This window comes from Salvelinus sp. IW2-2015, linkage group LG15, assembly GCF_002910315.2.
Source record: "Salvelinus sp. IW2-2015 linkage group LG15, ASM291031v2, whole genome shotgun sequence".
NCBI lineage: Eukaryota > Metazoa > Chordata > Actinopteri > Salmoniformes > Salmonidae > Salvelinus > Salvelinus sp. IW2-2015.
Window position 1 is genome coordinate 31,679,358 of NC_036855.1, and position 235,938 is coordinate 31,915,295.

A 235,938-nucleotide genomic window follows, 5' to 3' on the forward strand; every position below is an offset into this window, starting at 1 on the left:
ATTTTAAAAAAAAACCTTATTACATAAGTATTTCAGACCCTGTGCTATGAGACTCGAAATTGAGCTCAGGTGCATCCTGTTTTCATTGATCATCCTTGAGATGTTTTTACAAATTCATTGGAGTCCACCTGTGGTAAATTCAATTGATTAGACATGATTTGGAAAGGCACACACCTGTCTATATAAGGTCTCACAGTGACAGTGCATGTCAGAGACAAAATCAAGACACGAGGTAGAAGGAATTGTCTGTAGAAAGCCAAGACAGATGTTTGTCGAGGCACAGATCTTGGGGAATGTTATCAAAAAATGTCTGCAGCATTGAAGGTCCCCAAGAATAAAATAAAATAAAATGTATTTATATAGCCTTCTTACATCAGCTGATATCTCAAAGTGCTGTACAGAAACCCAGCCTAAAACCCAAACAGCAAGCAATGCAGGTATAGAAGCACGGTGGCTAGAAAAACTCCCTAGAAAGGCCAAAACCTAGGAGAAACCTAGAGAGGAACCAGGCTATGAGGGGTGACCAGTCCTCTTCTGGCTGTGCCAGGTGGATATTATAACAGAACATGGCCAGATGTTCAAATGTTCATAAATGACCAGCATGGTCAAATAATAATAATCACAGTAGTTGTCGAGGGTGCAACAAGTCAGCCCTCAGGAGTAAATGTCAGTTGGCTTTTCATAGCCAATCATTAAGAGTATCTCTACCGCTCCTGCTGTCTCTAGAGAGTTGAAAACAGCAGGTCTGGGACAGGTAGCACGTCCAGTGAACAGGTCAGGGTTCCATAGCCGCAGGCAGAACAGTTGAAACTGGAGCAGCAGCACGGCCAGGTGGACTGGGGACAGCAAGGAGTCATCATGCAGGTAGTCCTGAGGCATGGGCATGGCTAGTGCTCAGGCCTCCGAGAGAGAGAAGAAAGAAAGAGAGACAGAGAGAATTAGAAGAGTATACTTAAATTCACACAGGAATAAGACAGAAGTGCTCCAGATATAACAGACTGACCCTAGCCCCCGACACATAAACTACTGCAGATAAATACTGGAGGCTGAGACAGGAGGGTCAAGACACTAGTGGCCCATCCGATGACCCCCAGACAGGCAAAATAGAGGGATATAACCCCACCACTTGCAAAGCACAGCCCCAACACTAGAGGGATCTCCACCAACTTACCATCCTGAGACAGACCGAGATATAGCCCACAAAGATCTCCGCCACGCACAACCCAAGGTGGGCGCCAACCCAACAGGAAGATCACGTCGGTGACTCAACCCTCTTAGGGACGGCATGGAAGAGCACCAGTAAGCCAGTGACTCAGCCCCTGTAATAGGGTTAGAGGCAGAGAATCCCAGTGGAGAGAGGGGAACCTGCCAGGCAGAGACAGCAAGGGCGCGTTCCGTTTACCTTCACACTCCTGGGCCAGACTACACTCAATCATATGACCTACTGAAGAGATGAGTTCAGTAAAGACTTAAAGGTGAGACCGAGTCTGCGTCTCTCACATGGGTATGCAGACCATTCCATAAAAATGGAGATCTTGGAGAAAGCCCTGCCTCCAGCTGTTACTTAGAAATTCTAGGGACAATTAGAGGCCTGCGTCTTGTGACCGTAGCGTACGTGTAGGTATGTACGGCAGGACCAAATCGGAAAGATAGGTAGGAGCAAGCCCATGTAATGCTTTGTAGGTTAGCAGTAAAACCTTGAAATTAGCCCTTGCCTTAACAGGAAGCCAGTGTAGGGAGGCTAGCACTGGAGTAATATGATCAAAATTTTTTGGTTTAGTCATGATTCTAGCAGCTGTATTTAGCACTAACTGAAGTTATTTAGTGCTTTATCCGGGTAGCCGGAAAGTAGAGCATTGCAGTACTCTAACCTAGAAGTGACAAAAGCATGGAATATTTCTGCATAATTTCTGGACAGAAAGTTTCAGATTTTTGCAATGTTACGTAGATGGAAAAAAAGCTGTCCTTGAAACAGTCTTGATATGTTCGTCAAAAGAGAGATCAGGTCCAGAGTAACGCGAGGTCCTTCACAATTTTATTTGAGACGACTGTACAACCATCAAGATTAATTGTCAGATTCAACAGAAGATCCTTGTGTTTCTTGGGACCTAGAACAAGCGTCTGTTTTGTCCGAGTTTAAAAGTAGAAAGTTTGCACGCCATCCACTTCCTTATGTCTGAAACACAGGCTTCTAGCGAGGGCAATTTTGGGGCTTCACCATGTTTCATTGAAATGTACAGCTTTGTGTCATCTGCATAGCAGTGAAAGTTAACATTATTGTTTCGAATGACATCCCCAAGAGGTAAAATATATAGTGTAAACAATAGTGGTCCTAAAGGAACCTTGAGAACACCGACATTTACAGTTGATTTGTCAGAGGACAAACCATTCACAGAGACAAACTGATATCTTTCCGACAGATAAGATCTGAACCAGGCAAAACTTGTCCGTGTAGACCAATTTGGGTTTCCAATCTCTCCAAAAGAATGTGGTGATCGATGGTATCAAAAGCAGCACTAAGGTCGAGGAGCATGAGACAGATGCAGAGCCTCGGTCTGACCCCATTAAAAGGTATTTACCACCTTCACAAGTGCAGTCTCAGTGCTATGATGGGGTCTAAAACTAGACTGAAGCATTTCGATATATTGTTTGTCTTCAGGAAGGCAGTGATTTGCTGCGCAACAGCTTCTTCCAAAAAATTGAGAGGAATGGGAGATTCGATACAGGCGATAGTTTTTTAATCTTTTCTGGGTCAAGCTTTGGCTTTTTCAAGAGAGGCTTTATTACTGCTACTTTAGTGAGTTTGGTACACATCTGGTGGATAGAGAGCCTTTATTTTGTTCAACATAGGAGGGCCAAGCACAGGAAGCAGCTCTTTCAGTAGTTTAGTGTGAATAAGGTCCAGTATGCAGCTTGAAGGTTTAGAGGCCATGATTGTTTTCATCATTGTGTCAAGAGATATAGTACTAAAACACTTGAGTGTCTCCTTGATCCTAGGTCCTGGTAGAGTTGTGCAGACTCAGGACAACAGAGCTTTGGAGAATATGAATATTTAAAGAGGAGTCGTAATTTGCTTTCTAAAAGTCATGATCTTTTCCTCAAAGAAGTTAATGAATTTATCACTGCTAAGTGAAAGCCATCCTCTTTTGGGAATGCTGCTTTTACTTAGCTTTGCGACAGTATCAAAAATACATTTTGGATTGTTCTTATTTTCCCAATTAAGTTGGAAAATAGGATGTTCGAGCAGCAGTGAGGCTCTTCGATACTGACGGTACTGTTTCCAAGCTAGTCGGAAGACTTCCAGTTTGGTGTGGCGCCATTTCCGTTCCAATTTTCTGAAGCTGCTTCAGAGATCGGGTATTTTCTGTATACCAGGGAGCTAGTTTCTTATGACAAATGTTAGTTTTTAGGGGTGCGACTGCATCTAGGGTATTGCACAAGGTTAAATTAGTTCCTCAGTTAGGTGGTTAACAGATTTTTGTACTCTGACGTCCTTGGGTAGGCGGAGGGAGTCTGGGAGGGCATCTAGGAATCTTTGGGTTGTCCGAGAATTTATAGCACGACTTTGATTCCTTGGTTGGGGTCTGAGCAGATTATTTGTTGCGATTGCAAACGTAATAAAATGGTGGTCCGATAGTCCTGATTATGAGGAAAAACATTAAGATCCACAACATTATTCCATGGGCAAAACTAGGTCCAGAGTATGACTGTGGCAGTGAGTAGGTCCAGTGACACGTTGACAAAACCCACTGAGTCGATGATGGCTCCGAAAGTCTTTTGGAGTGGGCCTGTGTACTTTTCCATGTGAATTATTAAGTCAACAAAAATTTGAATATTATATGCCATGACTACAAGGTCCGAAAAAATTCAGGGAACTCAGTGAGGAAAGCTGTATATGGCCCAGGAGGCCTGTAAACAGTAGCTATAAAAAGTGATTGAGTAGGCTGCATAGATTTCATGACTAGAAGCTCAAAGACGAAAACATCGTTTTTTTTTGGTAAATTGAAATTTGCTATCATAAATGTTAGCAACACCTCCGCCTTTGCGGATGCGCGGGGGATATGGTCACTAGTGTAACCAGGAGGTGAGGCCTCATTTAACACAGTAAATTCATCAGGCTTAAGCCATGTTTCAGTCAGGCCAATCACATCAAGATTATGATCAGTGATTAGTTAATTGACAATAACTGCCTTGGAAATGAGGATCTAACAATAAGTAGCCATATTTTGAGATGTGAGATATCACAATCTCTTTCAATAATGGCAGGAATGGAGGAGGTCTTTATTCCAGTGAGATTGGTAAGGCCAACACCGCCATGTTTAGTTTTGCACCTAGGTCGAGGCACAGACACGGTCTCAATGGGGATAGCTGAGCTGACTACACTGACTGTGCTAGTGCAGACTCCACTAAGCTGGCTGGCTGGCTAACAGGCCTGCCTGCACCCTATTTCATTGTGGAGCTAGGGGAGTTAGAGCCCTGTCTATGTTCATAGATAAGATGAGAGCACCCCTCCAGCTAGGATGGAGTCCGTCACTCCTCAACAGGCCAGGCTTGGTCCTATTGACAATGGTTGAGTGGGGGCCTCGTCCCGCGCCCGAGCCGCCGCCATGATGGGGGCCACCCCGGACCCTCCCCTTCTGTTTCAGGTTCTGCGGCCGGAGTCCGCACCTTTGGGGGGGGGTACTGTCACACCCTGGCCTTAGTATTCTTTGTTTTCTTTATTATTTTAGTTAGGTCAGGGTGTGACATGGGGAATGTATGTGTTTTTGTAGTGTCTAGGGTGGTTGTATGGTTTAGGGGGTTAAATAGAGTAGATGGGTTTGTGTTTAATATAGGTGTCTAGCTGTGTCTATGGTTGCCTGAATGGTTCTCAYTCAGAGACAGATGTCATTAATTGTCTCTGATTGGSAGCCATATTTAAGGCAGCCATAGGCACTAGGTTAATGTGGGTAATTGTCTATGTTGTACGTTTGTAGCCTGTGTGTGCACTTACGTTATTAGCTTCACGATTCGTTTGTTTTTTGTTTCAGTTTGTTATAGTGTTTGTTGCGTGTTTTTTTCCCCTTTCTCTATAATAAAAGAGAATGTATTTTGCACACGCTGCGCCTTGGTCCACTTTCTCTCAGCAAGACGATCGTGACACGGAAATTATAGGTATTATCTTTATCAAACACGCCTTTTCTTATACAATGACAGAACTCCTTGCTGCCGTCCTCACTTCCAAAAATCCCTTTCTTATATTATTCCTCGTCCTCCTCCTTATCAAAAATCCACTTATTAACGGCTCTCAYTCCTCAGTCCTCAGACCAAATAACCAATTCTCAATTTGTTTATCTCCTCACCCACTGCGCTTTTCACTCACACCAAACAAACACATATGGACAGACAACAGCTTCCGTCCCTAAACTAAACAATCTAACTCAGGTGTCCCACAGGTTATCGCCTGATCAGAACTGTTCTCTGATATAGCTTCTGTCCCGAACTAAAAACTTATCTCAGGTGTCCCAWAGGTTATCGCCTGTTTCAGAACTCTCACTCASATACAGCTTCTGTTCCTAACTACTCTTGAGTACCKTTCCGGAAGTTACCCKAGTACCCCCAACACGCTAGAAGGCAAGCTACTGTTCTTAATACATATAACATATAACACACATTGACATACAACAATTACCACACATTCATTGACTTACACATGTACATTTTAGGTTGCTTTGTTTTTACAATTACAAGAGGGAGGCGGCGCTTTTACATACCAGCGAAACACTGAACACCTACTTCTTTTAAATGACAGACTTCGATATAACAGGTGTCTGCCTACCTTATAATTTGGTGATCAGTGAAGGGGGTTCAGGTTCCGTCCAGTAGCGTTGCACTCACTCCCTCCTGGCTAGCTCGCCAAATGTTGGTTCCGTTTTTCTGTGCTCCGTTTTATTTACTTAACAAATAAGGAACACTCAAAATGTGCACATATAAATCATAACAATTTTAATCAAAATACAGACGCAAGATCTTTGACAGAAGTCAAAGATCAAACATCACACATACAACTTATGTCTCTCATGAGTTCTGCCCCATAGGAAAAGTCCAAGTTGCTTTTATCATGCTTGTAGTCAACCCCCTGTAATGTCACTGCATACGTCATTACCTGCTACTCCTCAGGCCAAGCCCATGCATACACAGCTATACTAACTTGCAAGAGATACAATAGTTCCAGTGTTTTCTAAGGACACAGCAGTAAATGTCAACTCCCCCAAGTTGATTTATAGAGGTTTGTCTGACTAGTCTCTTATCTCTTCTACTCCCCTGCAGGGCTCTATGTTTATCTTTGAAGTGCTTTCTCACAGACCCCATGTAATAATTCACACATTTCTCAGACCATTTCTTTATAAGAGGCAGAGACTTAGAAAAGACTGTGGAATAATTTCAAAACCTTATAATGAATATATATATTGTTAATCTGTAGTCTWGGATCCTATAAATGTAGAGGAGGTGGGGTCACATAGCCCCTCCCCTTCTATTAATACAACATAAGCATAATCAATTKTTATAATACATCAAACATTTGGTGCAGCCCCTATCATGACCCCAATTTGACCCCATCAGGTCCTCGGTTTTCATTCCGATTCTGGAAGGCGTTCTGCACRCTTATCGGGTCATCGGCCAGCCTGTCCTCTGGGTTTCATCCCCAATCCAACGGCCAGTCGGAGCGAGCCAATCAAGACATGGAGACGGCACTCCGGTGTCTCGTTGCCAGTAACCCCAGCATCTGGTCTGGGTGGAATATGCCAGGAACACTCTCCCCTGCCCGGCCACTGGACTCTCCCCCTTCAAATGTTCCATGGGGTATCAGCCTCCGCTCTTCCCAGAGCAAGAAGTTGAGGTCAACATACCTTCAGCCCAGATGTTCGTAAAAGAGAAGAGCTTGGGCTGCTCTTCTCAAGACCACTTCCAGGTATCGTCGACAAGCGGATCACCACCGGACTCAGGCTCCCAGCTACAGTATTGGGCAGAGGGTATGGTTGTCCACTCGGCACCTACCCCTCCGGGTAGAATCCTGCAAACTTTCCCCCCGTTTCATTGGTCCTTTCCCCATTTCTAGAGTCCTTAGTCCCACTGCTGTCRGCCTGCTGTTGCCCCGTACCCTCCATGTTCACCCTACTTTTCATGTCCAGGATTAAGCCCTTGTCTCACAGTCCTCTGTTTAATGTTTCTAGGCCCATCCCTTCCCCCCGTGTCATCGATGGCCAGCCAGCGTATACGGMGAGACGCCTCCTGAGGGTRCGACCACAGGCAGGGGTTTCCAGTACCTGGTTGACTGGGAGGGTTATGGCCCGGGTGAGAGTTGCTGGGTTCCTGCTAAAGACATCCTGGACCTGGCCCTCGTRGCCGATTTTCACCGCCGACACCCCGGTCAGCCAGGTATGCGCCCAGGTAGGATGCRAGGTGGTGTCCCTAGAGGGGGTGGTACTGTCACGCCCTGATCTATTTCACCTGTTCTTGTGATTGTCTCCACCCCCTCCAGGTGTCGCTTATTTTCCCTGGTGTATTTATCTCTGTTTCCTGTCTCTCTGTGCCAGTTCGTCTACAGTTATTGGCTGAGTGACTTGAGAGAGAGCAGCACGCGTGCACTTTTGACAACTTTTTACTAGTTGTAGGTAGGCTATTTAGATTGTCATTATGGAGACACCTATTTCCAACCCTTTTTCCATTAAACATGTTAATATGCTAGAACTGATGCACATCAAGAAATAATGGAGACAAAGCACTGGAAAAAAACTTTGGGCACAATAGATTACATAAATCTGCTTGGAGGTGGTTTAAACTGCATTCTAATGTTGACTGCTTCAAGAAAACGGTATCAAGCAAAGTGCTTTATGCATGCTCAGTTCTTGGGTCTCTGGGACTTCCCGAGTGTTATTTTGAAATGGAAGTTAATGGAACTCCCTGCTTTTTATGGGGAAAAGTCCTCAATGAAACTGGCATTATTAGGCGAAATGTGGAGAATTATACATTTGTCTTTGTTGGCTATCAAGTAGCCTTTTAATGTATATGCCATTGTTGGCTACCATTTGATACAATAAATATGTTGAAATAACAATATCACTGGAGTCATTGCAAATCAATTTTTGCCACTTGTGTAYCCTACCTGGAGCTGGCAACCAATTTATTAAATAGCCTATCATTCCAGTTTGTTGTTGTAGCATTGTGTTATTATGAATTCATTAGATTGACAGTAACAGTTGTCATATTACAGGTCAAAAAATAAAAATAAAAACAGTGGCTGTTGTTGATAAGCATATTCAGTTCATATCACAGGAGGCTGCTGAGAGGAGAACGGCTCATAATAATGGCCGGAATTGAGCAAATGGAACGGCATCAAACACATGGAAACAATTTGTTTGATGTATTTGATACCAATGCATTACCCACAAGCCCGTTCTCCCCAATTAAGGTGCCACCAACATGCTGTGGTTCATATACAGTACCAGTCAAAAGTTCGGACACACCTACTCATTCAAGTTTTTTTTTGTATTTTACTATTTTCTACATTGTAGAATAATAGTGAAGACATCAAAACTATGAAATAACACATATGGAATCATGTAGTAACCAAAAAAGTGTTAAACAAATCAAAATATATTTTAGATTTTAGATTCTTCAAAGTAGCCACCCTTTGCCTTGATGACAGCTTTGCACACGCTTGGCATTCTCTCAACCAGCTTCATGAGGTAGTCACCTGGAATGCATTTCAATTAACAGGTGTGCCTTGTTAAAAGTTAATTMGTGGAATTTCTTTCCTTCTTAATGCGTTTGTGTTGTGCACAACTGAGCAAGAGGACAAGTACATTAGAGTGTCTAGTTTGAGAAACAGACACCTCACAAGACCTCAACTGACAAACACCGAATGCAACAAATAGTTCTGTGCACAAGCGTGCAACAAAAGTGACCAAGGTGAATCATAGCAACTTTGGAACGTTGTTGGMAAATTACAGAAGATGGACTGTGATTTCGATGCTAAATATCATATCTTTGATTAAAGCGGAACTGCAGCCGCTGATTTAGCCTTGTTTTTTGGCGTGCTCCTCAAGAAATGCTGGCGGCCATGACAGAAGTATAATGTCAGTTGGCTTGGGGGTGTGGTTTGATGTGGGTGTTTGTTGGGTGTGTCCTTGCCACCACTAAGACACACCCATCTGTCAGAACCTTTTCCGCAGCTGTTTCCCCCCACTCAAAATCAACAAACAAACCTCTACAGGTTGAGTTCAATAACTACCTGCATGTGCATGGTGAGATGTCGGAGTAAGTTTGAATAGGTCAGTAGCCTACAGAGTAATATGAGAAGAATGCAATTGCTGAATTTTTGTAGATTTTCTAAACAAAGTGTTTTGATAACTTTCAAATGTTGTAATGAGTCAGTATAGAATAAACAACCATTTAAATAATACCATAGAAGTAGCATTCTGCTAAAATAACAATGTGCACCTTTAATCTTTCATTGTCATTCCCAGCTGATAAAGTTACTGTGCCTATCAGCATGTTGTCTGGTGGTAATTGGGTTAAATTGGCAAACATGTCAGAGTGGTCATACCTCCCTGTGTGGTGTCCCGTATACAACATGAGTTCGCTGATCATGCTGCAGAAACAAAGGGTTTCTCCATCCCATATTGACTGATACCATTCAATTCAATAATAAAAAGGCAATAAAGGTAAAAGTTGTGTCTAGTAAAATGTTTGTGACGAGTGCCAGGTCTCTCTCCATTCAGAGACATCAATATCAAGCCCGTCTGTCAGTCTTGACTTCATCACATCCTCTTACAAGTCTCCATGTGCTGGCTCCATACATGTTTCTGTGAACAAATACCAATGACATTTAGGATAGGTAATATCTGACACACAAACAGATAGTATGTTGAAGTTTGAACAGGTCAGACTAAACCTACCTAATTATTTTCTCCCTATTGATGACCGTTGATGAGCAGGCAAGAGGTGAGGCTGGAGGTGAGGTCTTTGCCAAAGCTAACTGGGAAAGACCTCAGCAGCATAGATCAGCTCCTGGCCCCTCATCAAAGATACTGGTTGCACACATACAAGCACACAGAGCAGTGATTGCATTATCAATGGTGATTATTATTAGCTTGGTGGAACCAATCTAATCCCTGTGTTCACCTTTCTATTTCACTTCAGATATCATACAATGTGAAGTGAAATAGAATGGTGAACACAGCGATCAGGCTGGTTCCACCAGGCTAGGTTATGCCCTGGACATTATATGCATTTAGGAGGTAGAAAATAAACAACAAATAATGTCAGTTTACATAAATGAGGTTTCACAATTGGGTTATCAAATGTATCAAAGTAATGAAGTGGGTTGCCTTCTGTATTTGTACAAATGATGCGCTTGTGAAAGCTGTTGCCGTTGACAGGTGAAGGTTGCTTGCCGGATACTTGCCAACATGTGGCTGACTGTTCCATTCATAGGAATGCTCACAGCTAGGMCATGTCTGCATGATGCTGATGAGGCCCCCCCCTGCTGGTCTTATCTATGCTGCATGTTCGGCTGCAAACTGGACATCTCTCAAACAACTGCAGCAGACAATCTTATGAGGTGGTGTTGACTGGGACGGCATGTGACACTGTGATATAATAGCATTTTGTTCTAAAGAAAGGACAAAGCTTTTTGATGATGCTCTTCACAACCAAATGACTCTACTAGTTGTATCTGCTTGGCTGGGGAATTTGCCTACTATTTTATCAAGCAGAGTATTTTTTTAATACTTTTCACATTTCACCTAACACACATTACCTGTTGTTGTTGATGAAGCCATCTGTGTCCTCAGGGCAGTAACTCGGGTCACTATCAGAGGCCTCATGATGGCATGTCCTTTTCATAGGAGTCGGGGAGACTCTGGCAACAACAGAGGAGGCTTAACACGGGTTCTTGTGTCGCATGACACACTTTTATTCTGTGGTTTTGCCTGACAAGCTGTGAAAATAGCAAGTGAACAGTGAATAAAAATATCTTTGGAGGTCGCTAAACCATTGTAATCACATTGCTGGACATGTTATGAAACCCACCTTTTCTCCTTCTGATAGGTCCCGGCAAAAACCGGGTCAATGATTGTCATCATCCCTCAATTATAATCATAGCTCGAGAAGTAACGTAATCTCGTTTGGAAGCTAATTCTATGCCTTACAGATGTAGACTGACTGGCTCCAGATTGGATTAGATTCAGGCCGGTGACGCGTTACACTATGCAACCAACTGTGACATGTTTTGCTATGGTCTTGGGTTAGTTTGAGTTTGTTGCTGCTAGTTAGTACACTGTTGTAGTCAGACATGAGTTAGCTAGTACCATGATAGCTGCATCCAATATTTATTTGTGCCCTAGACATGGGTTGTACCTTTGAGGTTAGTGACTGTTTTGTCTAAATTACACTAATTTAGAGTGGCATGGAAATACGATTACATTGCTACGGTAGGCATATAATTTGTAGGAAACAACTTTGCTATATTATGTCGTCAAATTTACTTGAGAGAGATGGCAATGTTCCCATTACTGTTACTAGCAAAGTTCCTAAAAAATAGCTAGCAATGCTAATGTTAGCCAGTTAAAATACAGTGGTCCCCTCAATCTAAGTTAGCTGGCTAAAGTTATACTGCATCTAAAGTCAATCTGGCGACATCACAATCATGGCAAAAGGTTTTCCGGCTAATTATCTGCCTTCTTTTGAAACACTCACACATTTGAAATACCTTATGTGTATGGGAAACATTTGCTAATAACTTGAAAGAAAATAAAAGGCTGATACTGGCAAGAGCAATGTGTGGGTTTATCTTTTTCATAAGACAATTCCATGTTGAAGGATACCAGATTTTTTTACTTCTACAGATACTGTACATGCCATCTTGAAATGGATTGGTGCAAGCCCTATCCTTGTAATGAAGGTAGGCCGTAAAGGGTAGGAAGCATGAGTTTTTACTCACCAATGTAACAACACAAAGTGGTCAAATACTTAGTAATTTAGTTGTAGTCACGATCTGGTTACCTATAAGTAAAAACATAGTTATGTTTTGGGGTAATTACATATTTATCCAATTGCTCTAATTGTGCAGTACCTCGTTAGTTCTCCTTTTTGTTTTGTAAAGTTTTCTGCATGTTCTCTTTAAATGTAGTCTACTAGACTTTTGTAACTTTTTCCACCTTGGCTTAGTGCTAGCACGTTAGCTGACGGATATCTGAAATCTATCTATTTTGGATTTTGGCCCTGTGAAGCGCCCGCCTCCCCCTCGCTTTGTAACTAACTCAGCCTCTTTTAAAAGTTTTACACCTGCCAAACTATTCCATTCCTACCAGCTCCAGGCCATCTGTGACCACAGATGGAAATTCATAGATACTGTATCTTTGTGGTGTTTACAGGCTCAGTACATGATGCCTATGTACTGAAGCACAGCCCTGTCTACCTCCGCAGCCTCTATCCACCACCAGGCTGGTGTCTCCTCAGGGATGGAGGATATCCCTGCCTGGAAGAGCACATCTGTCTGATGACACTCTACAGGTAGCCAGTGATGGGTGCAGTGGAGGCCACTAACAATGTCAAGCATTCCAGGGCGAGGAGTGTGGTGGAGCAGTCCTTTCGGGATAATGAAGAAATATACATCTAAAAGAAGGATACAGTTTATATTAACTTCATGAACCAAATTGCAGAGGTGTGATCAAGTCACCGCTGTCACGAGGCATGAGGTCCAAGTCGTAAGTCAAACTGGTCATGTCTCAAGTCCCACTCCTAAGTCTCAAAATGGCAAGTCCCGTCAAGTCACAAGTCAAGTCACTAATAGAAAAGTAGTAAATGGATCTAGAGAGTTGAAAGTCAACAGACAAGAACAAACAATTCCACTATTTGATCTCCCGGGTGGCGCAGTGGTCTAGGGCACTGCATCGGGCTCTGTCGCAACCGGGAGATCCGTGGGGCGACGCACAATTGGCATAGCGTCGTCCGGGTTAGGGAGGGTTTGGCCGGTAGGGAGGGTTTGGCCGGTAGGGATATCCTTGTCTCAGTATGTAAAAAAAATAAAAAAAATAAAAATGTAATAAAATGTATGCACTCTACTGTAAGTCGCTCTGGATAAGAGCGTCTGCTCTTGGCCGGTAGGGATATCCTTGTCTCAGTATGTAAAAAAATATATATATATAAAAACAAAAAATATATAACTTTTTTTTTTTTTTTTAAACTGTAATAAAAATGTATGCACTCTACTGTAAGTCGCTCTGGATAAGAGCGTCTGCTAAATGACTAAAATGTAAAAAATGTAAAATGATTTGTGTATTTCGGAAAAACCTATGATCTTAAGCAGGCTACCTTCCCTCTTTCTATTCTCTTCCTCTCTGCACTTGTTTTCTTCATCCCTCCACTGCTTTAATTTATTTCCTCTGCTCTCTCTTTAGGTTTTCCTCCTCTCACATGTCCCTCCTCTTCCAGCTCTCCTTCTTTCGCTCATCCTTCTCTCTCTGTTCATTCTCTCTCTGCAATGCATCTTGCTCCATTTTTCAATTTCCTTGGTTGACAAATCTCTGTCTCCTCATCTCTGTCTTGCATATCCTTCAGCAGACCGACTCACTCCGGCTCCCTCTTCCTCTTTGAAGACAGGTCATCTCTCTCGCTCACGCTCTCCTTCTGCACCTTCAACTTCTCAGAGACCACTACTACCTACCTCCTGGCTGGCCGAGGGAAAGACGACATGCTGTGTAATGGAGGGCCTGCCGCCTATCACCTCGTCTGTTTTAGCATACCATTTCCAGGAGACAGCAGTGGTCTCTCCTCCCTCTGTCTGGGCACATTTCAAATGGAACTCATACATGTTATGTGTTGTGAGCTGAAATAAAAGATCCCAGAATTTTTCCATATGCACAAAAAGCTTATTTCTCTCAGATGTGCACAAATTTGTTTACATCCCTTATAGTGAACATTTCTCCTTTGCCAAGATAATCCATCCAGGTGTGGCATATCAAGAAGCTGATTAAACAGCATGATCATTACACAGGTGCACCTTGTGCTGGGGACAATTTTTTTTAAAACATTAAAGCCATTTTTCTTAGTTTCACTGTTGGCGTGGTTACTGCGTTTTGCCTTTGTAGGGCAGTATAGAGATGAGATTATGTTATTATTTCATTCCAATTCCTCTCATAAAACAAATGTAATATAAACTGAAATATGAATGTGAAAAAATGATGGTTAAGTGATAAGCAGTAATGGGTAGTCACTACCAACATGGGACTTTTATTAATTGTTTTATTTTGTGTTACAGCGTTCAATGCATTTAATGTAAAGGAAAATATTTGAAATCAAAATCGAAAACCGTGATTATTTTTAATAATTGAACTGAAACCGACCTCAAAAAGCACTAAATCGCTCAGCACTACTTCAGTGTTGGCATTATGTATGTAATGGTTTTCTTCCTACCGGATGGCAGGCAGGCTCAGGGTAGGCAGAGGTCAATAATCCAGAGGTGGGGCATAGATACAGGTCGTTAGACAGGCTCAGGGGCAGGCAGAGTGGTCAGGCAGGCGGGCTCACAGTCAGGACAGGCAAGGGTCAAAACCAGGAGGGCGAGAAAAGAGAGACTGGGAAAAGCAGGAGCTGAGAACAAAGACGCTGGTTGACCTGAAGAACAAAACCAACTGGCAACAGACAAACAGAGAACACAGGGGATAATGGAGAAGACAGGCGACACTTGGAGATGGGTGGAGACAATCACAAAGACAGGTGAAACAGATCAGGGTGTGACAGTACCCCCCCCCCCCCCCCCAGGGGCGCCACTGGAAGTCGGCGATGAGGGCTGGGTCCAGGATGTCTATAGCGGAGACCATGTCGGAGACCATGTCCACCCGGAGTCCGTGAATCCGGGAGATGTGCAGCATCATAAGCTTGGCCAAGGGTAGTTTGGGGAGAGGAATGAAGTGGGCAGCTTTGGAAAACCGTTCGACCACAGTCAGGATTGCAGTGTTGCCCTCAGACGGGGGGAGACACGTGATGAAATCCAGGGATATATGGGACCAGGGACGGTGAGGGATAGGCAGTGGTTGGAGAAGACCAGCCGGAGCTTGTAGAGGAGTCTTGTTCTGTGCGCAGACCGTGCAGGCGGCGATAAACGTGGCAACATCCGGAACCAACCAACCAACCAGTTGGCGAACCCTTGCAGCAGAGGCCACCAAAGGCGTTGTCGCACGAAGGCCAGAGTCCGACGAGAGCCCGGGTGACAGGCAAGCCTGGAGGAATGGTTCCACTCCAGGACCACGGAGTGGACAGCGTCAGGCACAAACATCCAGTTGTCTGGCCCCCCCCAGGGTTCGGCTGGTACTGTTGCGCCTCCCGGACCTGTTTCCCTATACCCCAGCTGAGTGCCGTCGCCAGGCACGAGGTTGGAAGGAGTGGTAACCGCGGCGAGACAGGGCATCCGGCTTGACGTTCTTGGACCCCGGCCGGTAGGAGAGAGAAAAGTTGAACCGGGTAAACAGCAGGGTCCATCTCACTTGCCTGGAGTTGAGGCGCTTGGCGGTGTGGAGATACTCGGTCCACACAATGAACAGATGTTCCGCCCCTTCTAGCCAGTGCCTCCATTCCTCCAACGTCATCTTCACCGCGAGAAGKTCCCGATTCCCCACATCGTAATTCCTCTCTGTGGCGTTGAGGTGGTGGGAGAAGAAGGCGCAGCTTAAGGTCCAGGGCAGAACGTTGGGACAGGACAGCCCCCACTACAACATCCGGAATCGGTCTCCACCAGGAACTTACGGGAAGCGTCAGGATGAACCAGGATAGGAGCAGTGGTGAAGTGGTATTTAAGGTCCCAGAACGCCCGGTCAGCGGCAGAGGACCACGTGAACGGAACCTTGGTAGAGGTGAGTGCAGACAGGGGGGAGGCCWGGGTGATGTAACCCCAGATAAAACGGTGATAAAAGTTGGCGAACCCTTGCAGCTGCACCCTGGACGTAGGCAGAGGCCAATCCACCACCACTCTCACCTTATTGGGATCAATCTGGACACTCCCAGCAGAGATAATGTAGCCCAGAAAGGGAATGGTGGAGCAATGAAACTCACACTTTTCTGCCTTAACAAACAAACTGTTCTCCAGATGGCGCTGGAGAACCTGTCATTTGTGGAGCACGTGTTCTTGGGGGGAGCGGGAGAAGACGAGGATGTCATCAATGTAGACAATAGACGAACTGGTTCAACATGTCGCGGAGAACATCATTCACCAGAGCCTGGAACATGGCAGGGGCGTTGGTGAGGCCAAAGGGAATGACCAGATATTCGTAGAGGCCGCTGGTCATGTTGAAGGCGGTCTTCCACTCGTCCCCATCTCGTATCCGCACCAGGTGGTAGGCGTTTCGTAGATCCAGCTTGGAGAAAACAGTGGCCCCCTGGAGCGGCTCAAAGGCAGAGGAAATGAGTGGTAGCGAATAACAGTTCTTCACATGTAATGTCATTGACTCACTGGTAGTCAATGCACGGGCGCAGGGTCTTGTCCTTTTTCTCCACGAAGAAGAACCCTGCTCCAGCGGGAGAGGAAGAGAGACGGATAAATCCTGTAGCTAGGGAGTCCCAAATGTAGGTCTCCATAGCCTTGGTCTCTGGTCCCGAGAGAGAGTAAAGACATCCCCGGCGTGGCATTGTGCTAGGGAGAAGGTCAATCCCACAGTCATAGGGGCGGTGTGGCAGAAGGGAAGTGGCCCGGGTCTTGCTGAACACGTCCCGGAGGTCCTGGTACTCCGCGGGAATGGCGTAGAGGTCCGGAGCAACTTCCGAGCCCCCAGGAAGACGTCCCGGGGCAGGTTGCGCCGGGCTCAGAGTCAGGACAGGCAAGGGTCAAAACCAGGAGGGTGAGAAAATAGAGACTGGGAAAAGCTGGCGCTGAGAACAAAAACGCTGGTTGACTTGACGAACAAGACGAACTGGCAACAGACAAAAAGAACACAGGTATAAATACACGGGATAATGGGGAAGATGGGCGACACCTGGTGGGGGGTGGAGACAATCACAAAGACAGGTGAAACAGATCAGGGTGTGACAGTCAGTGCACCCAGCCCAGTCCTAATTCTCTCCCTCTCTATGTCATGTAGAATAGATTTTTCTGAATTACAAAAAACTGTCATGGGTTAACACATCCATAGACAACATTCTGAAAATATCCTGACAATGTTGTTTCAACCTCCTGATGTGGGGAGGATGTCATAAAAGTCAACACGATGTAGGTTATTAGGCTAATTCGCTATAATTGAATCAAAAACATTGGACTACTTTAGTTTAACGGTGATATGGTTGCCATAGTGCCGTGAGGTAGCCTAGGCAAAATATATTGTAAATATTGAATTGTTTTTGAGTGTTTTTTTATTGCATTTTTCAACTTTTTTTGGTTTTTGATCCCTTTTTGAAAGATTTACTGAAATATCTGGTGGTGACTCATCAAAATGGCAGGACTGATTATGGCAAGTCAGTTTATATTTGATTATATGATTTGAATGATGCAGCATCACCAGATCAACATTATCGGCTTTTTGGCCCCGTGCCCCAGTTCCTAGAGGGAAGTGGACTGCGGTGTGAGGGGATGCAGAGGCTCGCTTCGTAGGGGGCTTTTCTGGACCACTGCTGAGGTGTGGTGCTCTAACTGGTACTTTTACAGTCGCCGAAGCATCACAGAGGTGGGTGCTATATTTTAGTAGTGGACGATCCAGTCTACCTAGGGGCTGTGACTATCGAAGATAACGAGGTGCCCAACAACGGCCTCTCTACCTCCCTGCCTGGCTGTACCATCTATGCTCCCTCCTCTCATCATCTAAAGCTGTGGAGGACTAAGAACAGACAGATCTCTACGTTTCTTTTGTTAAATCGTTTAGGTAATTTTGTTTTTAAAGGAATTTAGAAATTGTACTTGTAATGAAAAGTGCTATATAAAATACATCTATTATTATTATTATTGTTATAACTGATGGTTTATTTGTGTGTGCATGGCCCAAGGGCAATTAGTGTTAGATAGAAGTACATCTCAATCATTGATGGTGGAATTGGCATCCAGTGTTCAATTAAATGTTATAGATTTATAACTGATAATATACATATGGTGCATTCAGAAAGTATTCAGACCCCTTGACTTTTTCCACATTTTGCTACGTTACAGCCTTATTCTGAAATGGATTAATAGTTTTTTCCCCTTCAATCTACACACAATACCCCATAATGATAAAGCAAACCCAGAATTGCAAATGTGTTAAAAAAAGAAACGTATATCAAGTTTGCAGAAGTTTTCAGACCCTTCACTCAGTACTTTGTTGAAGCACCTTTGGCAGGGGTTATAGCCTCGAGTCTTCTTGGGTATGACGCTACAAAATTGGCACACCTGTATTTGGGGAGTTTCTCCCATTCTTCTCTGCAGATCCTCTCAAGCTCTGTCAGGTTTGATGGGAAGCGTTGCTCCACAGCTATTTTTAGATCTCTCCAGAGATGTTCGATTGGGTTCAAGTCCGGGCTCTGGCTGGGCTACTCAAGAACATTCAGAGACTTTTACCGAAGCCACTCCTGTGTTGTCTTGGCTGTTTTCTTAGGGTTGTTGTCCTGTTGGAAGGTGAACCTTCGCCCCAGTCTGAGGTCCTGAGTGCTCTGGAGCAGGTTTTCATCAAGGATCTCTCTGTACTTTGCTCCGTTCATCTTTGCCTCGATCCTGACTAGTCTACCAGTCCCTGCCGCTGAAAAACATCCTTCACCGTAGGGATGGTGCCAGGTTTCCTCCAGACGTGACACTTGGCATTCAGGCCAAAGAGTTCAATCTTGGTTTCATCAGACCAGAAAATCTTGGTCTGAGAGTCTTTAGGTACCTTTTGGCAAACTCCAAGCATCCTGTTATGTGCCTTTTACTGAGGAGCGGCTTCCGTCTGGCCACTCTACCATAAAGGCCTGATTCCCCCTTCCCCAGATCTGTGCCTCGACACAATCCTGTCTTGGAGCTCTACAGACAACTCCTTTGACCTCATGGCTTGGTTTCTGCTCTGACATGCACTGTCAACTGTGGGACCTTACATAGACAGGTGTGTGCTTTTCCAAATCATGTCAATATCAATTGAATTTACCACAGGTGGACTCCAATCAAAGTGTAGAAGCATCTCAAGGATGATCAATGGAAACAGGATGCACCTGAGCTCAATTTCGAGTCTCATAGCGAAGAGTATGAATAATGATATTTTTATTCTTTATGAATTTGCCAACATTTTTTAAAACCTGTTTTTGCTTTGTCATTATGGGGTATTGCGTGTTGATTGAGGAGGACATTTTTTTATTTAATCCAATTTAGAATAAGGCTGTAACGTAACAAAATGTGGAAAAAGGGGTCTGAATTCTTTCCAAAAGCACTGTATGTTATGCCCTGGTCAGCAAAAAGGTACAGTAAGTGTGTGAGTGAAGAAATTCCCATGGTCACATGTAGAATAGTCACATAACTCATGAATGTTGATCAGTCAACCCTATCACCAACCAAACCAGCCCCAATACCAGTTGTCCTGTTATTGAGCCATCAGAGGGGGAGAGGGCAAGGTTTGAAAGAGAGAGAGGGGGTTAGGAAGAGAGGGTCAGAGAGAGAGAGAGGGTGCGAACTGAGAACAACTTTTCCCCATTGTTCGGTTTGGTGTTGTCAATAGTTAATTCGAGATCTAGTGATAGGCTATGGTATCATTGATGCATTCCTGCAATTAACAGAAGACCTCTCTTTCTGTCCATTTGCTCATTTCAGGCCAGGAAACTACGCCAGGTAAGACATCTTATTGTACATATATTAACCTGTCTTCCAGGTGTAGTTTAGTATGGTTCCATTTGCAGAATCAAGACTCCCCTGCTGGAGATGATAAATAGAAACAAACGCAACTCGGGCTGTTACTTCTTGCTGAAATATAGAGAAGTGATATATTTCCTGAAGTCTGTATAAATTGTTGAAACTTGATGATTTATGAAACGCATTTTGGAATAATGTTTTACTTGTAGACTTTGATTTCCCAGCATATAAATATACACTGGCGTCTGTCAATGTATCATATCTTTTTAATGTTCTTTGGGAAATAATGTTTGAACAGAAAATTGTTCTGAAGCAAAACGTCTAAAGCAATTTGGTTTAATGGAATTGAATCGCTGCTAACTGATTAAGAATGTACTCAAAACCATTTTCATCTCAATTACTAAACAGGCCTTAGGAAGCAGATTTTATTTATTGTAATATTGTAAGCACTTCTCATGATACTTTTATTTTAATATTGTAAGCTCTTCTCATGATACTTTTTCAACAGAATTTTTTTAGGTGATAGGTTTGTGATTGTTTCAGAAACAGACATTGTAATCCGTTAGGCAGATGTGACAATTGAATGTACACCAGAGAGAGGTGGGGTGAGATAGGAGGGGGGAACTGTGCGTGACAGGACTGTTGTGTGTGTGGTGCACGTGTGAGAGAGGGAATGATAGAGAGACAACGATAGACAGAGAGCAGGAGGGCGATAGAGAGAGAGCGAGAGAGAGAGAGAGAGAGAGAGAGAAAAAGAGGGGGAGAGAGAGAAAGACACATCGTTACAACACTGTACAGTACATACTGACATTTGAAATGTCTTTTATATTTTTACACTTCTGTGAGTGTAATGTTTACTGTTCATTTTATTGTTTATTTCACTTTTGTATATTATCTACTTCACTTGCTTTGGCAATGTTAACATATGTTTCCCATGCCAATAAAGCCCCTTGAAATGAATTGAAAGAGAGACGAAGGGAAAGAGAGGCAGAGGGATCGAGAGAGAAACAGAGAGAGAAGGGGGGGGCATAGAGAGGGTGAGTGAGAGAGAGACCAAAGACCTACTGTTTGTATCTATCAGTGTGGCTGCATGTCCACATTAAGTGGGTTTGCAGTCCCATCGATCAGGCTGGCAGAGAAGAGAGGTGATGGCCTGTAGGTCCCACTCATCCTGCCCACTGGGTGTGAAGGACACTGATGTGACAGAACTAATTACACACACAGGAAGCCACACAAGCTCAACACAGCCTCAACACAGCCTTAACCGCCTACGGCCATAACAAAGCTATTCCCCTGATCCACTTAAAAATGATCTTTTGCCATTTGTTTAATTCGTCCACTGTTGTTACATTCCCAAACTGTTTTGCATGACAGCAATCAAGTTTAAGATATAGGACTTTAAAAAAAGCTAAATGTAACTTGCCTTATCATCGTGATAATGCAAAATGCATCATCATAATGATGTGGCATCATGATGATGTGTTCTCTGGGAATACTATGGCACAGTAACATGAGTAGCCTAAGTATTGCAAATAGCTTTCCCAGTTTACCCAATATCTAGTGGTCTGTCATGTGCTGAAGTACTCTGCTTATCTGTTTTAATTATGCATCTTTCCATTGAGTTGGCCTCCAATTTAATTATTTCCTCATTGATCTGTGATCATCAGCAGTCAATGCAGCTGGGTCTCTCTCTCTCTCACACACACATGCACGGACACACACACAATAGTAGTATACACACACACACACACACACACACACACGCACACAAACACAATAGTTGTACACACACACGCACACAAACACAATAGTTGTACACACACACACACACAGACACACAAACACAATAGTAGTATATAGTCAGTCACAACCGGACACTCTTCTATATATACAGTATCTACACTCCCCTCCATAAGTATTTGGACAGTGAAAATATATTTTTTCAATTGTCTCTATACTCGTTGGATGCGTTTGCAGTTTGTTGTGGGTCATGTTTTGTGCAACAGGAGCTGAATCGTGAACGATGACTGGAGTCATTTTCTTTTTAAGTAAGTAGATAAGATGTTTCTGAGCACTTCTAAATTAATCCTGAGAATGCCATGATTAAGAAAAATCATGAATTCATAATGATGTGTGAGAAGGTTACAGAGGCTACAACAAAACATGCTAACCTCTCACCATTACCAATAACAGGGGAGGTTAGCATTTTTGTGGGATATGATCTTTGTGCCTCTAACTTTCTCATTCATCATTAATCACTATTCATTCTTGGTAATCCAAAATGTTCCAAAATATAATATTCTAACTTCGAATAAAGGTGACTCCAAAATTAAACCAAAATTAAACATTATTCACCATTCAGTCGCTATTGGGAAAAATATAATCTGAAACACAACCCAATCAAAATGTAAATGCATCCAACAAGTTTGTCGAGTCACAAGCTTGATGTATTCATTGAGTGCAAGGAATATGGGACCAAATACTAAACGCTTGACTACTGTAATGCATTATAAGTGAATTTGTCCAAATACCTATGACTTCACGTGGGGGGACTAGATACAAGTGCATTCATTTCTAAACAGGACCACAGATATGTATGAAAAGAACCTGAAATAAAAGGTGACATTCTGTACTTTTGCCTCATATGAAACACTGATCTGAAATCCAAAATGCAGGAGTATCTAGCCAAATTGAAAATGTTTTCTTCACTGTCCAAATATAGAGGGGAGTGTATATAAAAAAATATATATATGAAAATATATGTATATATAAAGAAACATCCCTTTTTCAGGACCCTGTATTTCAAAGACAATTTGTAAAAATCCAAATAACTTCACAGAGCTTAATTTTAAAGGGTTTAAACACTGTTGCCAATGCTTGTTCAATGAACCGTAAACAATTAATGAACATGCACCTGTGGAATGGTCGTTAAGACACTAACAGCTGACAGACGGTAGGCAATTAAGGTCACAGTTCTGAAAACTTAGGGCACTAAAAAAGCCTTTTTACTGACTCTGAAAAACACCAAAAGAAAGATGCCCAGGGTCCCTGCTCATCTGTGTGAACGTGCCTTAGGCATGATGCAAGGAGGAATGAGGACTGCAGATGTGGCCAGGGCAATAAATTGCAATGTTCGTACTGTGAGACGCCTAAGACAGCGCTACAGGGAGACAAGACGGACAGCTGATCGTCCTCGCAGTGGCAGACCACGTGTAACAACACCTGCACAGGATCGGAACATCCGAACATCACACTTGCGGGACAGGTACAGGATGGCAACAACAACTGCCAGAGTTACACCAGGGGTGATGGTTGGATTCCCGTTTATTGTCGAAGGAATGAGCGTTACACCGAGGCTTGTACTCTGGAGCGGGATCGATTTGGAGGTGGAGGGTCCGTCATAGTCTGGGGCGGTGTGTCACAGCATCATCGGACTGAGCTTGTTGTCATTGCAGGCAATCTCAACGCTGTGCGTTACAGGGAAGACCTCCTCCTCCCTCGTGGTACCCTTCCTGCAGGCTCATCCTGACATGACCCTCCAGCATGACAATACCACCAGCCATACTGCTTGTTCTGTGCATGATTTCCTGTAAGACAGGAATGTCAATGTTCTGCCATGGCCAGTGAAGAGCCCGGATCTCAATCCCATTGAGCACGTCTGGGACCTGTTGGATCGGAGGGTGAGGGCTAGGGCCATTCCCCCCAGAAATGTCCGGGAACTTGCAGGTGCCTTGGTGAAAGAGTGGGGTAACATCTCACAGCAAGAACTGGCAAATCTGGTGTAGTCCATGAGGAGGAGATGCACTGCAGTACTTAATGCAGCTGGTGGCCACACCATATACTGACTGTTACTTTTGATTTTGACCCCCCCTTTGTTCAGGGACACATTATTCCATTTCTGTTCGTCACATGTCTGTGGAACTTGTTCAGGTTGTGTCTCAGTTGTTGAATTTTGTTCTGTTCATACAAATATTTACACATGGTACGTTTGCTGAAAATCAATGCAGTTGACAGTGAGGACATTTATTTTTGCTGAGTTTATGTACATTTTTGTTAGCACAATGGTTGTGTAAGCTGTGCTTAATATACACTGTTATTTTGCTAATCTTTCCCTTAGTCTTTTTTGTCCTCCAGGATGGACCATGAGCGAATGGGAGACCGGGGAATGGGGGGCATTCACCATCGATATGAGGAGGAGGGTGAGTGAGATACAGTACATAGGCTTTCATCCTAATCTAAAAATACATTGCTGTTCCTCTTTAAAACAAACATGTATATTGTACAATAGGCCTATCATGATGGAATAGGGCAAACTTTTTCTTGCTTACAAGAAGACATGAGAGATATTTTTAAATAATCGACAAGACAGTTCAGATCAGTTACAATTTGTTTTTAATTGCATAGCATTCATCATTTTACTGTATTTAAATATCTAATGTACATTTATTAGATCAATCATTTGTGTAAATGTGCAATTTATCTCAATGAAGAATTCATTATGTTCTATGTGATGATAATTGGCAATAACAAAGATTAAAGATCAACATGATTGGGATCGGCATTGGATACCATTTTATATGCAAACATGAGTTTGTCTGTGTGTGTGTGTGTGTGTGTGTGTATGTGTGAAAGATTGTGTGTAAACCTGTGTGTGTGTTTGCATGTACTTTCAGTTTGGGTCACCGTGTCCTGAGCAGACCCGTGTCTATCAATTTGCCAGCAGGGATGTGTGTTGTTCCAGCAATGATTTCTCTGTATTCAGCGCTACACTGAGGAGGATGTCACCAAGTTAGTTAAGACATGCTAGGATAATTTTTGTCTAGCTTCCGGGCTCCTTCAGGCAAATAATATTCCATTATTTCAACAGTTTKTTTTTTGCACCATTGGTTTAGAATAATGTTCTAATTGCCAATAATGTTTTATTGTAGTTCTTGCCTCAAGTGAACTTGATCATGCACTGATATTCAAAAAAGCAGCCCATTGGAAAGCTACAGTACAGTCGCCATCAAAGTAATATACAACAACACAAAAGTTGACATGGTTGTTGTTTGTAGCTGACAGGAAAACATGGCAAAGTATGTCACTTAGGAAAGTGATGTGCAGAAGAAGAGGGATCTTTTACAGTATGCAAATCATTAATAACAATGCATTTGAGTTGTCATTCATTATGTAAGTGAGTGGCTTTTTCATTAGAGAAACACACACGAACACTGTATCATCATTTATTCATTGTTCGTTTCAATGACTGAACATTCATGGAAATGCTCCTTTGTGTACCAGGGGTTAATGAATGATGTGATGGGACTCAGTTATTATGTGTTGGTTGTTGCTGGGCTCTTCTAGGTATTGTACTGTACAACTATTATTAGGCTTTGTTTGATGGATTTTTAATGATGTTCTGTTTCATGTTAATGTAACTTTAATACCGTTTGTTTCCAGACCATTAGTCCAACTGCATTGGTGTCCCAGTACCCAACTTTGTTGTTAACTTAACATTACCGTTCGTCCACAGACCAGCAGAACATCTACATCGGTGTCCCGGTGCCTCGTGGGTACAGACGGAAGCGCCGGCGAAGACGTTCTGCAGGGGGCCATGAGGCGGGGAACATGGAGAGGGGGGACAGTCACTATGACCAGCACAAACAACATGACCACGAGCATGATGACAGGGACAGATACAGAGACATAGACATCGAGGAGGGACTCGTGGACCCACACGACATCCAAGTCCCTCAAGACATCAACCGCACAGGTAAGTCATGGTCTGCATCCCAAATGGCAACCCTATTTGCTATGTAGTGCACTTATTTTGATCAGGGCCACAATCACATTACACTCCAGTGCCTATGCACCATAACAACCAATGGTCAGAGGTGATTTTAGCATGTAAATCTTGGAGGGGCAAACTCAGCTTTTTTATTATCATYCATGCCAGCAAAGCCACAACACAACACTAAACAATACATGAATTGCACCATAACGGTGGCAAACGGTGCCCACAAACTGTTATGGCCTACATAAAGTTGTCCCAAAAGCAGAGCTTTCTTTTCAGCACCATGGAGTGAATCCTTACCACCGCTACACCTGGCTATCAGCGGAGCCTTGTCTGGCAGTGAAACTGTCCATTCAGCCTCATTTAGTGACTTTCTAAAAAACATACTGTAGCTGACTTTTTTTTAATTTATTTTTTTGCGTTTATTTAACCAGGTAGGCTATCTGAGAACAAGTTCTCATTTACAACTGCGACCTGGCCAAGATTAAACAAAACATACAGTCAATAACCCAATAGAAAAAAAGTATATATACAGTGTGTGCAAATGAGGTAAGACATGGGAGGTAAGGCAATAAATAGGCCATAGTGGCGAAATAATTACAATTTAGCAATTAAACACTGGAGTGATAGATGTGCAAAAGATGAATGTGCAAGTAGAGATACTGGGGTGCAAAGGAGCCAAKAWTTTTAATAAATAACAATATAGGGATGAGATAGTTGGATGGGCTATTTACAGATTGGCTATGTACAGGTGCAGTGATCTGTGAGCTGCTCTGACAGCTGGTGCTTAAAGAGTGAGGGAGATATGAGTCTCCAGGTTCAGTGATTTTTGCAATTTGTTCCAGTCATTGGCAGCAGAGAACTGGAAGGAAAGGCGGCCAAAGTAGGAATTGGCTTTGGGGGTGACCAGTGAAATATACCTGCTGGAGCGCGTGCTACGGGTGGGTGCTGCTTTGGTGACCAGTGAGCTGAGATAAGGCGGGGCTTTACCTAGCACAGACTTGTAGATGACCTGGAGCCAGTGTGTTTGGCAACGAATATGAAGCGAGGGCCAGCCAACGAGAGCATACAGGTCGCAGTGGTGGGTAGTATATGGGGCTTTGGTGACAAAACGGATGGCACTGTGATAGACTGCATCCAAATTGCTGAGTAGAGTGTTGGAGGCTATTTTGTAAACGACATCACCGAAGTCAAGGATCGGTAGGATAGTCAGTTTTACGAGGGTATGTTTGACAGCATGAGTGAAGGATGCTTTGTTGCAAAATAGAAAACCGATTCTAGATTTAATTTTGGATTGGAGATGCTTAATGTGAGTCTGGAAGGAGAGTTTACAGTCTAACCAGACACCTAGGTATTTGTAGACGTCCACATATTCTAAGTCAGAACCGTCCAGAGTAGTGATGCTGGATGGGCGGGCAGGTGATGGTAGCGATCGGTTGAAGAGCATGCATTTAGTTTTCCATGGTTTACTTGATTAAACCTCTTAAGGATCCGCCCCTTTTTTTCKATTTTCGCCTAAAATGACATACCCAAATKTAACTGCCTGTAGCTCAGGCCTTGAAGCAAGGATATGCATATTCTTGGTACCATTTGAAAGGAAACACTTTGAAGTTTGTGGAAATGTGAAAGGAATGTAGGAGAATATAACACAATAGATCTGGTAAAAGATAATACAAATTATTTTTTTATTTTTTTTGGTACCATCATCTTTGAAATGCAAGAGAAAGGCCATAATGTATTATTCCAGCCCAGGTGCACCAACTGAGAACTCTGGTAAAAAAAACAAGGTTGAATCATGACGTCAGTGATCTTCAAGTCGGCGCTCTAGAAAGAGGCCTGAGTTCCCGACTTGGAATTCCGAGTTGGATGACCATTCAGAACGTATTTTTCCCGTCGTAGCTCATTTCTTTCCAGAGTTCCCAGGTGTCTTGAACTCACTGAAGTCTGAGCTTTCCCAGTTCTGAGTTTCCAGTTGTTTTGAACGTGGCAGAAGTCATGCTGGATTGACAGCATGGCCAATGTATTCAACCTTTTCTGGCCCATGGCGTTGCATGTGAATGTTTATCCTTTTAAGCTTGGAAAAGAGACCCTTAAACCCAGACTTGGACCACACACCCTCTCCACTGAATAGCAGGCTAGTGATTGCTTTGCAAAACTTGCAGTTAACCACTGATTCGTTCCAAACCACTCATTGTTGAATTTGCGATTTTCAACTTGTTGTGTAATATTTATGTCCAATAGCCAATGAGCACCGATACGTTTTATCTCTAATTTCTCTTCATATGACAACAACTGCAAGGATTTGGCAGTAGATTGTCGACTTGATTCATGATAATGACTGCTTGTCTATCTTGCTACCTAAGATTTTGAAAGTATGATGTTGACATGATCAGTCCAATCAAAGCTACGGTAGATATAACGTGATTTGATGTCATTTTATCTGTGGCCAATGACCTTGAGCCTTCTTGGATGGGCACTTCTAATGTAAATCTATGGCAGCACCCAAGGGGTTTGAATTTTCGAGCTCTCCCTGTAGATTTTGCAGTGACGTATTGTTCCCATGAGTGACAGAACACTGAGCCAATCACGGCGCAACTAGAGAACATTACCAACCGCTACGCTCAGTATTTCTCGCTGTCTGGCCCACCACCACAGAAAACACTAAGCTAAGCTGAAACACCTGCATTTTGGAGCTGCATTACTCAAGAAAGCAAAAAAAGAGACCATGTTTTCCCCACCTGTTCTGAACGACGGGTTGTCATTGACAATGTATATGTATGGACAATTCCATGGTAATGGAATTATGCTGAAACTCCGATTTTTCACTTACAATGTATACCAAACAAAAAATGTTGATTAAAAAGTTTAGCAAACCATACAAGTCTATGAACAATAACTACTTTTAACAATTTACACTGAACATTTTACAAAAACACATTTATTGGAAGAACTGTGCAGATGCGAAGTAAGTGAAGTGGATTTACACCCGGCAACGGAATTGTGGTAACGCAATTTCATCATGGGTCCCTGATCTGTACTACACAGAAATGCATAATTAAAGATATGAATATCATTCTCCATGGTTATGTATCCTAAATAGATAGGCACACAAAAATGTATGAATACGCATTATCCTCCTTTGCATATTTGTGTATTATTCTACACAATGGCTATTATTTTAATGAGCTCTGTCCCCAAACAAGACCCAATTTGGTTGGTCTGGARCGGACCAAATCTGAACCAATCATAGACGTGTATGTTTCACAAGTTTGGACATCAACGTACAGCACAGTAAGGCTCTGTAGAGTCCAGCATAGAACAGTATAGTAGAGTTCAGTTCAGTACAGTAGACTACAGTACAGTACACTATATTAGAGTTCAGTACAGTAGAGTATAGTTCAGTACAGTAAAGTACAGTGCAGTAGAGTTCAGTACAATAGAGTACAGTATAGTGTGCTCAACTCTAGTGTGCTCTACTGTGTACAGTACTGAACTCTATTTTTAGAGAGTTCAGTGAATCCATATTATGGCAAGAACAGCTCAAATAAGCAAAGAGAAACAACAGTCCATCATTACATTAAGAGATGAAGGTCAGTCAATCCGYWAAATTATTGTAATTTTTGCTTATTTGAGATGTTCTTGCCATAATATGGATTCACTGATCMCTCTAAAAATAATCAAGCGCTATGGTGAAACTGGCTCTRATGAGAACCGCCACAGGAAAGGAAGACCCAGAGTTCATTAGAGTTAACTGCACCTCAGATTGCAGCCCAAATAAATGCTTCACAAAGTTCAAGTAACAGACACATCTCAACATCAACTGTTACGAGGAGACTGTGTGAATCAGGCCTTCATGGTCGAATTGCTGCAAAGAAACCACTACTAAAGGACACCAATAAGAAGAAGAGACACAAGCAATGGACATTAGTAGCGGTTCCAACCGCCATGTCTTCGTGAGACGCAGAGTAGGTGAACGGATGATCTCCGCATGTGTGATTCCCACCGTGAAGCATGGAGGAGGAGGTGTGATGGTGTGGGGGTGCTTTGCTGTTGACACTGTCAGTGATTTATTTAGAATTCTAGGCACACTTAACCAACATGGCTACCACATCATCCTGCAGCATTACGTCATCCCATCTTTTTTGCGCTTAGTGGGACTATCATTTGTTTTTCAACAGGACAATGACTCAAAACACACCTCCAGACTGTGTAAGGGCTATTTGACCAAGAAGGAGAGTGATGGAGTGCTGCATCAGATGTCCAAACCTCCACAATCACCCAATTTAGATGGTTTGGGATGAGTTGGACCGCAGAGTAAAGGAAAAGCAGCCAACAAGTGCTCAGCATATGTGGTAACTCCTTCAAGACTGTTGGAAAAGCATTCCTAATGAAGCTGGTTGAGAGAATGCCAAGCGTGTACAAAGCTGTCATCAAGGCAAAGGGTGGCGACTTTGAAGAATCTAAAATATTACATATATTTTGATTTGTTTAACACTTCTTTGGTTACTACATGATTCCATATTTGTTATTACATAGTTTTGATGTCTTCACTATTATTCTACAATGTAAACTTTTGACTGGTACTGTATATAAAGTGAATAAAACACTAGGCCTATAGGCTATGGACGCTTTGAGTAAATCTGAGCTGAAAGACATTGTAGGCTATTCCGTTAAAATAAACTAGAGCCTATGAACACGTTGTAATAAAAATTCAAATCTTAGTTGGCACATTTCAAACTATCCTTTTGTGAAGCGCAGCAAGGGAACCAGTTCTGTATGATGGCGAGTGGTGGGGTTGATAAAACAGAATTGGAGGATCCTCTATCGTCATTTAAATCTCCAGTTTGGGAAACAGTAGCAGCCAAAATGGATTGAACTTAGGAGGTAATCAACTAAATGTTTAGTATTTATTAGAACATGATAAGATGATAGGACATGAATGAACAATATGCATAAATTCTTTGTATTTTCTTCTACTTTCTGAAGAGGCAACAACGCGGGAATGACCCATCTGTGTGTGATTGTTAGACTGCCACTACAGTGCATTTGGAAAGTATTCAGACCCCTTGACTTTTTCCACATTTTGTTATGTTACAGCCTTTTACTAAAATGGATCAAATAAAACATTTTCCTCATCAATCTACACACAATACCCCATAATGACAAAGAGAAAACAGGTTTTTAGAAATGTTTGCAAATGTATTAAAAATACTGAAGTATTCATAAATATTCCGACCTTTTCCTATGAGACTAGAAATTGAGATCAGGTGCATCTTGTTTCCATTTATCATCCTTGAGATGATTCTACAACTTGATTGGAGTCCACCTGTGGTAAATTCAATTGATTGGACATGACTTGGAAAGTCCCACACACGTCTATGTAAGGTCCCACAGTGCATGTCTGAGCATGCCAGTGCATGTCAGAGCAAAAAACAAGCCATGAGGTTGAAGGAATTGTCCGTAGAGCTCAGAGACAGGATTGTGTCGTGGCACAGATCTGGGGAAGGGTACTAAAACATTTCTGCAGCATTGAAGGTCCCCAAGAACACAGTGGCCTCCATCATTATTAAATGGAAGAAGTTTGAAACCACCAAGACTAGAGCTGGCTTCCCGGCCAAACTGAGCAATCAGGGGAGAAGGACCTTGGTCAGGGAGGTGACCAAGAACCTGATGATCACTAACAGAGCTCCAGAGTTCCTCTATGGAGATGGGAGAACCTTTCAGAGAGACAACCATCTCTGCAACACTCCACCAATCAGGTCTTTATGGTAGAGTGGCCAGACGGAAGCCACCCCTCAGTAAAAGGCACATGACATCACGCTTGGCGTTTGCCAAAAGACATCTAAAGACTCTCAGACCATAAGAAACAAGATTCTCTGGTTTGATTAAACCAAGATTGAACTCTTTGGCCTGAATGCCAAGCCTCATGTGTGGAGGAAATCTTGCACCATCCCTACAGTAAAGCATGGTGGTGGCAGCATCATGCTGTGGGGATGTTTTTCAGTGGCAGGGACTGGGAGACTAGTCAGGATTGAGGGGAAGATGAACGGAGTAAAGTACAGAGAGATCCTTGATAAAATCCTGCTCCAGAGCGCTCAGGACCTCAGACTGGTGCGAAGGTTCACCTTCCAACAAGAGAACGACCCTAAGCACACAGCCAAGACAATGCAGGAGTGGCTTTGGGACAAGTCTCTGAATGTCCTTGATTGGCCCAGCCAGAGCCCGGACTTGAACACTATCAAACATCTCTGGAGAGACCTGAAAATAGCTGTACAGCAACGCTCCCCATCCAACTTGACAAAGCTTGAGAGGATCTGCAGAGAAGAATGGGAGAAACTCCCCAAATACAGGTTTGCCAAGCTTGTAGCTTCATACCCAAGAAAACGCGTGGCTGTAATCGCTGCCAAAGGTGCTTCATAAAGTACTGAGTAAAGGGTCTGTAAATGTAATATTTAATTTCTAAAATCCTGTTTTTGTTTTGTTATTATGGGGTATTGTGTGTAGATTGATGAGGGAAATCCATTTTAGAAAAAGGCTGTAACGTAAGAAAATGTGTAAAAAGTCAAGGGGTCTGAATACTTTCCAAAATGTCATGTATGTATCCGTTAGCAATGATGCTCATGACAATGCCTTCTGGTAGATGAAAGGCTTTCCCAAAAAACTTCTAAATTATATGTTAACTACAAAGTAGTCTATGCATACCTGGCTGAATGATATCATGATTATTTTCATCATTCCAGGGGTGATTTGTTCGGCAAACTCTGCAAATCACATGTGTGCTTCAGAAACATCACTAACCAAGCAAGGCTCTTGCCTTGGTAGCACCTAAATTAAAAGGTATCTACACACATAAATCTACATTTGAGATTCTTCCCAGACCTAAAAAACAAAATGGTCTCCTGATGTAGTTTAATCATTGTTGTGGACTTAGAACCTCCAAATTAGTTGTTTCTCTTTTTTTTAAAGTGTGATTTTGAGAGTGAAAACCTGAAAAACAGGGAAAATCTGAAACCTGGAAAACCAAAATGGAGAAAATGGAATAACGCAAAAAAATACAAACAATTTTATAGGGCCCTACATCATATGGCTCAAGATCTATTCCTGGGTTGTTTGACATCTTTCGCCAAAACAAAGTTAACTACAGTAACTTTTGGCATTTCATTTTCCCACTGTATCGAAACCGAACAGTAACCCCAAAACCACAATACATACTGAACCTTCGGTTTGGTGAACAGTTACACCCTTAGTACTGAACCAACTTTACAGTACTGTACTCTTCTGTGCTGTGCTGTACTGTACTGTACTATACTCTACTTTTCTTTATTGTATTCTATTTTACTGTCCTGTACTGCACTGTATGGTTCTGTACTGTGCTGTCCAAACTTGTGAACCCAACTGTGGTTTGTGACTATGATTTTCCATTGTAGCCAATTCAATTGCAAAAATTCCGTTACCAATTTTTGGGGAAATTCTGTTACCAATTTGTTTTAATCACTTAATAGTTCATAAACACAATTTATATCAGTAAAAACACAAACTAATTGATATGTCTACCTTTACTTGGTACTTCTGTGACCTGTCATTATCCTTCTTTCTCATGAAGGAGAGAAATCAGAAAATATCATAAAGATATGTGGGTTTCTGGTAACGGAATTTTAAGGCTCACAGCAATGTTTGTTAAACTCACAGAAGGCAGAAAATGTATCCAAAACAAAATATAAGTGTTGATAGTTGTTTTCTAAAACCCCTTTTCCATACGTTTGACCAGAAATCAAAGCCTTTGTTAATTTCTCATTTTTAGGATGGAAAATAGTTGAAATAGTTATGCCTTAATTTCTCAAAAATATAGACTAGTAGCTTTTTCATTTGACACCCAATTTGACATGCTCCTATGAACTTCACGTTGGTGCTCTTGGGTACTTTTACATGGAAATGTCTGTATGTCTAATCACACATTACATCACAGGCAAGTCATGATCACAAACACATTGTTTCCATTTGTTTGATACCATTCCATTCACTCCACAAATGAGTCACATCACACTCCAGTGACGCTGAGTGCGTCATAACAACGCTAGCCAGCTGTTATCTCCCTTAGAGAAAACTGCATATGTTGTATTGTTTGGGGGAGTGGATCTGTGACTCTTACAGTAACCAAAATAGAGAGGCTAAAATATATCATAAATCAGGTGGAGTTGGAAATGCATCCCTTACCCGGAACACTCAGCTAGTTGAATGGAATTGAGGTACTCGTCACTATGTGAGGATGTCCACATGGCTCAATGTGGTGTAATTGAGTTCAATGCAGCACAATAGCTTGAATACACAGTTGTTGTCACGGCCGTTGAATGAAGTGGACCAAGGTGCAGCGTGGTGAGCGTACATGTTCTTTTTATTAGAAAAGACGCCGAACAAAACAATAAACACTACACAACAAACCGTGACGCTTAATGCTATGTGCCACAAACAAAGTCMACTTCCCACAAAGACAGGTGGGGAAAAAGGGCTACCTAAGTATGGTTCTCAATCAGAGACAACGATAGACAGCTGTCCCTGATTGAGAACCCTACCCGGCCAAAACATAGAAATACAAATAATAGAACATAGAATACCCACCCCAAATCACACCCTGACCAAACCAAATAGAGACATAAAAAGGATCTCTAAGGTCAGGGCGTGACAGTTGTTATTTTCAGTCAGCTTGTTAGCTGATTTAAGAGGGCACCTACACAGCTGCAATCTTAGCAGAGGGCTATTATACATACAATAATAATAGGTTTGAATATTTGAGAGAGGAAATACGAAGACCTTCAGGACAATAAAGTGTTAGGAGATTACATTTTATTTAACTAGGCAAGTCAGTTAACCACAAATTCTTATTTACAATGACGGCCTAGGAWCAGTGGGTTCAGGGRCAYAACAACAGATTTATACCTTATCAGCTCAGGGATTTTATCTAGCAACTTTTTGGTTARTGGCCCAARGCTCTAACCACTACGCTACCTGKCACCCCTCAATGAAAGRTTAGAAACCTTAAATAAAGAAAAGTAAAATAATTTTGGGAAATAAAGAAACGTTTTAAGAACTAGACCCATTGATGTCCCTAATTTCCCTTGTGTGAATTAAACTACTATTTTATATTATTTATATGTTTTTTTATTTAACCTTTATTTAACTAGGCAAGTTAGTTAAGAACAAATTCTTATTTACAATGACGGGCTAACAAAAGACAAAAGGCCTCCTGCGGGGACGGGGGTTGGGATTAAAAATGTAATTAAATTAAAATATAGGACAAAACACACATCACGACAAGAGAGAAAACACAACGCTACATAAAGAGAGATCTAAGACAACAACATAGCATGGCAGCAGCCCATGACAACACAGCATGGTAGCAATACAACATGACAACCACATGGTAGCAACACAACATGGCAGCAGCACAACATGATAGCAGCACAAAACAGGGTACAAACATTATTGGGCACAGACAGAAATGTTTGCAAATGTATTAAAAATACAAAAACAGAAATACCGCATTTACATAAGTATTCAGACCTTTTGCTACGAGACTCGAAATTGAGTTCAGCTGCAGCCTGTTTCCATTGATCATCCTTGAGATGTTTCTACAACTGGATTGGAAATTCAATTGATTGGGCATGATTTGGAAAGGCACACACCTGTCTATAAGGTTCCACAGTTGACAGTACATGTCAGAGCAAAAACCAAGCCATGAGGTCCAAGGAATTGTCCGTAGAGCTCAGAGACAGGATTGTGTCGTGGCACAGATCTGGGGAAGGGTACCAAAAAATGTCTGCAGCATTGAAGGTCCCCAAGAACACAGTGGCCTCCATCATTCTTAAATGGAAGAAGTTTGGAACCACCAAGACTCTTCRTAGAGCTGGTRGCTCGGCCAAACTGAGKAATCAGGGGAGAAGGGCCTTGGTCAGGGAGGTSACTAAGAACCTCTTAAACTCTTACWTAGAGTCAAATGAAGTTCTTTCAKGGCCGTCGATGTGTCTGCTTGGGGGGGATATACATGACTGTGATTAMGATCGAAGATAATTRTCTTGGTAGATAATGCGGTCGGCATTTGATTGTTAGGAATTCTAGGTCAGGWGAACAAAAGGCCTTGAGTTCCTGTATGTTGTTATGATGACACCACGTCTCGTTAATCGTAAGGCATACACCCCCGCCCTTCTTCTTACCAGAGAGATGTTTATTTCTGTTGCGCGATGCCTGAAGAAACCAGGTGGCTGTACTGACTCTGATGATGTATCCCAAGTGAGCCATGTTTCCGTGAAACAAAGAACGTTACAATCTCTGATGTCTCTCTGGAAGGCAACCCTTGCTCGGATTTCGTCTACCTTGTTGTCAAGAGACTGGCCATTGGCGAGTAGTATGTTCGGGAGCGGTGCGCGATGTGCCCGTCTACGGAGTCTGACCAGAAGACCGCTCCGTCTGCACCTTCTGCGGCGCCGTTGTTTTGGGTCGCCGGCTGGGATCCGATCCATTGTCCTGGGTGGTGGACCAAACAGAGGATCCGCTTCGGGAAAGTCGTTTTCCTGGCCGTAATGTTGGTGAGTTGACGTTGCTCTTATATCCAATAGTTCCTCCCGACTGTATGTAATAAAACTTCAGATTTCCCGGGGTAACAATGTAAGAAAWAACACATAAAYWAACAAAATACTGCATAGTTTCCTAGGAARGCGAAGCGAGGKGGCCATCTCTGTCGGCGCCGGAAGTTATACTGTATTCTATRTATTGCATCTTAGCCTATGCCMCTCTGTCATTGCTCATCCATATATTTATATTTATATATTCTTAATCCATTCCTTTACTTAGATTTGTGTGTATTAGGTATCTGTTTTGGAATTGTTAGATATTACTTGTTAGATATTGCTGCATTGTCGGAACTAGAAGCACAAGCATTTCGCAACACTCACAATAACATCTGCTAACCATGTGTATGTGACCAATCAAATTTGATTCGATTTTGATTTGATTTTTTTCAGCGGCAGAGACTAGTCAGGATTGAGGGAAAGATGAACGGAGCAAAGTACAGACATCCTTGATGAAAACCTGCTCCAGAGTGCTCAGGACCTCAGACTGGGGTGAAGGTTCATCTTCCAACAGGACAACAACCTTAAGCACACATCCAAGACAACGCAGGAGTGGAATTGGGACAAGTCTCTGAATGTCCTTGAGTGACCCAGCCAGAGCCCTGACTTGAACCCGATCGAACATCTCTGGAGAGACCTGAAAATAGCTGTCCAGTGAAGCTCCCTTTTCAACCTCACTGAGCTTGAGAGGATTTGCAGAGAAAAATGGGAGAAACTCCCAAAATACAGGTGTGCCAAGCTTGTAGCGTCATATCCAAGAAGACTCGAGGCTGTAATCGCTGCCAAACATGCTTCAAGAAAGTACTGCATAAAGGGTCTGAATACTTATGTAAATGTGTCATTTCCGTTTTTTTATACAGTTGCAAAAATGTCTATAAACCATTTTTTTGCTTTGTTATTATGGGGAATTGGGTGTCGATAGTTTCCGAATGCACTATATATTTAGAGTTATTTTGCAACGTTAGTTGTGAAAAACAAAACATATATGGACTGCTTGATACGACTATGGGCTATTGATCATTTGAGAAAGTCAGAAAAAAAAGCTTGTGCTTTGTTCCTTGCCCCAGGCTGCACAGCTGTTCTCTCATCAAGTGATCATATTTTCTATTTTGAATTTAATCTTGTCTTTGCTAATATGTCATATTAGTTTAGATTTAGAATGGCCCATTACCAAATGGGCAGGAACAGGGGCAGGGGGGGGGGATATTTAATCTGTATGCACTCCAACATCAAATGGAGGCGGCGCGCTTTCCCGCCGGTCCGTTTTTCTATGATGCCAGATAGGCTACTTCGGTTTTATAGCGGAGCTGTGCTTAATGTGAGCAGCTGATAAATATAACAACACTTATTTCACTTCACACATGAGCATGCTCTGGCTGTGCGAGAGGTGACATTCTGTATGCCATTGGCTCTCCATTCCTGTTCCTGCAGCTACCCCAGTGCTTAATTTGGGAAACCAAAGTGAAATCTGTTCGGGAATATCGATAGTAACATGTTTTCGCAATGAAAATATTTCACTAAACTGTTGACTGCCCCTCTGCGTGCTCGTGAAAATGAATAAAAGAGAGAGCGAAGGAATACTGTAAAGGAGAGAGAGGAGGAGTTGGAAACGCACGGTGGTGAGATATTCTGTGGCTAAAGGTGTCCGTCCGCCTATTAATTATGAAAATATACACATTTCCCTATTAGGCGATTCAAAATCAAATTCACTATAATTGCTAATTGTAAGCCGCCCTACACGATCAATGAACTAACAGCATCCCCTAGGGCTGGCTGTTCTCTCCCAGACTCGTGGATAGAAATGTTGAAGTAGTAAGGTAACCAATCCATCCAATGTGCATAATAATACAGTCCACACTCAAGGTAACCAATCTCAAGGTAACCAATCCATCCAATGTGCATAATAATACAGTCCACACTCAAAGGCGAATACTCAAATGTGTTTACTTTTGGAGTAAAGGCGAGACCAAGTTTGTAGCAAAGACATCTTAAATCAGTTTTGTTGTATGCTTTTCTGCTATGCGTAATATGTTGTAGGTTATGTATTGTGTAACAGCATCACAAGAATCATTTGAATTCATGTTTTTCTTTCGTGGTGGGCTCACAAGTCTATGCATATGCATAAGCTCCAATAGGCTATGCAATAGGTGTATTTAATTCATCATCACCGTAGAAATCGCTGTCCATTTCGTTTCGTTGTGTTAGACTTTGAAACAACATCCGCAACGACCATGTTTTTCACTCGGTTTCGACCTGCTTTCGAACTTTCTTCAAATTGATCATCACAGTGAGGTGAGTTTTTAAAGCATTATACTTTGGCATTGCTGTCAGAGTGGTTAGAGGGACAATAGAGCACTGAGTACCAGGCCATTAACAACCTGATGGTGGTTAGGGCACTATCAATGCATGTCCTGAGTGCATAAGAGATTACCTTAACTCATGTGGAATTTTACTGCGGTCATGACTCCCGGTGTGATGGTAATACCGTCACTGCAACAGCCCTATTCTTATGTGACCTAGTTACAGTTTTGACTTAAATCGGCTTGAAAATCTATGGCAAGACTTGAAAATGCCTGTCTAGCAATGATCAACAACCAACTTCACAGATCTTGAAGAATTTTTAAAGAATAATTTGCAAATATTGTACAATCCAGGTGTGCAAAGCTCATAGAGACTTACCCAGAAAGACTCACAGCTGTAATTGCTGCCAAATGTATTGACATGTAGTGGCTAGGGTTCATTATTCTAAATTGCCACTTCTATAAACACCTAAATACAGGTCTGGTTCCTTATGGGTTTCCATAGATGTGGCATTTTATCATCTGGAACCTTAGCGACTACATAAGTAGAAAACTATAGCTCTACTAGGTGTCTTCCATCAGGTGCAATCACCTGTCCTAATGAGTTACTGACACCATTTTTACCCATAACCCCTCATTCTTTATTCTTATAGGTAAACCATATGTGTCCACCTGGTGTCACAATAACATCCATAAAAGGCTTCTAATATACATACTGTATTTAACATAATGAACAGTTTACATACATTCTTCTACAATAATATGCATTCTCAATAGATTTCAATGTCTTTCATAAATCAACCCAAATAAGTCTCTAACATCGAAATGGCTCTAACACTTACGTAAATGAGATATTTCTGTATTTCATTTTCAATAAATGTGCTAACATTTCATTACGGGGTAATGTGTGTAGATGGGTGAGGGAAAAAATCTATGTAATCCATTTTGAATTCAGGCTGTAGCACAACAAAATTTGAATACTTTGTGAAGGCACTGTTTGTCAGGTCGCTGAGTTCGCCTAAGCATCGACACCTCGTGGTAGAGATCAAGCCCTCTGGTCACAGACGTTCCTGTAGGATTGATAGAAATGCTGTCAAGCTCAAGATCAGATCATTGCCATTGAAGTGAAGGGTAAGACAGAACGACAAGTTTTTACACTTGCTGATCCAATTGATCAGCTTAAATTTTTCAGTTTACCATCCCTTCATCCCTGTCTGTGAGGAATTATAACAACCCAGTAAAAATTCAAATATTCAGCTTGACCTTTTTAAACATTAGGAAATGTAATCATCACCATCTGTTGTTGCCCCATTGGTTGGAACTCCCCGCTTAATAAGTGGGCTCACAGGGAAGAGATTAAGCATGTTGATATTTCAGATCCACAAAAGTCAAAAATCTCCAGAGTAAATATGAGTCTGTCAAGCAGTGATGATGTCTGACGTGTGTGTGTGTTTGTCCCAGTGTCCCCTGCGGCAGAGCGTCTCCGCTATATCCTGGGAGAGGACGATGACATGCCCAACCCCACCCTCTTCACTGAGATGGACACGCTGCAGCAGGACGGAGACGAGCTGGAGTGGAAAGAGTCTGCTAGGTGACTTCTGACCCATAGATTACACACACACAGACATACAGAAACATAATAGAAWCATACGGTAAAAGCCAGCCTTGACAGCCAATATCAAGTCTGTCAGGTTCATGCCAAGAAGTTGACGGTCTATGTTATAGTTCTAGCTATGAACTTCTGAGTCACCTGTAGTGTAGGCTCATTTATATTTMAACGTGCGTATGGTGATACCAAAAATACATTTCATAGAACAAATTATCCCATTCCTTTAGCATCTACGGATGTCATTCCAGAACCCACCAATTTTGTCATGAATTTCATGTTTTTTATGGCATGCATGATGAATGAATGTCTGATTGTTGACATGTGTCATTCCCAAGACAAGCAGTCAGTGTTTACATCATACCAGTTTCGACGTGAGTGATTTGTCCCTTCCAACTCATGCCCTCTTTCTGTCCCTGGACTGGGGTGCAGGTGGGTGAAGTTTGAGGAGAAGGTGGAGGACGGAGGAGAGAGGTGGAGCAAGCCCCATGTGTCCACCCTGTCCCTGCACAGTCTGTTTGAGCTCAGGACCTGTCTACAGACCGGCACTGTGGTGCTGGATCTGGAGGGATACTCACTGCCTCAGATAGTTGGTGAGCATCACAAATTCCCCTTTACAGAGCGCTAATGCATGCCAAATAAGTGTTGTGTGATTCTTACCTAATGTTTAGAGTTAGTACTATTAACAGTTAGCCTAGTGTGTGCAGTGTATTTCAGTGATGCTAGCAGCATCCAGTAGTTGACAGGAAAGGCATTATGGTACCAACAAGGACATTAACTGTTGGTTGTGAGTGATACTACAAACAGTACTAAGACAACGTTCTCCTGCAGATGAAATCATTGAGCGGCAGATAGACGAGGGCATGTTGTCTCCTGACCTGAGAGAGAAGATCAGCTTTGTCCTCCTGAGGAAGCACAGGCACCAGACCAAAAAGCCCATCCACCGCTCTCTGGCTGACATGGGCAAGGCCAGCGGTGGTGGTGCCCGTGAGTGTCCCTCTGCTCTATGGTCAAGAATGGCCATCGGTATCCCTATACACATTAGAGTACTTCCGAKGGTTTACATTTGTAGCCTACGTATACACATAAATATATATATTATGCCCACTGCACAGGCTTTCTTATACTTTCTTTAATTGCAAATTATCAACAACAAAAAATGTATGCAGTCCTCTCAGTTTTATTCAGTTGAATTAAATCAACTTTATCCCCAAGGATACATTATAGTCTATCTCCTTAAACAGTCTCCTGTCTTCCTTACTTGAATTTCCTCCTCAGCTCGTAGTCCAGGTGCAGCGGCCGCATTCAACCGCTCCACAGAGGACCTCCGCATGAAATCAGGAGGCTATGGTCGTCTGCGTGAGTCTCTCTCTCTCTCATCTCTCTAGAGCCTGTCTGTTTCTTTTTCTCTTTCTTTCACGCTCTCTTCCTGTGACTTCTTGTAATCGCTCTTAAAGATGCACTCTGCAGAAATCGCTCCTCRATTTCCTAGTTGCTAAAATTCCAGTAGTTTGCTTAATTTCAGTTTATATGACAAAACAAGCAAGTATAGTGTAGAGAATCATTGTACCATCTAAACGCTATGAAATATATTTTCCATAACTGAAAAGATTGTATTTTCAGCTGTTTGAAGCTGGTGTACAAAACCAAAAGTAAAAGACACAAAAACAAAACTAAAGAACGMGAAACATATAGCATATAGAAACTTGCTTTCAATGAGAATAACAGATCTAGAACATACATTTCTATGTGAATTTGGTTGGGTTACCCAAAAAGTGACATATTGCAGCTTTAAATATCAAATTATTTTTAGATGTGTTTGAAGCGATATAGAATACTACAGGGTTCTCCCTAAAGAATGTAAGAGAGGCGCTGCGCCACTATGTAAAAAAGTTAAAAAAAGTAAAAAAATATACAGTACCAGTCAAAAGTTTGGACACACCTACTCATTCAAGGGGTTTTCTTTATTTTTACTATTTTCTACATTGTAGAATAATAGTGAAGACATCAAAACTATGAAATAACACAGAATCATGTAGTAACCAAGAAAGTGTTAAACAAATCAAAATATATGTTGTATTTTATATTCTTCAAGGTAGCCACCCTTTGCCTTGATGACAGCTTTGCACACGCTTGGCATTCTCTTAACCAGCTTCATGAGGTAGTCACCTCGAATGCATTTCAATTAACAGGTGTGTCTTGTTAAAAGTTGATTTGTGGAATTTCTTTCCTTAATCCGTTTGAGCCAATCAGTTGTGTTGTGACAAGGTAGGTCACAACACAACAACACACAAATAGATAGCTTTATTTGGTAAAGACCAAGTCCATATTATGGCAAGAACAGCTCAAATAAGCAAAGTGAAACGACAGTCCATCATTACTTTAAGACATGAAGGTCAGTCAATGCAGAACATTTCAAGAACTTTGAAAGTTTCTTCTAGTGCAGTCGCAAAAAACATCAAGCACTATGGTGAAACTGGCTCACATGAGGACCACCACAGGAAAGGAAGACCCAGAGTTACCTCTGCTGCAGAGGATAAGGTCATTAGAATAACTGCACCTCAGATTGCAGCCCAAATAAATGCTTCACAGAGTTCAAGTAACAGACACATCTCAACATCAACTGTTCCGAGGAGACTGTGTGAATCAGGCCTTCATGGTCGAATTGCTGCAAAGAAACCACTACTAAAGGACACCAATAAGAAGAAGAAACTTGCTTGGGCCAAGAAACACGGGCAATGGAAAGTAGATCGGTGGAAATCTGTCCTTTGGTCTTATGAGTCCAAATTTTAGATTTTTGGTTCCAACCTCTGTGTCTTTGTGAGACGCGGAGTAGGTGAACGGATGATCTCCGCATGTGTGATTCCCACTGTGAAGCATGGAGGAGGAGGTGTGGGGGTGCTTTGCTGGTGACATTGTCAGTGATTTATTTAGAATTCAAGGCACACTTAAACAGCATGGCTACCACAGCATTCTGCAGCAATACGTCATCCCATCTGGTTTGCGCTTAGTGGGACTACTATAATTTGTTTTTCAACAGGACAATGACCCAAAACACACCTCCAGGCTGTGTAAGGACATTGTGACCAAGAAGGAGAGTGATGGAGTGCTGCATCAGATCACCTGGCCTCCGCAATCACCCGACCTAAACCCAATTGAGATGGTTTGGGATGAGTTGGACCGCAGAGTGAAGGAAATGCAGCCAACAAGTGCTCAGCATATGTGGGAACTCCTTCAAGACTGTTGGAAAAGCATTCCAGGTGAAGCTGGTTGAGAGAATGCCAAGAGTGTGCAAAGCTGCCATCAAGGCAAAGGGTGGCTACTTTGAAGAATCTAAAATATTACATATATTTTGATTTGTTTAACACCTTTTTGGTGACAACATGATTCCATATGTGTTATTTCATAGTTTTGATGTCTTCACTATTATTCTACAATGTAGAAAATAGTAAAAATAAATAAAAACCCTTGAATGAGTAGGTGTGTCCACACTTTTGACTGGTACTGCATTTTTWACTTTATTTGTTATCATATAAGGTCATCTTTTGCTCTAGATTGCAGGAAATTGCAGTTACAGGTGTTAAAAAAAGAAAAATCTCAGAGTCCAAAGGGGGGCATTGACTCCTCCTAGCCTCCTCCCCAGCCATACTAAGCAGCACCTCCTTGTTAAAAAAATCCTGAGGAGAAATGATCATATTTAATCCTCTTCAGGTCATGAATTCATTTCATTTGAAGAAGAAAAACTCAGTTGATTTGCACACGTGTCTTTGATACATAGAACACTCTCCATATCCTCAACATTGATATGATCAATTGTTCACATGTACTGTGTTGCTTTACAGGTCATGCCCATAGTAGGAGTATGAATGACATTGCAGACACTCTGAGCACAGACCAGGTGACCCACTAACGCAACATTACAACTCAGCAGGCTCAATTCAATCAAACATCCTTGCGGAGCGAAACTGCAGGTTTTACAGAATTATTGTCATAAAATAATTMAGCTTTTCTAATCTAAGTTAATTTAGGGTAGTTACATTACTTAAAATGTGCACTTCCTTTGTGCAGAAATTATATTAGTTTTCCGCAACGATGTTTGATTGAATTGCAARCAGAGTGTTTGTAGGAATTCATATTCCTTCTTTTGCYATGGCAAAACGTGTTGAGTTTGTGTATACATACAGTATGTGTTTGTGCCGAATTTTCAAAATCCATTTAACCAGTAAATGTGCWGAATTTTACATATACATTTTAATTAAGTGTGGCAAGCAGCTGTATGCTGCAGAGGATTTGTATTGCAGTTGTATTTCATTGTTGCCATGGGAGCCCCGATGAGAGTCAGCATTGTTATAATTCTCATAAAATATTTGATTGGGTTCGTTTTAGTGTTGGTGTCACAGAGCAGTTGGGAGCAGGCTGCCTCACAATTCAGTCTTTTCTTAGGGTGATTTAAAAGGAGAATTTAAACCCAGTGAGACAGACGGTCTCTTTTTAAATCCAGGAGAATTCCATTGTTAGCAGGGTTATTATGCTGTGAATGATGGAGYATGGGTCAGGCGTGTTGTGCTAAGCATTGGGTTGAAACGGATGCCTCTTTGACAATTTTATGCCCAAATAATTGTCTTGAGATAATGTTCTGGACAAATACGTCGGGTTTAACTCAGTAGATATGTGAATTAATACATCTCTGGGTACTTGACTGTTTCTGCATCTATTTGGCTAGCGTAAAGCAAAAACAGACTGGCTTCCAGGCTATCCCAATGTTTTTAAACTGCCCTCACTGTTTAGTCTATGGTTGAGTGCTTTATACTACACGTAGGGGCATACATACATACGTACGTACATACATACATACATACATACATACTGTACATACTGTACATACTGTACATACATACATACAGTAAATCATGTACCAGAATGCTAGTGATACCGTTGGCCACGTTTCTTTCACATATTCAAGTCCCAGGCTACATTGGATTTTAGATTTTTTTTTACATGAATTAGAATTGACGCTCAGAGACCAGTTTTGTTATCCAGCAAAAACATATGCTGCCAGAAGAGTAGTGAGGTGAAATGTAATTATGTTTTTCAAACAGATCATTGAGTGGATAGATAGAAGCCTYAAGGCATTGTTAGAACACAATGACAATGTCAAGAAGGATAAATCTATTATAAGCACATATTGTATGGTTTCACTGTCATATTTGAATAATTTATTAGTGTCATATAGTGATATTTATGTGGGTATATAAAAAAACTACGACTTGAACTTGAAAATATGATGCAGTTTCACCTCAAATTTGTTTTGTCAGTTATGCTGACAAGAAATCCAGTGTCCATACCATACAGTATATGCCATGATGTATCAACTATTTTTGACTCCCTCCCTCCCTCAATAGCTAAGGAATAAGTTCATGAAAAAGATCCCTAGAGATGCTGAGGCATCAAATGTGCTAGTGGGTGAGGTGGACTTCCTGGATAAACCCTTTGTAGCCTTTGTCCGCCTGGCACAGGCCACCACTCTGGGAGGACTTACAGAGGTTCCTGTGCCCACCAGGTAATGGCTGTCTGCCTGCCTGCCTGTCTGACACATTACCATGTCTATTCATATTACCCCTTACTCCTCTCTGTCTGTCTATCTGTGTGTTTCTCTCGCTCTCTCTCTCTCTTTTCTTCTGTCTCTCGTCTTTTTCTCCGTATCTGTTCTTATACCCATGCAAATGTATTTTGTGAGCCCTAAACCATTTTTGAGGTGTCTATTTTATCCACACTACCTAATCTAACCTTAGTTGAATGCACTGACTGTAAGTCGCACTGGATAAGTGTCTGCTAAATGACAAAAATGTACAAAATGTGGTCTGTGGTCTAACATACTTTACACATACTGTAAATAATTGCTGCCTTACTTTCTCTTTTGTATCTGTTCCCATGCCCATGTGAGCACATCTTTTGACATTTTGTGAGCCATTGTTGAGGTACCTTTTTCCCCACACTACCACAGATTCCTGTTTATTCTGTTGGGGCCCACAGGAAAAGCCAAGTCCTATAATCAGATCGGCCGAGCCATAGCTACCCTAATGGTGGATGACGTAAGTGTCTGTCAATGTTTCCTTTTTTTCTTGAATACAGATGACATGGAAATACAGGCTTGGTTGTCTGGCAACTTGAGTCAGCCAAAAATGTGTGGGCTTCACATACTGATAATGAGGCCACCATGGCTTGCTGTTGGTAACGGTCAGCCTCTCCTGTCACTATCATGGGAAAAAACATTGAATGTCAGACAGGCAACAGCCTGTTATTTCACCATAAAAGACAGGTGTTTTGAACAGAGTCCCACCACGGTCATAAATTAGGAATAGTTCCCAGGGTTTGCATCCCATTACTTTATGAGGGGACAAGACAGGCCCTAATARCAGATACGTTGTGCAGTGCAAAATAATAATGCACAATAATTTCTCTTTCTCTCCCCCCCCCCCCCCCCCCCAGCTCTTTAGTGATGTGGCGTACAAGGCTAGAAGATCGAGAGGATCTGATTGCAGGTATAGATGAGTTCTTGGATGAGGTGATCGTGCTGCCGCCTGGCGAGTGGGACCCCAAAATCCGTATCGAGCCACCTAAGAAGGTGCCCACGGCTGACAAGAGGTAGGAATCATATTTAGGTTTTATAATCTAGTTTAATCTAGGTTAGTTCCATTACCTAATAATTTCCCCACAAGTCACCTCTAAGACCCAGATATGAGGTCCTTCTCAGTATTTCTGTCATCAACACTTCTCTTCCTGTGTGTATTCCCTCTGTTTACAGGAAGTCAGTGTACTCTCTGAATGAGCTGGGTCAGCCGAACGGTACGGCGGGAGGAAATGGAGGCCACGCTGAGGATGAGGAGATGCCAGTGGCTCACGAACTGGGAGAGGAGCTGGCACACACTGGGAGGTAGGCTACTGGTTGAGGACTGGGATTGACACCTTTTGCATGTATGTTAAGAGACTAGGAAGAATGATAACATGAAAGGAACTGGGTCTGAACTAGGATAAGAGAGAAATGCTACTGAGTGAATTGAAATATGAGGTAGAGTACTTGAGTGTAACTGGTACTAGAGCTGGCCTTTAAAGAGACATTGGGACATCTAAATGTGCTTGAAAACGTCCTGTCTCTTGTTAATTCACATTGGGAACATTCACCCAGTGGATGGATTAGGGACAGATCACAATTTACTGGGGGGGGGTCCAAAATAGGGGAGGGTTGTCAAACTTTTTTTTTGCTTTGGGGAGGGTTGTGTATTTTTTTTTATTGGGCACAGGGAAGGGTAGTGTGTTTTTCCCTGGTTTACATTTGCTCCTTTGGAGGTTTTACTATATAATTTATTCCATCATAGACATATTTCCTCATCCACTTGCATGCGCCTCCCCAATAGAAAGGAAGGTGTTTTGGTACTTCCCATATGCATTGTGCTTTTCCGTGTGCAAATGTTTACTATACCGCAGGTCAGTATATTCTAACAGTCTAACGGTCTATCCTGCCCTCTATCCACCATTCATAGTGACAATAGTGGTAGGTGGATATTTGTCCAGATCTGAAATAGGCCAACTAGCAATCATAACATACATAGTAAAAACATTAAAAACTGTATCAATTGTTATATGAATCGACAGGAACAAATAGGAATAGCTGATAGGCAGTGCAGAGGCCAGGTGCATCATTGCGCATGAAAGAACAGTGAAGACATGAGACACACAGCTAAAAAATCTCCCCTATTCATCTTGTTTAGGGACAATACAATTATTCTACCTAGACTAGCCTACAACATCACAATGCAATGAATAATTGCATTATTGTTTAAAAGTGAGTACAACATTATATAGCCTACTCTAGGCTGCAGTGAAAATAGAATTTGAATAACAGACCAGTTGTGGGTCCACTCAACAGTTTATAAGGTCTAGAAAGACACAGTAGCAGGCCAGTCTGGCTGTATTTTTACTGCTGATACTGAATATGCTGTCTGTTGCACATCATCATTCTCCCCCAAGTTGTTCTATAATAATGTGGCCACATATACTCCCAGCAGGCCCGGTTATTCAGGAAAGCTTAACACATGCTCTGCTCCTCTCCAATCCGAGCGGTATTTACACACAGACTTTTATCTGCAACAAGTCAATTTGATGGAAACACAAGTCTGATGGGAAAATGCTCCAGGGTTTCCCTTAGCTGGTAAATGCTGGCATTTGGCTGATAAAAAATAAAAAGCTGATAAATTACATTGTAGCAGGCCAAATTGTCCAGGAGAGGTTGTCTATCATAGCCGACACCCCGAATTTGCACTTCAGCACCATTKTCTCACGCCTTGCGTACACATGTGCCTGCTTCTGAGGAGAGAGAGAGCAAGAGAGGAGCCTTGGCCTAGGCCACTGTTGATTTCAAAGATGGAGGCCCTTTTCATTGAAGTAAAACCAAAGATAGAGGAGAAAGAGTTTGCCTATAGTGAAAAGAGGGGGATATAATATTTTAATATTGTAGTGGACTAAGATGAGAAGAATGCAGGGTACTGTACAACTCCTTATTTAGGTAGGATTCKATTTTAAAACTTACATTTATTTATAATAATTCGTTTTTTATCCTTTTTATTATTATCATTGTATGTCATTGTTATTATTGTAAGCCTATTTACTGAACAAAAATATAAACGCAACATGGAACAATTTCAACGATTTTACTGAGTTACAGTTCATATAAGGAAATCAGTCAATTGAAATAAAGTAATTAGGCCCTAATCTATGGATGTCACATGACTGGGCAGGGGAGCAACCATGGGTGGGCCTGGGAGGGCATAGGCCCACCCACTTGGGAGCCAGACAGTTTTTCCTCACAAAAGGTCTTTATTACAGACATAAATACTCCTCAAATTCATCAGCTGTCCGGGTGGCTGGTCTCAGATGATCCCGCAGGTGAAGAAGCCAGATATGGAGGTCCTYCGCTGGCGTGGTTACACGGGATCTGCGGTTGTGAGGCCGGTTGGACATACTGACAAATTCTCTAAAACAACGTTGGAGGCAGTTTATGGTAGAGAAATGATCATTCAACAGTTCTGGTGGACATTCCTGTAGTCAGCATGCCAATTGCACGCTCCCTCCTAATCCAGGCACTTGTCCTCTCTTGTCTGGACTACTGAAACTCACTGTTGGCTGGGCTACCCGCTTATYCCATCAACTCTTATGTCACCCCGCTCCTCCGCACATCTGTTGTAAAACTGCACATTTTAGAGTGGCCTTTTATTATCCCCAGCACAAGGTGCACCTGTGTAGTGATCATGCTGTTTAATCAGCTTCTTGATATGCCACACCTATCAGCTGGATGGATTATCTTGGCAAAGGAGAAATGCTCACTAACAGGGATGTAAACAAATTTGTGCACAAAATTTGAGAGAAATAAGCTTTTTGTGCATATGGAACATTTCTGGGATATTTTATTTCAGCWCATGAAACATGGGACCAACACTGTGTTAGTGTTTGTGTTTATATTTTTGTTCAGAATATTAATTGAAACCAGTTCTTTAAATATGCAAAACCTGTTTTGTTTAATTCTGTTTAAACATTTTAATTGGCTACATTCCATCTGACCTGTCTTTTTTAATTGTGTGCCCCATATATAGTTTATGATAAGTTATAAGTAGCCTATGTCATTTGCTGGGTATGGTAGGCACTTGCCTTTGTTGGTAGCCTAATTGCTGCAATATAGCCTGTTCAAAACTTTTATGAAGGTTTAAATCAGTTCGCAAGTGTTTTGTTTCATTCTGTTGAGGCATTTTCTTTGGCCAAATTAAGTTACAACTGTAATGCTGTGTTTGCCACAATATAATAGTCTACTCCTATTTTCCCAAAAACAATGGCTTAACTTATATTTGATATTACCCTAATAAAGTTTAGAAACTTTTGTGAAGGTTTGGTGTGGCTATTATTAAGCTTTAGCTACTGCAAGCCTATGATATGAAGACAGTGTGCAGCAGTGCTCCAACTGACTCCGACAGTTGAACTTGAGGTGAGGAAGACTGTGTCAGGCCTACCAGAGTTACTACTATAATAAAAAATATATAATGCTTATCTTTATACAAAATATTCTGATAGAAAATGTACGAATTAGCCTCCTTCTGTACGTCTCTATCTGTATAGCAGATGCAGTAGCCATCTCACATAAAMKAATGTATGTCGGTGTCAAAGCATGCTGCGGGCATATCTCTCTATCTCTCTGCTACATTGGACACATCAGCCTATTTTAAAATTAGCCTCTGACATGTTGCATATGCTACACATGGAAACACAAGGAATGGTGTMTTTGTAATTTGTTATAGGAGGATTTTAAGTACATGTAGCCTAAARGTGGCTCATTTGGCCAATATCCCTCGTTTATTGATGGATGGCGCTGGCTGCACCAAGTCGGATCTGAATGCATATGGATGTCTGGTAAAGTTCTCAAATGTCACGTTGTCCGGCGCCAAATTTTCCCAAAGGAAACCCTGAAATGTGCATATTATTTTTATGCTGATTTTAGAATATTTGCATGAAATTCTCTGGACAACACCCTGTCGTTCTCTGCAAACATCAAAGCGGTGACCCGCTCCTGCAGGTTCATGCTCTACAACATCWGTAGAGTGCGACCCTACCTCACACAGGAAGCGGAGCAGGTCCTAATCCAGGCACTTGTCCTCTCTTGTCTGGACTACTGAAACTCACTGTTGGCTGGGCTACCCGCTTGTGCCATCAACTCTTATGTCACCCCGCTCCTCCGCACACTCCACTGGCTTCCAGTCGAAGCTAGAATCCACTATAATACCATGGTGCTGACCTACAGAACAGCAAGAGGAACTGTCCCTCCCTACTTTCAGGCTATGCTCAAACCCTACACCCCAACCCGAGCACTCCGTTCTGCGAACATCAGGTCTCTTGGCCCTCCCACCTGTACGAGYGGGCAGCTCCCGCTCAGCCCAGTCCAAGCTCTTCTCTGTCCTGGCACCCCTATGGTGGAACCAGCTTCCCAAAACATCTGAACAGTATCTTCAAACATAATCTTAAATAATCCTCCTCCTCCTTAGCCTCTGCTAAATGACTAAAATGTAAATGTGAAATCTGTTGCCAATTGGATGGAAACCTATAGACAACCTATTATGGTGACCTTAAAGACTCTGGCAAGTTCGCTAGTTCTGTGTGACTTTGATTATGCTTGCAATGCACATCATGGTTCACCAGCAGCCCCAAACATTTAAAAAATAAGCTACAGACTAGGGTTGAATATTTTCCTGGCATTTTACAAATGTTCCATCCCAAGAATAATCACTTTTCTCCCAGTAACCGGTATTTCCCACCCAAACCGGAAGTGTCATTCATATAAAGGATATTAATATATTAATACGTCTGGATTTGATTAGAGCTTTGATTGGGATGAACATTGAAATCTAATGCTACCTGAGCCTGATGAGCCATACATTAAATATATTTTATGAGCCCAAGCCCAAATCATTGTGCCATTATCCAATACATAGCGTATGAAATAGGCTACCGCATATTAGAAAAACATAAAAGCCCATAGATGTAGCTACTGTATGTTAAAAAATAACCTCCGAAAGCCAGATGGTGATGTGTAAATTTGTGCATTCAGTCCTTATATTACGGTTGCATATGCTGCAGCAAATGTAGGGACCACAATGGAATTAAGTCCCTGACTTTATTGTGCAGTCCTGGTCACTTTTTAAAATTAATTATGTATATATGTATTTCTCTAACTGACAATAAAATCAATCAATCAATCCAAACTGTGCATCGGCAATTAGATGAACGGAAATAGACATCTGTTCCAAAACACCAAAAAGTTGAATGACAATCAGAGATTGTCAAGCCAAGCCTTTGATACTGGGTAAGCCTACAAGGTAGGGAGGGATGTGTTTTCTGTTTGTCTATTTATTGTGGTGTTGAAAACGCAACCCYTGTCGGTATGTTTTCGTTATTGGTTGTGTTGGTGGAAAATTTGTTGCATACAGTATATTTTATATAATTATAAACATGCCATCAAAAAGTTGAAAATCTGATTTCCCCATAGAGGTTCATTGTCTGCAACCGGCTCTGATTATGAAGTAATGAATCATGCAGGGAGAGTGAGCTCTTGTGGTGGTCGGCGAACCCTCAACCTTCTGGCTCATAGCRCTGCGTGGCATCGACTGGGCAACAAAAGCAAAGTAGATATCCACGTTTATAAGCACAGGGTCGCTACAGATATTGTTATTTGTGGRCGTAAAACATTATTTTGAGTTAATTCTATGAAGGTGGAGGGTGTTCAATTTATTTTACAGTACAAGGTGAGGGTCATATGAAAATATTTTTGCCGCTGGGGAGAGGGGTGCATTTTTTTAATGACACCTTGAGATGGACCCCTCCTGGTCAAGCGTTCAGTAATATACTGTTAGAAAAAAGGGTTCCAAAGAGGTTCTTCGGCTGTCCCCATAGGAGAAAAAAAATGTGGGTTCCAGGCAGAACCCTTTTTGGTTCCATGTAGAGGCCTCTGTTCTACATGGAACCCAAAGGGTTGTACCTGGAAAGGGTTGTCCCTGGAACCTCTTCAAAGGGTTTTCCTATGGGTACAGCACACAAGCACATAACCCTTTTAGGTTCTAGATAGCAAAATCTAAGAGTGTAGCCAAGATAATCTCGTCTCCATTCCTCATCGGCCTGATATTATAGTTTTAAATCATCATCGGTTCAATTGGCCCATCCTGTCACACTGTGAAACGACAGACAGACTGAAATGAAATGAGTCCGTGTGATGCATAAATCAGGTGATAATGCATTTCAAACAGAGTATGTGCACCATCATTACCAAAGTGTTTGTGTCTGTGACAAGCACTTTGTGACAATTGCTGATGTAGAAAGGGCTTTATAAAATACATTTGATTGATTGACTGTGTGTGTGGCAGGTTCTGCATCATAACCAGAGGGTTTGTGTCTGTGCCTGTGTCTGTGGCAGGTTATGTGGAGACCACAGTGTTTGTAGCTGTGTCAGATTCTGCATCATTACCAGGGTGTCTGTGTTTTTGTCAGGTTCTGTGGAGGTCTGTTCCTGGACATCAAGAGAAAGCTGCCCTGGTTTCCTAGTGACTTCTACGAAGGCTTCCACATCCAGTCCATCTCTGCAGTTCTCTTCATCTACCTGGGCTGCATAACCAATGCCATCACCTTCGGAGGCCTGCTGGGGGATGCCACAGACAACTATCAGGTAGAGCTGATGTAGCCTGAAATCCAGAACTGTTGTGTTAACATTCTACCCCTTGTAATCTGTGTCATATGCCAATGAGTTTGGCATATTTACGGAGTYAAATGAGTGAACCGTTAGCACAAACAGACTGGTACCCAAGTTAGGGCTTATGACCCTTGAATTAATTTAAAATGAGTTAATTTACTGATTCAAATTGTAAAAATTCTGAGTCTGTGATTTGCTAAAGAATGTTTTTAGTATGGAACATGAGCCAAAAAAATMGTATGGTAGCTAACTCACTCTAGGTGATATATGTGTGTGACGGATGGGAACAGTGACTGCACTAAATCCATTTGTTCAGCTCAACACATACTGAAACCATTTAGGATAAGTGCTCTGGCTGGCTGCTACTGATGATTCGCACAGACTGTCTGTCAGATTGAAATATAGCAGGCTCATACTGCCTTTCTCTAACACATTCACAACCACTTCTCTCTGTCTGTCTCTCTTCATTTTCCCTCTCCATCTCTCTCTCCCTACTCTCACCCCTACCCTGTTTCTCCCCCTGCCCTCTCTTCTCTCTCTCCTCTATATCAGGGTGTGATGGAGAGTTTCCTGGGCACAGCGTTGTCAGGAACAGTGTTCTGTATGTTTAGTGGTCAGCCCCTCATCATCCTTAGCTCCACTGGACCCATCCTCATCTTCGAGAAACTGCTCTTCGAATTCAGCAAGTGAGTGAGAGCTCAACCCCACTTCAAAGTCAGACACTGTAGCCAAGGGGTGTCGAACTCATTTTGCCCTGGGGGCCGCACTCATTCTTCAACGAGGTCCGGAAAGCCGCACTGGCATTTRTTTATATTTCCTTGCTGTCAGAATTTTCAAAACATTGTCCTCTATCCATCGTTTTTTGAATTTTCGATGCTCCCTGACTGTTTATTGATTATTAGTGAGCTGGACAGTCAAGAAACTGTATGAACATAGGTCCATTATCATTTCTACACAGTTTCAATTTGTTTTAGTCATTTTAAAATATATTGAGTTCTCCCCCACCCAAAAAAAACACCCCTGCTGTAGCCTATACAGTATATAATATCTTGATACATATGGTTCCTCCCTTTGATTTGAAAGACAATTCAAACACCCACATCAGACATGATATACTATGAAAGGCACAATGGTGAGATTTGATATGCCATATTGGAGAGCGTGTCCGTTCCAGCTTTGTAAAAGGACGGTCTTACCTTTCACCTTCTGCCCTATATCAATGTTCTTATTTCTAAGGAACAATGGTATAGACTACATGGAACTGCGTCTGTGGATCGGGATCCACTCCTGTATCCAGTGCTTCCTCCTGGTCGCCACGGACGCCAGCTACATCATCAAGTACATGACCCGCTTRACAGAGGAGGGCTTCTCCAGCCTCATCTCCTTCATCTTCATCTCTGACGCCATCAAGAAGATGGTGAGTCACACGCAGGCACGCGGACGCACACAGACGCAGTCACGCTCACACTTAGGCACACAGGCACACAGGCGCACACTTAACTGTTGATGTAATGTGCTGCTACAGATGGGCTCCTTCAAGTACTATCCCATCAACACCGACTTCAAGCCAGACTACGTCACTGCCTACAAGTGCGAGTGCCTGGCCCCAGACCCCAGTGAGTCCATCCTTGGCATATAGTATATCATTATAGTACAGTAACAATCAAGTTAGCCAGAATTCCCAACAGGGGTCATAGTGGTTGTCATATGGTTGGAGAGGGTAGTAATGGGGAATCAGGGCCTAGTAGCTTGGMTGCCAATCTGTTTCTGCTCTCATGTCAACTCCTTATGGAATTGTCATGGAATTGTCATGCCAAACATGGCAAAAGTTTGACTTGACACTGACAGAAATGGAGTTGGCAAGAGCACAAACAGATAGGAGTATAAACAGAACCTGGCTACCTCTAAGGGATTTGGGGATATAAAGATTATCGTATGGTTTGGTAATATAAGGAGGTATTATACCTTTATGCCTCTCTGGAGATGTTCATTGGGAAATCGTTATGAGAATTGACTTAAGATATTTGAATAATGTAACTGATTTGTCTTATATTTGTTTTTGCTGCACTCACAAATGGCTGCTGTCTGATGCGCGTGAGTAACACTTTGTATGCATGAGCTTCAACTAGTTACTTTCTCTGTTCAAGGTCTCCAAGTCTACCTGATGAATTCTTATTCCATTTTGCATTTCTCRTGTCCCGTGACTCTGCCCTCTCACTGTTTTCACTCTCTGCATCTCAATTTTTCCTTCATAACCCTCCTCTCTCCTTCTTTCTCCCTTRTTTTCACTTACTAAACAGTGGCTTCAATGATCTTCAATGGTTTAGTGCCAGTGCCAACTGATAACACCTCTAGTCTCTTTGGAGTAAGTGATTTTTTTAAATTACGTTTTTACTTTGTCATGTCTAGCAACAACAACTAGCAACAACAACTGGGACCTAAGACACCCACCARAAGGCCCCTAAATTTGCCCAAGAAAGGCAAACAKATTTCAAACCCACACCAAACTTAAAGACATGAAGCAAACCAAAAAGTGGAGAAAAGCAAAAAACAAGGAAGATCAGATAAACGGCAACGAAATGAGTTAACCCTCCACATCTGTCAAGCCAACTTGTGCACTGGGCCAGCTGCTCTTAAATATCACCTGTGCCAGCACAGAGGAAATACCTTCTGACTAACGAGGTGACTACAATCGGTGTGCCGACCGTGCTAACGTGCTAACATCCAACCCCAAAATATAAATGGAAAAACCAAAGCCTGTAACACCTTCCCCCGTAAGGCAACAAATATACCCTATAATTACACTATTGTTCAAAAAATTTGGGGTTACTTAGAAATGTCCTTGTTTTTGAAAGAAAAGCACCTTTTATGTCCATTAAAATAACATAAAAATGATCAGAAATACAGTGTAGACATTGTTAATGTTGTAAATGACTATTGTAGCTGGAAACGGCATCCCGGAGTTGCCTCTTCACTGTTGACGTTGAGACTGTGTTTTGCAGGTTCTATTTAATGAGGCTGCCTGTTGAGGACTTGTGASGCGTCTGTTTCTCAAACTAGACACTCTAATGTACTTGTCCTCTTGCTCAGTTGTGCACCGGGGCCTCCCGCTCCTCTTTCTATTCTGGTTAGAGCCAGTTTGCGCTGTTCTGTGAAGGGAGTAGTACAAAGCYTTGTACGAGATCTTCAGTTTCTTYGCAAWTTCTCGCATGGAATAGCCTTCATTTCTCAGAACAAGAATAGACTGACGAGTTTCAGAAGAAAGTTCTTTGTTTCTGGTCATTTTGAGCCTGTAATCGAACCCACAATTGCTGATGCTCCAGATACTCAACTAGTCTAAAGAAGGCCAGTTTAATTGCTTCTTTAATCAGGTCAACAGTTTTCAGCTGTGCTAACATAATTGCAAAAGGGTTTTCTAATGATCAATTTGTTTTTTTAAATGATAAACTTGGATTAGTTAACACAACGTGCCATTGGAACACAGGAGTGATGGTTGCTGATAATGGGCCTCTGTACACCTATATAGATATTCCATAAAAAATCAGCCGTTTCCAGCAACAATAGTCATTTACAACATTAACAATGTCTACACTGTATTTCTGATCAATTTGATGTTATTTTAATGGACAAAAAATGTGCTTTTCTTTCAAAACAAGGACACTTTATRATGTAGACACTTTATCAGCCAATTGGGAATTATTTGTTTACAGCAAATGGTTTTCCTTTGAGGAGTCTGAAAAATAAGTCGATTAGTTCCCATATTATTATTTTCGTCGCCCTTATGTTCTCTTGCACTCTCTTTCATTTTATCTTCTCTCTCTCTCGCAAGAAACCTCACATCCTCACAGCCATTACTCTCCCCTTCACCTTATTCTTCGACCTCTAAAACTGTGTCCTACTCCCTGCCCTCCTACATCCCTCTCTCCTCTTAGTTGAACATCACAGACCTGGACTGGAGCCAGCTCAGTAAGAAGGAGTGTGTGAAGTATGGAGGCTCTCTGGTGGGCAACACCTGTAAGTACGTCCCTGACCTGGCCCTCATGTCCTTCATCCTGTTCTTCGGGACCTACTCCATGACCGTCTCCCTCAAGAAGTTCAAGTTTAGCCGCTACTTTCCTACCAAGGTGAGACTAGAACGAACTGAAGAGGAGCTGGATGTTTATTCATTGACARAGAGACTGCATCGCAAATAGCATCCTGATTCAGCCACAGTTTCATTTTTTTCAAYACAAAGATTATCTATTTAAAACACTTGAGGCAGATATGATTAGGTGTAATCTGTGGTGATTTGGGGTCATCTCCATGGAGATATGGTGTAAATAAGAGCAATGACCGAAACATGCTTAGATCTAAACTTTTGTYTACAATTGTCTCCCCAAACTCCTCAATGTACATACTACAGTAGATCCCATGGTATCCTGAAACTGCATGTTCCTCACAGACAGGAATATTKTATTTCACCTATATTACAGCTGAATACAGCTTCAAATCAAATAAAATGTAATATTATTTGTCACATGCGCCAAATACAACAGGTATTACTGTGYAATGCTTACTTAGAAGCCCTTAACCAACAATGCACTTTTAAGAAAATACCTTAAAAAGAAGTAAGAGATAAGAATAACAAACAATTAAAGAGCAGCAGTGAATAACAATAGCGGGGCTATATACAGGGGGTATTGGTACAGAGTCAATGTTTCAATGTGCGGAGGCACTGGTGTTGTCGAGGTAATTGAGGTAATTATGTACATGTAGGTAGAGTTATTAAAGTGGCTATGCATAGATAATAACAGAGAGTAGCAGCAGCGTGTGGGGGGGACGGGGACGCAATGCAAATTGTCTGGGTAGCCATTTGATTAGCTGTTCAGGAGTCTTATGGCTTGGGGGTAGAAGCTGTTTAGAAGCCTCTTGGACCTAGACTTGATGCTCCGGTACCGCTTGCTGTGCGTTAGCAGAGAGAACAGTCTATGACTAGGGTGGCTAGAGTCTTTGACAATTTTTAGGGCCTTCCTCTGACACCGCATTGTGTAAAGGTCCTGGATGTCAGGAAGCTTGGCCCTGGTGATGTACTGGGCCGTACACATTACCTTCTGTAGTGCCTTGCGGTCGGAGGCCCGAGCAGTTGCCATACCAGGGAGTGATGCAACCCMTCAGGATGCAACTGTTGTGTCATCAGCAAACTTAATGATGGTGTTGGAGTTGTGCCTGGCCGTGCAGTCATGAGTGAACAGAGAGTACAGGAGGGGACTGAGCACGCACCCCTGAGGGGCCCCCYTGTTGAGGATCAGTGTGGCGGATGTGTTGTTACGTACTCTTACCACCTGGGGGTGGCCCATCAGGAAGTCCAGGATCCAGTTGCAGAGGGAGGTGTTTAGTCCCAGGGTCCTTAGCTTAGTGTTGAGCTTTGAGGGCACTAGGGTGTTGAATGCTGAGCTGTAGTCAATGAATATCATTCTRACATAGGTGTTCATTTTGTCCACGTGGGAAAGGACAGTGTGGAGTGAAATAGAGATTGCATCATCTGTGGATCTGTTGGTACGGTATGCAAATTGGAGTGGGTCTATGGTTTCTGGGATAATGGTGTTGATGTGAGCCATGACCAGCCTTTGAAAGCAATTCATGGCTAGAGATGTGAGTGCTACGGGTCGGTAGTCATTTAGGCAGGTTACCTTAGTGTTCTTGGGCACAGGGACTATGGTGGTCTGCTTGAAARYTGTTGGTATTACAGACTCAGACAGGGAGAGATTGAAAATGTCAGTGAAGACATTTGCCATTTGGTCAGCMCATACTCAGAGTACACATCCTGGTAATACGTCTGGCCCAGCGACCTTGTGAATGTTGACTTGTTTAATGGTCTTGCTCACATCTGCTGTGGACAGTGTGATCACACAGTCGTCCGGAACAGCTGATGCGCTCATGCATGTTTCAGTGTTACTTGCCTCGAAGCGAGCATAGAAGTTGTTTAGCTTGTCTGGTAGYCTCYTGTCACTGGGCAGTTCTCACTGTGCWTCCCTTTGTAGTCTGTAATGGTTTGCAAGCCCTGCCACAACCGACGAGCGTCGGAGCCGGWGTAGTACGATTCGATCTTAGTCCTGTATTGACGCTTTGCCTGTTTGATGGTTCGTCGGAGGGCATAGCGGATTTTCTTATAAGCTTCCGGGTTAGAGTCCCACTCCTTGAATGCGGCAGCTTGCCTGTAATCAATGGCTTCTGGTTGGGGTATGTACGTACAGTCACTGTGGGGARGACGTCCTCTATGCACTTATTGATGAAGCCAGTGACTGATGTGGTGTACTCCTCAATACCATCGGATAAATCCCAGAACATATTCCAGTTTGTGCTAGCAAAACAGTCCTGTAGTTTAGCATTTGCTTCGTCTGACCAATTTTTTATAGACCGAGTCACTGGTGCTTCCTGCTTTAATTTTTGTTTGTAAGCTGGAATCAGGAGGATAGAGTTATGGTCAGATTTGCCAAATGGAGGGTGAGGGAGAGCTTTGTACGCGTGTGTGGAGTAAAGGTGGTCTCAATTTTTTCCCCCCTCTGGTTGCACATTTAACATGCTGATAGAACTTAGGTAAAACTGATTTAAGTTTCCCTGCATTAAAGTCCCRGGCCACTAGGAGTGCCGCCTCTGGATGAGCATTTTCCTGTTTGCTTATGGCGGAATACAGCTCATTGAGTGTGGTTTTAGTGRCAGCATRGGTCTGTMGTGGTATGTAGACAGCTACAAAAAATACAGATGAAAACTCTCTAGGTAGATAGTGTGGTCTACAGCTTATCATGAAATACTCTACCTCAGGCGAGCAAAACCTTGAGACTTCCTTAGATATCGTGCYCCAGCTATTGTTTACAAATATGCATAGGCCCCCGCCCCGTGTCTTACCAGAGGCTGCTGTTCTGTCCTGCRGTGTATAACCCGCCAGCTGTATGTTCTTAATGTCGTTGTTCAGCCACGACTCCGTGAAACATAAGATATTACAGTTTAATGTCCCGTACAGTCGTCCCATTTATTTTCCAGTGATTGAACGTTAGCTAGCAGAATGGAAGGCAAGGGCTGATTAGCCACTCGTCGCCTGATCCTTAGAAGGCATCCTGATCTCTTTCCGCGAAACCTACATTTCCTTTTCCAGCGAATCACAGGGATCTGGGCCTGGTCGGGTGTTTGTAGTATATCCCTCGTGTCCGACTTATTGAAGAAGAACTCCTCGTCCAATTTGAGGTGAGTAATCCCAGTTCTGATGTCCAAAAGCTCTTTTCGGTCAAAAGAGATGGGAGCAGCAACATTATGTGCTAAACAAGTTACAAACAACGCAAAAAAATAAAGAAATTGCATGGTTGGTTAAGATCCGATAAGATGGCAGTCCTCTCTTCCGGCACCATCTTGAACAAGCTTACGACTTTTAATGCATTGTGTTGAGATGTGTTTTTTATGTGTTTGTGTATCTGCGTTTAAAGAGTTTAATTCCAAAACACTATATATCCTTTTTCAGAAATATTGGTAAATTAGCTTTTAAAAAAATAAATATCAAAGAGATTGTGTGTTTTTTCACTATCTAATCATGGCATGGGGCTATTCAATGACAGACATGTATTTYTTTAAAATCTAAAACTTGATGGTTTCATTTCAGACATACAAATATGTTTTTTTTTGCAAAATGCAATATATCCGCCTCTCTCAGAGAAATAAGTAGTACTGCTAGGTTTTACAGTCAAATGTAGCAAATAACTACATTTTCTATAAAGAAATMTACAAATGGTACATTTGTGACATCAATATTTGTYTATTTTTATAATTCAATACAGTAATATGAGATATACTGTACATGTACATTTTAGTCATTTAGCCGATGCTCTTATCCAGAGCAACTTACAGTTAGTGCATTCATCTTAAGATAGCTAGGTGAGACAACTTACATATCACAGTCAAGTATACAGGATATGAACATTCCATTCCAGCTAATCAATGGATATAGCGTTTTGCAAAAAAACATATTTTCATAAAGATCTATAATCTTTGAATTGAGAACAGAAATATTTGACAGACATGAAGGTAAGCAATCATTTCTGATGAAAAAACAAATGTAAAAAATGTGTGAACATAGTGTTTTGGAAATTAACTCTTCGTGTATTTCTTTGAGAGATGATTTATGTTTCTCGCTAGACTTATATTGTCTTTTTTTTCATTTGCTTTGTTCTGTCTGTCCGTGTCTCTGTCCTTGTCTCTGTCCTTGTCTCTGTCTATTGTGTCTGTCTGTGTGTCTGTCTCTTGCTCTGTCTGTGGCTTCTGTAAACAGRTGCGGAAGCTCATCAGTGACTTCTCCATCTTCATGGCCATTATGACCTTTGTGGGTCTGGACAGGCTAATCGGGCTCAAAACCCCCAAGCTCATTGTTCCCACAGAGTTTAAGGTAAAGGAACGGGTTCAAAATAGCCACTCTTTTTATTAGTTATATTCCTGACCGTACCCTGGAACAGTTGTGTATCATTATACATGTATGTTTTTGTCCTTTAATCAGTGAATGGTCACTCAGACACTGTCCCTTACTGACTCCCTTTAGCCCACACGTCCAGACCGGGGTTGGATAGTGCTGCCGTTTGGGAAGAACCCATGGTGGGTGTATTTGGCCAGCTTCGTCCCTGCTCTCCTGGTCACCATCCTCATCTTCATGGACCAGCAGATCAGTGCTGTCATTGTCAACCGGAAGGAGAACAAACTGAGGGTACTTTGAGGGGTGTTTTCATTGATTGATTTGACCTTTATTTATCCTGGAAGTCCCATTGACTCAAGGAGACCTCTTTTAGAAGTCACACCTGGATGTTCTCTATTATATCCACAGCCAAGCCTGTTATAGTGAAGACATTGATAACAAGTTTAACCTCAGCTTTTTGGAGATCACACTGGGCATCACACATGTTTGCCATAGTCTCGGTTAACCCAGAACTAAAATCTTGTGTAATTTGTGCAGAATCTGTCCATGAGAGAGGATGTTTGCCACAATGAGCAATTTATATTGTAGATAAGAGATGTACTTGTAGGGGTAAAATATAGTTCCTAGAACCTTAATTGGCCTTTGGTGTCATGTTGGGTCCTACATGATGCATAGGACAATTACCTCAATGACATCCCCCAGTGTGAGTTTGTCCTACTCTGCTCTGTGTGTCCCTCCACCTGTGTGTCCCTCCCTGGCAGAAAGGGTGTGGCTACCACCTGGACCTGTTCTGGGTTGGGGTGCTGATGGCTGTCTGCTCCTTCTTGGGCCTGCCCTGGTATGTGGCTGCCACTGTCATCTCCATCGCACACATCGACTCGCTGAAGATGGAAAGTGAGTCCAGCGCTCCTGGAGAGCAGCCCCAGTTCCTTGGTGTCAGGTGAGAGAGCACTGAGCAGTGACCGTAGACTGTGACTATGGAGGATGTACTGGACAGTATAGGCCAGGCAGGGCTTGTCTATTATAGATGGAAAGGTTTGCTGGTAGTCATCCCCTCTCTGTTTCTCTCTCGCTCTTTCTCTATTGAACAGGGAGCAGAGACTGACGGGGATTCTGGTGTTTGTTCTCACTGGAGTCTCCATCTTCCTGGCTCCCGTTCTACAGGTCAGTAAAACGTATTCATATCCTCTGACCTAAACAAGGATTATGGATAAAGGATAAAAAGTATCTGCGCCCCAAATGGCACCCTATTCCCTATGGGCCTTGGTCAAAAGTAGTGCACTGAATAGTAGTGAACTGGCCATTTGGGGTGCAGTCAGTGTGTTTTCTATACCACCACATGACATTATTAAAGGGGATCAACAAGATAATGTGCTGATGTTGTCTGTGTGTTTAAGATGTGTGTTCTCCCTCTCTTTCACCCACAGTTCATACCCATGCCAGTACTTTACGGTGTGTTTCTCTACATGGGCATGGCATCTCTTAGCGGCATTCAGGTATGTATAGACCACAAAACAACGTAGACAGCCAGTGGTTGTGTCAATTGAAAGTCTCATGGTATGCGGGTTCTTCCTCTGACATGAATTCAAATCTCCAAATGAAGATACATTCTCTGTGATGTCGTTCTCTTCCTCATCAGAAACCGTGTGTCTGGAGGGAAGGTGACTGTATTCTAGCCGCGTCTAAAGCAATTTGGAGATGCATTTTGATGAGCGCGTTAGCTAGGCTGCTCAGAGCGGAGCTAGGATTTCAGTGAAGGCTCATTGAGTCTGTTTGTGCTCTGTGTGTGGATGCTCTTTGGCTGCACCCTGCCAATCAAAGAGAAATGTCACAGACGAAAGAGTAAAATGTCAACAGCAAGGTGAACAAACATTACAGGGTCCTATTGCAAGCCCATTTACAAGCCTATTGCCCACAATCCATAAACAATTGTGTGTGGCTCAGTTGGTAGAGCATGGAGCTTCCAATGCTTTGGTTGTTGGTTTGATTCCTGCTGGGACCACCCAAATGAAAATGTATGTACACATTACTGTAAGTTGCTTTGGATAAGTGTCTGGCAAATTGAATATGTTATATAGATAAAACATTGGAAATTGAGAACAATGCAGGCAGTGATGAGTGTGTGTTCTCATTGTCACTCCCCTGTAGTTCTGGGAGAGGATCAAGTTGTACATGATGCCGTCCAAGTACCAGCCTGACTTCCCTTTCCTGCGTCACGTGCCTCTGAGGAGGGTCCACCTCTTCACCCTGGTCCAGATAATCTGTCTGGCTGTCCTTTGGGTTCTCAAGTCCACCGTTCTGGCCATCCTCTTCCCTGTCATGGTATTATTCCTTACTCGCTTTTGATTGGAACAAGCATTAATACAGGGCTGTCAAACCCATTCCAGAGTGTCTGCTGTTTTTGTTCTTTCCTTTCAATTTGTGTCCAATTAAGACCGAGACAACCAGCTGAGGGGAGTTTTTACTAATAAATGAGCTTAACTGATCAATCAAGTACAGTACATGGGAGGAGCCCAACCTGCAGACACTCGCCCCTCAATGGAATGTGTATGAAACCCCTGCATTAATGCATAAAAAATGATGGTCAGCTCTCACAAGCTAAAGTTTTACTTTAGCCGACATAATTTCAGCTATGCATTCAAGCACACTTCAACATACAAATGACCTGATGTGATGTAAACGTTGGTTACTTATGACGAGTTTAACTTTCATCTTCTTTCCTGTTGAGGTTATTTTCTTGTCGTGGAAGTTATGTAAGATTGGATAAATGTGCTGGTGTTGTTAACAGATCCTGGGGTTGCTGGTGGTGCGTAAGATGCTGGACATGGTGTTCTCTCAACACGACCTGGCCTGGATCGATGACATCCTGCCTGGGAAAGACAAGAAGAAGGATAAGAAGAAGAAGGGCGATAAAGATGACACGAAGAAGAAAGACAAGAAGAAAGGGAGAGCAGGCGACAGCAAAGACAAGGTGAGAAACGTTAAGATTTACTGCCACCAACTGGCTGGTTTAGAGCAAAAGAAAACTTGCTAAATAATGTATTTCTGATGGCTGTGTTTTGTGTGTGTGTTTGTATGCAGGAGAAGTACCACGCTTACTCCAACTGCTCGCCCAGCTCTGAGTCTGACCTGGACCGCAGGTACTGTGTGCTTAAACTACACGTCCCCTACAGAGACCTCCTTCAGCCCGCTGACGCCCAGTCACAGTGGGCCGCTCACTGCCAGCCAGGCAAATACATCCCCTGATACATAGATTACATAAACATGAAATCAGCCTGGCAGATATATGCAGACCCAAAACATGGACGCACACACACACACATGGGCGCCTGACTTTGTCTTAAAGTATTTTTTTTTTAAAGAGTTAAACGTTTTAAAAACATTTCCTGCAATTGTACACTGCTTCTTTACAGGTGGAATCTATATTTATGGACAGAACACAACAATTTTTCTTAAGTTCTGCCACAAATTATATTGAGGTCGAGTACTCAAGTGTTTTTAGAACACAAGGCCAGAAAGAAATATGTGCACATTTATCTAGGCCTATATGCCAACAGTGTGCAACAATGCCTAATTTATCAGAATCATTACAGATAGCAAATCCTAATTTCTAAATTGCTCCATAGTCAATAAAACAAATAAGTGCCATTTAAGATTTTTTTTGAAACCGCAACATCAACTGGTTATATTATATCATGGAATACATTCTTCAAAAGGCAGTAACCTCAGCAGTGGAGCTTGCTTGTAGAAGCATATGGCTGTGCAATGGCGTATCCTTGTTTTGTTAATTTAGCAGACAAGACGCTCTTATTTCCCGAGCCATTATAACCGTCAAGGCACCTATTTTGTAGTGAAAAAAACAGAATGTATTATAACAGAATAAAATACAACAGAATATTTTTCCAAATGAAAAAAGTGTGAAGTGACTTGCATCTCGCCACTCAATTTGGCGAGTTGAAAGACAATTTTTTCATTCAGATGTTCGATTTAGTTTATTCTGCCTGTTTGGAATTTTCTAAATGAACTGTTCCACGTGACGAATTACGCCCACAACATATGTTTACAGTAGGCATAGGCCTAATGATTCTGATGAAAATACAGTCTTTGTCTTTATCAAACGAATGTTTTTGCATATTTTCAGTGTGGAACCTGTGTAGCCTAGTCCTAGACTAACCAATTCAAAGGGCACTAGCAGGTCACAAAGTAGCCAAAGCGGAAAATAGAAGGAATGCAACTGTCATCATTTGGCAAGGAATGTAGCTTGTGTATCCCATCATTTAGATACTTTTTTCTCGGCATGTATTTCTAGGCCTAATGGGAGAAGAACTGTTTGATGCTTGGCTTAGTTTATTTTTAGTTTTGCCCCGCAAATGCACACGTAGGCCTATGGAACACTAGTGTCAAAGCAAATTAACATTGTCTCAAACAACATTCCTCTAAATAGTATTGTATTTCATTATTTTTTATCTGTTTAAAGATGGAGAGACTGATGCCCGTCCATACCTACCTCCGACATAGAGTTTCTTTTAAAGCTCTGTCACAGTGTCACCACGACAATGTTTAAAACTTGTCTCAGCAGCATATATATCCTATGCAACGAGAGTCAATTTTACTTACCAAGCAAAGTGGAGCTGTTTTATCGGGGTACAAATATTATGTGCTTTTTAATTTTGCATTGTAACTGCGAAGCGGCCACGTGTGGACTCGCACCGAGCACTCAACCAGGACTGTTACTTTTGTAACTGAATTTTACATTTTAACATTTTATCTATGTGATTTAACCAATTGATGTTGAGGAAATAGATGGCAAAAATGCAGAATGGTGTTAAATACAGCTTGGGGAGAAAAATTATTTCACAGATTTAATCATGTAATATGTGCCATTGCTCAGGCGCCTATGCACACACACACACACACACACACACACACACACACACACACACACACACACACACACACACACACACACACACACACACACAACCACACACCACACACACACACACACACACACACACACACACACACACACACACACACACACACACACACACACACACACACACACACACACAAACACACGGTCTTATACAAATAAACCTGGGTTTGGACACACATTATTAAGTCCCATTCAAAATCCTATTTTCACTAACCCCTAACCGTAACCCGTACCCTAACCTTAACCCTAACCCTAAAACTAACCCTAGCTCCTAACCCTAATTCTAACCCTAACACTATTTCTAACCTTAACCCTAAACCCCCTAGATATAGCATTTGACCTTGTAGGGACTAACAAAATGTCTGCAGTTGGTCAGATTTTTGTTTGTTTACTTTTCTTGTGGGGGCTTTTGGTCCCCACAAGTATAGTTAAACATGTCCACGCGCACACACACAGCTATAAATACACACATCTATAAATACACACATAATTTATCACAGACAGTGTTCTATATTGTTCTCAGAGAATATACCTTCATACCCTTCTCTCCATTCACTTTGATACAATGCAGATCGTTTTTGCACATGTTTTTTCCCCCTAGTGCTAAGGAAAAAACTAAACGTCCACCAAGGGSCAGCCCCAGGACCAAGTTTGTGGAAACCCTGTGCTAAGCAACCTTTGCTGCTATTTTTAAGGCTGCGTTATGAAAACTAGTTGTGTAATTTTGTGTCAGTGTCTCTCGATATGTGTACACGCATCACAGGCACATGCATGTGCATAATTCCAACATGCTAGCCAATAGCCATACACTATCTCCTATGTATTTTCACTTTCTAAGGCACTGGCTTGGTTTATATTCTGTAGAAATGTTTGACATATTGGAATAGATTCATAAAAGTTTACAATTATATTTGAATGTAGTGGATACACAGTATTTGAGAGTGAACAGCGTTTGGCCCACTGTATGTGTGCATCCCCATGCCACATGCATCAGTCTTTTCTCAGAGTATTGGTTGTTTCTTTTTCCTCCATGTGTTGTATAGTCTAGTAGCCTATCTATGGGTCCCATTCACAAACACAAATGTTTAGTTTAGTTGTGTCGTCATTCCATATAGTTGCATATTCTTCCCTTCTATCCTTTTAGTCATGCCTACCTCTGCATGAAATTTTTGAATAGGAACTATGATAACAATTCATGTCTGCATTACGTTTAAGGAAGCATAGTTCAGAATAGACTTATTGAAGATTAAGATCAAGGTCCAACTGAAATTTGATTTCTGCTTTATCCCAACCCCTCCGAAAGACACACAGGTTATAGATGTTGGACCAGGGGGCTGCCACACTGGGCGCACGTGGAGCAGTTGTTCTGGGTGTTAAGTGCCTTGCTCAAGGGCACAACGGTAGGCAATGGCATCTAGGGTTTGATACCAGCAACCCTCCAGTTGCCAGCTCACTTCCTGACAGGTTTTTCCCATTAGACATGGGTTTCGAACTGGCAACCCTCCGGTCACTGGCTCGACTCTAACCGCTAGGCTACCTGCCGCCCATGTTTAGACCTACGTCTTTGCTTGTGGTTTTTCTAAATAAATTAGGAAAGGGACAACTGCAAAGTAAGGACAAACTTTCATTAAGTGAAGTTTTGCATTTATTCTTCACAAACTGTACATTGCATTCATTCCCACCCCTCACATTCCACATAGGGTGTGAGCTGATCAAGAAGGGTGCAATTGCAGACCGCAATTAGAAGCGTTGTCTGATATAGGCGTTTCTTGATATCAAGTTACACCCATTGATGCTCGCCATTGGTCCGTGGCCATTTTTTTCACGTAGAGGACAGCAGTTGTTGGCAACTGTAGCATTGTTGCTAACCCTAACCCCTTTTCTAACCTTAACCTCAGTCTCATAACCTTCCACGCTAATTCACCTAACCTGCCACGCTAAATCACCTAACCTGCCACGCTAAATCACCTAACCTGCCACATTAATTATCCTAACCTGCCACGTTAGTTATCCTAACCTGTTATGTAAACAAATATTTTTGTGTCGAGAAACCATCAGTCTCACAACACCAGAACTGACCAATGGCAGGTATCAATGGGCGTTTCCTGATATTAGGGAACTAATATCAGTTTGCAGTTTGCAATTGCACCATATTCAGCTGATCCACAGAAAGGCTTGAAACACTATGGCATAAAGAACAGACATCAATCACAGTTGACAGCCAGCCTAACTCTCTGTCATGTTGTCTCACGTTAGTTTGCCCAACCTCTCCTCTAGTCTAATTTACTCTCTGGTACTATGCATCAGATCCATATTACATCTAACAACTGACTACCTCCCTGTCTAGCCCAAGGTTACCTTACCCCTCTCCAGTCCCTACTTCCTTCTGTGTTTCTTGCCTCTCGCTGTGTATGTCATATATTTAATTTAACAAAATATTTTATCCAAAGCGACTTACAGTAGTGCATGCATACATTCTTGTATGTGTGGCACAGCGGTAATCGAACCAATCTGAGCCACGCAGGACCACATGTATGTATGATAACTGGAACTTGCCGTTCCTCAGCATCACCCTGCATCTGAAGATCTCCTGTCCCTCGTCCCCGACGGTCCCTATGGCCCATGGCCGTGGCATGGCCTTCCCCGTGCCCCAGGTGAAGATCGAGATGGAGTCGGACTAGGACACGGACACTGATCACCCCCGCCACAGGGACTTGGTCAGCGAAACAACGCTTTAGGCGATTGACAGACAGAGTTGTCACCTGTAGGCACTGACTGCTGTGTGACAGAGCACAGGCAAACGTGGGTCCACTGCGGACACTGTACAGTACATAGACGTAAAATGCTGACCCACTTACACACCAAGACTCTTCTAGAATGCCTGCAGAGGACAGTACAAGGTGGCGTGGACTAACAGCTGACAGCATATGACACCTAACATAAATAAATGAACTGGGAATACAACATGCACATGGAGCAGTACATTTCACATAGCTGTCAATTTCAATGTGTCCAAAATCCCAGCAACAGTTTCTGCTTTTAAACTAGGAGGCCCTTTGCTGAACTGTCATGGATATCTCTGTTGAGAACATGTTGACTGTATAATTTTCAGGATATGCATAAGTTTAGAAACACAATGGAGGGATATAGGAGAAAGGGGAGTGAAGGATCTTGTCTGTGCTGTATATGAGAGTATTTTGTGTCAAGATATTTATTTAGATTATAAAAGTATATAGTATGTATTTTTCACTGTTCATACAGATATATATATATATATATATATATATATATATATATATATATATATATATATATATATAGTAAGTATGAAGTGTGAGGTCCAGAATAACTTGAAGTGAAATCCAGAATTTCAATGTCAGTAAAAATGGCCTGCCTTTTCATGTGATAAATGAGTTCTTGAATATCCTTCTTCAGAAAATAATTGTGTTTTGGTGTGTGTCTATGTGTGTGTGTGTTGTGAGGTTGTATGGTGCCTCTTCTTGTAGCATACCAGCTTGCCTATTCCCTCGTTCCTATTCCCTCTTGTGTTTTAAAGCCACTGGGGAAAAAAGAAACAGCCAAAAAATGTGAATAGCCTACTAGACTGAATATTGTTGTTTTTGAAAAATGATTGATTTGTTAATAACATGGTTGAATACAGTGTTATCCAGTCGTTCTATTATCCCATACTGCAGGGGTCATCAACTAGATTCAGCTGTGGGATGATTTCTTTCTTGAGTGGGGGGGGGGGGGGGGGTTATAATATAAATTTGTACTTTGCAAATTGAAAAAATATTCTGCAGGATGAAGCAAGAAGCCCAAACCAGGGTTCATACACATTTTGACATATGGAATTTCATGACTTTTCCAGGACTCCTCCATGACATTTAATCAAATTTCCATGACAAATAAATGGTGGTCTCAATTGGTGGTATGCTTAAATGTGGTATCTACACTGGGAGGCACTTACACCCCCCCCCCCAACACCATGTGTGCATGCTTTTGATCAAGCCCTTCTCAAACACATCAGAGTCAGTTTATCAAGGTTCGATTGAGCAGCTCATGTCTAAAATGTGGTTTGTTAGAGGGGGGTTGGAATAAAAGCCTGCACACCCAGTAGCTCTCCTGGAGGATGGTTGACCACCCTTGATGTAAAACATTGCAACTTTACTACCAAATACATTTATGCCTTAATAAAACAATTCACTCATTCAATATATCAAAGATCAAATGGCTATGATAGGCCACAAATCTTTTGAGCTGTGCTCTTGGCTTAGCCCACATATTTCTTCAGGAAATGTACTTAATTAGTTTCGTCATATTTATCTTAGCTAGGCCTACCTTATAAGTGTTTACTTTGCAGGCTGACAAGCATCTATTGAGTTGCAATGTACCAATACATTTGATGCCCAAATCCACTGGAAGTACAGTTGAAGTCGGAAGTTTACATACACTTAGGTTGGAGTCATTAAAACTAATTTTTCAACCACTCCACAAATTTCATGTTAACAAACTATAGTTTTGGCAAGTCAGTTAGGACATCTTCTTTGTGCATGACACAAGTCATTTTTCCAACAATTGTTTACAGACAGATTATCTCACTTATATTTCACTGTATCACAATTCCAGTGGGTCAGACGTTTACATACACTAAGTTGACTGTGCCTTTAAACAGCTTGGAAAAGTCCAGAAAATGATGTCATGACTTTAGAAGCTTCTGATAGGCTAATTGACATAATTTGAGTCAATTGGAGGTGTACCTGTGGATGTATTTCAAGGCATACCTTCCAACTCAGTGGCTCTTTGCTTGACATCATAGGAAAATCAAACAAAATCAGCCAAGACCTCAGAAAAAAATTTGTTGACCTCCACAAGTCTGGTTCATTCTTGGGAGCAATTTCCAAATGACTGAAGGTACCACGTTCATCTGTACAAACAATAGTACGCAAGTATAAACACCATGGGACCACGCAGCCGTCATACCGCTCAGGAAGGAGACGCGTTCCGTCTCCTAGAGATGAACGTACTTTGCGTTTAAAAGTGCAAATCAATCCCAGAACAACATCAAAGGACCTTGTGAAGATGCTGGAGGAAACAGGTACAAAAGTATCTATAGCCACAGTAAAACGAGTCCTATATCGACATAACCTGAAAGGCCACTCAGCAAGGAAGAAGCCACTGCTCCAAAACCGCCATAAAAAGGCCAGACTACGGTTTACAACTGCACATGGGGACAAAGATCGTACTTTTTGGAGCAATGTCCTGTCTGATGAAACAAAAATAGAACTGTTTGGCCATAATGACCATCGTTATGTTTGGAGGAAAAAGGGGGAGACTTGAAAGCCGAAGATCACCATCCCAACCGTGAAGTATGGGGGTGGCAGCATCATGTTGTGGGCGTGCTTTGCTGCAGGAGGGACTGGTGCATTTCACAAAATAGTTGGCATCATGGGGCAGGAAAATTATGTGGATATATTGAAGCAACATCTCAAGACATCAGTCAGGAAGTTAAAGCTTGGTCGCAAATGGGTCTTCCAAATGGACAATGACCCCTAGCATACTTCCAAACCTGACCCCGTTACACCAACTCAGGAGGAATGGGCCAAAATTCACCCAATTTATTGTGGGAAGCTTGTGGAAGGCTACCTGAAATGTTTTACCAAAGTTAAGCAATTTAAAGGCAATGCTACCAAATACTAATTGAGTGTATGTAAACTTCTGACCCACTGGGAATGTGATGAAAGAAAATAAAGCTGAAATAAATAATTCTCTCTACTATTATTCTGACATTTCACATTCTTAAAATAAAGTGGTAATCCTAACTGACCTAAAACAGGGAATTGTTACTAGGATTAAATGTCAGGAATTGTGAAAAACTGAGTTTAAATGTATTTGGCCAAGGTGTAGGTAAAATTGCGACTTAAACTGTATCTACAAAAACAAGTTTTGCAGCCACATAATGCAAAATGAGGACTAAATCTAATATTTTTTCCTAAAATTAGTTTTCGCGATTCACAAATGATTATTTTGATTCACATGTCTCAATTCACAACGATTGAACAGAATCCCAAGTAACACAATGGTGAATTAGTGAATCGTTCATTTCGTCAATAACATTTTCAAATATTCATTTGTGTGGTGCTTTGTATGGCTTTTTTCACAATCCTGGCTGATATGTTTATATATCTATATTTATAAATTGATCAAATATTTAATAATTGCCTAAATAAAGTACCTTAACAGAAATGATTAAATTAATTTCCATTACTTTTTCCATACTTTTCAGATTTGATCATTTTTCTAAACTTTTCCAGGCCTAGAAAACACAATATTAAAATTCCATGACTTTTTCAGGATTTTCATGATGTACAAACCCTGTCAAGAAAAAATGGACAAAAACAATCATTTCAAACCTTGATTACATTGGTACATGATCATACATGTCTCTCTGTTTATGAGTGGAAATACATGGGAATAGATTTACTAAATTCAAATACTTTTAGTCTTTTATGTCCAAAAACGGAAATTTAACAAAATAATTAGTAATAATTTTGTCCGCGGGCCGCCAGTTGACGATCCCTGCCCTATTGTGTGTAAATGACTGCGGACACTTACTGAGCAGACACCTAACAATAACCCAAAGACGATGTACAAACTGTATTCTTGTGATATTTTCTTTGTTGTTAAATGTTGATCCTTTCAATATGATAGATTTTATCAACAGAGAAATGCCTGTGCATCATTTATTTTTTGTATGTATTATTACAGAATTAGTAAGACCATAACTACAGTTATGTATTTATTATTATAAAAAAATATTTAAACACAACATGCAACAATTTCGGTTTTACTGAGTTACAGGTCATAGAAGGAAATCAGTCAATTCAAATAAATWAATTAGCCCCTAATCTATGGATTTCACATGACTAGGCAGGGGCACACRCATGGGTGGGTCTGGGAGGGTGTAGGCCCAACCCTTGGGAGCCAGGCCCAGCCAATCAGAATGAGATTTTCCCCACAAAAGGGCTTTATTACACAGAAATACTCCTCAGTTTCATCAGCTGTCCAGGTGGCTGGTCTCAGACAATCCCGCAGGTGAAGAAGCCGGATGTGGAGGCCCTGGGCTGGTGTGATTGCACGTGGTCTGCGGTTGTGAGGCCGGTTGTACGTACTGCCAAATTCTCTAAAACGACGTTGGAGGACATTCCCGCAGTTAGCATGCCAATTGCACACTCCCTCAAAACTTGAGACATCTTAGGCCCAGCACAAGGTGCACCTGTGCAATGATCATGCTGTTTAATCACCTTCCTGATTTGTCACACCTGTCAGGWGGACAGATTACCTTGGCAAAGAAGAAATGCTCACTAACAGGGATGTAAACAAATGTTGTGCACAAAACTTGAGTAATAAGCTTTTTGTGCATATGGAACATTTCTGGGATCTTTTCAGCTCATGAAACATGGTGCAAACACTTTACATGTCATGTTTTATATTTTTGTTCAGTATATTTACATGATTTATAAATTGTACAGATAAAAAATCTTGTCAACTTTCTGTGAACAAGAAACAGGAGCAAGGCCACTAAAAGTAAGCTATAAAGGGGAAGGCAAAAGCTCAGGTTCTCCCCCAGTGTCTATAAACACTGGCTTTTGGATATGAAATACCCCTACCTGGACAAAATACCATTCAATTCACTAGCAACACATTTTTTGTATGGACATGATGTTTTAGGAAATATAGGAATACATGTGACACTGCATAATGACGTTTGTAGTGAGGMGTTTTGTAGAAGTAGTGATGAGCCTCCCGATGTTCCTAATGTCTATCACGTTTCCTCTCCACAACTCTTCTTTGGCACATGCGATAATCTCTACGATAAGGAAACATCCAGACAATAGTCACACTAACATACACAAATACAGATGGACCAGCAGCATTAAGTTAATGCAGGACACATTATACATTCTGTAGAAGAGACATCCCTATGTCACTCGTGAAGCCGTCTGCAAAACCCTCTCCTTCGACCAGGGTGGGCCTCTTGTTGCACATGGGGCACAGTTTGTTCCTCTCCTGTGAGGCTCTCATCCAGACGATGAGGTTCCAGCGCTGGCCAGAGGAGATGGGCAGGGCACCGTGCATGTGTTGTCCTCTGTGGAGGATACCCTCCGTCACTTTGTGCTCTACCTCTGTACATGCTGTCTCACTCAGAGGCACCTGCAGGGGCAGCAAAAACACCATCAGCAACTGAGCCARACTAGATTAAAAATGAGAATGTTTACTAAAGTGCTGTGGTGACTTTTGTTCATGCAACTAATAAATATGTGCGATTTCACAACCTAAAATGTAACAGTGTGTAACCTGTGTGTAACCTGGCATGGTTTTTAAACCACAGTGTGTGTGGAATTAATGAGAGATAGTATGAGTATGAATCTAAAACAAGAGCACAGCTCCATTTGTTATTTCATTCTTTATAACACTATTGTGTTATCACACTTCCCCATCTGGCTCTAACGAGGCACCTGTCTCATGTCACCAAAGTAGAGATTCCCCTCCGTGAACTCTTTCCCCAGAGACACGTTGAGAGTGACCTCTGCGTTGTCGTAGTGGTAGCTGAGGTCCAAGTCTTCATGCATGTCATATTTCACCATGAAGGCCTTGTGGCTGTCCAGGTAGCATCCCCCACAGTCATGGTAGAGCAGAGATGTGAGAGGCTGCAGATACTGCTCACGGAGAGGGATGATGAAGCCTTCGTCAAACCCTAACTCGTTCAGGAGGATCTGTGTGGACAAAAGAACATCACCAACAAAAGGAACATGAGTTACCACAGGTAACACTTGATACATTGAGCATTTTGCCTGAAGGCTCCAAATCTAATATTCTACAGATTTCTCTCATATATAAGAGGACGTGTACCCCATAGTTATTCATGGTATTCGGTCTGCCCTTGGGCGATCTAGATTGTTCAAAGTGTTCCATCTCTTCTATCAGCTCATCACAGAAGATTTTCTTGAACACAGGAAAGCGGAAGACCCTTCCCGCTTTAGAAAATAAAAAATAATGAGTTAGGCCCTAATGTGGACAATGGAATAAAAATGTCTATGAAGTTGAACAGTCATGACAGGCACCACCTATGTCAAATATGAACTCTAAGGAAAACTCACCTGCTTCTGTCTGCATTAAACTCAACAGTCCCTCTTTACTGGCCTCATCACTTCGACAATAATCCACCATCTGTTTAAACTCTGGGGCCATATAGGACTCCTAAAGAGATAGACAATCTAAGTAAATTACACTGTACAGTAATACCACAGATCAAAGGGTTAATTAACAGTATCTGTGTATGGATTTGAAGACTGCAGTATTGTATGATTCCTACATGGAGATGGTAGACATGGTCATGGAGTGGTTTATAAATCTCCTTAATGGCTGCAGCTCTCTCAGCTGACTTCACACCAAGGCTCCTGCGCCTTTCAACTTCTTTCTCAATCTAGATAAGAAACATTCAACCCATACATTAAAATATAATGATAATTCAGTCCGATTTTCACAAAATACTCAAAATACATGGGTCTACTTGCCTTTTTCAGGAGGTCCTTGAATTCTGTGTCAGTGGAGCAGCCAAGATTACTTAACACCTGGAATGTAAACAGAAGTAAGGTAACTGACTTTACACGTATCTAACAAGACGTGACAACCTTCTGTAGATCTACTGCCTAGCTAGGCCAGATACCCACCGCTTGATAATCAGATCTAAACTGGTSCTCGGATAGAAATCTGACATGAAGTTTGAACTCCTCGAGGAAAACATTGTCAGTGCTAAAACAACTACAAGTGTAAAATGTTGCCTTGGAATCCTTGTCGTGTTGCATGACTTGTCATATAAAGATAATACAAATCAACGTATTACAGGACAATTCAGAATAATATTGGCTAATATAGCAGTTAAACGTTGGGGATATCGCCCACGGAACTGTAGTTGTTTGTTGTGATCCAACTATGTTATGTGTCCGATGTGAAATGATACTCTCAGCATTTAGTTTCCATGATTTGTAATCAACAAAAGAGCTCAAACAGAGACACATTGCTGTATATAAAATAATCAAATATCAAACGGCACTCTATTATTTAAATATGTGGCCATTTTTCTATCTGTTTGTGTAAAATGGATTCAAGAGGAAAGGTAAACTTCGAGTTGCGTTTCCGGGTCCGTCAACATAAATCGTCCGTTCGCAGAATACTAAGGAAACATACGAATCTCTCATCCGTTGATTCATTATTTAGTTGTTATTTTGTCATGTTAATATTTGCTTGCTCGTACATCGGTTTCTCCTTGTAATATATCATTTGGCTCGCATATTTACAGTGGTTTTAGGTCCCTTTTTAGCTGCTGAGATGTTGAGTGTGGATTCGTTGCAAGTGGTGGCTGAAGAGGAGGTGGTGGAGTCGAGCTCAAACCGACTGGGTGACATCTACACGTTTGTGGCCGAGGGCTGCTACCCCCAGACTATGAATCCTATACGAAAGAAGAATCTCAAAAGATATGCTCAGAAATTCATAATTGATGGTAAGAGAGTGAATAGATAACAAATAACAACAAGAACATTCTTAATGTGTAGAGGGCGGTTGAAATGTGTGTTGTTGACTAGAATAGCATCTCTTTCTAATTGCATGTTGTCTGTGTGGTTTTGTTGTTCTAGAGGGTCGACTGTATTATGTGGGGCCCAAGAAGGAAGAGAAGCGAGAGGTGGTGATTGAAGCGGAACGTAAGAGGCATATATTCCTAGAGTGCCACTTCAATGACATCGGTCATCACTTGGGACAAAAGAAGACTGTTCACAAGATCCAAAGCAAGTATTACTGGCTGGGTATTGTGAAGGACGTCGTGGACTGGGTATGTGCGTCTCTTTGGACTTCAGTGTAATGCAATAATACAACTTGGAGGCATATCATTCATTTATTCTTCTTACAAATTGTGTTTGTGCATTTGTCTGCCTTAGATCAAGGTATGTGAAACCTGTCAACACACGGAGAGGAACAAAAACATGACAAGGACTGTTCGGCCAATCAAAGTGGAAGCCCCCTGGGAAATTCTAGGGATTGATATATTTGGTAAATAAACTCTCAGAAAACTTCTCAGAAAATTCAACTACTCATCTAGTGTAACTGGTGTAAAATGACTAGCTAGTTAGCTGTGCACGGTAGTAGTAGCGTTTCAATTGGTGTCGTCACTTGAGCTGAGAAATTGAAGTAGTTGTTTCCCGCGGCTTTTGTGGAGCGATTGGTGATGATGCTTTGTGGGAGGCAGTTGTCGATGTGGTGAGAGGGTACCTGGTTCAAGCCGAGGGTGTGGCGAGGAGAGGGACAGAAGAAACACTATTACACTAGTCTCAGAACAATAGATAAAGAGTTCAAATGTTTGTCTGACTTTGTTGAATTTGTTCTTCTTTAGAAGAAAAGGAAAAGCCACACACTAATAGCGCCGATGGCAAATAAAATATGGCAATATTTTGACAGCAAGCTGTCTTCATGTCAAGCACTGCAGGTCACCAGTGTATATAGGTTTCCATTGGACACACGCAGGTGTTTGCAATCATGGCTGGCTATGGCATGACATCATTGGTCAATTTACACATAACAATAATATCGAGAAAAGCATGAATGGATACACAATGATCGTAGCCTACAGTTACATCATAAGTAGCCTAGAGTACACAATTTAATTTACAATCAATGGAAAAATCACAAATAGCCTACATCATAAAAAGCGTATACAATTTTATTTCAAATAGATAGAAAAATCACAGGAGTTTCTGATCAAACTCAATGTTCAGACCAAAGGAAGCGAGGGTCTTTAAATTAAAGAATTGGTTCTTCTTTTCACCAGGACCCTTCCCAGAAACCCAGCAAGGTAATTCAAGTGTGGTAATCGTCACAGATTACTTCAGCAAGTGGGTGGAGGCATTCCCCATTCAAAAGAGAGATTGCCTCTCTGTTGCCAGATGTATTTCTACATCCATTTACAGGTAGCCTAATTAAACACACACACATTTCAGTACTAATTTGAATATTATCTGCAAGATACAACAATCATCAACAACATGAGTGGACATGAGATGGCGCTCAATCACCATATTTTRCCCCCCCTACCAGGTTTGGGGCAGCAAAAACAATTATCTCCACACAAAGCGTTGACTTTTGTGATGAGGTGAGAAATGATTAGCCTGTGTCTATTTTCAAACTTAACAAAGTGGATAGGCCGATATCAACATTTCTCCCGTAATGTTACTTCCAGGTGACCAAGCACCTGTGTGACAGGTGGAACATAGTGCAGAGTGTGTCTGCTGTGGAGCTGAACCCGCTACACGACCGCAGCAGTGGCCTACTGAAGGAGGCCATCACTCAGGTGGTGGCAGAGAAGCGGGCAGAGTGGGACGATTTCCTGGACCCTGTTTTATATCTGTTTAGGATGACCATCGACCCCACAACCAAGTTCACACCCTATTCACTCATGTTCAGCAGGGAAGCCATTTTGCCCAGTGAGGTGATATGTTTTTTTCGTGTCACTTTGTTTGGTTTAAAAAGGCATCAAATTGTGTTATTACTATGTAATTGTTCATGTTTAGTTACTAATTTTCGTTTTCTTTTGTCAAGACAAAAGCTGCTCCTTTCATTTACGACCAAGATACGGATTTGTATCACTCAAAGAAAGAGGCCTCTGCTTGTATGACAGTCATGCAGGAGCAGCAGATCTCTGTCAAGCAGCTGGTGAGTTTGAATTGGAAATGCAATATCTTCACTTTTGGGAGATGCTGTGCTACACCACTGAAGAGAGCCCGGTGAGCTTGTTTCATGACTGCCACTTAATTTCTACTTCACTGCTGACTTACTTGACTTCAACCCTCTTGCTCTTTGGGAAGCATAGTTCATCAGGACATACTGTAGGTCATGTGTGATATTCCCATGTGAGCTTTCTCTGGATTCCATTGGAAATGGTAAATAATTGTTTGTGTTTACAGGTGATCGCCAACATGAATGCGGCCTACAAACAGGAGAAGAAGAATGCCAAGAGAAGATCTCGGAACATGCCCTCCATCACTTTCAAAGTCACCGACCCTATGTTTTGCTCGGGAGAGTCACCCTCCCAGAAGAAACTGAAACCGAGCATTTACTTGTCTTTCCCTGTAGAAACAGTCCTCGCCACTAAGCAAAGCTGCTCTGATGACAAAAAGAGTGACTTGGAGTACCCCCTGGTTTCTGATGTTCATTGAGGCCTGCTATGCTGGGGTTATGGTATACAGGGTACAGAATTGAGACTCATACAGTGACTGTATTGATGGCTCAACTATTTGGCTCGCTTCAGTGCTGCGATGGAGACATTATGTCCACATAGCTAAGCAGCTTCACCTCTGAGAGAAGATTGGTAAACATAGAGGCACCAACATCAAGAATCCTGACCAAAYATATTTATGAATTATTGGGTTGGTCACGTGTCCAAATTAATAGGATCTCTCTAGCAGTGCCTGGTGGATTTGTGGTCTTGTCATTGCTATTGTGACGCCAGTAGGTGCTAAAGGCCAATTTCTTTTCAGCAAGAGGTGAACGAAATTAATAATTTTACACTAGATAATGTAGAATACACCTGGATCTCCACCTCTGTTCAAAATCGGATATGAAGTCGCATTGATGTCATGGAGCAGTGCACTTGGAGCCAGCATCAGTTTTTTTGGGGGGGCCCACACTTGGGATACTTCAAATCCACAATCAGTCATTCATGAATACTTTGAATTTCGGCTCTGCTACATGCTTTAGGGAAGAAACGTTATTCATTGGTTTGGGTCCATATCAAATGATGGCTTAAAAGTTTATTGCTGTGCATGGATCAAAATTCCCCATAGGCCCCACATTCTACTGAATAATCTTTGAATAGGGACATCACCACACAAAAAAGTATTGTTATTAACAGACTCAGTACCCCTGAAGTGATAACTATGACTTTCACATGGAAGTTGTGAGTCACTTAATGCACATTGTAATAAATAAATGCAACAGTTCTCCTATGTTTGTCCAAATGATCTCTGTCGTACATACAAAACACACACACAATCTCTGAGACCCTTTGAATAAACCTCATAATAATACACTGTATGGCTCTGGCTATTTAGTCCTGTTGACGAGACTCACGTGATTTAGCGCAGGGAGCACGGTGTTAGAAGGACTCCGAAATACTGGCTCTCTGGATTGCCCCGCCAGTTCCGTCCTGGGATGATCTTGTAGGAGGAGCCTCGCACACCATTTATATTACCGGTTTCCATATACATTGCATAATGGCTCACCAGTGCAGCTCAAGTGCAAACCGATATGAACTCAGAATGCGACAGAGTGGCGAGACGGCCATGTCGCCTAAAATATAATAAATGACTGTATCAAGGAAAGCTGTAAAGTGATCGAATATCCGAGAGGAGATAAGAGCGCCGCACGGTAGGTCAATGTGATACAGTAACCTTGTCGAAACCTGATGTCACGGGTGCATTTGTGATCATTGATCACGGAAGGCATTTATACTGAACAAAATATAAACGCAACATGCAACAATTTCAAAGATTTTACTGAGTTACAGTTCATATGAGGACATCCGTCAATTTTAATACATTCATTAGGCCCTTATCTGGGGATTGCACATACCTGGCAATACAGATATGCATCTGTCGGCCACAGATACCTTTAAAAAAAAAATGGGCCTCACTATGGGCCTAAGMATTTAGTCACGGTATTTCTGTGCATTCAAATTGTAATCGATAAAGTGCAATTGTGTTCGTTGTCTGTAGTTTATGCCTGCCCATACCATAACCCCACTGCCACCATGAGGCACTCTGTTCACAATGTTGACATCAGCAAACCATAAGCCACATGATGCCATACATGTGGTCTGTGGGTGTGAGGCAGGTTGGACATACTGCACAATTCACATAGGAGGTGGCTTATGGTAGAGAAATGAACATAAAATTATCTGGCAACAGCTCTGGTGGACATTCCTGCAGTCAGCATGCCAATTGCATGCTCCCTCAAACCTTGAGACATCTGTGGCATGTGACAAAACTGCAAATTTTAGAGTGGCCTTTTATTGTCCCCAGCACAAGGTGCACCTGTGTAATGATCATGCTGTTTAATCAGCTTCTTGATATTTTTTAAAATCTTTATTTAGCTAGGCAGGTCAGTTAAGAACAAATTCTTATTTTCAATGACAGCCAGTGGGTTAACTGCCTTGTTCAGGGGCAGAACGACAGATTTTTACCTTGTCAGCTCGGGAATTCGATCTTGCAACCTTTCGGTTACTAGTCCAACCACTAGGCTACCTGCTGCCCCTATCAGATGGATGGATTATCTTGGCAAATGAGAAATGCTCACTAACAGGGATGTAAACAAATTTGTGCGCCAAATTTGAGAGAAATAAGCTTCTTGTGCGTATGGAACATTAATGGGATTTTTATTTCAGCATATGAAACATGGGACCAACACTTTACATGTTGCATTAATATTTTTGTTCAGTGTAGTTCGGTGAACTTCCATTTGGGTTGAATTCAAAACACTTGTTCAAAAAAAAAAACGTCATATAATTGTAATAGCCTATAAATGTATTGTAATAGCAACAATATTAAAACAAAACAATAGGCTACAGTTTTAGCTTTTTGTATTCTTGTTTCTCCCCAGACTTGTTAATTCTTCACAGGACACTATCTCTCCACGGATAGACTGAAACGGAATGGAGGTCATAGTAGTGGTGAGCTGTATCTTGTTATTTATCCTGGTGGATGTTATTGTCACCACTGTCCTCTACTTACATGGTTGCCAGACTGCAATATTCACAGAGGATGTGCAGAACTTTGACATTCTCCACTCCGTCCTGGACCTCTGGGGGACTATGCTGGTCAGAGTCTGCCTTCTGCTTGGGGCCTCCATAGGGGTGTTATGGAACAGAGTGGACGGCCCATGCAGGGTCTCTGCRCTGGGGACCCTGACTCTCCTAATCTGCCTGACCATCAGCACCTACGCCTTAGCTAAGCTCCTGATGCTCTCGGAGCAGGGCGATCTGGCACACCAACCCTGGTTCCTCAGTCTGTTTTCCTGGACCTGTGTGTCAGTGCTGGGGACCGTGCTCCTCTGGAGGCTCCTGGGAAGGTCTCCCAACACTGTGACTGACGGAGAGGGAGATGGTGGAGGAAGTGTCTGTGAGGAGACTGAGAGGCTAGTGGAGGCAGCAGGAGAGAATGGCACTGAGGAGGTGGAGGAGCAGCAGAAGCATGGGGAGAAGAAGAGGAGTAGGGCGAGCAGGAAAGGAACAGAGGACCAGAAGAACTCAGGGGCCACACTGGGGCGTCTGCTGTCCTACTGCAGTAAATACGCTGGGCTGCTCTCTGTAGCCTTCCTCTTCCTCCTCATCTCTGCTGTGTGTAAGTGGCAACTTGTTTAATTACAATGCACAGACGACTAGGGCCCTACGTTTTTCCTGAACACATGACCTGACCAGGAACAACTCAGGGCTCTAGTTACAGACTATAACTAGGGAACTGAGGATTTCCCTGGTCAGGTCACATCAGTTATTTGGCCTGGCCATGGTCAGGAAGAACTCGTGGGCCCAACAAGTCAAGTTGATTAATGTAGAGATCATCACCATTGTGAGGCTGGCATATTATACAGTGTTGCATGAGATAGTTACACAGAAGATGTGTAATAAAGAAACATAACCAGCCACTTGGAAGTTCTGTTTGGATCCCATGCGTTTGTATTTAAGACTTTATTACTGAACTCATAGCAGCATGGTATTGCATTCAGGGTTGCAAGGTTGCTCTACTACTCATTATAAACTGGGTGAGTCGAGCCCTGAATGCTGATTGGCTGATAGACGTTGTATATCAGACCGTATACCACAGGTATGACAAAACATTAATTTTTACTGCCCTAATTATGTTGGTAATCAGTTTAAAATATCAATAAGGCACCTCAGGGGTTTGTGATATATGGCCAATATACCATGGCTAAGGGGCTGTGTCCACGCGCATAAGAACAGCCCTTAGCTATGGTATATTGGCAATATACCACACCCCCTCGGGCCTTATTGCTTAATTATAGGAGTGACAAATTACATTAATGACTCATGTACCATGAATAAAGCATGATGGGGCTCCTGAGTGGCACAGCAGTCTAAGGCACTGCATCTCAGTGCAAGAGGCATCACTACAGTCCCTGGTTTGAATCCAGGCTGTATCACAATTTGCCCAGCGTCGTCCGGGCCCGTGTAGGCCGTTATTGTAAATAAGAATTTGACTGACTTACCTAGTTGACTTACCTAGTTGACTTACTGACTTACCTAGTTAAATAAAGGTTCAATTAAAAAATACTCTACCCTACTCATTTCCTTTCATTACAGACAAATCAAAATATATCTATACATTTAACTGTATTTATATTTTACACAATTGTGCTTATTATTTTTCATAACATTTAATGGTACTATGTTATCCACTTTATAGGTGAGGCCTTCATCCCCTACTACACTGGGCAGGCTATAGATGGCATTGTTATTCACAAGAGTATGGAGTACTTCACCAAGCCCCTGATCACTCTCACAGTGTTGGCCTTAGTCAGGTAAGCCATGCTGAAGTGAACAGTGTTCACAAGACGTGTGTTTTGTTAACTGGTTGTCCTTGTTGTGTGCCATATCTTCTTTGATGTCTTGCACATACTGTATATCTATTATTGATTCTACAATATATACATTGATCTTGTGTGTTTGTGGAGTGTAATGTATCTCTGACTGCGTTTCATTTCTTGCGTCTCTCCTTAGCTCTATAGCTATTGGAGTACGAGGTGGCCTCTTTAATCTAACCTTTGCCAGACTGAATCTTCGCCTGCGGAATCTTCTCTTCAGATCTCTGATGCGTCAGGAGGTGGGCTTCTTTGACTCTAACCACACAGGTGAGCTCTCAAGGTTTCTCTTTATTCCTTCCCTTCARGCTTTTCCCTTGTTCCTCTGATTAAATCAAATCAAATCAATCAAATCAAATTTTATTAGTCACATGCGCCGAAAACAACAGGTATAGATAGACCTTACAGTGAAATGTTTACTTACGAGTCCCTAACCAACAACTCAGTTAAACAAAATATGGATAAGAATAAGAAATAAAAGTAACAAGTAATTACAGAGCAGCTGTAAAATAACAATAGCGAGACTATATACAGGGGGGTACTGGTAGAGAGTCAATGTGCGGGGGCACCGGTTAGTTGAGGTAATATGTACARGTAGGTAGAGTTATTATTGTGACTATGCATAGATGATAACAACAGAGAGTACAGCGGTGTAAAAGAGGGGGAGGGGGGGGGTGGACAATGCAAGTAGCCTTGGTAGCCATTTGATTAGGTGTTCAGGAGTCTTATGGCTTGGGGGTAGAAGCTGTTTAGAAGCCGCTTMGACCTAGACTTGGTGCTCCGGTACCGCTTGCCATGTGGTAGCAGAGAGAACAGTCTATGACTAGGGTGGCTGAAGTCTTTAACAATTTTTAGAGCCTTCCTCTGACACCGCCTGGTATAGAGGTCCTGGATGGCAGGAAGCTTGGCCCCAGTGATGTACTGGGCCGTTCGCACTACCCTCTATAGTGTCATCTGCAAACTTAATGATGGTGTTGGAGTCATGCCCGGKCGCGCAGTCGTGGGTGAATAGGGAGTACAGGAGGGGACTGAGCACGCATCCCTGAGTGGCCACTGTGTTGAGGATCAGCATGGCGGATGTATTGTTACCTACCCTTACCACCTGGGGCAGCCTGTCAGGAGGTCCAGGATCCAATTGCAGAGGGAGGTGTTTAGTCCCAGGGTCCTTAGCTTATTGATGAGATTTGAGGGCACTATGGTGTTGAATGCTGAGCTGTAGTCAATGAATAGCATTCTAACATAGGTGTTCCTTTTGTCCAGGTGGGAAAGGGCAATGTGGAGTGCAATATAAATTGCATAATCTGTGGCTCTGTTGGGGCGGTATGCAAATTGGAGTGGGTCTAGGGTTTCTGGGATAATGGTGTTGATGTGAGCCATGACCAGCTTTTCGAAAGCACTTCATGGCTACAGACGTGAGTGCTATGGGCCGGTAGTCATTTCGGCAGGTCACCTTAGTGTTCTTGGGCACAGGCCCTATGGTGGTCTGCTTAAAACATGTTGGTATTATAGACTCTGACAGGGAGAGGTTGAAAATGTCAGTGAAGACACTTACCAGTTGGTCAGCGCATACTCGCAGTACATGTCCTGGTAATCCATCTGGCCCTGCGGCCTTGTGAATGTTGACCTGTTTAAACGTCTTACTCACATCAGCTGCGGAGAGCGTGATCACACAGTCTTCCAGAACAGCTGTTTCAGTGTTATTTGCCTCGAAGCGATCATAGAAGTTGTMTTGCTCGTCTGGTAGGCTCTTGTCACTGGTCAGCTCTCGGTTGTGCTTCCCTTTGTAGTCTGTAATGGTTTGCAAGCCTTGCCACATCCGACTAGCGTCAGAGCTTGTGTAGGACAATTCGATCTTAGTCCTGTATTGACGCTTTGCCTGTTTGATAGTTCGTCAGAGGGCATAGCGGGATTTCTTATAAGTTTCCGGATTAGAGTCCCACTCCTTGAATGCGGCAGCTCTAGTCTTTAGCTCAGTGCGAATGTTGCCTGTAATCCATGGCTTCTGGTTGGGGTATGTACGTAGAGTCACTGTGGGGACGACGTCATCGATGCACTTATTGATGAAGCCAATGACTGATATGGTGTACTCCTCAATGCCATCGGAGGAATCCCGGAACATATTCTAGTCTGTGCTAGCAAAACAGTCCTGTAGRTTAGCATRTGCTTCYTCTGACKAKTTTTTTATTGATCTAGTCACTGATGCTTCCTGCTTTAATTTTTGRTTGTAAGCAGGAATCAGGAGGATAGAATTATGGTCAGATTTGCCAAATGGAGGGCGAGGGAGAGCTTTGTATGCGTCCCTGTGTGTGGAGTAAAGGTGGTCCAGAGTTTTTTTCCCTCGGGTTGCACATTTAACATGCTGATAGAAATTTGGTTTAAACGGATTTAAGTTTAAAAGCCCTACACATTTCTCCCTCTACTCTGCCTTCATAATTCTGCTCCTATCCTGTCATTAAATAAGGAAAATAATTCAGAAAGAGTTTGGAAAAAATACAACAAAAAAATGTTTGTCCTGCAGGTGACATCACCTCTCGCCTGACCTCTGACACTACTCAAGTGAGTGACCTGATCTCTCAAAACGTCAACATGTTCCTGAGGAGTATGGTTAAGGGCATAGGGTTCTTCATCTTCATGTTCGGGATGTCCTGGAAGCTGACTCTGGTCACCATCATGGGTTTCCCCTTCATCGCAGTCATCTCCAATGTGTATGGGGAGTACTACAAGGTATTCACTCTGCTGCTTGTATACACACGCACAAGCATGCACACCCACACATGCACAAGCTCTCACGCACACACGTACACACATACACACTTCACCCCAACCCATGTATTAAATTGTAATAGATTTTAATACTTGTTTATTAAAAGCTTCATTCATACAGTATTTAGTTTGRACTTTTACTTGTTAAACTTTCCACGGTTCTCATCATCAGAGATTGACCAAAGAGGTCCAGACTGCCCTGGCTCAGGCTAACCAGGTGGCCGAGGAAACTGTTTCATCCATGAAGACGGTACGCAGCTTTGCCAATGAGGAACAGGAGGCTGATTCCTACTACAGCAGGCTGCATGTCATGTTTCAACTGAACAAGAAGCAAGCGTTGGCCTACGCCCTCTACATGTGGTCRAGTTGTGTAGGTATTACCGTGTACAGCAGCTACCGTCTGTAAGACCGTCAACGTACATAAGAATGAAGAATTTGGCCTTAACTGACTTGACTGGTTAAATACAAGTGAAAAAAATTAAAGACAGCTCAGATGAGGACTGAATGTTAAGGAGCTCCCTCGTGTTTCGTGTCGTGTGTTTTTTATTGCATCCAGMGTATCTGCTCGCTTCACCTTGGTTGTTGGGCACATTCAAATGTGTTTCTCGTTGCTCCAGATCTCAGAACTTGCTCTTCAAGTGGCAATCCTCTTCTACGGCGGTCACCTGGTCATTACTGAGCAGATGAGTGGAGGGACCCTGATATCTTTCGTCATATATGAGTTGGAGCTGGGAGAGTGCCTGGAGGTATTTCTCATATGACTCATTCATATACATCTCTAACTGTACACATGACAATCACAACCTATCCCTCTAACCACCTTATATTACCATAAGTAAGACAGCTACCAAGCTAATTGTATTATCCTTGTCCCCTGTCTTGAATAACTTGTGTTACAGAGCATAGCATCGGTCTACACAGGTCTCATGCAGGGAGTGGGAGCAGCTGAGAAGGTGTTTGAGTATATCGACAGGGAGCCCAAACACCAACATGATGGGAAAGAGGTCCCCGACACCTGCAAAGGACTGGTCGAGTTTAAAGATGTCACGTTTTCCTACCCAACACGGCCCGAAACAGACATTCTAAAGGTATGTGTCAGCTGACCATTAGGTTTGGGCTCAAAGCTAGACTGATGAGTGGAGCTATAGACAGAAACAATGTTGTCAGGCAATTCTGTATCGTTTCATGCCAGTAGAAAGCTTTTATATCATCCCCATGCAGCAAAGCCAGCCAGTACACTATCAATCATACAAGAAAGCTACTGTATTGATCAATGTCGGAACTGTTAGGTTCTAAGTTCTGGTACAAATTCCAGTCGTACTCCGAAAAAAGCTCATGCTAGATTTATTCGGCACACTGGGTCATACAGCTGCAAAGACAAGATATGAAGTCACACGCACATATATTTATGACCTCCAACTAGGCCTCAACCCCGCCCCCCTTTCCAAACAGACCCCCCTTCTGTGTGTAGGAACAATTCATCTCTGTGGCTAGGCAGGTGGTGCTATCGTACCAGCTCAAATCTGGAACCTTTGGTACACCTCCACGCATCTCACGGTCTTCTTATCGGTCAGGAGAACCCTTAAGTTTAGGGAGTGCATATTCTTGCAGCCTGCCGCAGTCCGATAGATAATTATCCTCATACACAAAGAGCTATTTCTGTGAATAAGCAATCTATTCATAATATAGGGACCAAAACATATTGAGAGGATACAATGATGTAAAACAGTAAAACTATAAGACAGTGTTATAGGGCAGTAGTTTACAATCTATTAGATCTAACCTATGGCTCCTATCTCACCCTTATGGAAACTTTTTGTTTCAAAGACAGGCCTCCTTTGAACTTTACCTCTAGCAAAATACAACTGCAATGGTTGGGTATATATGAACAGATAGTTTGTCTTCTTCTTCTTGGTGGTCCTCTGTAGCTCAGTTGGTAGAGCATGGCTCTTGCAATGCCAGGATAGTGGGTTTGATTCCCAGGACCATCCATATGTAAAAAATGTATGTGACTAAGTCACTTTAGATAAAAAATATCAGCGAAATGGGTTTTTACATTTTTCTTAATCTTCTTCTTCTCCAGAGTGTATCCTTCACGTTGCGGCCTGGAGAGGTGACAGCCTTGGTAGGACCATCTGGCAGTGGAAAGAGCTCCTGTGTGGGTCTCTTAGAGAACTTCTACGCCCCACAACAAGGCCAGGTGCTTCTGGACGGCCGGCCGGTGCACACCTACCAGCATGGCTTCCTCCACTCGCGGGTCAGTGCTCCACATTGCTCRTCTGGCATTTTAACTCCTRGTTTACAATGTGTACAACTAAGCCTCTGCGTTAAATCACAATCACTGTCTACCTGAGAAGTTTGCCATGAAATCTAAATATTCTGTCTCGTGCTAGATAGTTTATTCCTTTCAACCACCAGAGGGCATCAATATTCATTTTAAGATGAAGACTGGTAAAGATCCCCGTGCAAAAAGACTGAGCCTGTCRCTGTGTTGTTGTTGCAGGTAGCACTAGTGGGCCAGGAGCCTGTCCTGTTCGCCCGTTCTGTAGAGCAGAACATAACCTATGGACTGACTGACATCCCTATGGAGGCTGTGGTGCAGGCTGCCACCGAGGCAAARGCACACGACTTCATCACCGGTCTAACCAACGGCTATAACACAGGTGACATTAATGCTATTGCCTAAACTAATGGTTCGCAAACTTTTTTGGTTACTGTACCACTATCTGAATTTTGATCTGTCCAGAGTACATCTGAAGTACCCCCTCYTGTGCATTTTACCAGTAAGCKTATGGTCTCCTGAGTCTTTTCAAGSACCCCCTGTGGATAGGCCAAGTACCCCCAGGGGTCCTAGTAGTGAATCTAAAAAAAATAGCAAACTAAAAACTGCAAAATGTTATGTTTACTGCAACATACTGTATGAACATTGGCCAAATAATGTTTTGAGTAACACAAAATAAMAGCCTCTCCTCACTATTTGCATATGATTTTGCATTTCTATTTTAAGATCTCGAACGCAATGAAATTGTTCCTCGTTCCTCTCTTAGGAGTGGGTGAGAAGGGCACCCAGTTGTCAGGGGGGCAGAAGCAGCGGGTGGCCATCGCACGGGCACTCATCCGCAACCCACATGTTCTCATCCTGGACGAGGCCACCAGTGCACTGGATGCAGAGAGCGAACATGTTGTAAGGAGACAGGCTAAATCAGTGTTCTGTGACTGTGATCTGGGTTTAATCAGATCAAGTCGTGAATTATAGATAAAGATACAGTATGGATTTAGAGAGGAAGCGTGTATATTCTGTAATATGCAGCTCCTCAAGTTTCATGACAATAACCTAGTTCATTAAATGCAGTCTAATGTTATTATAATAACTCTCAGCTGCTGGTGTCCTCTCTGCTCTCCYTCTTTAATCAGATCAAGTCTTCAACTATACTAGATACTATTAACCCTGGATAATCATTTTTAGTATAACCAAACTCTCTGCATTGTAACTATGCTGGCTTAAAAATGTCAGTATTATTATTTAATCTTGGACATATTCTCTTTATCGGTTGTCTCTAATTTGATGGCACTTTATCTCGTTTTCTGAATGCTATCTCATATTTGACTTTTAGTGTAGCTTAGGATCTTCTCTCTGTTCTCTCTCCCCAGGTRCAGCAGGCTCTGAACAACATCATGCGTCAGCACACKGTMCTGGTGATCGCCCACCGCCTCAGCACAGTGGAGAGGGCAGACAACATCATAGTCATCAACCGTGGCTGTGTGGTGGAGCAGGGACCACACAGCCAACTGATGGCCAAGGGGGGGCTCTACTGCAAGCTGGTACAGAGGCAGGTCCTGGGAATCGAGACGGGTGCAGAGGTTCTTAACCCTCCAGAGGTGGACATCTGAGGGTGGTAGTCAGCAGAGGCAGAGCGGAKATGATAGCAGCAGTGCCAGCGAGTCAGAATATGAACACCATGCTACTGAGAGAGGTTCTAGGGCTTTATTGGTAGCCAACACTGACTGACTGGCACTTTTGGGCATTAATTGACTGAGCAGTGCCTCGAAACCAAGGCATTACATTACCCTTGATGTTTTATTTGCACATTAGGTTGAATAGATTCAACTCAAGTCTATTTTACAGTGTTCAAAACCTTGAATAATTGTTTTTGAATAATCAATAAGAGTATACATTTTGTTTGTCATTTGACCAGCTCTTCTGGACATGAATGAGCAACACTCTAATTACTTAATCCCAGTGGTGATATTACATTGAACAAAAATATAAACACAACATGTAAAGTGTTGGCCCCATGTTTCATGAGCTGAAATAAATTATCCAAGACATTTTCCTATATGCACAATAAGCTAATTTATTTTTAAATGTGTTTACATCCCTGTTAGGGAGCATTTTTCCTTTGACAAAATAATCCATGCACCTGATTAAACAGCATGCTCAGTACACAGGTGCACCTTGTGCTGGGGACAATAAAAGGCCACAAATGTGCAGTTTTGTCACACAACCCAATGCCACAGATGTCTCAGGTTTTGAGGGAGTGTGCAMGAATGTCCACCAGAGAAGTTGTCAGAGAATTGAATGTTCATTTCTCAACGATAAGCCGCCTCCAATGTCGTTTTAGAGAATGTGGCAGTACAGCCAAACGGCCTAAACCGCAGACCACGTGTAACCACCCCAGCCCAGCCCAGGACATCCACATCCGGTTTCTTCATTGGCAGGATCGTCTGAGACCAGCCATCCGGACAGGTGATGAAACTGTGGGTTTGCACAACCAAATAATTTCTGCACAAACTGTCTGTGCTTGTCGTCATCTTCACCAGGGTCTTGACCTGATGGCAGTTCGGCATCGTAATGGTCTTCAGTGGGCAAATGCWCACCTTCGATGGCCACTGGCACGCTGGAGACGTGTTCTCTTCACAGATGAATCCAGGTTTCAACTGTACCGGCCAGATGGCAGACAGCGTGTATGGTGTCGTGTTGGCGAGCGGTTTGRTGTTGTCAACATTGTAGTGCCTCATGGTGGTGGTGGGGTTATGGTATGGGCAAGCATAAGCTATGGACAACGAACACAATTGCATTTTATCGATGGCAATTTGGATGCACAGAGATAKCGTGATGAGATCCTGAGGCCCATTGTTGTGCTATTCATCCGCGCCATCACCTCATGTTTCAGCATGATAATGCACGGCCCCATGTCACAAGGATCTGTACACAATTCATGGAAGCTGAAAATGTCCCAGTTCTTCCATGGCTTGCATACTCACCAGACATGTCACCCATTGAGCTTGTTTGGGATGCTCTGGATTGACTTGTACGGCAGCATGCTCKAGTTCCCGCCATTATCCAGCAACTTCACACAGCCATTGAAGAGGAGTGGGACAACATTCACCAGGCCACAATCAACAGCCTGATCAAKTCTATGTGAAGGAGATATGTCGCGCTGCATGAGGCAAATGGGGGTCACACCAGAAACMTATCTGTGAACAACAGATGCAGATCTGTCCCAGTCATGTGAAATCCGTAGATTAGGGCCTAATTAATTAATTTCAGTCCATAGATTAGGGCCTAATGAATATATTTGAATTGAATGATTTCCTTATATGATATYTAACTCTTTGAAATTGTTGTATGTTGCATTTATATTTTTGTTCAGTGTATGAATATCMTTAATATCATTGATTGTATGACGTACAAAACAATAATAGTATTGTGATACTTTATTTCTAATTGCAATATTAGGTGGAAATGGTAAAGTTATCTCTGTGTACATCTAGGCCTTTCTGTATCTGGTTAATTTGTAAACATATACTGTATACAGGACAGAGAGGTGCCTTCACTGGATGAGAATGTGCAGARTGTATATATTCTATGCAAATCAATGGGAAGTGCAATGTCTTGAAACTATATGACACTATCATTGCTGAATAMATTAGATTTCATGTGGATGCTGTCCAATACTTGATTTTGCACAAGTAAAAGTGAATGTACTGAATTAACAAAGACATGGCTACAACTAGGCTACTGAAAACATATTGTTTGTTGCTGCCTGTTGGTTTTATCGTAGCAGAGGCCTCTTCGACTGTATTACATTCAGTATGACGTCATATATCCCCACCTCCAATCCTGTGCCAGAGACACACAGCTTCCGGTTACAGTCCGTAGCTTTCTCGTTTTTTCAGCCAAGCTGTTTATTCTTCGGAGCGCGTGAGGGTGAAGGTGCTTCAACGAAGGGGATCTGAGGGGAAGAAATAATCTTAAAACAGATGTGACAGAAATGTCTGGTTTTTGGAACAAGTTTAGCTCCTACTCGATGACGCAGCTCAACGAAATGCTTGAAGATGATGACAAATTTAACAAAATTATTCAAGAAATGGAAGAGGTAAGCCACTGTAACAAATTCTCGAATCACTTGGGTTTACTGCCGCAATGTTTACATTTTTCAAGCCTTTTGTTTTGCTTTTGCCAGCATGCAGGGTAGGTAACGAAGCATTTAGTGAATGTCGAGAATTAGCGCGAAATTATATTGCATACTTTCCAATACATAGCTTTCAACCTTTGGTGCGTGGACAGATAACGTTAAAGTAGACTACCGTCAATGTCAGGTGTTTTTTTTTATTTTTTATAAATATTTACTCTTTGAACACCTTTACAATTTTGCTGTCTAACTCGAAGTGGCAAACCTTCCTGGAACTCGAGATGCTTTGCAAAAACATGTTATCTTGTATAACCAGCTGCCTTTTTAGCCATAAGGAACCTTGAATGAAGTTTGGTAACACAACTGGCTATAAAGTCACTGATGACGACAATCATGAAATTGTCAGCTGCTGAATGAACTTTGCTGCCAGGTGTGCCGAGTCATTACTTRCAGTATGGTAGTTTATTTGTTAGATTATCTTCAATATAAACCTCTCCATTGATGCTTGCTTATTGGGGAGGCAGGTAGCCTAGTGGTTAGAGCATTGGGCCAGTAACTGAAAGGTTGGTGGATCGAATCCCTGATCTGACAAGATAAAAATCTGTTGTTCTGCCCCTGAACAAGGCAGTTCGTAGGCCATCATTGTAAATAACAATTGGTTCTTAACTGACTTGCCAAGTTAGATAAAAAATTCCACAGACTAAGTTCTCAGAGTTCTACTCCTTGGGCAGGACTTCTAGTAGCACACCTGAGACAAGAACAAGCTGTGAGGGTGAATTTACATAGTTGTTCCTAGACAATTCCATAGATCCATCTGTAGGGGAAAGGATAATTCTATGTAAGTTGTAACTGACCGTGTAAATTAATAAAGGAAACCAGCTAGCATTGATTTGCATGTGTCTCGATACCAGAGAACTGCTTTTTATAGTCCCAGTTACGATTTTATTCCTCCCTGTATCTGATTCTAGCTGCCAATGGTTTCGTTTTCCTCGCTTTGTGGCAGTGGAGTAGAATGACAAAGGGCTTGATATCACAGCTGCTTGCTGTAGGTTACCAACCATAGATCATTTTTTCCCTCATAAATCTACACTAGCTCATAATGACAAAGCGAAAACAGGTTTTTAGATTTTTTTGCAAATGTATTAAGAATAAAAAAACAAACAGTATTCAGACTAGGGATGCGCGATATATCAGTGAGCATATCGGAATCGGCCAATATTAGATAAAAATGGCGACATTGGCAMCGGCCCGATGTCTAGTTTAACGGCAATGTGCAAAACCGATGTCAAAGCTGATGTGCATACGTGTTTAACGTAAGTAGATGACGTAATGACGCCACGAAAAATACAGCGCTACACAGAACAAAAGCAGAAAAATACGTTTAAGTTTGAGCAGTCATTTGAGAGGCGAAATCCATTAACGCCAAGATAATGGAATTCATTATGCTACTTGCTATGGGCGTCACGACTGACATTTGGACCAGCGACGTCAGCCCCATGAGCATGCCGAGTCTGACAGCACAGTGGGTCGTCGATGATTTCGTACTGAGGAAAGCCTTGTTGCATGCTCAAGAATGTGCTGGTTGTCATACCGCTGCTGTCATTTCAATGGCATTTGAGAACATGTTTGAAACATGACCACACTTCTAGCGCCATTCGAACAACTCACTTGAGAAATAAGCTAATCAACTGCTTCTGCAGCAGATGTGATACCCTCTGTCATGGCATTGAAACGCCTGCTCAACAATACTGCTGACACAGACCGTGGGGTTAACTTACAAAAGTACTCGAGGCTGTGAACGATCGATTCGATGGTATTCTGTCTGAGCTTCTTTACTGTGTCGCCACCATGCTCTACATACGTAAATGGGGGACATAATGTACGTAAATGCCAACAAAATAACCTTTTGTTCAGTGTGGTGTGTGTGTAACCTTTATTTAACTAGGCAAGTCAGTTAAGAACAAATTCTTATTTACAATGACAGCCTTTGAACCAGGGACTGTAGTGACGCCTCTTGCACTGAGATGCAGTTCCTTAGACCGCTGCGTCTGTGTTTGTGTAACTATTTAACTGTACTAGAATGCTTAAAAGGCCGCTAAAATAAAAGATAACGGTGCGTTTTCTTTTTTTTGGAAAGGATTTCGGTATCAGCCAAAGATGTCATATCGGTGCATCCCTAATTCAGACTCTTTGCTATGAGCCTCGAAATTGGACGTGATTTGTAAAGTCACACACCTGTCTATTTAAGGTTCCACAGTTGACAGTACATGTCAGAGCCAAAACCCAGCCATGAGGTCAAATGAATTGACGGAAGCCACACCTCAGTAAAAGCACATGACAGCCCACTTGGAGTTTGCCAAAAATGCACCTAAAGAACTCTCAGACCATGAGAAACAAGATTCTCTGGACTGATGAAACCAAGATTGAAGTCCTTGGCCTAAATGCCAAGCGTCACGTCTGGAGGAAACCTGGCATCACCCCTACGGGGAAGCATGGTGGTGGCAGCATCATGCTGTGGGGATGTTTTTCAGCGGTAGGGACTGAGCGACTAGTCAGYATCGAGGGAAAGCTGAACGGAGCAAAGTARAGAGAGCCTTAAAGAAAACCTGCTCCAAAGCGCTCAGGACCTCAGACTGGGGTGAAGGTTCACCTTCCAACAGGACATCGACCCTAAGCACACAGTCAGGACAATGCCGGAGTGGCTTCAGGACAAGTCTCTGAATGTCCTTGAGTGGCCTGGATCTAACATCTCTGGAGAGACCTGAAAATAGCTGTGCAGCGACGCTCCCCATCCAACCTGACAGAGCTTGAGAGGATCTGCAGAGAAGAATGGGAGAAACGCCCCAAATACATGTGTGCCAAGCTTGTAGCGTCATACCCAAAAAGACCTGAGACTGTAATCGCTGCTAAAGGTGCTTCAACGAAGTACTGAGTAAAGGGTCTGAATAATTATGTAAATGTGGTATTTCTGGGTTTTTTCTTTATACATTTGCTAAAATTTCTAAAACAGTTTTTGCTTTGTCATTATGGGGTATTGTGTGTAGATTGAGTGGGGGAAAACGATTTAATCCATTTTAGAATAAGGCTGTAACGTATCAAAATGTGACAAATGTCAAGGGGTCTGAATACTTTCCCGAGTGCCTTCTGTTTTCCCCGCTGCTCACKAGGATTCGTTAGAAGGGAGTGTGACCAATAACACACCTTATGACTGAGAGAAATTAATTCTCAACATACTTCCTTCAGACTGGAATTTGACATAGTATCTTTGTATTATTTATTGAGATGCTTAGTCTTCAGGTTAAAATGACCTAATTACTTTAGGAATATTTTAATAGTTGTGTCCTTTTCAACGATTATGAAAAGAAAATTGGTTGCACCTCGACTCATGTTGGTTGAGCACCCTCTGCTTCTTTCCTAATTACTTTGAGAAACATTTAATTTTAAGGAAAGTTCTTTATTGGTGTTTGCGTTGCTTTTTATACAGGTCTTCTGAAGAATAATAGCATGTGGAAAATGTCCACCCCCTCTGCAATTAACCTTTTTTTTGTTTACGTCTGGTCCCTCTAAGAATATGGTTGATTAGCCCTGATGTACACAATGTAATCTGAGCAGGTACAGTAAGTACACTGTACTGCTCCGGTATGGAAATACATTGAATGCATACCTGTAAATATGGACACTTTTACGCTTCATGCTAGCTAACTAACCACTCTTTTTCACACTTGGAATACACACTCGCACACCTGCTCACWCTTTGTATGCAAATGGTGTTCAATGGGTGTGTGTTCCTATCATCTCAAATAACCAGAACAATGTCACTGCCTCTCGCTGGAATCACATGAATCTCTTCTCTATGGCCAACCTTGGTTAATATCATGGCTACATACTGACAGTTCATATTTGTCTGGCATGTGTGTGCCGTGCCAGGAGATATAAACCCCTTGTCCCAAGTTAACAGTAGTGCGTTATCATTTTACTGCACACTCTAATGGCATTTTTGGATTGTGTGCGTGAATGTACATGGCAGTCGGGGACAGACAGGAGCAATAGCTGCCAGACTGGTCTTGGTTAATGCAGTTGCTGGGCCTGATCAAACTTCAACTCAACACAGCCAGCTAAGAATAGCATATCAATCAACTAAAGTTCCTTTTCAGCAAATGTACCAGGTAGTATCTCAACACTGGGTGGCGGTTGACCTAGTTCTCCATCACCACATGATGTGTCCGCTGATTAACTTTGTGTTTTAGACATTTCACATGTGAAGTGAATTTGAGATTAAGCCGACTTTGTACAGTCATTCAGCCCCTCTGTGAATTCCTTCCATGATCAGTCAGTCTCAGTAGGAAAATCCTCCCTCAATAGAGCGCTGTAGAGAGATGTACTGTCACTTTGAAGTGATTGTGGTTCAAAAGAGAAATGGAAGGAAGGAAAATAACATAACCGCAGGTATGAGCAAGTGTCACTTAGTTGGGAAACTGTGATTTGCAGATATGTAGCTAGACCTATACCAGGCATGACATTTAGACATGTAGCCCTCTATATCTTGCTCCCTGTTTGGCAGAGCTCTAGAATAGAATCATCTCTTGGACTGGGCTCCAGAGGAGGCGCTGAATGAAAACCCTCTTTGGGTGTGATGCTGGCTGRTGATGCTGCTTCTGGCCCCCTGAGCTGTTGTCCTGTATTCATAAATCATCTGAGTAGGAGTGCTGATCTAGGATTAAGTCCTCCCTGGCCATGCTGTCTTATTTCATAATAACTTCATTATGTTAAATGGAGGGGTGTCTTAAATGTGAAGAAAAAAGGAATGTATTGAACACAGTATGTTTGTTGTGACGATTTTGGTGTTCCCTCTAGTATTTTTCACTCAGGTACTGTCACTGTGAACAGAGAAAGTGGAGAGTTTTTCTGAAAGCATTTCCTTCCCCCGCAAAATGTGTTTGGTTGGACAGAATAAGCCTGCAGTTGTGGATGCTATTTAAGGGCCTACTTTTTTCGGTGCACGGTGTTGGAGTGGCTAATTGAGCTGTTTGGTCAGCTCAGGACATGGCAGTGCAGTGGCGGAAGCAGTAAAGCACAGTGGTAATAAGTGTATTTAGCCTCTGGCCTTGTCTGAAATGTTGTTTTCTCTCTGTCACCCTCAAACCCACAGCCCCAGCGGCCAAAGCCCACACGGCTGTCTGGTTTGTGTCTTTCTGTTACAAGATAATCCGTTTTGGAAATAGTGTTCTACATAGTAGGTTAGTTTATGTATTTTCAGAGCTGGGTCACATGATTCTATTCACGCCCAAGCCACTTGCTATTTCTGTTCTTGGAGAAAATGTAGCTTGATGCGACTGTGAATTTGAGTCATGTGGGAAAAGCTCTTGAATAGTTAGTTAGTCATCAGCCACTGTTTAGATTCTTGGCTCAAATTAAACTCCATATTCATATTTTCTTCACGTGACTAATTTGATATTTTTTTTWAACATAATCCACATCCCGGCGGCTTGTTGTGAGAAGTCACACAGCGGGTTCTAGCTTTGAGTGTTGACAGGACAGGCACAAGATCTGATCCCTACCCATCCTGGTGTTGCCTTACATTGTGTTTGTGTATCCGCATGTCTTACCATGTGTGTCTTTATAATGTGTCGTACAATGTATCTCTCTCTGTATGTCTTAAGATGGAACTGACAGCATTTTAACTACTTTGCAGATATGAAACATAGGCAATCAGTCAAATATCAAATTCCCAGTTTATGCTACAAAACCAACTTTATACGAGGTTTTAAAAATAGGTTCTATTTGACTCAAAATTCCGTTATGTAGAGTAAGGCATTTTTGGCAGAATAGATGGATACAGTTCAATGCATGATTCATATAATTCACTAATACATTATTTGGAAGTCCAAAAACTATTGCTATCAGGTTATAAATCACAGCTGACCTGGTACATTGTTTGCTGCCTCCACCCATTCAGGATGCATGGTTTGTTTCAATGACTCAATATTTTGGACAAAAACTGACAAATGTAACCAAGGCTGGGAATGTCAATACAATCAAACAGCAAGGACAGTGACCACAAGTCAATCATATCATGGCCAATAGGTTAGCATATCTATTCATTTAGGTCTTTATTTAGCAAGCTTGATTAAAACACGAAGCCTACTTTAGCTACCTAGCTAGCTAACTAATGGGAGGTTGTCAGCTTTTTCCCTTCATCGTTTTTCGCTGGCTACAGCTAGAGATGCAGGTGTCATTTGGTTAGCTAGCAAGAAATGGCTATCACTTTGCTAGCTAGCTATGCTGAACTTCAATGACTATCCACAGTTAGCATGCATATCTCTTAGTTGTCAATCAAATGTATTTGGCATCGATCAAATGTATTTGGCATCGATCAAATGTGCAGGCAGGCAATTCCCATTCAGTTGTCACTGCCTGTAAACACACAGTCCAGTTCAAAGTGAATGATGGCAGGCCCGTGTGGCAACTAGCTGATTTGCATATATACCTACTGTAGCTCTGATTGGATATGGGGCACCGGTCTGCGTAGGGTCCGGTCCTGGACAAGACTAACAGTTTTTATTAGGATTTATTTACCGCAGTGTCTATTAATTGTCCGAACGCACGGCCGCTTTCCCACAATATTGCTGTAGAATTTCACAAATGCCTTACTCGACGTCATTACCAAACGTTCTGTGAATGTATGAAAACGTGAACAGGAAGATGTCTCAGTGCTCGCTTGTCAGAAAGGAGTCATATTCTTCCTGGGGGTGTACTGTATCTGAGCAGATTTCTATAAAATTTGATGTTGCTTAAACACTGTCAGTTTCACTTTGTTTGTGGGTCTTAATGTGTGTTGTAGATGCAGGAGGTGCAGCAGATCAAGGTGGTGATCCTGGCCAGTAATCGTAGCCTGGCAGAGCAGAATCTTCAACTGCAGCCCAGCCTGGAACACCAGAAGAGCCAGCTCACCAAATGCTACAGCTCACTACAGGAGAGCTTTGAGGCCTACCAGGTCCACAAGTCCAAACTAGGTAACGCATGTTCACTTGTCTTCAGATTTTGAGTACATTTCATTATACACTGAGTGTACAAAACCGTAAGAACACCTGCTCTTTCCATGACATAGATGAACTGGGAAGGGGGGGGGGGGTGCACAACTCCATAAGGAAGTACCAAAACCCCTTACTATAGGGGAGGTGCATGCAAGCAGATAAGGACATTTGGCTAGGATGGAATAAATTTATATTGTAAAACCTGCAAAAGAGCGAATGTAAACCTGGGGAAAAACTACCCTCCCTGTGCACCCTCCCCAAAGCAAAAAAAAAAAAAAGTTTGGCAACCCTCCCCTATTTTGGACCACCCCACAGTAAATTGCGATCTGTCCCTTACAATGAAAAAGCAAGGTATTTTTTTGTAAAAATTATGCATGGCCATCATATTTCTAATGTTTATCATAGAAAGCATGAAGCCTGCTACATATCCTAATGTTTTGCTTAAAGTTAATCTTGCATTTTAAGTACCGGAGAAAAGTACAGTGGCAAGAAAAGTGTGTGAAGCCTTTGGAATTACCTGAACTTCTGCATAAATTGGTCATACAATATCATCTGATCTTCATCGAAGTCACAACAATAGATAAACAATCTGCTTAAACTAATAACGCACAAAAGATTTGACATTTTCATGTCTTTATTGAACGCACCGTGTAAACATTCACAGTGCAGGGTGGYAAAAGTATGRGAACCCTTAGATTTAACTGGTTGACCCTCCTTTGGCAGCAATAAGCTCAACCAAAATTTTTCTGTAGTTGCGGCTCAGACCTGCACAACGGTCAGGAGGAATTTTGGACCATTCTTTACAAAACCGTTTCAGTTCAGAAATATTCTTAGGATGTCTGGTGTGAATCACCCTCTTGGGGTCATGCCACAGCATCTCAATCAGGTTGAGGTCAAGACTCTGACTGGGCCACTCCAGAAGGCGTATTTTATTCTGTTGAAGCCATTCTGTTGTTGATTTACTTCTGTGTTTTGGGTCGTTGTCCTGTTGCATCACCCAARTTCTGTTGAGCTTCAATTGGCGGACAGATTGCCTTACATTCTCCTGCAAAATGTCTTGATAAACTTGGGAATACATTTTTCCGTCGATGATAGCAAGCTGTCCAGCAAAGCAGCTCCAAACCATGATGCTCCCTTCACCATACTTTACAGTTGGGATGATGTTTTGATGTTGTGCTGAGCCTTTTTTTTCTCCACATATAGTGTTGTGTGTTTCTTCCAAACAGCTCAACTTTAGTTTAATCTGTCCACAGAATATTTTGCCTGTAGCGTTGTGGAACATCCAGATGCTCTTTTGCGAACTGCAGACGTGCAGCAATGTTTTTTTTGGACAGCAGTGGCTTCTTCCGTGTTGTCCTCCCATGAACACCGTTCTTGTTTAAATCAAATCAAAATCAAATTTATTGATATAGCCCTTCTTCCATCAGCTGATATCTCAAAGTGCTGTACAGAAACCCAGCCTAAAACCCCAAACACCAAGCAATGCAGGTGTAGAAGCACGGTGGCTAGGAAAAACTCCCTAGAAAGGCCAAAACCTTGGAAGAAACCTAGAGAGGAACCAGGCTATGAGGGGTGGCCAGTCCTCTTCTGGCTGTGCCGGGTGGAGATTATAACAGAACATGGCCAAGATGTTCAAATGTTTCAAAATGAACCAGCATGGTCAAATAATAAATAATCACAAGTAGTTGTCGAAGGGTGCAGCAATTCAGCACTCAGAAGGAGTAAATGTCAGTTGGCTTTTCATAGCCGATCATTATAAGAGTTCTCTACGCCCTCGCTGTCTCTAGAGGTTGAAACCAGCAGTCTGGGACAGGTGCACGTCCGGTGAACAGGTCAGGTTCCATAGCCCGCACGCAGCAACAGTGACACTGGAGCAGCAAGCACGCCAGGTGGAGCTGGGAACAGCAAGGAGTCATCATAGATAGGTTAGTCCTGAGGCATGGTTCTAGGGCTCCAGGGCCTCCGAGAGAGAGAAAGAACAGAAAGGGAGCATATAGAGAGCATATAAATTCACAAGGGACACCGGATAAGACAGGAGAAGTACTCCAGATATAACAAACCTGGCTAAGCCCCCCGACACCCTAAACTATCTGCAGCCATAAAATACTGGAGTCAGAGGACAGTGAGGGTCAGAGACATGGCCCCATCCGATGATACCCCGGATAGGGGCCAAACAGGAAGATATAAACCCCACCCACTTTGCCAAAGCAACAGCCCCCACACCACTAGAGGGAAATCTTCACACATCCAAACTTACCATCCTTGAAACAAGAGACATCAGTAGATCTCCGCCACGAGCACAACCCAAGGGGGGGCGCGCAACGCAGACAGGCAAAGATCACGTCAGTGGACTCAACCTCTCAAGTTGAACGCACCCCTCCTAGGGGAGGCATCGAGAAAAGGCAACCAGTAAGCCCAGTGACTCAAGCCCCTGTAATAGGTTATAGGCAGAGAAATTCCGTGGAGAGAGCGGGAACTCGGCCAGCAGAGACAGCAAGGCCGAGTTCGTTGCTCCAAGAGCTTTCCGTTCACCTTCTACACTCCTCTGGGCCAGACTGACACTCAATCATATGAGTCATCAGTAAAGACTTAAAAAGTATGAGACAAAGTCTGCGTCTACTCACATGGGAGGCAGACCAATTCCATAAAAATGGAGTTCTATAGGAGAAAGCCCTGCCTCCAGCTGTTTGCTTAGAAATTCTAGAGACAATTAGGAGGCCTGCGTCTTGTGACCGTAGCGTACGTGTAGGTATGTACGGCAGGACCAAATCGGAAAGATAGGTAGGAGAAAGCCCATGTAATGCTTTGTAGGTTAGCAGTAAAACCTTGAAATCAGCCCTTGCCTTAACAGGAAGCCAGTGTAGGGAGGCTAGCACTGGAGTAATATGATCAAATTTTTTGGTTCTAGTCAGGATTCTAGCAGCCGTATTTAGCACTAACTGAAGTTTATTTAGTGCTTTATCCGGGTAGCCGGAAAGTAGAGCATTGCAGTAGTCTAACCTAGAAGTAACAAAAGCATGGATGATTTTTTTCTGCATAATTTTTGGACAAAGTTTCTGATTTTTGCAATGTTACATAGATGGAAAAAAGCTGTCCTTGAAACGGTCTTGATATGTTCGTCAAAAGAGAGATCAGGGTCCAGAGTAACGCCGAGGTTCTTCACAGTTTTATTTGAGACGACTTTACAACCATCAAGATTAATTGTCAGCTTCAACAGAAGATCTCTTTGTTTCTTGGGACCTAGAACAAGCATCTCTGTTTTGTCCGAGTTTAAAAGTAAAAAGTTTGCAGCTTCATTATGTCTGAAACACAGGCTTCTAGCGAGGGCAATTTTGGGGCTTCACCATGTTTCATTGAAATGTACAGCTGTGTCATCCGCATAGCAGTGAAAGTTAACATTATGTTTTCAAACMAAATGTACAGTTGATATGTCAGAGGACAAACCATCCACAGAGACAAACTGATATCTTTCCGGCAGTGTTTTACGTATCGTAGACTCGTCAACGGAGATGTTAGRTAAAGACTTACAGAAATCCCTGGAACATGCTGACACTCTAGGATTCTTCTCATTGAGCTGTGCTGTTCTCTTGCAGTCCTTTGCAGGATGGCTACTCCTAGGGAGAGTAGCAAGAGTGCTGAACTTTCTCCATTTATAAACAATTTGTCTTACTGTGAACTGATGAACATCAAGGCTTTTAGAGATACTTTTGTAACCCTTTCCAGGTTTTTGCAAGTCAACAATTCTTAATCTTGGTTCTTCTAAGATCTCTTTTGTTCGAGGCATGGTTCACAACAGGCAATGCTTCTTGTGAATAGCAAACTCAAATTTTGTGAGTTTTGTATAGGGCAGGGCAGCTCTAACCAACATCTCCAATCTCGTCTCAATGATTGTACTCCAGGTTAGCTGACTCCTATTAGCTTTTGGAGAAGTCATTAGCCTAGGGGTTCACATACTTTTTCCAACCTACACTGTGAATGTTTAAATGATGTATACAATATAGACAAGAAAAATACAATTTGTGTGTTATAAGTTTAAGCACACTGTGTCTGTTGTGACTTAGATGAAGAGCAGATCTAATTTTATGACCAATTTCATGCAGAAATCCAGATAATTCCAAAGGGTTCACATACTTTGTCTTGCCACTGTAGCTACACATCACTCAGTGTTGTCTGCTTATTGAATACCCGTTTATGAATTCTCACCCGAGTGGAGAAGTGCAACTGAACATTTTTCTAATGCCGAGAAGAAATTACAATAAGAAGCATTAAAGGTCTGCGTTTACAAAACGCAGCATATTTCTTATGCGTTTTTATTTTTTATTTTTTTATTTTCACTGCTCGGATAACAAAATTATTTGTTAACGCGACCCCTAAATTTAACTTGCTAGTTATTTATTCAGTCATTTACTTAGATAAGGTAATGGGGCATCATATTGTGTTAGTTGTCTGTAGTGTTTGAGAAGTCAACGCCCTTTTGGATGAGTCATTTTTGTTCTCACCCATCTACACACAATACTCCATAATGACAAATTGAAAACGTGTTTTTAGAAATTTTTGCAATTTAAATACAGAAATATCTAATTTACATACAGTAAGTATTCACACCCCTGAGTCGATACTTTGTAGAAGCACCTTTGGCAGCGATTGTACACTACCCTTCAAAAGTTTGGGGTCACCTTAGAAATGTCCTTGTTTTTGAGGTGAAAATCTCCCAAAAATTGTCCATTAAAATAACAGCAAATTGATCAGAAATACAGTGTAGGCATTGTTCATGTTGTAAATGACTATTGTAGCTGGAAATGACAGATTTAAAATWAAAAATWAAAAAATGGAATATCTACATAGGTGTACAGAAGCCCGTTATCAGCAACCATCACTCCTGTGTTCCAATGGCATGTTGTGTTAGCTAATCCAAGTTTATCATTTTAAAAGGCTAATTGATCATTAGAAAACCCTCTTGCAATTATGTTAGCACAGCTGAAAACTGCTGTGCTGATTAAAGAAGCAATAAAACTGCCCGCCTTTAGTTGAGTATCTGGAGCATCAGCATTTGTGGGTTCGATTACAGGCTCAAAATGGCCAGAAATAAAGACTGACGAGTTTCAGAAGAAAGGTCTTTATGTCTCTTCTTCTGAATGAAGGGAAGTGAATGGTCGTAGGTGACACACCCCCTTCAACATGCATGCTATAAACAGACCAAACTCATCTTGTCTCCTCTTATTATCTTTGGTCGATGTGAAAGTGTTTTGCTCAATTATTTCGATCAATGGTGAGCTCACCCGTGATGTGATGAATTATAAATAGTAATTGCTATTAGCTAATTCAATTCAAATTCAAAACAAAATAGATGATCGTGGACTTCAGGAAACAGCAGAGGGAGCACCCCCCTATCCACATCGACGGGACAGTAGTGAAGAAGGTGGAAAGTTTTAAGTTCCTCGGTGTACACATCACGGACAAACTGAATTGGTCCACCCACACAGACAGCGTTGTGAAGAAGGCGCAGCAGCGCCTCTTCAACCTCAGGAGGCTGAAGAAATTTGGCTTGTCACCAAAAGCACTCACAAACTCTACAGATGCACAATCCAGAGAGCATCCTGTCAGCTGATCACCGCCGTGTACGGCAACTGCTCCGCCCACAACGTAAGGCTCTCCAGAGGGTAGTGAGGTCTGCACAACGCATCACCTGGGGGCAAACTACCTGCCTCCCAGGACAACCTACACCACCCGATGTCACAGGAAGGCCATACAGATTCATCAAGGACAACAACCACCCGAGCCACTGCCTGTTCACCCTGCTATCATTCAGAAGGCGAGGTCAGTACAGGTGCATCAAAGCAGGAAACCGAGAGCACTGAAAAAGCTTCTATCTCAAGGCCATCAGACTGTTAAACAGCCACCACTAACATTTAGTGCCGCTACGACATACTGACTCAACTCCAGCCACTTTAATAATGGGAATTGATGGAAATTATGTAAAAATTTTACACACCTCACTTAAACAATGCCACTAAATATATGTTACATACCCTACATCACTCATCTCATATGTATATGAGTATACTGTACTCTATATCATCTACTGCATCTTGCCATCTTTATGTAACTATGTATCACTAGCCACTTTAAACAATGCCACTTAATATAATGTTTACATACCCTACATTACTCATCTCATATGTATATGTATATCTGTACTCTATACCATCTACTGCATCTTGCCTATGCCGTTCTGTACCATCACTCATTCATATATCTTATGTACATATCTTTATCCCTTTACACTTGTGTGTATAAGGTAGTAGTTTGTGGAATTTTAGGTTAGATTACTTGTTGGTTATTACTGCATTGTCGGAACTAGAAGCACAAGCATTTCGCTACACTCGCATTAACATCTGCTAACCATGTGTATGTGACAAATAAAATTAGATTTGTAGTTTCTGTCAGCCGAGAGTTATAAAAATATGACTGCTTTTGTTATGTCAATCTTTCCTCAGTTAGCGCTAGGATAAATGTAGCCTACATTTTTTCCGGTTTGGATGATTGTGTTATGCTGTAGGTACTTCTGTGATTGTCTGAGCATTGCATCCAAAAATAAACTGCTCACATTCTGGACATAACTTTCTAAGGACTGTGTTTGTGCAAAATGTTTCTGAAAAAACTGTGGCCAGCTCAAATGCTGATTGTTGCGCCATTCGAAACTGGATGTTCTAAATAAGCATTCTAATCACACTGGTTTGATCGTACGCTACAGGGACCGCTGTAGAATGATCACACCTGTGTGTTGGTACATGTGAAAAGGTTAGTCACTATTGGCTTTATGGTAAAATCCCTGAGTAGTTTCTTTCCTTCCCGGCAACTGAGTTAGGAAGGATGACTATCTTTGTAGTGACTGGGGATTTTGATACACCATCCAAAGTCAAATTAATAACTTTACCGTGCTCAAAGAGATATTCAATGTCAGATTATTTTTTTTGTAACATTTTTTTAATTGTACATTTAAAAAAATAGTTTACCCATTCCAATAGGTGCCCTTCTTTTGTGAGGCATTGGAAAACCTCCCTGGTCTTTGTGGTTGAATCTGGGTTTGAAATTCACTGCTCAATTGAGGGACCTTAAAAATATCTGTATTTGTGGGGTACAGAGATGAGTTATTCAAAAATCATGCTAAACGTTATTGCACAGAGTGAGTCCATGCAACTTATTATGTGACTTGTTAAGTAAGTTTTTACTCCAGAACTTATTTAGCTTTGCCATAACAAAGGGGTTGAATACTTATTGACTCAAGACATTTTCATTGTTCATTAATTCCACTTTGACATTATGGGGTATTGTGTGTGTATATAGGCRAGTGACATTTTTTCATCAATTTTAAATTCAGGCCATAAGACAAAATTGGCTAAAAGTCAAGGGGTGTGAATCATTTCTGAGTTTAACTTTATGAGCTGGATTGCCTGTCTATGCAATTTGTTTATTTTAATTTGTGCTCGTTAGCATATTTATATAAAGCCAATTCCTCCTTTGGCCGCCTCTCCTTCCAGTTCTCTGCTGCAATTGAGTGGAACGAACTACAAAAATCTCTGAAACTGGAAACACTTATCTCCCTCACTAGCTTTAAGCACCAGCTGTCAGAGCAGCTCACAGATCACTACACCTGTACATAGCCCATCTATAAATAGCCCAAACAACTACCACTTCCCCTACTGTATTTATTTATTTATTTATTTATTTATTTTGCTCCTTTGCACCCCCGTATTTCTACTTTGCACACTCGTCTACTGTCAAATCTACCATTCCAGTGTTTTAATTGCTATATTGTATTTACTTCGCCACCATGGCCTATTTATTGCCTTTACCTCCTGTATCTCACCTCATTTGCTCACATTGTATATAGACTTATTTTTCTACTGTATTATTGACTGTATGTTTGTTTTACTCCATGTGTAACTCTGTGTTATGTGTTGAACTGCTTTGCTTTATCTTGGCCAGGTCGCAGTTGTAAATGAGAACTTGTTCTCAACTTGCCTACCTGGTTAAATCTTTGTCCCCTTGTGTAATAAGCTGGTAATACCGTAAATCATGGATGAGAGAAGGACGATATGAAAATCTGTATATCATCCAACCCTATTAATTGTGATGGCTTAATGGTTTGAAAAGGTTACATGCCTATTATCTGGAGTGCCAAATCAGTTGACAACTCACTCTGAACTTTTGAACATTGTTTACTGTCATGGATAGTTTGAGATGGTAGTTACAATGTTTTTCTCTTGTTTGTTCTTCCATTGYCATGCAGATCTGACCAGTTTCTCAATTTCCTGAATTTCTTTCTTTTTTTTRCCCCATTAGAAGACTCCAGGGGCCAAATAGTGGCCCTAGTGCATTTGTCATTTTCCTTCCCGCAGTAGCTGATCTCTGCCAGTATTGAGCAGAATACAGCATTGACTTAGATCCCAGCTATACTGCAGTAGGAGAGAGGTAGAGTACTGTATACCCCCATGTTGGCACACCTTAACAGCACTTTGTGTGGAGTGAGTAATAAATTGTGTGCTGATACCTATGACTTGGTATGATGCAACGGTTGCCAGTGAAGTCACTCTGAACAGCATGCCAACATTTCATTACTTACTTTGTTCTGGTGGGTGTAGTTTAGCACTCACTGATGAAGTTGGTTTAACCTTGTATTCTCCTGTAGTCAAAGGAGCAGTGATTTGGAACTCCCCAAGGCATGTACACTGCCATTTTCCATCTTGTAGTTGAACAGACTTTCTGTCTCTCTCTGCCTCCTGTTGTACACAGAAGATGGTATTATGGTTTTATATTCCCATGCTTTGTTTGTGTGGCTGTTAGGCTATTTCATGGAATGGAGTAAACAAATAAACTGCGACAGACAGCGCCTGGCCTCCTGCCATTTGCTTGTTGAATGCGAGCAGGCTTTTGTCAAATGTAGATTTCCCTGTGCGCTGGCTGTCCTAGCAGCAGATGCCTGGGAAGGACAGAGCAGAACAGCACTAATGCGTCCCAAATGACATCCTATTTCCTATGTAATAAACTCTATATAGAAAATYGGGTGCGTCATTTGGGACCCATCCCACAGCAAAAGAAAATCAAGGTCTCCAAGCAGAATCAACCCAGTATTGTTTGTTTCCTTTGTATACAGTGACTCCCCCACCGATCCTTCAAGGCAATGCCAAAGGGGGTTCTTCAGAAGAGACTCCCAGTTTGGCAGTGAGTGGGAGCCAGGATGACAGGACAGACTCTGCTCCCCTGCCCCTTATTACAGTAGTCCACAGTGAGCCATTGTGCTGCTGGGCATGTGAGAGTCAAACGGTGCTAGAGGGAAAGAGGAAGGTAGGGATAGAGGGAGGCCAAAAACTCTCCCTCAGACTATCAGTGGAGGCTGGCCTGTATCCATTACTAAATGGCAGTCTCATGATCCCTGGGTCGAAGGTGTGTGTGTGTGTTTGTGTTCCTCGCTGGTCTTTGAGGTAGAGAATCATTCCATTGTGTGGAGGAGTGCTGATACTCCTGTGAGTCTATCTTTAGAGGGGGGGGAGAGTCATTTTGCTGGGGCCTTTGCTGGAGCCATAGTGGGTGGAGAGACACTTGCTGTGCCAGAATACGAGCTTCTATCATCCTGACACCTCAGAATCAACTTTATTTGCCAAGTACATTTACACATACTCAGAATTTTACTTGGTGATATGGTGCTGCTAGTGATAGACAACATTTAGAGACAGAATACAGACAGTGGAGTTTAAGCAAATTTTAACATACATTATATACAACTAGGTAGAGTGAGCATAGAACTATAAGAGAATGAACAGATATCCAAATATACAGTGGGTATACGATTGATATACAGTATATTGGATGTACAGATTTACAGTATAAAAATGAATATATTGGATCTAAATGCAGAGAGATAAACAGAATGCAAATGCAMTGTACACCGACATGGTTACTAGGCTGCTGACGGTCATTATTAGCCTACCAAACTTGCTAACTGCCTGGTACTCAACACTCTATTGTCCCTCTAATCACTCTGATATCAATGCAAATGTTATCGAAAATCGAATAAACTTAATGAGAGCCCATGAGCTTATGTTGCACAACATTTCTATAGGCTATGCAATTGCGTGATAATTATTTTGGTGGCCTCTTAAAAAGAGGATCCCATCAGCTTTCTAGGCCTACTATATTTATTTATCAACTTGCCTAATATTAACCACATTGCTTTGCTTTACAACAGGAATATAGCTTACCTGGCTGGCATGAAAATGAACCACGGGAAAAGCGTCCTTCATTCGCTATTTAAGTATAGATAACATGTTTTTTTCCCTCATGCCGCTGTTCCAAGACAGTTGCATGATAATGGTTCATTCTAAATCTAAATAATTTCTCACACACACGTATATGTGTATATACATGTGTGTGTATATATATATATCATTTACTATATGTAAAGACGACATTAAATTAAGAATAGAATGATGGGTGACTATTAGCCTATCACCTGTGAATGATGCCCAGCTTGTGCAGTAAGGCAGTCGTATACATTTTTTTTWWWWWTTTTTTTWACTTTCTTCAAATCATAGTCGCACACCTCTGTAGCCTAGCCCATGGGCCTATATGTTTTGATAAGGTTTATCACAACTGAAGTGGCCAAATAAATTAAGCACATTAATCCGCTTTATAATCAGTTTAAAGCCTAACTGGCGTACCTAGTCTGCGCATGAGTTTCAAGTTTGTGGAAGAACATTTTCACACAAATGCACCTTTATAATAAAGCATTACATGCATAATCACATTTGCTGTCACTTTCAAGAACGTTTTACTGTTAATTGATTACAGTATGGAACATTTGTGCTTGTGGCATACTGCCGTATGCGCATTGCTGCACTTATAATGTGAAGAAATAGACTATTAGGCTATCAACTTTTGTAAGCTAAACGTTCTGATCTGTTGCATRAGCCTCATTGCTTTTAAAATGTTTTTTTATGGGAGTGGTTGTATTAATTTGGGATCTATCACATTCCARAACTGTCCCAGAGTATGTTTGGAATATTTATTTATTGCACAGAAGGACAAGTTGACCAATAGTACAAAAATTGACCTATTCTATGGGGGATAGTAGATTGACATAGGCTAGTGCTTCTACTGTTCGTTAGGCCTACTCATCTTGTTGGCTGACAAAGTAGGCTAAATGTGGACATCTTCAATATGCGCCTTGGAATTCGATAAGAGGGACGAGCACATTTGTGTCTTAATTAACTTGTAGCATACTTAGCTGAAAGGCCTGTGAGAAGGACCGGWTCACATGATGGGCGTTTGCTAATAAGAATTGAGATATCTGAGAGTGCTTCGGAGCATGGCAGCCAGGAGAAAGGAATTATAACTGTTATATTCAGCCCAAGGGCACAACGGCCACTTTGGCCGCAAAAGACAGATTTGTTTTTAGCGGGCATTATGGCCACACAACCGCTGGGAAATTCAAGTCCTGGTGAGAATATTATCAAGTGCTTGTCAAATTGTGAATGAGAGACTGATGAAGTGTGCAGCTTGAACAAGAAACAAATCAGAGCTCATGCATTTTCATGCAACTTTTTTCAAATCATCATTAGAGTTCCCATCATGTAACCTTAGAATGTATTAAAAATCTGAGCATATAGCCCAGCATTTTGTATCACCACAGAAGTTGCATAAATAACTCAAAATTAAGCATATAGGAGGACCAGTTTCTTTGTTAACCGCTCAACACAGAATAGARGTATGTGTGCACTTCCTWTTAAATCGTTTGGAGAAAATATCCTTTGTATTTTATTAAGGTATGTTCAATTGTATTCTTCATACTATAAAATAATAACAAGTAATGCCACGGAATTCTAAGAAAATCTTGTCTGCTGAATGAACTCATGTAGCCCACAGCCATATTTCATAGCTATATCAGGGCCTAACATAAGGACAACTCATAGTATGCTAGTCTGTTCTTCTGAAATATAAATTTTATTCATATCATGTTTATTTAGACCCGTCTAAAATGTATTTATTGTGATGACTATATTCAATTGATTTATTCTACTTTTTTTTCATGAACGCCACAGCAATGTTCGCTCTAATAATCCATGAATGGCTATTTGCATATAGGTCTACTGCAGCTCTGATTTGTTTAAGGCGTAGTCTGTGTAAATTACGGGCCTGAGTCGTGCCTGTCAATGCAATAGGATCATACTCCAATTCACTCTTGCTACAAGAAAATCTCTTGCGCAGTTAGAATTGCATACTAAGTTTTCCATAGTTGGTTTTTGTTTCTGTATGTTACATTGAAAGTGGCTAATATTGCGTTGATTCGAGCACAATTCCCACAGTAGAGCGAAATGTTGATAGTGTTAACTGAAGGGAAGAACTCTAGAAAGTTGAAGTTCAATCTCGTTCTTCTCTGCGCAGGCTGATATTACTTCTGTGCGGCTGTCTGAGGGGAGCTGCGTGCAGCTTAYACGGAACATGCTTTTTGCTCTAGAGTCGTGCAGGACTTTGATGGAGGGCAGGTGGCAGCCGACGACCCTCTGCAGACTGGATAATGCGTTGCAGCGGGCAGATGCAGACCCAAACCAGACTGTGATGGAGGAAGTGAGATTGGACTCAACGATTGATGTGTAAAACCGGAGCAGGATTGACTGGGAGATTTCAAGATTTTTCATATGCCGTGATGTCCTCCCACATGAGGTTGTGGCAGATGATAGTCCTCAGGAATTTGAATGATTCAGCCGTGCCAAAAGCTGAGCCATCAATCTCTCGAGGGGGAGAGATGGTGGGGGGTGTTTTCTGAAGTCAACCACCATCTCCATGGGTTTGTCTGAGTTCCAGGTTATTGAGACTGCACCAGGCCACCAGCCGGTCGACCTCTCCACGGTACATGGACCCATCGCCGTCAGTGATGAGACCGACCAAACTTGAGTAGCTTGACAGATGTGTTGATGCAGGTGCCGTCATTGGTGTAGAGTAGAGATGATAGCACGCATCCTTGCGGAGCTCCAGTGCTGAGGGATAAAGCGTTCAAAATATGTTTTCCCAACTTCACGTGTTGCGTCCTGTTGGTCAGGAAGTCAGTGATTCGCTGAGAGATGGTGCTGGACATGTTCAGCTGGGAGAGTTTGTCTTGTAGCAGTTCTAAGATGGTGTTGAATACAGAGCTAGTCCACAAACTATATCCTTGCATATGTCTTTGGGTAATCAAGGTGTTTGAGAATGTAGTTAACCCCCATGTTGACCGCATCGTCCACAGACCTGTTAGCTCTGTAGGCGAACTGCACTGGGTCGAGGGAGGCTTCATTAATGGTCTTGAGATGGGATAGTACCAGGCCTCAAAGGTTTTCATGAGGTAGAGCAGAGGGGTGCCTGGAGAGGAGTGGGGTAGATGGGTGAGATGGGGAAGTGGCTCACACCTACAGTACATTTGGATTTAGGTTCTAGTACACTACTCGTAACATGTCTAGTTCATCAAGAAATCCAACAGTCTCAGTCATGCCAGTTGGACCGACGACCACTTCCCCTGCCCCATACTCTCTGTTTTAATGTTTTCCTGTGATGTTATCAAGAGAGTGATGATGGTGAATAATGGACAGACAGTTCTCTCTCTGTATCAAAAAGGGACTTAGCTGGTGAGCGTGGCAGGGGGGCGTGCCCACCATCGAGAACATGTTAGCCCTCCATCTTGGCGGTGCCAATAATTAGGCACGCCCCCCTGCCACAGTAAAAAATATATAAAAAATTGACAGTTTTTGCTTGTGGTGCCCTGGCCTTAAAAATGCACAAAAAAAAAAAAATATATATATATATACACATACATACATACACATATATATATATATACACACACATATATATATATATATGTGTGTGTATATATATATATATATGTGTATGTATGTATGTGTATATATATATATATTTTTTTTTTTTTGTGCATTTTTAAGGCCAGGCACCACAAGCAAAAACTGTCAATTTTCAGATTTTGGGATATTTTGCAACTATAACTTTCATAGAATGTACACATAAATTGTCAATAATGTATATACATACTTTATTTGTATCATTTTATCCCAAATTCGTCAAATACACCTACCATAAATGTCGTTCTTGATTTCATGTAGAACTTCAACCACTATTTTTAAAACATTCCYTGTTGAATCATATCATTCAAAAGCTTGTTTTCCGGATCATATTGTTAGCTAGCCCATACATGGCTATATCCTTTGTAGACGTAGTACTTCGTGCTGAAAGATTAGTAATTTCCTGACATTTGATTGGTTACTGGCATTTAAAGGCCCTTTCCGGCAACCTGATTGGTTAAAACGCCTCACGTGGCGCGCAGCTCTTCCTTGTTTGAAAATATCTCCCGCGAAGAATCAATGTAAATGAGAAAATCTCGATGAATATACCTACAGTATGTGAATAAATAGGCGATCTCAGTTAGCCAATGCAAGAAAAGCAGTGATTGAAAGAATGTGCCTGATCCGCCAATCGAGGCAGTGGCAGTACAGGTAGAGGAGGAAAAGGAGGTCGCCCGCAGCAGCGCGTTGAGACGCAAATTAGTTGAGATGAAGATGACAACTAGCAGCAATCAACCAGACAGCAGCCGGCCAACAGTGGCTTTTATTACCGCAAAGTCCACTATTGTGGCTAGTCCTTATTGTAGCTAGCTTCACATAGATGGGTCTGACCACCATTAATCAAATAAAAACTGTCTTATAAATTAGGGCTATTTTAGATGACCGCTAACTATAGCTACTGAAACAGATGTTGTGTTATTTGACGTGTATCTATTTTGACACGCAAAGACTCAAACGGCGTTCCATAGAAATCCTGGTTGAGAATGAAACGACTGAACAACGAAACAGCACAGCAAGTAAGTGAAAGAAATATGTTTTGATTTATGTTTTACTGGTAACGGGGACATATGTAAATGCCAATAAAATAACTTTTGTGTGTGTGTGACCTTAACTAGACAAGTCAGTTAAGAACAAATTCTTATTTACAATGATGGCCCGGACGACGCTGGGGCAATTGTGCACCGCACTATGGGACTCCCAATCACGGCCGGATTTGATACAGCCTGGATTCAAACCAGGGACTGTAGCGATGCCTCTTGCACTGAGATGCAGTGCCTTAGACCGATACGTCCGTGTGTGTTAACTATTTAACTGTACTAGAATGCTTAAAAGGCCGCTAAAAACCGAAAATGGTACCTGTATATCATAGGCTCTCAAATTATAGCATCCTCAAAATAATGTATCACGGAGGAACCCAAAATGCAAATGAATGTCTGAACTCTAATATGGTCTCGATGCCCCAAAACTGTGTTAGTGGGAAAAAGCGTCATTGATGCAGAAGCCGTATGGCAGTAGCCACGTTCAATGAGGGAGCTACTACTATAACAAATTATGAACAAATTGTGGCCTGACCGCACTTTGGTGACACTGGAGAAATCAGCGAGTAGTTGTGAGAGCTGATGCTGCTTCAATGGAGTGTGCCAAGCGTAGGCGCAGGTCCCATGACAGTCAAAGTAGTGGCACCAGCAACAACTCAGAGTGCCTTACATATGGGGCAGGCATAGCTGATTTAATGTTCTGCACATTTCAACAGCCATACAAAAGCATTGTATGTGAAAAATTTTGCAAAGTGATATGATAATTTGCCCAAAACCACAGATTTGCCCAACAGACCAGTATTCAAAGCATATGGTCTTTGCTTGAAACAAATTTCTTAAATGTACGAATGTATTTGTAAAAGGTATATTTAATGTTTATTTGTCAGTTTAGAAGTGATATGTGAATAAAATCTGAATTAATGTGACATAAATGGTCATATTTATGGAAATACATTTTAATAGCGTTAGCCTATCTTTATCGGCCATTTTCTCAAAATGACATGTTTCCCGTGCGCCAATTAATTTTTCTCAGTCTTCAAAGGATATACATTCACATTATTCCACACACAGGTTCTTAGGTTTTATAGTCAGACTTACAGAGGCTTTTTGTTTTAAGTGTAATTTTGTGTAAATATATGCAAAATATGCATCCGTCATACATGTGAAGTGTTTTTGAAATTATCCCATGAAATGACAAGATTTTGATGAACTGATCTGTAAAAGTCTGACCATTTGAGTGTCTTATTACAATAAAACAAAACAAAAAACATTCTGCCATGAAGCAAAGTGTTGAAAAACAGATTCTCGTAATATGCAAATGAGCACATATTTAAGGGTGTTTTGCCTCCGCATATTTTAATTTAAAAATAAATAACTTGTAATACAATAATATCTTGTACTTATGTATACTTTCAACTGGAAAAGTTTCAGTCAGAGTAAAGAAGAGCCTGTGGTACCTGGCCTTGAGCAAATTAAGGCAGCGATGCATGTTTGCAGTTTTKAAGCTAATTTCCTGCAATTCTTTGCATTTTGCCATGGCTAATGCTGTTATTTTGCTCAAACATAATAACAAAATATATACTGGTACTTTTTTTTTCTCCCTGACTGTCTAGCTTTTATTTTGGTGTTATATTATTTGAAAGTAGTGTTTTATTATTTAATCTATCTATCTCCAATTTTTTATATATTTTTTTACTGTTTTTGATTTACCTGCTGACCAGTACGTGCGTGCGCCATCGCGCGCATGTTGATTTAGTCCACCCGCACCAGACACGCAGGTTGAAATATATCAAAATGAACTCTGAAACAACTACATTAATTTAGGGACCGGTCGAAAAGCATTAAACATGTTTGACAATTTAGCTAGCTGTCTTGCTGTTGCTAGCTAATTTGTCCTGGGATATAAACATTGGGTTATTTTACTTGAAATGCACAAGGTCCTCTACTCCGACAATTAATCCACAGATAAGTGTTAAGAGTTTGTTTCTAGTAATCTCTCCACCTTCAGGTTTCTTTGGACTTCATATTGCGGTTGGCAACCAACTTTAAGGTGCATTAGCACTACCAACTGCACTGGAGTGTGAACCTCAGTTTATCTTTCAATCACCCACGTGAGAATGCTATTCATTGACTACAGCACAGTGTTCAACACCATAGTGGCCTCAAAGCTCAGCACTAAGCTAAGGACCCTGGGACTAAACACCTCCCTCTGCAACTGGATCCTGGACTGTCTGAAGGGCCGCCCCCAGGTGGTAAGGGACGGTAACAACACACCCGCAACACTGATCCTTAACACTGGGGCCCCTCGGGTGTGCGTGCTCAGTCCCCTCCTGTACTCCCTGTTCACTCATGACTGCACGGCCAGGCACGACTCCAACACCATCATTAAGTTTGCTGTTGACACAACAGTGGTAGCCTGATCACCAACAATGACGAGACAGCATATAGGGAGGAGGTCAGAGACCTGGCTGTGTTGCCAGGACAACAACCTCTCCCTCAACGTGATCAAGACTAAGGAGATGATGATTGTGGACTACAGGAAAAGGAGGGCCGAGCACACTCCTAAAAACCAATGAGATGGGAGAAGCAGGACTTGCAGTGCGTTATGTATCACAAATAGAAGCAAGTTAAATTTTAGCGCATGGCTTCGCAGAGGTATGGGTGCAATGATTGAGTAATGTATGTGTACATTTATTTTGCAACGCTTCCCCCTGTGATGCGAGTGGTGTAGTCAGCATGTTAGGCAACCAGAGGAAAATAAAAAAGCTTAGGTGGCCCGCCCAAGGTTTTCAATGGCAGAAAAATCCTTTCACTGGCTGGAGCAACTGTGAAAAGCCTTGCGTAATGCTGGTTAAATTAAGCCTCTTATTTGGCACTGAGCGGGGAGGAGCGTGCCAGGGCTTTGTCGCTCTCTCTCTTCCCCCCCCCCCCCCCCTAATGGTGCTGCCAACTTTAAAAAGTTAGGAGCATAACATTTAGGAGCACCAGAATCTTTTCTTTTGATATTCAGTTTCTTGTCGGTTTCTCACATGGAATAGCCTTAATTTCTCAGAACAAGAATAGACTTACGAGTTTCAGAAGAAAGTTCTTTGTTTCTAGCCATTTTGAGCCTATAATTGAACCCATAAATGCTGATGCTCTAGATACTTAACTAGTCCAGTTTTATTGCGTCTTTAATCAGAACAACATTTTTCAGCTGTGCTAACATAATTGCAGAAGGGTTTTCTAATGATCAATTAGCCTTTTAAAATGATATACTTGMATTAGCTAACACAACATGCCATTGGAACACAGGAGTGATGGTTGCTAATAATGGGCCTATGTAGATTTTCCATTTAAAAAATCACCCGTTTTCAGCTGCAATAGTCATTTACAACATTAACAATGTCTACACTGTATTTCTGATCAATTTGATGTTATTTTAATGGACAAAAAATMTGCTTTTCTATCAAAAACATGGACATTTCTAAGTGACCCCAAACTTTTGAACGGTAGTGTATGTGTGCTGTGACCTGGTTGCTTTGGTGTCAGGCCCTGCATGTAAACCCATCAGCTCCAGCTGGTGTTAGTCAACTTTGTCAGCAGACCGACTCCACACAAGAACACGAACCAGGCTGGCTTCTTGCTCGGCTTCCTTGGAGACTCCCTGAWTGTGTCCCAGATGCCACCCTATTCCCTATACAGTGCACTACTTTCGACCAAGACCCACATACACGCAAGGGGGGGGGCTCTCATGGGCTGGGAGGAGGAGTTGTTGTTGTGGTTGTTGGCCTCAGCGTAGAGGGAGTAGGGTGCTATTTCAGATGCCGGCTCCAGTCTTAGTTTACCACTCATTGTGAAAGACAGTCAGTCTCTTTGCTCAGATGTTCTGTCCTTGGTTTGGGTGTCAGAGGAGGTTGTTGTAGACAATGAGTGACTGATGGAGATTTAGCTGTGTGTGAACGCATGTTTTTTTCAACTGTCCTGTGACTGAGGCGACTGTTTGAGAGGATGAATTATAGTTGCGGTCATAAAGAAAATGCAAACTTTTGTCTTGTCCCTTTTTTCTTTCTCTTCTGCTCACAGACCACACCTCTGGGAACAGTTCATTGGACACATTGCTAGCTCTACTGCAGGCAGAGGGAGCCAAGATTGAAGAGGAGACTGAGGTAAGCAGCATGAAAATCTCTCTCGCACGCACACACACACACACACTTTGGCACAGGGGGCCTTCTATGGTTTATTAATCTAACTCTATGGTCCCTTTTGTTACAAGTAAGGTGGACACCTCTCAGCTTTTCTTTATAGWTCTGTTACTGTCCATTCCTCACATCTTTTCATCATATTTGTATTTATTTTTTATAAACAAGTGTTTAAAAAAAAGGGGGAAAAAGGCATTTGCATGGAATATCCAGAATGTGCTTTTATTTTAACGTTTTAAACTGTTCCTGCTTCTTCCTAAACAGAACATGGCCGACTCCTTCTTGGACGGCGACGTCACCCTGGATACCTTCATAGACTCGTACCAGAGCAAGAGGAAGCTGGCCCACCTGAGGAGGGTGAAGATTGACAAGTTGCAGGAGATGGTGCTGAAGGGCCATAGGCTGCCCCAGGTGCCAGTCTCTTGCTCCCATCCCCAGGAGGTCTCAGCCAGGCCAGCCCCCCTCTACACAGAGGTCAACAACCACTCCCCTGTGCCCCAGCCCAGGAGAGCCCCCCCTCCCCCTCCAGCCCAACAACCCCCAGGTGTAGCCCCCCAGCCTGCTGTCTTCTCCTATCCTGCCCCCCCATACCCCCCTATCCCCCCCAGGGCAGCCCACCTTTTGCCCAGTGTCAACCCGGAGCACCAGCACCACTTCATGTCTCAGTGCCCCCCTGTCCTTCCTCAAAGGCCTCCCCCTCGCATGGCCCCGCAGTCTGGCTTCATGATTCAGTAGTGAAGGGGGTACAGTACATGCAGTGGACTTGCACTGCAGTCTTGCTGGAACTATCTTCTGTGTTGTCAGGCTGTGAGCCTCTGAATATGGCACAACGTAATGCAAAAGGGGTCGACTAACTTAGATTGAAGGCTGGTCTGGGCATGTTCAACTGAAAAACAGAATCGAGTTTGAATTTGCACTCTTCTCACCAGAATCAGCACTCCATTGCTACAACACCCCAGAAAGGACTTGAATGACCAGTGCTTGCATCTGCAAAGTTGAATCTCTCAGCGACAGGGCTTTAGATGTAGTCTAAAGTGAAATAAATGTCAATTTATGGTTAGCTGGCCTCATACAACTGGGCTGGCCATGACCCCAGTCGGATGAGGCCTATATTTTTCAGCACTTTATGCACCTCAGGTGTTTCCTCTGTCCTCCCTCTCCTCTTCCTCCTCTTCTTGCCCGTTACAGTGAAGGTGCCTCTCATCATCTGTGGTGTCTAAAGCGAATGGGGACTAGAGCCATTCATTGTTTCTCCTTTGATCTACAGTGTCATTTGAATTTGTTGTATTTATATTGTGTAACCAGAGACTTCCCAGAAGACGATGGTAAATCATATGCAAAATGAACAGAGACCTTACTGTGCTGTTAAAAAAAACGTCTTTCCCAGGTATAGCTGCACAAACCTGTAGCCATGATATTCTGACATTTACTGACTTAATTCCATAGGGTACTTAGAAATGTTGAGACTTCATGAATTAATTAATAGATATTTAGAGTACTAATGHCATATAGCATTATTTTTGCCAGGAAAGATTGGACAGACATTTTGAAAGAACTAATTTGTGAGGTGTGTGCATCTCTTCTCCAGCATGGACAGTTGTCAATAAAGTGTGTGGATCTCATGCCCAGTCCAATATGGAGGACAGTCGAATTGGTCTCTGTCGCTCAGGGCAGACATGTGCAAACATGCACATAGTAGGGGTGGGTGGAGGTTGGTGTCACAAACACTCTGAAACCTTGGCCTCTTGGTCTTGCCTGCGAAGGATCTGTCATTGCCATATAAACAATTTACCTTAAGTGTTGTTTTAGTCAATAATATAATAAGCATACTTGATGCGCAACAGTTTTGGAAAATTCTTTTTTTGTCCTTCCGTATATCACTCCTTTAATCATTGAATGCCGTTTTCTCTTGGGTACGTTATAAAGCTGATTGTCGTCATTGCTGTTGAAACAAGATTAGTCTATTTAAATTCATTCGGTGATATAACCATATACAGTCCATATCAAATCAAGTATATACTGCAACTAAGCCAGTCATCCACTGTTGTGTGAACAGTAATACCCTCTGTAATTGAAGGTAATTATCACATTGACTGAACAACAAAGACTCTGTTATCTTAAAGAGATTATCCGGTACTTTTATATACTTAGCCAGTAGATCTGAAAGTAGTGCTCACGTGCCAGAAGTGGTCTGCGAAAATTGCGTACTATGTCACATATGTGCCGATATGTGCACCACGTCATTGCTCTGCTGTGTATGCATCTTACTAGCTGTCTTTCAAATGGTGAGTGGCTTAAGCTCATTGGCTAGAACTCCAATTGCTAGGGGGCTGGTCCACATGTAGGGAAAATGTTGCACAGCTTCCAGAAAAACATTCTCTTTCAAACTAGGGATTTTGTGGCTAATTGAAGTAAGACAGTAATTCTGCTCATAGATTATGAATGTATGAACTACACATTGACACGTCAATTCCAAAGCCATTTATTGAGAAACCATTGTGTAAAATTACTATTTTCATACTTTCCTGCATCCATTTGTCAGGTTTATACCCATGTTATGACAGTAGTTTGAGGTGTGCACATTTTTATGTTTGATCCATATTGATGAAAATTCAAAAATAATACAGTACCCATCTAAAATGTTTCTTGCACCATTTGTATTACAAGTACTAATCCTAAAGAAGTCACATAAGAGTGTTTGATTACCTTGGCCTAAATGCTGCAGTGGTGTACTGTTCGAGCCACTGAGTGCCTACACTGAACTGGACTGATATCACACTGCTGACTGCTCAATGCCTCTTATCTGTGTAAACTGACCAGGCTTGACTGCTCTTCTGGTCTGGATCACCTTAGTTAGCCCCACCATCAATGTCTACTTCCCCAGGCTGTTATCATTTGCTGTCTGCAACCGATGTGATGGTGGTGCAAGCCTGGGGGCAGGAGAGGCTTGAGTCAGTCTGTCTGCCTGGCTTCTTCTCTCCTAACTGGTGCTATGGGGCCGGTGCAGTTTTCTTCTGAACATGTGCCAGAGAGATATATCCTTGGGGTATGTGCCTAATGCTTGTGGTACTCCTACAGCTTCTTTGTACCATCAATACAAACTGTGGTTTGCCTGCCCTGAGGTGGGTGACCACCATTTATATTCTTATGCATATCGGTGGTTCGCCAAGACAACAGGGCTCCTATATTTTTAAATGTATCTTAATATCAAACAGAAATGCATCTTTCTGAGAAACTGGCCAAATTGGCGCAATAACTGTTTGCCGTAAGTTAGGTTGAAGAAAAAGCCATGTCCCTATTTATTTCTCAAATGCAAGAAATGTTATGTATTGTATACCAATTGTTTTGATATACTTTAGCCTACCAGCATTTCTAAATGAAACGAATGATACACTATTAATCATTGTGTGCATGTTTTTATTTGATTGTGATTAATTTCAGAGTTTTTCTGCTGTAACAGTTTGTTTATAACTGGCATTATTTGGCTGTTTGGGCTGCTTTAAAATACAGATTGATTTTCAATACTCATGTTCATACATGTTGTTCATTGTAATGTTGTAGGTATTTTGGCTTATGAAGATTGTAGAGGTGGTTGATTAGAATTACGAACCAATTTTTTTAAGGACGGACAGTGAATAAAGAAATTGTTTTTTGTATTGATGTCTTTTGAATTGCCTCACACCAAATCACAGAGCTTGATCTCTGGTTGTTAGGAGTCAGTTGGCCATTTCAAGTTATTTTTTAATATTAAGGCATATTCCTACATTAAGTACAAATTGGGGGCGGGGTGCAATATTGGGAAGGTGTTCCTAATGTTTGGTATACTCAGTGTCCGTTTTGAATTTTCAAACTAGTTTTAATTGGGAAAACAGATGGTGTTTATCAAAATATATCACTTTGCATGTGAAAACACAGAATCCTACTCATTACTCCACGTTCTTAACCTGTGTCACGTTTGTTTTGAGACGACTTCGCTCTGCGGCACGGCTTCCAAAACGAATGCAGTCACTTTTCACACGGTACAATCTACGCCCACCTGGGCACCTGGGCCAGATTAATCGAATCCCCTCARTGAATGCAACTTCACAACAAAATACATTGTCACATTTATCTTGATTATGTTAAATGTTATTATAATGAACATTGCAGTTCACTGAGGAAGGTTTTATTCAATTAATCAAAATTACAATACAGGTGCCAGCCTTGATGGTAAAAGCAGGCTCTGCAGGGTAAATTGAAACAAGACCGCCATCTAGTGTTGATTTACTGACATTGCTAGTTCTACTTTTGAGGCAAAGGCTAGGGGTTAGTATGATCAGTGGTGTAAAGTACTTAAGTCTTTCTTTAAAGTCTTTTTACTTAAGTGAATGTTTTGGGTGTCTGCACTTTACTATTTATATTTTTACTCAAATAGTATTTTACTGTGTGACTTTTACTCTAATTTTCTATTAATGAATCTTTACTTTTACTCAAGTATGACAATTGGGTACTTTTTCCACCACTACATATGATGTTCCTTGGTATGATTGATATCCCACCCTGGGAGAATATTTAGGTGTATATTTTGATGTTCCTGAAATGAAGAAATTCCCAAAAATGAAATTGATAAGGATAGTGATAGGACAGGTGGGCTGCCTGGTAGATGTGTGCATTGAATATAGCAAATGTATGATTAAGACAAACAAATTAATTGTTAAACCCAAGGACCTTATAAAACAGGTTAAACCAATGACTGTATACCAGTATATGAAAACCTTGCTGGATCAAATCCCCGAGCCGACAATGTACAAATCCGTAATTCTGCCCCTAAGCAATTGCTGTTCACGTGGTAGTTGGAACCAAGAAACTCACATTTTCGACTTGCTAACTGGTTGTAGTTATACATGTGCCGCGTTCAATGAATCAGCAGGTCAGAAATGTCAAGAGTTTCCTAGTTCCGACTAGCATATGAACGCGGCATTGATGATGCGTTCAAAACAACTGGGAACTCAGAAAAATACGAGGTAAAATCATGACATCAGTGATGATCAGCTCGGAAAGTTGGAGCTCTAGAAAAAGGCCCAAGTTCCCGAGTTGGAATTCCGAGTTGGATGACCGTTCAAATAGATTTTTCCCAGTCGGAGCTCGTTTTTTCCCCCGAGTTCCGAGTTGTTTTGAACGCACCGAAATCGAAAGTCAGAGATTTCCAAGTTCCCAGTTGGTTTGAACGCGGCATAACCCCCAACAACTGCTCCCCGTGCGCCGATGACATGATGTTGATTAAGGCAGCCCCGCACACCTCTCTGATTCAGAGGGATTGGGTTCAATCAGTTGAATGCATTCAGTTGTACAACTGACTAGGTATCCCCCTTTCCTTACCCCTTTCTGATACAGCCAACACGTTGTGGATTTTGAATGCACCCCAAGTGACCTGCACGTGTACATACTCCAACCAAAAGCCATGGATTACAGGCAACATCCGCACTGAGCTAAAGGGTAGAGCTGCCGCTGTCAAGGAGCGGGACTCTAACCCGGGCGCTTATAAGAAATCTCACTATGCCCTCCGGCGAACCATCAAACACGCAAAGCGTCAATACAGGACTAAGATTGAGTCCTACTACACCGGCTCCGATGCTCGTAGGATCTGGCAGGGCTTGCAAACTATTACGAACTACAAAGGGAAGCCCAGCCGCAAGCTGCCCAGCGACACGAGATGACCAGACGAGCTAAGTGACTTCTATGCACGCTTCGAGGCAAGCAACACTGAAGCATGCATGAGAACACCAGCTGTTCTGGATGACTGTGTGATCACACTCTCCGTAGCCAATGTGAGTAACACCTTAATACAGGTCAACATTCACAAGGCCGCAGGGCCAGACGGATTACTAGGATGTGTACTCCGAGCATGCACTGAACAACTGGCAAGTGTCTTCACTAACATTTTCAACCTGTCCCTGACCGAGTCTGTAATACCTACACGTTTCAAACAGACCCCCATAGTCCCTGTGCCCAAGAAGACCAAGGTAACCTGCCTAAATGACTACCGACCCGTAGCACTCACGTCTGTAGCCATGAATTGCTTTGAAAGGCACCATCATCCCAGAAACCCTAGACCCACTCCAATTTGCATACCGCCCCAACAGATCCCCAGATGACGCAATCTCTATTGCACTCCACACTGCCCTTTCCCACCTGGACAAAAGGAATACCTACATGAGAATGCTATTAATTGACTACAGGTCAGCTTTCAACACCATAGTGCCCTCAAATATCCTCAAAAACGTTGACAGCTGCACCATCAAGAGCATCCTAACTGGTTGCATCACCGTCTGGTATGGCAACTGCTCGCCCTCCATCTGCAAGGTGCTATAGAGGGTAGTGCGTACAGCCCAGTACATCACTGGGGCCAAGTTTCCTGCCATCCAGGACCTCTATACCAGGCGGTTTCAGGGGAAGGCCTAAACATTGCCAAAGACTCCAGCCACCCTAGTCATAGACTGTTCTCTTGGCTACCGCATGGCAAGTGGTACCGGAGCGGCCAAGTCTAGGTCTAAAAGGCTTCCTTGAAAATAAAGGAGAGCCGCACACTCTAGGAGCTCAGATGCAAAAATGTAATATCCAACGTTTTGACAGCCAAGCTGTCTTCATCAGGGTATAATCACAAACACTGCGGGATGACTCGTTTATATAGTGTCAAAAGACACACAGGTGTCTGTAATCATGGCCAAGTGTGGCCTAATATCATTAGTTAATTCTCAAATATAAAAATGGCATACAAAGAACAGCATACAAAAAAGGCTTCCGAACAGCTTCCACCCCCAAGCCATAAAACTGCCTACATGTACAGTACCAGTCAAAACTTTGGAAACACCTGCTCATTCAAGGGTTTTTCTTTATTTTACTATTTTCTACATTGTAGAATAATAGTGAAGACATCAAAACTATGAAATAACACATGTAGAATGTGGAATCATGTAGTAATCCAAAAAGTTGTAAACAAATCAAAATGTATTTTATATTTGAGATTCTTCACAGTAGCCACCCTTTGCCTTGATGCTTTGCACACTCTTGGAATTCTCTCAACCAGCTTCATGAGGTAGTCACCTGGAATGCATGTCAATTAACAGGGGTGCCTTGTTAAAGGTCATTTGTGGAATTTCTTTCCTTCTTAATGCATTCGAGCCAATCAGTTGTGTTGTGACAAGGTAGGGTTGGTATACAGAAGATAGCACTATTTGGTTAAAGACCAAGTCCATATTATGGCAAGAACAGCTCAAATAAGCAAAGAGAAACGACAGTCCATCATTACTTTAAGACATGAAGGTCAGTCAATGCGGAAAATTTCAAGAACTTTTAAAGTTTCTTGAAGTGCAGTCGCAAAAACCATCAAGCGCTATGATGAAACTGACTCTCATGAGGACCGCCACAAGAAAGGAAGACCCAGAGTTACCTCTGCTGCAGAGGATAAGGTCATTTGAATAACTGCACCTCAGATTGCAGCCCAAATAAATGCTTCACAGAGTTCAAGTAACAGACACATCTCAACATCAGCTGTTCAGAGGAGACTGTGTGAATCAGGCCTTCATGGTCAAATTGCTGCAAAGAAACCACTACTAAAGGACACCAATAAGAAGAAGAGACTTGCTTGGGCCAAGAAACACGAGCAATGGACATTAGACCAGTGGAAATCGGTCCTTTGGACTGAAGAGTCCAAATTTTAGATGTTTGGTTCCAACCGTCATGTCTTTGTGAGATGCAGAGTAGGTGAGCGGATGATCTCCGCATGTGTGGTTCCCACCGTGACACATGGAGGAGGAGGTGTGATCGTGTAGGGGTGCTTTGCTGGTGACACTGTCAGTGATTAATTTAGAATTCAAGGCACACTTCACTAGCATGGCTACCACAGCATTCTGCAGCGATATGCCATCCCATCTGGTTTGCGCTTAGTGGGACTATCATTTGTTTTTCAACAGGACAATGACCCAAAACACACCTCCAGGCTGTGTAAGGGTTATTTAACCAAGGAGAGTGATGGAGTGCTGCATCAGATGACCTGGCCTCCACAATCACCCGACCTCAACCCAATTGAGATGGTTTGGGATGAGTTGGACCGCAGAGTGAAGGAAAATCAGCCAACAAGTGCTCAGCATATGTGGGAACTCCTTCAAGACTGTTGGAAAAGCATTCCAGGTGAAGCTGGTTGAGATAATGCCAAGAATGTGCAAAGCTGTCATCAAGGCAAAGGGTTGCTACTTTGAAGAATCTAAAATATATTTAGATTTGTTTAACATTTTTTGGGGTTACTACATGACTCCATGTGTGTTATTTCATAGTTTTGATGTCTTCACTATTATTCTACACTGTAGAAAATAGTAAAAAAATAAGGAAAAACCCTTCAATGAGTAGGTGTGTCCAAACTTTGACTGGTACTGTACATATTACCTCAATTACATTGACTAACCTGTACCCCGCACATTGACTCGGTACGGCCTGTATATAGCCTCGTTATTGTTATTTTATTGTTGCTCTTTTGTTTTTTTAACTTTAGTTTATTCAGTAAATATTTTCTAAACTCTTATTTTTCTTAAAACTGCATTTTTGGTTAAGGGCTTGTAAGTAAGCATTTCACCGTAAGGTCCAAACCTGTTGTTTTCGGCGCATGTGACAAATACAATTGGATTTGATGTGTACGCATTACGTTACCATAGCTACGTCATTTCGTTAGGGAGTCAATACCGCCTCCGCCATATTGTAGGAAATCCGTCTATGGGTTGCCACTAGTTACCACAGCCACAAAGGCAACATTTCCTATAATCGTAAAAATGTATTATTATTATTGTGTTGCTTTTTTGTCTTAATTTAAGTTTAGGCATAAAGTTAGCATTGGGTTATGGTTAGGATTAAAATCAGATTTTAAGAAGATACATTTTAGAAATAGGAGGGGTTTATTACTTGTGGTTGTGGTAAATAGTGACGACCGTCTGTGTGCGCTGTCAGATTAGAGTTTAATCCGTGGGGTTACGGTCAGAACGGGAACAATAGCTAGTTACACCTGGAACAGGGCTCGATAACCGCGAGGAAACGCTGGTTTGAAAGCGACAGGTTTTATGGATGAATCATCTAAGTAATCCAAGCAATTTGATAATGAGGTTACTGACTAACGTTAACATTAGCATTCAAATGGATTGCAAGTGATTTGTCAATCTGATACCCAGCTAGTTTGCTAGCTAACTCTTAAAGTCGAAAATCGCATTAACTTTATCCACTAAGTAAATAGTCAAGATTTTTGCTACACGGGACAATCACCACTTCTCCGTTTTCTATGGTCCATATCAATTTGTGACATTTTGACACGGATTAACGCTGTTAGTGTTAGCAATCGAACCTAATCAAATCAAACCTCTCGGGAAGAATACAAATCTCTATTCATTCTCATAACTTCAAGACGGAGTAACCAGCTGGCGCTACAAACTAGCTAGTAAAACTAGCTCATCAAACTTGGTCCTGAGTGGAGGCCAGACGGAACTAACATGTCTGGAAAAGACAAAGACAAGGAGAACGCCGGAGAAAAACAATCTACAACTGAGCGGCTCGTAAAAGGTGAGTCGATTTTGCAAACGTAGCTAACTACTGTACCGTTAGCTAGCTATGTAACGTTAAATTACCTAGCGTTCTGTTTTAACATTCCAAATATTAGCCAGTTAGCTAGCTAACAAGTTAGGTAACGTTACTGTAGTTACACCAAACGAAGCTGCAAGAACATGGTACAGTAATTAACTAGTTATATTGAACGAACCAGAACTGTATCTACTTGGCTGCAGTAACTAGCTTAGTTTAACTTAGTTCTGTCACAATGTTCAATTTCGCTAAGTAACAGTAGGACACAAGTTAACTTGCTAATATATATTTAGTATAACTCACTCCCCACATGTAGAAGTCAACAGGCACGATGATATACACAGAATGGTTTGAGAAAGGATTGATAGTGGCCAGTATATTTTCAAGACATGGTTTATAGCAGGCCTGCCATGAAGCTTTACTGTGACCAGAGGTGAATCAAGAGGCACCTGTGACCCCTGGCTCTAAATCACCAGGGCATAGCTTTGTGGTTGCGGTCTGACACGTTCTTCCAGGAGGTCTACTTAGTCTATGGTCATGGAAAGTGATGTAAGGTACTTGGTATCATTAGGCAGGTTTCAGTGGGGTGGTCTAGATAGGCCAATGATATCTCATCATGAGAAATGTAGTGACTGTGTGCAGTGTGCAACACAAGGGCCACTGAGGGAGAGCGGGCCGTGAGAGGTTTGCTATTGCTGTGATTAGGKTGGCAAGGTGGATTTCTTAACTCAGCTGTTGTGGACCTTGTTAGCACTGCATGGCCTGAAGGGTCTGTTCAACTGAGCACAAGCCAGTTCTCCCCCTCGGCCAGCCCAGCGCTACCCACCAATTCGGGGTGAGAGGGCCAGGAGCAAGAGAATGGCCTGGCAGGGGATCAAAATGTATATGTATGCCAGTAGGGAGAGGGTGAGTTATTTGTGGAAAGAATCTCCCCAGTAACGTGCCCAACATGGTCTAGCCACAGGGTGTGAGATTGTGGGAGAAAGTGCAAAGTAGGGAGGAAGAGTGGGAGGAAGAGATTTGTTTGTACATCCAGTCAGGACCAGTGGGGTCCCGGCATGGCAGTTTTAACTGTACCAAGGCTAAGGAGAGGCTTGATGAGTAGAATGATGCTGCTAATCTTCCGATATTTTTTTTTGTCTCACACTAAAACTGACACTTTCTGTTTTCAATATGAAATCCTCTCCTTTGTGGATAGCCTACAATATTAAAGAGGTGGATTGGATGGGATGTGTTGTACAAGTGCTCTACTTGCACCACAGCTGCAGTCCAGATGGAAAATGACAGATATGCATCTTTTTTTTCTTTATTGGTGAGTTGATATTTTGCGCTTCACTTCATTTATGTGGTTTAGAGGTAGCCTCAAAAATCTGTCATTTGGTAATTGAACCAGACTGAACCAGAGGGTATGCTAATCATGTCTGCCTGCCTGAAAGGGAGAGGCCCAGCTGAGTCCTGTGCCGTGTACAGAGCATGTGATGTCACTGACTCAGTGGCAGAGAGGACCACCACTCTGTGTTAGAGCTGGGACGATAAGCCAAAAACGATGGACACTGATCACTTATCGCAGGCATTTTGCTCATATAATTTATTACTATACGTAGCCTATACTAGAGAGATGTGAAGTTCGAAATGAAAGAAGTATGCTAATATGGGTTATTGTTAATGGGACAATCAATGTCTACAACCATCAAACTAGTAGTAGTAATTTTAAAGGATATTTTAGGGCCCTATAAAAGCCATTAACTCATCAATTCTGGCAATTTATAATAATATGGATTTTTGTCCATATCTACACTAATTATCTAATTTGGCTGAGTAATGTGTTCAGGGCAATTTGGATGGGAGGACAACATAATGTCCAACTCCCCCCACAGCTACCTGAGCCATATTTTTAACCAGGTAAGTTGACTGAGAACACGTTTTCATTTACAGCAACGATCTGGGGAATAGTTACAGGGGAGAGGATGGGGATGAATGAGCCAATTGTAAGTTGGAGGTGATTAGGTGACCGTATGAGGGACAGCTTGGGAATTTAGCAGGACACCAGGGATAACACCCCTACTCTTAAGATAAGTGCCATGGGATCTTTAATGACCTCAGAGAGTCAGGACACCCTTTTAACATCCACCTACACAGGGTGGAATATCTTTTTTTTTTTTTTTTAGACCAGAGGAAATAGTGCCTCCTACTGGCCCTCCCGTCTCCCATCCAGGGACTGACCAGGACCAACCCTGCTTAGCTTCAGAAGCAAGCCAGCAGTGGGATGCAGGGTGGAATGCTGCTGGCATCCTGATTCTGTAGCCTAATCATTCAGTGTGCCATTGTCCCCTTTTGTGAGTGTTTGATGATACAATAATAGAAGGACTATTTCTATACCAGCAGGATCCAAATCTGAAACAAAGATTGAATAAATATTGACCCTTTGTCCTGTTTGTTGTCATGCCAATTTGGGTGAGATGTAGGTCTTATTTGTCATTAAGTCGTCTGTCTCGTTTGTCATGAAGAGGCCATTGAACGTCCATGCTAATTAGTCAACTAATCTTAAGGACATACTTTTATATACATAGTGTATGTGGACACCCCTTCAAATTAGGAGAATCGGCTATTTCAGTAACACCCGTTGCTGACTGGTGTATAAAATCGAGCACACAGCCATGTAATCTTCATAGGCAAGCATCGACAGTAGAATGGCCTCACTGAAGAGCTCAATGACTTTCAATGTGCCGCTGTCATAGGATGCCACCTTTCCAATAAATCAGTTAGTCAAATTTCTGCCCTGCTAGAGCTGCCCCGGTCAACTGTAAGTGCTGTTATTGTGAAGTTTAAATGTCTAGGAGCAATAATGTCTCAGCCGCGAAGTGGTTAGACCACACAAGCCCACAGAAAGGGACCGCAGAGTGTGTAAAAATCGTCAGTCCTCGGTTGCAACACTCACTACCAAGTTCCAAACTGCAAGCAACGTCAGCACAAGAACTGTTCGTCGGGAGCTTAATGAAATGGGTTTCCATGCCCGAGCAGCTGCACACAAGCCTAAGATCACCATGCACAATGCCAAGCGTCGGCTGGAGTGTTGTAAAGCTCATCGACATTGGACTCTGGAGTAGTGCAAACAAACACGTTCTCTGGAGTGATGAAATCACACTTCACCATCTGGCAGTCCAATGGACTAATCTGGGTTTGGTGGATGCCAGGAGAACGCTACCTGCCCGACTGCATAGTGCCAACTGTAAAGTTTGGTGGAGGAGAAATAATGGTCTGAGGCTGTTTTTCATGTTACAGGCTAGGCCTCTTATTTCCAGTGAAGGGAAATCTTAACGCTACAGCATACAATGACATTGTAGACAATTCTGTGCTTCCAACTTTGTGGCAACAGTTGGGGAAGGGCATTTCCTGTTTCAGAATGACAATGCCCCAATGCACAAAGCAAGGTCCATACAGAAATGGTTTGTTGAGATCGGTGTGGAAGAATTTGACTGGCCGGCACAGAGCCCTGACCTCAACCCCGTCGAACATCTCTGGGATGAATTGGAACGCCGACTGCGAGCCAGGCCTAATCGCCCGACATCAGTGCCTGACCTCTCTAATGCTCTTGTGGCTGAATGGAAGCAAGTTCCCGCACCAATGTTCCAGCATCTAGTGGAAAGCCTTCCCAGAAGAGTGGATGGAGGATGTTATAGCAGCAAATGGGGGACAAAGTCCATGTTAATGCCCATTTTGGAATGAGATGTTCAACAAGCAGGTGTCCACATACCTTTGGTCATGTAGTGTATATAAACAGTGTAGGCCTATCCTAACCTATGATTTTGTTTCCAAACTCTTGGTCCTCCTGACCAATAGCAGTTTGAATCTTGTCTCCAACACTCATTTTGCAGTGGATTTAGTCACCACCACTGTAGACTGGGATCATGTGCAGGTGACCCTAGAATACTATGGCTGATCTGTGCGARGTGAGATCCAGCCCTCTTGCTCCAGTCAGTTTCACTGAGATGGTGTTGTTGATCCCAATAACTGGCCAATAGGCCTAGCCCTTGACACATGCTAGCTACTGCCTGCCTTGCATTCGCCCCTCACTGAGTTGCCATCCATCCATATTTTCTTGGATCCTTGCGGCCAGGATCTTGCCATCAGTGGGGCTAGCTAGCTAGGCTTCTAAATAAACAGACTCTGAACTTCGAATCCCCTGCTAATAGAGGCTTTGCCTAATCTCTTAACGCTTGTACCCAGCTTACAGTTCCTTTCGTTGCCTGCCTTGTAGGTCCAGGAACGCTTACTGTTTATTTATACCACACTTGTCAGAGCATGACAGCTTGTATTGATCATAGGCTGACCAAGTTGGAGCTCACTGTTTGTTCTGCTGGTGCAATCCCACTGCAGGCCGGCCAGGTCCGTGCCAGTAATCCCCCTCCCCCATTCCCCATCCAGCTCATCACACAGCCAGCCTGCACCCTACCTGTCCTGTGCTGCACACCAAAACAAGGCTGCTGGACTCCTAGTAGGCTATCCATAAGGCTCTGGTCAAAGGTAGTGCACTATGTAGGGAATAGGATGGACTGATTTGTTGCTCCAAAACCTGTCAAAGATGCCAGTGGAGTAAAGAGGCGTGGCTTTTTGTTACAATGTCGGCCTACACCGGCCAAACCCAGACGACGCAGGGCCAATTGTGCGCTGCTCTATGGGACTCTCAATCACGGCCGGATGTGATGCAGCCTGGATTCGAACCAGGTACTGCAGTGACGCGCCACTCGGGAGCTTTGACTCAGTTTTTTTCACTTTAAAATGTATGCCAAACAAAAATCATTGATTTCAAGTTTAACTATGCACAAGGACTACTTTTAACAATTTCCACAGAAAAAAAGTCTAAAACGTATTTAGTGCAAGAACTGTGCAGATACCAACTTTGGTAACAGAATTATGGTTAATAATAAAAAATATTTTTTTTGTCTGCAGAAAGAATGTGTCAACAATGACATGGCACCTTGAGTTTGAAAAAATCTCTTTTGGTTATTGAAGGGAAGTGGATTTACACCCGGAAACGGAATTACGATAAAGGAATTACATTATGGGTCCCTGATCTGTACCAAACAGAAATGCAAATGCATATCTCCTCATGTTTCACAAGTTTGGACAGCACAGTAGAGATACGTGCAGTACAATACAGCACACCAGAGTATGGTAGAGTTTAGTGTAGTTGAGTACAGTACAATATACCTTACTTTTCTGTACTGTATTGTACTGTGTTATTGTATTAGAATGTACTCTACTCACTGTACAGTGCTGCACTGGTCTCTACTGTTCTCTAGTCACTGTAGAGTACTGTATTATCCAAACATACAACTATGATAGGTTCAGATTTGGTCCGGTCCGTCTGTGGACATTATCAAGGCCAGGGTGGACTGACCAGATTTCAACATCCATGGACATACGGTGTCGGTCAGTGCTCAGTGGGTGAGGATGCTGGTAACAGTACATGGAAAGCGAGGGGACTCATGGGTAGGTGTCAGAAAGAGCTGGGAGAGGTGGCATTAACTGGCGAGAGAGGGGGGGGGGGTTGTCCATCCTCAAGACTGTTTTAACACTCTTGGTTTGACCACCAGACAACAGAAAGACAAAGAAAACAGTTATGAGTTGAAAATACAGTGCATTTGGAAAGTATTCAGACCCCTTGACTTTTTCCACATTGTTACATTACAGCCTTATTCTAAAATGGTTTAAATAAAAACGTTTCCACAATCTACAGACAATACCCCATAATAACAAAGCGAAAAGTTATTTTGTATTTTTTGCAAATGTGTTTAAAAAAAAAGAGAGACTTTATTTACATAAGTATTCAGACCCTTTGCTATGAGACTTGAAATTGAGTTCAGGTGCATACTGTTTCCATTGAAAATCCTTGAGACGTTTCTACAACTTGATTGGCGTCCACCTGTGGTAATTTCAATTGATTGGACATGATTTGGAAAGGCACACTTGTCTATATAAGGTTCCACAGTTGACAGTCCATGTCAGAGCAAAAACGAAGCCATGAGGTCGAAGGAATTGTCCGTATATCTCCGAGACAGGATTGTGTACAGGCACAGATCTGGAGAAGGGTGCCAAAAAATGTCTGCAGCATTGAAGGTCCCCAAGAACACAGTGGCCTCCATCATTCTTAAATGGAAGAGGTTCGGAAACACCAAGAATCTTTCCAGAGCTGTCCGCCTGGCCAAACTGAGGAATCGGGGGAGAAGGGTCTTGGTCAGGGAGGTGGTCACTCTGACAGAGCTCCAGAGTTTCTCTGTGGAGGTGGCAGAACCTTCCAGAACGACAGCCATCTCTGCAGCACTCCACCAATCAGGCCTTTATGGTAGAGTGGCCAGACGGAAGCAGCTCCTCAGTAAAAGGCACAACAGCCCGCTTGGAGTTTGCTAAAAGGCACTTAAAGGACTCTCAGACCATGAGAAACCAGATTCTCTGCTCTGATGAAACCAAGATTGAACTCTTTGGCCTGAATGCCAAGCGTCACGTCTGGAGGAAACCTGGCACCATCCCTACAGTGAAGCACAGTAGTGGCAACAGCATGCTGTGTGGAAAACAATTTTATCAATTTTAAAATAATGTGTAAAAAGTCAAGGGGTCTGAATACTTTCTGACTGCACTGTAACAGTATGCCACTGGAAGGGAGGCCAGTAGTAGGTGACCAAACTGTGCTTTGTGACTTATTATTTCCCATTGTAGCCAATTGTTGCATTAATTCTATTACTGATTTGTTTGGTAATTGGTAACGGAATTGCACATTTTTATCACTTGTTTATTAATTATTATCAGTAAAATCACTATTTGGTAGCTCTACCGTTACTTGTTACTTCTGGGAACTTTCATTATTCTCCCTCATGAGGGAGATAAATTAGAAAATATCTTGTGGGTTTTTGGTAATTGAATTACAACAAAATATTTCTTAAATTTACTGAAGGTAAACAATGTATCCAAAACGAAATATAAGTGTTATTAGCTGGCAGGGTTCCTTCTGTCAACATTGTGTTTTGGTGTATTTCTGATACCTTTTTAAGACATTTTCTGGTAAATGTTTTCAAAGATCCCTTTTCCATCTGTTTATCCAGAAACCAAAGCCTTTACTTATGCCTAATTTTTAAGATGGAAAATGGTTAAAATGTATCCATGCCTTCATTCCCCCAAAATATAGACTCTTTGCTTTAGTTTGACACCCAATTTGTATATGCCCCTATGAACTTCACATGTTTATGCTCATGGGTCCTTTGACGGAAATGCCCATGTGTACATTTATTTTGCAATGCTCACGCACCCAGCGTGGCTGGTTCCAGTTTCTAGTAAGTGTGTTAAGCAGGGTTCAAAACTGCGAACAAAACACATTAGCGTCCTTTTGACTTGGCAGTGCAACACCAATTTTTTTTATTGGTCACCAGTGATTTACATTTTTTTTGCTGGTCACGTTAGTTTTTGAATCACAATTAGCTTTATTTTATTATCAAGATTTATTGAAGCTGAAATGTGTATGCCACAATTTGTATGCAGACCAGGTAGCTTATTAAAGAAGTTTGGTCCGAAGTCTTGGTTGAATCTTTGCGATGTGCGATTGTCATCATGTGCTGTTTGAATGAACATTTCTAAAGGCTTTCCCAAAAAACCTTCCCAATTAAATGTTTTCTAAAAAGTAGGGGTACCTGGCAGAATGATATCATGATGATTTGTATCAATCGCGGGGCATTTGTTTATCAAACTCTGCCATCGCATGTAGTCTACACTAGAGGTCGACCGATTATGATTTTTCAACGCCGAGGACCAAAAAAAGCCGATACCGATTAATCGGCCGTTTTTTATTTATTTATTTATTTGTAATGACAATTACAACAATACTGAATGAACACTTATTTTAACTTAATATAATACATAAATAAAATCAATTTAGTCTCAAATAAATAATGAAACATGTTCAATTTGGTTTAAATAATGCAAAAACAAAGTGTTGGAGAAGAAAGTAAAAGTGCAATATGTGCCATGTAAAAAAGCTAACGTTTAAGTTCCTTGCTCAGAACATGAGAACATATGAAAGCTGGTGGTTCCTTTTAACATGCGTCTTCAATATTCCCAGGTAAGAAGTTTTAGGTTGTAGTTATTATAGGAATTATAGGACTATTTCTCTCTACCGTTTGTATTTCATATACCTTTTGACTGTTGGATGTTCTTATAGGAACTATAGTATTGCCAGTGTAACAGTATAGCTTCCGCCCCGCTCCTCGCCCCTACCTGGGCTCGAACCAGGAACACATCAACAACAGCCACCCTCGAAGCATCGTTACCCATCGCTCCACAAAAGCCGCGGCCCTTGCAGAGCAAGGGGAACAACTACTTCAAGGTCTCAGAGCGAGTGACGTCACCGATTGAAACGCTATTAGCGCGCACCCCGCTAACTAACTAGCCATTTCACATCAGTTACACCAGCCTAATCTAGGGAGTTGATAGGCTTGAAGTCATAAACAGCTCAATGCTTGAAGCACAGCGAAGAGCTGTTCGCAAACGCACGAAAGTGCTGTTTGAATGAATGCTTACGAGCCTGCTGCTGCTTACCATCGCTCAGACTGCTCTATCAAATCATCAACTTAATTATAACATAATAACACACAGAAATACGAGCCTTAGCTCATTAATATGATCAAATCCGTAAACTATCATTTCAAAAACAAAACGTTTATTCTTTCAGTGAAATACGAAACTGTTCCGTATTTTATCTAACGGGTGGCATCCCTAAGTCTAACTATTGCTGTTACATTGCACAACCTTCAATGTTATGTCATAATTATGTACAATTCTGGCAAATTAATTACGGTCTTTGTTAGGAGTAAATGGTCTTCACACAGTTTGCAACGAGCCAGGAGGCCCAAACGGCTGCATATACCCTGACTGCTTGCACGGAACGCAAGAGAAGTGACACAATTTCCCTAGTTAAAAGAAATTCATGTTAGCAGGCAATATTAACTAAATATGCAGGTTTAAAAATATATACATGTGTATTGATTTTAAAGAAAGGCATTTGTTTATGGTTAGGTACGCATTGGTGCAATGAAAGTGCTTTTTTCACGAATGCGCTTGTTAAATCATCACCCTTTTGGCGAAGTAGGCTGTGATTCAATGAGAAATTGACAGGCACCGCATCGATTTATATGCAACGCAGGACAAGCTAGATAAACTAGTAATATCATCAACCATATTTAGTTAACTAGTGTTTATGTTAAGATTGACAGTTTTTTATAAGTTTAATGCTAGCTAGCAACTTACCTTGGCTTCTTGCTGCATTCGCGTAACAGGTAGTCAGCCTGCCACGCAGTCTCCTCGTGGAGTGCAATGTAATCGGCCACAATCGGTGTCCAAAAATGCCGATTACAAATTGTTATGAAAACTTGAAATCGGCCCTAATTAATTGGCCATTCCGATTAATCGGTCGACCTCTAGTCTACACTGTACATTGTACAGTATAAGAACACTGCTAGCCAAACAGGGCAGTATCTTTTCATTCGGGGCAATAGCTTTCAGTTGGCACTGGCCTGGGTTGCCACTGGCAAATTTACCTGAATGTCAAGCCCTGCAAGGGCATGCTAATTTCAAATATGGCTTGTCGTTATTAGCCTGGTTCTGTATGGAATGCAGGCACATTATGGGACACAGGTGTCGTCTGGTCTCCACCCCGCTGATCCTCAACACTGGGGACCCACAAGGGTGTGTTCTCAGCCCTCTCCTGTACTCCCTGTTCACCCATGACTGCTTGGCAATGCACGCCTCCAACTCAATCATCAAGTTTGCAGATGACACTACAGTGGTAGGCTTGATTACCAACAACGACGAGACTGCCTACAGGGAGGACGTGAGGGCCCTCGGAGTGTGGTGTCAGGAAAATAACCTCACACTCAACGTCAACAAAACAAAGGAGATGATCGTGGACTTCAGGAAACAGCAGAGGGAGCACCCCCCTATCCACATCGACGGGACAGTAGTGGAGAGGGTAGTAAGTTTTAAGTTCCTCGGCGTACACATCACGGACAAACTGAAATGGTCCACCCACACAGACAGCGTGGTGAAGAAGGCGCAACAGTGCCTCTTCAACCTCAGGAGGCTGAAGAAATTTGGCTTGTCACCAAAAACGCTTACAAACTTTTACAGTTTGTAAGCGAGAGCATCCTGTCGGGCTGTATCACCGCCTGGTACGGCCACAACCGTAAGGCTCTCCAGAGGGTAGTGAGGTCTGCAGAACGCATCACCGGGGGCAAACTACCTGCCCCCAGGACACCTACACCATCCGATGTCACAGGAAGGCCAAAAAGATCATCAAGGACAACAACCACCCGAGCCACTGCCTGTTCACCCCGCTATCGTCCAGAAGGCGAGGTCAGTACAAGTGCATCAAAGCTGGGACCGAGAGACTGAAAAACAGCTTCTATCTCAAGGCCATCAGACTGTTAAACAGCCATCACTAACATTTAGTGGCCGCTGCCAACATACTGACTCAAATCTCTAGCCACTTTAATAATAAAGAATTTGATGTAATAAATGTATCCCTAGTCACTTTAAACAATGCCACTTTATATAATGTCTACATACCCTACATTACTCATCTCATATGTAAATACTGTACTCTATACCATCTACTGCATCTTGCCTATGCCGTTCGGCCATCGCTCATCTATAAATTTGTATGTATTCTTTGTACATATTCTTATTCAATTCTTTGAAATTGTTAGATTACTTGTTAGATGTTACTGCATGGTCAGAACTAGAAGCACAAGCATTTCGCTACACTCGCATTAACATCTGCTAACCATGTGTATGTGACAAATCACATTTGATTTGATTTGGTCTTAATCACCTTGCAGCGGTGAAAAATTGGTGCGACCATATCATGTGCTGGTGCCATCAACTGAAAACCTTTTGTTGGAAAAAGTTAGTATCGATCCATGTTAAGCTCATTGTTGATGCATTGTATGCTCATGCGTTTGTCATACTAGGAGGGATAGCAATAAAATATTTCCATTCACCTGCAGGCTAGAGTTGAGAGACAGAAGATCGAAGATTGATTCGCTGTGTCTGATTTGGTCATTTGTTTTCTAAAGAAGACCAGTGTCTCTAGTCTTTACTCCCCTGAGCTAGTAGTGGGTTAGATGAAGAGACTGTGGCTCTATGAAAGCTTCCAGGTCAATTCACCTGCTACCAATGGAACAACCAGGACGAAGGGAATGTTAGGCCCTACCTACAGTACATGCCACACTGGAAATAATAGCCTGGGTACAAATATGTGGCAAATGCCTTATCACTACCCTGTCTGTCTGGGTGGCTGGCTGTTGAATTCTAAAATGAAAACGCAGTGCTTTTCTGTTTAATGAATGGAGATGGTTGTTTCCTGTATTCCAACTGCCGACCCACCTCCAAGTTCCATAGTTCCATGCTGCTTTTAGTCTACACCTAAAAGCAGCATCATTGTCATAATCTTTTCTAATTGCTTGCCGGTGTTGCTACGCAGTTTAGTAGGGCTGGGGATTGCCAGGGACTTCACAATTCGATATTATCATGATACTTAGGTGGCAATACAATATGTATTGCAATTCGTCGGGGCATGGACTCTACAAGATGTCGAAAGCGTTCCACTGGGATGCTGGCCCATTTTGACTAATGCTTCCCACAGTTGTCAAGTTGGATGGATGTACTTTGGGTGGTGGACCATGGGAAACTGTTGAGCGTGAAAAAACCAACTACCATACCCCGTTCAAAGGCACTTAAATCTTTTGTCTGGCCCATTCACTATCTGAATGGCACATATACCCAATCCATGTCCCAATTGTCTCGAAGCTTAAAAATCATCCCTTAAACCTGTCTCCTCCCCTTAATCGACACTGATTTTAAAGTGGATTTAACAAGTGACATAAATAAGAGATCATAGCTTTCACCTGGCCATTCTGTCATGGAAAGAACAGGTGCTCTTAATGTTTTGTATACTCTGTGTATGTCAGCTGCCGAGAGACGAGAGAGCCATAATTAAAACGAGTGTTCTATCAGTCATGGAAATAAGTGCTGAAAACGTGTTGGCTCACTATTTAAAGAGAAAAAGCTATAGGATGAAAAATAGCGGTGTATTGGCGCAGGTACAGTCGACTAGCTCTAGCTAATGCTATCGATAGTCAAAGTATCTATATAATATCGTCCAAAATAATATTGTGATGTAACTGTATATTTTTTTCCCTCGTCACTACAATTTACCCTCGTTTTTTTTAACAAAAGATGGACATTTCTCTCTTATAATTGTTTTGACAGCTGAGAGTCCAGTATCTAAAACAATAAAGGGTTTTACACTATAGCAACCTTTTGCACTCTGCAAAGGATTGATGGACTGTGGAACAGATTACCGCCCGGCCAGGCGGGCAATTTGACACTGACTGACTAGCCTACCACGGGATACGGCTGCCTACTGCCATAGGATCTATTAATGGCAGGGGTAGACACTGGATGCAGATGGGAAAGGTTTTCCATCAGTTTGTCTTAAATTACTACTCGATGGGTTATTGTAGTGTTTTATTGCCTAAGATGTGGGCTCTCTAGGAGAATTTGTGTTAACGTATGTAAACTCAGCAAAAAAGGATACTGTCAACTGCGTTTATTTTCAGGAAACTTAATATGTGTAAATATTTGTATGAACATAACAAGAATCTACAACTGAGACATAAACTGAACAAGTTCCACAGACATGTGACTAACAGAAATGGAATAATGTGTCGCTGAACAAAAGGGGGTCAAAGGAGGAGGGGGATGTCTTCACTGTAACGCACAGCATTGAAATTGCCTGCAATGACAACAAGCTCAGTCCGATGATGCTGTGACACACCGCCCCAGACCATGACGGACCCTCCACCTCCAAATCAATCCCGCTCCAGAGTACAGGCCTCGGTGTAATGCTCATTCCTTCGACGATAAACGTGAATTCGAACATCACCCCTGGTGAGACAAAACCGCGACTCGTCAGTGAAGAGCACTTTTTGCCAGTCCTGTCTGGTCCAGAGACAGTGGGTTTGTGCCCATAGTCCCATTGTTGCCGGTGATGTCTGGTGAGGACCTGCCTTACAACAGGCCTACAAGCCCTCAGTCAAGCCTCTCTCAGCCTATTGCGGACAGTCTGAGCACTGATATAGGGAATATGCGTTCCTGGTTTAACTCGGCAGTTGTTGTTGCCATCCTGTACCTGTCCCGCAGGTGTGATGTTCGGATGTACTGATCTAGTGCAGGTTTTGTTACACTTGGTCTGCCACTGCGAGGACGATCAGCTGTCCGTCCTGTCTCTCTGTAGCGCTGTCTTAAGCGTCTCACAGTATGGACATTGCAATTTATTGCCCTGGACACATCTGCAGTCCTCATGCCTCCTTGCAGCATGCCTAAGGCACATTCACACAGATGAGCAGGGATCCTGGGCATTTTTCTATTGGTGTTTTTCAGAGTCAGTAGAAAGGCCTCTTTTAGTGTCCTTAGTTTTCATAGCGGTGACCTTAATTGCGTACCGTCTGTAAGCTGTTAGTGTCTTAACGATTGTTCCACAGGTGCACGTTCATTAATTTTTTTATGGTTCATTGAACAAGCATAGGAAACAGTGTTTAAACCCTTTTACAATGAAGAGCTGTGAAGTTATTTGGCTTTTTACAAATTATCTTTGAAAGACAGATTCCTGAAAAAGGGATGTTTCTTTTTTTGCTGAGTTTAGATAGTATGCAGTTTGCCAGCACAAATGAGCAATCTGTAGAACACTGTCAGACATAATGCATTGTAGATCACTGCACTCTGACTGACTCATGGAGGTATTAAAGCTAAATGCAAGAGAAATCTCTGTGGGTGGGACCCAGTGGACCTAAGTTGTACCAAAGCCCTGCTCAAAAATAGTGCACTAAATAGGAAAAGGGTGCCTTTTTGGGACACATCCTTAATATTGTTTCCCCTCCTTTCTCCTGTCAAGCCGTGCCGTACCCTCCCCAGCAGCGTCTCTCTATGAAGGAGCTGTTTGAGGATGGCAAGCCCAACACAGAGACGCTCCGCACCCACCTAGTGAAGGAGGGCCGGCTGGAGGAAGAGGTGGCCCTCCGGGTCATCAACGACGGCGCCAACATCCTGAGACAGGAGAAATGCATGCTGGAGGTAGAGGCACCCATCACAGGTAAGGGAAGAATAGCWCTTTATTAATCCGTTTGAGACATATGTGCCTTCTGCTATACCCAACCCCTCCAATATACACACAACCTACACACAAACAAACATTAGGTTGGAAAGATGGAACTTGGTCTCCTTTTTTGGTGTTGCTGTATGTGACCGGCTGTTGACTTGAAACACCCTTTCTTTCACGGTTTCACACAAGAGGATAGTGTTGAGTATACAACACCGTTGTGTATCCTCCCTTCCTTTGCTTGAGGAGAAGGAACTTACCTGCTTCTCCAAAGGCAGTCAGTCGCCTGGCCTCCACTAACTGCTTCAAAGAGATCAAATGCAAATGGGAACGTTTAGCCCGTCATTAGTTGTTTAGCTTGTGAAGCCTGACCTTTGCATTTTGCCTGAAGCAACATCCGTCTTCAGGAAGTTAGTTTTAACACCCAGGTCTTGGATTTAGGCTACATATACTTCGTGCCATTTGGGGAGGCAGGTAGCCTAGCAGTTAAGAGCGTTTGGCCATTAACTGAAAGGTCGCTGGTTCGGATCCCCTAGCTGACTAGGTGAAAAACCTCTGTGCCCTTAAGCAAGGCTATTTGCTCCTCCTGTAAGTTGCTCTGGATAAGAATGTTTGCAAAATAACTCAAATGTAGATGTCATCTAGTTCATATGGATTTGGATATAATTATTTTGCTGACGAAACCACGGTTATAGGCCTGATAACCAATAATGACGAGTTGGCTTATAGGGAGGGAGGTATGTGAACTGGCTTTGTGGTGCCAAGACAATAACTTCTCCCTCAATGTCAGGAGTTGATTGTTGACTTCAGGAAGCAGAGAGGGGAACATGCCCCGATCCACATCAATGGGACTGCAGTAGAGAGAGGCAGCGGCTTTAAGTTCCTCGGCGACTACATCACCGAGGACTTGACATGGACCAACACTACCGCCACTCCTCTCCAAATACTACCGCTGCGCCATTGAGAGCATCCTGACTGGTTGCATCACAGCCTGGTACAGGAATTGCTTCGTCCACGACCGCAAGGCCATCCAGCAGGTGGTGAAGACAGCCCAGTACATCACTGGGACCGTACTCCCACCCATCCAGGACATCTACTCGAGGTGGTGCCTGGGGAAGGCCTCGAGCATCAAGGACCCCACACACGAGCTGTTCACTCCCTTAGTCAGGCAGACGGTATTGAAGCATGGGGTCTGATACCAACAGTCTCAGAGACAGTTTTGATCTACAAGCCATAAGACTGCTGAACACTTGAACTGGACTGACCACCTGCTCTGATTCTCCACACATTAGCACGCACGCACAACACTCATTCATGCTACACACACATCAACTGCTGCTACTAGACTTATGATTGCTAAATACTGCACAATTTAAATAATTTCCCCAATTCCCCCTTCCCCAAAAGACATGTAAATATTGGACTATAAATTGTGCTTTCCTGTATTATACTTATGCACGAAAATGTACAGTTGAAGTCGGAAGTTCACACACTTAGCTTGGAGTCATTTAAAACTCGTTTTTCAACCACTCCACAAATTTCTTGTTAAACTATAGTTTTGGCAAGTCGGTTAGGACATCTTCTTTGTGCATGACACAAGTAATTTTTCCAACAATTGTTTGCAGACAGATTGTCACTTACAGTGAATTATATCACAATTCCAGTGGGTCAGACGTTTACATACACTAAGTTGACTGCCTTTAAATAGCTTGGAAAATTCCAGAAAAGAATGTCATGGCTTTAGAAGCTTCTGATAGGCTAATTTGGTATCATTTGAGTCAATTGGAGGTGTACCTGTGGATGTATTTCAAGGCCTACCTTCAAACTCAGTGCTTGACATTGTGGGAAAATCTAAATAAATCAGCCAAGACCTCAGAAAAAAAATGTAGACCTCCGCAAGTCTGGTTCATCCTTGGGAGCAATTTCCAAACGCCTGAAGGTACCACATTCATCTGTACAAACAATAGTATGCAAGTATAAACACCATGGGAACACGCAGCCGTCATACCGCTCAGGAAGGAGACGCATTCTGTCTCCTAGAGATGAACGTACTTTGGTGTGAAAAGTGCAAATCAATCCCAGAACAACAGCAAAGGACGTTATGAAGATGCTGAAGGAAACAGGTACAAAAGTATCTATATCCACAGTAAAACGTGTCCTATATCGACATAACCTGAAAGGCCGCTCAGCAAGAAAGAAGCCACTGCTCCAAAACCGCCATAAAAAAGTCAGACTACAGATTGCCACTGCACATGGGGACAGAGATCGTACTTTTGGAGAAATGTCCTCTGGTCTGATGAAACAAAAATAGAACTGTTTGGCCATAATGACCATTGTTATGTTTGGATGAAAAAGGGGGAGGCTTGCAAGCCGAAGAACACCATCCCAACCGTGAAGCACGGGGGTTGTAGCATCATGTGGGGGTGCTTTGCTGCAGGAGGGACTGGTGAACTTCACAAACTAGATGGCATCATGAGGAAGGGGAAATTGTGGATATATTGAAGCAACATCTCAAGACATCAGTCAGGAAGTTAAAGCTTGGTCTCAAATGGGTCTTCCAAATGGACAATGACCCCAACCATACTTCCAAAGTTGTGGCAAAATGGCTTAAGGACAACAAAGTCAAGGTATTGGAGTGGCCATCACAAAGCCCTTACCTCAATCCTATTGAGAATTTGTGGGCAGAACTGAAAAAGCGTGTGCGAGCAAGGAGGCCTACAAACCTGACTCAGTTACACCAGCTCTGTCAGGAGGAATGGGCCAAAATTCACCCAACTTATTGTGGGAAGCTTGTGGAAGGCTACCTGAAACATTTGACCCCATGTTAAACAATTTAAAGGCAATGCTACCAAATACTAATTGAGTGTATGTAAACTTCTGACCCACTGGGAATGTGATGAAAGAAATAAAATATGAAATAAATCATTCTCTCTCCTATTCTGACATTTCACATTCTTAACAAAGTGGTGATCCTAACTGACCTAAGACAGATAATTTTTGCTTGGATTAAATGTCAGGAATTGTGAAACTGATTTTAAATGTATTTGTTTAAGATGTATGTAAACTTCCGACTTCAAATTTCTTATTGTTGTTTCATTGTTGAGAAGGAACCCCACAAGTAAGCATTTCATTGGACAGTGTATACCATGTGTATCCCGTACATACAACTCATAAAACTCTCCTCGGCTGGTGGAACCAGCCTGATCTCTCCATTGTTTTACTGCACAAGTGAAATAGAATGCAGGGATTAGACTGGTTCCATCAGGGTTTTATTTTTTATTTATTTTACCAGGTGAGTTGACTGGGAACACATTCTCATCTACAGCAACGGCCTAGGGAATAGTTATCGGGGAGAGGAGGGGGGATGATTAGGTGACCGGGATGGTATGAGGGCCAGATTGGGAATTTTGCCAGGACACCGGGTAAACACCCCTACTCTTACGATAAGTGCCATGGGATCTTTAGTGACCACAGAGAGTCAGGACACCCGTTTAACGTCCCATCCGAAAGAAGGCACCCTACACAGGGCATTGTCCCTAATCACTGCTCGGGGGAATTGGGATATTTTTTGGGGACCAGTGGAAAGGGTGCCTCCTACTGGCCCTCCAACACCACTTCTAGCAGCATCTGGTCTCCCATCCAGAACAAACACTGCTTAGCTTCAGAAGGAAGCCAGCATTGGGATGCAGGGTGGTATGCTGCTGGCTAGCCTGCTCCCTCTGGCCTACACATGCTGAGTGAGTGAGTGAGGATAATACATGCACGACTCTCTTTCTCTGGCACCCAGCAGACAGACATTCATACAGTGCCATGGAATAGTGCCCAACCAGGCCCAGAGTAAACACAGCACATGCCTGGGCACTATGCCATGGTACCACACAACTGTTAACTGCATCTGTTGACAGAAGGTATATTGGAGTGGACCCATTTTGCTGGCCTGAGTTATGGGTGTCATCAAATGCCTTTGAATTGAACTCCCAGTTTCACACAGCTGTCCTTGCTGTCCTGGTCCAGCTTAGTATATCTGTTCTGCACCCTGCTAGTGCTCACACACAGCCTCAATCACATGCAAATAGGCCTACATGTCCTCGCTGCATATGAATAGATTTCTTTGTCATAGACAGAATTGGGTAACTCTGAAATTACTCTCACTCTTGTGCATATCAAAGTATTGTCATATCAGACCATGTCTCTCCTGTACTAGAGGATAATAACCTATTGTTTCCTTCCCTAACAGTGTTGTTTGTTTGTCCTTAGTGTGTGGAGATGTCCATGGCCAGTTCTTTGACCTAATGAAGCTGTTTGAAGTGGGAGGCTCGCCCAGCAACACACGTTATCTGTTCCTGGGAGACTACGTAGACCGAGGCTACTTCAGTATTGAGGTGATTATACCCTACTGACCCAATTCCCCCTCTCCTTGAGTCTGCCAATGAAAAAGGAGAATCTGAATTGGGGTGAAGGGGGAGGAGTGAATAAAAAGTTGGATCAGGTTTGGCGACTGCTTGGTTAGTCTATTCCAGAGCACTCAAAAGGAGAGGATAAATATGATTGGCCTTATTTAGATCCTGCTGCAGGAGGAAATTCCCTGTGTTGTGTTTGAAGGCGAGCAGAGCGGCAGAGGTACGCTACCGTTCAAAAGTTTGGGGTCACTTAGAAATGTCCTTGTTTTGGAAGAAAAGCAAAATAAAATTGTCCATTTAAAATAACATCAAATTGATCAGAAATACAGTAGACATTGTTGATGTAAATGACTATTGTAGCTGGAAACGGCAGATTCTTTTTATGGAATATCTACAGAGGGCCATTATCAGCAACCATCACTCCTGTGTTCCAATGGCACGTTGTGTTAGCTAATCCAAGTTTATAATTTTAAAAGCCTAATTGATCATTAGAAAACCTGTTTGCAATTATGTTAGCGCAGCTGAAAACTGTGGTTGTGATTTAAAGAAGCAATAAAACTGGCCTTCTTTAGACTAGTTGAGTATCTGGAGCATCAGCATTTGTGGGTTCGATTATAGGCTCAAAATGGCCTGAAACAAAGACTTTCTTCTGAAACTCGTCAGTCAATTCTTGTTCTGAGAAATGAAGGCTATTCCATGCGAGAAATTGCCAAGAAACTGAAGATCTGGTACAATGCTGTGTACTACTCCCTTCACAGAACAGGAGACAGAACGCGTCTCCTTCCTGAGCGGTATGACGGRTGCATGGTCCCATGGTGTTTATACTTGCGTACTATTGTTTGTACAGATGAACGTGGTACCTTCAGGCATTTTGAAATTGCTCCCAAGGATGAACCAGACTTGTGGAGGTCTACAGAATTTTTTTCTGAGGTCTTGGCTGATTTCTTTAGATTTTCCCACAATGTCAAGCAAAGAGGCACTGAGTTTGAAGGTAAACTCCAATTGACTCAAATTATGTCAATTAGCCTATCAGAAGCTTCTAAATCCATGACATCATTTTCTGGAATTTTCCAAGCTGTTTAAAGGCATAGTCAACTTAGTATATATAAACTTCTGACCCACTGGAATTGTGATACAGGGAATTATAAGTGAAATAATCTGTCTGTAAACAATTTTTGGAAATATGACTAGTCATGCACAAAGAAGATGTCTTAACCGACTTGCCAAAACTATAGTTTGTTAACAAGAAATTTGTGGAGTGGTTGAACCTGTTATGGCTGCAGCCCGACGCCGGTACACCTATGACAACATCCAGCTGAAGTGCACGGCGCGAAATTCAAAATCGATTTTTTTTAATATTTAACTTTCACACATTAACAAGTCCAATACAGTATTTGAAAGATAAACATCTTGTCAATCCAGCCAACATGTCCGATTTTTAAAAATGTTTTACAGAGAAAACACCACATATATTTATGTTAGCTCACCACCAAATAAAAAAGGAGGACAGACATTTTTCACAGCACAAGTAGGATGCAAGTAGCATGCACAAGCCAACCTAACTAACCTAGAACCAACCTAAATAACCTAGAAAAAACTACCTCAGATGACAGTCCTATAACATGTTACACAATAAATCTATGTTTTGTTCAAAAAATGTGCATATTTTAGCTATAAATCAGTTTTACATTACTGCTACCATCATAGCTACAGTCAGAAATCGCACGGGAGTAGCCAGAGAAAATACAGACACCAACGTCAACTACTAATTACACATCATAAAACTTTTCAGAGAAATATATGGTGGATAGCTAATGAAAGAGAAAGATCTTGTGAATATAGCCAATATTTCCGATTTTTGAAGTGTTTTACAGCGAAAACACAATATCGTCATATTAGCTTACTACAATAGCTAACATCACAACAGCATTGATTCAAGGCAAACGGTAGCATAGCACAGTTCGACAGATATATGAAAAAGCATCCCAAATTGGGTCCTTTGTTGATCTTCCATCAGAATGTTCTCCAAGGGGTCCTTTGTTCAGAAATGTCTTTATTTCGATCCAGAACGAACAATTTCCCTCTTGAATTAGCAAGCACACTGGCAGTGCGACGCTAACCTCTCCATCTTGAAAAAYTTKTTGCGTCGCATCACGTCTAAAGTCCAGAATAKATTTCAATAATATAATTAAACTATATTGAAATAACATACTTTAGGATGATATTGTGACATGTATCAAATAAAATCGAAGCCAGAGATCATATTCACCTTTTACAGAGTGTTTTCCAGGAGCCGAGTCCAGGTCCTACTTCGCGCCCAGAAAGAAAAATAAACTGCGCAACACTCACTCCAAGAGGTTGTGTTCAAATKCAGGAKGAGATAATCAAGTGATTTCTTCTCTCACTTCCGCATGACACCCAGAGGAAGGCGTATGACGTGTTTCTACAGTCCTAAGTGACATGCCCTTTTATAGACAAGGGCTTGAAGAGCGACATCGATTTTGGAAATCTCACTTCCGGATAGGAAATGGTCTGTAAAAATTGTTCTGTTCCACTTAGAGAAATAATTAAAACGGTTTTTAGAAACTAGAGACTGTTTTCTATCCAATAGTAATAATAATATGCATATTGTAAGAGCAAAAATTGATTAAGAGGCCGTTTGAAAATTTGCACATATTTTCCAGTTTTTCAATACGCCCCCTGCAGCCATAACAAGTTAATGACTCCAACTTAAGTGTATGTAAACTTCCGACTTCAACTGTATAACAAGGTGATGTGTGTCTGGCCCTGCTGGACTAGTGTGCCATGTTTAATTTAGACATCTCTCGCTCTCTGTATTTACCTCTCAAGCCCATTGAGGGACACCCACTCTGCGGTGCTCTCACGTGTTATTATGTCATGTCTGAACGTGGCGCAGGGTCAAGTTTGCTAAGTCTTTTGTTACATCACATAGTCAAAACCTTAATAATAGCTGCCATTTTGGGTCATTGTTTGTTGCTCTTCTCAAGGCAGAGCACGTGAATTGGGGTCAGTGTCCTCTAGTTAGTTAGCTTGATTAATCTGGGTAAACTGGGTGTGTAGACCACAGAAATGGCCTACAGTGCCTTAAGTATTCACACCCATTGACATTTTGTTGTTAAAGTGGGGTTAAAATGGATTTAATTGTTTTTTTTGTCAACGATTACACCAAATACTCATTTGAAACTGGAAGAAAAATAAAAATAAAAAACACTATCATGCTTACCAGACCGCTCGCTCGCGCGCGTGTGTCCACCATCGAGCGCATGTTGATTTTGTCCACCCACACCAGGCGCGATCAGGACACACAGGTTGAAATATCAAAACGAACTCTGATCCAACTATATTAATTTGGGGACAGGTCGAAAAGCATTAAACATTTATAGCAATTTAGCTAGCTAGCTTGCTGTTAGATAATTTGTCCTGGGATATAAACATTGGGTTGTTATTTTACCTGAAAGGAACAAGGTCCTCTACTCGGACAATTAATCCACAGATAAAAGGGTAAACAGAGTTCATTTCTAGTAATCTCTCCTCCTTCAGGCTGTTTCTTCTTTGGACTTTATATGGCAGTTGACAACCAACATTAAGGTGCACTACTAACTGGACTGGAGTGTGGACCTCAGTTCATCTTTCAATCACCCACGTGGGTATATGCTTCTACAAACCAATGAGGAGGTGGGACTTGCAGCGGTTCTTGCTTCACAAATATAACCAAGTTCTATTTTAGTGCCTGGCTACGCAGACGCTTGTTCACGTGTGCGAGCAGTGTGGGTGCAATGATTGATTAACATTTATTTGTACATTTAGTCAATCAGTACATCTTAGAATCACCTTTGGCAGTGATTTACAGCTGTGAGTCTTTCTGGGTAAGTCTCTAAGAGCTTTGCACACCTGGATTGTACAATATTTGCAATTAAAAAAAWATATATATATTCTTCAAGCTCTGTCAAGTTGGTTGTTGATCATTGCTAGACAGCCATTTTTGTATTTGTATTTATTTATTTATTTATTATGGATCCCCATACTCTTCCTGGGGTCCAGCAAAATTAAGGCAGTTAAATACAATAAAAAAAACATTACATTACATTTCACAATAGATTAGGTGTGTGCCCTCAGGCCACTACCCTTCTACCACATATCTACAACACATAATCTATGCTGTCGTGTGCCTGTGTGTCTCTCTACACAGTCCCTATTTTATTTTTTATTTTATTTAACTTGGTAAGTCAGTTAAGAACCAATTCTTATTTACAATGACGGCCTAACTCTAACCCGGATGACGTTTGGCCAATTGTGCACCGCCCTATGGGAATCCCAATCACGGCCGGTTGTGATACATCCTGGAATCGAACCAGGGTCTGTGGTGAGGCCTCTAGCACTGAGATGCAGTGCCTTAAAATGCTGCACCACTCGGGAGCCTTACTGTTCGATAAGGTGTATTTTTAGTTGTTGTTGCTGTGTTTACTGCTTCCATGAGTTACTTGATGTGGAATAGAGTTCCATGTAGTCGTGGCTCTATGTAGTACTGTGCACCTCTCATATTCTGTTCTGGTCTTCGGAACTGTGAGGAGACCTCTGGTGGCATGTCTTGTGAGGTATGCATGGGGGGCTGAGCTGTGTGCTAGTAGTTTAAACAGACAGCTCGGTGCGTTCAACATGGCAATACCTCTCACAAATACAAGTAGTGATGAAGTCAGTCTCTCCTCTACTTTGAGCCAGGAGATATTGACATTAATAATATCAATGTTAGCTCTCTGTGTACATTAAAAGGCCAGCCATGATGCCCTGTTCTGGGGCAATTGTTATTTTCCTAAGTCCCTCTTTATGGCACCTGACCACACGACTGGACATTAGTCCAGATGCGACAGAACAACGGCCTGTAGGACCTGTCTTGTTGATAGTGTTATAAAGGTAGAGCAGCATTTTATTATGGACTGACCTCTCCCCATCTTAGCTAATGTTGCATCAATATGTTTTGTCCATGACAGTTTAAAATCCAGGGTTACTCCAAGCAGTTTAGTATCCTCAACTTGCAAAATTTCCACATTATTCGTTAAAAGATTTAGATGAGGTTTAGGGTTTAGTGAATGATTTGTCCCAAATACAATGCTTTTCATTTATGAAATGTTTAGGACAAACTTATTTCTTGCCACCCATTCTGAAACTGACTGCAGCTCGTTCTTAACTGTTGCAATGATTTCACGTGCTGTGGCAGCTGACATGTTGAGTCATCAGCATACATGGACACACGTGCTTTAATCCGAGCAAGGTCATTAGTAAAGATGGAAAATATTAAGGGGCCTAGACAGCTGCCCTAGGGAATACCTGGCTCTACCTGGATTGTGTTGGAGAGGCTTCCATTAAAGAACACCTTATGTGTTCTGTTCAGACGGGCCAATAAAGCCAATAAGTTTTTCCAGCAGCAAATTATGATCAATGATGTCAAAAAATGCATTGAAGTCTAATAAAAAAGCTCCCACAATTTTTGTATCATACCTTACCTTGATTGGGGGAGGTCTGCAGAGATTGTTGTACGTCTGGGAAGTTCTTCCATCTCCACAGATGAGCTCTGTCAGTGACTATCGGGTTCTTGGTCACCTCCCTGACCAAGGTCCTTCTCCCCCGATTGCTCAGTTTGGCCAGGTGGCTAGCTCTAGGAAGAGTCTTGGTTGTTCCAAACTTCTTCCATTTAAGAATGATGGATGACACTGTTCTTGGGGACCTTCAATGCTGCAGAAATGTTTTGGTACAATTCCCCAGATCTGTGCCTCGACACAATCCTGTCTCTGAGCTCTACTGACAATTCCTTCGGCCTCAAGGCTTGTTTTTGTGCTGATAGGCACTGTCAACTGCGGGACCTTATATAGACGTGTGTGTGCGTTTCCAAATCTTGTCCAATCAATTGAATTTACCACAGGTGGACTCCAAGTTGTAGAAGCATCTCAAGGATGATCAATGGAAACCGGGTGCATCTGAGATCAATTTTGAGTCTCATAGCAAAGGGTCTGAATACTTATGTAAATAAGATATTTCTGTTTTTTAAATTTGTAATACATTTGCAAAAATGTCTAAACCTGTTTTTGCTTTGTCATAATGGGGTATTGTGTGTAGATTGAGAAATGTGTATTTTAATACATTTTAGAACAAGGCTATAACGTAACAAAATGTGTAAAAAGTCAAGGGGTCTGAATACTTTCTGAATGCATTGTATGTGTGGGGTACAGAGATGTTTTAACATTAAATCATTTTAAACACTATCTTATTATGTCATTTATAGACCATTTAACTTATGTGACTTGTTATGCAAATGTTTACTCCTGAACTTATTTAGGCTTGCCATAACAAAGGGGTTGACTCAAGACATTACATCCTTAAAAAAAATGCAATTTGTAAAACATAATTCCACTTTGACATTATGGGTTTGTGTGTGTGTGTGTAGGCAGGCCAGTGATCCATTTTAAATTAAAGCTGTAACACAACAAAATATGGAAAAAGTCAAGGGGTGTGAATACTTTCTGATGGCACTGTAGATTATATTTCTATGGTATAGACCAGGGGTTCTCAAATGTTTTCACTCAGGTCCCCTCCTGCGAGCGCCACGTCTATTTCTATGGGCACGAACACTGTTGATTACACAAACTGTTCACACCCCTCTTGTTGATGGAGAATATGTTGCAGTTTTAAAGCAAATTGAATTGCAATTCTATACATTTTGCCATGTCTGTGTATTCATGTGATGTTTGAGCGACTCGAACATTATTACAACATCTATGGACTAAAGAAACGTTAGCTGACATGGGCTAGTCTGGACATTTCTGACAAGTTATAAATAGCTCTAAGCTATGTAATGACTGATTTCAAATTGCACTTTGTATTCTGCTATTACAACTTTCAAGAGTAAGTTGAAAGCCAGACTGAGTTCTTAGCCCCACTGTTTGGGAACCACTGCAGACCTGCCAACATGCACGCATTTTGCGTAACAACTACACGATTCTCTGTCGATGTACGAGATCCGAGTTAAAAGTACGCATAAATGAATAGGGCCTGATTTATTTATATATTACATTTTAATAAAAAATAAATCCACTGAGTAAGTCTAACATCCCGATTCTCGAGCTGTAACACACAGACATGTACAGAGTTTGTCACTAAGCTAAGGACTCTGGGACTAAAAACCTCCCTCTGCAACTGGATCCTGGACTTCCTGACGGGCAGCCCCCAGGGGGTAAGAGTAGGCAACAATATGTCTGCCACGCTGATCCTTAACACTGGGGCCCCTCAGGGGTGTGTACTTAGTCCCTTCCTGTATTCCCTGTTCACCCACCGCTGCGTGACCAAACACGACTCCAACCCTATCATTAAGTTTGCTGACGACACAACAATGGTAGGCATGATCACCGACAACGATGAGACGGCCTATAGGGAGGAGGTCAGAGAACTGGCAGTATGGTGCCAGGACAACAACCTCTCCCTCAATGTGAGCAAGACAAAGGAGCTGATCGTGGACTACAGGAAAAGGCAGGCTGAACAGGCCCCCATTAACATCGACGGGGCTGTAGTGGAGCAGGTCGAGAGTTGGTCCGTGGTCCAAACATACCAAGACAGTCGTGAAGAGGGCACGACAAAACCTTTTCTCCCTCAGGAGACTGAAAATATTTGGCATGGGTCCCCAGATCCTCAAAAGATTCTACAGCTGCACCATCGAGAGCATCGTGACTGGTTGCATCACCGCCTGGTTTGGCAACTGCTCAGCACCTGACCGTGAGGCGCTACAGAGGGTAGTGCGAATGGCCCAGTACATCACTGGGGCCAAGCTTCCTGCCATCCAGGACCTATACGCTAGGCGGTGTCAGAGGAAAGCCCATAAAATTGTCAGAGACTCCAGCCACACAAGTTATAGACTGTTTTCTCTGCTACTGCACGGCAAGCAGTACCGGAGCGCCAAGTCTAGAACCAAAAGGCTCCTCAACAGCTTCTACCCCCAAGCCATTAGACTGCTGAACAGGTCATGAAAATCGCCACTGGACAATTTACATTGACACCCCCCTCCCTCTTGTACACTGCTGCTACTCGTTGTTTGTTTGTTTGTTACCTATGCATAGTCACTTCGCCCCTCACCTACATGTACAGATTACCTCAACTAGCCTGTACCCCTGCACACTGACTCGGTACCGGTGCCACCTGTATATAGCTTTGTTATTGTTAGTCTTATTGTGTTAATTTTTATTATAACTTTTTATTTTAGCCTACTTGGTAAATATTTTCTTCTTCTTGAACTGCACTGTTGGTACAGGGCTTGTAAGTAAGCATTTCACGGTAAAGTCTACTTTTGTTGTATTCGGCGCATGTGGCAAATAAAGTTTGATTTGTGTTAACGTACATGGAGATTATTACATCATTATTCGGCGTAGCTACCCCGTGTCTGCCGCTCCTCCTGTTTGTTGTGATGCTGAGTTTGCCGACTGTCAGCTGTACGTAAACACGTGGACAAATCCCTTTTCAACCCCGTGTGTTGTGGAAACGTAAACACTAATTGTTTCAAGTTAACGTTATCGAACGTAAGATGGACATTCAGTGGGCTCTAAATTGCCAGCAGTTCACTTGCATTTGCTCGTGAAAGAAATGAAATCCAAATACGAAAAATAACTGGTGTGATATTCATTTGAATTCTGTGTCCCATTAGTTGTATTTTCCACGTAACATTACGAGGATCGATAGACTGTAACTGTAATTATGATCCACGTCACAAAAAGCATTACAAAAGTATAATCAAAAATAAATATAAACATCTTGGCTTTAAATGGAGTCGGGAGTTTCGAAGACTGCGCTGTAAGGAATGAATGAATGAGTGTCCGGTATTAGCTATAGAGGCAATGCTTCTAAAATGCCTTTGCACTTGTTTTTGAGATGTTATCAATTTCTGAAAATCTGAAATGTATGCGCTGCAAAGAAATACAATCGGCACCTTTACATCGGCTGAAACACCGGACTGTTCTAGCGAACAGTGTTCAGAGTTCAGATTCCCTTTGCGGTAGCCTACTTAAGCTTTGTGTTGCCAGTTTGTGATCTGCGGGGGTAAAGAACCCCAATTCAGCGAGTGTTACATCTCCTATTTCCCCGCCCGTGTCTGGTACTCTAAAAAGTTGGACAGGGTTGGCAGGTCTGCCACTATTTTTTTATTTTTGTGTTTGCTTCTAAGTAGGGTTCAATGGTTGTGTGTCTGTCTGTGTGCGAGGAGACTGGCTGTGCGTGCATTAAAAGAGAGTTTCACATAGCTAAGTCTGAGGCCCTTGGCTGCCTCTCACTGAACCAGCTGTCTTTGTATAATCAGGCCTCCACCTCCGTGACAGACACACAGACTATCCACCCTCAAGCCTGCCTGCGTCTGGAATCTAGTGCATCAGTGGTGAGAGAGCAAGATAGTGGTGGGTTTTGACCCTAATGAGCTGTAGCACTTCTTAGACAGCCCTGCTGACCACTACAGGCCCATTTAGGCTCTGGTCAAAAGTAGTGCACTATTTATGGCATCCATGTTGAGTGTAACGCATTACAGTAATCAGATTACTTTAAAACAGTAATATAACGTGTCACTCTTTAAAATTGGATAATATAATTAGTTACTTTTTCAATTATACTTTCAGAATCATATCTCTGCCAGTGTGTTATATACCCTCAGTGGCCAGTTTTAGGTACACTCATCTAGTACTAGGTTGAACCCCCCCCCCCCCTTTGCCTCTGGAACAACCTGAATGATTCTGTGGATTTAAAGTTGGTATCAAGGGACCTAACGTGTGCCAGGAAAACATTACACCACCGCCACCAGCCTGTACCTGTACCAATCATGCTGCTTACACCAAATCCTGACTCTGCCATCAGCATGACACAACCAAAGCCGGGACTCGACGGACCAGGCAATGTTTTTCCACTCCTCAATTGTCCAGTGTTGGTGATCGCGTGCCCACTGGAGCCGCTTCTTGTTTTTAGCTTATAGAAATGGAACACTGTGTGGTCTCCTGCTGCAATAGCCAATCTGTTACAAGAGCTGACGAGTTGTGCGTTCCGAGATGCCGTTCTGCACACCACTGTTGTACTGTGCCGTTACTTGTCCATTTGTGGACATTTGTGTTAGCTTCTCCTTCATCCTCTCATCATCGAGCTGTTTTCGGCCACAGGACTGCCGCTGACTGGATTTTTCTTGTTTGTCGCACCATTGTCGCATAATACTCCATAATGACAAAGCGAAAACATGTTTATAGAAATTTTGGACAATTTACATAAGTATTCAGACCCTTTTGCTTTGAGACTCGAAATTGAGCCTAGGTGCATCCTGTTTCCATTGACCATCCTTAATGTTCCTACAACTTGATTGGCGTCAACCTGTGGTAAATTCAATTGTTTGGACAGGATTTGTTAAGGCACACACCTGTCTATATAAGGTCCCACAGTTGACAGAGCAAAAACCAAGCCATGAGGTTGAAGGAATTGTCTCTAGGGCTCCGAGACAGGATTGTGTCGAGGCACAGATCTGGGGGAGAGTACCAAAAACTGTCTGCAGCATTGAAGGTCCCCAAGAACAGAGTGGCCTCCATCCTTCTTAAATAGAAGAAGTTTGGAACCACCAAGACTCTTCCTAGAGCTGGCCGCCCGGCCAACTGAGGAATCGGGGGAGAAGGGCCTAAATTCAGAGAGGTGACCAAGAACCCTATGATCACTCTGACAGAGCTCCAGAGTTCCTCTGGAGATGGGAGAACCTTCCAGAAGGGATAACCATCTCTGCAGCCCTCCACCAATCAGGTATTTATGGTAGAGTGGCTGACGGAAGCCAATCCTCAGTAAAAGGCACATGAAAGCCCGCTTGGAGTTCGCCAAAAGGCACCTCAAGGCTCTGACCATGAGAAACAAGATTCTGGTCTGATGAAACCAAGCTTGAACTCTTTGGCTTGAATGTCAAGCGTCATGTCTGGAAGAAACCTGGCACCATCCCTACGTAGAAGTGTGGTGGTGACGGCATCATGCCGTGAGGATGTTTTTCAGCAGCAAGGACTGGGTGTTTAGTCAGGATCGAAGCAAAGATGAACGGAGCAAAGTACAGAGATCCTTGATGAAAACCTGCTCCAGAACGCTCAGGACGTCAGACTGGGGTGAAGGTTCACCTTCCAACAGGACAACAACCCTAAGCACACAGCCAAGACAACGCAGGAGTGGCTTCGGGACAAGTCTCTGAATGTCCTTGAGTGGCCCAGCCAGAGCCCAATCAAGCATCTCTGGAGAGACCTGAAAGTAGCAGCGACGCTCCCCATCCAACCTGACAGAGCTTGAGAGGATCTGCAGAGAAGAATGGAAGAACCTCCCCAAATACAGGTGTGCCAAGTTTGTAGCGTCATACCCCAAACGTCTCAAGGCTGTAATCGCTGCCAACGGTGCTTCAACAAAGTACTTAGTAAAGGGTCTGAATACTTATGTAAATGCCATATTTGTCTTATTTTTTTATTAATTAGCAAACATTTCTATAAACCTGTTTTTGCTTTGTTATTATGTGGTATTGTGTGTAGATTAATGAGGGGGGGAAAACAATTTAAGCAATTTTAGAATAAGGCTGTAACATAACCGAATGTGGAAAAAGTCAAGGGGTCTGAATACTTTCCGAAGGCACTGTATATACAAAGCTCATGTCTTTCAAGCAACTTTTTTCAAATAATCTTTCGTCTCATCATGCAGCCTTACAATGTATTAAAAATCAAAACATATAGCCCAATTTCTGGAGAACAACTAAAGTTACATTAATAACTCTAAATTAAGCATATAGGAGTACATATTTATTTGTTAGCCGCTCAACACAGAATCGCCGCATGTGCGTACTCCCTCATCGTTTGGAGAAAAATATATATTTAAAATTTTGTTTAATTGTATTCATACTATAATGCCACAGATTATAAGCAAATATTGTATGCTAAAGCAACTGGTGTAGCCCACAGTCATTTGGCATAGCCACATCAGGACCTAACATAAGGACAGCTCATAGTATGCTATTCTTTTCTCCTGAAATAGACTACATTTTTTTTTCATATCATGTTTCTTTAGACTTGTCTAAAATAAATAATGGATTGTTTGTGAAGGTGTAGGCTATATTACATGGATTTATTTGACTTTTTAAAATGGCTTGTGGGCTATTTGTGGAAGCCAGGAGATGCTAAATGTGTTTGTTAATTAACGGTCAATTACCGTGATACTGACCGTTATTTGCTTGACAATCACCAGCAGACGAAATTTCATGACCGCCACAGCCCTAGTCTGGAGTCCTGCGTACATTTTCTAAACAACAACAACAAAATGATCTGATTGGCTCTATTTTAAAAATATAATTTCTTTGTAGAATAACTGCGATTCCATGCTTTCCTCAAGTTGAAAAATATATTATTTCAATTTTATTCAGTTATATTCGGTTATATTTTACTATAAGTAATATAACAATTAATAACTCATTAATCTGCACAGAAAGTAATTTTGTAACGTAGCACGTTACAAAGTAACGAGTAACGAGTAATGGGTAATATGCCGCTTTAGGAAACGAATTCCAGCACTATAGGGCATAGGGTGCCATTTAGGATGCATGCTCTTACAGCCCAAGCTTACTATTGAGTGCTGATTTTGACATGTTTTGCCGTGACAGATTTGGTTAATGTAGATCAGACCCATTTTTGTATCCCCATATAGCTTTTGTGGCCTCCTGAAATTGGGTCTGCTGAAACTAGAAAAAAACGAAAATGAGACGGCTGTTAGATTTTTTTTTAATGGGTTTTCTTTCTGCTGCTTTCCTGTGCTCTCTGAATGGTCATCATGGTAACTGCATGATTTAGCGTTTCTGTCAGTTTGAAATTAGAGTGTTAAACGAACATTTCTGTCCAGGAGCCGTTGTCATGTAAAGTGGATTAAAGCATTTTCATTATTACGTTGATAGAGGATTTAAATAATGGATTTTGCAGCCACTAATGAGAAGAGCAGAAACTGGTAGACTTGACCCCTAGAGTGGAAACCTGGATCCTCACAGCAGAGTAGTGTTGCACTGTATGCCGAAACGTCTTAACTGTTTCGATACTAGAACATGAAAAACAGTTTGGTACTAGAATTTTTGTTACTTTGATACTTATGTCAAATGTTTCACGTCGTCTACTAATTGAGAGAGGATCAAGTCTGTCTACCAGCGCAGCCAATGTTCCCTTTTTATAACGCAAGCACTAGGGTTGAATGGCGGGAACGCTGTAACTGAGATTTACCGGGATTTACTGCTCAAAACCACTAAATCGGGCTTCTCTACGGCCTCCGCATGATGAATCATCAATGCTCAGGGTGGGGACAGACAGCCCATCTCAGATTGGAGCGCAGTTCATAATGTGTAGATCGATCATCTCATCATGGTAACTTTTTTTCTTGTGGCAGGTAGGCCTACATTTGTTGCAGCATAGTCTATAATATAAAGATTGAATGTGTGTCTAATTTACCCATCTCCATCTGGCTTTTGGGGGTCACCTAATTTGTTTATTGTAAAGATTTTTTTRAAAGCATTATTTTAAAACAGCTCATCACTCGAATATCGTTGCTTTAAACCAGTGCACACACAATCACTCTCTCGCAGTCTTGTGCTCTCATCAATTCCATTCAAATTGCATCAGAAATAGATAATTCTGTTCTAGTTGATATACTGTATAACCCTATATACAGATGTCCCAGCTTACCTCTTCCAGGTAATCCATTGTTAGCTAATTAATGATGGGTTATGCATAATAAGCTTCTAACTTAGAGCCTCTGTCTCTTGCACAATATGCATGCACATGTGCTCAACTGGCCTCTCCTTACACTCTCCTTAGCTCTTGAAGTCAAATCACATTTTATTGGGCACATACACATGGTTAGCAGATGTTATTACAAGTGTAGCTAAATGCTTATGCTTCTAGATCCGACAGTGCAGCAGTATCTAACAGGTAATATCTAACAATTCCACAACTAAACCTAATATCTAACAAATAACACAACAAAACTAATACACACAATCTAGTAAAGGAATGGGATGAGAATATATAAGTATAAAATATATGGATGAGCAGTGACAGAGTGGCTAAGATGCAATAGACTATAAAGAATAGATAGTGAAGGATAAAGTATACATTATATACATATGAGATGAGTAATGCGAGATATGTAAACATTCTTAAAGTGACTAGTGTTCCATTCATTAAAGTGCCCAATGTTATCAAGTCTGTAGATAAGCAGTCACCTCTGTGTGCTATCTGATGACCTTGAGATAGAAGCTGTTTTTCAATCTCTCTGTCCCAGCTTTGCTGCACCTGTACTGACCTCGCCTTCTGGATGGAAGCGGGGTGAACAGGCAGTGGCTCGGGTGGTTATTGTCCTTGACAATCTTTTTTGCTTTCCTGTGACATCGGGTGCTGTAGGTGTCACGGAGGGCAGGTGATGCAATGTGCAGACCTCACTACCCTCTGGAGAGCCTTGCGGTTGAGGGCGGTGCAGTTGCCGTACCAGGCTGTGATACAGCCCGACAGGATGCTGTCGATTGTGCATCTGTAAAAGTTTGTCAGGGTTTTTGGTGACAAGCCAAAAGGTTGAAGAGGCGCTGTTGCGCCGCCTTCACCACACGCTGTCTGAGAGCATGGACCATTTCAGTTTGTCGGTGATATGTACACCGAGGAACTTAAAACTTTCCACTTTCTCCACTGCTGTCCCGTCGATGTGGATAGGGGGTGTGCACCCTTTACTGTTTCCTGAAGTCRACGATCATCTCTTTTCTTTTGCTGACATTGAGTGAGCGGTTATTTTCCTGACACCACACTCCGAGGGCCCTCACCTCCTCCCTGTAGGCTGTCTCGTCGTTGGTGGTAATCAACAAGCCTACCACTGGTGTGTCGTCTGCGAACTTGATTATTTAGTTGGAGATGTGCATGGCCACTCAGTCGTGGGTGAACAAGGAGTACAGGAGGGGGCTGAGAACGCACCCTTGCGGGGCCCCAGTGTTGAGGATCAGCGGAGTGGAGATGTTGTTTCCTACCTTCACCACCTGGGGGCGGCCCGTCAGGAAGTCCAGGAGCCAATTGCAAAGGGCGGGGTTGAGACCCAGGGTCTCAAGCTTAATGATGAGCTTGGAGGGTGCTATGGTGTTGAATGCTGAGCTGTAGTCAATGAACAGCATTCTTACATAGGTATTCCTCTTTTCCAGATGGGATAGGACAGTGTGATGACGATTGCATTGTATGTGGACCTATTGGGGCGGTAAGCAAATTAAAATGGGTCTAGGGGGACCGGTAAGGTGGAGGTGATATGACCCTTGACTAGTCTCTCAAAGCACTTCATGATGACAGAAGTGAGTGCTATGTGGCGATAGTCATTTAGTTCAGTTACCTTAGCTTTTTTGGGAACAGGAACAATGGTGCCCATCTTGAAGCATGTGGGGACAGCAGACTGGGATAGAGATTGTTTGAATATGTCCGTGAACACACTAGCCAGCTGGTCTGCGCATGCTCTGAGGATGCGGCTAGGGATGCTGTCTGGGCTGGCAGCCTWGCAAGGGTTAAGACGTTTTAAATGTTTTACTCACATCGGCCACGGAGAAGGAGAGCCCACAGTCTTTGGTAGTGGGCCGCGTCGATGGCACTGTATTGTCCTCAAAGCGCGCAAAGAAGTTGTTTAATTTGTCTGGAAGCAAGACATTGATGATTTCCTTTTGAAATCTGTGATTGTCTGTAGACCCTCCTACATACGTCTCGTGCTTGAGCCGTTGAATTGCGACTGCACTTTGTCTTTATACTGACACTTGCTTGTTTGATTGCCTTACAGAGGGAATAACTACACTGTTTGTATTCGGCCATATTTCCAGTCGCCTTGCCATGACTAAATGCGGTAGTATGTGCTTTCAGTTTTGCGCGAATGCAGCCATCAATCCACAGTTTCTGGTTAGGGAAGGTTTTAATAGTCAGTGGGTACAGCATCTCCTATACACTACCTTACAAACTCGCTCACCGATTCAGCGTATACGTCAATGTTATTATCTGAGGCTACCCGGAACATATCCCAGTCCACGTGATCTAAGCAATCTTGAAGCGTGGAATCCGATTGGTCAGACCAGCGTTGGATAGACCTAAGCACAGACGCTTCCTGTTTTAGTTTRTGCCTTTAGGAGGGGAGCAGCAGGATGGAGTCATGGTCAGATTTGCCAAAAGGAGGGCGGGGGAGGGCATTGTATGCATCAAGGAAGTTAGAGTAGCAATGGTCGAGCGTGTTACTTGCTCGGTAGAGCAATCGATATGCTGATAGAATTTAGGTAGCCTTGTTCTCAAATTAGCTTTGTTAAAATCCCCAGCTACAATAAATGCAGCCTCAGGATATATGGTTTCCAGTTTGCATAAAGTCCAGTGAAGTTCCTTGATGGCCGTCTTGGTTTCCGCTTGTGGGTGGATGTACGCGGCTGTGATAACCGAGGAGAGTTCTCTTGGCAGATAAGCATATGTCGGCATATGATTGAGTCGGCATATGATTGAGGAATTCTAGGTCAGGTGAACAAAAGGACTTGAGTTCCTGTATGGTGTTATAATTACACCATGACTCGTTAATCATGAAACATACACCCCCGCCCTTCTTACCAGAGAGATGTTTATTCCTGTCGGCGCGATGCACTGAAAATCCTTTTGGCTGTATGGACTCCAACAGCATGTCCTCAGCTAACCATGTTTCCATGACACGGAGTATGTTACAATCCCAGATATCTCTTTGGAAAGCCACTCTTGCCCTGATTTCGTTGACTTTGTTAACCAGGGACTGGACATTAGCGAGTAATATACTCGGAAGCCTCACTAGAAGACCGCTCCGGGACCCCCTCCTCCGGCGATGTTGTTTTGGGTCGGCCTCTGGAATCAGTTCAAATGCCTTGGGCGGTGCAGACAAAGGATCTGCTTTGGGAAAGTCGTGTTCTTGGTCCTAGTGCTGGTTGTGCTGTTACGTTGACGTCTCTCTGATATCCAATAGTTCTTCCCGGCTGTATGTAAAAACACTTAAGGTTTTCTTGGCTAACAATGTAAGGAATAATACATAAAAAAAAWAAAATACTGCACAGTTTCCTAAGGACTAGAAGCGAAGCTGCCATCTCTATTGGTGCCATCTTGTCATTAACATTAAGTCCCATGCAGGAAAAGCTAGACCTTGTTGGACATAATGTTTTAGCATTTCTTATACCAATAGACTCAGAGGTACGCAAGCTCGTTTGCTTTATGTTAAATACAGCAGCCACTAGAAATCACGGGTAGTTTGAAAGAGTGAACGCGTGATGGAGAAAGGCTATAGCAGTTATTATTTCAGACCCATAACCATTCAATCTTCGTGAGAAGGGAAAGACTTCTGCATCTGATTCTAGTCCTATAATATTTAAGGATGTCATTAGAATGATGATCAGGACAACAGAACATATTTCATTTAACTGTTGAAAGAGAGGAAGGAATGAAGCAACAATAGAGATCAAAAGAGCCTACTAGGCTAATAACATTAGGGGAAATATTATTAAAAAAATATTTTATTTTATTTAACTTGGTAAGTCAGTTAGGAACAAATTCTTATTTACAATGACAGCCAAACCCAGACAATGGTGGGCCAATTGGGAGTCCCATAGGGCGGTGCACAATCACGGCCGGTTGTGATACAGCCTGGAATTGAACCAGGGTCTGTTGTAGTGTTGCCTCTATCACTGAGATGCAGTGCCTTAGACCGGTGCGCCACTCGGTTACCCCATTATGAAAGGTGTCATCCTACTAATTATACAAATAGGCCCTTTTCAATCAAATTTGCACGCCTATACCTTTGTAGGCCATGTGCTGCACCAGAATCCCATGTTCTCTCTTTGTTTTAGAATGGTTTGAACAATGTGTGTAATTTCAGTCCATATAATGCAGTATAATACAGTTTACGCTCAAAATATTAGCCTACTACAGCTAGTATAATCCATTTACCCAAGAGAGTATACAGTCGTGGCCAAAAGTTTCGGAAATGACACATATTAATTTCCACAAAGTTTGATGCTTCAGTGTCTTTAGATATTTTTGTCAGATGTTACTATAGAATACTGAAGTAGAATTACAAGCATTTCATAAGTGTCAAAGGCTTTTATTGACAATTACATGAAGTTGATGCAAAGAGTCAATATTTGCAGTCTTGTCCCTTCTTTTTCAAGACCTCTGCAATCTGCCCTGGCATGCTGTCAATTAACTTCTGGGCCACATCCTGACTGATGGCAGCCCATTCTTGCATAATCAATGCTTGGAGTTTGTCAGAATTTGTGGGGTTTTGTTTGTCCACCCTCTTCTTGAGGTTTGATCACAAGTTCTCAATGGGATTAAGGTCTGGGTTTCCTGGCGATGGACCCAAAATATCAATGTTTTGTTCCCCGAGCCACTTAGTTATCACTTTTGCCTTATAACAAGGTGCTCCATCATGCTGGAGAAGGCATTGTTCGTCACCAAACTGTTCCTGGATGGTTGAGAGAAGTTGCTCTCGGAGGATGTGTTGGTACCATTCTTTATTCATGGCTGTATTCTTAGACAAAATTGTGAGTGAGCCCACTCCCTTGGCGGAGAAGCAACCCACACATCAATTGGTCTCAGGATGCTTTACTTTTGGCATGACACAGGACTGATGCTAGTGCTCACTTTGTCTTCTCCGGACAAGCTTTTTTCCGGATGCCCCAAACAATTGGAAAGGGAATTCATCAGAGAAAATGACTTTACCCCAGTCATCAGCAGTCCAATCCCTGTACCTTTTGCAGAATATCAGTCTGTCCTGATGTTTTTCCTGGAGAGAAGTGGCTTCTTTGCTGCCCTTCTTGACACCAGGCCATCCTCCCAAAAGTCTTCGCCTCACTTTGCGTGCAGATGCACTCACAGATGCACTTCCTGAGCAAGCTCTGTACTGGTGGTGCCCCGATCCCGCAGCTTAATCAACTTTGGGAGACGGTCCTGGCCCTTGCTGGACTTTCTTGGGCGCCCTGAAGCCTTCTTCACAACAATTGAACCGCTCTCCTTTGAAGTTCTTGATGATTCGATAAATGGTTGATTTAGGTGCAATCTTACTGGCAGCAATATCCTTGCCTGTGAAGCCTTTTTGTTGCAAAGCATGATGACAGTACATGTTTTCCTTGCAGGTAACCGTGGTTGGACAGAGGAAGAACAATGATTCCAAGCACCACCCTCCTTTTGAAGCTTCCAGTCTGTTATTCGAACTCAATCAGCACGACAGAGTGATCTCCAGCCTTGTCCTCGTCAACGCTCACACCTGTGTTAATGAGAGAATCACTGACATGATGTCAGCTGGTCCTTTTGTGGCAGGGCTGAAATACAGTGGAAATGTTTTTTGGGGATTCAGTTAATTTGCATGGCAAATAGGGACTTTGAAATTAATTGCAATTCATCTGATCACTCTTCATAACATTCTGGTGTATATGCAAATTGCCATCATACAAACTGAGGCAGCAGACTTTGTGAAAATTAATATTTGTGTCATTCTCAAAACTTTTGGCCACGAATGTATATCTAGCTACATCTATGGACTTTTATGTTATTCTGTTGTGTGTGTAATGTGCAGTAGCCTATATCATACACTACTGGTGAAAAGTTTTAAATACCTACTTACTCAAGGGTTTTTCTTTTCTTTTCTACATTGTCGAATAATAGTGAAGACATCAAAACTATGAAATAACACTCATGGAATCATGTAGTAACCGAAAAAGTGTTAAACAACATTCTTCAACATTCTTCAAATAGCCACCCTTTGCCTTGACAGCTTTGCACATGCTTGGCATTTTCTCAACCAGCTTCACCTGGAATGCGTTTCCAACAGTCTTGAAGGAGTTCCCACCAATGCTGAGCACTGCTTTTCCTTCACTTTGCGGTCCGACTCATCCTGAACCATCTCAATTTGGTTAAGGCTGGTGGATTGTGGAGGCCAGGTCATCTGATGCAGCACTCCATCATTCTCCTTCTGGGTAAAATAGCCCTTGCACAGCCTGGAGGTGTGTTGGCTCATTGTCCTGTAGAAAAACAAATGATAGTCCCACTAAGCCCAAACCAGATGGGATGGTGTATTGCTGCAGAATGCTGTGGTAGCCATGCTGGTTACGTGCACTTTGAATTCTAAATAAATCACAGACGGTGTCACCAGCAAAGCACCCCCACACCATAACACCACCACCTTCATGCTTTACAGTGGGAAATACACATGCAGAGATCATCCATTCACCCACACCGCGTCTCAGACAACGGCGGTTGGAACCAAAAGTCGCCAATTTGAACTCCAGACCTAAGGACAGATTTCCACCGGTCTAACATCCATTGCTCGTGTTTCTTGGCCCAAGCAAGTCTGTTATTATTATTGGTGTCCTTTAGTAGTGGTATCTTTGCAGCAATTCGACCATGAAGGCCTGATTCACACWGTCTCCTCTGAACAGTTGATGTTGAGATGTGTCTGTTACTTGAACTCAGTGAAGCATTTATTTGGGCTGCAATTTCTGAGGCTGGTAACTCCTAATGAACTGATCCTCTGCAGCAGAGGTAACTCTGGGTCGACCATTCCTGTGGTGGTCCTCATGAGAGCCCGTTTCATCATAGTGCTTGATGGTTATTGCAACTGCACTAGAAGAAAGTTCTTGAAATGTTCCGTATTGACTGACCTTCATGTCTTCAAGTAATGATGCACTGTTGTTTCTCTTTGCTTATTTGAGCTGTTCTTGCCATAATATGGACTTAGAACTATTTGGTAAAATAGCATCTTCTGTATACCCCCCCACCTTGTCACAGCACAACTGATTGGCTCAAATGCATTAAGAAGGAAAGAAAATACACAAATAAAATTTGAAGAAAGCACACCTGTTGAATTGAAATGCATTCCAGGTGACTACCTCATGAAGCTGGTTGAGAGAATGCCAAGCTGTCATCAAGGCAAAGGGTGGTTATTTGAAGAATCACAAATATAATATATATTTTGAATTGTTTAACACTTTTTTGGTTACTACGTAATTCCATATGTGTTATTTAATTGTTTTGATGTCTTCACTATTATTCTACGATGTAGAAAATAGTAAAAATAAAGAAAAACCCTTGAATGAGTAGGTATTATAAAACTTTTGACTGGTAATGTATATGTATTGGATAACGGCACAAACATTTGGGCTTGGGCTCATTAAATTCATTTTAATGTAGGGCTCATAAAACGTATTTATTGTATGGCTCATCAGGCTCTTAACATCAGGCTTGAATTTTCTATCAAAGCTCTAATCAAATCCAGACAAGCCTATTTATATGCTTTAGAATGACACTTCGGGTTTTGGCAGGAATAGAGGGTTACCCGGGAGAAAAGTGATTTTTATTGTCGGGATGGAACATTTGTAAAATACCGGGAAAATATTCAACCCTAGCGAGTGCACCGTGCCTGCTCCTCTTAGTCGTTCCTAGCTCTAGCCTGTCCTGATGAACCACTGCACTCACTGGGAGTCTGGGCTGATTCACATGCAACACTTATTCAAGTGTGTTAACTGCAGCATAATGTAACGCTGCATGTCTTTTCTTCTTTTTTTTAACGGAATTACTGTTCACACAAGCATATCCATTACAGGCTAGAACACTTAATGCAATAGGATGCAGGTAGCATCCAGCTTTGTAGGCTAACTTTCCTTGCTTGCATACAGCTGAAGCTAACATCAATTCACTATCCTAGTATCAGCAAAATATTGCTGATTTTAAAGCTGATTGTCACCAAAAACGTTATTCATTCACTTAGTCTCCCCCGCCTCGCGTCTCTACCTTTTCAAGATGATCTTTGTCCGAGCCTCGAACTGACTGCATGTGTGAATGAGACCGTGCACACTTTCATAAAATAAGAGATTGCTTCTTCTATGCAAATATTGTTGATCAGTATAATAAATAAGTCCCCAATGGAAAGGAAACGGATTGTGTTTCATCTATAGCCCATGAAATCAGCCAAAACGAGCTCAATAACTCAATACATGTACTCCCACCTGTATTGTGAATAGGCCTAGGCTGGCCTACAGCTTGATTTACTGAGTTTATCATTAGAGATGTACTATTCAAATAAGTGATTACCATTATGTAGTCAGATTGGTAAACAACAAAGTCATATTGATTTTATTATTGTGTAATTGATTAATTAAGGCATACATAAAAATAAACATTTCAAATGTAATGATATTCAACTCAAAAGATCTGTCTGGCTCAAGCACCATTCTGTAACTTTGTCTAATAAGCCTGCTTTTTTTGTTTTTGAGTATTGTAATGGTATTGAGTATCGTGATACTAAACCTGGTATCGAATACAAAATTCTGCAGAGTTTGACTGGTCCTCAGGGTGCAGAACTGGGCTGGCTGAGTTATGACCTGTGGGTGTTGAATGGAAGAGTCGACGGGGCTATAGGGCTGAGGGGGGTTGAATGGAAGAGTCAACAGGGCCATAGGGCCTGGACGGCTAACTGGGCTAAGCATCGACCTGCTTTGTCTGTGGTTCTGGGGGGCTTTCGATGGGAGGCAGTAGGTGAAATGTCACAGATGAAAAGGGGTCGGTGAAAGAGCATAGGGAATGACAGGTGACTCCTGGGCCATTGATCAGCTATTCTAGATGAAATGTTCTCTTCCCCTCATAACCAGACAGGACTCACAGGAAATAGGTAGGCGAATGTCCATCCATGACTCCTCTGGAAGCACAATGGAGTTATGTGCCTGTAAAAATCAAGGCTCATTTCACTCACCCAAAAAGTTTTTGAAACGCTTATTGTGTAGTTAAGCCTGCGTTGTTTGGTGTTCACTTGATTTTCACTTTACTCCCAGGAAAACAGTGTAAGGCCCTATTAAAATCTATTTTATTTTGCCGAATTCGTTCTGTTTCTCCCAAATTTCCAAAATCACACTTTAATAGAAAAACKCCAAAAGTGGATGTTCAAGTCCACAACAATGCTTAAACCATCAGGCGACCACTTTTGAGGTCTGTGAAAAATCAGACATTTTTTTATTTTAGGTGTTAACCTTTAATGCAGCTGAGCATCAGCCAGAGACTGTTTGGTTAGCAGTGTTTCTGTAGCGCTTGTGATTGCAGAGTTTGCAAAACAAATGGCCACTGGATTGATGCAAATAATCATGATATCATTCTGCCAGGTAYGCATAGGCTACTTCGTAGTTATCATTTAATTGAGAATGTTTTTGGGAACCTTTACCAGAAGACGATTGTCATTAAATTAGCATCATCGCTATAGGCTACACAAAGTAGTAGACAAACAGACTGGGGCATTCCTGTGCTGTTGCCTCTTCACAAAGTTGAAGTAAAATACGATGTATTTTGTTCATGTCTTATGATAATCTTGGGAAAATGTATGAATTAAAATTCAGTTTTAATGTCTTGATTCTGTCCACATTCTCTGCAACACAGATTTTGTAGGGCCCTAACAGTGGCAAGTGTTACTTAGTTGACTATCCTGGTTAAAATGACAAGAATGAAATGACTCCATGTGCTTTCTGTTACACATCAAATATCTGCTAGTATAATGACCGACTGTGCCTTAGTCTAGGGGTAAGGAGGAGGGTACTGCCAGTGCCTTGCCCTCCTAGAAGGACTGGCAAAGAGAAGCTCCCTTTGATGTGCTGCGTAAATTAAACCAGTGTGTTGACTAGGCCAGTAATGAGATCTACCATTGGACGTGGGCCAGAGTTGGACCACAGCATAACTCACTGGATTTATGGGTGGATGTGTCCCAAATGGCACCCTTTTCCCCTATGTAGTGCACTACTTTTCACCAGGACTCATAGGGCTCTGGTCAAATGTAGTGCACTACATATGGAATAGAGAGACACATGGTGAGCTCTACACGTAATTGCCAGAATAATGGATACTTGAGTAAATAAAGGATACAAAGTATATTGAAAGCAGGTCCTTCCATACAGGTGTGGTTCCTGAGTTAATTAAGCAGTTAACATCCCATCATGCTTAGAGTCATTATTTTGGCTACCAGGCTATGCCCCCATCCACAGGGCATGAATGGTCATTGAATGGTTTGATGAGCGTGAAAACGATGTAAACCGTATGCCATGGCCGTCTGTCACCAGATCTCAACTCAATTAAACACATAGGCGATTCTGGAGCGGCGCCTGAGACATCATTTTCCATCAACCAAACACCAAATGATGGAATTTCTCATGGAAGAATGGTGTCGCACGGAGTTCAAGACACTTGTAGAATCTATGCCAAGGTGCATTGAAGCTGTTCTGACTCGTGGTGCCCCAACGCCCTGTTAAGGCACTTGTTGGTATGTTCTTTATTTTGGCAGTTACTTGTATCTGTACACCCAGATTGATTTTGATTTAGTGGAAATGGGCTCAGAAACCTGTGTTGTAGTTCCATATGAAGGCCAAGAATGGAAAGATTGACCTTATCCTTTTGTAGAAGGTAGGTAGCATTACCATTTCAGGCCAGACATTTMCTCGGTCTAAATTCAGGATGTGTGAGCCATCCATTTGATTCTCCTGTTGGCCCTCCTTTGCCTCACCGCCTCCTCATTCCTTTCTCCCTCTTTGATGCAGGAAAGTGCTCTAACCTATGGACCCCTCCCAGCCTCCAGCCACCCCCAGGCAGCACACTGCTGTCTCAGGCTGAAGTGAAGTATGTGTGTTTCGAGGTGAGGGAGGTAGCAGCCACTTGTGTCTGACACACAACGTGCTGTTCTGCTGCCTTTGTCTGCCTCCCCCGCTCAACGCACGCAGGCAGGGAGGGAGGGAGAGAGGGGGGGAGAGACTCATTAAATCGCCCTTCAGCCTAAGGCACTCCACTCAAAGCCCCTCACTCAGACTATAGGTCCTTTCACTGACTCTAAACTGCCCCTCTCCTCACTCTGGCTCCCTCCCTGGCCTGAACCTCTCCCCATGGTCAACCAGTCCCCTATTCATTGTTAACCCATGTTTGACATGTCAAAGAATGACAAGGAGTTGGCATGATGATGACACAAACAATCCCAAGTCCCTACCTGCACTTCTCAGCTCCGTAACATCCCAGCCTTCCTAGAAACTCCGGAATTGTGGGTAGCGCAATGCCCACTTCTCTATTGTGTATTATTTGAATGGACACCTGCTGGCCTTGGTTGCCTTGGCATCCTGTTCTCAGGACTTAATGTAGGGCTCTGGTTGTGTTCCTGCCTGGCTGTATTTTAAAGTAGAGGATGAAGAGTGAGGGGGCTGAGAGAGGGAGACTGAGAGTGGCAAGCCAAGTGGAGACTAATGAGTGCTGCTACCTTGTTTGTCTGTCGTCTGAGGCTGGAAAGTGGAAGGGGAAGCAATCTCATTTGGATTGTAAATGTAGCCCGCTTTTCATATTGTCGTCACACATTAAATACGGCCCGAACTCTATTTGGGTACTGCATCAAAGAGTGTCTGAGGATAAATTAATTTTGATTGAATCTGGTGTTTTTTTATCCTCTCCCATTGAGAGCCCTAAACGGGGAGAGAATGACTAGTCTGTTGTTGCTTTTCAGAGGAGACCTGGGCCCGTAGCCACAAATCAGCGCAAAAAAGGTCCTTGGAATCCTGTTAAAACCTGTTTTGACAAAAAAAATAAAAACATATCAGAAACGGTTTTAGGGTGATGCTAAGACACTGCKCAGACAAACTCTGAGCCAGGAGTAAAATCAACTCATAAAAGTGTATCTCAGATGGTAGTCACTGTAGTTTGAGGCAAAGGAAAGATTGTGATGATGCTCATTGGCATTGTTGCAAATTATGGGGAATAACCAATTGTGATGAGGCATCGCCAGCTGGGAACTCTATAGCACGCTTCAGACAACCACGGTAAATGTGACTACATCAAATTTTGCAATGGTTAAAGGTCCAATGCAGTTGTTTTTATCTCAATATCAAATCATTTTTGGGTAACAATTATGTACCTTACTGTGATTTGTTTTCAATTGAAATGGTAAAAAATAAACAAAATAGCTTCTTAGCAAAGACCAATTTCTCAAGCAAAAATTTTGCTAGGACTGTCTGGTAGTGGTCTGGGTGGGGAGGGGGAAACTAGCTGTTATTGGCAGAGCGATTTGGAACTCTTTCATATCGGTCTATTAACTCATTTTACTGCCTGGTGATGTCACTAGCAGGCCAAAACTGCATCCCACCAAAACAGGCTGCTGTTTCAGGCGGTCTTTTCAAATAAACAGTTCTTACACTAAAAGGGCATTATCATAATTTTCATAATTTCACAGTACTAGTCCAACCTCAGTGTGGAAATATACACTGCTCAAAAAAATAAAGGGAACACTTAAACAACACAATGTAACTCCAAGTCAATCACACTTCTGTGAAATCAAACTGTACACTTAGGAAGCAACACTGATTGACAATAAATTCCACATGCTGTTGTGCAAATGGAATAGACAAAAGGTGGAAATTATAGGCAATTAGCAAGACAACCCCAATAAAGGAGTGGTTCTGCAGGTGGTGACCACAGACCACTTCTCAGTTCCTATGCTTCCTGGCTGATGTTTTGGTCACTTTTGAATGCTGGCGGTGCTTTCACTCTAGTGTTAGCATGAGACGGAGTCTACAACCCACACAAGTGGCTCGGGTAGTACCTGTCTCTTATACACATCTAGATGTGTATAAGAGACAGCCAGTACATCAGGAGACGTGGAGGAGGCCGTAGGAGGGCAACAACCCAGCAGCAGGACCGCTACCTCCGCCTTTGTGCAAGGAGGAGCACTGCCAGAGCCCTGCAAAATGACCTCCAGCAGGCCACAAATGTGCATGTGTCTGCTCAAACGGTCAGAAACAGACTCCATGAGGGTGGTATGAGGGCCCGACGTCCACAGGCTCAATATTAGGAAGGTTTTCCTAATGTTTGGTGTACTCTGTGTACATTTCCACACTGAGGTTGGAGTAATACAGTGAAATTGTAAAAATTATGATAATGACGTTTTAGTGTAAGAGCTGTTTGAAAATACCTGAAATTTCAGCCTGTTTTGGTGGGATGGAGTTTTGGCCTGTCTGGCGACATCACCAGGCGGTATAAGTTAATATACCAATAACAAAGCGTTTCAAACCTCTGCCAATATCAGAGTTTCCTGGTTACATATCCCTCTCATTAGGCTTGACCAATTAGGCCCATATCTCAGACCACTCCCAGGAGTGAAAATTAATTATAATATTATTATTAATTATTTCCATCTTGTCCTGTCAAACTTTTTCACGTACTTGTCTGTCCCATCCCGATAAAAATCACTTCCGACCCATGCAAATTTTTATGCGCAGCCTGTTTGTAGCTAGATACTTTCGAGTCGCGTTGGAGACAATTTGAGCTAACCCTAACCTTTTCCTAACCTTAACCTAATTATCCCAACCTACCACGTTAATTCTCCTAACCTGCTACGAAAAGTCACTTCTTATAGTCAAAACCGGAAGATATTCCCTGAGAAGTCTTTGTTTCCACTAATGRGATACAGGCGCTCTGCGTGTGAGTAGCTGAGCAACTGCTCGTTTTGGCTGCTGCTCAGCGCTCACGAGACAGTTGCCTGTACACAACTGATAACAACCAAATGAGAACCCGCAAGAGTCCTCTTCCCGCTTGTAGCAAAATTCTTGCTTAAGAAATTGCTATTTGCTAAGAAGCTGTTTTTAACCATTTTAATATTTAAAAAAATAACACTCACTAATTATTTGATTTTGAGATAAAAATTGCTAAATTGGCCCTTTAACAACTCCAAAGCAATTGTGTGTGGCACACAAACCACTGACTCACTGCATTTTTCTATTTTCAAGACACCTGCTGGTACAGTAACTCTTAACTGCTCGTGAGGTGTCCTAAATACAGTATCTGTCGCCTAGGTGGGACTCTTATGACTAAAGAGGCTTAATGTATAGCTTTTATTTTTACCCATAAGGATAGATGTAAAGTCTTTATTCTCAACACTTACAACCAATTTCTACTCTTAGGCACTTTGTGGATACGACCCCAGTTTTAATGCGCTGTTTTTATTTTTGCACTGGACTGTAGACACAGCCCGTCTGGTTGTTTGAAGAGGTGTAGGCAAACCTTTGTCTGGAGCGTATCCGTTTGAAACCACCTGTTGCAGTTGACAATTCTCCTCGTCCTTACAATCTGGGGGGCCTGGTACTGTGCTTCTTCTATCATTTTGTGTTTTTTGACCTTCTCAGCCTCAACAGCATGTAAATGTGTATTTTGTATAGCGATTTGTGATTTATAATTCATGTTGGGCATTCAGGATCTATGCTGAGGTTGTGTGCTTGACTTTCATGCCCTGGTTGCCTTGTGTCCCTCACTCGTTCTCTCGCTCTCTCTCTCCTCTCACAGTGTGTGCTGTACCTCTGGTCACTCAAGATCAATCACCCGACCACACTCTTCCTCCTGCGAGGGAACCACGAGTGCCGGCACCTCACAGAGTACTTCACCTTCAAACAGGAATGTAAGTATACTGTCACTGCAGCATGATATGTCACACCAATGAGGGCAAGCCTAATGTGACGCAACACCGTAGGGTACTACTTAGAGATCAAAGGCCCTCTCCAACCGAGAGAAGCAGACTTGGCCCTACTCTGCAAACAGACATAAAGTACATACTTGAAGGGGACATTCTTCCCCCTAGCTCTATGGCTTATTGATGCTCTTATTATAGTGCAGTATTATTTGTGGCTGGTGAGTTTAGCAAACGTTCAGTGACAGACAAAAGAGACAAACCAAGCGATAAACAGACACTCAGACAGAGAGACGGAGTCGTTCACAGAGACAGACAGACACACGCACGCACACGGGCACAAAGAGACAGACAGACCCCTCCCTGCCTGTGCCCGGTGGCTGTCTCCCTGATTTGAACAGCCTCCCTCTAGAATGACACATCAGGATCAGGAAGCCTGTCAGTCACAGTTCCCAATAGTAACATCTCATTTGTTCAGATGTCTTTATCCATCGTGCATAGAGACCACGTCTCCTCTTCATGGTGCAGCCAGGCGGCGAGCTGCTGAGGCATGGAGAGCAGCCAGCCATGCAGATGACGTTATTTAGACAGTTACACACAATGAAAGAGAGCTGACACACCCACAAGGTGTGTGTTTTGTGCACGCGTATGGGTATGTGTGCGTGAACACTTATCGCTGTGCATTCAAGTGGCTGCACAGGTGTGAGGCATTAGTATGCAAACCTCATCAAAGAAACAAACCTTACTTTGGTGGACAGGACAGGAGAGGCAGCAACAACATTGGTCAACAGCAATTGAATGTGAAGAACCTATTGGAAAGAAAGATGCTTCAGTCTAATTCGTTTCTAATGAATGCATTCATTAGCATGCGTTTAAACTAATTGACAAGCGCTGGGCTGACAGAGGCAGTTAGCATTAAGCAGCAGATGGCACCACTGATAAGTGTTGCTCTTTTCTTCAGGATGAAAGTCAACATACTGTAAAAATAGACTGCTGCCCTCCTGCTTTAGATTTAGGTGGCGTTCCAGGTCGTCGTTTAGCAGTCACGCTGCACACCCGAAGATTTCTAGTTCATGTTAATGTGGTTTCTGTGATGTTTCTCCAGGTGTTGCGAGATCGGATCATCTGAGAAAAGATGACCTGGAACACATTTACATTTACATTTAAGTCATTTAGCAGACGCTCTTATCCAGAGCGACTTACAAATTGGTGCATTCACCTTATGAAATCCAGTGGAACAACCACTTTACAATAGTGCATCTAACTCTTTTAAGGGGGAGGGGTGGGGTTAGGAGGATTACTTTATCCTAGGTATTCCTTAAAGAGGTGGGGTTTCAGGTGTCTCCGGAAGGTGGTGATTGACTCCGCTGACCTGGCGTCGTGAGGGAGTTGGTTCCAACATTGGGGTGCCAGAGCAGCGAACAGTTTTGACTGGGCTGAGCGGGAACTGTACTTCCTCAGAGGTGAGGAGGCGAGCAGGCCAGAGGTGGATGAACGCAGTGCCCTTGTTTGGGTGTAGGGCCTGATCAGAGCCTGAAGGTACGGAGGTGCCGTTCCCCTCACAGCTCCGTAGGCAAGCACCATGGTCTTGTAGCGGATGCGAGCTTCAACTGGAAGCCAGTGGAGAGACGGAGGAGCGGGGGTGACGTGAGAGAACTTGGGAAGGTTGAACACCAGACGGGCTGCGGCGTTCTGGATGAGTTGTAGGGGTTTAATGGCACAGGCAGGGAGCCCAGCCAACAGCGAGTTGCAATAATCCAGACGGGAGATGACAAGTGCCTGGATTAGGACCTGCGCCGCTTCCTGTGTGAGGCAGGGTCGTACTCTGCGAATGTTGTAGAGCATGAACTACAGGAACGGGTCACCGCCTTGATGTGAGTTGAGAACGACAGGGTGTTGTCCAGGATCACGCCAAGGTTCTTAGCGCTCTGGGAGGGGACACAATGGAGTTGTCAACCGTGATGGCGAGATCATGGAACGGGCAGTCCTTCCCCGGGAGGAAGAGCAGCTCCGTCTTGCCGAGGTTCAGCTTGAGGTGGTGATCCGTCATCCACACTGATATGTCTGCCAGACATGCAGAGATGCGATTCGCCACCTGGTTATCAGAGGGGGAAAGGAGAAGATTAATTGTGTGTCGTCTGCATAGCAATGATAGGAGAGGCCATGTGAGGATATGACAGACCAAGTGACTTGGTGTATAGCGAGAATAGGAGAGGGCTAGAACAGAGCCCTGGGGGACACCAGTGGTGAGAGCACGTGGTGCGAGACAGATTCTCGCCACGCCACCTGGTAGAGCGACCTGTCAGGTAGGACGCAATCCAAGCGTGGGCCGCGCCGGAGATGCCCAGCTCGGAGAGGGTGAGAGGAGGATCTGATGGTTCACAGTATCGAAGGCAGCCGATATGGTCTAGAAGGATGAGAGCAGAGGAGAGAGAGTTAGCTTTAGCAGTGCGGAGCGCTCCGTGACACAGAGAAGAGCAGTCTCAGTTGAATGACTAGTCTTGAAACCTGACTGATTGGATCAAGAAGGTCATTCTGAGAGAGATAGCAGGAGAGCTGGCCAAGGACGGCACGTTCAAGAGTTTTGGAGAGAAAAGAAAGAAGGGATACTGGTCTGTAGTTGTTGACATCGGAGGGATCGAGTGTAGGTTTTTTCAGAAGGGGTGCAACTCTCCTCTCTTGAAGACGGAAGGGACGTAGCCAGCGGTCAAGGATGAGTTGATGAGCGAGTGAGGTAAGGAGAAGGTCTCCGGAAATGGTCTGGAGAAGAGAGGAGGGGATAGGGTCAAGCGGGCAGGTTGTTGGGCGGCCGGCCGTCACAAGACGCGAGATTTCATCTGGAGAGAGAGGGAGAAAGAGGTCAAAGCACAGGGTAGGGCAGTGTGAGCAGAACCAGCGGTGTCGTTTGACTTAGCAAACGAGGATCGGATGTCGTCGACCTTCTTTTCAAAATGGTTGACGAAGTCATCTGCAGAGAGGGAGGAGGGGGGAGGAGGGGGAGGAGGATTCAGGAGGGAGGAGAAGGTGGCAAAGAGCTTCCTAGGGTTAGAGGCAGATGCTTGGAATTTAGAGTGTAGAAAGTGGCTTTAGCAGCAGAGACAGAAGAGAGAAAGTAGAGAGGAGGGAGTGAAAGGATGCCAGGTCCGCAGGGAGGCGAGTTTTCCTCCATTTCCGCTCGGCTGCCCGGAGCCCTGTTCTGTGAGCTCGCAGTGAGTCGTCGAGCCACGGAGCAGGAGGGGAGGACCGAGCCGGCCTGGAGGATAGGGGACATAGAGAGTCAAAGGATGCAGAAAGGGAGGAGAGGAGGGTTGAGGAGGCAGAATCAGGAGATAGGTTGGAGAAGGTTTGAGCAGAGGGAAGAGATGATAGGATGGAAGAGGAGAGAGTAGCGGGGGAGAGAGAGCGAAGGTTGGGACGGCGCGATACCATCCGAGTAGGGGCAGTGTGGGAAGTGTTAGATGAGAGCGAGAGGAAAAGGATACAAGGTAGTGGTCGGAGACTTGGAGGGGAGTTGCAGTGAGATTAGTGAGAAACAGCATCTAGTAAAGATGAGGTCAAGCGTATTGCCTGCCTTGTGAGTAGGGGGGAAGGTGAGAGGGTGAGGTCAAAAGAGGAGAGGAGTGGAAAGAAGGAGGCAGAGAGGAATGAGTCAAATAGACGTGGGGAGGTTAAAGTCACCCAGGACTGTGAGAGGTGAGCCATCCTCAGGAAAGGAGCTTATCAGGGCGTCAAGCTCATTGATGAACTCTCCAAGGGAACCTGGAGGGCGATAAATGATAAGGATGTTAAGCTTGAAAGGGCTGGTAACTGTGACAGCATGGAATTCAAAGGAGGCGATAGACAGATGGGTCAGGGGAGAAAGAGAGAATGTCCACTTGGGAGAGATGAGGATCCCAGTGCCACCGCCCCGCTGACCAGAAGCTCTCGGGGTGTGCGAGAACACGTGGGCAGACGAGGCGAGAGCAGTAGGAGTAGCAGTGTTGTCAGTGGTAATCCATGTTTCCGTCAGTGCCAAGAAGTCGAGGGACTGGAGGGACGCATAGGCTGAGATGAACTCTGCCTTGTGGCTGCAGATCGGCAGTTCCAGAGGCTGCCGAGACCTGGAACTCCACGTGGGTCGTGCGCGCTGGAACCACCAGGTTAGAATGGCGGCGGCCACGCGGTGTGAAGCGTTTGTATGGTCTGTTCAGAGAGGAGAGAAGAGGGATAGACAGACACATAGTTGACAGGCTACAGAAGAGGCTACGCTAATGCAAAGGAGATAGAATGACAAGTGGACTACACTGTGTTCAGGAAGTTAAGTTTACGTTGCAAAAATAAAATAAAATCTTATTGACTAAAATGATATAAGTACTGCTGGCGGTGAAGTAGGCTGGCTAGCAGTGGCTGCGTTGTTGACTTTGTTTGAACGTGTAGCTGGCTAGGTAACCTCGACAATTTCTCAAAAACTACACAATTATCTTGGATACAAGGACAGCAAAGACAACTATGTAGCTAGCTAACACTAGCTAATCAAGTCGTTCCGTTGTAATGTAAGTGTGTAGTGTGAGTTTCTACAGTGCTGCTATTCGGTAGAAGTTGGCTAACTAGGAGTGTTAGCTAGCAGTGTTGACTAGGTAGGAGACGGCAGCGCAGGGGGCGTGGACGAAAATAGCTGGCTAGTTAACCGAATAATTACTCAAACCAACTCTAAGCTACACAATTATCTTAGATACAAAGATAGCAAAGACAACTATGTAGCCAGCTAACACTACACTAATCAAGTTGTTCCGTTGTAATGTAATCGTTTCTCCAGAGCTGCTATGTTGCTATTCGGTGGCTAGCTGGCTAGCTAGCAGTGTTGACTACGTTACGTTACGAGAATAGCTGGCTAGTTAACCGAATAATTACTCTAACCAACTCTAAGCTACACAATTATCTTAGATACAAAGATAGCATAGAGAACTGGGTAGCCAGCTAACACTACACTAATCAAGTCGTTCCGTTGTAATGTAATCGTTTCTCCAGTGCTGCCTATGCTGCCTGTTGCTGCTATTCGGTGGCTAGCTAGCAGTGTTGACTACGTTGTTACGTTCGGACGAAAATAGCTGGCTAGCGAACCTCAATAACCCCAATAACTACTCAATTATCTTTGATACAAAGACGGATATGTAGCTCGTTAAGATCAAACAAATCAAACCGTTGTACTGTAATGAAAATGAATGAAAATGGTAAAACTACCTGTGGAGCGACGCGGAATTGCGACTGCACGCTCCAAACCGGAAACCGGAAGGTGAACACCACCGGAGAGAGTGTTATGTGCCTGTATGTCTCTCAGGCATTTTGAGAAGCGACAGGTCTAAGACACAGGGCGTGTTCTAAATGGCACCCTATTCCTTATGTAGTGCACTGCTTCTGACCCGAGCCCTACGGGTGCCATTTGGGACCAAAGCCTGGTCTCGTGACAGCAGCACTGATCCACCCTGGTCCAGCCCCATCTGTCAGGACCTTATTATTTCTCCTCTCCGGATGTCCTTCTTACGCAGCCAGGAGTTCATGTAACTGACAACAGTTTAGCTCTGGGTCCTTTATGCACCTTGGGGAGATGCATGGCTTTTTCACTTGATCGGTTACATCGTTAGCTGTAGATTAAATTAGCTGGGCTATTGTCTAACCCGAGTATTTCAAAGAGACTTGCTGTTTGACTGTTGTTGTTTTGGTTGGTTCTTCAGCCTTTGGGTTTGTGCAAGGCTATTGCAAGACTGATAAATGAACTTCTGTGTTGCTAGAAAGGCCTCTGAGAGTTTGAACCATATCAGGAAGCACGAGTTCCATACGAACTGACTTCAAACCCTGAAGGCCAAATGAAGGGAGTGCGGTGCCGTGCTCTCTCCCTTCCCTACCTTGGAATAGTTTGAATGCTACTCTCTCTCACCCCGGGGACTCACAGATTATCTTGCTTACCTTGAGCTCTCATTGAGAATGGCCCCTGTCCAGCACTAAGCATTTTATGCTGAACAAAAATATAAACACAACCTGTAGTGTTCGTTTCATGAGCTGAAATAAAAATACATCTTCGATACACACAAGAAGCTTATCTCTCAAATGTTGCGCACACATTTGTTTACATCCCTGTGAGTGAGAATTTCCCCTTTGCCAAGATAATCCGTCCACCTGACAGGTGTGGCATATCAAGAAGCTGATTAAACTGCATGATCATTTCACAGGTGCACCTTGTGCTGGGGACAATAGGTCACTTTAAAATGTGCAGTTTGGTCACACAGCACAATGCCACAGATGTCTCAAGTTTCGAGGGAGCATGCAATTGGCATGCTGACTGCAGGAATGTCCACCAAAGATTTTGCTGTGGGTGGAAACAAGTGTTATAACTCGCCAGTTGTCACATTCGCTGAGGTTTCCGATCTTTGGCCCAGATCTTGCTAAASAGATCAGTCAGCACCTTGGTAGCTGTGTTGTCATCAGCTTTAAGTAGCTCAGCCTGCTGAGAGAATCCCTGGTGCTTTGCCACTCTTCATAGCCTTGATGGCTGCTTGGACCTCTGCTTCAACTGGTGGGTCGGTGTCTATACCATCAATCTCATCCGAGGGTGGTGGGTCTGCTGGATCATTAGGCTTTGGCCAGTTGAGGACCTCTCAATCTTGCAGTTTGTTCCTCTTTGGTTGTTAACATTTTACCTTGTCTTTGACTGGCATTGTGTGGTTGCTAACTTGGCCACAGAGCTGTCTTTTGATCTTATATACAGTGCTTAGTTCTCCTCTTGCTGCAGCTTGTTCTGCCTTACAGGCCAATTCCTGGACAAAGGCTCTCTTATCCCTTCAAGCACTCATTTTATGTCTTTGTCCARGGTCTTGTATTCTTGCTGTGCTCGCACAATCAGCCTGGGGGATTTTTCGCTCAGCAGTTTTGCCCAGCCTTCTCATCTATACTGAATAAAAATATAAACGCAACAATTTCTATGATTTTACTGAGTTACAGTTCATATAAGGAAATCAATTAATTTAAATAAATTCATTAGGCCCTAATCTATGGATTTCACACGACTGGGCAGGGGTGCAGCCATGGGTGGGAGCCCGGCACAGCCAATCAGAATACGTTTTTTCCCCTCACAAAAGGGCTTTATTACAGACAGAAATACTCCTCAGTTTCATCGGCTCTCCGGGTGACTGGTCTCAGACGATCCCGCAGGTGAAGAAAGACGGATGTGGAGGTCCTGGGCTGGCGGGGTTACACGTGGTCTGCGGTTGTGAGGCGGGTTGGTCCAAATMCTCTAAAATGACGTTGGAGGCGACTTTTGGTAAAGAAATTAACATTCAATTCTCTGGCAACCGCTCTTGTGGACATTCCMGCAGTCAGTATGTCAATCTGTGGCATTGTGTTGTGTGACAAAACTGCACATCTCGGAGTGGCCTTTTATTGTCCTTAGCACAAGGTGCACCTGTGTAATGATCATGTTGTTTATTCAGTTTATTGATATGCCACACCTGTCAGGTGGATGGATTGTATTGTATTTTGAAGTTTCAAACATGGTGCGGACGTTCCATGCGCCAAGGCGGGCTGTGGTTTTGGGCCCAAGAGAACTTATCGCGCTCCTGATTTCTCGGGTGGGGCTTTCATCTGGTCAGTGTTATGAAAGACAAGTTACACTCAATCTGATAAAACTTGTCTATTAGGCCTGAAGTAAAAGAAGCTTAAGCAATCACCTAGGAGGACACGACATCCCCTGCGGAGTAGCTAGTAACTGTGGAGGTAGTGGTTGAAAACATATAGGTTACCAGGCCCAAATGACGGATGTGGGAGCCACAAACCAAAASAACAACACCCTCTGAAAACCCAGGCTATAGCTAATTGAGATGATTCCCTAGCAGTTATTTTGGCATGCATGGTTTTTCTGGATCAAAAAGTGGCTTAGGTGGTGGGTGGAGGCAATGGTCAGCCCCAATTATTGAGGCCCCCCATCTTGGCTGTGGAGAGAATTTCTGTGTTTTTAAAGCAAACTTTTTGCAATTCTACACATTTTGCCATGGAGCTGAGAGAAAATGTTGCAGTTTTAAAGCAATTGTTTTCTGCAATTCAATGCTTAAACATTATAACAAAATCAATCTCCTGAATTCAGGCGCACCGGTTTGAGTTTGTGAAGAACCTCAKCGCTGCTGTGTTTTTTACGCTCAACAGTTTCCTGTGTGTGTCAAGAATGGTCCACCAGCCAAAGGACATCCAGCCAACTTGACACATCTGTGGAAAGCATTGGAGTCGGGGCCAGCATCCCTGTGGAACGCTTTCGACACCTTGTAGAGTCCATGCCCGACGAATTGAGGCTGTTCTTAGGGCAAAAAAATCGTAATATTAGGAAGGTGTTCCTAATATTTTGTACACTATGTATCTAGGTCCATTATCTTTTCTACATACTTTATATATGATTTTGGTCATGAAGTTTACACTGAAATTGTTTTCCAATCCCGAAAATATATTAAAAATGATATATATATTTTTTACACTTTCACTATGCAGAACCTGGCATGTAGTGAAGCTTAGCTTGACCTTGGTTACAATTGAAGTGGTACTGCCTCATTTAATCAAGAGTTTAGCAAGCGCAAGTAGATGCTCTCTGAAAGCGATAGTGAACCATATCTTATGTGAATCCCCTGTTCCATGTTTAGGTAAGATCAAGTACTCAGAGCGCGTGTACGATGCCTGCATGGAAGCCTTTGACTGCCTGCCACTCGCTGCTCTCCTCAACCAACAGTTCCTGTGTGTACACGGCGGTCTCTCCCCAGAAATCAACTGCCTAGACGACATTAGGAAAGTAAGTCCGTGTTTGACTACAAACTAAGTTTGGATGAATTTAAACTCAGCAAAAAAAGAAACTGCCCTTTTTCAGGATCCTGTCTTTCAAAGATAATTCGTAAAAATCCAAATAACTTCATAGARKTTCATTGTAAAGGGTTTAAACACTGTTTCCCATGCTTGTTCAATGAACCATACACCACCATTAATGAACATGCACCTGTGGGACGTCGTTAAGACACTAGCAGCTTACAGACTGTAGGAAATTAAGGTAACCGTTGTGAAAACTTAGGACACTGAAGAAGCCTTTCTACTGACTCTGAAAAACGCCAAATGAAAGATGCCCAGGGTCCCTGTTCATCTGCGTGAACGTGCCTTAGGCATGCTGCAAGGAGGCATGAGGACTGCAGATGTGGCCAGGGCAATAAATTGCAATGTCTGTACTGTGAAGCACCTAAGACAGCTCTACAGAGAGACAGGATGGACAGCTGATCATCCTCGTAGTGGCAGGCCACATGTAACAACACCTACACAGGATCGGTACATCCGAACATCACACATGTGGGACAGGTACAGGATGGCAACAACAACTGCCCGAGTTACACCAGGAACGCACAATCCCTCCATCAGTGCTCAGACTGTCTGCAATAGGCTGAGAGAGGCTGGACTGAGGGCTTGTAGGCCTGTTGTAAGGCAGGTCCTCACCAGTCATTACCGGCAACAACGTCGTGGAGGGTCCATCATGGTCTGGGGCGGTGTGTCACAGCATCATCGGACTGAGCTTATCATTGCAGGCAATCACAACGCTGTGCATTACAGGGAAGACATCCTTCTCCCTCATATGGTACCCTTCCTGCAGGCTCATCCTGACATGACCCTCCAGCATGACAATGCCATACTGCTCTTTCTGTGCGTGATTTCCTGCAAGACAGGAATGTCAGTGTTCTGCCATGGCCAGCGAGGAGCCCGGATCTCAATCCCATTGAGCACGTCTGGGACCTGTTGGATCGGAGGGTGAGGGCTTGGGCCAGGGCCATRCCCCCCCCCCCCAGAAATGTCCGGGAACTTGCAGGTGCCTTGGTGGAAGAGTGGGGTAACATCTCACAGCAAGAACTGGCAAATCTGGTGCAGTCCATGAGGAGGAGATGCACTGCAGTACTTAATGCAGCTGGTGGCCACACCAGATACTGACTGTTACTTTTGATTTTGACACCCCTCCCCCCTTTGTTCAGGGACACAMTATTCCATGTCTGTTAGTCACATGTCTGTGGAACTTGTTCAGTTTTATGTCTGTTGTTGAATCTTATGTTCATACAAATATTTACACATGTTAAGTTTGCTGAAAATAAATGCAGTTGACAGTGAGAGGACGTTTCTTTATTTGCTGAGTTTAGTAGATTTAAAAAATCTGTGATCAATCAACTTTCTTTGACTCACGGTGCTGTGCGTGTGTGTCTGCGCTCCACAGTTAGACAGGTTTAAGGAGCCTCCAGCATTCGGCCCTATGTGTGACCTGATCTGGGCTGACCCAGGAGAGGACTACGGCAGTGAGAAGACAGCAGAACACTTCAACCACAACTCTGTTCGAGGCTGCTCCTACTTTTTCAGGTATGCTACCTGCTCTATTTCAAGGTTCAGCTACATAAGAAACTTATATGGCCAATAATACTGGCCATAAGTTGAAYATAATATGGTTTGCTACTTGAAGAGCTACAGAAAACCCACCAGGGATAGATCTGTGTTTTAGTTAGTTGAAGTATAGGCCCCTGCACTGTCCAGTTTGGGAGTGTACTGTAAGGTATTGACCCTAGGAAGCGCTAGTCCATTGCCTTCCTAGCTGTACTATCATTCAGAAAGTTTTTCCAAATTTTATGTTACAGCCTTATTCTAAAAAAAATTTTTTTTTTTTTTTAAATCATCATTAATCTACCACAATACCCCATAATGACAAAGCAAAAACAGGTTTTTAGATTTTTTTTCAAGTGTATTAAAAATAAAAAACTGATATCACAATTTACATAAGGTATTCAGACCTTTTACTCAGTACTTTGTTGAAGCACCTTTGGCAACGATTACAGCCTCAAGTCTTCTTGGGTATGACGCTACAAGCTTGTCACACCCGTATTTGGAGAGTTTCTCCCATTCATCTCTGCAGATCCTCTCAAGCTCTGTCAGGTTGGAGGGGGAGCGTCACTGCACAGCTATTTTCAGGTCTCTCCAGAGATGTTTGATTGGGTTCAAGTCCGGGCTCTGGCTGGGCCACTCAAGGACATTCAGAGACTTGTCCCGAAGCCACTCCTGCGTTGTCTTGACTGTGTGCTTAGGGTCGTTGTCCTGTTGGAAGGTAAACCTTCGCCCCAGTCTGAGGTCCTGAGCGCTCTGGAACAGGTTTTCATCAAGGTTCTCTCTGTACTCTGCCTTGTTCATCTTTCCCTTGATCCTGATTAGTCTCCCAGTCCCTGTCGCTGTAAAACATCCCCACAGCATGATGCTGCCACGACCATGCTTCACCGTAGGGATGGTATTGGTCAGGTGATGAGCGGTGCCTGGTTTCCTCCAGACATGACGCTTGGTTTCATCAGACCAAATAATCTTGTTTTCCACGGTCTGAGTCATGTAGGTGCCTTTTGGCAAACTCCAAGTCAGCTGTCGTGCCTTTTACTGAGGAGTGGCTTCCGTCTGGCCACTCTACCATAAAGGCCTGATTGGTGGAGTGCTGCAGAGATGGTTGTCCTTCTGGAAGGAGCTCTGTCAGAGTGACCATAGGGTTCTTGGTCACCTCCCTGACCAAGGCCCTTCTTCCCCAATTGCTCAGTTTAGCCTGGCGTCCAGCTCTAGGAAGAGTCTTGAAGGTTCCAAGCTTCTTCAATTTAAGAATGATGGAGGCCTCTATGTTCTTGGGGACCTTCAATGCTGCAGAAATGTTTTTGTGCCATTCCCCAGATCTGTGCCTCGACACAATCCTGTCTCAAAGCTCTACAGACAATTCCTTCGACCTCATGGCTTGGTTTTTGCTTTGACGTGCACTGTCTGTCAAGTGTGGGACRTTATATAGACAGGTGTGTGCCTTTCCAAATCTTGTCCAATCAATTGAATTTATCACAGGTGGACTCCAATCAAGTTGTAGAAACATCTCAAGGATGATCATTGGAAACAGGATGCACCTGAACTCAATTTCCAGTCTCATAGCAAGGGTCTGAATACTTATGTAAAGAAGGTATTTCAGTTTTTTCAACCTTTTTGGTTTGTCATTATYCGGTATTGTGTGTAGATTGATGAGGGAAAAATAGTATTTAGTCCATTTTAGAATAAGGTTGTAATGTAACAAAAGTGAATGGGTCTGAATACTTTCCGAATGCACTGTATATCTCTTTCCGCTGTTGATGGGTTTTTGCCACGCTAACTAAATGCAGGTGTCCGGCTAATTGCCCGAGCAGTCTTTGATGAGAGGTGGAGTAGGCTGGTGGGYTCATTGTAGAAACCCAAGTAAAAGCCGGTCAGCCACATAGATGGGCTGCTTCCCAAATGGCACCTTATTGCCTATATAGTGCACTACCTTCGGCTATGGCCCATAGAGCGCTGATCAAGGAAGTGCACTGTTTAGGGAATAGGGTGCCATTTGGGATTCACACCAAGTCTGCTCTCCTGTGGCTGTGCCCTACTGGCTGCCTCTGGAGCAGCTATAAGAGTCCATAAATACCACAGCCCTCCTTGGCACTGTTCTGCTCTGGCCTCAGTGGTTCAATTAAACACTCCCTACCTCCCAGGCCAGAGGGCAAGAGACTGACAGGAATTCCAAATCTATTTCCAAAAGTAAAGAACAGCCAGAAAAATGCTTCTAATGGCCACACGCTGTTCCTCAAAGAATGTTGGTCATATCTCACACTACATGGTTGCCAGACTGACTCTGTGAGGTCCAGCTTCAACCTCACTCCACTGGCTGTTATAAATTGGCTGTTTTTCTCTCTCTCTTGCCTTGCAGTTACCCGGCAGTATGTGACTTTTTGATAAATAATAACTTGCTSTCGGTAATAAGAGCACACGAAGCACAGGATGCAGGGTAAGTTTCACTGTTTACAGAGTAATAKATTTAACCGTATAACGGATTTTTTTTAAATTAAGGCGAAAAAGGGCAAAAAAAAWTAAATAATAATAATATAAAAAATGTATAAGTTGTACCCATTGTAATAGTAATAATATTAAACAATCTTAGGACAACACCTAGCGACCTAGAACATGGGTTGCTGCTGTGAAAGGCCAACACCCTACACATCGCACCAATAGGGTAAATCTACTTGGTGGGAATTATAAAGTGGCTCATATAGCGAGCATCGCTACAGTGCCCTTTCCGAACGGGAGGCACGTCCCTGCGCTGTGACTACTCGGCACCCTAGTACGTCCTGGCCGTGCCTTCGTTCCAATACCCTCACGGCCGTCTTCCCACTTCTGCCACCAGTGTAGCAAACGGCGTGGCAGGGAATCAAAACCGGGTCACTGGTGTGAAAGGCCAGAGGGTAAACCCTCTTGGTGGCAATTGTAACGCTGCTCATATAGCGAGGATCATGATAGTATAATGGTTTTGGAATGACAGATCCACTAGATCCACTAACCCAGTTTTAGTCACAGGTGCATAGATCGACCATTTTTAATAGTTGATGTGCTGCTGATAGCAGTCTACTAAACTAATCAGACTTATTCTTACTATACTGAGCTGCTTCAGTTTCTGCTTGAACTATTTAGCTTGAATTCGACACGTCTCCCACTACCGTACAAATAAGACGGCTGAAGCAAGCGCGCACCTTTTCTTCAGCGAATGTAGTTATTCTGTAGTAGTTCCCCTAACCACGCAGSTAGCCTAGTGGTTAGAGGGTTGGGCCAGTAACTGAAAGGTTGCTAGATCGAATCCCCGCGCTGACAAGTTAAAAATCCGTCGTTCTGCCCCTGAACAAGGCAGTTAACCCACCGTTCCTAGGCCGTCATTGTAAATAAGAATTTGTTCTTAAACTGACTTGCCTAGTTAAATAAAGGTTAAATAAAAAATAATTGAACTGCCTCGCAAGAGGCCATTGTGTTACTATTAGCAGAAATAAAGACTATTGCGCACCCGATTTTGATACCAAGCATCATGATATCATTCTGCAAGGTAGGCCTACATTTAATTGGCATGTTCTTTTTAAGGATAACCTTTAGAATTTACTGTTTTGGCATGCTTTTCCATATTGCAGATTTTATAGGGCCCTATATATACTGTATCTTACCTTAAGAAGTGTTTACCTCAGGCTGACTTCTGGCATCTATTGGTGCAATGTTCCATAAATGTCCAAATCAACTTAAAGTATCTACAAAATACGTTTTTTGCAGCGACAACAATCTGTAAGGCTACAGCTAACATGTTTTCCTTTTACCGTTTGCGATTCACAAATTATTTGATTCACCTCGATTGAACAGAACCCTAACTATTACAATGGCAAAGCGAATCATTCGATTTCTCAAAAATAATTGTTAAAGAGAATCGATTCATATTAATTAAATGATTCGCTCAATTTTATATATATATATATATGTATATATATATATATATATATAATTTTTTTATTTTTTACTATTTTGAGAAATGTGAAGCATCTGTTGTACAGTGCATTACATTTGTATGGCCTTACAAAAAAATGTTGCTCTCTCCACCATTTTATTTCTCAAACTAAGGTAATTTTGTCTCTCATCCCAGGTATCGGATGTACAGAAAAAGCCAGACTACAGGCTTTCCTTCATTAATTACAATCTTCTCAGCACCAAATTACCTAGATGTATACAACAACAAAGGTTTGTGTACTCTTTATATCAAGACTGTGATGTGTTATATGCATAGTGTAGTACGTGCCTTTCTGCTGTTGTAAAGAGACAATTTCTGTTTACCATCAAACGTCACGTTCGAGTGAGGCGCCTATCCCTACATCAAAAATCTCTGTAACAGGATAGCTAACGTTGATGTCGGGACCTTGACAAACTTCCAGTGAGTGAGTGAAGACAATGAAAACATGCAAGACTGGTGGCTATAGCTATGTTCAACAAGTATATTATTCTTCTGGCTTTATCTAGCTCTATTTGTGATAGTTTACTTTGCGTTGCTGGCTTGCTAGGTAATCAACCCTTTTGACGACATCTGCGATGTTGTAGATGATAACCATCTGATTACATGTTTGTTAACTTGCGCGAACTGAATTTGAAGTTGCATGTGATCGTATCCTCTTCCACGTAAACAAACTTTCTGATGCACACGTGTGGCCAACTATTCATGACGGGGCCGGGAAATGGGTCTATAGCTGTTGTCTGCTGGCTGGCATACAACCACAGGGTCAGGTTTCACAAGTCTGTGATTTTGATTCCCGTCCCTTCTCTGACCTTTCCGCCCCTCCAGGTCCACTTGGGCTGTCCCCAAAATATGACAACACTTGGCTCGTATTGTTTGCAGGTGACACATTTAGTCTGTTAGTCAGAATGGCTAACTTGATCATTCTTTTGTTCTTTACATCTCACTCCAACTTCCAGCTGCTGTGTTAAAGTATGAGAACAATGTGATGAACATTCGGCAGTTCAACTGCTCCCCCCACCCCTACTGGCTGCCCAACTTCATGGACGTCTTCACCTGGTCTCTGCCCTTTGTTGGAGAGAAAGGTATGTAATGTGCTCCCTGTCCATAATCAGTGTTTTTGTCAGAGTTAAGAACGTGCCAGTAGAATTCCAGGAATGAGCATTGGAACATTCTAGCATGAGAGAGGGGTGTGTTTTGGTGCTAAAAATGCAACTACAAAAAAAAAAAAACAGTACTAGGTCTGCACCCTTAAAGATGTAGCAAAGAGTGTTTTGGTGGTGGTGCTAACTGAGTTGTGGCGGTACCTCCCTTCTCCGCACAGTGACAGAGATGCTGGTGAACGTGCTGAACATCTGCTCAGATGATGAACTCATGTCAGAAGGAGACGACCTGTGTGGAGGTAAGAGGAACAGCCAGGATTTAATGAGGCACGTTTAAGTCCCCCGCACCCCTCCTAACTCCACATTATCACGAGTGTTAAGAAGGTAAAGCTGGTAGCTTCATTTTTCATTACAGCTGGTTCATCAGCGTGTCATAACAGCTCTGTCAGACAAACACATGCAGTCTCATGTCTGGAGATCATCTAGAACATCTCAGGAGTCACTAGAGATCTGACGGAGCTCAACACGACATTCCACTGTACGCTCCTCTCCTTTACTCCTCTCCCCTCCGCTCCCTGTCCTCRGCTCCCTCCTCCGCRTCCTCCTCCTCCTCTGTTCCCCTCTACTTCCTTCCTTTTCTCCTCTTTACTCTCCTTTCTTCCCTCTGTTCCCTTACTTTTCTCATTTTTTTCCCACCTTCCTCTGCTCTATGATGTTCACAGACTATTTCAAGCAGTAGAAAGCATTATAATGCCCAACCAAATGCTTAGAATATTTTATTGTTGTGTTTTATGAGAAGACGGTGGAATCCCAGCAGTGCGCAAGGAGGTGATTCGGAACAAGATCCGAGCCATCGGGAAAATGGCCAGAGTCTTCTCTGTTCTCAGGTGAAAAAGCCTTTCGCTCTCTCTGTCTCGTCATCACACACGACAGCATAAAGGCTGAACTAAACGGCACACTATTCCCTATATAGTGCACTGTTTTTGACCAGGGTCCATAGGGCTCTGGTCAAAAGTTGTGCACTATACAGGGAATTGGTTGCCATTTTGGACGCAACCATACTGAAAAGGGAAAGTCAGACTTGGAGTGAATGGAGCAGAGAGGGATGGGAATAGACTGGAGTCTCTATTTTTAGTTGAGACTAGAATGAGTCTAGTTTATGAAATGAGTGAAGTCAGTTTGAAAGTGCACAATGACTTCATGTTTGAAAACACAGTGCTGCTTTTCGATAAGGATGAATGAACAGGCAACAGTGAGTCACGGGGCAGCACACGGTGAGGCTGCATAATGCCATTAGACATGATTCCAGATTAATGCTGTCTCTGTGATTAGCCTGCCACACAACTGCAATGGGGAAAGGGAGATATGTAGATCAGCACAGAGATCCTATAATTCAAGTCTGTTCTAGAAGTAGGCCTATTTCTATATAGAGCAGGCTGTCTTTCACAGTGGCCCATATACAGAGATATCATGGGATGCTGCAGCTGCCACAGCTCTGTATGAGCAGAAATTATGAGTGTTTTAACATATATAAACTCAGCAAAAAAATAAACGTCCTCTCATTGTCAACTGCGTTTATTTTCAGGAAACTTAACATGTGTAAATATTTGTATGAACATAAGATTCAACAACTGAGACATAAACTGAACAAGTTCCACAGACATGTGACTAACAGAAATGGAATAATGTGTCCCTGAACAAAGGGGGGGTCAAAATCAAAAGTAACAGTCACTATCTGGTGTGGCCACCAGCTGCATTAAGTACTGCATGCAGTTTAGTTACTAAAAGCTTTGTTAGATCTCTAAGGTGTTTGTGTCTCTCGCTCCCTCTTTCTCCCCTCTCTTTCTTCAGGGAGGAGAGTGAGAGTGTGCTGACACTCAAAGGACTGACCCCCACTGGGTCGCTGCCTCTAGGAGTGTTGTCAGGGGGCAAAGAGACCTTGCATACCGGTACGTGTCTCTCACCCCCTCAAACTCCCCTCTCCTCCCCCACCCTGCTGTCGCTGTCTTTCTCTATCTCTTTGATTCCCCCCTGTCCCCCTGTCCCCCATGCCCTAGGAGGGCCTTGGGGTACCGTTTAACACTGTGCCGTTGTCCCTGCGCTAACACAGGCTTAGCTCAACCGCACGGTAAACTGAAGGATGTACGCTTCACTGAACGTTTTGCAATTTTTACATTTCGTTATGGAAAACAAATCATAGACCCTGCTCCTCTGCGTTCCGTTTTCAATTATGCAGTCGAGAGGGAAACTATCAATGCCACTGAAGCCTACATATGGGACGCAGCCTTTGTCTGTCTGGGGCTCTGTGTCAAGCCAGCCGTCCACTTTGGGTAGTAGTCTCGAAAAAACCCGACCCGAGGCAACAGAGAATGGTTTCAATGACGGACTCTTTTGGCATAGAGGAACTACGTCACTGCCTAAAATACAGGGAATCTTCCCGACAAATCACGAGGCAGACATGCCAGAACATCGCGATTCAAAGCCAAAGTTTGCAGGCAAAACCTTTGTTGTGGTTTTAGTTGTAGCTGATGTGCCATCTAGTCAAATGGCTACCCAGACTATTGCATTGCCCCCCCACCCCCTCTTCTACGCTGCTGCTACTCTGTTATTATCTGTGCATAGTCACTTTAATAACTCTACCTACATGGACATATTACCTCAATTACCTCGACACCGGTGCTCCCGCACATTGCCTCTGTACCGGTACACCTGTATATAGCCCCGCAATTGTTATTTACTGCTGTTCTTTAATTATTTGTTGTTCTTATTTATTTTTTAGGGGTATATTCATAAAACTGCATTGTTGGTTAAGGGCTTGTAAGTAAGCGTTTCACTGTAAGGTGTTGTACCTGTTGTATTCAGCGCATGTGACAAATTTGATTTAATGCGAACTAGCCACTTAATGCACTCGTAAAAAAATAACCTCTTTGTTCTCCATCTTGCTAGATACTATTTAGTATTTTATTAAAGCCGATAAAGTAGTAACGAAGGCAGTGTCGAAGTTTTTCTTTGCCAAAAGAGTAATTGAAACCAGACCCTAGTCACTGTGTTGCCTAGGGTCAGGTTTTCGAGACTAGTTGGGTAGAAGAGGAGGGGGACTGAGCTGTGGGCGTGCGGTTGGAGGGGGGCTGGACCGAAGAGGCCTGTCACTGATGTGGTCAACCAGCCCAGCTAAAGGTCAACCAGCCCAGCCAGCTGGGGGAATACACACACACGGCGCAGGAGGACCTGGTCTGTCAGCAGGGAGGAGAGAAGGGAATGCTGGGGTTTGGGGGCTGGTCTCCTCCCAGGCGAGGCAGAGGTGTAGCGAATAGAATTAGAGCTGTAAGCATTCGGACGGAAACCACATGACATGACCTTTACCAGAATGACATTGTCTGTGTATGCGTCCCAAATGGCATCCTATTCACAATAGAGTGCACGACTTTTGACCAGAGCCCTATAGGCAATGGTCAAAGGTATTGCATTATATATAGAATAGGGTGCCATTTAGGGGACGCACCCTGTGTCTGTCAGCCCCTCCAGTCAGATGTGTGTTCTGGTTCATTACATCCCCTGTTTGTTGTTTCTCTTCACTGCTTCTTAGCACTGCTCTAGTGACATTTTAGGGGTACGCTGTCCAGTTTTGACTGCAGTGCTCTTTAAAAACCTGCCGTGCCAAATTAAGAAGGGAAATGCCTTAGCCGAGCTATTTCTATTCCACTCCTTCTAAGATGTTTTATTGTCACACACACCGGATAGCTGCATCGAAATATGCCTTGCTCAAGGGCACATCAACCGATTTTTATTTATTTGTATTTCATTTTTAAAATGTTCACCTTGTCAGCTTGGGTATTAGAACCAGCGACTTTCCGGTTACTGATTTTGAAATTCAACGGAGGGCAGCATTTTGTGAGGGACTAATTGTTTGTTAAATCAATTTGCGGGGGACGCACCGCTCTCGACCTTCGCCTCTCCCGAGTCCATACGTGAGTTGCAGCGATGAGACAAGACTGTAACTACCAATAAGATACCACGAAATGGGGGCGAAAAAAGGATAAAATMATGTCTCGCGGGCCGGATTGAAGTGTCCGGCGAGCCGTACTTTGCCCCCCCTAGCTCCAACCGCTAGGCTACCTGCTGCCTGTATGACTATAACAAATGAAAGACGGTCTTATAGCTGGATTCACCACCAGTTATTCTGTGAGTGACACCAGTAACAAAGCACCTCATTAAGAACAACTCGAATAGAAAGATTAAAGCTGTCATCTCACCACAGTTCTCATCTGTCTTCATCACATGTATGTGTTCCTTTGAAAACTGAGCCTAAACACACTTCATTATGACAATGTGAGARGTAGTGAGGCGCCTTTATTGACTTCACAGGAAATCAGTTCCCTTCTCCTCAATCTACGCACAATACCCCATAATGACAAAGCAAAAACAGGTTTAGACATTTTGGCAAATGTATTACAAATAAAAAACAGAAATCTTATTTACATAAGTATTCAGACAATTTGCTATGAGATTTGAAATCGATCTCAGGTGCATCCTGTTTCCATTGATCATCCTTGATGTTTTTACAACAAGATTGGAGTCCARCTGTGGTAAATTCAATTGATTGGACATGCACACACCTGTCTATATAAGGTACTACAGTTGATAGTGCATGCCAGAGCAAAAACCAAGCCATGAGGTCGAAGGAATTGTCCGTAGAGCTCAGACAGGATTGTGTCGAGGCACAGATCTGGGGAAGGTTTCCCAGAAATTTCWGCAGAATTYAAGGTCCCCAAGAACACAGTGGCCTCCGTCATTCTTAAATGGAAGAAYTTTGGAACCACCAAGACTCTTCCTAGAGCTTGCATGCRCGGCCAAACTGAGGAATCAGGGGAGAAGGGCCTTGGTCAGGGAGGTGACAAAGAACCCAATGGTCACTAACAGAGCTCCAGAGTTCCTCTGTGGAGATGGGAGAACCTTTCAGAGGGACAACCATCTCTGCAGCACTCCACCAATCAGGTCTTTATGGTAGAGTGGCCAGACGGAAACTACTGCTCAGTAAAAGGCACATGACAGCCCGCTTGGAGTTTGCCAAAAGGCACCTAAAGACTCAGACCATGACAAACAAGATMCTCTGGTCTGATGAAACCAAGATTGTCCTGAATGCCAAGCGTCACGTCTTTAGGAAACCTGGCACCATCCATACAGTGAAGCATGATGGTGGCAGCATCATGCTGTGGGGATGTGTTTTAGCTACAGGGACTGAGAAACTAGTCAGGATCAAGGAAAATATATATGGAGCAAAGTACAGAGAGATCCTTGATGAAAACCTGCTCCAGAGCGCTCAGGGCCTCAGACTGGTGCGAAGGTTCAACTTCCAACAGGACAATGACCCAAAGCACACAGCCAAGACTACGCAGGAGTGGCTTCGGGACAAGTCTCTGAATTGCCCAGCCAGAGACCAGACTTGAACCCAATCAAACACCTGACAGAGCTTGAGAGGATCTGCAGAGAAGAATTGGAAAAACTCACCAAATACAGGTTGGTGCAGCGTCATACTCAAGAAGACTCGGCTGTAATCGCTGCCAAATGTGCTTCAACAAAGTACAGAGTAAAGGATATCATTTTGTTTTTTGCAAAATTTTCTAAAAACCTGTTTTTGCTTTGTCATTTAGGGGGTATTGTGTGTGTAGATTGATGAGGGGGAAAAAATATTCAATCAATTTTAGAATAAGGCTGTAACGTAACAAAATGTGGAAAAAGTCAAGGGGTCTGAATACTTTCCGAATAGACTGTAAGCACGACCTAATTCTATATTATTATTATTATTATTCCTGTCCTCTGTTTGTCAGGGATGTTTTTCTCCTGCCTGCCTGTTTTCTCTGATTTGTGATGGTGATAATGGGGGATCTCGTCTATGATTGGTTGTTTGGATGATTCGGACTGTCTGTTCTGTGGTTGATGATCTCTGGTTCTTTGCATTGATGACTCACTTTTCTCCTTCTCACCACTACTCACATTTACATAGCCGCCGCTGAGGCAGCGGAGGCAAAAGGTACGCAAGCGGTCCCCGGATCCCTCCCTCAGTGTGTTGTTACTTTTAACCCTTCCAACAGGGCCCTCATTCTTTATGCACCCCTGTTGTCCCTTTTTAAATGTTCCTTTTGTTATTGTTGTATATTCACTGTGTGTGTGATTTGTGAGTTTTTTGTCATGGATTGGTGTACTTCACTTTGCAAAATTGCTGCTCTTGCATTACCAGTTCCTGCTACTACTGTACATGCATGATAGGACTCAAATGCCCAAGCAGTGMGCACTCCATTTGGCAGGAAGGACTTTAGCTTGAACCTCAACATGCACTGTATAGTTACATTATTCCTGGGTTCCTGGGTCCTAATTACACTATGTTGACAATGATAACATAAGGGCAAAGCCTAAACACAGTCTTCACCGATAGGCTACAGGTATAGATACCGATACAGAGAGTCAGGCATTTGGCCTAGCAGTGACATGTTGAGAAACAGAGACTTGTTAACAAACAGCTGTAGGCAGAGGTCACATGGGTGAGAGCTAGATTCCTTGCCACTGCTGCAGGCAGCTCGTCCCTGAGCAAAGCCAGCTAAGACTCTGCTAGCCTAGGGAGCACCTCCCTCCTCCTCCTGGCTATCCAGGGATATATTCAGAGTCTAATCCTGTTACMCTGCTTGGCTGTTGCTACTCTGTCACTGTCTGCTTCTGTTGGCATGTTACTGTTCTAGCATTCAGATACCCTCTTTGATCGCATACACGTTTGGAGTAGTAATAGGTCGTTTGGTTTCTGTCAAAATATATTTTGTTGATGTCAGAGCATGTTTAATAGCAGGGGTGTCGAACTCATTTTGGCCCGGGGCCCACATTCAGTCTTTAACGAGGTTCCGGAGGGCCGCACTGAAAGTTTATTTCCTCTCTGTCAACATGTTCTGAAGAAAGTCCTCTAGCCATATGGATTTTAGAATTTCCGATGCTCCCTGACTGTCTGACTTTCATTTAGGTGATTATTAGCGAGCTGGACATGGTCAAGAAACTGTATGAATGTAGTTAAATTATTGTCATTTTTTTTACTCAAACCACCCGCGGGCCGGATTGGGGAAGACCCCTGATTTATAGCCACCTATTAAAGCTGCAATATGTAGCTTCTTGGGCAAGTTGACCAAATTCACATAGAAATGTGAGTTATGGATCTGTCAATCTCATTGAAAGCAAGTCTAAGAAGCGGTAGATCTGTTCTAGGTGACCTATATCTAGGCTTCCAGATTCGTTTTTTTGCGTGTTTTACCTTCGGTTTTGTACATCAGCTGAAAATACTATATTTTTGTTTATGGAAGAGATATTTCACAACAGTTTAGATGGTACAATGATTCTCTACAATATACTTGCTTGTTTTGCCACGGAAATTAGGCGACTATTAGAATTTTTGCAATTTCAGATTTCTGCGTAGTGCACCTTCAACTACAACTAATGTTTGCCTTGCAATGATACATTTCTCATTAACAAACCAACTAACTTAAGATGTTATTTAAAATTGCAGATCTGTTTTCTATGAGTGCAGTTTCATTGATCACATTCTCCTATTGTCAACTGTAAAACGTCCATATTTTRCTCTTATTCTAAATGTTAGCCTTATTGGTTTTTTGTTGTTGTTGAATAGTTACTTACAGTATATCTCTCGTTTGCCCATGTTTTCTTTGTGGTTTTTACTTGGCACTTGGAATTTTACAGTAAGTCCCACATTCACTGTGAGGTGTTGTACTGTAGCTTGTGCTGTGGTTTTGTCAACATTACTAGGACTGTGTATTCACCGTACGTATAGCTGTTGTATGTCTGCACTGTTTGTCTAAGGACTGTCAGCTATTACCTGCATTTGTAAGCATAAGAAACTTGAGTTTACTAAGGACATACAATTTGACACAATAAAGGCAAAACTAATGGGTTAATTTTGCAGGTTTTACCTGAAGATCCTTATTGCAGATCCTTAAAAGAGATGGCTAACTATTTTTCAGAAACATTTCAAGTTGAAGCATTCAAACCATTTTTTCCTGTGATTTCTAATTTTCCCTCTCTTTTCTTCCTTCCAGCTATTCAAGGCTTCTCTCCCACGAGGAAGATCAAGGACTTTGCGGAGGCGCAGAGCCTGGACAAAGTCAACGAGAGGATGCCCCCACGCAAGGATGGCCAGCAGCCGGTCAACCCAAACACCCCCAAGAATGGCACAGACTAGGCCCGGAGAGTGACCCCTCTCTCATCCCCACCAGACCCAGGCCATGGCCCTGTCTCATACACCAAAACTATCTCCTCTCGCTCTCTGTTTTCTATCTCCCTCATTCTCTCTATCTCTCCCTCTCTCTATATCTCCCTCTATCTTTCTTTATTTCTCTCTCTCTCTCTCTCTGTCCCATTGTGACTCTTCACCCAGCTGGCCTATAGTTGGACAAGCACAGGACATGTAGGTAGGGAAGACGCCATCACACTGGGAGAATGGTTTCAGCCACCACAGAGTACAACCATGAAAAWAAAKAAAAAAAACGATTTTATTTATTAAATGAAGTATATTAGGTATATTATGTAAGGCTACAATTTGAGTGAAAGCATACATTTCTAAGACGTTCAAATAAGCATATAACTATGGTAAATGTCAAAGATAAAGACCATTTTGTAAATTTGAGTTGATGATTGAGGTAGCTAGTAAAGGAGACCTTATCCTTTATTAGTCAATTAAAGTGTTTCTATTGTTATTTTATGTGCTTTGCAAGGGAAAGTTGACTGAATCTACAGATATCTACAGTTTGTGTGCTCTCATACATGTTTGTCCATTTTTAAAGAATATTATGTGTGTTAAGTAGAGAGAAAATAATGAAGGGAACGATTTGACACCATTGCAGAATATTATTTTATACCTCCAGCAGAAGTTCAGTAGAACTGTTTTGTTCTTCTGTCCAATTTCTTTGGTAAAAACCTTAAAACCACTGAATGCTATTTATGCTGCTTTGGGTCAACTTGTTGCTCCTATATTTTATAGTTAGGTTAAACAGGATTTAATTTGACAGCCTTTAGTCAATCCTTGAGAAACTGCCCAGAATTTCAAAATGATTTGTCAAAGAATGTAAAAAAAGGCTATGGAAGAATTGATCCTAGTTTGCTACGATCATTGATGTGATGTATCACTGGACGGTGATTCGTTTTTCTAGTGTTAGGTGTTCTGCATAGTGTTTTGATAGTTGTTTTGCAAGCTGTCACTAACCAACAGTTACTACCAGTGTGGGGAGGGGGGGGTTATATAATATATACACTGTGTGTACAAAACATTAGGAACACCTTCCTAATATTGAGTTGCACCCCTTTTGCCCTCAAAGCAGCCTCAATTCGTCGAGGCATGGACTCTACAAGGTGTTGAAAACATTCCACAGGGATGCAGGCCCATGTTGAACCCAATGCTTCCCACAGTTGTGTCAAGTTAGCTGGATGTCCTTTGGGTGGTGGACCATTGTTGATACACACGAGAAACGGTTGAGCATGAAAAAACCCAGCAGTGTTGCAGTTCTTGACCCACTCAAGCCGGTGCGCTTGGCACCTACTACCATACTTCGTTCAATCCATGTCTCCGTTGTCTCGAGGCTTAAAGATCCTTCTTTAACCTGTCTCCTCCCCTTTATCTACACTAATTTGAAGTGGATGTACAAGTGACMTCAATAAAGGATCATAGCATTCACCTGGTCAGTTTATGTAATGGAAAGAGCAGGTGTTCTTAATGTTTTGTACCCTCGGTGTAGATATTCTGCAAAACCAAAGTCTGATTCAAAAGGGATATAGGCCGACGGTATGTATTGAAGACAGCCACCAGTACCTTGGGTGTGTGGTGCCCCCATTTGGTTAGCTTTTCTGGGACATTGAGCGGGGAGCGGCCTACTCTTCTTGAGAGTGATGTGCTGAATGTGYAAGGAAGAAAGTCATCATGGTTCATGGTGAAGAAACATACTAAACACWAGGGAAGAGCAACCAGTGGTGTCGTCTTCTCAATGCCCTCCGTGACAAGATGGTGGAGAAATCTTTCCCATGGAGCAAATGGTAACGCCACAGATATGTCCCAAAATGAACTGAAGCTTCCGCGTGTTCATTATTTTATGTTTTAGATAAGATTTCTCTGTTGAAATAATAACGACGCTTAGTTTGATTTCATACTGCTTTTCTTGTCAACGCTACATAAATGAATATTTGGGGCGTTTCTTGGCAAAAGCTGTGTCAATGTCTCCATCTACTGTTGATGTGATGCAGATGCGTTCGAATGACTCCAATGTTGTAAACGTAAGGGAAAGCTGGCCTCCAAATTGGCTCCAATTCAGTGTTTTAGTTGCTAGCGGTTTGAGGAAAGCAGTACCCTGAAGAGGAGTGGATTGAGTCTTTCAGTGTGACGCTGTGAAGATTTGATGTTATCGGAATTTCCATTCTCTTTAGTGGCTCTTTGTCCATCCTATGAGTTATCGCTCCCTATGACACAGTTTTCACGATCTGTGGTAGAGCAAAGCTGTGGACCTACAGTGTCTCTACATTGATCATGTAGTAATTTCTGAATGAATTTGATTGTGAGTATTATATGGTCTTAACACCTTTTTGGTACATAGTAATTGTTCCTCCATGGCAGGAACTGACACTACTTTTATAACACCCACTCTCAACCCTTTAAGGATTGACTTGATTCTTTAGGACTTGTGACTCAATGAACCGGTGCTTAGTTTTAGCCCTAGATTTTTGGGGGCTACAACTGCTTGTCTGACACTCCTCCCGTCGCGCCACATGTAGTTATTCTATTGTGTTTTATCATTCAAGAAAAGCTTTTAAGATTTTTATTCTCATGTGAATTTTCCCTTTTATAATATATATTGTAAGGCTTTTAAACGAGTTGCATTCAATGTGCCATGCCACTACCAAAACACACGCCGACACCTGTGTGTGACTGGTGTGGAGAAGGGAAATCAGAATGTCCCATTCTTGTGTTCAGCAGTGGTCATGGAGAGATCTTGGAGCCTGTTTCAACTCAACATGGGTCAGGTTCATCTGAGTTGTGTCATGGCCCAGATGCTTTTGTTTGTATTTAAAAATGTGATTTGTTTCTCTTCACTGTATTGTGCTCCGAGTTAGAGCAAGTACAGGCCCCGTGGGAGGGCCGTTTTTCTCACCTCTTGTCAGTTTCTAAACATATCTCGAATGTACAAAAATATTTGTAATTAAAGTCTCTTAATAGCTGTAAAAAGGGTGAGAAAAAGAATTTTGTCAAGTACAGTGCTTGTCATGCGAGGCCATGAAATCTATGTAGATGTATCACTTAAAAAATAAAATTTAAATGCAATGTTTCTTGTTCTCCCTGTCGTGGCTGTCTGGAGTTATACTACATGTTGCTAATATATTCTCTACACGTCTGGTTGAATGGGTGGATGCATGTACTCTGGTAGACTTCAGTGTCTAAATGTTGCGCGCCGAATAGTTGTTTATAAATGTCAAAGTTCTACATAAGCAGGACAGTCGTGTCGAAAATATTTAAAAAAAATATGCCTGACATGTTAATCAGGTGGCATCTTTTTACAATCCGAGAGATTGTGATTACAGAAAATGCTGTTCAAGTAATAGTATACTGTCATGGCAAATCAGACACTTTCACACACAGATACAGTGCCTTGCAAAAGTATTCAGACCCCTTGGATTTCAGAACACTTTATTTTTTATAAATTCAGTACTAAAATATTGTTGCATAAGTATTCAACCCCTTTGTTTAGTCAAGCCTAAATTAGTTCAGGAGTACATTTTGGCTTAACAAATCACAAGTTACAATAATAGGGGTTGACATGATTTTGGAATGACTAACCCTTCCTCCTTCCTCATTCATACATTTAAGGTCCCTTAGTCAAGTATTGAATTTCGAGCACAGATTCAACTACAGACCAGGAAGCTTTTAAAAAGCTTAAAAGAAGGGCAGTGATTGATTTGTTTGTTACCCATCTACCAGACATTGAATATCTCTTTAAACATGGTTAATATAATGCTGTGGATTTTGTATTAAATCACCTAGATACATAGTCGTCCAGGTGTGTAAATATCTTAGACTTCCCCAAGAAGACTGACAGCTGTAATCTATGCCAAAGGTCTTTCTACCATGTATTGACTCAGGGAGCTGAATACTTATGCAATGACTATTTTAGTTACATTTTTATTAATCTTAAAAAATACATTTTWAAAAATCCTTGACTTTATGCATAGATTACAGTATTGTGTTGATTGCCAAAATGACAAATCAATTTTAATCCCACTTTGTGACAAAATCCAAGGGGTCTGAATAGTTTTGCAGTTGTATTATCTGTGGCTGCAGAGTTGCAGTTAGTTGTGCATCATTTAAGAATGTCCCCCCCCCCCAAAAAAAATCTTTTTTTAATTTTTTAAAAATAAAATGTAAATTCTTGCTCACTAGACTTCCTCAATCTAAAATTGAGGAACTTTATCAGTATTGAGCATGTGTAATTTTTTTTTATACAGAACTTTAGTCAGCAATGGCTGTCCTCAGTAATACTTTGAATTAATAAAAAATATTTACTGTAGACTCAGTACTCAGCCAAAGTCGGGAATAAACAGTCACCATTGACAAATGTAATAGTACAAAAATAAATGGCATATTATCACATACTGAACACTCACTCCCTCACATGGCAGTGACAAATAAATACTAAAATGTGTCATTTTTTTAAGACGTTCCTCGTAAAAAGAGGACTCCTCAGTCCATTCCATATTTGTCACTATACTGAGTTTACCCATCATGCACATCATTGGCACAAACACATTCCTTGAGCTTCATAGGTAGCCTGAGTGCCAGTCTGTTTGTGCCATCATGCCAATTCCTTGTCACTCATTGTCATGCCAAACAATGAGCAATGGAGTTGGCCAGAGAACAAAGAGATCTGGGACCAGGCTTTTTCAGAAGTGGTGGCAGAGCCAACTTGTCTCTAGTCTAGGGTTCTGTAAAATTATCCCAAAGAAGTGAGGTCTCTGGACTGACTGTGCTCTGGCTGTTGTGGCCCTGCATTTGAGGTCTTGGTAAGGTTTGAGATCCTCCTGTTTCCACTCTTCTCCTTTAGATGTTGACATCAGACACGTGGTGGTGGTGGTCTCAGAGCCTGAGAGAGAGAGAAATATTTACTTAATACTAAATGTTATTCCCGTTCATATCTAAATGGATTAATTCACCTATGTGCCATTTGTAATATCTAAAATTATGCTAATAGTCTCTTACCTGTCGTGCGGCCCTGAAGTCATAGACCGGGGCTTGTGATTGGTTAGCAGCTGGAGGGGGTGGGGGCGGAGCTACTTTTGGTCGCTTGGGCTGGAAATAGTAAAGCGATTAATAAATAGGCAACAGTCCACGGACACAAGAATCTTATCAACCAAGACCAACATTGAGATGATACTGTATAAATCAAAAGGTATTTCATTACCTGCTGTGGCATAGCTTTGTTTTGGCTGGGGATTGGCAGTTTGTTATGGATGTGGTTGTCCACTTCATGGATTTTCTTCTGGGTATGGTGGCTGGTGGATGAGCAGACAGATTTGTATTTTTATCCAGGAAGTCCCATTGATGTCAGAATACGTATTTTACAATGGAGACCTGACAATTAAGTACATCTTAATTTATCAAAGAATAATCTTGGCAGTGAATGTTTATATATGCCCCACGTGGTGGACTAACCTAGGCAGAGTGGGGGACTGTCGTCTCTTCTTTAGGAACACAGCCACTGCCCCAGCAATAGCAGCCAGGAGCAGCAGAGAGACTGTCACTGCAATGCCAATCACTCCTTCTACAATCACACATAGAGAGGTTGGCAAGGTTAAGGAAAGGTCTATACAGAAGTTGAATACAATGAAAACACAGACCATAACTATTGGCAAAACGTTACATAACGATGCTCAAATACCTGTAGTAACACTAATTACTCTAGCAATATTGTAGTAACATGTAAATAAAGTAAAGGCTTATCCCTTGTATCAATTGAAACCGTATTTTTTTTTTAAACACGATTTTCTGATTTATGTCTTTACCTCTGGAGAGGCCCGTGAAGCTTCCATCCTTTGTATCACAGCCTGGCTGTGACCATCCAGGTTCACACTGGCACTCCATTCTGTGATTACACTCCTGCAGTGTCACAACACAGAAATGCATACATTATAATAAAGGCAGGGGTCTTCAACCTTTACTTGCCTAGGGAACCCCCTCCCGGGCAAACCGGCAACCCCATAATGCATTAACAAAAAGGTGAATGATAATGGGAAGACGAAGTAATCAATATTTTYAAATGAATAGATTTGGTAGATAGTTTCGTTATTTTGACCTTCCCACATACAAATTGGAAGAGGAAGTGTAAACTTTAACATAGCCTATCAGCATGAAAGGTGACACCAAACACATTTTTGCTAAGAGCAGTTGTTTAGCTGGTTAAACAAAGGTTAGCCATGTGTTGGCAAAAATGTAATTCCAAGTCAAGAAAGCTTACCAGCAGCAAATTGCCGTAATGGTAGCCTATTCACGGGTGCGTTTTCAAAGCCTATGTCAAATAATCCAATGAGTGTAATTTGCTCAATATTTGGAGTTGAGAATTAAAAAGTTGACATCATTAGAAAMAAAATATTATCCTTTTTTTCCTACAGTAGGTATGTAATTCAAAATGAGTTTGCCTTTTTACCAGTTTTCATCCTCAAGAGAAAAAAAAGAAAGCGCAACCAAGAAACACTTGGAGGGGAGACATCCAAGCAGAGATGACAGAAAGTAGCCTCAACTGGTGAGGCCTGGAAAATCTTGCCTCAAACCGAATGATAATGGAGGACATTCGTCAATGGCCTATGCTCCTTATAGCAGTGTTTCATCCTGAGCTCACAAATACCAAACCAGAGACAGGGGGTGCTGTACTCACAGCATGTCCTTTGCACCGGGCTGAGCAGTTGGTGGCTTTGGGTCCGTAGGCTGTCTCAAGATCCACACACTCGTTCTTGCTGCACACCTTAGAATAGAAGACAGGAATGGGCACAAGAATAAAAGAGAAAATAACACGGTACACATTCAATTTGATTTAATTTCCAAAAACTAGAGGTAGCCCCAGCAGCAACAGACAAAAAGTAACCTTACCTTCCCATCATTACACTTGGTCCCCGTGTTCACCTGTCCAAGGTCACTGGTGTGATCACCGTAGAATGTGGCTTTGCAGTCGGAGAATTTCACCATGCGACCATAGTTGGGGTTATCGTTACCGTTCTTGCAGAAGAGTTTCCCACACTGCACATCTCTACAGAGGAGAGCCACAGGAGGGAGTCCTATCAGTGACATGCCGCTTAAATAAGCAACACCACAATCTGAGTAGTAAAAGCAGCCTATTGAAATGACATGGTATTGCTTGTTCGGCCTCACTGGCTCTGGCAGGGGATGAACTGGTCCTGTGAAGGCCGTCTGCAGTAGGCGTAGTACAGTCCTCTGGTGTTCTGGTTATAGCAGTACGTTGTGGCCTTTTCAGCAGCTGAGGAGGGAATAACACCCAATGTTACACAATGCATTAGAGTAGTTCAGAAAGGAAACACCACGTGTACGTTTAACCATGTATTAGAAAATATTACAACGCATAGTCTTGGCGTTAGGGCTCTGCTCCTTCAGGGTATCTGCCAGAGCGAAGCGTCATATGAAGATGATAATATAACTACAGGCAATGAGCATCATATGCTATATCAAATATCCCGACGGAAGAAACAGAACCCACAGGTTCTGGGGGRGGGGGGGGGCTMMMGTGGTGGTGGTGGGATATCAGAAACCGCAAGCATAGCGAGTAACAGCTAGTTACAGCAGCAAAGGTAGCAAGAGACACCAGGGCATGGTTGCGCATGACATCCGGCATTGAAGAAGCATTTGTAGAATTGGTCAAATTTAAATAGCATGTAAGTAGAGTTTGAATCAAATTGGTGCAATATCTGCTGACACGACCACGCTCGTGTTTCCCTTCTGGGCTGAATTACCACGTGTCAAAAAGGCTGCAACYACAAAAGTGACTATTGTGTCCTCCACACTTTAAACATGCATTAGAATACACTTGACTTGACCATTTCATGACAGAAAATGGATCTAAAAAAAAAGACAAGCAACAGAAAGTTTGCAGCATGAGAAGATGAACCAGAAGAGCTAGCTACCTACATCACCTGATCTGATGAGAGGTGACTCCGTGATGACGAGACAGAGGGAAATGCTTTCACACTTACATGGGCCATACATTTTCACACACTGGTCGTGATGCTGTGGACACTGGCCGTTGAGGCAGTAGCCCCTCCCTCTGTCACAGGAGATCCCATTGACGGAGAAGACGTCCTCAGGACAGACGGCTGAATTCCCTGTGCAGTACTCCGCTAGGTCACAGTCATCATGTTTCCTTCTGCACTCTGTGGACGAGGCCATGATCTGTGGAGAGAGTGGTTGTTGCTATGTTCACTAGCTTGTTAGTGTTCCGACAGTCATGAGTATAGGATGCATTGTAATGAAACAGCAGGGAGCAGGTCTCGAACGCTCGACCTTCTAGCCCGAGGTCGGGCGCGCGATCGAATGTGCCGCAGAGTCGATTTCCGCGCTTATAAACCCAGGGTAGACACCTGTCTCTTATACACATCTAGATGTGTATAAGAGACAGGGTCTCGAACGCTCGACCTTCTAGCCCGAGGTCGGGCGCGCGATCGAATGTGCCGCAGAGTCGATTTCCGCGCTTATAAACCCAGGGTCGTTACACTACTCACTCCTTTCAAAGAGCGCGTCGTGGATGCAAGGTCCGATCACTTCTGACACCAATGTAATGAAACAGCAGGGAGCAGGTCTCGAACCCTCGACGAATGCAAGTGAAATGTCTTCAATATACGTGTCTGCTGCATGTTCTCAAGAGGGCTGTAGTATCAAAGGAACACATCCGGATATCTAGAGCAGACAGAGGCATGGTTGATATGTGGTCGGGTCTCACCTTACAGTCTTCACAGCACTCTCCTGCAGCACACTCGGAGCCTTTGGTCAGTGTGCAGCTGGTGGCATTACAGCAAGGGTTTGTACACTCCTATAACATCAACATCCTACATGTCATTATGATAATGCTATGACGAGATCAGAAAGTTAGTAAGGAATGAGAACATAATGTACCAGTGTGTAAAAGTCTCAAAGTCAAGCCACTATGTATGTGTAGGCTTTAACTAGATACCAAGGGGTTTCCCCACTCCATGTTTACCTCTAGAGTATTATACCGCAGTAAGACACTCTAAGTAAAACAAACATTGTACCTTAGTAGGCTATAAATAGGAATTACAAGCATCTGATGCAAACACGACTTGGCAGGAGAGGTGTAGTTTAGCAAGACAGGTACACAAAAAGATGGTATCTTATCCGACTGACTAACAGGTCTGGACAGATTGACTTGACTAAACTGCACACCTAACTCCCTCTGACTGGAATGTAAACAGATGTTCATGGATTGTTATTTTCAAAGTTTCCTCTACCAGATCACCATATAGCCATGACTATTATACTATGTGGGGAAATGTATAGACTACAAAGTCTGGAAATGTGAGTCATCTAGTGAATCTTATCATTGCATTACTGCTATGTCAGTACTCATTTGAAGAGACATTCCCAAACTGGGTAAATATGTACGTTTTTCTAAGGCGGGTGGTGGCGGATATATATATATATATATCAGGATAGGCCTGTGCTTGTCAAAGGCATTCTCCATTTTGACCCTAGTTAAGGAAAACAGGCAAGACCACGCAGGTAAAACTTAAATGTCATTCCCAGAAATGCAATGTAATCACTTGACACACTTGTATTAACTCCACGAGAACCAACTTTTGTCTGATTTAATTGCCACATTGTTGATCTAAATGGTGGGTAGATGGAATAGAATGAGAAGGTTAATTCACCTCCAGGGAGCCACAATCACACTCCTCTCCTTTCTCCAGAAAGCCATTCCCACACACTGGGGTTGATTCCACATTTCGGTAGTCTGGCTTGTTCAGTAGGCACTCAGGGTTACGATTATTCAGGAACTGGTCATAGCTCAAACTACTGCAGCTACTGAATGACTTTGGGATATCCCAGCTGAAAGAAAAAAACTGTTAAGTTACCTATAAGGTCATATACTGACTTTCAATATAACCACTGTAGTACAAACCACTGTGCTGTCCAAGGGGTCAGTACTGTATGGCTGCTCTGTGTGTGTTATGAGCAGAGAAAACAATGCCTGTAAGTATTCTTGAATACAAGTTCCCTCTTGCTTGTAAACTGCAATCAATCATATGGTTTATCATTGATAGCATTCCAATCTAGTCACAACATTATACTGTATATCTTGAAACGTTTCATAATAACAGTCCTTACCTGAGGGCCCCAGCCATTATACAGCTATTCCCAGAACAAGCACAGGCACTGGAGTCATCGTGGTTCATGCCCAGATTGTGGCCCATCTCATGGGCCAATGTTGCCCCCACAGCTATGGCCCGGGGGTTGTGATCCTGTAAGGAAGTAAATAGTTAACATGAAATAGAATTGACTGTGTTTGATGACATGTTCTATCAGTGAAACTAACCTGAATGAATAGGTTAGAGATTAAATTGATATAGAATGACTGTCATTGTCTCATTCTCTCAAAATGTGCTAAGATCTAATCGAGCTTCCTTTTTCTGATTMAGACATCTTGTTCTGAATGATGGTTGATTAGATAAGTTAAAGAGCAAAAAGCAACTTCTCCTTTTGAAAATTCCTACGTTGCATTGATATGAGTCAGAAACATTTATTCTACTGTCAAAATTTACTACAAAGTGTAAATAGGATACTTTTGCTCATATAATRAGTCTCGTCCAAAACTGAGATTTATGAAACAATTGTATGTCACAGAATAAAGGGTACTTTTTCCCCCCTTGGATTGGGTTTGTTTAAATACTGCCCAAATGCCCACAGCACTGAAGTAATCATCAATTAATAGCGCAGCTGCATGCAACCTGATCGTAATGCCCAATGACATTCGATATCCTTATGGGGCTATTTAGGGACCATCAGTAAATTACACAATGTACATGGGAAATAAAAATGATGTCAATAGCTCCAAATTTCAATGACTTAAAAACCTCAAACCAACTATAAGTTGTAGAAATTCATATACAATTATTGAAAACATTTAATGAGACAACTAAAGGTGTGCAACATGAAAATATTGTCCCATTTACATTGTGTAATTTATTGATGGTCCCTAACTAGCCCCAGAGAACTCTTTAATGACTTCTCTGGGGCTAATGATTACACTTTTCATAAAAAAAATTCACATGAGTCATTTAGTAGATGCTCTTATCCAGAGCGACTTAAAGTAGTGAGTGCATACATTTTTTTTTACTTTTTTTGTATTCCTGTGGGAATTGAACCCAAGAACCATGCTCTACCAACTGAGCCACACGGGACCGTAAAGTACATTTCATTACCATGCCAATTTTCTCACAACTATTTCTAAAGAAGTTAATCTTGCAATTCAACTTTCACTCTTTCTGCTTTGTAAACGTCACAGTTTGAAAACTTGGTAGAACCTCTCCATTGTCCCATTTTACTTCAATTCCTCAAGCAAAAACGATCCTACTACCACATTTCAAACAATGGCAGCTTATTGTGTAGGCAAATGTAGACCTAATGAATGTACTTTACCTGCACCACCCCAGCTGAATGACCTGAACATAGTGTCCCGATGAAGGCCAGACCCACCGTCGATCCCTCAAAGTCAATGCCACTGAAACACAGGGAACAAGAAACATATCAACCCCACATACGTATGTATACATGTCAGCCACAGTGTTTTTGTGCTGCCCATGTATTCGTTGTTTTTGTTTGTTTACTCATGGATTTGCGACGAATGCGGATTACTTTTACTCAGGATGAGCTACTGAATATTAGAGACACATTGCCAGCTGTTTTTGTTCACAAACTTTTGTCCTCAGTCACCGAAATACTGATATTGTATCTGTATGATGTCTGTGGACTGGGTATTACATTTACATTTACTATGTGTAATTATGTACTGGGTGGTTCGAGCCCTGAATGCTGATTGGCTGAAAGCTGTGGTATATCAGACCGTATTCCACAGGTATGACAATTTTTTTTTTTTTTTACTGTTCTAATTACGTTGGTAAGCAGTTTATAATAGCAATTAGGCACCTCGGGGGTTTGTGGTATATGGCCAATATACCACGGCTAAGAGCTGTGTGCAGGCACTGTGTCGTGCATTAGAACAGCCTTGAGGCGTGGTATATTGGCCATATACCACCCGTCTTCAGGCCTTATTGCTTTAATGTACTTGTTGAATAAAGAAGATTCTGATTCTGATGTCAAATACCCATGTTATGAATTCTTCAATATGAGTCTATCAAGAATAAAAATGTTCCAAACCAAGATGGCCTAATCAGGTGACCATCAGCTGACCCTATAAAGATGTCTGACAAGCACACACTATATGAGAAAAACTGTTTTTACGCCACTTCGATACCGCTACGACCAGAAGTTACCTTTTTTGTAGCAGGTTAGGATAATTAGAGTCAGCAAAAAATMATCACCTAACCTGCTACAAAAATCACTTCCGGTCGTAGCTGTGTCGAAGTGGCGTGAAAAGAGTGTCCCCAAACCAAACATTTCATGGTTTGGCAGACATTGGAGGACTTGCGTTCATGTTCAAAGTGAATGTTATCTGCCTCTTATTTTATATTCACTGTTTACCTTATACTCAAKTATGAGTGCCTCACAGAGATGAAACACTTCAACCAGTCAGAGATAGAGGTGAGGACATTTAGATAAACAATTCAATTTCTTTGGCCGAGTCCTATAGTTACCTGATTAGATTGCGTTGTGGCCTACCTGATGACGTGTGTATGTCCAGGCCTACCCAATGAGGTGTGAGTTGGGGCTTACGTGATGAGGTTTGTGTTGGGGCCTACCTAATAAGGTGTGTCCGTCATGGCCTACCTGATGAGGTGTGCGTTGTCATGGGGCTTAGTCTTGACCAGGTCGTTGTTCCTCCACGTGGTAAAGGCGTCCAGGGTGGCACCAGCAGGGGCGGTCACTGATATCTTATCGCTGTCTGACCACACCTCCAGACCAACCAGGGCAATAAAGGTGTTGAGAGGCTTATACACCTGCAGGCAAATTTGTTTCATGGTTAGGTTAGACTCTCCGCATTAAAACAATTAGGGGTGGTTTACCAGAACTACTCCTAATCGGTATCCTGGAAACCATTACAGTTCATTGGAAAGCAATWAAAAAATAGAGAGGTTTGAGTTGAATGACCTTCATTAAGGCAGAGAAGCAAACAAGTACTGTACAAGCAGAGCCAGAAGACAAAAGAGTTCTGAGAAACGGATTAAATATGAAGGTGTTTGATATTCGGATACCAGGCCAGCAGGGACATGGTGCTGTAAGGGGATCTTATAGGTATGTAAAGCTGGCATCACCATGTGACTGACTCACCATGTTGACAAAGTTAACCACTTCAAATATCCTCTTACGCAGCTCTCCCCGATTACTCTCCATCTTCTTGTACTGAAACGGTATGGATGCAATATGTTTTAGTGTGCGCACGAGAACAATGGACATCTTGTCACAATGCATTACTCACTAATTAGATATGATTATTAACATTATTTTATAGATATTGCGTTGCTTTCCTGAATATAATAATATAAAATAAATGATAAGAATGAAAGAATGATAAGAATGAAATGTTGAAGTTTATTGTGTTGATTCGGGTAGAAGTGAGGTACTTGTGTTTTTGGTGTATTGTCAGTTCTTACCTCACGGTTGTCTGCAACGAGGACAAGCTCAACATATTTTTGCTGTTGAAGTATAGATGGACCCTAGTAAACAGGAAAACGTTGCGGTTAGAAGTGTAGGGCGCTAAACCAACGTGAGTTGAGGTGCAACCAAAAAACTATTGGGATCATCATTGAAATGGCTCAACGCTCGCTCACCACTAAAAACTCGATGTTTTATTCGCGCAAAGTTAAAAAGGTGTTGTTTCGGCCATCAATGGCCTTCATCAGAACACATCATTTCCTGTTAGGGAATATCAGACTATATTTAACTAGGGACATTTTAGGTGTATTCATAGATTGGATGTCTTACTGAGGCTCGAGAACGGCTCCTGCCAGTAATGGAAGGGTAGTCTTCGTTCCAGGTAGTATTAGTGACTCCACACACCACAGGCTTGGGGATCTGGTCCTCGTATTTCAGCACTGCGTGATCACCATCATCCCCCCCTGACAGGGGCTCAATCAGGTACCTTTGGGCGGCCGTTCTGAAATATCCACTAAAATAAAAACACATAATAGACATTATACAATCGATTTGGGGGATGAAATAGTGTTTCACTGTGGACTAATAGAAATGTAGGGCTGCCTGCCTGAGTCCATCGCAGGTGCTCATGCTGACCGTAGACTCACTGTCATCCACAATACTCCCGTGATAGTAGCAGTGATCCTGGAGAAGAGAATTAAGTAGAAGGCGAGGTTAAAGGGCCTTAATCAAGACACTTGTAAAGAGCCTACCTATCAAGGGTATGTTCTAATCACTTACCATATCCTGAGGCGTAGAGGTGACTGGTGTGCCATCCTCAGTGTAGTAAGTCTCACTATAGTCTTTAGTGAGTAATTCCCTGAGGGGATTTTTTTTTTTATTAAGTTATTTATTACATCATTTCCTTAGACTGACCTACARGTTCAAAGGAATTCATGAGGTGATAACAAAATTCATGTATTTTTTTAAATATATTTGAGGATGCAGTGTGTGGCTACAAATGGGAACTAAGATAAGCTGTGGAAAGACAGTTCTCCACATAGTGCCGTTCCTTATTTAGGGGAAAGAAGAAGCATGTGATAATCCTACTTGTGTGAGAAGTTAACATTTTGGAGAATGAGATAGGAGTCTTTTGCCAGAGTACATACCTATTCTTCTCCAGATGCATCTCAATGTCTCTCCCACCCACTCTCATTGCATACTTCAACGTTTCTGGCCTGGATGACTGAGKGAGAGGATTAGGATTAGTTGATACCATAGATATAATCTCTCCTCAGTATATTAACATGGTCTCTTATACCACTTTGTTACAAGCAGTAAACACAATTGTTAACAAAGAATAGGTTGGCATTGATGTCTACAGAGTAATTCACAGCAAAACAGCTCCTGTGCAGGAAGGAAGAACAGGAGACGAATCTACCTCGGTTTCTCTTTTCTGCAGAGTATGTAGTCTGATGGGTCGGACTACCTCATAGTCCCTCACCCCTTCAAGAGGACCATGACTCACTGTGGGGAGAGAAGGAGAGAGAACGATGAGGGATAGAGAGAATTCAAGAATGGACCATCTTTGTCTGTCTCCATTCTARTCCAAACGTGTCATAACCTGAACCTTGTTTTCAGGCATTGACTGGTCCATTGGTAAGGAACAGTCAGATGGCAGTATAGCAGTGTTTTACCCTTGAACTGCAGCAGTATAACCCCAGCTTTCCTTATATTCAATGCATTTCATTAATTCATTAAAACTACAGTATGAATAGCTCAGATACATGATGAACACAGGCTGTTTGACCCTGGTATATGATCATTATACTAGGTGCTGTTTTGTTAGAGAGTGTATATCAAAGGCTGACACATGGATAGATGTTTTTTGTTTTTCCTTATTACCCTTTCTTGTTCTCTGTCAGGCCTGTTTGATTTGTACTTGACCTTGGCCCATTGAGCCATGATTGGGCCGTAGAGGAACATTGGGAATTATGTCATTAAAATTGGTCATCTCGTTTCCAGACACTTCCACAGCACAAGGTTTTGACATATGGGCGATGTCCACCACAATCAGTTTGAGTTTACCAGATAATGCAATAATCTCTGCCTTGTCATTCCATCCATACTGTACCTGGTGTGTCAACACTTACTAACACTACTAAATGGATGTTTCCCAATAGTCGCTGTGAGAATGAGACAGCTAAGGATTTATCACTATAAATCAGTGATTCTTGACTGGTGGATTGGGAYGTTTTGAATGGGTTGAGGGTGTCTGAGTAAAAAATATTTTACTTAAACCACAAAAACACAGTAGAAAGTGATGAAATAATTGAATCTCTGAACAATTCTTCTTCAGTCAGTATTTTGAATATAGAGCTATTTGCAGTGCTGTTCAGCGGATTTGGTTGATTTGTGGTCTCTAACCAGTGAGCTTATTAACATCAAGAATATGGGCAKAATTGAATTATTGACAATGAAAAGGTGGGAATGTTGTTCCCTTGTTATACAATTGCAACATTTACTATCAATATAGCAGTAAAAAAAAAATCCAGATTGCAATTTAGCGATTTTTCTCTCTATATCTATACACTCACTGTACTGTTAGTGCAACTAGTCTGAATAAAGTGCCCTTTGAATATGGCTGACAAGGGCTTAACCTGTGTCATTGTGCTGTGAGGAGACGGGTGTATCAAATGGCTTACCTGAGAGATTGCGGCATGCAGTTAGAGTAAAGATCCACAATAGAAGTMTATGTGTCATTGTCGAAGTGCAGACAGCTACTGAAACACAAGTGATGGTCTGAGGGGCTTAATGGGTTACCTGTTTGCATGCTCATGTGATACCATCTACAGGCCACACCTTATTGGGCGGCCCCAGCCTGTCAGTGATGGAGTTTGTTTTTCATGGCCCAGTGGTTTTCATGGCCACTTCCTGTTAGTCATAGCTAGTGTACACACGACTTGCTAAAGTGTCTGTGTTTCCCAAATGGCACCCTATTCCCTATAAAGTACACTACTTTTGACCAGTAGTGCACTATAAAGTGAAAGGTACTGTATGAACAAATGTATTTACTTAGTTAATCTCTGTAATGTTGTGACTAAGGGTACAATGAGAATATATATATTTGGCACGTATGACAAATGACATTTGATTTGGTATCTATCTCGATATATTTTTCAAAACATCGGACACATTTAATCAGAAAATTTGAATTACCTGTAAGCAATATTCACCACTTATCACACTGACCAATCACTGAGTCATCTTCATTTCAGAGCAAAAGCCTGAGATGTTATTATATTATTTTACTCATGTGAGTCCTGSCCTCCAGTAAGCTGTTTTTGTCTGTTAGGAGAAACTAACCTTTGAGAGTAAAATAAATACAAAATTGTGATAAAATATACCACCACAAGAGGGCAATCTCTCCTCATTATACCGCAGGGTCTCAAGCCAAGTGAATCTCTGCAGTCCACAGTGGAGCTCAGCTCAGCTGCCTSRCTGCTRTGCCTGCCTTTCTTCCTGCTCTGCCTCCCTGCCTGCCTCTCTGCCCAGGCAGGTCACCCGTGATACGAGTCAGTATTCGACGTCCATCCATGTCTGAGGACGTCGGAAGTTGATGTGGAATTCAGCAACTAGGGGCATCAGTGGGTGCTATTACCTTCAAGTAGGTTTTGGCGTTGCGGACAGGGATGGAGGATGGGTGTAAGCAAAGGTTGCATGTTCAAATCCAGTGATAGAAAGTTGTTTTCATATTTTTGCTTTAAGCCTGTCCCAAACCTTAACCCTTACCATAACCATTCAGAGTGAATGATTCACTTTTACAAATTAGGAGATAATGCCTAAACATAACCTTAACCACTTTGAAATTTGACGTTTGAGAAACATGGATGAACGTCTAATTCCGACGTGAGACTGTGAGAGTTTGTAGCTCTGCCTACCTCTCTGCCTGTCTCTCTGCTCTTCCTGCCTCTGCATGTCGTCTCTGCTCTGCCTGCTCTGTTCTGCCTACCTCCCTTCTTCCCTACCTCTCTGCCTGTCTCTCTGCTCTGCCTGCCTGCCCGGGGCAGATATGATCACAGGGCAAAAAGAGGAKAGCTGGCTGGGTTTGTGTGCTCATCTATGTGGTTGGAGCCTTGCCAGGGACATGGCAATCTGTTCTTTGTTTTTTTTTTTGTCCTTGATGACAGAGGGAAAGTGTGTGGCAGGACTGTGCACCACTGTTTTATAATTGGATTTGTATGCACCATTTAGAATGCATGTCACCAATAAAGAAAGACAAATCAGACAAATCTCAGACAATTTTGGTAGACGGGGAGATTATGCTCGAATTTGTGATTGGATCTTTTTATGTGGAACTCTTTCTCCAATATGCACCATGTTGCATGATTCATGATTCCCTYGCTCTGCAGAAGGAGGTTAAATCTGCCTTTTGAAGCTGTAGCCTGTCCTGTAAAACGGATTACCATGTTATGTTATTGCTATCATGACAAACGAGAGCTGTCTATGCATGTATTTTATTGCTGCTTGGTTTAATACGTGTTGGTGCAGACTGCGGTGCTGAAAGTCACTATGAGGAACCATACAAATGAGGAACTGCCACTGCAGAAAACATTTGCATGTGTGGTCCAGGTTGAATTCTTAATAGAATACAGCTTCAATATAAATAACTTAGATTAAGCATCCTTTTAAAGCTATGAAACTAGGGGATTTATAATTTAACCTACAGAATTTGCATGATTATTAATGATATGACTGAAGCTCAGTGGAGCCTTCATTTGTATTCACTGTCTATTTCTTTTTGTATAACAAGAATACACGAGGCCGTGGGCTGAGCAGTAAAAAAAAAAACGAGGCTCTGTGGTGCTTTGTCTTACGTCAGATAGCATGACTTTTGTCAAAACGTGATTGAGTTATTGAGGATACAAGGTGGCGTTTTGTAGATGTTATTCAGTCTCATGTGATTTGTCGATCCGTCCATTCTACAATGGATGTTATCAAACACAGCTCGGGTCTGTCTGTCTGTGGTACTGATCTGCAGATGCGGTTACTGTGGAGTTTTGCTAATGTCACCAGATTGGAAGATGCAGCCTTGACCAAGATCGCTGAAAAGGAGGAACTCCAGAACAAGGAAACAACAGAAGTCAGCTAAGAGATTGACAGTTCATGCTAGACTGGAATGATCCACTGGGCTAGAGTAGCCGACTGCACGTGTGGGACTTAAAAAATAGAGCAGGGATAATGTTGCCTACTACAACACATGGTCTATTCTGCTCCAAAACACTTATCTCTTACAATAAACCATTTCGGTCTTCTCGGCTAAATTTAGAAAGAGTTAAAACACACGTGAATGGTTTTATAGAATTCATCTCGTTGTGGAGTTGGAGAGTCATGTCTGTTTGACCTAATTCTGTTCTTCTCTTTCCTCACCATCCGTCATTCTATGATACAATTCCAGGAGAGCTTGTGCACTTTCTAATCATCCTTGAGATGCCGGGAGAATAATTGTTGGTATGGTTGAATGTTATTCCCTGCCTGTCTCTCTCTGTATGGTGAGCTGCTGATACTGATATTGCTGGACCTCTCTGACCTGCTTTCTCCATTATCTGGCCCCAGAGCTGATGCTATGCTGGTGGATATCCAAAGCCCTGCCTTGTAAGTGAGTTAAGTCATCTGCAAGATTGGTTTATTTTTCCGGCTGACCAGTTTGAACCAGCATAGAACCGACTGCACTAGGCCCTGGTTAGTGCCTGGCRGAGCTGTCGGCTCTCAGTTCCTCATCCAAGCAGCCACGCTAAGCACAATAAAACCTCTCTGAGCTCACACTGTTTCCTGCGGGGCCAGTCGCAAGACAGCTCTGTTGTGGTCAATCCTTCTGTTTTTATTATTCGAGTATTGTTACGTATTACTATGTGTAAATCTCATTGGTGTTTTGTAGGATTTGCATTTGAATAAATGCACCCCACTGCAGGTTGTATAATATGAGGTACTGTCTGGTTGGATGACCTATTTACTATAATTATCAKATTTTTGTGTGGAGAATGGTAATAAATGTGGGTCATATTCATTCGTTCTTTATAGAAACAATACAGACACTYACATTTGTCACACTTTCCGTTATGCTGTAGAACAGCTGTAGAATGTCTGACGTACCTTGCCCTCCACTACACTAGCAACTTGACCTCCACTACACTAGCTTTGCTCGACTTTGATCATTGCCCGATTGTAAAGGGGATTTTCAGGTGGACAAGGAGAGCAGTCGTTGATAATATCAATAACAAATCTGGTTTATTGCAAGTTGCAACAGGGAGACACCTCCAGAACAGAAGCAGAGAAAATGTCTAACGAGCCTTCTCTGAGAAGACCGTTATATATTAAACACACAGTACCAAATGTTCTGTAAACACCAGCCCGAGAGGCTTGTAGGAAGTCACAACATCAGCTGCTACAGAATCACACAGTGTCACAGATACATTATCAGTGTGTCCTTGAATCCAGTCTGGCGTCAAACTTTAACCATAACATTCAACACTGGCAGACATTTGATACTGGCAATTAAACAGGTCAAAGGTCAAAGGTAGAACATCCGTACTTAGTTACAACAGATTTTGTAGACTAACAAGTGAAAACTACTTAATTAAATATGGTGCGTAAACATACATGGTTAACTCCTGGTTTCCTTCTCCCAAGGGGAATGCATCTGTCTGCGTCTTCCCYCACATACGTTCATGTTTAATACATATCAATCCATATCAACAGTAAATCACATACAGGAAAATAATTCATAATAATTTCCCATTCCACCAATGAAAACCACACATTGGTTTTGTTTTGTAGTACCGGGCAACCCTACTCTTTAGAGTTCAGAAGCGCTAGCTTTTCCATTGAAAGTGCTGATGTGGATATCCCAAGCTTTAGCCAGGGTTTCCGTCAAAGTCTGCCAGATAGTTACTGTAAATAAGTGCTGTAATGTTGTCCCTTAGCCAATCTGTTGGTTCTAAGGCCCTTGGCCCAATGCTCCCAGTCCAAATGTGTCCTTTGGCACACAGCATACTCTGCTGCTCTCAGTAGGTAAGGGCTACCACAGACACGAGCAGCTGATTAAAGGCATCCGCATTCTTCCCAGCCGAAACACTTAGTGTATTTGTTTTAAACTAGGCAAGTCAGTTAAGAACAAATTCTTATTTACAATGACGGCCTAGGAACAGTGGGTTAACTGCCTTGTTTAGGGGCAGAACGACAGCTCGGGGATTCGATCTAGKAACCTTTCAGTTACTGGCCCAACGCTCTAACCACTAGGCTACCTGCCACCCCATAMATGACCAGTAGTGGAAAAAGTACCCAAAAGTCATARTTGAGTAAAAGCGAAGATACCTTAAAAGAAAATTACTCACGTAAAAGTGAAAGTCACCCAGTAAAATACTACTTGAGTAAAAGTCTAAAAGTATTTGGTTTTAAATATACTTAAGTATCAAAAGTAAATGTAATTGTTAAAATATACTTAAGTATTAAAAGTAAAAGTATTAATCATTAATCAATCAGGGGCACTCTCCAACACTCAGACATCATTTACAAACAAAGCAGGGATGACCAGGGATGTTCTCTTGATAAGTGTGTGAATTTGGAAATAAATTCTGTCCTGCTAATCATTCAAAATGCAATGAGTACTTTTGGGTGTCAGGGAAACTGTATGGAGTAAAAAGTACATTATTTTCTTTAGGAATGTAGTGATGTAAAAGTTGTCCAAAATATAAATAGTAAAGTACAGATACCATCAAAAACTACTTAAGTAGGACTTTAAAGTATTTTTACTTAAGTACTTTACACCACTGAGTGAGGTGGGAGCTAGTCAAAGGCCCCAGCCGTGGGGAGAGGGAAATGGAGAGTATAGGGAGTTGGGAGGCTCTAGTCGTGAGGACAGGGGGAGGGAGCTCCAGGAGTGGAGAGTGTGGAGGCCCCAGCCATGGGGTGGAGAGAGGAGAGTTGGCAAGACTGAGCCCTGGGGAGGGAGCACCAGCCTCAAGTCTGCCTGCTCTGACCTTGTCCTCCAGCCAGGATGAACAATGAGCCTGTCCCTCCCAGAGCCTCTCCCGCTCTCCTCTGGAACTTTCCTGTCCTTCACCTGGCGCCAGTCCAAACGACTCCCCATGGGATTGTAGGCTCAATGTTAGGTCGGCAGGGCCAATAGGACAGATCCAAGATAAAATTGTTCTTGGGAGGACCTATGCTGTCAGTTTGATTGTTACTCAAGTAAATGTGTCCATTGCTATTGTAACTGGTGTTCCTGTGCGTGCCTAACAGTATAGCTTCCTTCCTCAAAGGTCCTTACTGGTACTCGATCTCAGATCCTCTGCCTTTCAAACACACGTGACCGCCCACTTGCCAACATCTTATCCAAAACCACTTACATAATAAGTGGGTAGAAAGAGATGCCATATCCCTCTGATATGGTCGGACAAAATGGCCAAAACCATTTGCCACTGTGACAGGAAGCCACATTCMAATGTACTAACCATTCTGACTAAGTTGTGAGTGGGACTGCATTACTATGGTGATTGGTGACACAGTCGAACGTGCTGATGTCATTCACCCTACCCTCCTACTCCCTCTCGCACCCCTCCCCCCTCCCACTCTCACCTCTCCCCCATTCACCTGATCTTGTTGTCACCTCAGCGTGAGGTAGTGTTGGAAATCCCTTCCCCCTCACCTTTCCTGTTCGTGTCCCTGCATTGCRATGGAGATGGTAAGTAAGGCACATGACCCACAGGTGATCTCAAAGACACAACAACAGTGTTCGTCACAGGTAACCTAACCTAACTTAGCAGGTGTAAAAGAAAAGCCTGAAACTAGATCCCCTACATACTGGTCTTGACGCGAAGAAAATAAATGTTGGGGGAGGTTCTCGTCTGCACAGTTCAACCAATCCAGTAAATGTGGAGGACAAGTTAAGATGGAGTGTCGCCTTGTTAACATCCATAAGCAAAAGTCGCGTCACAGGCTCTCTTTCCATTTCCCCTGAAAACCAGAACATCTGTAATGATACACATAGACAGCAACAATGTGTCAGTTTTTGTTCTGGTTTTAGTGGTTATTATGTTGTAACTGAAACTGTACGATATCAAGAGACATTAAGTTTGACTGATACTTGTTTATGTTCTTGTGTGTTCCATGCAAGACAAAGCAACTTTGTTTTTAACTTCTGACCCGATTTGGTACAGTCCTACAATATTCACACCTATAATTCGTGGTTGAGTGGTTATGTGGCAACCAGAGGAGTCTGGTGGGAGGAGCCTCCTCTGGAAGGGTCATTGTAATGACTGGATTGGGATAAATGAAACGGAGTCCAACGTGGTTTCCATATGTTTGATGCGTTCCATTTATTCCATTCCAGCCATTACAATGAGCCTGTCCTCCTATAGCTTCTCCCACCAGCCTCCTCTGGTGGCAACTGTACAAAGTCAAGGGTCATGTTTATGTTTAGACTTCTGTGTAAGACAAAGGAATCGGCACATGTATTTTCAGCCTCCTCACTGGATTACACCCTTATGTTCCTGATCTGTATAATTCATATAAATTCTTCCCTTTTTTCCCAAACAATTGAAAGAGGGATTGATAAAGAGAATTGAGGTGAAAGGTGACCCAAAGGAGAAGTAGAACATGCCTAGCAGAGTTCAGGTGGGTCTTCGCGCTTCAGCAAACAAAGGAAAGGAGGGTTGCTCAACAACATTAACACATTTCATGAGAATGGCTTACCAAGAAAAACTTCCAAAAGGACTAACTTGAGGTAAAAAGAAGTTGGAGCACTCGACAGAGTGTTGAGCTTGAGTAAGGAAGGTACAGAGTACAGTACACTACAGTAGGCAGTAGCATCTAGMATGCATCCTAAATGGCACCCTATTCCCTACATAGTGCACTACTTTAGACCAGGTGCTCTGGTCCAAAGTAGTGCACTATATAGGGTACAGGATGCCATTTGGGATGGTGCCCTAGTCTGGAATGTCACCTTGACCCCCCAGGACCATGCAGTGACCCTAATGAGGTACCTGATCATGTGTTTCCTTGATGTGTCTTTGGCGTTCAGACTCTGATTGGATAGTGATGTGAAGACAGATGCGCCATGGCACTCGTGGCCATCTTAGTGCAACCAGCCGTGATCAGAGGTAGAGGCGAGCCGGCGGCGGCCGGTTTGAGCCGGTTCTGTGTGCCCAGGCTGTGTGTGGGAGCGATGCACAGTCATTTAATCTGCATGTTCAGGCCTGTCCCTGGGGGAGAGGAAGAGAAAGGGAGAAAGAGAGAAAGAGGAAACACAAGCTCTATAGCTCTGCCTGCTCTGTGCGTGCCAGTGCTGCCTCCAGAATCTCTGGCCAAAAGTTGACCGATCTCTCTTGCCTGCCTTCTGCCCCAGGCTCCCTGAGGGTTATGAAACTCATCCCAGAAAAACTGAAAAAGCTTATTTGTTTTTGTTTTTCCATTTTTGTCATCAAAAACACAAAAGCTTTTCTGGTAAACCCTACTCCGTTGGATGATTTATTAAGCCGATTTCCCATAACTGTAGGTATTAGACTTGTATTGACACTAAAACTGGACCGGACCCCCCTTGAAGAGCTCCTCTTTATAATAGGCTTTAAAAGTCAGTCAAGCGTTGCTGTGTGTTTTTCAGTCACAGGCCAATGAGTGAACTGATGAATGCACCTGTGTTACCGTCAGGCGATCACGCACGCAAGCACACGCACATGCACACACACACACACACACATAGTCTTGTACAGGTAACCTTGTGGACACACACAATTCAGTCCCATTCAAAATTATATTTTCCAGAACCCCTAAACCTAACCCTAACCCTAACCTTAACCCAAAAACCTAACCTTAACCCTAAACCTAACACTAGCTCCTAACCCTAAAGCTAATTCTAACCCTGTAACCTTCATAGCAACCACATACAAACAGCACGATCACTTTGCTCGTTAATAAATCCCTCTACAGTATACGCCCTGTCTAAGCTGGGGGAGGGGGGTTCTACTAAGCTGTATGGAATTGTTTTAAGGTCATACTCAGGATAATTTAGCTTTTGATTTTGAATTTTAAAACACCTTACAGTATCCGATTTTTTGTTGTTGAGATAACATTTTTTATTTGACCCATAAAAACACATTGAATAACAGAAAATCCCCCAAATAAATTGAAAGGAAGTTTGTTCGGGAAGTGTCTATATCTATACCTGAGAGATATAAGAAAGATCAGGATTTTTTTTGTTACATATATTTAACCCCTTATTTTTGGCACTAAATAGTCTCCATATATACTTCCATAAATCTTTTCAACGGGTACGGGGAGACCTTCATACGGGTCTTGTGAGGCCTGTGGGCGCCCTAGAGCAAAACAACCAATGTATTCGTGAGAGTCTCACCTTCCCACAGAGGGGTGGAAAGGTTAGTGTGTAGCCCAAACTGTTCGGACGCTACAGTTGGCAGATCGGCTGTACCGACTTCAGACCAATCCCAAGACATTTGTGGAGAACTGAGAACACCATCGTGTTAGTGAGAGTCTCATCTTTCCATAGAGGGTTCACAATAGTTTGTAGGCCAAACTTWTCGGACGRTACAATATATTTTGTGTGAAGATCGATTTTCGTCTCACAGTCTGACAAACACCGCTCTAGCTCTGTCACCTTCACCTCAGATTCGGAAATGAGACATCGGCGGATGCGGTGTTACAACAATATCTCTAACTTAAACTGACACTTTTTTCAGGTGAATTTTTTATTATGCTAATTGGTTTCCACGGGGCCGCAGAAATCGACGCTAGGTGTTCCTACTCGCATCGATACGCTCTCCTCCTCTCACCTTTTCCCCAATGCTTGTGGACTTCKGTGCACAACACATCAGCTGTCTGTGACCAGGTGAAAAAACCTTTGCAAGCCAAACCATCGTAACCGCTTCACACAGCCTACATCGTTGTCATCATATTAGCTAACGCCATAGTCAACATAGCTACTAGAACTAACGCGTTAGTAAACCCGCTACAATCATGCAGCACAGTGTACAGTCAAGTAGTTTAGCAGTTACGCCGGCGGGCCTCGGTAGCAATAAATTAACAAAACCAAAAGCTTATCTTGGAAAAGCACCAGTGTTGGATAGCCATAGACAGCTAGCTAACATGGCAACCCTCTATGTTTGAGCCGGGTGTTTGAGCAGGCTAAACTGACTAGCTGCATTCGCTAGCAAAGTAAGTGAAAGTGAAAAAAAGACAAGAAAATACAGCTAGCTCTCTCTCTCTTTTGCTTCTTCATTTTTTAAGAAATACATTATTTCAAAACTGTTCAACTATTGTCTTTCTCTCTCTTTGAGTCAACAACTCACCACATTTTATGTACTGCAGTGCTAGCTAGCTGTAGCTTATGCAGTCAATACTAGATTCGTTCTCTGATCCTTTGATTGGGTGGACAACATGTCAGTTCATGCTGAAAAAGGTCTGATAAAGGCCTGACACACACACACACACACCAGTAATGTTGGTTAAACTCTGATAATGTTTATATCCCTCCGTAGTGCAGTGCTTCGGTGTTCCGGTGCCCTGTTCCGTGTTCCATCCCTCTGAGCCCCTGCCAGACTGCCAGTTAGAAGCAGGAATATGTCTGGTATGCCGGCCTGGCCTGGTTCATACTATTGGAATTGATGTGTTGCTGCCATGCTATGTTGTTGTCTTAGGTCTCTCTTTATGTAGTGTTGTGGTGTCTCTCTTGTCGTTATGTGTGTTTTGTCCTATATTAAAAAAATATATACTTTTTTTAAATCCCAGCACCCGTCCCCGCAGGATGCCTTTTGCCTTTTGGTAGGCCGTCATTGTAAATAAGTATTTGTTCATAACTGACTTTCCTAGTTAAATAAAGGTTAAATAAAAAATAAAAATAAAAAGATGCTGGCTTGCCACTGCCATTGGAGAGGTGCCATGTGTAAGATCTGTTATAATCACAGCCAGGGCCCATGGAAAGAAACTTCCCATTCACTCTCCCAAATTCCCTTCTCAGAATTARGTAATAAGGTGGCATTGGGTCATGGATATGGGATGATTTCTGCCAGCACCACAGATTCATGTAAGGCACGGATCATCAACTAGATTCAGCCACTGGACGATTTCTTCTTGAGCGGATGGTCGGGGGGCCGGAACATAATTACTAATAATTTGTGTACGGCACATTTACTGCAAGAAGCCCAAACAGATATAATATCTGACTAAAACATAATATTTTCAAACCTTACTTACATTTGTATATGATCACGTGTCTCTCTATTATGCGTGGAAATACCTGGGAACAGATTTCCAAAATTAAAATCCTGGTGTTCTTACGTACTGTTTTTTATGTCCAATAATGAAAATGCAACCCTCCCCCAGTGAATACAACAGAACTGTAATTGTCTCACCCTATATGATAAGAGGACTGTGTCAATCAGTACAGAACAACCTGGTCTCACACACACCTGGCCCCATTTCCCAGTGATTAGTAATTGAATAAATGTGTKCTTGGTTMACCATTGTCCTGTCGATTATTGTTACAATGTCCYTTGGTGCATGTGAGTAACAGTGCTGTGTGTTTTGGCTTTCGTGCCATTGTGGATTGCGCAGATGATTACGGGTCTCGTCCCATGTGTTAATCATTGTGCGCTTGTGRTATTTATTCGAGGTACACCTCGCTCTTTTGTTTTGGGTTTCTACCCTGTGTTTTGTGTACGTGTTTGTTTGGTCTTCGTCCCCGTGCCTTTACACGGCACGCCTTAATTTGGGTGTAATAAAAAAACATATTACGCATTCCTGCGCCTGTCTCCCGAATCATTCATACCAACGTGACAATAACTGTGCCCGTCTGAATGACAGTAGCCGAGTAAACAACACACAGCTTGACGTACTTATTTGACCGTTATTTGACAAAGTTATCTGAGTGACACGCAATAACCTGCACTAAATAGGTAATGGGGTGCCATTTGGGACGCAGAMGGGTCCTAGACTGCTCAGTCTGTCYTAAAGCCTCACTAAGATAATGCTGGATAGAAATGTCAACACCCACACCCTACATTATTAATATAAGACATGGCCACGTTAACTGGCTGGTTGACATCATATCCCAAACTACAATGCATGAAATCATCCACTCCAGACAGAGTTCCAAGAATATCCGACAATGGTGCAACTCGAACTCCAGCTGTGACAGAGTTAGGTAAGCCATGCACACACAGGATGGAGAAGAACTAAAAGAAAATCAGTTTACCTCATTTAAACCACTAGAATGCCAGCTCATAACACTGGCCATAACGCCAATATTATTGAATTTGACTGATATTAGTGATAGAGGAGATAGTGGTTATCAGTGGCACTATATACTGTCATATAGTGCATCTTAGATACCATCATAAAACAAGATGCAGACAAGACCAAGACATGGGGATAGGGGATAGAGTTAGCTACAGAAGGACATTGACCCTGTTGGTCTAGTACACATTTATGATTCAGACATGAACAAACTGTTCTGCCAAGCAAGCGGAGACAGTTTATGTCTGGAAAAGGAGACTCCACAGACTGTCTCCACAGAGTTGACCCCAAGGGGAAGAATGATGACAAGACCTTTGACCCTCGCTAAATTTAGCGCCCTTTTGTTGTGATTAATACGGGYACACTTGTCTGCATGAGAGAACGGGGTAAATGGCCCGAACCCCCCTACTTCCGTTTCCCCGCTGGCTGCACCAAGAGATCTCATTGTGCAGCGCTGGCTGTCTGTGACTGTGTCTCACAGTCTAAAATGTTCCTCACTCACCCGCACAGTCATGAAGAAGGTGCGACAGCGCCTCTTCACCCTCAGGAGGTTGAAAAGGTTTGGCATGGGCCCTCAAATCCTCCCAAAAATATACATCTGCGCCATTGAGAGCATCTTGACTGGCTGCATCACTGCTTTATATGGCAACAGCAACGCCCTCGATCACATGGCGCTACAGAAGATGGTGCGGACAAGCTCCCTGCCATCCAGGACRTCTATATCAGGCGGTGTGAAAGGAAGGCCTGGAAAATCGTTAAAGACTCCAGCCACCCAAGCCATATACTGTTKTTTCTGCTTCCGCATGGCAAGCGTACCGGTGCATCAAGTCTGATARCAACAGGCTGCTGAGCAACTTCTATCCCCAAGCCATAGCTAACAAAATGGCTACACGGACTATCTGAGTTTACCATACTGTATTTTGGCACTGTCTCTATGCACACTAACAGGACTCTACATGCTCGCTCGCTCGCTCACACGCACACGCACACGCACACACACACACACACACTTCATTTGCTCACACACACATAACGTGCACACACATTTATACTGATTTTATACACATGCACACACACTCACATACAATCATCATGTACGCTGCTGCTACTCTGTTTATCGTATATCCCAATGCCTAGTCACCTTACCCCTATACATACATATCTACCTCTATCTATTTTGTTCTACCTCATGTTATTTTTAGTACTATATTCATATTGATTACTGCATTGTTGGGTTTAGAGCTTGCAAGAAAGGCATTTCACTGTACTTGTGCACATGACTGTGTCTCTGCTCTGAAGTACTTTTGGGTCATAAATATGCCATTTTGCCGACTCAACCTTTCCGGAAGCTGGCTAATATTCTGTGTCCTCAGTCATAACTCTCATGCCAGCTCGAGACAGGCAAGTATCCTGTGGCGAGACAGTGTACAGACAGCCCTGGGGCCTCAGTACAGAAACAGAGTTTAAGTGAGGGGTTATGTATTGTACATTGTTTCACTCAGCACAGACAGACAATGACAAAATAACCAGCATTCCATACTTTGGCACAACTCTCTAAACAACTTCTCTAGAGACACATAGCAGAACAATTGCTGAGAGAGGTAACAGTCTCGAACCTTTGTTTCCATATAAGGGAGTGTATACATCAATGAGGGGAGTGAACTACATAACAAAGGGCAGTGGGAACTTTACCTCAGTCCAGGCAGGGCATACATGCTAAGGAATGGGTGCCGCTTGAGGCTTCAAGCTCAATGAACATTCACAGTGAGTATTTACAAGCTATATGCCCTGGACGTTTGCGTAGTATGTGGAGTTTATACATTCCAATGTTTTTAAGAGGAACGCCTTTCTCTGGCTCCGTCCCAAATGCCACCCTATTCCCTATATACTACACTACTTTTGACCAGGGCCAATTGGGAATAAGGTTCCATTTGGGAAGCACACTTTGTTATCATCAGTATGTAGCTGGGTCTCAGGATGCTCCCTTCCTCCCAGTCAGACCTGCCAGTCAAAAAAAACGTCCCCCTGGTTTGGAAAACGTAACGAAGGGTGTTTATAGTGCTACTAACTGGGATGTTTAAATGTAACCTGTTTTTATATTTTAGAAGGTAACAAATAAGATGAAGAGACTGAACTGTTGGGTGTCACCCTAGATAGCAAGCTATCATGGTCCAAACATATAGACTCAATGGTTACTAAAATGGGAAGAGGTCTGTCCTTGATAAGGCGTTGCTCTGCTTTCTTAATATCTCAGTCAATCAGAAAAGTCCAACAGGCCCTAGTTTTGTCGCTCCTGGACTACTGTCCAGTTGTGTGGTCAGTTGCAGCAAAGAAGGACAAAGGCAAATTTTAGTTGCTCCAAAACAGAGCAGCACGTATTGCACATAGATTTACATGGAGGGTGAATGTCAATGACATGCATGTCAATCTCTCCTGGCTCAAAGTTGGGGAGAGATTGACTGCATCACTTTTGGTCTTTGTGCGAGGTGTTGATGTACTGAAGGTACCGAACTGTCTGTTCAAGCAGTTGGCACACAGATTGGACACTCATCGGTATCACACAAGACATGCAACCAGAGGTCTCTACACAGTTCCTAGGTCCAGAACAAAGGCTGGGAAACACACAATATTAAATAGAGCCATGACTAAATTGAACTCTCTGCCACCCCAGGTAACTCAAACTAGCAATAAAAGCATATAATAAAAAAAAGATTCACTAGCTGTGGGTCGCTCTGGAAGGGAGCGTCTGCTGAATGGCTAAATTGTAATGTAAATGCAGTGCTATGTATGTATATTTATGTATATTTTGTATTTTATTTGTTGTGTTGTTTCCTGTTTGGACCCCAGGAAGAGTAAAATTCAGACATTTTCAAGCCTTGCCATAGATTTTCAAGCCGATTTAAGTCAAAACTGTAACTAGGCCACACAGGAACATTCAATGTCATCTTGGTAAGCAACTGTAGATTTGGCCTTGTGTTTTAGGTTATTGTCCTGCTGAAAGGTGAATTTGTCTTCTAGTATCTGTTGGAAAGCAGAGTGAAGCAGGTTTTCCTCTAGGATTTTGCCTGTCCTTAGCTACATTCCATTAATTTTTATCCTAAACAACTCCCTAGTCCTTGCCGATAACAAGCATACCTTTAACATGATGCAGCCCCCACCATGCTTGAAAATATGAAGAGATGTACTCAGTGATGTGTTGTGTTGTATTTGCCACAAATATAACACTGTGTATTCAGGACATAAAGTTAATTTATTTTCCACATTTTTTGCAGTTTTACTTTAGTGCCTTATTGCAAACAGGATGCACGGTTTGGAATATTTTATTTTGTACATGCACCCTTCTTTTCACTGTTATTTAGGTTAGTATGGTGGAGAAACTACAATGTTGTTGATCCATCCTCAGTTTTCTTCTATCACAGCCATTCAACTCTGCGACTGTTGTAATAAAGTCACCATTGGCATCATGGTGAAATTCCTGAGCGGTTTCCTTCCTCTCCGGCAACTGAGTTAGGAAGGACACCTGTATCTTTGTAGTGACTGGGTGTGTTGATATACCATTCAAAGTGTAATTAATAACTTCACCATGCTCAAAGGGATATTCAGTGCCTGCTTCTTTTTTTTTTTACAAGGCATTGGAAAACCTCCCTGGTCTTTGTGGTTGAATCTGTGTTTGAAATGTACTGCTCGACTGAGGCACCTTACAGAAAATTGTATGTGCGGGGTACAGAGAGGAGGTAGTCATTATCATCTTATTATGTGACTGGTTAAGCACATTTTTACTCCTGAACTTATTCAGGCTTGCCATAACAAAGGGGTTGAATACTTATTGACTCAATACGTTTCAGCTTTTCATTTTTTATTAATTTGTAAAACTTTCTAAAACACAATTCCACTTTAACATTATGGGGTATTGTGTGTAGGCCAGTGACATTGTAAATCACAATTGAATCCATTAAAAAAATTCAGGCTGTAACAGAACAAAATTTTGAAAAAGTCAAGAGGTGTGAATACTTTCTGAAGGCACTGTAAGTAGCTTACTGTTGCAGTCGGCGTAGAGAGTCAGTCGTTTCCTGGAACCAGTGATGTCACTTCTGTAACTGGGGCTTGACTGCATGAGCTTCCCTATAATCCCTTTAAATAGCGCAGGCAGCGCTCACAGCGCTCACTCACAACAATCCCTCTCAGGCGAGTAGTGCTCTCTCTCCCTCTCCTACAACGCCAGTCAAAGGAGTTGCTGGACCAGTTTCGGAGACTGCACCGCAGCCGTTACAAGAGAGTCATCAAGATGACTAGCTACATTGTATCCTCCGACTCTCGCCGTGTCAGCCCATCGGTCCACGGGAACAAATTCGACACTGCCTACCGCAAGAAGGCCGTGCCCAACATATTCGAGAACGTCAACCAGGACGCGGTGATGAGGCTGTTCGAGAAAACCGGGGACAAGAAAGCGGAGGAGAGGGTGAGGAGCATCTTCTCCTTCACGCAGGACCCAGCGGAGACGGCCAAAGCTCTGATGGCGCTCAAGCAGCGAAAGAAGGACAAGTTCTTCCAGATCGTTGGCCTGGTTCGCCACATGCTGAAACTGCGTTGAACATTCTCTTTCGGCTCTGCTGAACGAGTTGAATTGAAGTGCCCAAGAATGTCGCTGCAGCGGTTGGTCAGGTAATGCCGACCTGTCATGGAGAAGAAACGTCCTCGAATGGATTTAGCCTAAATTCAAGCCACTTGCTTCGAAGGCAACAAAGTGTGACTATTCCATGAAGATGCACTCCATGCGTAATGGTATGTTCGTTTGGATACGTCGTGCTGGATGGAGAAAGAAGGAGGGAATGGAAAACCGAAGGTTGTTGTCCCGAACAAAGAAACATGGAGACACGATGCTCTCCCTGACTGACTATGCATTCTGTCGAATGCTTCACATTCAATGTGTACCTTATAGGTGCCTATTTGCTGGTACATAGTAATTATAAGAAGAGACTGCCGAAGAAACTGCCTGAAAATGTCTGTTTCGGTGAAAACATATGCCTTGTCTCTGTATCATTTCAACTTTGTGATACCTGCTATAAACACTGTTTATTAGTGGCCACAAATGTATTTGTAACACAAATGTTACAGCAACATAATGACATGCATTTATGAAATGTCCGTTTGCAATTTCTTTAATAAATTATTATTGAAATATAATGTCCATTCTCTTTGCTTTCATTTCAAATGACTCCACATCACATTACTTTGTTTGAAGCCTCTCTGATAGGCCTGCTTTCACCTTAGTTTGTAAATACACTGTAATTATTTCAGATGGCTACATTTAGTCTAAAATGGGGTTCATCCTTTATTAATAATTCCATTAAGTTACACCTTTATATAATACAATTACTTTGTTTTTCCAGAAGGAACTTCACTTGTGGCAAGTTGGATAAGATAAATATATATAGTAAACATTTAAACAGCAACATTCACACAGGACAGATAAAAATGCTTATAAGATATATATATTATAAGACCCAAGTCTGCGCCCTGATGGCAGTACTGTATATTACCTGATGGCAGGACTGTATATTACCTGATGGCAGTACTGTATATTACCTGGTGGCAGTACTGTACATTACCTGATGGTAGTACTTTACATTCTTTGATGGTAGTACTACCTGATGGCAGTACTGTGTATTACCTGATGGCAGGACTGTATATTACCTGATGGCAGTAATGAATATTACCTGATGTCAGGACTGTATATTATCTGATGGCAGGATTGTATATTACCTGATGGCAGGACTGAAACTAAAGGGGGGGGGGGGGGGGACTTACACATGGCTTGATGTGATTAACCTTCATCGGGTTTCCCTCTGATGTGGCTTACTCCAGACCGGTGCAAACCAGTTCTGCTGGGGAGGTTTGCTGCTGTGCACAGCAGTGTTTGTCTAAGGTGTATCTCATCATCCCCGCTCTGCAGATAAGAGCTTGTTTGACTAGTATTACAGGGTTTAGGTCTGCTGTGTTAGAGGTTCTACAATACGCTGCCTTTACCTGTCTTTCATCAGACAGTACAGTGACAATATCACCTATTAAAATGTCTAATAACAGTTTACATCTTTTCACACACTTTTGGGGTCTTAATCAGTTCTGTCATTTTTATCAGGGTTTTGCTACGGGTTGGATTAGCTGGCGTCATAGGGATCAGTGAGAGTCTGCTAATCTCATTGCTTTGGTAGTCTCTCTGCCGGTTCAAACCAGTTCAAACCAGAGGCGAGGGATGATTTGTCTGACATCTGACTGTACCTGGCCGCCGCTTGCCACAGACACAGGAAACCCTGCCTCTAGCCTGAGGGCGGGGATTTCTCATGAAAATATCTACCTGTGCCAGACCCTACAGGCACGGTGACACTAGGTCGTCGTAAAACACACCACACAAACTCTTTCTTTCTGTCTCTCTATCTCTTTTTCTCACCCACACACAAATGCACACACACACACATACGTATCGCAGAGGATCTGCGTTTAAATATAAAGGTAATTTCCGATTGAGCTAACATATGCAGCATTTACTGTGAATGCAGTCTCCGTAACCGTGGGAACATTGACTTGAATTGTCAATCGCACTATAAATCAGATCTTCAGCGCTACGGATTAAATAGAGCCCTGACTAGATCACGTTCTTTGTGTCTGAGCGATCTGCTTTTTAAACCTGTGAAAATCAAACACAGCTCTTTGCTTCATAAACACACTAAAAAGTAACTGGCCATCTCGGTTTGAAAAAAAGTGCCTGACATGATTGTTATAGGTTTATGTTCAAATTACTTAGAGTACATTTTTGGGGTTTTTACAAAACAGTTGCTCTGGTTCGGTTGCTCTGTGTATCATCTTGCAGAGAACATCATTTATTTCCCTCTATTCCTTTTAAGGCTATCCATTTGTTTAGAAAAAGCAAACTACATATTTAAATATTTAAACCAATTTTCTTGGTTGTCTTGGTGGCTGGGTGATACTGTATGTTAAGTCTCAGGCTGTCCTCCTCTCCCGCCGTCTTCCTCCCTTTCATACAGCTCAGTGCTGCATCGCTTTGATGTCAACAGACACTCATGGCAGACAGCCGTCTAGCCTCTGTGTTGGTGCCATTGCCACGGTGACAGAGAGTGAGAGAGTGAGAGGGGAGCAGAGGCGGGATTTTATGATCAGAAGGACTGTCCTCTGATTCCAGTGTGGACCGGTTCTAATCATGCTCTTTAGAAGAGGAACTAAGAGTGAGCTGGCTGTTAATATTAGTCAGCATTAGCTGAGAAGATCCTATCTATAACAGCCGCAAGTTACCCTCATGACTCATATTTTCTCTCTTGATAATGGATTGAAAAAGCTGGTTTGTTCTGGTATTTGCTCTGGTAACTCTGTGAACCATGCATCCCATCTACTGAAAAACTAATTTGGTTTCAAGTGTTCCCCACAACAAAGCAATTACATATTTACTGGCGTCTACTGAAAAGGAGGTTAATAAAACACAATTGAAAACAGACAGTGAATAACTATTTAGCATGTCACACTCGGCTCTAAAACTCAATCACCCCTTTTTCTCAATAGCCTAAATGCTGACTCACTCGCTCATACCACTCAGTTCTCAGTCTCACACGTCTTGACTTTGATGGTTCTGACCTAAGCACTCAGTTGCTATGGCCAACCTTTCTTCTTTCTCAGTCAATCTTGTGTGTCAAAAGCAGCTGGCTGGCAGAGAGAGAGAGAGAGAGAGAGAGAGAGAGAGAGAGAGAGAGAGAGAGAGAGAGAGAGAGA

The 235,938-nt window shown here is 42.5% G+C and overlaps 7 protein-coding genes and 1 long non-coding RNA gene across 14 annotated transcripts; 5 read left to right on the top strand and 3 right to left on the bottom strand.

Annotated features, from left to right (window-relative positions):
• Positions 1 to 40,031: 40,031 nt before the first annotated feature.
• Positions 40,032 to 69,985, top strand: LOC111974357 (electrogenic sodium bicarbonate cotransporter 4-like). Its single transcript, XM_070447090.1, is given in 25 exon segments — positions 40,032 to 40,099; positions 40,547 to 40,707; positions 40,946 to 41,107; positions 41,393 to 41,473; positions 43,957 to 44,012; positions 45,517 to 45,674; positions 46,119 to 46,206; positions 46,604 to 46,633; positions 46,635 to 46,759; positions 46,920 to 47,048; positions 53,195 to 53,369; positions 53,946 to 54,079; positions 54,630 to 54,810; positions 54,919 to 55,009; positions 55,694 to 55,758; positions 57,326 to 57,517; positions 61,690 to 61,803; positions 61,954 to 62,115; positions 62,586 to 62,764; positions 62,916 to 62,988; positions 63,252 to 63,320; positions 63,973 to 64,146; positions 64,613 to 64,795; positions 64,906 to 64,964; positions 69,330 to 69,985. Coding segments are annotated over 25 exon segments (3,009 nt in total). The 5' UTR covers positions 40,032 to 40,046; the 3' UTR covers positions 69,445 to 69,985.
• Positions 69,986 to 73,549: 3,564 nt separating this feature from the next.
• Positions 73,550 to 76,912, bottom strand: ogfod2 (2-oxoglutarate and iron-dependent oxygenase domain containing 2). Its single transcript, XM_024001880.2, has 7 exons — positions 76,498 to 76,912; positions 76,342 to 76,398; positions 76,140 to 76,250; positions 75,925 to 76,024; positions 75,677 to 75,801; positions 75,283 to 75,540; positions 73,550 to 74,977 (listed from the first exon to the last, which is right to left on the bottom strand). Exons 1-7 carry the CDS (start codon positions 76,630 to 76,632, stop codon positions 74,720 to 74,722), a joined length of 1,044 nt encoding a protein of 347 aa, XP_023857648.1. The 5' UTR covers positions 76,633 to 76,912; the 3' UTR covers positions 73,550 to 74,719.
• A 4,110-nt stretch (positions 76,913 to 81,022) lies between these two features.
• On the top strand, positions 81,023 to 93,258 carry abcb9 (ATP-binding cassette, sub-family B (MDR/TAP), member 9). The gene is made up of 12 exons (XM_024001881.2): positions 81,023 to 81,241; positions 82,472 to 83,211; positions 84,292 to 84,406; positions 84,606 to 84,736; positions 86,985 to 87,190; positions 87,402 to 87,599; positions 87,847 to 87,975; positions 88,129 to 88,317; positions 89,313 to 89,486; positions 89,733 to 89,892; positions 90,277 to 90,413; positions 90,881 to 93,258. Exons 2-12 carry the CDS (start codon positions 82,524 to 82,526, stop codon positions 91,118 to 91,120), a joined length of 2,367 nt encoding a protein of 788 aa, XP_023857649.1. The 5' UTR covers positions 81,023 to 81,241; positions 82,472 to 82,523; the 3' UTR covers positions 91,121 to 93,258.
• Positions 93,259 to 93,360: 102 nt separating this feature from the next.
• Positions 93,361 to 123,442, top strand: vps37ba (VPS37B subunit of ESCRT-I a). Its single transcript, XM_024002852.2, has 4 exons — positions 93,361 to 93,609; positions 100,487 to 100,658; positions 119,671 to 119,753; positions 120,051 to 123,442. The coding sequence occupies exons 1-4, from the start codon at positions 93,505 to 93,507 to the stop codon at positions 120,519 to 120,521; spliced, it is 831 nt and encodes a 276-aa protein (XP_023858620.1). The 5' UTR covers positions 93,361 to 93,504; the 3' UTR covers positions 120,522 to 123,442.
• Positions 120,057 to 151,603, bottom strand: LOC139028815 (uncharacterized). Its single transcript, XR_011481027.1, has 3 exons — positions 151,459 to 151,603; positions 151,231 to 151,345; positions 120,057 to 120,134 (listed from the first exon to the last, which is right to left on the bottom strand). It is a non-coding gene; the product is annotated as an uncharacterized lncRNA (long non-coding RNA).
• ppp3cca (protein phosphatase 3, catalytic subunit, gamma isozyme, a) lies at positions 128,741 to 203,359 on the top strand. 7 transcript variants are annotated; one of them, XM_024002323.2, is made up of 14 exons: positions 128,741 to 129,365; positions 143,383 to 143,580; positions 147,844 to 147,968; positions 176,405 to 176,516; positions 185,183 to 185,328; positions 186,778 to 186,917; positions 189,292 to 189,369; positions 191,035 to 191,129; positions 191,856 to 191,981; positions 192,221 to 192,298; positions 192,796 to 192,886; positions 193,851 to 193,948; positions 198,004 to 198,030; positions 200,090 to 200,319. In XM_024002323.2, exons 1-14 carry the CDS (start codon positions 129,296 to 129,298, stop codon positions 200,230 to 200,232), a joined length of 1,527 nt encoding a protein of 508 aa, XP_023858091.1. In that variant the 5' UTR covers positions 128,741 to 129,295; the 3' UTR covers positions 200,233 to 200,319. The 7 variants fall into 7 exon arrangements, with proteins under 7 accessions (XP_023858091.1, XP_023858093.1, XP_023858092.1 ...); XM_024002325.2 differs by having other exon boundaries at positions 200,099 to 200,319; XM_024002324.2 differs by having other exon boundaries at positions 192,799 to 192,886.
• Positions 203,360 to 203,570: 211 nt separating this feature from the next.
• On the bottom strand, positions 203,571 to 216,668 carry LOC111974777 (zinc metalloproteinase-disintegrin-like berythractivase). The gene is made up of 22 exons (XM_024002770.2): positions 216,558 to 216,668; positions 215,294 to 215,379; positions 215,022 to 215,098; positions 214,654 to 214,732; positions 214,481 to 214,557; positions 214,204 to 214,387; positions 213,873 to 213,935; positions 213,550 to 213,621; positions 213,049 to 213,218; positions 211,741 to 211,822; positions 210,430 to 210,563; positions 209,973 to 210,150; positions 209,027 to 209,116; positions 208,284 to 208,479; positions 207,448 to 207,553; positions 207,169 to 207,325; positions 206,957 to 207,043; positions 206,088 to 206,181; positions 205,738 to 205,846; positions 205,487 to 205,577; positions 205,285 to 205,374; positions 203,571 to 205,168 (listed from the first exon to the last, which is right to left on the bottom strand). The coding sequence occupies exons 1-22, from the start codon at positions 216,613 to 216,615 to the stop codon at positions 205,139 to 205,141; spliced, it is 2,310 nt and encodes a 769-aa protein (XP_023858538.1). The 5' UTR covers positions 216,616 to 216,668; the 3' UTR covers positions 203,571 to 205,138.
• A 15,621-nt stretch (positions 216,669 to 232,289) lies between these two features.
• tcima (transcriptional and immune response regulator a) lies at positions 232,290 to 233,343 on the top strand. Its single transcript, XM_024003342.2, has one exon. The coding sequence runs from the start codon at positions 232,445 to 232,447 to the stop codon at positions 232,748 to 232,750; it is 306 nt and encodes a 101-aa protein (XP_023859110.1). The 5' UTR covers positions 232,290 to 232,444; the 3' UTR covers positions 232,751 to 233,343.
• Positions 233,344 to 235,938: the final 2,595 nt, after the last annotated feature.

What these genes read in the sequence shown, in the direction of transcription:
- vps37ba (XM_024002852.2), top strand. Translation starts at nt 93,505, where the DNA reads ATGTCTGGTTTTTGGAACAAGTTTAGCTCCTACTCGATGACGCAGCTC. An exon ending in GGTCCACAAGTCCAAACTAG is followed by an intron (nt 100,659 to 119,670) that starts GTAACGCATGTT and finishes TTCTGCTCACAG; the next exon opens with ACCACACCTCTGGGAACAGT. An exon ending in AGATTGAAGAGGAGACTGAG is followed by an intron (nt 119,754 to 120,050) that starts GTAAGCAGCATG and finishes CTTCCTAAACAG; the next exon opens with AACATGGCCGACTCCTTCTT.
- tcima (XM_024003342.2), top strand. Translation starts at nt 232,445, where the DNA reads ATGACTAGCTACATTGTATCCTCCGACTCTCGCCGTGTCAGCCCATCG.